This window comes from Myxocyprinus asiaticus, chromosome 3 (assembly GCF_019703515.2).
Source record: "Myxocyprinus asiaticus isolate MX2 ecotype Aquarium Trade chromosome 3, UBuf_Myxa_2, whole genome shotgun sequence".
Lineage (NCBI taxonomy): Eukaryota > Metazoa > Chordata > Actinopteri > Cypriniformes > Catostomidae > Myxocyprinus > Myxocyprinus asiaticus.
In genome coordinates this window covers 53,958,058-54,225,000 of record NC_059346.1, presented here as the reverse complement: position 1 = coordinate 54,225,000, position 266,943 = coordinate 53,958,058, and the positions used below count along the sequence as shown (strand labels likewise).

General features: G+C 37.7%; 8 protein-coding genes and 1 long non-coding RNA gene across 25 annotated transcripts in view; 4 read left to right on the top strand and 5 right to left on the bottom strand.

The window, feature by feature from the left end:
* LOC127428711 (splicing regulatory glutamine/lysine-rich protein 1-like) overlaps positions 1-10,645 on the bottom strand; it is a 36,097-nt gene extending 25,452 nt beyond the window's left edge. The window contains exons 1-4 of one of the 2 annotated variants that reach the window (XM_051677266.1): positions 9,956-10,089; positions 3,649-4,046; positions 503-631; positions 57-172 (exon numbers count right to left, since the gene is read on the bottom strand). In XM_051677266.1, coding sequence (XP_051533226.1) covers positions 57-172; positions 503-533 — 147 coding nt within the window. In that variant the 5' untranslated portion in view covers positions 534-631; positions 3,649-4,046; positions 9,956-10,089. Of the gene's footprint in view, positions 1-56; positions 173-502; positions 632-3,648; positions 4,047-9,955; positions 10,090-10,392 lie in introns of those variants that run through there. The other variant, XM_051677265.1, reaches the window with a different exon arrangement.
* Positions 10,646-16,844: 6,199 nt separating this feature from the next.
* LOC127420791 (zona pellucida sperm-binding protein 3-like) lies at positions 16,845-19,196 on the top strand. Its single transcript, XM_051663334.1, has 8 exons — positions 16,845-17,226; positions 17,310-17,431; positions 17,529-17,632; positions 17,700-17,877; positions 17,974-18,091; positions 18,799-18,884; positions 18,959-19,047; positions 19,129-19,196. Exons 1-8 carry the CDS (start codon positions 16,858-16,860, stop codon positions 19,194-19,196), a joined length of 1,134 nt encoding a protein of 377 aa, XP_051519294.1. The 5' UTR covers positions 16,845-16,857.
* A 21,102-nt stretch (positions 19,197-40,298) lies between these two features.
* tmc2a (transmembrane channel-like 2a) lies at positions 40,299-69,783 on the top strand. Its single transcript, XM_051677150.1, has 20 exons — positions 40,299-40,338; positions 40,541-40,579; positions 41,096-41,480; positions 45,355-45,504; positions 48,920-49,010; positions 49,528-49,609; positions 49,848-49,954; positions 50,533-50,631; positions 51,048-51,190; positions 53,847-53,994; positions 54,301-54,489; positions 63,296-63,475; positions 63,592-63,750; positions 64,129-64,257; positions 65,921-65,988; positions 66,187-66,426; positions 67,328-67,453; positions 67,560-67,638; positions 68,798-68,915; positions 69,572-69,783. Exons 1-20 carry the CDS (start codon positions 40,299-40,301, stop codon positions 69,781-69,783), a joined length of 2,784 nt encoding a protein of 927 aa, XP_051533110.1.
* Positions 69,784-76,440: 6,657 nt separating this feature from the next.
* On the top strand, positions 76,441-95,990 carry LOC127428726 (annexin A1-like). Of its 5 annotated transcripts, none has more exons than XM_051677303.1 (13): positions 76,441-76,486; positions 76,650-76,731; positions 76,832-76,943; positions 79,770-79,864; positions 80,921-81,034; positions 92,281-92,371; positions 92,451-92,530; positions 92,847-92,903; positions 94,034-94,127; positions 94,550-94,645; positions 94,994-95,052; positions 95,471-95,593; positions 95,718-95,990. In XM_051677303.1, the coding sequence occupies exons 2-13, from the start codon at positions 76,678-76,680 to the stop codon at positions 95,772-95,774; spliced, it is 1,032 nt and encodes a 343-aa protein (XP_051533263.1). In that variant the 5' UTR covers positions 76,441-76,486; positions 76,650-76,677; the 3' UTR covers positions 95,775-95,990. The 5 variants fall into 5 exon arrangements, with proteins under 5 accessions (XP_051533263.1, XP_051533281.1, XP_051533289.1 ...); XM_051677321.1 differs by lacking the exons at positions 92,281-92,371; positions 92,451-92,530; positions 92,847-92,903; positions 94,034-94,127 and adding exons at positions 81,601-81,691; positions 81,781-81,860; positions 81,966-82,022; positions 84,713-84,806; XM_051677329.1 differs by lacking the exons at positions 92,281-92,371; positions 92,451-92,530; positions 92,847-92,903; ... (3 more) ...; positions 95,471-95,593; positions 95,718-95,990 and adding exons at positions 81,601-81,691; positions 81,781-81,860; positions 81,966-82,022; ... (3 more) ...; positions 85,955-86,077; positions 88,099-88,914.
* Positions 95,991-99,639: 3,649 nt separating this feature from the next.
* On the top strand, positions 99,640-139,915 carry LOC127420784 (proprotein convertase subtilisin/kexin type 5-like). The gene is made up of 37 exons (XM_051663328.1): positions 99,640-99,801; positions 102,463-102,567; positions 102,834-102,947; positions 103,750-103,884; positions 105,522-105,598; positions 105,703-105,791; positions 106,204-106,376; positions 107,438-107,650; positions 108,227-108,327; positions 110,126-110,229; positions 111,240-111,357; positions 113,155-113,343; positions 113,668-113,804; positions 117,024-117,143; positions 117,241-117,343; positions 117,522-117,712; positions 118,552-118,636; positions 118,761-118,864; positions 120,703-120,841; positions 120,941-121,056; positions 121,156-121,258; positions 121,881-122,017; positions 124,241-124,441; positions 124,567-124,635; positions 124,773-124,815; positions 124,911-125,053; positions 125,636-125,836; positions 126,638-126,721; positions 128,575-128,773; positions 129,195-129,409; positions 129,818-130,060; positions 130,520-130,753; positions 131,259-131,433; positions 133,636-133,853; positions 134,628-134,728; positions 134,858-135,053; positions 139,241-139,915. Exons 1-37 carry the CDS (start codon positions 99,640-99,642, stop codon positions 139,702-139,704), a joined length of 5,601 nt encoding a protein of 1,866 aa, XP_051519288.1. The 3' UTR covers positions 139,705-139,915.
* Positions 139,916-140,566: 651 nt separating this feature from the next.
* LOC127428750 (protein prune homolog 2-like) lies at positions 140,567-157,947 on the bottom strand. 6 transcript variants are annotated; one of them, XM_051677365.1, is made up of 11 exons: positions 157,812-157,947; positions 153,897-153,973; positions 153,113-153,313; positions 152,188-152,373; positions 151,362-151,464; positions 151,092-151,223; positions 149,595-149,681; positions 149,404-149,502; positions 145,118-145,156; positions 144,945-144,992; positions 140,567-143,712 (listed from the first exon to the last, which is right to left on the bottom strand). In XM_051677365.1, the coding sequence occupies exons 2-11, from the start codon at positions 153,949-153,951 to the stop codon at positions 143,685-143,687; spliced, it is 978 nt and encodes a 325-aa protein (XP_051533325.1). In that variant the 5' UTR covers positions 153,952-153,973; positions 157,812-157,947; the 3' UTR covers positions 140,567-143,684. The 6 variants fall into 6 exon arrangements, with proteins under 6 accessions (XP_051533325.1, XP_051533298.1, XP_051533316.1 ...); XM_051677338.1 differs by lacking the exon at positions 157,812-157,947 and adding an exon at positions 157,188-157,207; XM_051677356.1 differs by lacking the exon at positions 157,812-157,947 and adding an exon at positions 154,302-154,449.
* A 14,063-nt stretch (positions 157,948-172,010) lies between these two features.
* On the bottom strand, positions 172,011-188,352 carry gna14 (guanine nucleotide binding protein (G protein), alpha 14). The gene is made up of 7 exons (XM_051677283.1): positions 188,129-188,352; positions 185,785-185,969; positions 181,484-181,638; positions 178,059-178,187; positions 177,846-177,975; positions 177,553-177,706; positions 172,011-174,431 (listed from the first exon to the last, which is right to left on the bottom strand). The coding sequence occupies exons 1-7, from the start codon at positions 188,247-188,249 to the stop codon at positions 174,241-174,243; spliced, it is 1,065 nt and encodes a 354-aa protein (XP_051533243.1). The 5' UTR covers positions 188,250-188,352; the 3' UTR covers positions 172,011-174,240.
* Positions 188,353-193,900: 5,548 nt separating this feature from the next.
* Positions 193,901-205,626, bottom strand: LOC127424815 (uncharacterized). Its single transcript, XR_007894529.1, has 3 exons — positions 204,244-205,626; positions 200,261-200,308; positions 193,901-195,474 (listed from the first exon to the last, which is right to left on the bottom strand). It is a non-coding gene; the product is annotated as an uncharacterized LOC127424815 (long non-coding RNA).
* A 25,410-nt stretch (positions 205,627-231,036) lies between these two features.
* Positions 231,037-261,983, bottom strand: LOC127422464 (heterogeneous nuclear ribonucleoprotein K). Of its 7 annotated transcripts, none has more exons than XM_051665996.1 (16): positions 261,913-261,983; positions 260,883-260,993; positions 252,344-252,441; positions 252,167-252,223; positions 251,284-251,327; positions 246,373-246,445; positions 245,701-245,814; positions 245,433-245,561; positions 244,251-244,561; positions 243,388-243,441; positions 242,300-242,342; positions 238,828-238,843; positions 238,592-238,624; positions 238,393-238,460; positions 236,494-236,663; positions 231,037-231,858 (listed from the first exon to the last, which is right to left on the bottom strand). In XM_051665996.1, the coding sequence occupies exons 2-16, from the start codon at positions 260,941-260,943 to the stop codon at positions 231,828-231,830; spliced, it is 1,302 nt and encodes a 433-aa protein (XP_051521956.1). In that variant the 5' UTR covers positions 260,944-260,993; positions 261,913-261,983; the 3' UTR covers positions 231,037-231,827. The 7 variants fall into 7 exon arrangements, with proteins under 7 accessions (XP_051521956.1, XP_051521964.1, XP_051521974.1 ...); XM_051666004.1 differs by having other exon boundaries at positions 242,300-242,339; XM_051666014.1 differs by lacking the exon at positions 238,592-238,624.
* Between the last annotated feature and the right edge of the window lie 4,960 nt (positions 261,984-266,943).

Here is a 266,943-nt window from a genome sequence, read left to right as displayed (position 1 = left end):
ACACCTAGTTTATAGAGTTCAGAGTAAACTGTATGTCTGTGTGTGTGTGTTTTTACGTTCTGTAGCGTAGCAGGGCTGGGAATAGGCAGAAGTCCTCCACCGCTCATCAGGCTAGCGACAGGTGTGGCGGGGGCCAAAAGCGAGAGTGCCTTTGCCTCTTCAGGGATTTTTCCTTAAGAACAAAAGCACTGGCATTAGAGAGGCCAATGGAGACATTGCCCACTGCTTCACCTACGACTTCACCCAAGAAGCGGAGTCCTCCAACTAGCGCTCTAACACCCACCCTGAGCATCTCCATCCCTCACCATTAACTGTCTTCTCAAACAATCTGAACTAGCATAGCTATTCTCCTTTTTACTATCAACACAAGACATACTGTAAAACAGGATGACTTTTGCACAAAGAAAACAGAAAAATTGTGATTTGTCCTTTCCTCTCTTTTAAAACAAAAGATCAGAACAGAACATGTAGAGAATGAGTTAACACTTGTGGTATGGGTCACCTGTACTGGAAACATATTGGTCATGAACCATACGATATCAAGCATGGACGCTTTTCTCCCTGGGGCGATCGTTTCGCAGTGTTGGAAAGGGTGTGCAACACAAGACAACCGTTCATGTTGGCTGCATCACTAATAGCACACAGAACATCAGATACAGAAAAGAAGAACATTTAAGTGTCTGAGAAATCCTCACCCCCTTCAAATTGACACCTCTGAAAAGTTTTGCCTTGAGAATTAATTTGAAAAAAAATGTAACAACAAATTTCTCTAAATATGTGTTTCTGCCAATGTTGGTACAGATATCTATGCATGCTTGGTGCTTACAGTAACTATAGTAATCATGGGTAAACTGATTGTTCGTATGTCTGTGCTATTGATTGGGTGAAGAACTACATTAAAACCTCTATGGATGTGACGTTCAACCACTTTAGTACTACAAGTATGTACATTTTAGGAAATGTTCTCCCCAAAACCATGCAATAACGTGCTACAGGTGAGAGTATTTTTAAATGAATTTTGCTATGTCCTGTCATTGCAATAAATGTACTAACAGTGCCTTGGATCAGACTGTTATAATTTTACTGATTTACAGTTCCTACACACATGATGCTAGAAAATACTTGTAGTTGCAACGCTGTTCCTACTGGTGCTTCATTAGGTGGGCTTTGTAGGAGTAGCCTGTCAAAACTCTGTCGAAGGCTATGTGTCATTGCAAATGCAATTAAATAATCATAAGCATGTCAACCTCCAATCTATGACTGCTAATTTTGAATTACTACAAAATCTTTTTCAATCTGTAAAGTCTGTCTCAGATGGCCACTGCTACAAAAGGTGGCTCTACAAAATATTAAAACATGAGGATTAAATACTAATGCAAACATTTTAGTCTTTGACCTTTGTTAAGAATGTTTTTGAACATAAAACGCAACATTTATGGATTTTGGTGCTTTGAACAAAAAAGTAAATTAAGGGCTTGTAATTCAGTAAAATTAGATAATTCGTTATAGGGGTAGTTCACCCAAAAATTCTGTCAAAATGTATGCCATTCCAAACCTGTATGACATTCCATGCTTGGTAATATTCACACCTGACCTAAGGTCAGGCAGAAGTGAGAATGAATTTCAAGAGCTATGGCAGAAGGCAAGATTTTTAGTGAATATCCATTAAAGATTGGTTTGTTTCTCACACAAAGCTATCGTATGGCTTGAGATGACTTGGAATATAGTGTGCGAATCGTATGGACTACTTTTCTTGTCCTTTGTTTTTTTTGAGCTTGAGAGCCTCTGTACCCATTCACTTTCATTATATATTTATATATATTTATACCAATTTTTTTTTTTAACTCCACCAGGATACTTTTCAAAAATAGAAGAAAGTCATGCAGGTTGGGGAAGACATACAGTGCATTCAGAAAGTATTCAGACCGCTTCATTTTTTCAAATTTTTTTATGTTGCAGCCTTATGCTAAAATGCTTTAAATTATTTTAAATATATATAAGTATTTAGACCCTTTGCTATGACACTTTAAATTTAGCTCAGGTGCATCCCATTTCTCTGGATCAACTTTGAGATGTTTCTACACTTTGATTGGAGTAATGGAAAATTCAATTGATTGGACATGATTTGGAAAGGCACACACCTGTCTATATAAGGTCTCACAGCTGAAAATGCATATCAGAGCAAAAACCAAGCCATGAGGTCAAAAGAACTGCCAGTAGAGCTCAGAGACAGGATTGTGTCAAGGTACAGATCTGGGGAAGGCTACAAAAAAATTCGGCATTGAAGGTTCCCAAGAGCACATTGGCCTTCATAATTCTTAAATGGAAGAGGTTTGGAACAACCAGGACTCTTCCTAGAGCTGGCCGCTTGGCCAAATTGAGCAATCGGGGGAGAAGGGATAAGAGAGGTGACCAAGACCCCGATGGTCACTCTGTTTGAGCTCCAGAGATCATGTGTGGAGATGGGAGAAACTTGCAGAAGGACAACCATCACTGCAACACTCCACCGATCTGGGCTTTATGGCAGAGTGGCCAGACGGAAGCCTCTCCTCAGTGCACGACACATAAAAAAGCACCTAAAGGACTCTCAGATTGTGAGAAACGAGATTCTCTGGTCTGATGAAACGAAGATTGAACTGTTTGGCCTCAATTCCAAGCGTCATGTCTGGAGGAAACCAGGCACCACTCATCACCTGTGCAATTCCATCACAACGGTGAAGCATGGTGGTGGTAGCATCATGCTGTCGGGGTGTTTTTCAGCAGCAGGGACTGGGGGACTGGCCAGGGTTGAAGAAAAGCTGAACGCAGCAAAATACAGAGATATCCTTAATGAAAACCTGGTCCAGCATGCTCAGGACCTCAGACTGGGCCGAAGGTTAACCCTCCAACAGGACAATAACCCTAAGCACACAGCCAAGACAATGAAACAGTGGCTTAGGGACAACTCTGTGAATGTCCTTGAGTGGCCCAGCCAGAGCCCGGACGTGAACCCAATCGAACATCTCTGGAGAGACCTGAAAATGACTGTCCACCGACGGTCACCATCCAACCTGACAGAGCTTGAGAGGATCTGCAGAAAAGAATGGCAGAAAATCCCCAAATCCAGGTGTGCAAAGCTTGTCACATCATACCCAAAAAAACTTGAGACTGTAATCGCTGCCAAAGGTGTTTCAACTAAGTACTGAGTTAAGGGTCTGAATACTTTTGTCAATGTGATATTCAGTTTTTTTCACTATAATAAATTTGCAAAGTTATCAAAAATCTGGTTTTAGCTTTGTCATTATGGGGTATGGAATGTAGATTGATGTGAAAAAAAGATAATTTAAAGCATTTTAGCTTAAGGCTGCAATATAACAAAATGTGAAAAAAAAATGAAGGGGTCTGAATACTTTCTGAATGCACTGTATGTGTACATAAAAAAATAATTGTAATTTCTGGGTGTACTATTCCTTAAGGGGTCTGAACACATTCACAAGGCACTGTGCATACTACATAATGCTTCAGTTAAATGGATATTAACTATTATTCTTCTGAAATAAAAAAATAAAAAATAAATCCTAAGCAGATCAGTGGAGAGGAGCGAGAGAAAGAGAGAGAGGAGGAGTAGATCTGAACATAATTTAACATTAGTAACAGCTGCCCTTGTACCGTTCAAACTTCCCTCCAATACTGGATGTCAAGTCAACCTGGACAGCTTTCAAAGACAGGCAAATGAGAGAAACTGTAGGATTGGGGCAAGGGACAGGGGGGCAGGAAAAAAAAAAAAAAAAAGAAAAACAACACAATGAATATGCAAATCTTCTAAAAGGCAAAAAAGGGACAACATGTGAGAGAAATAAAACAAAAACAAAACAAAAAGGAAATGAAATGAAAATAAAATAAAATAAAAAGAGACAAGGTCTCCATCTTGGTAGGTTCAGCGGCTACGCTCCTGGTCACATTCCCCCCTTGAAGGCAGCGTGGGCCCCCGCGGGTATAGTGGCTTGGAAAACAAAGCCTTGAGTCAGGCTAGTGTAGTAGTGTAACGCCTGGGCCACTCTAGTCATCTGATATGCACACATAATCAACACAGAAAAAAACATACAAAAACCAAATTAATCAACGTAGTAAGCCATCCAGAACCAAGTCACGAGGACAAGCATTTCAAGGGGAAGCTCTGTTTGTCATGAATATGGATGTTTACAGTAAGAGACAAAAAAAACAACAAAAAAAAAAAAAAAAAAGAGAGAGAGAGACAAGTGATTAGCCAGTTGTTGCACTGTAGACTTGAGAAGAGTAACCTCATACCCTGTAGCCGTCATACTCTTACAATGCTCATGTTATGAATTAGCACTTTCCACAAAGAGGGGACTGCAAAAGAGCTTGAAACTCAAAAATGTCAATTTGTAGTTCTGTATCACCAAACGACCAGTAAAGCAAGTGCTAAACCTTTAGTGTTGAGCAAATGCTGATTGTCAACCTCAGGCGAACAAACCAAATCTAATTTTATATGGGGTTATATATTTTTTAAACTCTGTTACCAAAATTTGTGAAATCTCATAGTTTAAAACCCTAATTTGTGTGATTTTTTTATCAAATTAAAAAATAAACAACAAAAGGGGTTGCACATTTAGTAGGGCTGTCAATTTATAGTTAATTTAGTGTGATTAATTATATGAAAAGTTCACCCAAAAATGAAAATTCTCTCATCATTTACTCCAGATGTGTGTGACTTTCATTCTTCTGCAGAACACAAACGAAGATTTTTAGAAGAATATTTCAGCTCTGTTGGTCCATACAATGTAAGTGAATGGTGACCAAAACTTTCAAGCTCCAAAAAGCACATAAAGGCAGCATAAAAGTAATCCATAAAACTCCAGTGGTTTAATCCATATCTTCAGAAGTAATCCAATCTTTTTTGGGTGAGAACAGACCAAAATATAACTCCTTTTTCACTATAAATCTTGACATCAGCAGTCTCCTTGGCAATCATTCAAGCCCGATTACTCTTCCGGTGCCATCTAGATCCATTCGATTGGATCACGTCAAAAGACTTGGATTAAACCACTGAAGCTGAAATATTAATCTAAAAATCTTTGTTTGTTTTCAGCAGAAGAAAGTCATCCACATTTGGGATGGCATGAGGGTGAGTAAAATGGGTTTTTCAAAGTTTCAAATTACATTTAACTTGACACAGCGTCGTTAAAAATATGCATACGACTAAAGGCCTGTTCACACCAAATCCATGACGATTTTGCAAGACGAACCTCTGACAGAAGGTCTATTCACACAGAGTATGTAAAAAGAACTAAAAACGATTTATATTATGTTAGAGATTAATATAATAAATGCTGTTAAAGCATATATTTTCCTAATTTAGCATAACTGTTTCATTATGTTCTTTCCATGGTGTTGATGCATTTTGAGGAGTATATAATCTGTGTTTTTTATGTGAGTGAGATGAGTAAAGAATGCTGTTTGATATTTATTTGCATTATGTATTTTGCTACAAGTAGGTCTATATTCCAGACTCCCGAACTCAACTTCTCTGGATTCTTCTTCTGGATTAATGCCGGGATAATGTAACACATGCTATAGAGATACAAATACACTTGGAATAATGTACATTGAGAATAACAGTATACACCGATCAGCCACAACATTAAAGCCACCTGCCTAATTTTGCCTCGTGCCATTCTGAGATGATATTCTTCTCACCACAATTGTACAGAGTGGTTATCTGAGTTACCATAGACTTTGACAGTTCAAACCAGTCTTGCCATTCTCTGTTGACCTTTCTCATCAACAAGGCATTTCTGTCCACAGAACTGCCGCTCACTGGGTGTTTTTTGTTTTTGGCACCATTCAGAGTAAATTCTAGAGACTGTTGTGTGTGAAAATCCCAGGAGATCAGCAGAAATGCTCAAACCAGCCCGTCTAGCACCAACAATCATCCATGCGATTATCTAATCAGCCAATTGTGTGGCAGCAGTGCAGTGCATAAAATCATTCAGATACGGGTCAGGAGCTTCAGTTAATGTTCACAACAACCGGGGGCCTGAATAACTCAGCGAGTACTGACGCTGACTACAACCCCTGGAGTCGCGAGTTCGAATCCAGGGCATGCTGAGTGGCTCCAGCCAGGTCTCCTAAGCAACCAAATTGGCCCAGTTGCTTGGGAGGGCAGAGTTACATGGGGTAACCTCCTCATGGTCGCGATTAGGGGTTCTCGCTCTCAATGGGGCACGTGGTAAGTTGTGCGTGGATCGCGGAGAGTAGCATGAGCCTCCACGTGCTTCGAGTCTCCGCGGTGTCATGCATAGCAAGCCACATGATTAGATGCGCAGATTGACGGTCTCAGAAGCGGAGGCAACTGAGACTTGTCCTCCGCCATCTGGATTGAAGTGAGCAAACACAACACCATGAGGACCTACTAAGTAGTAGGAATTGGGCATTCCAAATTGGGAGAAAAGGGGATAACATTTGTTTTTGTTTTTTTTTAAAGTTCACATCAACCATCAGAATGGGGAAAAATGTGATCTCAGTAATTTGGACCATGGCGTGATTGTTGGTGCCAGACAGGCTGGTTTGAGTATTTCTGTAACTGCTGATCTCCTGGGATTTTCACACACAACAGTCTCTAGAATTTACTCAGAATGGTGCCAAAAACAAAAAACATCTAGTGAGCAGCAGTTCTGTGGATGGAAATGCCTTGTTGATGAGACCGATCAACAGAGAATGGCCAGACTGGTTCAAACTGACAAAGTCTACAGTAACTCAGATAACCACTCTGTACAATTGTGGAGAGTAGAATATCTTCTCAGCATGCTATTCTCAGATGCGGGTTGACGCTGTTTTGGCAGCACGAGGGGGACCTACACAATATTAGGCAGGTGATTTTAATGTTGTGGCTGATCAGTGTATATTTAACATACAATCATAAAGTATATAGAAGCTTAATAAACTTCTTATTTACCTTCATATATTTTTAGTAAACATTTTTCTTTGTGAATGAGCAAAATCTACTTCACTTATTTTTTGGTAACCAGATGATTATTGCATAGTACTAAATTATCACTGTGGAATCCAGTCAAGTTTATTATTATAATATAATAATAAATTATTATTATTTTCAGGATAATATTTTTAAGGATAAATTAATATATTTCTGTCCTATTTACTTCACCCTAACCTGGGGTTTTATTTTATTTTTTTACACTGCAAGTGCAGTCGTGTTTATTTCACCTTCACCAGGAGTTTTATTATGAAATGGAAAGTGCAATGTTTGTTTGACAGTTATGAGTTTCGCATCTTGTGAACCGCTGTCAAACTCTCCTTTACTGTTCCGCATTTGTAGATTTACATAATAACTTTATAGCGGTTACTAATGTTTGGAATTGTGCGAATGCTTGAACCTGCAGTACTTCACAATGCAGGTGAACTGCGCTAAAAACACGAGAACCACCGCCCCCGTGCATGGACACAGATCAGTGTGTCACCGGTTCATTCTGAAGCGTACACAGACCATGTTTATCTGTCTTTAATCACAGCCTATGGCAGTTAAATAATCATATATGATCATATTGCCATTTTGATGTTATTCTGATTAATTATACAGCCCTGAAGGATCATGAAATTAGTCTACTGATGCACACTATGAAACTTAATCAAAATCATCGTGATTACATCGTGGCTATTTGATGTATCGCCCAGCCCTATTTCCTACTGAGTGCTGTTTAGCATGTTAGGGCTGTCTACTGTTTAAGAGGTTCAACTTCATTAGGGTAACCAGATGACAATGATAAAAAAAATAAATACAAATAAAAATAATTGGGCGCAACAGGAAATTCCTGTTTTCACTTTAACAGCTCCCCAATATTAGTACCCCTGTACCTGTACCTCTGTAGGGACGCTAAACACGGCATGTAAAATCAGGACTGTCCTAGTTTTTTCAGGACGTCTGGTCACCCTAGACTTCATCGACAGTGCTTTAAACAAGAAATTTCTCACTGGAATTCAAATGGGTTGCATCAGTTTTAAGGTCTGTGGCGTGATAACGAGGGAAGCCCAGATGTCGCATGCACACTCCAGAGATACAGTAGGTTAGAGCAGAGCAGATCATTTGTGCGAGAGGTTCTGTGATGGCTTGGTCGAAAACCAGACTTCAATCGCACCGTGCAAATGCGTTTTTTAGATAATAAGGATTTTTAGCACGTATAAGTGCCGAACGTGACATGAATATCATTACATATGAAAAATGTTCAATGGAGGAATTGGCACATCATGTCATTTTTTCAATAACAAATTTTTACTGATTGACAGCCCTAATATTTAGCCTAAATGAATCTATCATTCAGTAGGGGCCAGATAGTTTGGGGCCAAATGTCAGTTTGTAGTTATTCAACTTAAATTTCCCATAAATTAAAAGGAAAAAATATTTGTTTTAGCATTTTCTTGGTGGAGATTTACTTGTCTTCCATGCTGTAGAGTGGGTCCAAATGATGCCAATTCTTCAGTGGTTCAATTTAAAGGGATGTTCTGTTTTTTTAATATGGGGAAACATCATGCAGTAACAGGGTTGCTTGCGCAATGTGGGACACAGCTAAATATGATGTTTTGGCCAATAAAATAAGTAAACTATTACAAATATGTTTTATGCAAAGAACTGGATATCGATTCAACGTGTTAAAATTATGATTTTTATTGTGGGAGACAGTCTAGAACAGGGATGTCCAAACTTCGACCCAGAGATTTTGGAAACAGAACATAATTTGGTCCGCTCTTGAGAAATATTATGAAATTCACATTCTGAACACTGGGTGTCGCTATCATGGACAGCCACATTTCACAGCGCATTTGTCTCCGCTAGTGCGTTCTCTTTAGTTGTCACCAGCTTGGTTTGGAATCTTCCAGATTTCCACGGATGAAGCGACACCCAAAAGAATAATGCGTTTGTTACAGGACTGGTATCGGTAGATACTTTGCTCATGTATTCGTTCTCGATAAAATGTCCCGATACTATGCATCATACAACTGGGTTGAGCTGCTGTTGTGCAGTGCGAGCGGCCACACCGAGTTTATTGAGCGTGCACAGAGACGTGCAAGATGAGCACACTCCCCTAGAATGTCTTCTGCAGCACTGGGAAGTTTATTAATTGTTGTGAACTGGTTCGTTTTGATGTTTCATTGAAACAAGAAAAATGATTCAAGGACTTCTCAGCACCATTTGAGAGTAAGGACATAAGAGAGCGCTATAATCACTCGCGCATCTCTGCTTGTAATGCGCACGCTAAGCTCGCACTTGCGTACCAACCAAATAAAAGGGAGCGCAATCATTTTGATTAAATTAAAATCGGATTTGTAACACAAGTAACAACAGAAAAGAAACTATGATTGAATTACTATGAAATATTCTGATTATTGTTTTGCCTCAGCCAAAACTGCTTGTGCTTTGCAGTGATACTGAATGGATGTCAGAAAAATAAAAATGCAAAATCCAAGGGCATTAAAAGTTCTTACCAAGTATAATATTTGTAACATTACTACATTGTCAGAAATGAACTTTTCCATAAAGGGGCCAATAATTGCCCAACTTTCAGGGGAATTATGTTTATGAGGGCGTTTGTTCTAAACATTTACAAATGTACAATTTCAATCAACACTGAAAGGGTGTTCACAAGCTTCTGATGCTGTTACATAACACAGAGTATGATCTTAATCACCTCCATCATAAACAAGAGAGCCGATGTCACTCCATCCACCTCTACTGAGCACATCATAATATATAACACAGCTGACAGCAGTCACACCTCAGCGCACACACAATCACACCTATATCATACACATCTGGGACACAGAATAATGTCAGGAAACCAATAATGCTTTGCTTCTTCTCAAAAGCTTGATTTGAAGTCAGATACTCAGTGTCTTTCTATGATCAAGCACACAAAAGTAACACGCATGCAGGCATACTAACCTTCTGCGCACGGCACAACAATCAATGCTCTGTCAATAAAAACAGTGTTGGTTAAATGTTGTGCCACACCAACACTGGAAGCCTCTTGATACTTTATGTAACAAACTTTGGAGGAAAAGGAAAGAGGTGCATTGCTGAAAGAGAAGAAAACAACACAAGTGATTTCATCTATTTTTGTTGCATATGAAATAGATTTGTAACTGTTTGTGGTATGAGAAACCCCATGACCATTTTAGTACCTTTAATGGCTCTCATTATATTGTTGAAGCATACTGCATATGGTCTGTGTTTTGTTGTGTGTGTTGTTATCACTGTAAAGAGCGCTAATGTGCATGTATGTATTGTGGTCGATATTAATCTATAGCTTCCGTTTGACGTGTGTACTGGTATGTTTATGTATGGTGTGAATGCATGATGGGAGTGTTGTTGTGACTCACTCTGGCGGGTACAGCCGCAGCTCTTCGACGTCTCCCAAGAAGCCGAAGAGAGTTCTCATCTGATCACTGCTCACCGACGATGACAGATTAGTGATTTGAATCACGTTTGTCCCAGGCATCCCGCTCATTTCACACAACACTGAGGTCCAATAATATGAAATACAGTGATATCCCCGATTGATTAGCCCTCAGCTAGCCCTGACCTGATGGAAAAGTTGTATGAACGCTGTGGACAGCAGCAGTCGGAGGATGAGCTCCGCTTAGACAACAGCGCCGCCCGCTGCCTGGAGGCTGAGTGCAGGGCCCATACGAACCATACCAACCAGTGGGGGTGGGGGAATTACAGTTTTGTTTTTTTGTTTTGGTACTGTTTTCACAAGTGGTACATTTTCAAAACTCTTAGTACTAATATCACAACAGATCATCAAAAAAATCCATTTTTTCAAACATTTCAACATATTTTGACGGTGCACTCAGTAATATTTTGAATGTGTCATCTTGGATTTACACTGACACCTAGGGGTGTGGATGCAGCATCGTTCAAACGCAATAGGTTTCAGTTACCAATGCCATTGTAGAAATTCACTATTTACAGTCAGCCAGGATTAATTTAAACCCTGGGATAAAGTGTCCAATAACAGGGCGGTTACTTGCTGTGTTCACGCATTACCGTAATTACGAGATTCCGACTTGTAAAAAGCGTTCATGTCCTCGTAGAACTCGTAATTATAACTTGTAAACTCTGAATTTTCTGAGAGCTCCGACTTGTAAAAAGCGTTCATGTCCTCGTAGAACTCGTAATTATAACTTGTAAACTCTGAATTTTCTGAGAGCTCCGACTTGTAAAAAGCGTTCATGTCCTCGTAGAACTCGTAATTATAACTTGTAAACTCTGAATTTTCTGAGAGCTACGACTTGTAAAAAGCGTTCATGTCCTCATAGAACTCGTAATTATAACTTGTAAACTCTGAATTTTCTGAGAGCTCCGACTTGTAAAAAGCGTTCATGTCCTCATAGAACTCGTAATTATAACTTGTAAACTATGAATTTTTTGAGAGCTCTGACTTGTACAACCTGACCGCTGCAACGTCATGTGGAAACACTCAAAATGGCGGCGGCTTCAGCACTGAAATGTAGTTAAGTAGTTATCTCGTAATATTTCTGTGTAATAATTCAGATAATTGACTATTACACATTATATAACACTTTACCAACGCCTGCGTTATTAATAAAAAAACATGTTATTATTGTTAACTGATGTGCTTTCTGTGTTCTTCAATATTTAGCAGTAGCATTAAAATGCGATTTAATGTAGTAATTATGTATTTTGCAGTTGTCAACAACATCATCTCATACGGATTCATTTTGCCGTTAATAGTGTTGCCATAGAAACACATAATTCAGAGTTCCCAGGGCGTGAACAGCTCCGAATAGAATTTCCAAGTTGCCAGCTCGTAATTACGACATGGCGTGAACGTAGCTACTGAGATTAAGCGAGTAGTATTCGGCTGGCCATGTGATTCTAACATGGCAGCCCTCATGAGAGGACCCTCTCCATGTAGAATAAAACAGCTTTTATAAGGTTACTGATATGACTGGAGTCTTAATTTTATGTGAGTGGTTATGATTTTATACATATGTTTCAAAATGACAATTAATTTCTTTAGAAGTAAAACATTTTACATGAGGAAAAAACTACTGACTAAGTAAAAACACAAAATCACAAAGTGATGTTTTCACTACATCAAATAAGTGTTTCATCTATATATACCTTTCATTGAAATAACTGCCTTTCATAATGCTTTAACCATCAAACTTTTCATTTGCATTTGTTCTCGTTCAGTTTAATACATTTGTCTGTAGTTTGATCCAACTGATCTTAATAGTTAATCAATGAATCAAATCAAATCAAATAACTTTTATTGTCACACAGCCATATACACAAGTGCAATGGTGTGTGAAATTCTTGGGTGCAGTTCCGATCATCATAGCAGTCATGACAGTGATGAGACATATACCAATTTACAATAAACATCAAATTAACACAACGCAATTTAAAGTCTAATATACACACAACACAATATACAAATAATAACATACACTGTACAGTATACAATATGCACAATATAGATACACATTATTCAATAAAAATAAAAAAGTATATATAGTATATATAGAATGTACAGTAGGTTGTACTGTATTGCCATTCAGGCTGTCGGTTGATAGTAAGTTGTTAAGAGAGAATATAATATAATAATAATATAATTTATGACAGTCTGGTGTGAGATATAAGAGTAAGAGTAATAAAGTGCAGTGCTGATGTATTTTGATCGTGGGAGATCAAGAGTTCAAAAGTCTGATTGCTTGGGGGAAGAAGCTATCATGGAGTCGGCTGGTGCGGGGCCTGATGCTGCGATACCGCCTGCCTGATGGTAGCAGTGAGAGCAGCCCATGGCTTGGGTGGCTGGAGTCTCTGATGATCCTCCGAGCTTTTTTCACACACCGCCTGGTATATATGTCCTGGAGGGAGGGAAGCTCACCTCCGATGATGTGTCTGGCAGTTCGCACCACCCTTTGCAGTGCTTTGCGGTTGTGGGCGGTGCTATTGCCGTACCAGGCGGAGATGCAGCCAGTCAGGATGCTCTCCACAGTGCAGGTGTAGAACCGTGTGAGGATGTGGCGGTTCATTCCAAACTTCCTCAGCCGTCTCAGGAAGAAGAGGCGCTGATGAGCCTTCTTCACAACGACTTCAGTGTGGATGGACCATGTGAGTTCCTCAGAGATGTGGACACCCAGGAACTTGAAGCTGCTGACTCTCTCCACTGGTGCTCCATTGATGGTGATGGGACTGTGTTCTTTATCTTTTCTTCTGAAGTCCACCACAAGCTCCTTTGTCTTACTGACGTTGAGGGAGAGGTTGTGCTCCTGACACCAGTGTGTCAGAGTGTGCACCTCCTCTCTGTAGGCTGTTTCATCATTGTCAGTGATCAGACCTACCACCGTCGTGTCATCAGCAAACTTAATGATGGCATTGGAGCTGTGTGTTGCCAAACAGTCATGTGTGTACAAGGAATACAAGAGTGGGCTGAGGACACAGCCCTGTGGGGCTCCAGTGTTGAGGGTCAGTGATGAGGAGATGTTGCTGCCTATTCTAACCACCTGGCATCTGCTTGACAGGAAGTCCAGGATCCAGCTGCACAGCGAGCTGTTTAAGCCCAGAGCCCGGAGTTTCTCATCTAGCTTGGAGGGCACTATGGTGTTGAATGCTGAGCTGTAGTCTACAAACAACATTCTCACATTAGTGTTTTTTTTTCCAGGTGGGAGAGAGCAGTGTGTATTGTAGATGCAATGGCATCATCAGTGGAGCGGTTGTTGCGGTAAGCAAACTGCAATGGGTCTAGAGAGAGAGGCAGCACAGAGCAGATGTAATCTCTGATTAGTCTCTCAAAGCATTTGCTGATGATGGGGGTCAGAGCAACAGGACGCCAGTCATTTAAGCAAGTGATTTTTGATTGCTTTGGAACAGGCACAATGGTGGATGTTTTAAAGCATGTGGGGACTACAGACAAAGAGAGGGAAAGGTTGAAAATGTCCGTAAAAACACCAGCCAGCTGGTTCGCGCACGCTCAGATGACATGGTCCAGAATGCCGTCTGGGCCCGCAGCTTTGCGGATATTCACCCGTCGGAAGGATCGGGTTACATCCGCTACAGAGACGGAGAGCGAACTAACCTCTGTAGCTTCGGCCGCGAGAGCTCTCTCCGCGAGGGTGGTGTTATTTCCCTCAAAATGAGCATAAAAAGTATTTAGCTTATCCAGGAGAGAGGCAGCGGTGTTCATGGCAGAGTTTTTATTCCCTTTAAAGTCCGTGATGATGTTAATTCCCTGCCACATGCTTCAAGAGTTGGTGGTGTTAAACTGTCCTTCAATCTTGTTCCTGTACTGGCATTTTGCTGTTCTGAGGGCATAACTGGCTTGTTTATGCTCCTCCGTGTTCCCAGAATTAAAAGCGGAGGTCCGCACATTAAGTGCCGCGCAAACATCGCTATTAACCCATGGCTTCTGGTTCGGATAGATCCGTGTTGTTCTGGTCGGAACGACGTCCTCTACGCACTTTCTGATGAAACACATTACGCTATCAGTGTAAAGCTCGATGTCGTCATCAGAAGCGGACCGGAACATCTCCCAGTCAGTGTGATCAACACAGTCCTGTAGCGTAGAGTCTGATTGATCCGACCAGCACTGGATCGTTCTGAGAGTGGGTGCTTCCTGTTTCAGTTTCTGCCTGTAAGCGGGCAGAAGCAGAATGGAAGAGTGGTCCGATTTGCCAAATGGTGGGCGGGGGAGGGATTTTTAGCCATCCCGGAAGGGAGAGTAGCAATGGTCCAAAACCCGGTCCCCTCGTGTGTTGAAACTAACGTGCTGGTGGTATTTTGGTGCGACTGATTAGAAACTGGCTTTATTAAAGTCCCCGGTCACAATGAACGCGGCCTCAGGGTGCGCGGTTTCCTGCTTGCTTATAATCCCATGCGGTTCCTTGAGTGCCCGGTCTGTGTTGGCTTGTGGCGGGATGTACACAGCAGTGATAATGACCGCTGTGAATTCCCACGGTAGCCAGAATGGTCGACACAGAAGCATGAGAAATTCCAGATCAGGAGAGCAGAAAGACTTGATAGAATGTATGTTCCTCTGATCACACCAGGATTTGTTGATCATAAAACATACACCACCCCCTCTGCTTTTACCTGAGAGGTCTTTCGCTCTGTCCGCTCGGTGCACAGAGAACCCCACGGGTTCAGTGGCTGAGTCTGGAATCTCCGCAGACATCCAAGTCTCCGTAAGGCAGATAATGCAGCAGTCCCTGTCTCTCGTTGGAAAGAGATCCGCGCTTTCAGCTTGCAGAGATTGTTATCCAGAGACTGAACATTTGCCAGTAGAATAGTGGGTAGCGGGGGTCGATTTGCGTGGCGTCTTACTCTGATGAGAATGCCGGCTCTGTTTCCCCTTTTCCTCCTGCGTTTCCGCGGCCGTGCAGCACAGACAAAGGGGTCCGCTTGCGTGTTTGTAAACAGCGGGTCAGCATTGAGGAATTTGAAGTCCGGTTTACTGTGTGTAATTGCTGAACCAATGTCCAAAAGTGTTTGTCTGTCGTAGACAATAAGGCAGACAACATCCAAGACAAAAAACATAAGAACTGTAAACAAAACAAACAAAACACTACCATGTTGTGTCGGAGCTCGCAACACAGCAGCCATACTCGGCGCCATCTTGAGTCCTCATTCCGTTTACATGCACACCAATATGCTGATTACTCTCTAAAATCAGCGTATTTAAAAAATTTGACAAGGCAAGGTATCTGCGTTTACATGACATTTGAAATAATCGCGTTATTCTCTACTTCTGACGTGAAGAGGCATGCGCTCAACCTGTGCACACATTGGATGAGCCTGTAAGAGCACCGGATAAAGTGCTTACATGGCATGCGAAATCGGTGTAATGGGCAAAAATCTACCCGTGTCGGCCGGATTATTCATAAAAATCCCCTTAAACTCTTAAATTTTAGGTGCAAAAAATTTGTCTCATTTTTCAGAGAACTGCCCAAATAAAGGAACTAGATGAAGGAATGTGGTTTATTGCATTTACATGACCACATGTGTTGTCAGATTATTAAGCATTATTGATGTAAGAATGTGCATGTAAACACGCTCAGTGAGCTTTCTTTTTTGCAGAAGGATAAAAATAGGAGTTCTTTTCTCAAACCAATAACAATCACCCCTTGTGGGGCTCAAACTTATAAAACTGTCAAGGAGAATGCTTTGGCTGCTTTTAATGTGTAGGCCTGTGTACTCTTCCTATTATTTACAGTATGTCCTTCATTGTTGGTTTTTTTTTTAATGGTGAGTACATGTAGAAAGATGGCAATTAATTCCATAGCAGCTTTCATCAAGTAAATGAAGTACTGCAGAGATCACAAAAATAAATAAATAAATAAAATTGATTTGGCTACTTTAGTCAGGTAAAGTCTTCTGTAAGTTTGACTTAATTGATATCATTGTATTAATCCAAGTAATTTATAAATCGTATTTAGAGCACAAAAAAAAAAAAAAAAACTCCCACATTTTCCTCAAATTGATAAAGAGTTGATGATTTTCAGCTGTGACATGATGGTTAGTGAGCTAACAAGTCCAGGGAAGAGGCGGAGCTTTTCTAATCTAACTGCTATACAAAAAGAAAACGTTAAGGTTCACCAATACGGACAAAACGGTTTCTGACGATGGGGCTGTGGCAAGTTGGCGTTGGATTAGTGGTTATGTTTGGCTTGTCTGTAGCACAATGGCGTGGAAGATCATATCCTAATCGGGAACCAGTTGTGTTCAAGCTTCAAACACCAGTGCAAGCTCCTAAGCAGAGTGAATCCAGGATGCTGCAGGTTCCCCAAAGTTATGAGCCCAACAACCCTGTATTTATGCCACAGAAGATTCCCTTTAAGATTCCTGTGCAGATGCCTGTTCAAGATCCTGTGGGTGTTCAGTCCAAACAACTGTTACAAGGTCCAGTTGCAAAACTTGCATGGACCTTTCCAGTGCTACCACAGGAACTGGAACAGCCAGATATTCCTTTTCAGTTGCGGCATCCTGTCCCTGCCAACAGTGTAGCAGCTCATTGTGGAGAGAATTCAATCTATGTGGAAGTGAAGGAGGACTTCTTTGGGACAGGGCAGCTACTAATGGCCTCTGCTTTTACTCTGGGAGGATGTACAGCAGTAGGGGAGGACAATACTGCCCAAGTGCTTATCTTTGAATCTGAACTACATGGATGTGGCAGCATACCAACAGTGAGACTAAGTTAACTAATTGTAACTTTTGTTTATGTATTCTGGACTGTTCCTGTAAGTAAAACTTCTCTTTCTCATTTTAGATGACTGAAAATGAGCTTGTCTATATGTTCTCTCTAATCTATACACCACAAGAGGCTTTACATGGTTCTTCTATTGTTAGAAGTAGTGCTGCACTGGTTGGTATTGAGTGCCATTATCCAAGGTGAGTGTTGCCTTTTGTTAAAAGGCTGCATGTGATTTCAGTACATACACTGTAAAAGGTGCGCATTATCAGTTTTTGGTGACATCTACCTCTACAGAATGCAAAATGTGAGCAGCAACGCCCTGATGCCCAGTTGGATGCCATATGCCACTACTAGGGTTGCAGAGGATATTCTGGTCTTCTCTCTCAGGCTTATGACTGGTTTGTATAATGCAGTATATCACTGGCATCTTTCTTTTAACCTTTTGCTAATATCCTGTCCCCACAGAGGACTGGAGATTCGAGAGGCCTTCTAACCAGTATTTCCTGGGTGACTTCATAAATATTGAAGCCTCTGTGATGTCCTACAACCATGTTCCTGTCCGTGTGTTTGTGGACAGCTGTCTAGCTACTACATCCCCTGACATAAATACAACTCCCAGCTACACCTTTATTGAGAATAATGGGTGAGCAGAAGGGAGTGAATTGTCCTTTTTGTGCACTCATTCCACCTTTCTAGAATTGTTACAGGGGTTTAAAGTGTAACCATGTTCATTCCCTAGATGCCTAGTTGATGCTAAGATTACAGGCTCCAGCTCTCGCTTCATGCCCCGGATGCGAGGTGACAAACTGCAATTTCAGTTGGAGGCATTCAGGTTCCAGCAACTGAACAGTGGTTTGGTATGTAGACTGCATGGTTAATGGAATGGTTCACCTGAAAATGAATTCACTTACACTGTGTATATCTTCAGCAGAACACAAATGTAAAAGGTGGGTGGGGTGTGGGGTTTTTTTTTTTTCCCTTAAGAAGATGGAGCTCTGTTAGGTCCTTAAAATGGAAGTACACTGGTGCCAGCACTTTGACAAGTTATGCTACCTAAACATGAAAGTAATACACATGACTCCAGGCGCTCAATGTCTTAAGCAAATTTTATGTTTTTGTAAAATAAATGGATAAGTGCTTCCTGTCAGCAGCTCACGCAAGGCTGCCGGTGAGTTCACGTGATGCTTTACAAAAAGCACAAAGGTCACGTGAGTTTGGCCATTTCAAACCACATCAGAGCCCTGGATTGAAGTGCTGATTAAAGTTAACATTTTAGTTTAAAACATGTATCGATATGCATCAGAAGACATTAAATGATCGACTGGATTTGCATGGATTTACTTCTGCTGCCTTAATACTTCTGGACCAAAGTGCTGGCACCCGTATACTTTTATAAGGACCTGATAGAGCTCCATTTTCTAAAAATCTTTTGTGCTCTGCTGAAGAGACCATCCACATCTGGCATGGCTTCTGGGTAAGTGAATGGAGAAATTATTTTGGGTGACCTCTTAAGGTACAACCTAGCATTCACCCTACACTCTGTGCAAACTACTGTCTTTTGCAGGTCTACATCACATGCATTTTGAAGGTGGCTGCAGCATTCAACCCAACAAATCCTGAGCAGAAGGCTTGTTCATTTTCTGCTTATGGGTATGTTGTCCCTGGATTTAAAATGCACTGGTAAATGAGGGTGTGGGTGTTTTTGTAATTGAGGTGTTTGGCAGGTGGGTGTCTGCAGATGAATCTGACCAGGTGTGTGGTTGCTGTGATGCAAACTGTAGCATCAGGACTGGAAGTGATCAGCCTGTTAATGGTATGGACTCTCTACAAATGGTTATGATTTTACACTCCTGTACCATGCACTATGCATTCTCACTACTCTTCTGTTCCACAGATCTACAGTGGCAGAAAGCAACTGTTGGGCCTGTCAATGTTAAGGATCGTGGCTTTGGCCAAATGTAATTGGGGAAATGTTGTGAATAAAGTTTCTTAATTTCCTAAGTTTGCTTCTTAATGGTCTGCCTTTTTATACACTAGTCAAGGCATCAAATGACTTTGACTCTCCTATGGTATTGAAAAAAATGGTACTTCCCTTTGGTATTGGGTCATTTCTGACCTGAAGGGTGTTTGGGGGGGGGGGGAGTAAATTATACAATTATGAATTTCTTAGGATTGATATTTCTTTACATTTTTCATGTACAAATTGGCACATGTTTGAAGAATTGATATTTCAACCTAAGCATAGGTTCTGAAGAAAATGAGTGACATTGGAGGCAGATTGATGCTGTTCATGAACAACTGACATGAACCATGTCATGCCAGTAACAGCCATTAGATGGCTGTAGCCACCTACTGTGTAGTCTGGTTTGTAACCATTTTCTAATCGCAAGATCTGCCTTTATCTCTGGAGACACTATCAAACTATTTGTCAGTTCAGCATTCAAACGTTTATTTGAAGTGTTTTTGCAGTTATTGCCATTATGCTTCAAATCAAACCTGACCATGGTGTTACAAAAAGCATTTTTCTGCTCATTTAAAACATGAAACTTCAACATTGGTTTCTTACTGAAAGTTCATAATGAACTTCAATTCTGAAAATTAGAGTGTAAAATGATAAACATTTTGCAATTTCAAACTTGCTATAGAACATTATTTTGCAAATGTGTCAGATTGCTGTCATTAGCTGGAACACATTTGTAATGCCAACAATGAGCCAAGATGGCTGTAGAGCTGCACTTATTGATGCCCTGGTTCTCGGTGTGTTCTGCACTGAGTGTATTATCCCACCCCTTTGTGTGTGTGGCTTTTTTTTGTGAACCACCCTTTTATTTAAAGGGGAAACTGGGTTGATGCAAAGGATAAATTCTTAACATGTAGGGTACTTTGATATACAAAGAGACAGGGGGCATGTATCAAGATTACCAAAGGAGTATGTATACAAGTATCCACAAGACAGGTAAGCATATAAGGACACCAATATCAAGAAGATATAAGTTCTCATATGGTTCACAATATTTGTCTAGATGTCAGTAGTTTGGCACATGTATGGTCCAGGTGTTGAATAGTGGTAGGGTTGTAAGCTGTGCCTGAAGGATAGTTTTCTTGGCTGCTGTGAGAGTGGCAAGAAACCGTGTGTGACAGATCCGTAGCTGAGAGTTGTCATTTAAAAAGAACAGCAGGTGAGGGTGTGATTTGGAGTCCCAATACGTCCGATAACACAGAGGCTACACTTGACCAAAAAACAAAAATAACAGGACAATCCCAGAACATGTGCATCAGGGAACCTACAGATTTGGCACTACAAATATGACAAGGATCAGTAGAAAGATTCATCTGGAAGCATCTCCAAGGTGTAGTGTAGGCTCTGTGGATCAACTTGAAGTGTATTAACTGATGTGCAGGGTTCCAGGATGAAGAGAAAGTGTTGCCCCAGACTCTATCCCACACTGGTTTATGGCCAAGTTGCAGCTCCCTCTCCCAAGTCACATACACAGGGAATTTTTTTCTGGCTCACCAGTTCATTTTTTGTGTGTGGGTGGGTGTGTATGTTTTGCAATTAGGATGTTTTAGAGTCTGTTTTTTCTGCATTGTGGCTGACTTATTGTATTTGAAAGATAAAAAAAGGCTCTTTTTTCTTTTTTTTTTTTTTTTTTTACTTTCCCATTCATTTTCAATGGTCAGCCTATTTTGACCATGAATACCAAAGGTGTTGCTTATTTATGACCACTTAGACTTATCGAATCAAGCCCAGTTTATATATATATAAATGCTGCAAAAAAAAGAAACGTCCCTTTTTCAGGATACTGTATTTTAAAGATAATTTTGTAAAAATCCAAAAAACTTTACAGATATTCATTGTAAAGGGTTTAAACAATGTTTTCCATGCTTGTACAATGAACCATAAACAATTAATGAACATGCACCTGTGAAACGGCCGTTAAGACACTAACAGCTTACAGACGGTAGGCAATTATGGTCACAGTTATAAAAACTTAGGACACTAAAGAGCCCTTTCTACTGACTCTGAAAAACACCAAAAGAAAGATGCCCAGGGTCCCTGCTCATCTGCGTGAACGTGCCTTAGGCATGCTGCATGGAGGCATGAGGACTGCAGATGTGGCCAGGGCAATAAATTGCAATGTCCGTACTGTGAGACACCTAAGACAGCGCTACAGGGAGACCGGAAGGACAGCTGATTGTCCTCGCAGTGGCAGACCACGTGTTACAACACCTACACAGGATCGGTATATCCGAATATTACACCTGCGGGACAGGCACAGGATGGCAACAACAACTGCCTGAGTTACACCAGGAACACACAATCCCTCCATCAGTGCTCAGACTGTCTGCAATAGGCTGAGAGATGCTGGACTGAGGGCTTGTAGGCCTGTTGTAAGGCAGGTCCTTACCAGACATCACCGGAAACAACGTCGCCTATGGGCACAAACCCACCTTTGCTGGACCAGACAGGACTGGCAAAAAGTGCTCTTCACTGACGAGTCATGGTTTTTTCTCATCAGGGGTGATGGTCGGACTTGCGTTTATCGTTGAAAGAATGAGCGTTACACTGAGGCCTGTACTCTGGAGCGGGATCGAATTGGAGGTGGAAGATCCGTCATTGTTTGGGGTGGAGTGTCACAGCATCATCGGACTGAGCTTGTTGTCATTGCAGGCAATCTCAATGCTGTGTGTTACAGGGAAGACATCCTCCTCTCTCATGTGGTACCCTTCCTGCAGGCTCATCATGACATGACCCTCCAGCATGACAATGCCACCAGCTATACTGCTCGTTCTGTGCCTGATTTCCTGCATGACAGGAATGTATGTGTTCTGCCATGGCCGGCGAAGAGCCTGGATCTCTGTCCCATTGAGCACGTCTGGGACCTGTTTGATCGGAGGGTGAGGGCTAGGGCCATTCCCCCCAGACATATCTGGGAACTTGCAAGTGCCTTGGTGGAAGAGTGGTGTAACATCTCACAGCAAGAACTGGCAAATCTGTTTATTAATCAAAAATATATATATATATATATACACAGGTGCATCTCAATAAATTAGAATGTCGTGGAAAAGTTCATTTATTTCAGTAATTCAACTCAAATTGTGAAACTCGTGTATTAAATAAATTCAATGCACACAGACTGAAGTAGTTTAAGTCTTTGGTTCTTTTAATTGTGATGATTTTGCTCACATTTAACAAAAACCCACCAATTCACTATCTCAAAAAATTAGAATACATCATAAGACCAATAAAAAAAAAACATTTTCAGTGAATTGTTGGCCTTCTGGAAAGTATGTTCATTTACTGTATATGTACTCAATACTTGGTAGGGGCTCCTTTTGCTTTAATTACTGCCTCACTTCGGCGTGGCATGGAGGTGATCAGTTTGTGGCACTGCTGAGGTGGTATGGAAGCCCAGGTTTCTTTGACAGTGGCCTTCAGCTCATCTGCATTTTTTGGTCTCTTGTTTCTCATTTTCCTCTTGACAATACCCCATAGATTCTCTATGGGGTTCAGGTCTGGTGAGTTTGCTGGCCAGTCAAGCACACCAACACCATGGTCATTTAACCAACTTTTGGTGCTTTTGGCAGTGTGGGCAGGTGCCAAATCCTGCTGGAAAATGAAATCAGCATCTTTAAAAAGCTGGTCAGCAGAAGGAAGCATGAAGTGCTCCAAAATTTCTTGGTAAACGGGTGCAGTGACTTTGGTTTTCAAAAAACACAATGGACCAACACCAGCAGATGACATTGCACCCCAAATCATCACAGACTGTGGAAACTTAACACTGGACTTCAAGCAACTTGGGCTATGAGCTTCTCCACCCTTCCTCCAGACTCTAGGACCTTGGTTTCCAAATGAAATACAAAACTTGCTCTCATCTGAAAAGAGGACTTTGGGCAACAGTCCAGTTTTTCTTCTCCTTAGCCCAGGTAAGACGCCTCTGACGTTGTCTGTGGTTCAGGAGTGGCTTAACAAGAGGAATACAACAACTGTAGCCAAATTCCTTGACACGTCTGTGTGTGGTGGCTCTTGATGCCTTGACCCCAGCTTCAGTCCATTCCTTGTGAAGTTCACCCAAATTCTTGAATCGATTTTGCTTGACAATCCTCATAAGGCTGCGGTTCTCTCGGTTGGTTGTGCATCTTTTTCTTCCACACTTTTTCCTTCCACTCAACTTTCTGTTAACATGCTTGGATACAGCACTCTGTGAACAGCCAGCTTCTTTGGCAATGAATGTTTGTGGCTTACCCTCCTTGTGAAGGGTGTCAATGATTGTCTTCTGGACAACTGTCAGATCAGCAGTCTTCCCCATGATTGTGTAGCCTAGTGAACCAAACTGAGAGACCATTTTGATGGCTCAGGAAACCTTTGCAGGTGTTTTGAGTTGATTAGCTGATTGGCATGTCACCATATTCTAATTTTTTGAGATAGTGAATTGGTGGGTTTTTGTTAAATGTGAGCCAAAATCATCACAATTAAAAGAACCAAAGACTTAAACTACTTCAGTCTATGTGCATTGAATTTATTTAATACACGAGTTTCACAATTTGAGTTGAATTACTGAAATAAATGAACTTTTCCACGACATTCTAATTTATTGAGATGCACCTGTATATTTTTTATCCATAAACTGAGACCATTTCGAACACTAACTCTTACAGCTTTCAAGCTATTTTCACAAAATTCGGTACAGACCTTCAGAATGTTATGGAATAGTGTTGTATGTCTTCTCTCTAACTAAACAGATTGACATTTTTTTTGCACAGTGGACGATCAAATATTGAAAAAAATCCAGTAGACTTTGACAGAATGCTCATTAATTCAAACTCTAACTGTCAAAATGTAAACAAACCCACAAAAAGCCTTTAATCTGCTTTAAGTTGTGCTCTCTCTCTCTCGGCCCTTTCCCACTGCAGGAACTAAAGCCTGTTTTAGTTATTTTAATTCTGAACTACTACTTTTTGTCCCCTCACATGAGGAACTACAGTTCCTCTTAGCCATTTTGAAAGAATTGAATAAACGGCACAAATAAAAGAACTTATAGCTGCTATCTTGTTGTTCAAAGGATTGCGCTAATTTTCCAATTCCCTTAACAGGAATAACATAAAACCAACAACTTATCGCAAGAGTATCACCTTTTTCACATAGTATGTGTGTGAGGGGTAACCCACGCTGCTGCGTGACTTCATCTAGCAGCTATATCACCCTGCAGCTCTTAACTGGTTGCCCATGGAAGCTAAGCAGGGTTGATCCATGGATGGGAGACCTCCTGGGGAAAATTAAGGTTGCTCACCCTGTGGACTGTGTGGGTCTGAATGCCCCATATAGTGATGTTTTTGCCCCCTGCCTACCAAACAGGCTAAATCAGCCTCTGAAGAGCACTTTGAATTTCGCTTCACACAGAATTTGCAATAAAATTACTTAAAAGTTGAGTTCCGAATAAACATTATTATTGAGCCCCACACCTTTCAGCATTCCAAAGCAATTACAGTGGATGGTAAGACTTTGAAGGGATTATGGCACAGGGATGAGTACTTCTCAAAGGAATGCACCCACTTGAATGCAAGAAGGAAAAGTCTCCTTGGGTGTCCATCTCCTCTTAAAAGGGTCATGACATCCACAACATAAAACTAAATTTCAAGGTTTACACATAACACACATCCAACACACTGCATCTGAATATATTAAACTGTTCACTCAAGCACAGCAGCACAATAAACTATCGAACAGTCATGACATTTGAAATATTCATGAGTGAAACGGTTTTGCGATCGGGTCCAATAGTGTTTTAACTGCCCCATCCTTCAGTAACAGTTCCTTTGCAAAGCTTGAATTGTATTATGACTTGTTCACAAGCAATCCATGCTGATATGAGCTGAAAAAAAAAAATACACATACATAGTCCAAAGAGCAATGAACAAGAAGCACAGACATACAGTCCATCCTGCACTCAGGCGCACATCACCAGAAACGCATGAATATGGTAAAGATGTCCATCTAGTGCATGTTTACATACACCAACAATTAAAAATAGCACACATGGGCACAAGAAGCCACACATGATGCGATCAGCTCAGCTGAATGAAAGAGAATGGGGTCTCCTTTTCTTTTATGGTAGCCCAGATGTGCACAACACAACAAAATCTGTAAAGCAAACAAAAGTTCACAACACAAAGAAATCAAGCCACAACAAAAAGAAATTAAGCCACATCACAAATAAATTCAGTGACAAGGAAATTAAGCCAAAACACAAAAATTGTAATCACAACACAACAAAATTAATCCACAACACAAAGAAATTCAGCCACATCACAAATAAATTAAAGGAATAGTTCAAACAAAAATAAAAATTTGCTGATAATTTACTTTACAGCCAAGATGTATGAGAGGGATGACGTAAGCTTGTTGGAAAGGTCACGCATCACGTGGAAGAGGAGTCAGGAAGCGCGTCATTGTTTACAAAAGAAGGAGCGCTGTACAAAAGTTTAATTGTCTTTGCGGTAGATTTGTATTTGTATAAGTGTATTGTTCAAAATGGTCATTTGGTGTGTGTATCCTGGATGCTTCAACCTTCAGAAACCCCAAAGAAAATGCACGCTGGGAACAATATTAACTTTTCATCAATTGCCTATACATGATCATGAGCTATTGAAGCTCTGGCTTATCAGTCATATATTTGTAAAACATGTTCAACAAATGCTCTTTTTTTTTTTTTTTTTTTGCAGTGAGGAGGAAGTTTAGAGTTTTGAAACTAACTGTATGTTTTTATAGTACAATAACCTCTTAAATGTCACAAGACCAAGGAAAATTTGATTCCTCATGTCATGACCCTTTTAAAAGAGGCCATTACTGTCAGGAGTGGGGGCAAGAGTCAAGGACTCAAGTGAAGAATAAACGTTGGGCTTTATTAGAAAAAAAAAAACCATAGGAGAAAAATGACATTCCACAGACAGACAGGAACTTGGTGGCAGGGATGGGGAAGGGGAGACAAACCGAACACCTACAAAGGAAAAACCTACACTGAACATTCCACAGGAATTTCCACAACGAACTGGCACATGACAGAGAACACGGGGAGGATAAATAGGGAAGGAAATTAAGAGAGCAATGAAGGAAGGCAGGTGTAACTGATAAACTACTAACAAGACAAATGAGAGGGTGGGGTTTTACTCTCCACCACACAGACACGAGTGCACATGGCAAAGAGACAAATAACAAAAGACATAAGACATAACATGAGTGTCAGGATCCAGCCACTAAAAAACTAAAAACAAGACAGACAGAAGTGGCAGGATCCTGACACTACAACCCCCCCACCCCCACCCCACCTCAAAGGGACACCAACTGGCATTCCAAAAGGGCAACATCGAACACAGACAAGGGCAGGGCTCGAGGTTCAGACCAGGGTGGGGCTGGAGACACAGACCAGGGCAGGGCTGGAGGCACAGACCAGGGCGAGACAGGAGGAACCGGAAGTACCAACCAAGGGAGGGAGGGTGGGAGAAACCAAGGGGGAGACTCCCGAAAGGGGGGCAGGGTCTGGAGGTTTGGGAGGAGGTTTCAGGAAGGGGGCAGGGTCTGTAGGTTTGGGAGGAAGCTCCAGTGAGGGGAAGGGTCAGGAGGTCGGGAGGAAGTTTCCGGAAGGAGGGCAGGGTCTGGAGGTTTGGGAGGAATCTTCACGAAGGGAGCGGGGTTAGGAGGTTTGGGAACAGGGATGAGGTCAGGCAGGGCGGTGGCGGCAGGACAGAGGTCAGACAGGGCCGCTGGACAGAGGTAGAGGTCAGTGATGGCTGCTGGAAAGAGGTCAGGCAAGGCAGTGTCCACTGGGTAGAGGTCAGACAGGATGGCGGCCGCTGGACAGAGGTCTGGCAGGGTGGTGGCTGCTGGGGACAGGACTGGGTCAGATGCAGTCTCGGCGGCGGCCACTGGTGACAGGACTGGGTCAGACTCGGCGACGGCCACTGGGGAGAGGACAGTGTCAGCGGTGGGCGCCTCCTTGTGAACAGCGGCGAGGATTGGTGCCTCCTGGTGAACAGTGGCTAGGACGGGCGACTCCTGACGAACAGCAACGAGGACAGGCGCCTCCTGGTGGTCAACAGCCTCCTGGCAGTCCCCAGTGGGCACCTCTGCCTTCTGGCGGTCCGCAGCGGGCTCCTCCGCCTCCTGGCAGTAGGCTGCAGGTTCGATTGAGGCAGGAGCCTTCCTGCTCCTCCGCTTCTGAGTGCGAGCTGCAGCACACTCTGCTGCCTCACTGGGAGCTGCAGCACACTCGGCCGCCACTGGAAAAGCTGCAGCAAGGCACGAGGTGGGACAGTTCTTCCTCCTTCACCATTCCATGACAGTTCTTCCTCCTCCTCCTGGTCATCTGTGGACTGGGGATACCACTGACTGTCTCTTCAATGACATGCACTGTATAAAGCTATCAAAAATCAGATCACATCTCATTTTCCATAACTCATGGTGTTTGGAGTTTTTTCTACTGACATTTCTTGGTAAGATATTTTTTTTAATGTTTTGTCAGCAAAGCGGTCCAAAAACACTTTAAACAATTGTACAACCCATTGAAGAGACTGTACGTCTATCCCTCGCAGACTTTTTGTTATTCACGTCAAAAATCATAGATGGCGCTGCTGTGAATAAGGTCTATGGGCACTTTCATGTAACTGCAAACAACACATTTTTTCAATGGCATCGGTAAATGAAAACTTTTGCTGTGAATTTATTCAAGATCCTTCCTTTTATTTCCAGTAAATGTATTATTATTTTATTTTATGTATATGTATTTCTTGTATTTCCATTATTAACAGTCTTTTTAAATGTTTGGAGATTTTTTTGGTTTATTTTTCCACTGAATTGTATGTGATGATGTCATTTGGTTCAGCTCTGGTCTGCTTTGAGCTCGCTGAAGAGAGGTGATGTAAGTATTAGAAAGAGTCTGAAAGTAAGGATCAACACTACTCTGTTTATTTTATGCAGAATAACCCATATACTGTTCAGCAGCAGCAGGCGTTCTCTCTCTGTTTCTTACACAATGTAGAGCAGTAACAGTAGCCGATTTTACAGCTATGATGACAGCTGAATCAGCCTGCAAACTTTAAATGTGCTTTTAATTTTTTCCATTACCAATATCAACATAAATTAAAGACATTACTACCATAGCATTCAAATACTTTAAAATATAAATATCCACCGGATCAAGACCCTGTCATGGCCATATATATATATATATATATATATATATATATATATATATATATATATATATATATATATATATATATATAGGCGGCCAAAAATTGGAATAATGTACAGATTTTGCTGTTTTGGAAGGAAATTGGTACTTTAATTCACCAAAGTGCCATTCAACTGATCACAAAGTACAGTCAGGACATTATTGATGTAAAAAACAGCACCATCACTATTTGAAATGTTTTATCAAATCTAGACAGGCCCCATTTCCAGCAGCCATCACTCCAACACCTTATCCTTGAGTAATCATGCAAAATTGCTAATTTAGGGGATAAGTACATCAGAGTCTCTAGTTTGAGAAATAGATGCCTTACATGTCATCAGCTGACATCTTCATTGAATTGTACCTGCTCAACACCAGTTTAATGAACAATAGTAAAGAGAAGACTCAGGGGTGCAGGCCTTATGGGAAGAATTGCAAAGAAACACAGACACGGGACAACAGATAACTGGAAAAGAGTATTATGGATTTTAACCCCATTGAGCTTTTGTGGGATCAGCTAGACTGTAAGGTGCGTGAGAAGTGCCTGACAAGACAGCTACATCTATGGCAAATGCTACAGGAAGCGTGGGGTGAAATGCCACCTGAGTATCTGGACAAACTGACAGCTAGAATGCCAAGGATCTAAAAAGATGTCATTGCTGCGCATGGAGGATTTTTTGATGAGAACTCTTTGAAGTAGTTTAAGGAGTTCTGAGCATTTTATTTTATTTATTTTTTCCAAATTGTAACAGTAATTTTTCACGTTATTAATGTCCTGACTATATATTGTGATCAGTTGAATGCCACTTAGGTGAATAAAAGTACCAATTTCTTTCTATAAGAGCAAAATCTGTACATTATTCCAAACTTTTGGCCACCAGTGTGTATATATATACATATATAGATATATATATATATATAGAGAGAGAGAGAGAGAGAGAGAGAGAGAGGGAGAGACAGAGAGAGAGAGAGAGAGAGAGAGAATTGGAAAGCTGGTGATGGCAAAGGAAGAACTAGACCACCACGTGAAACAGCAACTTGATGATCCCCATAAACACAGCCTGCTCGGCTCTCCCAGATATGTCCCACGGCCAGCTGAGCCAGTTGTGGAATTTGATGTAGATCCACCCAAGTTGAGTGAGATCAGGCAGGTGGTAGAAAGAGCCAGGGAAACTTCAGCCCTAGGTCCGAATGGGCTGTTTTAGAAGTGCCCCACAGTTCTCCAACTGTTATGGAGACTTCTGAGAATTGCCTGGTAGAAGCAGTGAATACCCTTGGAGCGACGAAGAGCAGTGGCCATCTTTATAGCCAAGGTACAAAAATCCACCAACATATTACTTTGTTTAGGAGTATTGCACTACTGAATGTGGAGGGAAAGATTATTATTTATTTTTTTTTGGTGGTAGCAAGAAGGATGTCTGACTACCTCCTGAAGAATGGATGCATAGACACAAACTGCCAGAAGGCAGGCGTACCAGGTTTCCCTTGGTGTGTGGAGCATGCGTCAATAATATGGGAGCAGATCCAGTCTGTTGGACCTGGAAAATGCCTATGGATCTGTTCCATACCAGCTCATTGGCTATGCACTGGAGTTTTTCCATGTACCAGGGTATATTAAGAGCTTGGTAGACAGTTGCTATGGAGACCTGAAAATATGCCATACAATACAGGAGTACACAACTGGTTGGCAGCAACTGTAAAAAGGAATAGCCATGGAATGTTCAATCTCTCCAATTCTGTTCACAGCTGCATTTGAGGTGATCCTAATTCGTACAAGACAGTTGGCCAGAGGAATCTGTTCACAGTATGGGGTGAGGTTGCCAGCTCTGCACAATTATATGGATGACGTCAAAAGCATCCTCCAGACTGCTGCATGTATAAACAGACTCCTGTAAAGGCTCGAGGAGCTATGGGCATGGGCCAGAACAAAGATTAAGCCAACAAAATTGCATAGCCTGTCTATCTGTAAGGGAGTTAGGAACAACCGAATATCGTTTGAGGTGGAGAATCCCTGTTCTGGCAGAGCAACCTATTCAAAGTTTAGGAAGAGCTGGAATAGAAGGCATGGAAGTGGAAGGGTATTTAATTAGATCAGTCAGCCAGCAGCAACAAGGGTGCTGAACAGTATGGGAGAGTACATCCAACATAGCTTTTGTGTGGGCTGACCTGTGGAAGGTACCCCAGGCCAGACAAAGTTTTCTAATAAGATCCACCTATGACACCCTTCCAAGCCCTGAAACTTTGTCTCCGTTATATGGCAAAGAGGAGAGTTGTCCCCTCTGTGAGGACCCAAGAGCAAATCTGCAGCATATGTTGGCGGGGAGCAAAACAGCCTTTGCACAAGGATGGTACAGACAGTGGCATTATCATGTCCTTCACAAGCTGGCAGAGACCTTAGAGATGTGTAGAGTAAAGGTAAACAAATGCCACCATTCTCCTCAGAGGCAGTTAATTGATTTTGTTAAAAAGGGAGGTGCCGCACATGGCACTGCATGGAGGGATGCCAGATCAATCCTGACATCTAGAAATGATTGGACAATAGAGGTCAACCTTGGCCAGCAGCTAAAATTTTCTTCTGATGTCACCATTACCTCATTAAGCCCGGACGTAGTGTTGTGGTCGGCATCAGTTATAAAAGTCATAATGATTGAGCTAACTGTTCCATGGGAAGAGGGACTGGAGGCAGCCTATGAGAGGAAGAAGCTGAAATATGCTGATCTGGCTGCTGAGTGCAGGGAAAATGGATGGAGGACTGCCACTTGCCCTGTGGAGGTTGGTTGTCAAGGATTTATGGGAACATCAGTGCGGAGCCTATTGAAAGACACTGGTATCGGTGGATTGCCGTTAAAGAAGTCTCGGTAGGAAATGGCAGAGGAAGCTGAGAAAGGGAGCTTCTGGCTATGGTTAAGTAGGAAAGACAAAAAGTGGGGTGTGCAGAGGTGAAAAGTAGGGACAGGGAATATCACAGCCTTAAACACAGGGTTGGTGCATATGGTCAGATGGGAGATTATGCCATACAGAACCTGGGTACTGAGTATGCATAAACGGTGCCCATGGGGCTAGCATAGCCTTAGCCATGGGGTTGGCATGTTTGGTCAGATGGGAGGTTGTGCCATACGGAACCGGGACACTCAGTATGTATTAATGGTGCCAATGGGGCTAGCACAGCCATAGCCACCGGGTTGGCATGTATGGTCAGATGGGGGGTAATGTCATACAGAACCATTGGCTCTGAATATGCATTAACTCCTTCACTGGCAGGGGTTGCCAGCGATCTTACGATCGGTATTGTTTGCATTAACTGTATGTTATTAACATTCAATTCTAATTTAATTGTGACAACCTATACATCATAAGAAAGGTCTAATACTTCAGCTTTGATATTTAGCCAATATTTCACAATAGAAATGTTACTGCCTGAGTAATTTCTTAATTTATGTCAACATATCAATATATCAAAGCGAGAGTTATGAAAATGAAACCGTTATAAAGACGCATGTACCTATCAGTAATGTAAACTCCCTTTGAGTTGTCCTTAGCAGATTACAGTGAACAACATCCAATAGAACATTTAGTCCAACAGTGTGCACATTTACAGAAATTTTGATATATTCTCATATTTACTTCATAAAGAATTTTAGTTATGTCCATTTTCCACTAAATGATGTGATATGATCCACTGACATGCTGCAATTCTTTCATATGGTGATTTCCAAACCTCCATGAAGCTTGAAGGCACACAAGTTCTTTTCTCATTCCAAATATGGTCAAGATAAAGAGGAAGTAATGACATCATGCATAGGGCAGTGCCAACATGACAGGGACTTCCCCATCCCATACCATAGTAGGATAAATTACTTATCAAGCATAAAACGAATCAGTTGACTGCTGAGACTTATTGTAAACAAATAGACGATTACAAAAATATTTGCTTTGTCTATTATTTCCATGCAGTCTCTGGTATTTGTATATGATTATTGACAGTTCTGTAGCTGTAATTGCAGAGGGGCTGTACACCTGGGGCCAGTTGCATAATACTGTTTTAGACTAGTCTTATTAGTTAGTCGTCTAAAATATTGGTCTTAATTTTTTCAATCAGCTGCATAAAAACTTAGATCAGTCTAATTTAAGACCAAAATGTAAGACAGCACACCGCTAGGCTAACATTTTGTTTACATTCTATGTTACCATGGAAAATAACTGTCAGCTGAGCCAGTGGTGGCTTCAGTTGAGGGCTGAAAGGGGCTTGAGTTGAGATTTTGTAGAAGAATTTGACTTTAACGATGGTAACAAAATGTCATATGTTTTTTTATTATTTGGGTTAAAATCACTAAATTTGTTCATTAGAATCAATTTTGAAGCACTGTAGTCCTCTAATTTGCAAATATTTTCAGCAAATGAAAACTGTATTGAGCGTCCACTGTCAGCCATTTTTTTTAAAGCTGTTCAGTGTCTTACATTTCCCACAATGCAATGCAAATTAGACTGTCTTACTAAAGACAACCGTGAGCTTGTTTTATGCAACAGGCTTTTTATGGCATCTTTAGCATGTCAAACTAATTGTTAGACGCAGTCTTAAGTTAATGGCTATGTTTATGCAACCGGCCTCTGCTGTCATCTTCACCTGCCAATAATCTGCTTTCTGCCTCATTATATGATTGGAATCCACATGAGATCATTAAAACACACTGCTACAACAACTCAATTATGATTGGAAGTAAAATATATGCACAAGATAATGTTTATTTTATAATGTTTACTATTCTGTAGTTAGGCGCTAATGCTAATGGCTAATGCTATTTGTGGCCAGAATCACAAGACATGGTCTTGGAAAATGATTAATATATCTCATTTAACCCAAGTGGATCATCACTAATCCTCCACCTGGTCGTCTAATGGTGGGACGGAGACCTGGAGAGGCCTTCAAGCCACAGTATCTCATACCCACTGTGAGATTTGGTGGAGGATCGGTGATGATCTGGGGGTGCTTCAGCAAGGCTGGAATCGGGCAGATTCATCTTTGTGAAGGACTCATGAATCAAGCCACGTACAAGGTTATCCTGGAAGAAAACTTGCTTCCTTCTGCTCTGACAGTGTTCCCCAACTCTGAGGATTGGCTTTTCCAGCAGGACAATGCTCCATGCCACACAACCAGGTCAATCAAGGTGTGGATGGAGGACCACCGGATCAAGACCCTGTCATGGCCATATATATATATAAAATTTATATTAGTGCTGTCGAAGTTAACGAAAAATCCATTTAACGGCATTAATGTTTTTTTAATGCCATTAACGTGTAAAATGACCCTTTAAATAAACCATTGTCCATGAGAAGCGAGTCTATTCGTGCAAATGCCGCTAATGTTACATGCATTTACTGTCAGGAAAACAGATGGTGGGAGACATTATGCTGAGACCTGTGCCAAGCATTTTATCAATGTAGCACAGATAGAGCTCTTAACATTGTAACATGATTGCAGTGGCAAGACAGCTGCCATTTGAACACCAGCCTTGCACTGCGAGGTGCGGTGCAAGTGAGGCAAAAGTTGCGAGTACGAAGTGAAAGTGTGAGCGTAAGGTGATCGTCTGTGTTCCGTGACTGCTACCAGGGACTTGAATAACATATAACTTGCGAGTAAGGGCAGCCGGTGGAGTTTCTGGTGCCCCCCGAGGGAGTTGGTGCCCTACACAGACTGCATAATATGTGTATAGGGAGTGGCGGTACTGATTATCGGCTAACGGAAACCCTGCTGCTGTCTCCAAGGTTCTGTCACAGCATCTCTTTTTGATAGTGCACTAGCCAGTGCAGAAGTTGGAGACATTGCTAGAACCCTGCAGGCAATCTACACTGTCAAACCCATTTAATCCCACTGGTTAAAATTGTGATCAGGGTCTAAAAGGAGTTTTTGATGTATTTTGCACAGAGTTGTTAATTGTAAATGACAGTGCAGACTTTTTTGCATGTCTGTCGAAACTCCATAAAAAGAAGTGAATAAATCCTGTCATAATACACTTACAAATACCATATTTTGTACATAATTTGAACTGAGTTGTGTTGTGTTAATTTTCTGTTGTTCAACTCTGTTGATGGGGTAGGTTTTGTGTGGATGACTAAAAAATACATCTGGATGAAGCATATTATGTCCACTCATGTTTATAAAGATATTGAGATTAATCGCGATTAAATATTTGAATCGTTTGACAGCCCTAATATATATATATATATATATATATATATATATATATATATATATATATATATATATATATATATATATATATATATATATATATATATATCAGTGGCGGGCCGTGCATTTTAAGTCTAGGCCTTCAGTGTGATTCATGCCATTAAGAAAACACAGTTTCATAATGAATAAGACACCCTATGCCTTTGGGCATCATACATTATGTCGCAGCTAACTAGTAATACCAATTGACATTTTAAAAACACGTCCACGCACGAAAGCCATATACATATCCCAGACTGTGATAATCAAAAAATAAAAATTAAATTAAAAAAAATAAAATCCCCTTAGCATTTAGTAAATGGATGAATGAATATTTTGTAGTTATGATCAGGACTGATGTTGGTTAAAAATAATTAACTAATTGAAAGTGGAAAATAATATTAATATATAATATTATTATGGCAGTTTTCTGATGCAGACATTTTTGTCCTCTAAGAACCTCTGAGTAACTTTTTTTAAATTGATGCAAAAGGGTTAAATATTGATCTGTTTCTCACCCACACCTATCATATCCCTTCTGTAGACATGGATTTAACCACTGAAGTCATATGGATTACTTTTATGCAGTGGCGGGCCGTGCATTTTAAGTCTAGGCCTTCAGTGTGATTCATGCCATTAAGAAAACACAGTTTCATAATGAATAATACACCCTATGCTTTTGGGCATCATACATTATGTCGCAGCTAACTAGTAATACCAATTGACATTTTAAAAACACGTCCACACACTAAAGCCAGAACTTGAAACGACACTTAAATCTCAAGCAAGCCTAATTTTAACTGCAGCATGACTGTTTTGTGAAATGAATGTCTCCTGAACAGACAAACATTTTTCACATGAATCTACTAAGGAGGTCTATAATACCTGGAAAAATCTATCTAATAATATTTGCAATTTAAATGTTGCAAGTAATAAATTTAGTTTCGTCAGGGTACACGGATATGCTGCGTTCCATTCAAGTTGTATGTGGGATATTCCTACTTGATATCTCTGACCATTAGTGCATTCCATTCCCCGATATTCGAAACTGCAACGCTCCCGTTTGCTTAGCAGGTGTTTGACTCTCATTAGAGAAGTCTCCTAGCAACCCAACTTATAGACAATGCTGCAGTGCTAGCATTTTGCTTTAGGTGTACGATTATCAAAAGAGATTATAATGTTTTATACACCTGTTTCTGCAGCAGGTGTTTGTTAAACAAGCTTTAATATCATGTAATGTGGAAACTAACTCATTTATTGATATTACATAATAAAGTGAATGTTTATAGTGTCGACATGTTTGTGTGACATCATGCCCCTGCATCTCGGCAAAATCGGAGTTGAGAATTTCTGCACGAACCTACAAGTTGAAATTCTGACTTCAAGATGCATTCCATTGCACTTTTCCTAGTAGGAAGTTGTAAAATCCGACTTTCCGAGTTGAATGGAACGCAGCACTACTTTTCAAAACTTGATCCGACACTGAATGCTCCAGCAACCTAATTTACACTTAGAAAACTCCTGATGTTGCTATAACAATGCAAAAAGCACTTACCAATTTGCTTGAAGTGAAAATCAGTCCTCCTTTCCTGTTTAATAAATTAAGCAATCACACGGTCAAGCAAAACATCTCGTGTTTTTAAATCCATAAGGATCTCTTTCTCAACGGCAATACCAGCAGTGATGACAGCTGACTCTTCAGACAGCTTGATCTTACGCTTTTCGCTCTTAAAATAAGTACATCACTTAAAGCGTGATTGCGTCACTCAAGGCCAGCTAGAAGGCCTCGACCAGGACATATCCTTAAGATCACACCCACCAAGAACAAATAAATCAATGTGATTGGCTGATGAATCTGACAATCTGACTTTAGTTGCCCATTCATTTGCACTGTTGAGGGATTCTGTGGAAATTCTGAAGGCCTGAGGGCGTGGAGGTCAAACTCACACACTTAGGGCATGTGATTTGTGAAACAGTTGTCACACTTTGCTTGTAAGCATCACGGAATAAATTCTGACTGGATAAACTTTTCGTTTTTCTCTATTTGTTTGTAGATTAATTAAGAATGGAAAGCGATTAAAAATACAAAGGCAAAAAGGTGATTGAGAATAAAAGGATGAAAATTATTTAGAAGCTTTGCTGGCCCGAGAGTTCACCACTGATATATATATATATATATATATATATATATATATATATATATATATATATATATATATATATATATACATTACAGTATTAAAAAAATCGATTTTTTAAATTACAGTTAGAATTGGTGGGGAAAATATGAGGCAAGATCTCTGACAGAGTTCAGCAGATAGATAGACAGACAGATAGACAGATAGACAGACAGACAGACAGACAGACAGATAGATAGATAGATAGATAGATAGATAGATAGATAGAGCTACTTTGACTTATAAAAAGCACTGAAACATTTTTCGCAAAAAGAGACTTCAGAAGGCCTACGATCAAGAATTGTTGCTTTGCATAAAGCTGGAAAAGGTTACAAAGTTATCTCGAAGAACTTAGTTATTCATCTGTCCACAGTTAGACAAATTGTCTATTGATGGAGACGATTTAGTATTGTAACTACTCTCCCTAGAAGTAGCATTCCAGCCAAGATGACTTAAAGGGCAAACCTCAGAATGCTCAATGTGGTAAAAAAGAACCCTAGAATGACATCTAAAGACTTGAATCTTGAATCATTGGAACTGGTTAACATCTCTGTTCATGAATCTACTATATAGAAAACATTAAAAAGCTGCTGCTTCCCAACAAAAACATTGCTGCGCAGCTGATATTTGCAAAAGACCACATTGACAATCCACAACGCTATTTGGAAAATGTTTTGTGGACTGATAAAACTAAGGTTAAATTGTTTGGGAAGAACACGCAGCACTACGTGTTGTGTAAAAAGGGCACCGCAAACCAACATGAAAACTTCATCCCAACTGTGAAGTACGCTGGAGGGAGCATCATAATTTGGATCTGCTTTGCTGCTTCGGGGCCTGGAACACTCGCCTTTATCGAGGGAATGAATTCCCAAGTTTATCAAGATCTCCTACAGGATAATGTCAGGGTGGCTGTGCACCAGCTGAAGCTCAGTAAAAGTTGGGTGATGCAACAGGACTATGACCCTAAACATCGAAGTAAATCCACTACAGAATTGCTTCAAAAAAAAGAAAATCCACCTTTTGGAGAGTCAGAGCCCAAACCTTAACCCAATAGAGATGCGGTGAAATGACCTCAAGAGAGCCGTTTACACCAGACATCCTAAGAATATGGCTGGTTAAAGCAGTTCTGTAAAGAAGAATGGTACAATATTCCTTCTGAATGTTGTGCAGGTCTAATCTGCAGCTACCAGAAATGCTTCACTGAGGTTATTGCTGCCAACAGAGGACCGACCAGTTATTAAATCCAAGGCTTCACTTAATTTTTCCACAGCACTGTGAATGTTTAATGGGATGTGTTAAAGCTACACTATATAACTTTTCGCCCTCTAGCGGTTAAAAAAATGAAACTGCATGTGTCTTGCGGAAGGACATTGTTTTGGTTGTGCTCCGGCTTTGCTCCTCTGTGTGGACGAATGTGGTTTGAGGTACCGTTGTACACATGAATACAGGACATCTTATCAGAGCGAATGGAAAAATTATTAACGAAAGAAAGGAAAAGACAGATATTTGAAAGCATGTCATCTGAGCAGGTAAGTGCCATATCTTATGGCCGATGTTGATTCAGGTTTTATTACGAACTCTGTCGCTTTCCCTTTTTGCTTGTAGACTCTGCTCTGTTTGGGGTTTCTTTGTTTTTACAAAGTGGAGGTTTGCCATTTTAAATGATCCATGGTAAATTTTTCTCATTCATTGTGACAACAAACTTTCAGCTTCAGCTAATCCCACACACGTGCTACAGTAGCCAGAGCTTATTTTCTCTGTGTATGGATATGACTTCAACACGCACGGGCGAATGACGTATGTATGCAATTTCCCGTGAAATCCGTCCCGACAGCTCTAAAATATTTATAATATAACATCATTATTATAGGTTTATCAAAGTGTATTTGGGTAAAGTAAATACATGGTTTGGAAGCTGGATTTTTGTTGCACTCTCTCATTAATATCATTTTGTTATTTTTTAACAACAACAAAAAAAAGTTACATAGTGTAGCTTTAAATAAAGACATGAATAATTATAATTGTTTGTGTGTTGTTAGCTTAAGCACGATCGTGTTTGTCTATACTTGTGATTTTGATGAAGATGAGATCAAATTTTATGACCAATTAATGAAAACTAGCTAATTCAAGAGGGTTCACATACTTTTTCTTGCCACTGTAGATGGCATATATCAGCTGTAAAGATGAATTTATAATTCCATAGTAAAAATCAATGCAAATGAATTTACGATGGGTCATTAATAACACATTTCCATTTATGTATTCCGTCAGACCATCTATCGCTATCAGGATAACATATAAGTGCTGATGCACAATGTATGGCACAATATGCACAATATCATTACAATGTAATTGTTTAGTTTGCTGTCACACTATGATGGCGGTGTCTTCTTTCTGCATGTATTTACATTTAGGAATGCATGCTATGTATATGTGCACACGTTTTTCACTTGTGCCTCGTGAGACTAATGAAGATGTAATGACTCGCTTGTGAAAACCGAGATGCTGTGTCATCTACCAGGTGTCATGAGACGAGACAGGAGATCACATATAACTGTCTGTCTGCTTGCTGTCTACATGTACCTGTGTGTCTCTGTTTTGGAGTGTGTTTCTGCCCAAAGGTCTTTGATAGAAAGAGGTACATAATAAATCTCACATAGGCTAAGATACTATTAAGTGGTCTTCTGCTATCAAAATCAAGGTAGACTAGTTTAAAATACCTTTGATGAGTATCCCTCTAGCTTTAATAATTGTTAACAATTGTCTGATACTGTAAATTTTAATTTACCTGAATTCTTGTGAATTAAAACTCCCTAGCCAAAGCACTTGAAAAGAACATGCATGTTAAAAAGAAAGTGCTAAGCTTAATATAGTGTGAAATGTGCTTAATTGTCTTTGAAGGAAAACCTAAACCTTCATTAAATCTTTAAGGAGGCTCTTCTTGTGACAGCAGCATTAGGTGTCATGTGTCCCAATGAGTGAGAGTGCATTGAACAGTTTTAATGGACATGGCGTACTGTCCTGCAGGTCATCCAAATGTATTGCTTTTGGATTGGTCCTTTAAACATAGAGGGAATTTGAATAACTCCTTTTAAGTGTCCTAATTTCTTTTACCCAATTTACTTTTAAAGTAATTTAATATCAAGCGGTTTTTGTGCTTTTGTGCTTTTTCGTTTTTTTTGTCTAAAACAAAACATTTTTTTTTTTTTTTCTCAAATGCTTTAAACAGATTTGGGAAATCGTTTAGACGTTTGCTTATTTTGCATACTAATAAAAACTGATATTACGCATCTGAGGTCACGTGGTGTTGCTATGGCAATAGGGAGTCAGTTATTCGAGAGCAGCTGCACACCGGTGCAGTAATTTGTTAGACCACAGATGCAAGAGAAGAAATTCAGACATTAATAGAGATCAACAGTGCAGAACAATGCCAAAGAAAAGTGATACGGCAAGAAAATTGGAAGAAGGTAAGTTATCATTTTTTATTCAGTTACACATTTATTTATTCAGTTTTTATTCAGAATAGCTATCTATGCTTCATAACCTCTGATAATGACAAACATTTCAGTGATAAGTTGTTTAAAATCTTGTTTTATGTTGCCATTCTGTACTAACTTAAGTGGTGGTCATATATTGAAATGTTGTTGTTTTGGGTTTTTTGCTGATTAGTGGGAATAGAAATTGATGGAGAAGTGGAGAGTGCTGAAGGTAAGAACAGAGTTGACACTAAATATTTTTCTTTCTTTATAAGTAGTGTTTGCTAAGGCAAATATCACAGTATATTGCTCATACTTTAAAGATTTGAACAAAAACTAACCATAAATATAAAACTTAAGCATGTAATTTATCCCGCATTTGTCCTGTTGAGTAGAGCTTATTATGTTAAAATGTCAAGAAGCTTATCCTACTCAAATGCATGTGACATCAAATAAACAAGAATGAGGTCAGAAGTAATCCAAAAGTAATCCAAGAACAATCAGATTAGATTACTTTAAAATGTAATCTGAGAGATTACATTACTGAATTAAATTTTAGTCATGTAATTTGTAATCAGTGCCAGATTACTATTCAGAAGTAATGTAACCAGCACTGTATATACTGTGTGTGTGTGTGTGTATATATATATATATATATACTATGAAGTATATATAGCCTATAATGTAAGAGTAAACTATGCATACATTTTTGATGGATGAACATACAAGTGTGTCCTCTTTCATCCAGAGGACAACAAAGCAAAAGGCAAGAGTGCTAAAAAAACAGCGTCTGGGAAACGGGGCAAAGTGGCTGCCAGCAAGGATGGTGAAGACGAGGATGAGGATGATGAACACCCCAGAGGCCGCAGAACGGCCAATAAAAAAAGAATGGCCAAGGCAGCGGAAGACGACGAAAACAGTGATGATGACATTCCTCAGAGGAGACGTGCCGGGAACAGGAGAAGAGGAAAAGTGCGAGAGAATGGAGGAGACCGGGAAGATGAGAAGCCCGGCAAACGAAACAGGAGAGGTGGTAAAAAGAAGGATGGTAAAGAAAAAGGAAAAGACAAAGACAATGACAAAGATAAAGACAGCGACAAAGATGAGGAGAAGAAGAAGAAAAAGAACAGTAGGTATGTTGACACAAATTATCATGAGAATGAATAAGATAATTAATGAAAAGAACTTTGTTAACTGGTCATGACACCTACACTGAGAGATCAGTGAATGTAAGACAAAACTCTCATGAAACTCCCATTTCAGATACTTAACCCTATAAGGCACAATGGTTATTGGGAGAAATCACCTATTATTTAAGTTTCAAGGGTTCTTTTTTTTTATTTTATTTTTTTTAACTAAAAATCAATATTCTGTCATCATTTAACATCACTTTATTCCGTGAATTTTGGGGTAAACTATCCTTTTAAAATAGGAATTTTCCTGTTTTATGAATATTTCTAATATTTTGCACAGGGTTCCCACAGTTGTGGAAAACCTTAAAATATCAGGGGATTTTTAAATTGTGATTTCCAGGCCTGGAAAAGTAATGGGAATTTGTATGGTGAATATAGATTTTTCTAGTAAGCTTGGATCTAAAATATTTCATCAGATAGAAATTGCTCTTAGGGAGTGCAACCTCTATAAAAATGTTTGTACACCCTTATCCACCTATCCTGCACAACTGGAAAAGTAATGGAAATTCTTTGGTCAAACAGTGTGGGAACCTGTCTTTAGGATAGGGAAAAAGTAGCATACAGGAGGTGACAGTATTCAGTAGTTTCTCTAAAAAAACTGGGTGCACTTTGTTGCTGATGGGACGTCTGAAATGCTGCTTACCAGCTAAACTGGGCAAATTGTTTCATTTGAAGGTAACATGCTGCAGAATGAGAATTTATAACAACAATGATATAGTTATTATAACGTATACACTTTATAAGGTAAATATGGTGGTTTTGCTCAGTAGCCACAATACATCTACGTGTAAAGAAACACCAAATCACAAGGCAAGAATGGAGGAAAACAATCAATGTTTGACGATTTTGTGACTTATTTAAATGGATGAGTAAATTTGATGGAGAAATAAATTTAAGCATGGCATTTAACACCAATGTAATATGTATGCTGTAGTGGTGGTCACTAGGAGAAACCACATCAAAATTTTATAATTTTTGAATGAAAAGCAAATATCTCGAGAACATATCTTTAGAAGTTATATTTATAGGCCTTATCTGATTTATAAAAGTTTTGGTTTGTCTGAATTAGAAAATACAGTATATGGTCAACTATCTCAGCCTCTCCTTATATAACTACAACAGTATCATTTTAACTATTTAAAGCCATTGCATTTTTAATACTAGTCTCCCCATACGCTCTTGACGCATACCTTTGCTAGTTGGAGTTGGATGTCATTTATCTATTACCCTAATTTTAGACACATAAACCCCTGGAAAATGTTATTTAATTAGTCCAGAACCGTCTTTAATAATAAAAAAAAAAAAAACAACAACATGAATTATATCTCAGTAACACTAATAAATTAACATTAACAAAGACTAAAGGAGTAGTTCACCCAAAAAAATGAAGATTCTTTCATCATTTACTCATCCTCATGTTGTTTCAAATCTGACTTTCTTTCTTCATGGCACACAAAAGGAAATGTTAGGCAGAATGTTAGACTCAGTCCCTATTCACTTTCATTGCATCTTTTTTCCACACAATGAAGGTAAATGGTGACTGAGGCTAACATCTGTCTAACATCTCCTTTTGTGTTTCATGGAAGAAAGAATGTCAGTTGTGTTTGGAACAACATGAGGGTGAGTAAATTATGATATAATTTTTTTGGGGTGAACTATCTCTGTAAAAATGCTCTTCAAAATTATTGGCCATTGTTAGTTCATGATACCCAATGCTTTAACTTATGTTAACGCATACGACTTTATTGTAAAGTGTTACATATATTTCTAACAAATCTGTTCTCTTGATCAGTGGCAGAGAGAGTTTTTGGGAAAGAGTTTTCATCTTTAAAGGTGCTATATGTAAGATTGACAACAAGTGTTTGAAATGGGTACTGCAGTCCAAATTCAAAATATTGGAGAGTTGTCTGCCCCGCCCCAGACTTGAAGCTCATGCGGGTTGCCAGAATGTTGACACGCAAATTAGCCAACTCAGCATCCGTTTTAAAGGATTTCTGGGCTCTCCAATATTTATCCTTATTTTACTACATCTCTGGTCATGACCTTTTCTCTCAGGCCCGGGCTTGAAGGGGGCCCGGACAGGAGGGGGGGTCCACAGAAAGGCTATTCCATATTGTAGAGCGCATTTAAACGTGTCCAGCGGGAGACGATGATATAAACACGGAGACAGCGTGAAACCGTAAAAGCAGTCCGGGTAGCGCACGTTGATGGGATAACTGTCTGCACACCTGCCCAAAGTCCCTTCTCATTTGCATAAAGTTAAGCTTTTCTCAACTTTCTGAAGTGGCTGGACATGCCCACAACTAGTCGCCAGTGGTTGCTGTCACTCGTGTCACCGGAAGTTGCCAGCTCTCATTGAAATGTTTTTTTGTCTCTGCAGGTGTGATAGGGGCTTAAAAATCACACTGTGAATTCAGCAAAAGTAGATCAAAAGATCTTTAGCTAAAATGGGTCTGTTTTTACCAAAATTCAAATCACTGTCCCTAGTGGCCAAAGCATAAAGTGTAGTTGAATGTATGGGCACATGTGAGCTCTAGTTTCTGGGTGAAATTTCCATAGAGTGGCACCAAAAGCAGTTTGTATTTTTAGTTTTAAAGGTGAAGTACTGTATGTAATTTCTGTGCTACTAGTGGCAACAAATGGAATTACAAAAATAAAGTATGTTTTCAAACAAATTTTTGCCAACACCCCTTAGATTCATCATGCCCTTTCACATTCTCTGATTACCTTTGAACAAATAGGCCATACTAAATAAAAGGTGATAAACTTTCAACTTTGTAATGAACAAGACCACTATAACATATACACACCAGACAGAAAGCGTGGCAAAGAAATCGGGTCGTCCGATTACATCGCCGGGATTGAACGGCAGCTGGGTGTACAGGGGATACAGCACATGAGGTAGGATGGTTCTTCTGGTAACTAGTTAGCGTAAAGATACGTATTCAGAGTATCTTACAAAGTTATCAGAAACTCGACAGTAATAAGCAAACTTGAGTGTAACTTACCTGTCAAGAAGCAACTGTGTAAGTTTTGCATCTCTATTAAACCCCAATAATTCCCTCAAAGTCCTCTATCTTGTAAATAGGGTTTACTCCGTTCTCTGTCTCTGTGTCTTTTAGCAAGTCTTCAATTTTGGCAAAGCTAAATTTATTTTCCTCTGTAACACATCTGATATGGATGTTCATATTCTCCCGACTGAACAGCCTACTACAAGTAGTCACGTCCCAAACTCACGTTACAAGTTGAGGTAGAAAAGGATGGGTGGAGCTGAGCGGGCAGCTCAAAATATGAACATCAATGTTTTGATGGTGCCTGGGAGGCTCAGTGTTTATACTTTTGGGGGAGGTAAACCCACGAATGGCTTACTTATAGTTGTCAGTGAACAATAAACTGGGATAGTAGAATGAATTTTGAAGTCAAAAAAGTTACATACTTCACCTTTAAATAATGTAAAACAGTCAACAGGAATGCATCCTTTATTAACCCTAACCCAAACCCCAACCCTAAACCTAACCATCAGCAGAGTAATAATATAATCTTATAGCGAAAATGCAACATGCGATGTTGCTCACCAATGTTTATGTGAATGCAATTTTTTTCTGGTTTCCATGGGACCAGAACACATGTCTCGGAGGTTGCTCACACAACGCACTACGAGTGCTAGAAGGAAGGGTGATCACGTTTACATTGATGCAAAAATGTCTGATGGGCGATGTCTTGTCAGTAATTCGCCACAATGGGGTTGATTTCACTGTGTGATCATAATGTAACTGCATTAAATCTTTTTATTCCCTCATCTTCTACATTTTAGTGGTGATGATTCCAAATCGGATGAAGAGGAGGAGTCCATGTCTGAAGGTGAAATGGCCAGACTGATGGAGGAGGTGGAGGAGAAGAAGAAACTGATAGCAAACATCAGAAACAAGCCTTGGAGGATGAGGAGACGACTCAAAGTCCTCAAGTACTGCATCATCATAAATGTGATTCAATGAAATGTTTGAACTGAGCAATAAGGCATGAGAAGCTGTGAATAAAAGGTGCTGAGTTGTTCAGGCCTGACACAGTGTCAGAGTTATTTCATTTAGAGATACTGATTTATAAAACAGTTCTACAAGTTAAGTAAGATTTCAGACAAAAATTGGCCAGTTTGGAACGCTCTCCAATTCTGTTACACTAAATATCAGCACTCTTGAAATGCAGCTTAGCAAGTCAGATTCAATCACTGAAAGGGTTGTATACTTTTATAAAATACTTATACAGTATATAATAAATATACAGTATTAAGGACAACATTTTTCATTACATTTTATTATGTAAATTCAGTGGAAGTGCCATCCTTTCGCTTGAAGATATAGACGCTGAGGTGTAAAACTACGTAGTGCTAAGGTGAATAAATGGCCTCTATGGATGCTGTGCAGCGGGGGCGTGTCTACGGGTGGGCTAGGATGGGCATTGCCCACCCTGACGGTTCATCTGCCCACCCTAGATGATCTCACGGACTGCAAAACAAAAGCTGTGCAGTGAGACAGTTTTGATAATTTTGTTTAATCTCTGGCACTTGGAAAATCCACAAAAGATGCTAATTAAGAGCATTGCAACAAAGAATATGTACAGTGATTCTTATTTACATTGCTGTTGCAAGATCTCGAGTGCTCAAACTTCAAACTTTAACGCCTGGCCATGGACGCGCTTTCAGGGTCAAGGTAACGTTCACTCCAACCCGATCTCATGAAAAGTCGTATATAATTTACGAGTTGGCTATTTCGTATGGTCTCACAGGATGTTGTTTGCATAAACTCGTACAACTTCATCATGTGCAAATTCCCGGATGTCTAAAGCGGAAGTAAGCGCGAGTTCCACGCACGAGGCATTAAGGACATACTTATTAATATTATGCCCTTACCCAAACCCCTTATCTAAACTTAACCAATCAGTAGAGTGTGTAAACATGATAGGAAGCTGTTGTGTGCGACAGAAGCAAGTAATTGTCGCGTATTAGATGGAAACGATGTCTAGCGACGTCACTGGCTGCAGTGAAAGTCGTAGAAATTCAAATAAGTGCAGTTGCACGATACCATACGAATTAGCCAAATATAGAAAAGTCGTATAAATCCTGACGATTTCGCCGTGAGAGTGTGTTGTTCACTCTGTACTGCAGATCAGGCAACGGCACGAACGTGGCAACAAATTCGCTGCTGAATGCAATTTGCGCAAACAATTCTGATCTTGCGGAAGACCACCGTTATTTGACACACTTTGGCAGGACTGAACAGCATCACTGACTTCTGTGATCCAGATACCTGAATCATCTATTTAAACATGCAGAAAGTGCGCTTGACTATACCGCGCATCTGGATATGTGCCAGCAGATCGTTTAGGTTTTAGGTTATAATGCTCTTCTCCATCATTTGATCATTATTAGATAAATTACTGTTGATATGATTGATTAAATACATCTCTTTCAAATCAAATGTATTTTACCACCTTCTTTCATCTGCTTTCAATGTAAATTACAGAAGCGCAATATATAATGAGCCTATTTTACATAGAAAGTAGGCATGTTTGCACGGAAAGGTGACTTCATTTAAACACTCAAGATGCAGCAATAATTCTAATTGAGCTAATTGTGTCTAGATTGCAGATGGTTTGTGGATAAGACGCAGGATTTTATGCTGGAATAAAACACACCAAAGTGGTGCAACTGTAAAGTGAATTCACCCCTTCGTGTTTTGTAATTACAAAGCAGGAAATAAGAAATTAGGAATAATTATTATGTGTTGTATCATATTTTAAGAAACTGGCATAATTTCTTAAATTAATAGTAACAGAATATATATCAAAATGTGTAATGGATAATGAAAATGTGATTATTATTATTTTTCTCCTGTTCGTTTTAGTTGATATTATATGTGTAAAACACTAAACATTATAAGAGAAAGAAGTTTCAAGAAAATTTACGTTTTGTTAAGAAGTAACCAGGCTGCAACAACGAGCACCTCGGATGAAGAACTAGTCTAGCACTTTGATCAGATTTGCCAAAGCTGCCAAACTTAATGGCATTGAATCTTTGAAATAAATTCAAGAGTATTGTTTGAAGCAGATTATTTGATTAAGTGATTTTTTGAATGAGCTTCACTTTGTTGCATGTTGTCATAAAACAATAAACAATAAAATAATAATTCAACAATTAGGGGGGAATACATTAAAAATGAACTGCTCCCTGTAAATGTGCTATTTATAGCGCACGCTTTCTGTGCTGGTTTAGCACAGTGGTGTAGCCAAGGTAGGCCGGGCCCACCCACATTAGACCCACCCAGAATATTAGAGATTATTATTTGACTTCAAATATATATTTATAAAACAGTTTTAAAAAATGCATAAATTCTTATTTCTGAAAGTGTGAAAGTTTTTTTAAACTGTTTGAATGTGCTGCTTCTCTTTTGAGGAAAATTTAGTAAAAACAAAGTTGGGTGAAAACTTGGCCCACCCAAAAGTAATTTTCATGGCTATGCCCTTGGTTTACCGCCCCATTCACAGAAGGAATAGTGCAAACGCGCCCACAAAATGTGCACAATTTGCACATGAAATTCCGATCTTGCGGGCAAATTCTACGCACTATACCACGGAAAACGCAGCAGACAACCACCGTGGTATGACACTCTGCCAGGACTGTACATCATCACTGTGATCCTGACACCTAAATCATCTCTTAAACATGCCAAAAGTGCACTTGACTATCCATCATTCAACCATTATTTTACAAATTACTACTGATATGATCGAAAGAAAATGTACACAAACATCTTTTTTAAACAAAATTGGCTTTACCATCAACAGGGGAGCAATTTTTGTGAATGAAGCGCAACTTACAAAGAGCCTAATTTACATAAAAAGGAAGCGTGTTTGTGCTTAAAGGAATCACAATGACTTACTTTAAATCAATACACAGCCAAGTTTTGCACTGATTGCACCTGCAAAAATAGATTGCAGGTGGTTAGTGAATACGATGCACAAATATGCGCTGAAATACCAAGCGCAAAATTGGCGCAGCTGTTTAGTGAATTTCCACAATACTACCATACCCCTACCGACACCCCCCAACGTTTCCCAGCCTAAAGATCAAAATGCCCACCCAAACATTGCATCCTGGTAACACCACTGCTGCGCAGAGATGTACACATTAGCTAGGTGAACAGGTGTTTTGCATTATAGTAGTTACTATATGTTGTACTATTGTTTGTTTTACCATGGCTGGAATGCTGTATTGACCAATCAGCATCTAGAACCATTGTATACATTTTACTGAAGTCTTAATTTTGCCTTTTGAAACAAATTGTTTTGAAACAAATTTATTCTGGATTGTCTTGTGTCTGCAGAGAGGCTCAGCAGTTTGTGGATAAATTTGAGGGTGCTTTGGGCAAAGGGAAAGGCAGGAAGTTATATGCCTATAAAGTGATGATGATGAAGGTAGGTTCATGAGAATCTTCACTCTACCTTTTATTGGTGGTGTTTGCTAAGGCGAACGTCACTATTACTACTGCTCATACTGATCGTGACTTAAACAAACCCCTAACCCTAGGTATTGAACTTTAGCACATAACTCGCCCCACACCATGTGTGCAATGGACATGAATAATACTTCAAATCATGTGGCTTGTTGAAGAGACATTTTTAAGAAATAATCATACTTGTGGTTTCTGTTTGACGGAAGATAGATAGGATGAAAACATCCCTTAGTCTTACATTGAAGGATGGACCGAATCATATCTAGAGACCAAAATATCACAGAGACTTGGAGGTTTTGCTCTTCTGATTTAGCAACCACCCAAAACTACCTAGCAACCTTCTAGCTAGCAAACATGCTAAAACCCACCCTAGCATCATGGCAGTTTTTGCAAGGACAAGCACCATTCACATTTACTTTAGAAAATGTAAAACTGCAGCCTTCTAATCTTCCCTGTACTCTCTGTGCCTCATCATATAGAAATGGATCAAGTTTCAAAGAGATTTTGAAAATTTTAGGACCTCTTGCATTCCTTGGGAACGGAAAATAAAGGAAGTTGAGAGTAAGTACAATTGAAAGAATAGGAATGATGCATATTACTTGAGATATCTTATTGATGATAAATAAATAATTTCTTACTTGTGTAATGAGTTAAAAACCAACTATATTTGTTTACTCCAAATGTTTATTCCAAATGACCAAGCAGTTCTCAAGCGAAACAAAATATTGCCCACTAGTGGATAGATCAGGAATATTCTTCATTTTGAGCCCAGGCGTTCTTTTCTGTCCTCAATTTGCAGGTCACTTTGGCTCTTCGGTTGCGTCATACTTTATCTTCCTGCGTTGGATGTACGGCATGAACTTGGTCCTCTTCAGCTTGACCTTTGGCCTGGTTGTGATACCAGAGGTCAGGGTTAATCTATTATTTTGTAGTGAACCCACATAACCATAAAAAATGTGTGAAATCGACTTTTTTATATTAAGGGGCAATTAAGAATAGATTATTCTGTCAATTTCTTTTTACTTGAATTAAATCAACAAATTTTTATAATAAATCACAGTCAGATGCAATTACTGTTTTAAGTTGTTGGGAGTTTTTCTGGATAAATTCTGACCCTGCATTGCACTGAAAATCCCAGCTGGCACACGTACATCTCCGAGCAAGCATCACATTCTAATTAACATCTGCTAAACATCTTAAAAATATTAAATTTACCAAAATTCTAAATCATGAATGTCTTATTATCATCATAAAGTAAACGTCTTATAGACGTACAGCAGATGAGCCACAAACCTAAAAAATAAGTCTTCCAGATGTAAACACACACACCAAATAGACATCTGGGTGATGTACGGGTGCTTTCAGGGCTCCTTTCCAGGGAAATAGTATTTATACCTACCTATAAACGTTCCTGCCTGTCACTAAGCACACTGTATGGACACATAACAATAAACATGTTCTATACATATGGAAATCTTCACAAGGTTCTCATGGGACTTCCATATGGATCCATTCCACGGAAAACTGTGCCGAGAGCAGAGCAAGACACCGCAATGGACTACTCTGTTCTCACAGACTTCAACGTAAGATACATACATTCATTTTATATTTTTACTTTTAAAGGGACAGTTCACCCCAGCATTTAAATTCTCTCATCATTTACTGGCCATAGGGAGAACTGGGACTTTTCCTGGTGGGCCGTCCACAAAATGGGGCCAAATGGGCCGCAAAACGTCTATTATATGCCTAAGGGGGTCCCGATATGCACCTACCAACACCCCCCCCCCCCCCCCATAAGAAAGAAAGTTATACACATCTGGGATGGCATGAGGATGAGTAAATGTTGAGAGAATTTGCATTTTTTGGTGAACTATCCCTTTAAAATGTGTTATAGAATTGGAGAGTTACACCATGTGAATGACAATCACATTTCATATTATCATGTTGAGCAGTATATGTTTGCTATTCAATAACCTTTTTGATGCTTTCACTTTGACAGGGTTACTGCAAGTACTCTGTACTTTTCTATGGCTACTATAATAACCAGAGAACTATTGGCTTCCTGAAGTTCCGGCTCCCTCTGTCCTACCTCATGGTTGGCATTGGGACCTTCGGGTATAGCCTCATTGTTGTGATCAGAACGTGAGTGCCTCTTTCATCCATTGCTAGATGTTGTAGCAATGGCATGAAATGTTCTTCAGAAGTACTTCTTGAATGTCTATATCTATACAAGTTAATAAGTGTCTGTGAAAGAGTATATTAGTGAAGTCCTAATGGGATGACAAAAAGTTGGAATGTAGTGCAATGTCTGGTACTACTTATAAATTGATTGAAAACAAATGTTGTATAGGAATAGATTAAACCCTCAAATTTAAAGGTGAAGTGTGTAATTTATGCAGCACTAGTGGCACCAAACAGAACATTTACATTTCCAGAATAAAATACAAGTGCTTGCATGACAAAAGATTAGAGTTAAAGTTTCAAGTAAGCTTAGGTTTTGCCATTATCATTACACTCAGCATGTGTCTTGTTTTCTGGCGACTGTAAACCAGAATAAACTAATTATGGAGCCAGAATGATCTCAAAAATAATATATATACTGTACAAAATACAATTCATAAATGCACAGCACAATTCACATTCTCAAAATCCGATTCATAAATTCAAAATACAATTCCTAAATACACAAGTGAGAGCACAGATATTTCCCCGATTGCCCACACAAATACATCTCACTTTAATACATTCAAAATGCTTTCACAAATATGTATCTATCAAGTTCTTGAATTAATTTGCAGCAAAAATGTGTGAATGTGTGTATTGTTGAATCTGCATTTGCAAATCGTCACGTGTGTGTGGATCGCTTTGGATTTGTGTGTTTAATCCACCAATCATAAAAGGCCGCACGTAACGTTATGTTGTTTTGCGCAATGTGCCTGCATTAGTGCACAGAGAGGGACATTTTCAGCGTTTCAGCATTACAGCAGACCACACTCCACGAGTAAGTAAAGCAGACTTTCTACTGTATGTCTCATGGCATTTTATAACTCATAATATATTATGAGGTTTGCTTTTAATAAGTGTGGCATTTGCAGAGCTGCAAAAGTAACGCTAATGACCGGTAGCCACACTTTCTGAAAAGAAACCAGCTATCTTTAAAATTAAGAGAAACATATTTTAACTCCAGTGTTTGTAGGAAGGTCGTAGTAATCACAGGTGTGGGGGAAAACTATGAATGATTCCTCTTTGCCATGGTTTAATAAATGTAACAATTTAATTGGTTTCATTAAAACAACCTGTTTTAATTATGAAAAATAGTTTTGCTATCACATTATATGGATTTAATTGACATTATTTTAGACAGAAAATCATAGGTACCACATTTAGATTACTAGTAATTGAAAGGAAAATGGTACAATTTTAGCTTTGCACCATTTTGTCCTAATTATTAAGTGATCTCATAATATATTATGAGTTATAAAATGCCATGAGACATACAGTAGAAAGTCTGCTTTACTTACTCGTGGAGTGTGGTCTGCTGCAATGCTGAAACGCTGAAAATGTCCCTCTCTGTGCACTAATGCAGGCACATTGCACAAAACAACGAAACGTTATGCTTCTCAAGTCAGATCAGCATGGCGTGTTATGATTGCTGGATTAAAAGCTGAATGTGATTGGCTAAAGAGGACTTCTCCCAAAGAAAAAGTGCTATTTGTGAATCGCAACCTGGCAGGAAGGTCTCAAAAATAGCCACACACAAATCCAAAGTGATCCACACACACGTGACGAATTGCAAATGAAAATTCAACAATCCATGAATAAATGTAACAACATTCACACATTTTTTCTGCAAATTAATTCAAGAACTTGATAGATACATATTTGTGAAAGCATTTTGAATGTATTAAAGTGAGATGTATTTGTGTGGGCAATCGTGGAAATATCTGTGCTCTCACTTGTGTATTTAGGAATTGTATTTTGAATTTATGAATCGGATTTTGAGAATGTGAATTGTGCTGTGCATTTATGAATGGTATTTTGTATATATATTATTTCTGAGATCATTCTGGCTCCATAACGAATAAGCAACCAAAACATTACATATGTGTGAGAGAGAGAGAGAGATTTTAGGAGAATCCGTTTGATCATTCAGTCAGGTGGTAGAGTTGTATGTGGAATACAATATAACAAAAATACAACAATGTAGCATTTTGTTGTGCTGCACTGCTACGCAATGGAAAGAGTAGCTTCAACTGTACACTGTTATGAAAATCATACTAGTCACACCAGTTTTGCAAATTCATATTAACAGACCTTGATAATGCGATTGTTGCTCATTTCACACGTGAAGAGAGCATTTGCATAGCCTTAGAGGCACAGAAGCATCAAAAACTTTAATTCTAATGGTCAGAGAGGGGGTTAAAAATGGTCATGCAAAAGGAAATGATGATGGCAAAATTTTTTGTTCTGGCACAAAGAAAGCGTGACACATTATTAATGCACCACAGTGGAATAGAAATTGGTTAAAAAATGTAGAATTTTTGGATACGTTTTTAAAATGTTTTAAAATAGGATGTGTTTTAGAATTTAAAAAAATTACACACTTCACCTTTAAAGACTAAACCATCTCTCCAGTTATCCTAACAATATGCAAGTGCATCCAAAGCACCCAGTAACTCTGTAGGAATGTCAACACGATTGTTTGTATGTAGACTGCAACTGGAAATTGCGCTTCTGTTATCCTGCCGGCGAGAATGGATTCTCTACAAGATTGAATAAAGTCCACTCTCGCTGTTAGGATGGCTAAAAACGCAGATGTGGGGGGAGGGGATGGAGAGGACAATGAGTTCACCTTTGCCTGGAAGATGTTCACCAGTTGGGATTACCTTATTGGGAATGCTGAGACAGCCGACAATAAATACGCCTCCATCACCACCAGCTTCAAAGTATGTGCTTGTGTGGATGTGTGCAAGTGGATGGGTATGTGTGGATGTGTGCTGGTGGAAGGTTTGTGTATATGTGTGTGCTTACCAGTGCAATTTATATTTTATGGTCTGGATGTCCTTTCAGAGAAATGAGGAGGTCAACTCTTTGTAAGACCACATTTCTGCCTGTGGTTTGATAAATAATCTTTCCAGATGAATTGTTACAGTTTACATAAATATGCTTTGTGGCTCCATATATATTTTTCTTCTACATTCAGCATGGTCATGCATGAGTTTTCAGTCTGGAAGCTCTAATGCTTTCTGCAGGAATCCATAGTGGATGAGCAGGAGAACCAAAAGGATGAGAATATTCATCTCAGGAGGTTCTTACGGGTCCTTGCCAACTTCCTTATCACCTGCACTCTGGGAGGAAGTGGTTATCTCATCTACTTTGTGGTCAAACGCTCCCAAGAGTTTGCCAACATGGATAACCTCTCATGGTATGAGAAGAATGAGGTAAATATTAACACAGTACCACATTCAACATCATGCCTTACAGCATTGATAGTTGTGCCACTATAAAAAGGTGCCATGTGTGATACCATCACTGTAGCATAGTAAAGTAATATTACTTTTAAATACCCCTTCCATCCATCCATCTTCTATAGCCGCTTGTTCTATATAGGGTCGCGGGTAGTGCTGGGGCCTATCCCAGCTGTCTCAGGGCGAAGGCAGGGAAACACCCTGGTCAGGTGGCCAGTCCATCACAGGGCTAACACATGCAGACAAACACATTCACACTCTCACTTTCACTCTCACCTACGGGCAATTTAGAGTCTCTAATTCACTTGACCTGTATGTTTTTGGACTGTGGGTGATATTGGAGCACATGGAGGAAATACACTCAAACAGGGGGAGAACATGCAAACTCCACACAGAAAGGCCCTGGGTGAGCTGGGACTCTAACCTTCTTGCTATGAGGTGACAGTGCTACCCACTGAGCCACTGTGCCCTTAAACACCCCTTGAAATCAAAATTTGATTGGACTTTTAGTCCATATCTATTAGCTTTAAGGTCATCAATATGCTAGTGTACTTCTAAACGTTGACAACATTTGTTTTCAGAAGATTTAAGCATTTAAAATCTGCAGTCTCTGTCTACAGGCTTAAAAGACTTCGAAGGGCACTTCGTAGGGAGCACAATCAATGCTGTAGAGTCATTCCAAACAGAATTCCGAATAAGAATAACTTCAAAAGTGAGTTCTGACAGACCGTTACTACCTTTCTGCCATCTGAAGCTCTCACAGTGGAGGGCAATTGTCTTTAAAGGGAATAGAGCATAGGGCATAGGGATGATCGCTTCTGAATGGGACGATGTTTCCGGTAAGGGAACATAGTGAGCAATGAGAATGTTTCAGTGCACTGGAAAGATTTTGAGATCAAGACAGCCCTAGAAATGGCCAAAACATTTCATACACAGCAGTAATTCAAAGTGCTAGTTTTAATACATTTTATGTCATAAACCGGTGAGATTTGATACACCTTGATCCTTAACTGTTCTAGGAAGACAATATGCCAAAGAATTCAAAATCCTCGGGCTCTGGAGACATTAAAAGACACTTAGAGTATGTGCTCAAGCTGACGCTCCCAGGAGGCCCCGAGCGATTGGCTGAAGAAGTGAGGGAAATTCGGTGAGAATTGTTGAACTTGTCGGCAATGCTGATGAAGGTCATTGCTGACTTGGAGGATCTTGCTGTAATATGTCGATCGATCACTGCCATGGAGACAAAATTCACTGAGGTGGTTACAAGAGTGGGGGATGTCGAGAAACAGATTGATTATCTGGGGTCATCGGAGAGGGAATTAGCTGCTAATCCCCTAGCAACCAAGGTGGATTTTGGAGCACGTCTGGGAGAAGTTGGAGGACTTGGAGAACCGTAACCGGTGGAATAACGTCCGAAATGTTGGAATTCCTGAGGATGAAGAAGGTCGGGATATGGTGAAATTCCTGGATGGGCTCTTTCCGAGTCTGCTCAACATAACAGGCCATAAATTGGAAATCGAGCAAGCTCACAGGGTTCCAGCTTGGCAATCCGCTGAGGGAGACAGGCTCCGATCAATTCTGGCCAAATTTCTGAGATCATGCGATAAAGACCTTTTGTTACGTGAGGTGAGGAGCAAAGGAAGGCTTTCTTGGAAGAACCACAGCATTTTCTTGTTCCCAGACTTTGTGAATGTGATCGATTCAAGGAATGCAAGAAAATCTTACATCAATGGAAGGTTGCTTTTGCACTGAAGTTCCTGGCCAAATTGAGAATAGATGCTAAGGATGGCCGTAAAATATTTAAATGCCCACAGCAAGTGATGTCCTTCATAAAGTCAATAGACTGAGTAAGTTATTTTGTAGTACTCACGTTGCAGCCAAGTGGACCAACTGAACATTCACTTGACCGTCCGAGGAAACTGAACTGCCTTTTTTGTTTCTTTTGTGCTGATTCCGCCCAGCGGCTGGAGTTTGTTTTGTGTAGTAGCACTCCTTCGGGACAGTGTTGTGGATGAATCTGCACGTTCTTTGTGTTTATTCCGCCTATTGGCTGGAGTTTGTTTTATAGATTATCTTCTGTTTTGTAATTCTGTCTCACAAAATTTTTATAGAAACACCAGACTTGAGCAATCCAACGGCAAAGTTGTCACCGGGCCCTCGTAGGCGTACATAGACTGTTTGAGTTTAGAGGGATGGACACCAGTTGGCACTGTCGTGCACAGGGTTAATGTGCACGTTTTTCTTTTTTCTGTTTGTTTGGTTCGGGTTTGAGGTTTAATTGTTGCACTAATGTTGAAATGTGGTCTTTATAATTTTATTTTTGACACACAATACATTTTTTATAATATGTCAAAATGTCAAATGTTAATATGAGTGGATTGTCTCTCTCCACGTGGAATGTGAATGGGTTGGGGCACCCCATAAAAATAAGGAAGGTTATTTCTCTTCTTAAACGTAAGAAATGGTTTTGGTTTTCTTCAAGAAACGCATCTTTCCCCACAGGAAACTGAAAAATTTGGGAAGATATGGGGTGGACATGTTTTCTTTAGTGCTGGCTCAAGTAAGAGCAGGCGAGTCATTACACTGATAAGTAAGCATCTACAGTTCAAATGTCTCAAACAGATTAAAGATAAATTAGGAAGAGTCATTATTGTTTTAGCAGAAATTCAGGGGCAAAGTCTGATTTTGGCTAATATTTACGTGCCTAGCACTGATGATCAGGGCTTTTTTATAGATCTTGAAGGGATGTTGTATGCCGCTGGCACCCCTCATGGTATAATATTGGGAGGAGACTTTAATCTTTTGATGGACTCAGTCCTTGATCATAGTGAAGCAAAAGTGTGTAGCCCCCTAGAGCAACATTGACGCTTCACAGGATGTGTAAAAATCTTGGTCTTACAGATATTTGGAGACTTTTGGACCCATCTGGTAGGGACTATAAATTTTTTCATCAGTCCATAAGATTTATTCTAAAATAGATTTTATTTTTTTTATATCTAAGTCCCTCATTTCATCTGTTGTTGATTGTTCAGTTGGAAACATCTTAGTCCCAGATCACACCCTGGTGAGTTTAGAGGTGTTGCAACATACGGAGAAAAATAAATCATACAGTTGGTGCTTTAATCTATCCCTTTTGCAAAATCCTGAATTCCAACAAATGTTAAAGGCTGAAATCAATGTTTAAGGCAGTTCTTAGGGGTTGGATCATACAGTATGCCTCATTCACTAAGAAATACAAAGCACGAGAACTCGTGGAGTTGGAAGGGAATATTAAAGGTGCCGAGGCAGAGCTGAAGTGCCATATGTCATCTGATGGCCTCAGAGAATTGACCTGATTGAAATACAGATATAATATATTTTGTTGTGGAAGGAAAAAAAAAAGGAATTCAATTGAAATACTGATACCTCTGTCTAATGATGTAGATATTAGAAACTTTGTGGAACCATTAGAACTCCCTAAACTGACGACTGAGCAAAAAAATTCTCTTGATTCTGAGATAAACTTGGAGGAGCTTGGCGAGGTAATTAAGGCCTTGCCTACAGGCAAATCTTCGGGGCCAGATGGCTTTGCCGCTGAATTTTTTAGATCTTATGCTATGGAAAGCTTCCGCCAACCATGACACAAGCACGGATCAGTCTGATTCTTAAAAAGGACAAAGAATCCAAGAGAGTGTAAGAGTTACCGTCCAATTTCCCTGATCCAGCTAGACGTAAAAATATTGTCAAAACTTTGGGCTAACCGATTAAGTAAAGTTATGACATCTCTTATACATATAGATCAGGTGGGTTTATTCGGGCCGCCGCTCTTCTGATAACATTAGGCGTTTCATCAATATCATGTGGTCAGTGGCAAATGATCAGACTCCGGTCGCTGCCATCTCACTTGATGCCGAAAAGGTGTTTGATATGGAAGAATGGGATTATCTTTTTAAGATTTTGGAAATATATGGGTTCGGGAATACTTTTATTGGATGGAGTAAATTACTTTATAGACACCTGGTAGTGGCTGTACAAACAAATGGATTAATTTCAGATTATTTTACTCCAGATAGGGACACCCGGTAGGGTTGCCCTCTTTCCCCATTATTGTTCTGTCTTGCCCTGGAACCATTAGCAGCCACGATAAGAAAGGAAGATGATTTTCCAGGGGTGGTGGCGGGAGGTATGGTGCATAAGCTTTTGCTTTACGCAGATTATATTTTATTATTCGTCTCCGACCCACTAAATTTATGCCTTGCCTCCACAGAATTATTAATTCCTTTTCTAAGTTCTCAGGATACAGAGTCAGTTGGTATAAATCCGAAGGTTTGGCTCTGACAGTGTACTGCCCAGTAACAGCTTTTCAGCCGGGCGCCTTCCAGTGGCCCAAACAGGGCATTAAGTATTTGGGCATTTTATTCCCAGCAAATTTGTGTGATTAAGTTAAGAGTTAAGTTTGACCCCTTAATAAAAATATTTTCGAGCGATGTGGGCAGGTGGGCTTCATTACATTTATCTATGATTGGGAAGGTTAATGTTATTAAAAGGAATTATATTCACCTGCTACAATCTCTCCATGTAGATGTCCCATCTCTCTTATTTCAAGCAATTTGATAGCATAGCAAAGTCCTTCATTTGGAATGGTAAATGTCCCAGATTACATTTCAATAAATTGCATAGGCTGACTGACAAAGGTGGGCTAGACCTACCCAAGATTTTGTTTTATTATTATGCATTCAGTCTCAGATATTTGGCTTATTGTTCACTTCCACCTGAGAGAGAGTGCCCCTCCCTGGTTTTGTATTGAACAGGGAGTTATTGCCCCTATTTTGCCATTGCTAAGCCTTTCTATTAAACAAACCGGAGAAGTTAAGTTACACCCCGTTATCTCGCAGAAGTGTCCAGAGTGTTTAATTCAGACATTTATTTAAATGTTGCCTCGAGCATATGGATGTATGTACATAATACAAATTATGTATTAATAAGTCCCCTTTCTGCTGGTCAGAGTGGATTGTGAGGGCTTTTAATACGTTTGGTGACCTATATAAGAGTGGAGTGTTGAGATCCAATATGGTTCAACATTTTAGGATTCCCAGATCTCAGTTCTTTTGGTATTTACAGCTGCGCCACCTGCTCTGCTCTATTTTTGGGAGTAGCACACACCCTCCTAAAATGGCAGATACTCTGCGAGTGGTGATTACTGCTTTTGGAAAATGTCATGAGGCATCAGTGTATTACTCCCTGTTAATTCAGAGTCTGGGGGACGGAGATTCAACTTCTCTCAAGAGATTATGGGAGAAAGATTTAAACTTGGAATTGGAGGAGGGTGTGTGGACTAGGATTCTAAAAAATGTCAAGTCTACATCTAGAGATGCAAGGGTGCGTCTGATGCAATTTAAGATTTTACATTGATTCTACTGGACACTCTCTAGATTGTATAGGCTTGGTCTTAAAGACACACCCACCTGCTGGCGATGCCAATCAGAAGACGGGGACACAACCCATGTTTTTTGGTTGTGTGTTAAGATCCAAGAATTTTGGTTGAGGGTTCAGAGCTTTATGTGATATGTTTTGGACACTCAGTTTTCATTTTGCCCCAGACTCTTTATCTTAGGTGATAGGGTGGTCATTAATATATGGAATAGACATTTAAAAAGTTGGGTCCTAGCTGGAGTTATGATCGGCAGACGGATCATTCTCAGGGGATGGAATTCGGCTGGAGCACCCTCATTTCAGGAGAGATGGGCAGGGTGGCGGCATTCGAGGTAATTTATAGAAGGCTGGGAAAATAGGAATGTTCGGGGGGAGGGGCTTAATGTATATAATTTGATTCCGTATTTTATGTTATGTGTATTTCTTTTATGAATGGAATCAATAAAAATTGTTAATAACAAAAGATTAAATAAATAAATAAAAAAAGGGAAAAGGATAGTTTATCACTTTTTTCTGTCTTGTTTTCTTGTGATCACAATTTAATTTTCTCAAGATCACAGCTTAAGTGTTAATAATCAGTTATTAATTTACTAGCAGACATTGTTTTTATTTCTTAACAGAACACAGTGACTTCTTAAGTCATATCTGAAGCCTTTAAGCATTCACTAGGTTATTCCTTATTTATTTATATACACTTACTTTAGTTAACAAAAGACGAAAACAACATAATAGTTTTAATAATACATTAGCCACAGCAAGAAGGATAAAGCTGCAAGCAGAGCTCCAAAAAGGGGCAGGAGCTCCAAACCTCCAGCAAAGACATACGGAGCCCCTAACCTAACCCTTTCCCAAACCCTAACCATGTGTGGAAGTGGTGCCTCCTTTTGGAGTAGGCGCAACCCCCTTTTGGAGATCTCTGGCCTGCAACTATGCCTACTTGGCCACAACGGCTTACTTGTTGCGCTTAATTTTTTGAACACCAGATGGCAGTATTTCTAACTGACTTGATCCTAATGATCTGAGAGGTCTGTTAGGTTTATATTCAACAAGCATATCTGCAAATGATTTAGGTCCTAGGCCATTGAGTGATTTATAAACTAGTAATAGTACTTTAAAATAAATGCTAAATGTAACTGGACACCAGTGTAAAGACATTAGGAATGGAGTATAGGCATGTAACGATACACAAATTTCACGATACAATACGAGCACCCACAAATGTTCCACTTTTCACAATACACATAATTTCAAAGCAGCTTTATAGAAAATCATGCCTTGTTGTTTGAAAGCCCCCTGTGAACAAGCTAAAGTGACTGTAGCTAGGAAGAAAAAAAAACTCAAGAGGAAACTGACATCTGGTTTTACGATATATGTACATAATCCAATATTATTTAGCGGCTTAAGCAAAAATCGATCAGCACATGTAATTTTTTTTTTTTTGCCCTCTTCCCCCTGTTTCACTTTGCATGTAAACTTTACCACCATTATTAACGGCTTATAACAAGTGCACAAGTGTTGTTCTCAAAACTGTTTACATTTTGATGTCAAAAGCAGATAATTACAAGTCTCATGTAATCACGGGTTTCTTACGTTGTTGGTTTTTTGAATAAGCTGTTTTTTGATAGTTATGACTCATAACTTATGAGCATCTTGCTGTGCATGTCACGCTCAGTGTCGGCTGGAAGAGGTGGCTGTTAAACTTACTGCTGCTTTTTCTGCCTCACAATTCCACCTATTTGCGCAGTGATGTCGGCATAAATAAAACTACATGTTTGATGTACTGTAGCACCAGGACATGACACCATTGTTTGGCAAATTCGACAAGCTGTACCGCTACAGTACAATCTACTTGGTGTTTGCCATTGATCTTCTCACCGACAGTATGTACTGGAAGTGTGTTGCTCTGTTTCCCTGTGAGCGCTCAGTGCCGCCTCTTGCGGGAGGAGACTGTTCCACAGCTCTCAATATTGCACTGATTGGTTTAAATTACACTATAATGTGTTTGTTTATGTATCGTACGATACATATGGTATTGTTTAGTGAGCATTGTATCGTACGATACAATGCGATACAATATTTTTTTTACACCCCTACTGGAGTAATATGCTCAGATGTTTTGATTCTGGTGAGAAGCATTTTGAATGAGCTGCAGCTGTCTAATGGTCTTTTTAGGAAGGCCGGCGAGGAGTCCATTGCAGTAGTCGACACTATAGGTGATGAATGCATGAACAAGTTTCTATTGACTGGATACGACACATTACATTTTTGCTATATTTTTGAGATGATAGGCTGATTTAGTTATTGCTTTGATATGACTACTGAAACTAAGGTCTGACTCCAAAATGACACCAAGATTCCTGACTTGATTTTTTAGACCCCTGGAGTCAAAGGGAATTTCACCTTTGTTGCCCAATACAATGACCTCTGTCTTGTCATTATTTAACTGTAGGAGGTTTCGGCACATCCAACTGGTAATTTCATCAATACACTGGCAAAGAGAGTCTGTCAAAATAATTGGGGCTGTAGTCATTTGGCGAGAGGGCTATGTCGATGTGGTTATCGTCTGCATAGTTATGGTACTCAATTTAGTTCTTTTTCATAATTTGGCCTAGTGAAAGCATATACAGGTTAAAAAAGAGTGGTGCCAGAAATAAACCTTGTGGGATTCCACACATCTTGGATGTCCACTTAAATTTATAGTTGCCTATGTTCACATAGTAACACCTCCCTTCTAGATACAACCTTAACCAGCTGAGGACCGTCCCAGAGTGCCCTACCCATTTTTCCAGTCTGTCTAGGAGTATGTTGTGGTCAACAGTGTTAAAAGCAGCAGTGAGATCTAGTAATACCAACACTATTATTTTGCCTGAATCAGTATTTAGACGAATATAATTTAGTTTCTTTATTACCGCTGTCTCTTTGCTGTGATGAGGTCAGAGACCAGACTGAAAATTGTCCAAGCCATTCAAGTTTAAGAATTTGTTGAGCTGACTGAAAACAACCTTTTCAATGATCTTGCCTATGAAAGGAAGATTTGAGATTGGTCTGTAGTTGTTAGAAATAATAAGTCAAGATTATTCCAAACTACTTTACTTGTTCTAACAATTTTTGCCTTTTAATGAGACTTTCCCCCCCCTTGTTTTACAATCACCGGACAGTTACACCACCTAGACATTGTTTACTTTAAGCCCCAGAAAAAATAATCTAAATGACTGACTCTGAAAAAATGTTTGTGTAAATTGCATTTTTAAACAGTATGCATAATAACTGTGCATGTACAATATCTTTGCATTTAAAGACATTGTCTGTAGAAATATTCCAATATGTGTAAAAGCCCAGCTAATGATGTAAATACCCTGTACCGCAGCTTGAGATCATCATGTCTCTGTTGGGTCTTGTGGGTCCGATGCTCTTTGAGACCATCGCTGAGCTGGAGGAATACCATCCTCGTATCGCTCTCAAGTGGCAGCTGGGACGTATATTTGCTCTCTTCCTTGGAAACCTCTACACATTCCTGCTGGCTTTGTTCGATGAGGTCAATGCTAAAGTAAGAACCCTTATGATGACAGTAAATCATTGCTTTTTAACATAATTAAGAATTTAATTATTATTAAATTATAAAATATACAGTATAATGAATAAAAACCTTTGTCTCTAATTAAGCTTGAAGAAGAGGATTCCATAAAGAATGCCAGCATTTGGTTCATAAAGGAATATTATGCCAACTTCACCGCCAATAATCCAAATTACACAGGCACTCCACCTCCTATGGACCCTTCTGATGTCATCAGAGGCCCGTGCTGGGAGACCACAGTGGGACTAGTAAAGTGTCACATACTCTTCCCAAACTATTCTAATCTGTAAAGCAAACAGAAGTTTAAAGGAATAGTTCACCCCCCCCCCCCCCCCAAAAAAAAAATAAATTCTGTCCTTACTCTTTGATGCAGGGTCAGAAATTAACAAAAGCTCTGATGGGACATCAAAAATGTCACAGAAAGCATTATAAAAGCACCACAAAGTTAATCCATATGACTTGTACATTATATTCAAAGTGTTCTGAAGTCATTCGATAGACCGATGAATAGACAGAAATTTAAGTAGTTATTCACTGATAATCTTCACCTTTGCTGCAGCTAACATTTGATTCATATTTGCTGATGTAAGCAAACCATTTACCTCTAATTACCATTTCTCTAACAGGAGTTTGTGAAGCTGACCATATCAGATATACAGGTGACGTATCTGACCATCCTGATCGGTGACTTCCTGAGAGCGCTGATTGTGCGTTTCCTGAATTACTGCTGGTGCTGGGACCTGGAGGCTGGCTGGGTGAGTCCAATAAACAGTCTCATCACAATCAGTAACAGTATACAGTTGAAGTCAGAAGTTTACATACACCTTAGCCAAATACATTTAAACTCAGTTTTTCACAATTCCTGACATTTAATCGTAGAAAACCTTCCCTGTCTTAGGTCAGTTAGGATCACTACTTTATTTTAAGAATGTGAAATGTCAGAATAATAGTAGAGAGAATGATTTATTTCAGCTTTTATTTATTTCATCACATTCCCAGTGGGTCAGAAGTTTACATACACCTTGTTAGTATTTGGTAGCATTGCCTTTAAATTGTTTAACTTGGGTCAAATGTTTGGGTAGCCTTCCACAAGCTTCTCACAATAAGTTGCTGGAATTTTGGTCCATTCCACCAGACAGAACTGGAGTAACTGAATCAGGTTTGGAGGTCTCCTTGCTCACACACGCTTTTTCAGTTCTGCCCACACATTTTCTATCAGATTGAGGGCAAGGCTTTGTGATGGCCACTCCAATACCTTGACTTTGTTGTCCTTAAGCCATTTTGACACAACTTTGGAGGTATGCTTGGAGTCATTGTCCATTTGTAAGACTTATTTGCGACGAGCTTTAAATTCATGGCTGATTTCTTGAGATGTTGCTTCAATATCCACATAATTTTCCTTCCTCATGATGCCATCTATTTGTGAAGTGCACCAGTCCCTCCTGCAGCAAAGCACCCCCACAACATGATGCTGCCACCCCCATGCTTCACGTTTGGGATGGTGTTCTTCAGCTTGCAAGCCTCACCCTTTTTCCTCCAAAAATAACAATGGTCATTATGGCCAAAAAGTTACATTTTTGTTTCATCAGACCACAGGACATTTCTCCAAAATGTAAGATCTTTGTCCCCATGTGCACATGCAAACTGTAGTCTGGCTTTTTTATGGTGGTTTAGGAGCATTGGCTTCTTCCTTGCTGAGCAGCCTTTCAGATTATGTCGATAAAGGACTCGTTTTACTGTGGATATAGATACTTGTCTACCTGTTTCCTCTAACATCTTCACAAGGTCCTTTGCTGTTGTTCTGGGATTGATTTGCACTTTTCGCACCAAACTACGTTCATCTCTAGGAGACAGAATGTGTTTCCTCCCTGAGCGGTATGATGGCTGCGTGGTCCATGGTGTTTATACTTGCATACTTTTGTTTGTACAGATGAACGTGGTACTTTCAGGCATTTTGAAATTGCTCCCAAGGATGAACCAGACTTGTGGAGGTCCACAAATGTTTTTCTAAGGTCTTGGCTGATTTCTTTTGATGTTCCTATGATGTCAAGCAAAAGGCACTGAGTTTGAAGGTAGGCCTTAAAATACATCCACAGGTACACCTCCAGTTCAGTACACCTCCTATCAGAAGCTAATTGGCTAATTGTCTAAAGGCTTGACATCATTTTCTGGAATTTTCCAAGCTGCTTAAATGCACAGTTAACTCAGTATATGTAAACTTCTGACCCACTGGAATTGTGATATTGTCAATTAAAAGTGAAACAATCTGTCTGTAAACAATTGTAGGAAAAATAACTTGTGTCATGCACGAAGTCTTCAACCTAAGTGTACAGGTATGTAAACTTCTAACTTCAGCTGGTATGTAGCCAATCAGAGCCATTTCAGGTTTTCATAACTAACAACTTCTTTCATTCCCAGCCTTCCTATGGTGAATTTGACATAAGCGGCAATGTACTCGGTTTGGTTTTCAACCAAGGAATGATCTGGTAGGATCTGTAGTAAAGACTTTTAAAGCTTTTTATCTTGAGGTGACTTCCCTTTTTTATTTGAGATGTAACTCCTTACAAAAGGCATCTTAATTACCATTAACTCGACATTGGATCCCTGTATACCAAAATGTAGAATTAGCCACCATACTGTACTGTACCTCAGTAGATATCCTGCTATTTATCTTTGTTTGTCAGGATGGGGGCGTTCTACGCTCCTGGTCTGGTGGGCATCAATGTTCTGCGTCTTCTGTCCTCCATGTACTACCAGTGCTGGGCTGTAATGGCCTGTAATGTCCCTCACGAGAGAGTCTTTAAAGCTTCCAAATCCAATAACTTCTACATGGGCCTGTTACTGCTCATCCTCTTCCTGAGTCTCCTGCCTGTGGTTTACACCATCATGTCTTTACCTCCTTCCTTTGACTGTGGACCCTTCAGGTGATGAGCTCAAGCAAACACATTTAAAGGAATAGTTCACCCAAAAATGAAAATTCTCTTATCATTTATTCATCCTCATGCCATGCCAGATGTGAATGACTTTCTTTCTTCAGCAGAACACAAACAATTTTTTTAGAAGAATATTTTAGCTCTGTAGGTAAAATGCAAGTGAATGGTGTCCAGACTTTTGTAGCTACAAAAATCACATAAAGGAAAGATAAAAGTAATCCATACGACTCCAGTAGTAAAATCCATGTATTCAGAAGTGATATGATAAGTGTGGGTGAGAAACAGAACATTATTTAAATAATTGTTTACTCTAAATCTCCACTTTCACTTTCACTTTCAGATGTTTCTATATTTAGACTAAAAAGGACTGTTTCTCTCCCATATCTATCAGATCACTTCTGAAGACATGTATTTTACCACTGGAGTCATATGCATTACTTGCATGCTGCTTTTTTGTGCTTTTTGGAGCTTTTGGCCACCTTTCACTTGCATTGTAAGGACCTACAGAGCTGAAATATTCTTCTAAAAATCTTGGTTTGTGTTCTGCTGAAGTAAGAAAGTCATACACATCTTAGATAGCATGAGAGAGAGTGAATAATGAGAGAATTTTCATTTTGGGGTGAACTGTTCCTTAAATTCACAAGGACAAGATGCTTTATAATTTGGCCACCTCTGCTACTATTGGATGAGGTGTGTCAGAGCTGGCATATTCAGCTTTTATGTGGTATTGCATCTTTACACAGAATCTTGAGGTGACACATAGCAACATAAAGGTCATATTTCACCCCAAAAGCAAAAGAAAGAAAAATTCCCAGTTGTTCCACCGTCAACGGTTCTGCTTACACACAGTTAAATGTGAACAAACTAATTTATTTGTTCCTTGTTACCACAGTGGCAAGGAAAAAATGATTGATGTTGTCATGGAAACCATTGATTTGGATTTACCAGCATTCATGGGGACGCTCCTTGGCTACGTAGCAAACCCCGGGCTTATTATAGCTGCAGTGCTGCTCATGGTGTGAGTGAATTATTGTAAACTTCATTATCACATAAAAAGGACGTCAGCTGATTTGTAACCAGTAAAATCCATTTGATAATGAATTTTTAGCATGGGTTTCTTACAGCCTGGCCATATACTACCTGAATGCAGTGTCAGAGGCCTACAAGAACTCCAACATGGAGCTAAAAAAGAAGATGCAGATGGTTAGTGGTCTCTATGTTGCACAAGATGCACAGCAATGCATGCCAAGATTTATTATGGGAGATATTTATTTAAAGGATAATCCGGGTTCAATACAAGTTAAGCTCAATCAACAGCATTTGTGGCATAATGTTGATTAACACAAAAATTAATTTTGACTCGCCTCTCCTTTTCTTTAAAAAAAAATACAAAATCTGGGTTACAGTGAGGCAGTTAAAATGGAAATGAATGTGGCCAGTTCACAAACATTAAAATACGGGAGGGTAGAGTCACATGGGGTAAACTCCTCGGGGTCGCTAAAATGTGGTTCGTTCTCGGTGGGGCGCGTGGTGAGTTGAGCGTGGTTGCCGTGGTGGATGGCGTGAAGCCTCCACACGCGCTATGTCTCCATGGCAACGCGCTCAACAAGCCACGTGATAAGATGCGCGGGTTGACAGTCTCAGACGCGGAGGCAACTGGGATTCGTCCTCCACCACCCAAACTGAGGTGAATCACTACGTGACCACGAGGACTTAAAAGCACATTGGGATTTGGCCATTCCAAATTGGGAGAAAAAAAAAAAAAAAACAATATGCATGTTATCATGATTTTACTTACTAACCTTTTCTGTGTAAAGTTATGGCCAATATTACAACTGCGTTGCACGACAATGTCAACAAACCCTAAAATGATTGTAAACTTTACAGCTCAAATAATACATGAGTTTTAACAGAAGAATAAATGTAAGTGCTTTTATAAAATTATAAGCTTCACATTTCTGCCTTTAAACCCTCCAAAAATTGGACCCATTCACTTCCATTGGAAGTGACTCACTGTAATGTTGATTTGTTTTTTTGGCCTTTTGTAGGCTTTTTAGTGTTAGTGGAGAGGAGAGGAAAGGAAATGACAGGGGAGAAGAGTGGGAAAGGACCTCACAAGCCAGGACTCAAACTCAGGTCACCCACAATGCATCAGCACCACATGTTATGAGCGCAGCCCGCTAGGCTACGGCTCTGACAGTAACTTCAGTTTTTTTTAAAGGAGGGACGAGTCAAACATATTTTTTTGTGGTAATCAATATTATGCCACAAATGCTGTTGATTGAGCTTAACTTGTATTGAACTCAGAATATTCCTTTAATTACTTAGTCATTATTATTTTCTAATGCAAATGCATTTTTAGGCAAGAGATGAGGAGAAGAACAGACGAAATAACAAAGACAGCACTAACCAGGTGATGAAGGACCTGGAGGATCTACTTCCCAATCGCTCTCAATTCTCCTCTCAGGAGAATAGCACAGGTGCCTATCTTAAAGGAGTAGTTAACCCAAAAATGAAAATGCGTCAAAATTTACTCACCCCAGGGCCGGCTCCATTCACAGTGGCATTTTTAGTGTTACAGCACAAGTTCTTCTCTCATATGAACACATAACTAACGTAAAAATTTCACTGAAAAATGAGTAAAAAATAAATAAATAAAAAATCGAGTAAAAACATATCATATAGCTTCAGGAGACTTGGAATATGATGCAAGAGTCACATTTACTACTTTTATGATACTTTTGGGATACTTTTGTGAGCTTTAAAGAGAGTCACTATCCACCGCCATTGTATTGAAAAGATGGACTGGGATATTCATTAAAATTTCTCTTTTTGTGTTCTGCGTAAGAAAGATAGTCCCACAGGTTTGCAACGAAATGAGGATGAGTAAATTATGTAAGAATTTTAATTTCTGGGTACCATTTCCTTCTGACCAATCCTAGCTTAGCAACTGTTGCCCTTCATATTATCAGACAAGGGCTATGTTTGAAATGTATTACTAGCTTACTACTTACTGAATACTAATACCAAGGTTCCGGAGCTTAAAGAAGGGTCAGTTATGTTGATTTTTCTCTTTAGTTTGTGCATTTGTACAGTTTACCTAAAAGCTACTGGTATCTGTCTATTTTCACCTTAGACAAAAAACCTGACCAGGGTGGGAGATCTCCAAAAGTGAAACCAGGCACAGCTGGAGACGGTGTGCGTCTGCAGAAAGATGTGTCACTCGCATCAGCCAATCCTAATGGCCGGGGGCCTGTGACTCGTGCGCCAGGCCCAAGGGGACATGGTCCTCTACCTGGCCAACCAGGGGCCAGCAGGGGCCAAGGGCCTCCCCCTAGACGCCAGTAATGATTGATCCATTCTATATTGTGTGCACTGAATATCTATACTCTCTAAAATAAATGTATGTAATCCTGCTTTAAAAGTGGCATTGGTTGTTTTTCTAGACAAAAGAATGTTTAAAATGATTACATTTTTTTGCAACTGGAAATACTTTATGTAAATGTAATTGCATCATACATTTTTGCATTGCGAATTTCAAATGTAATTGAGAAAGTTTTTTTAAAAAGGTTGGGAAAGATGTCAGATTAGGGTAATTTGGCAAAATGCACTGTACAACTCATTTGTACAGTGGCACCAAAAAGAATTTCAATGCATTAGATAACAAAATATCAATCCAAGTAGCAAACAAGTGTGCAAACAAATGATGCTAGACCGGCAGAACTAACTTAATTTTTCTAAGCCATTTTTGAAATGACTTTTAACCAAATGGTCCAAAGGTGATATTTAATGGATGTTCAAAGTCATTTCGCCTCAAGTACACACTGGTGCCCTAGTAGAGTAACCACACGTGTAGTTCATCACATTAACTATGAACACGTTCCATTAATATCTTACCAGAAAGTGTTCATTTTGAACAGTGTATCTCTTTTCTGTAATATTACATTTAACCCTTAAATGCATGGGTGTTTTGCCAAGCATTATTACATAGCTTGGGTCTTTAGTGATCTACAAAATGCCCAGTTAGTGAAATTTTTAAAAACATTTTCAAGACAATTAGAAAAAAACTAAATAGAATATATTCTGTTATATTTTGATGTTTTCTTTTTCATGGAGATGATGTAACAAAATGTGGCTAAAGGCACACCTTAATTAAAATTATTTTTTTTTTTGTTTGTTTTTTTTTTTGGTCACAACATTTTTTATTGAATATTGATGGAGCAACATAATTTGTGTGAAAAGAAATTAGGAAGAAGGTTGTTTTGATTAAAAATTATTATTATTATTTTTTTAAAGATGTTGAGACACTTGGGATAATAGGCCCCCGTGGGGGAATAAAGTGATATTGTGTAAATATAGGGACACTTATTGTAGGGCAAATTTTGTCAACTTAGGCAAAATGTTAAAACTGATTAAATATCAGATCAAATTACCTCAAAATCAAAATGAGACATTTCATGCAGTGATCTCATGAATCAGGAATATTTTGCAGTGCATAGTGACAAACAATTGTTTAAAAAAGTACTTTGGAGGTTTTTGTTGCAGTTTAATGTCTTGGGAGAAAATCAAATCAAAAGTGCCTTTTACTTTGGGGGGAATTTAGCCCCATTGTACCCTACACTTCATCAAATAGCAATGTCAAATGAAAATCAAGTCAATTACTGAAACAACAGCGCCACCTTGAGGAACAAATAGCATGTATAATACTGAATGTTTGTAAACACACAAATGGGATACTGATAATTCCCCATTGTTGCACAGAATATCAACATGATATAGTAATCATTTGTATGAATATAGCACTCATTTGTCTTGTAATAAACAAAGAAATACTGTAGATATCCTTTGATAGTAAACTTATATAGATTAAAATAATCACAAAACAATGATTTCTGGAAACTCATATATATTTTTTGATAATATTACAATTCTTGGGTCTTGGGTCACTAATGACCCTATACAATTTTGGTAATCAAGCAGTTATAAAAAATATAGTTTTTGCAATTTGGCTTTTTTTTTTTTTTTTTATGTTATTGTTACACTATTCGTAAGAGAAATGTTGAGGAAAACATGGATGAGGTAAAGGGGTGGAATGAGGTCCAGGTCACTAAAGACCAGAGGTATGCATTTCAGGGGTAAATGTGTCCAAATATTTATTTGTGACACTGTATGTGTTTAATTCTAAATTTAAAAGAAATCACTGCATATACTGTATATACCTGTTGTACAACTGAACTAATATTTTTAAAGATACTGTTGTCTATTTAACGGCGGATGATATATACTGTGTTGTCTTTTATAATAAATAAAAAAATCTGAAATGTGTGCAGTCATTCCCTAACTAAGCAATAGTTGAGCATTATAAAGAGACATTGCTAATGATCAGACCCATATGGAATCAACAGACTTTTTTTTTTTTGCAACATTTGATGTGATTTTGGGGGAAAATCTGTGGAATTCTGCAGAATGGGTTTAAACATGGTAAAATGTGTTACATTTACTCTGCAGAGCAGGAATCTTCAGAGCTTGTTTTGGAGCTCAGTGGCTGGAGATGCCATGTGGGCCTGCTTATGTGGAAAACATTTCACAGAAGAAAACATTTATTTCTCTGTTGCGTTGAGTGCCCAACTGATTTTGAATGTTTCTGCATTTTTCCATTTCTATTGTGTGAAATTAGGACGATACAAACTGGCACCGAGTATACAGTATATGTTTTTTTCCCCAAACCTCTTATTTTATTGTCTGTTCTGTCACCTAATAATAACACAAATGTCTTAACTCAGCTTGTGACATCTGTAGTATGTGAGAGCTCTGGCTACTGAAGGAATAGTTCACCCCAAAATAAACATTCTGTCTTAATTTACTTGCCTCATGAAACTTCAAACATAAATAACTGTCTTTCTTCCATGGAACATTAAAGGATAAATTCAGAACAATTTTCCTTTACATACAATGCAAGCAAAAAAATGCAAGCACCATAGGAGCTTTGTGTGAGCAACAGATCGACATTCAAGTTATTACTCACTTTAATCTAAAAATGTTCCCCTCCAATGCAGCTCTCAAATCTGTTTGGCTACAAGACAGGTTAGAACCAATGGCGTTTGGTATCATTCAATTTAAACCTGCCACAATAAGTCTTTGCATGCCATTTTTTGAATATCAGCAAACAATTTGAGAACTGTGACAGAGAGGTACATTTTCAATGAATAACAACTTACATTTTGGTCTGTTCCTCCCACAAAGCTATTATAACATTATTTTTGTTTTTTGTTTTTACTTTTTGGAGTTTGACAGACATTGATCACTTAATGCTTGCATTGCATAGGCAAGAGCAGTGTGGACATTCTTCAAAATATCTCCTTTTGTGTTCCACAGAAGTCTGGAACAACATCACAATGAGAGAACTGATTTTCAGTTTTTTGGGTGAATTATCCCTTTAACTATATTCCTATTGCCATAATCAAAGAGGCAATTTCCACAAGCTCATCTAACTCATAAATTATAGCGCATCTGAGTACCGTTGAACCTATAATTGTGCAAGAATAGTTTAAAGCATCTGCACCATCTTGTGCAACATCTAGTTAACAATAGTAGTCTACTGATAGGGATTTACCAATGGCCAATGCTGATATTATAAGGAGCAGGTCGATATACAAATAATACAATGGCAATTAAGATGTAAGCAAAATCACTCATTATATATGAAAATATCAGCTGTTTAATTAGTCTAGCCGATATATCAATATGATAAAATCGGTAGCAGCTTTAATGTGATCATTTAGAAAAATTGGCAAATATCATCTGTTTAATTAGTCTAGCTGATATATTGGTATGATAGAATCGGTAGCAGCCCTGATGTGCTAATTATTTTTTTGGGGGGAAAATATCAGCTGTTTAATTAGTCTGGCTGATATATTGGTATGATAGAATCAGTAGCAGCCCTGAAGCGATGATTTAATAAAATGGCCAAATATCAGCTGTTCAATTAGTCTGGCCGATATATTGGAATGTTATAATTGGTAGCAGCCCTGATGCAGTAATCTCAAAATGGCCAAATATCTGCTGTTTAATCAGTCTGGCTGATATATTGGTATGATAGAATCAGTAGCAGCCCTGAAGCAATGATTTAAAAAAATGGCCAAATATCAGCTGTTTAATTAATCTGGCCAACATATCGATATGATCGAATCTGTAGCAGCCCTAAAGCATTAATCTTTTAAAAAATTGCCAAATATCTGCTGTTTAAATAGTCTGTCCATTATATCGATATGATAGAATTAGTAGCAGCCCTGATGCATTAATTAAAAAAATGAGAAAATATCGGCTGTTTGATTAGTCTAGCCGATATATCGGTATGATACAATTGGTAGCAGCCCAGCTGTGATAATCTAAAAATGGCTAAATATCCACTGTTTAATCAGTCTGGACGATATATTGATATGATAGAAACGGTAGCAGCCCTGATGCGTTAATTAAAAAAATGGGCAAATATTGTCTGTTTAATCAGTCTGGCCAATATATCGATATGATAGAATCGGTAGCAGCTCTAATGTGTTAATTACAAAAAATGGGCAAATTTTGGCTGTTAATTAGTCTGGTTGATATATCGGAATGTTCTAATTTGTAGCAGCCTAGATGAGATAATCTCAAAATGGCCAAATACCAGCTGTTTAATCAGTCTGGCCGATATATCGATATGATAAACTCGGTAGCAGCTCTAATGTGATCGTTTAAAAAGATTGGCAAATATCATCTGTTTCATTAGTCTAGCCGATATATCGATATAATAGAATCGGTAGCAGCTCTAATGCGTTAATTACAAAAAATGAGCAAATTTCGGCTGTTAATTAGTCTGGTTGATATATCGGAATGTTCTAATTTGTAGCAGCCTAGATGAGATAATCTCAAAATGGCCAAATACCAGCTGTTTAATCAGTCTGGCCGATATATCGATATGATAAACTCGGTAGCAGCTCTAATGTGATCGTTTAAAAAGATTGGCAAATATCATCTGTTTCATTAGTCTAGCCGATATATCGATATAATAGAATCGGTAGCAGCTCTAATGCGTTAATTACAAAAAATGGGCAAATTTCGGCTGTTAATTAGTCTGGTTGATATATCAGAATGTTCTAATTTGTAGCAGCCTAGATGAGATAATCTCAAAATGGCCAAATACCAGCTGTTTAATCAGTCTGGCTGAAATATATCGATATGATAGAATTGATAGCAACCCAGATACGATAATCTCAAAATGGCCAAATATTGGCTGTTTTATCAGTCTGGCTGATATATTGATATGATAAAATTGGTAGCAGCTCTAATGTGACTATTTAAAAAAATTGGCAAATATTATCTGTTTAATTAGTCTAGCCGATATATCGATATGATAGAATCGGTAACAGCCCTGATGCGTTAATTGAATTTTTTTTGAAAATATCGGCTGTTCAATTGTCTGGCCGATATATCGGTATTATACGATTGGTAGAAGCCCAGATGCGTTAATCTGAAAATGGCCAAATATCGGTTGTTTAATCAGTCTGGCTGATATATCGATATGATAGAATAGGTAGCAGCCCTGATGTGTTAATCAAAAAAATTTGAAAATATCGGCTGTTTAATTAGTCTGGCCAATATATAGGTATGATAGAAACGGTAGCAGCCCAGATGCGTTCATTTAAATTTTTTGGGAAAATATCGGCTGTTTAATTCGTCTGACCGATATATCGGTATGATACAATTGGTAGCAGCCCACCTGCAATAATCTCAAAATGGCCAAATATCACTGTTTAATTCGTCTGACCGATATATCGGTATGATACAATTGGTAGCAGCCCACCTGCAATAATCTCAAAATGGCCAAATATCACTGTTTAATAAGTCTGGCCGATATATCGATATGATAGAATCAGTAGCAGCCCTGAAGCATTCATTTAAAAAAATGGCCAAATATCAGCTGTTTAATTAGTCTGGCCGATATATCGGAATCTTATAATTGGTAGCAGTCTTGAAGCGTTCATTTTTAAAAATAGGCAAATATCAGCTGTTTAATTAGTCTGGCCGATATATCGATATGATAGAATCAGAAGCAGCCCTGTAGCGTTAATTAAAAAAAAAAAAATGGCCAAATATTGGCTGTTTAATCAGTCTGGCTGATATATCGATATGATAGAATTTGTAGCAACTCTAATGTGTTCAAATATAAAAAAATAAAATTAATAAAATTAAAATAAAAAAATGGCCAAATATAGCTGTTTAATTAGTCTGGCTGATATAGTGATATGACATAATCAGTAGCAGCTCTAACACGATAATAAAAAAAAAATGGGCAAATATCAGCTGTTTAATTAGTCTGGCTGATATCCAAATGTTATAATTAGCAGCAGCCCATATGCCATAATCTCAAAATGGCCAAATATTGGCTGTTCAATCAGCCTGGGTGATATATCGGTATAATAAAATCGTTAGTAGCCCTGATGCGATTTTAACGTAAAGGCAGAGCAGGACGAGACGAAGAGATGCAGTGAACCCAAGTGCAGTTTGATTCAAATCAGGACAAAACAAACAAGAGCAAGCACAAAGGCAAACAGGGCTGAAATACACAGACAAGGGTAACAAGATGACATGACAACCATTGACAGAATGGAACTAATAAACAAGATAACAAGACTATGAAACAAGACACACCTGGGAGCAATCAAGGGGAACACAGAGAACAGAGACAAGACCCTAAAGCTAAACTTCAAAATAAAAGACAGACTTGAACAAAAGTCCACAAATACGTGACAGCGATATATTATTTTATATTTAAGTTTAATTTTAAATTAGGTTTAGTTTAGCAAGCACAAGACAATATAATGTATGCTACCGTTGAGGGTGTGTGCCACAAAGGATGGATTCTTATAAGTCATACAGACAGGTACAACCAGTACTACCAGGTCTAACCCATCCACCCAGCCTTGCCAATGGGCGTGTTTAAGAAATAAAAGTCCCAGTTCTGTTGCTAAAATTACCCATTTTAGACCATTTCTCAGACTTCACAGTGAAAGAGGTGAGATATTTTTGTAAGCACATTTTACTGCATACTGTCTCTTTAATGCATACAGATGTTTGTCAAAAATGTCTTAAGTTATTGATGATCAGATAAAATCTATTAAATATGTAGACAATATTTGCTTAATAAGCTTATAAGCCCACCCTTATGCATTTTATAGCTTGTTTGAGCTTTTCCAAAGGTGCAAGATGGCATTCTTCCAGAAATTCCTTGATAAAATAACTAATGATGACAGCACCAAGGTAAGTGAGAACTAACAAATATACACACGTCTATCTGACATGCAGTGTTTATTGCATTTGAATTCTCCTGAATAAAACCTTGTGCTATGTGTTCTATTAGGGTAATAAAGGTGGTTCTGCTGAGACGGCATACTTTGGAACAGTCAAGGCTGATCCTAACTTTAATGCACAAGACGATGCTGCAAAATTAAAGAAAGCCACTGAGACCAAAGGCAAAGTAGAGATTTCATGCTAAATGCAAAATTAAACGGACACTTCTTGTATGCATTTTGATAAACACAAGGATGAAAAACCGTGCATTGTCAGCAAGATATAATACAATATGTTGTTGTATTTTTGTTTAACTGCTATTACAATATAATATAGGAACGGTGCGGAAGACACGCCCCTGCAGTTCCTTAGAAAACTTTCCTAGAATGATGTCATAGTTAAAAGGCAGAGAGCCATAGGCTACAGGGCACTGATTCTTGAGTACTAAGACAAAACAGGCTAAAGGAGGTACTGTATATGCCTACATTTTGGTGCAACCTCTTGATTCTTTTTTTTTTTTAAGCGATAGTTAACCCCAAAATGAAAATTCTCTCAACATTTACTCACCCTCATGCCATTCCAGATATGCATGACTTTCTTCTGCTGAACACAAATGAAGATTTTTACAGTGCAAGTGAATGGTGACCAGACCTTTTGAAGCACAAAAATCACATAAAGGCCAAATAAAAAGTAATCCATAAATGTGGTTTAATCCATATCTTCAGAAGCAAAATGATAGGTGTGGGTAAGAAACAGATCAATATTTAAGTCATTTTTACCAAAAATCTCCACTTTCACTTACAAAATGTGAAAGAATGTAAATCTGAAAGTGAAAGTGGATATTTAAGGGACTTAAATTACTTATGGATTATTTTTATGCTGCCTTTATGTGATTTTTGGAGCTTGAAAGGTCTGGTCACCATTCACTTGTATTGTATGGACCTACATAGATGTGATATTCTTCTAAAAATCTTTGTTTGTGTTCAGCAGAAGAAAGAAAGTCATACACATCTGGTATCACATGAGGGTGAGATGATGAAGGAATTTTCATTTTTGGGTGAGCTTTGCCTTTAAGATTAATTTATATTTTAATATTTATAAAGAATTTAATTGGTCTTGGAACAGGTGGTTTTAGGGTTAGGCCATTCCTACAATGCAGTGCATTTTCATGTCTCCATCATATACAGTGCATCCGGAAAGTATTCACAGCGCTTCACTTTTTCCACATTGTGTTATGTTACAGCCTTATTCCAAAATGGATTAAATTCATTATTTTCCTCAAATTTCTACAAACAATAACCCATAATGACAACGTGAAAAAAGGTACTGCTTAACAGGATGTCCCGGATAGTGAGTAAAAATGAAATGTCATAATTTTGATGAAATGAAGGGAAAATCAAATAAAATGGAACATTTACTATAAGAAGATTTTACTTAATTCTCTGGTTAATTTTAAAGTGTAAGTGTAAAGTTGTGCTCAAAAATTTGCATACCCTGGCAGAAATTGTGAAATTTTGGCATTGATTTTGAAAATATGACTGATCATGCAAAAAAAACTGTCTTTTATTTAAGGATAGTGATCATATGAAGCCATTTATTATCACATATTTGTTTGGCTCCTTTTTAAATAATAATGGTAACAGAAATCACCCAAATGGCCCTGATCAAAAGTTTACATACCCTTTAATGTTTGGCCTTGTTACAGACACACAAGGTGACACACACAGGTTTAAATGGCAATTAAAGGTTAATTTCCCACACCTGTGGCTTTTTAAATTGCAATTAGTGTCTGTGTATAAATAGTCAATGAGTTTGTTAGCTCTCACGTGGATGCACTGAGCAGGCTAGATACTGAGCCATGGGGAGCAGAAAAGAACTGTCAAAAGACCTGCGTAACAAGGTAATGGAACTTTATAAAGATGGAAAAGGATATAAAAAGATATCCAAAGCCTTGAAAATGCCAGTCAGTACTGTTTAATCCCTTATTAAGGAGTGGTAAATTCGGGGATCTCTTGATGCCAAGGTCAGGTAGACCAAGAAAGATTATAGCCACAACTGCCAGAAGAATTGTTCGGGATACAAAGAAAAACCCACAGGTAACCTTAGGAGAAATATAGGCTGCTCTGGAAAAAGATGGTGTGGTTGTTTCAAGGAGCACAATATGACAATACTCGAACAAAAATGAGCTGCATGGTCGAGTTGCCAGAAAGAAGCCAATGCCACAAAAAAGCCCGGTTACAATATGCTCGACAACACCTTGACACGCCTCACAGCTTCTGGCACACTGTAATTTGGAGTGACGGGACCAAAATAGAGCTTTATGGTCACAACCATAAGCACTATGTTTGGAGAGGGGTCAACAAGTATTGTGCTCCTTGAAACAACCACACCGTCTTTTTCCAGAGCAGTCTGTATTTCTCCTGAGGTTACCTGTGGGTTTTTTGAGAGCAATTTTCTGCTCCCCATGGCTCAGTATCTAGCCTGCTCAGTGCATCCACGTGAGAGCTAACAAACTCATTGACTATTTATACACAGACACTAATTGCAATTTAAAAAGCCACAGGTGTGGGAAATTAACCTTTAATTGCCATTTAAACCTGTGTGTGTCACCTTGTGTGTCTGTAACAAGGCCAAACATTAAAGGGTATGTAAACTTTTGATCAGGGCCATTTGGGTGATTTCCTTTATCATTATGATTTAAAAGGGGGCCAAACAACTGTATATGTTGCCATTTTTAAAAAGTCAGGTAAAATTGTGGTACATGTTTTGTCCCATGTCTCAAGAATCAGTGCCTTATAAATACTCATCACCCAATATACAGCTGTGTTGGAACATGTAGGCTTTTAGCTGTATTGCCATAATCCATATCTGATTATGCACCATTAATCATGTGCATTCTCTGCACGTTAATAAAATAGGTACACACCATGATACATAACAATACTTTTTAGCATTACTAGAATTAGTATGAAATGCATAATGATTTTGGTCTTTTTTTCCTCATAAAGGTGTGGATGAAGCCACTATTGTGGAGGTGCTGGCGAAGAGGAGCAATGCACAGAGACAACAGATAAAAGCAGCTTATCAGCAGAGGACAGAAAAGGTGAGAACACAAACCACAGTAGAGGTCTGCACAGGCCTTAAAATTAAGCCTGACCCAAACCCGAGACTGTCAGAAGGTCAAACCGTCCCGACCTGTATAGTTAGGTTTTAAGCCCAAACTTGAAATTGCACACACTCTTTATAATTTGTTCTCCATGCAAGGACTGTTGCAATATGCTGTAATTTATGTAAACCCAAAGTCATTTTTGAAAAACTGACCTGAACCCGACCCAAAACTTGGTGGTTTGACATGTCCTGTCAGGACCAGTTCAGGTTGCAAACCTCTACACCACAGTTAACATGGTGTACTAAATGGCTGTCAAAATTAACTTTGGGCAGACCTATACGCATTTAAAATTAACAGTCTCTCCCTCCTTGGTAAACGGATCAAACATATTCATGATTTACACTGTAAGAATGTGCTTTTCCCTTATACCAACAGCAACTGACTAGCAAGTAGCAAATAATGGTTAATAGCTATGACCAGGGGCATAGATTCCGGTACATGGTAAATGCTTCACGCCCCCAATGTTCGAGCCAAATCTAAATGATTGACCTTGGAACATTGTGCTCTGTACGACCCAAGTAATCTAAAGAGACCAGACCTAATGACCTCAAGATTAAATTATTGAAAAGTTAAGGGTCATTCTCAGGAAACTTTGACATTTATGCTAATGCTAACCTAAAAACGTGTAATACATCACACAATATAATTAGCGGGGGAGATAATCCACGCCATATCTCTGTCAAACATGTTTTGTTTCAACTGATTTAATTCAAAAAGTTTTGGGGTTGAATGTAGCAGGGTGAAGATCAGACCTTAGCTAGCAAATATCAAAACACCAGACCACATTCTTTACAGTCAGTATTCTTGTGCTTCGTACTAAAAACATTATTTTGCCTTGCATTTTGCAAAAACTTTTTTCAAAACTTGAGTTGAACTATTGAACTTGATGAGATCAGCAAGTGTTAACATAATGAAATGCGGATAAAGACTGAAATACAGATTTAGAGAAACGTGTGGATAAATTTTTTTATTATTATTATTATGCTTTAGTTGCTGGCAGATGATTTGAAAAAGGCTCTGAAGTCACATTTTGAGGAGGTGGTCCTGGCCTTGTTGATGACACCACCTGAGTATGATGCTTTTGAAATGAAAAGAGCCATGAAGGTACGAAGTACATCCTTTGATTTTGTTTTTTTTTTTTTATTAATTTTTTTACATTTATAAATATTTTAAAGATGTACTCAGTAACTTTTGTCTTTGTGTCATTTTGGACACTGACACCTAGTGGCTTGGATGCAGTATCATTTAAAATCAATAGTGTTTAGTTTCAGATGCCATTGTAGAAATGTAGTATTCACAGTCAGCCATAATTACTTTAATCAATGAGTGAAAGTGTCAAATAACAGGATGGTTACTGAGATTAAGTGTGTAGTATTCAGCTGGTCATGTGATTCAAACATGGCTGCCCCCATGTGCGGACCCTCTCCATGTAGATTAAAACAGCTTTTATAAGGTTACTGATATGACTGGAATCTTCATTTTAATGTGTGTGTGCTCATGATTTCCTACATGGATTACAAAATGACAGTTCATGTCTTTAGGAGTTCAACTGTTTTAATGAGGAAAAAATGACTTGGTAGACTAGTGGGTAGTGACTGTGTACACAGTTATCTGATATTGCATGTTGTTTTATTCAAAGACTTTAACACTAAATTGTATTTGACAATCAGAATCTTGGAACAAATGAGGCTGTCTTAAGTGAAATTCTGGGAACCAGACCAAACAAGGAGATCACAGCAATGAAGAATTCTTTTAAAGAAGGTAACAAGAAATATCAAAATTCATGCATCTTTTTCCTAAATAGAGGATGTGTAAGTAGATGTGTTTGTTTACCTCTTTTTAATTTACAGTGTATGGAGAGATGCTGGAAGAAGATATTAAAAGTGAAACTAGTGGACATCTCGAGACTGCTCTGCTTGCACTTTGCAAGGTACAAAAATTTGATTGTGCAATCTATATTTGTTACACAACAAGAAAGCAAATTTTGTTGTGTATTGACTAAATTGTGAAATATTACATTATCTCATAACCTCAGGCTACCAGGAGCGAGGACAAAAACATTGACGATGGACTTGCAAAGAGCGATGCAAAGGTAATTCCACTGTGGCACACCCCACTGCAAAACTACAACAGTTGATAAAAAATAACACAATCTCCATTCACATGAGCTGATTTCTTTACATCCAGCTGAGTTGATTAGACTAGGTCTAAAGCATTTAATGACCTGCTTTGAGAGAAATTAGATAGTTAAGTTGGTTTCTGGTATTGTCTTTTTGAGCGATAACTTATAAACCTATCTAGATTTTTTGAAGCCATTAGCCCTGAGGTTGTTAAGTGATGGCATATGCTCCTGTAAAAGCCAAAAGTCAGTAATATTTCAGCTTCATTTTTAAATACACTACCCACAATCCTGAAGCAAGATCCAGCAATCAGCTGGATGCACCCAGCTGTGCAGTGATGTTGTGGTTGACAGATTGGCTGGCTGTGATGGCGAGTAGTTCTGTCTCGCAAAGTTGAGATGCCAAGATGTCTGTAAGGCAGGCTGAAATATGAAATTAGGTGGTTGTCAGCCTGGAACAACAGATAGAGCTGCGTTTCATCCAGTGATAGAAGTTTTGTGCCTTAATGATTGGGCCCAATGAGGTTGTGTTCATTGAGAAGAAGAGAGGGCCAAGCACTGAAATCTGAGGCACCCCAGATTAGCAGATGTTACTTAGACATCCATTCCCTCCAGAAAACCTTGAGAAATATGCCCATCAGGAAGGACTCAAGCCAGTAAAGTACAGTTCCTGTGATATCCAGTTTATAAAGGATTTCAAATGGTCTAGTAAGATGAGGGGCACCATCTACTGTAGCTCTTTGATGAAGTTGCTCCGTTGACTTCAGTTGACATTGTACGCGGTGCCTTGTCAGTCTCTTTGCATGATGGATTCACGCAGGTAGAGTCACAGGTAGACTTGCAGGTCTTAAAGGTGCTGTAAGCGATTTTGTTTTTTTTTTTTTTTTTTTTTTTTTAATTCATGGAAAGGTATCCAAAAAATAATCCTACTCCCTGAAAGATATCACTGAAATAACTGCCCTGATTTATTTTAGTAAAATAAAAAAGCATCTAAGGCACTTCCTGCCTGTCAATCATTTTGGGTGTTCTCATAGTGTTGTCGTTGCAGCGAATTATTGAGGCTTAATGCTATATTCTGATTTATAATTTGTTAGTTGAGGGCCCTATTTTGCTACTGTTGGGTTTGACAAGTGTTGAAACATGCTTTGTGTCGGTTTCAATGGTATCGGTGCAATGGTTTGGAAAGAGTACTAAGAGAACACTAGTTAATTGTTCACACGAGGAGGGCTCCTCACAAGGGATAATGCTTCCATTGATGCTCGTTCAGTAGTTACTAGTGCAGTCAATCGATTAACATTTTTTAATCAAATTAATTACATGATGTGTTTGTACCCATCTTGTGTATCTTGTGTCAGGATCCTGCCACTTCGGTTGGTTTTGTTTATAGTTTTGTGGCCGGATCCTGACACTAGTGTTGTGTGAGTGCACATGGCTTTGTGTTTTATCATAGCCATGTGCACTGGTGTTGGTGTCTTTTGTGATTACCCTGCCCACATTGCCTGGTTATCTGTCTGATTATTAGTTGGTTGTCCTCACCTGCTCTCCTCATTACCCTCCTCGTTTCCTTCTCTTTACATTCCCCTTGTGTTTTCTTGTCCATGTCACATAGTTGTCATTTCTCGTGTTTCATGGCCGTTGTTGGAATGTGTTAGTACTGTTTTCTGCCATTCTGCCAGATTTGGGCCCAGTGCTCCCTGTTCAGCTTTTTCCTTTTGTTTATTCAGTCTTATTTATATTGGTTGTTTTTGCCCCATCATGGGTCTTTTGTTTTCCCAGCCCTGTTGGCTGTAGTCTGGGCTTTTGTTTTTTCCCTGTGCCCAGATTTGTATTGTTTTTTTTTTTTTTGTTAATAAAATGTTTTTGTTGCATTACTTGTCTGCGATTGGGTTCTTTGGCAGCTATATATGGACGCTTTTGAACCATCTCACTTTGGTTGTGTCGTTTCTTACTAGTTTTCAGCATCTCTAGCAATACGCGCCATGTTTTTAGGATGCTGTGTCAAGTTCAATGTAGTTTGAAACGTTGATAAACACATCTTGTGCGTTGCTGTTGTTTGTTGGACGAGGCCTGTTGCCTGTACAGCAGGAGTTGTGCCAACTGCCCCCTACTGCCAAAAATTTGCAAAAACATTCAGACTGATCTCACAGTAAAATCGGAAATAGTTTTTTTTTTTAATAATAAATGTAATAAAAAATACATTTTTTTTTTTTTTTTTTTAGCTAAAATGTGTCTGTGCTTACCAAAATTCGGCAGAAGGGCGACAAAAGCGAGTTGTAAAGTGAGTTGTTTTCAGCTGTATAGGCTATAATACAATGATGAAGATAGCATTTTTTACTGTATAGATATAGCATAATGTGGCCGATCCTAGGATATTGGAACTATCGGAAACAACATGCCAACTTCCCATGTAATCATGTTGCAACATCAACGTGGTACAACAAGCTTAAATTGCTCTGATAGTGGGAACATCCTTATGGACTTTTTGTATGGGTTGGGAGTATGATTAATTGAGAATTTGTTTTAACACGTTATTTTTCATATTATTAATCACTAAATTACCATGTTAATTTGCCAAAGTTAATGATGCATTCTCTGTTTGCAGCTTAAGATTTTGTTGGCTACAGGAAAAGGTTTACACAACTTTTGTTACGTTGTTTTCTCAGGCTCTCTTTGAAGCAGGAGAACATCGTGTTGGCACTTTGTGCTCTGTCCTGATTGACATCCTGACATCCAGGAGCGAAGCTCAGTTGTGCAAAAGTAAATGAAGGATGCCATATGATGGAATACAACTAAAAATATTACACAATACATGGCCAAATGTGTCAACACCCAAACACCACACTCATATGCTTGTTGAATTTTTAGTTTAAAAATGGGAATTAAGGGAATTGGTCCTCCCTTTGCTGCTATAACTTCCACTATTTTGGGAAGACTTTCCAATTGATGTTTGAATATGGTTGCATGGATTTGCTCCCTTTCAGATACATGATGTACTGATGTTGGGAGATGGGGCCTGGCTCGCAGTTCGCGTTCCAATTCATCCCAAGGTTGTTAGGTCTGGACTTTGTGCAGGCCAGTCAAGTTCTTCCACCTCAGTAAATCATATCTTTATCATTTTGAGTTCCACACTGAAAGTCACTGAGCTCTTTGGTATGCCCCATTCCACTGAAAATGTCTTGATTTATACGCACCTGAAAGTAAAGAGGGTAGCTGAAATAGCCAAATCCATCAATTAAAAGGGGGTGCCTACATACTTTTGGCCATGTAGTGTAAAAAAGTATTTTTCAGAGATAATTGACTTCTTTGAGGCAGTTAACAGTGTTATTTCAAATGCATCTGTAGTTTTCAAGTATTACGGCCAATACAGCAAGCAAAATTTTGCTAAAGCCCTGGAGGGTGAGCTGCATGGAAGCCTTGAAGACTGTCTAATTACCCTAGGTAAGGATACAAGCCTTCAATTTAATCTGTGTGTATTTATGTAGGTGTGAGAGACACAGGCTAGATGTGTCTATTACAAATGAAAGGAGCTTTCAGAAAGGCCTGTTTGTCTAGCTTTGCATGACGAGGGTGGGTGCAGTCAGCATTATTACACAAACCCTTATCGCGCAAAGATACAAAGAAACAAGATGAAATAATTCACATTTGTGCACACAAACAGACAGCAACCACATAAAACCAACCAACAATATACAAACTTAACAACATTCTTACTGTCTCTTTCTTGTTTTAGTTAAATCTGCCTGGAATAAACCTGCCTTCTTTGCAGAAAAGCTCCATCTGGCTATGAAGGTAAAATTCCCATGGAATTTATTCCATATTCCATTTAGAACATATTCCAGCATAGGGTTTTGATATTTTTAGGACTTTTCACATGAATTTGACTGTAATGTGGACTTGCTTTCTAGGGATTAGGAACCAACACTGACACATTGACCAGAATCATTGTAAGCCGTTCAGAAATTGACCTGCTGAAAATCATTCAAGAGTACAAGAGGATGTACGGCAAAACCCTTCAGGAAGACATTCTGGTGAGTCACCAGAATTCAGAATGTGTGATCTGAAAATCTTTAACCTACTTTCTTATAGTCAACATGAAATCAAATGGACCCTATTGAGCATCTTAACACATGCATGATCCATCCGTGCACGTTATTGCAAAGAATAGAAATGTTTGTCTCTGTAATAATGTATCAAAATTAGAGCTGTCAGAATTAACGCATTAACGCATGCGATTAAATAAAAAAGTTTAACACGACTAACGCATTTACCATTAATACAGCATAAACTGGTGTAAAAGGCATAACCTTTGTACTGTGTCCGCCTGCTGTCATTACACTGACGCACACAGAGCCCTTCTACCAAGGTGAACCTACAAGCTTAGCATAATACAGCATAATGCAGTGGTCCCATAGACAGTCTATGGGCGGAACTGTCTTAACACACTAGTTGACTGTTACACTCTCAACTATGATAGAGCTGTGGAGGTTGTTATCTCAGTAAATAAAAGAATCTCTGACAGCGCTTCCCTGTCAGTGATAAAATGACTGAGAAAGAAGCTCTTAACATTTGATGTACAAAGCAAGCCCAGATTGGACTTGTGATAGAAATCAAGTATTTTTCAGCCTATGTAAGGCACGTTTTAATAACGACAGATGCACACCAAATCTTAACTATCACCAGAATGAGACGCGTTGACGCCCTGACAATCATGAACCCAGCTTCACGATTGCTGTAATAGACCTTTTTCACATACTGTGATTTCCGCCTTATTTAGCAGTGTAAATCTCGCAGTTTTTTTTATTTTTTATAAATTATACATTTTTTAAATATTGAGGGTAAATTTATAACATAATGGTTATTGTTATATTACCCTGGAATTAGTTTTAAAAAAACTAATTACCACAGCTGCGAGGGGATATCGATTACAGCTGCTGAGAGTGAGACAGTAAATTTGGCATCTTCTCCCATGTGACTGTCTTAACCCCACCGCTCTCTATTATTTCCTCTTCTGGAAAATCAATCAAACATAATAGTGGATTTTTTTCTTTTGGTCTTGGAGCAAATGGGTAAGTGAAAATAAAATTTGCTGTGGTCTCCCATCTCCCATCTAACGGCAAATTAATATTGTGGAGGTATTTAATGCCCATTGGAATGTATATGCAACCTATGTGGGGACTAGTTATTTCAATTAGTCACTCACACTTAGACTTTGGGAAACATTTAATGTTACTTGAATTTGTGATATTTTAGTGCATTCTTTATACTGTGGAAGGTTTTGTTTGGAAAATGTTAATAAAGCATTATATTGCTACATGTTTTTTTTTTTTTTGTTTCCTAAGATGTAAATAAATGAATTTTGTCAAGAAAAGATGTATATATGTATTGTCATATTTCAGTACTTTTAAAAATCGACGATTAATCGTGATCAACTACAAAAAAAAATGTGCAGTTAATCGCGAAGTGAATTTCCTGTATGGTTGATGTCACCAAGCATATTTTTCAACCCACCCCGTCTTAGAGAAAACTTTCCCACACATATCCTGTTTAGCTCACTAAAGGTTGAGCTGAAGGTGATTCCTTCATTCAGGCCAAGACATCTGAAAGGTAGGCTGGGATATGAGCTCAGATAATCTGGACATCAGGTAGAACTGTGAATCATCCATGTCATAGTGATAAGTGAAGCTGTGTGCCTTTTATGATTGGGTCCAGTATGGTTCTGTATTTCGAGAAGTGGTGAGGCCCAAGCACTGAGCCTTGAGGCACCCCAGTGTTTAGTTGATTTGATATAGACAGCCCTCCGTTTAAGGAAACCTTGAAGGATCACCCCATGTGACTGGACTAAAGCCAGTCTCCCCTGATACATTCCCAATAGATTAAATCAAGTCCCACCCTAGATTTGTTTGTTTCTCGTTGAATATCCTGTTTCATTCTGAAATGCATAAAGGGTTGCAAATGCCATTGCATGTTGACTTTAAGTCTTTTAAATCCTTACATTTAAAAATATTGGTTAATTTGTACACTAAAAAAGGTTATGTGTTTGGTTTTACAGAAGGAAACTAGTGGAGACTATGAGAAGATTCTGCTGACTCTCTGTGGCACTCAATAAACTAGATCACATAAAAACATCTGTCAATTCTTCACTTGGGTGAAGAATTCACCCAACTGAATCCCCATGGTGTACTTCATGAAAAGTGTTTCATAAGAAAAATATGTCAGTCATTGTGCAATTTTAGTGTAAATCTACAATATATTGCTGGCTTTTAGTTGCTGTACTTTCACAGTAATTTTTCACAGTAGAAGTTCCACAGTTTTTTACATTTACATGGCAACTATATACTAGTATTTTATTGTAACAAATTACTATTAAATCTTATAAAATCCTGGCACTCTACAGTGCAACAAGTGTATTGTTTTCTTTTACATGTGGCACCTGTACTATGCAGGAACGCAACCTTATGTATGCTTATTGTCATAATCGAAGAAACAAATTCCACAAACTCATCTAACCAATAATGTCTGGCACACTTTTGAAGCTATAATTGTGCATGACTCGTTTGAAGCATCTACACCATATTGTAAAACATGTCGTTAACAATTTCATTTCGTAGTTTAGTTTTGTTTAAGGCTTTTGCATGACCACTCATCCTACACAAGACCACTCATCCTACAGTTGAAGGTGTGTGCGGGAAACATTTTAAATGATAGATTCTTAAGTCCTAGAGACAGGTACAACCAGAACTACCAGGTCTAAACTCTCTACCCAGCCCAAAATCTTCCCTGTGGGTGTGTGTGAGGAATAAAAGGACCAGTTCTGTTCCCAAAATTACACACTTTTGACCAACTTTAACAGACATCACAGGGGAACTGGTGAGTGAAACTTCATTTCAATGCACATTCTCTTGGGTAACTTGTCTTAACTAATAAAGTCTACGATTTCTGAATAATGCAGTATTTTAAATGCAGTGATTGACAACATTGATGGAATTGGTGTTACATATCTAGATCAACAAACAGGATCTAAACAATGTTTTAAATACCTGTTCATAAGCTCTTAATCTCAATTTTATGTATTTGCTTAGCTCTTTATAGCTTCAAAGATCACAAGATGGCATTATTCCAGAAGTTTCTCCAGCAAGTTAGTGAAGATGACAGTACCAGGGTAAGCAAAGACTTACAGATATACACAGAACCAAATGGCCGTACTATACATGGAATAATTTCTTGCATCGTATATCCATACAATTTCTTGTCAAATTGTCATTACCATAAAAAAATTGGCATTTTACTAATATATATATATATATATATATATATATATATATATATATATATATATTAATTACAATTAATTAATATATATACTGGACTTACCATTATTCTCAAAGGTTATTCTCATTAGTGTAACACAGTAAAGTTACTTTGTTACTGTAAAAAACACTGTTATATAATGTTTTTTAAAGGCAGTACAACAAAACTGATATGATGTATAAATACTTTACAATTGAAATAATATATAAAATCCGTTCCTTTAGATTACTGTACCGTTAGTTACTTTTCATGAAATTGTCACAATGCAAAACAATTCTTTAAAGTCCTTAAAAGTATATATGTATTTTATGTATTATTATTAGTAGTAGTATTATTTCATTTATTATTTAACATTATTGTTGGGTGAAATATGACCTGGACAGGTTCTTGATAGGATTTGTGAGATTCATTCCTTTAGTTCTTGGTCTGACATTAAATTTACATTCGAATGTCTTCTGCTATATGTATTTTTAGGGCTTTAAAGGTGGTCCTGCTGAGACGGCATACTTTGGAACAGTCAAGGCTGATCCTAACTTAAATGCCCAAAATGATGCTGCAAAATTGAAGAAAGCCATTGAGACCAAAGGTAGGTTAATGATATCATAGTAAATGTAAGGTTAAACACATACAATGTTGTTCTCATGTTTGTGATATTGATAGTAAAAGTTCCAAAAGAAAAAATCCTATGTATGAAAGAGGCACTGCTGCATTTGTGTGTAGTTGCATGTTTGTTAACTGCTGTTGTGCAACAGAGAAAATGAGAGCGGAATACACCACACCTACAATTACAGTATGTCATAGCTGAAATACTGGAAATGAGCTGTGTATGGATTAAATCATCCAATATGCAGCCTTTTTTTGGGACTTTTAGGCTTTTAGTTGTATTGGTCTTAATTATCGGCTCTTATGCACCATGCACAAAAGCAGGCACACTTCAAGTAAAATTACCTTTGTGGTTTGTTCATAAACAAACTGCAAACAAAATTGCAGTGACTTTGGTTTGTGTTTTGCTGTCATTAAGGTGTGGATGAAGCCACTATTGTGGAGGTGCTAGCAAAGAGGAGCAATGCACAGAGACAACAAATCAAAGCAGCTTATCAGCAAAGTGCAGGAAAAGTGAGATCAAACCACAGTTCAGCTTTTTCCCTTTTGCCTATTGCCACTACTAGTCAAATGTTTGGACAATCATTCTTTATTATTTTTGTTTTATATTCTACTATTTATCACATTTTAGAATAATGATAAAGTAACCAGGCCTGCATTTCCCAAAAGCATCACAAGCTTAAGTTAATTGTTGAGCCCATTGGCGCCAATGGTTTCTACAATCTACTTAAGTTTACAATGCTTTTGGGAAATGCAGCCCTGAAAAATTACATAATAAAGAACTCTTATTTGATCTTATATTTAGTTAATAGTTTTTATGTTCTTGTGCTTCAGCCTCTGGCAGATGATTTGAAAAAGGCTCTGAAGTCACATTTTGAGGAGGTGGTCCTGGCCTTGTTGATGACACCACCAGAGTATGATGCTTTTGAAATGAAAAGAGCCATGAAGGTACAACTTACTGTTTTTGTCTTGATACATGACAATGTTTAATTCATTATTCTGTTAATATGTTATTAGGTAAATACTTTCATTTGAGAAGGTTGCTGAACTTTCAGGAAATATAATTTATTCAAACTATGATTTTAAACAGAATTGCAGTGACAAAGACAAATTTTGCATTTTCTCAGAAATGCATAAAACATTTTTTAAAAGAAATTGCTAGGGAGGGTAGAGTCACATGGGGTAACCTCCTCGTCGCGATTAAGTGGTTCACGCTCTCAATGGGGCACGTGGTAAGTTGTGCATGGATCGCGGAGAGTAGCATGAGCCTCCACATCCTGTGAGTCTCCGCGGTGTCATGCACAGCAAGCCATGTGATAAGATGCGTGGATTGACAGTCTCAGAAGCGGAGGCAACTGAGACTTGTCCTCCACCACCCGGATTGAGGTGATTAACCGCGCTACCAGTGTGTGTGTGTGTGTGTGTGTGTGTGTGTGTGTGTGTGTGTATATATATAAGCTATGTCATGCAACTGGGACAAGGAAATTGGCTGATATTCCAATGAAAAACAAATATATATATGATATATATGATCATTCAACGGGCGATTATTGCAGCGATTAATCATTAGCTCTAAACCAACAATTCAGCTTATGCCATAGGTTAAAGGAATATTTTTGGGTTCAATATAAGTTAAGCTAAATCGACAGCATTTGTGGCATAATGTTGATAATCACAAAAAATTATTTTGACTCGTCCCACCTTTTCTTTAAAAAGAAAAACAAAATTCGAGGTTATAGCGAGGCACTTGTGAATGGGGCCAATTTTTGGAGAGTTTAAACAGAAATGTGAAGCTTATAATTTTATAAAAGCACTTGCATTCATTCTTCTGTTAAAATTAATGTATTTTATCTGTAAAGTTGTTTATTCGTTGTTTTTACAGTCATTTTAGGGTTTTAGGGTTTGTTGACATTACATTGTCATGGTAAAGAAGTTGTAAAATTGGCTATAACTTTACACAGAGAAGGTTATTAAGCGATTTTATCTCGCTAAAGTCATGTTAATATGCATATTGTTTATGTATTGTGGCAATACTTTTAAAACAGTGAGTATTTTAACGTTTACGCATTGGCCCTTTTCACTTCATTGTAGTGAATTCATTTTAAGTGCCTCATTACCCAGATACATTGTTTTGTGGTAATCAATATTGTCAAAAATGCTGCCGATTGAGCTTTACTTGTATTGAACTGGGAATATACCTTTAAATCAGTGGAAACACACATGGTCTGAGAATGACCTTGTATATACACAACCATTCAATGCATGTTGCTTTATACAAAGATTTGAATTCCAAACTTAATTGTATTCATTTGATAATTAGAATCTTGGGACAAATGAGGCTGTCTTAAGTGAAATTCTGGGAACCAGATCAAACAAGGAGATCACAGCGATGAAGAATATGTTCAAAGAAGGTAACACGAAAGATCAAAATTCATGCATCTTTTTCCTAAATGTACTGTACATGTTTGTTGACCTCTTTCTCTTTCACAGTGTATGGAGAGCTGCTGGAGGAGGATATTAAAAGTGAAACTACAGGGCATCTCGAGACTGCTCTGGTTGCCCTTTGCAAGGTTCAACAATTACTTTGTGCAGCAGTGTTGTAGAGTAAATAACTAGAAGTAGCAATGCTAATAACTAAATTTTTCAGAAGTAATAAACAACTTGTTGTTAGTAACTTGTAGTGTAGCTAACCACTTAGAATGTGTAGTCAGAATTTAGCTTTAAGTAATGTGTAGGCCTACTGTGTAGCCTAGGTAGCTACAATTTCGAAGTTCCCTAACACTTGTGAGCCATGTGTATTTATGTTACACCACATACAAAGCAAAAAATGTTATGTGTATTGACTAGATAATAAAATATTACTATATCGCTATCTCTTAACTTCAGGCTTCCAGGAGTGAAGATTGCAACATTGATGATGGACTGGCTAAGAGTGATGCAAAGGTAAAGATTCTTACATTCACCTATGGCAGTTGATCAAAACAGCACATAACTTCCATTCAGTAACTTGTTTCTTTACATTCAACTCTGCAAAGTATTTCATAATGACCTACTGTGATCATAGTACCTTTACCAAGAGTTACAAAATGTTAAAAAAAAAATAGTTCACCCAAAAATTGTAATTAATGAGTAAATGATAATGATAATTTACTCACCCTGCCATGCCATTTCAAACTCGTATGACTTTTTTCCTCTGCGGCACAAAGATTTTTGATGGAGATATGATGTGAATATATCCATATAATGCAAGTCAATGGGGTCCAAACTTAAAAAAAAAAATAAAGGCAAAGGCAGCATAAAGGTAATCAAATATGATGGGTTTTGGGTTAGAACAGATCCAAATGTAACTCCTTTTTCACTATAAATCTTGACATCTGCAAGTCTCCTAGCCGCAACCATGATCTGAAGATTGATTACACTTCCTCATGCTCAGGGCTGGCATACCGGGCATTTTCCCGGTGGGCCGATGCACTTTGGGGCCGATCAGGGGCGGACTGGCCATCGGGAGAACTGGGACTAAGCTGAAATGAGCCTCCGCGTTATGTCGAACGAGCCACAAAACGGTGCCGCGATATGCCAAAGGGGGCAGCGATATTCAGAAAAGGATAGCGACAACACCCCCCAGCACCCCCAACACCCCCTTCGCTCAACAACTTTTATCTGGGCCGCTTTCTCTTCCCAGTCCACCCCTGCTCATGCTTGTCGCATGCATGATCGCGGCTAGGAGACTTAAATTTAATAATGCAGAAGTAGTGCAATGGTAATTTAATGTGAATATCTATAAATAGCTTAATTTGTACAGAAAGGAGGCGTGTTTGCACTAAAAAGTATGACAGTGAATTTAAATAAATATGCATGGTACACTGTTGTTCCAGCGCAGATAGTGCCTGGTTAAACTGGATTGTGGGTGTTAGTTAATAGGATGCAGGTTTTTTGTGCTGAAATACAGTGCGCTAAAGTGACACCACTGTTCAGTGATTTTGCCCCATAATGTGAAATAGGGGCAGCGAAGTATACATTGGTCAAAACAATAAATATAAACTGGCTTTGATTATGGTATGTTGTCGTCTCAGGCTTTGTTTGAAGCAGGAGAGCATCGTGTTGGCACTGTGTGCTCTGTCCTGATTGAAATCCTCACAACAAGGAGCGAAGCTCAGCTGTGCAAAAGTAAGTAGAGATGATTTTCAGAGGTTCATCCTCGAAAACCTTGCAAAAAATGCATACGCATGTATGTATGTATGTATGTATGTATGTTAACATATAATGTTTATTATATGCAAGTTAAAATTTTTTTTACATACATACAATGTTTATTATATGTTAACATACATTGTAAGTTAATATATTTCTTTGAGGGTTTTAAAGAATAAGGGGAAGTCATGCAACCTTCCCATTCTGGCTTTTGCCTAAACTATGCAAGATTATTACATTGGTTAGTTACATTGTATTAATTGCATAGTTTTTTCCCTGCTGGCCCACCAGTTGAGAAACACTGGTTTAGATTTAATTTATAATCATTCTAATAGACAATGTAATTAAAAATTATGTTCTTTAAGGCAGTAATAGTGTTATTTCAAATGCATCTGCAGTTTTCAAGTATTACGGCCAATACAGCAAGCAGAATTTTGCTAAAGCCCTGGAGGGTGAGCTGCATGGAAGCCTTGAAGACTGTCTGATGACTATAGGTAAGGATACAAGCATTCAGTTTAATATGTATGTAGTATATGTACAGAATGTGGGTGTGGGAGACACTCAGGCTAGACATGTTAAATGCTTCATCTGAATGAAGGCAGTCCTACTGTACAAAAACATGTTCAAAAGACTATTCAAAATGAAAGGAGGTTTTAGAAAGGCCTGTTTCTCCAGCTCTGCATGATGAGGGTGGGTACTGTCAGCATTATTACACAAAAACTTTTTGCACAAAGATACAAGAGTAACTAAATTAAGCTGTTCAAATTCATATCTTCATTTTTGGGCTCACAAAGATACACACTCAAACAACCTCATAATTGTCTGCTTCTTTCATGTTGTAGTGAAGTCTGCTTGGAACAAACCTTCTTACTTTGCAGAAAAGCTCCACCTAGCTATGAAGGTAAAGTTACAAAGGAATTCATGGACTGCAATCTGGTTAATCCATTTTGTTACTATGTGTATTTTTCGTAGTGAGAACTGCTTATCTTTTATATTTAGGAGTCTAAGCACTGAAGGTATTTGTTCAGATTTTCTGATTGCTCTTAATCTGCCCTAAAACTGTCTGCGTGTCAGAAACTGTAAAACGCAGAGATTCCAAATTTGCCCATATGGTTCCAAATCCCACCTACAGTACTATGCAGGGAAGCAAAATGACATCTGTCGGACTCTAGGTGGCACTATAATAAGCAAATTCATGTTCCCACATATGTGCTTGGAAACCTGATGTTTGGTGCTTGTAGCTATATTTTTAATTGTTTATTTCTGAATTTTTGCACATGAATTTGACTGTAATTGTAATTTTTAATTTGACTTTCAAGGGATTAGGAACCAACACTGACACACTGACTAGAATCATTGTGAGCCGTTCAGAAATCGACCTGCTAAAAATCATTCAAGAGTACAAGAAGATGTATGGCAAAACCCTTCAGGAAGACATCCTGGTGAGTCGACAATTTAGAATGGGTGGTCTAAAAAGCTTTGGGGTTAAATTAAGGATTCTCAGATCTCTTATGTTTAAAACCAGCATATTTGAATAAAAAGTGGGTTATGTGTTTGGTTTTACAGAAGGAAACTAGTGGAGACTATGAGAAGATTCTGCTGGCTCTCTGTGGCACTCAATAAACATTTCTTACGCAACTAGATCACCTGAAAAATGTTTGGCAATTCATCAATTCATACATTTTATTCTGCACCACATAAACACAACTAAATCTACCCATGGTGTGGTTCATGAGAAGTTCTTCATTGAAATAGAAAAAAAAAAAAAAAAAAAACAGTCATTGTGCAACTCATTGTGTATTGTTTTCCTTTACCAATAAATTCTGTTGGACACTGGAAGGCATCTGTTTTGGAAATTCTTTATAGTAACTTTCATGAATAATTCAATAATAAGCATTATCAGTAATTTGCCATAATTAAGCTATTTTAAAATGCTTAAGTAGCTGATATACAGTCAAATATGAATATTTATGAAAATATATGATCCGTGATCATAGTTGCATAACTTTTGTGACTGAATATTTACTGTAAAAAATAAAAACATTATGCTTATGTAAAATAAGGAACATTTTCTACCTGACTTTGACCCTATGTTGGTGTAGCTCAATGAAGTCAGGTTGAAACTAGTTATTTTTAGGTTACCTGAAAAATGCAAGCCAAGGCAAGTTTATTTACAATACTAGTCAAAACACTGGGAACACTGTTTAAATACATCTACTCATTCTTTATTATTACTATATCCATATTGTAGAATAATAGTAAAGCCATTACAGTCAATATTTGGAAATTCCATTAATAACACCAATGGAAAAATGGAAATTGTCAATTTTTTAAAAAGATCAAAACTCTCTTATATTTTAGATTCTTTAAAGCAGCCTCCCTTTATCTTGTTACAACTCTGCATACTCTGGGCAGTTTCTCAACCAACTTCATGAGGTCCATCTTAGGATGCTTTTTATACAGTACTGAAGCAGTTCCCATGTATGGTGGCATCTTGTTGGCTGCTTTTCCTTCACTCTTCAGTCTAACTCATCCATTTAAAAATAAATAATTAATTTAATAATAATAATAAATATAGCTGCAAACAGCAATTACAGGGCCAAGCACCTAAATGGCCTACAGGACCCATGGGACTTACAAAGTGGCTATAATAGTTATTGCAAATGCACAATGGTTTATAAGTCACCACAAGAAGGATTTGAACCTGTACCATTCCGTATTACTTCTTTTTGCACAATCCACTACACCATGCTGTCACATGGATGACAGCCGCCAAAAGGACATACCAAGCTGAGAGCAAACATAGCGGTTACCTTGATCAACTTCATATTGATGTAACTTTAAACAAAGATGAACATCAAAATCTAATTTGTCCTGCAACCATTCAGTAAGCACAATACAAAGAGCTCCAGTACAAGAGAAAACAACCCAGATAACCTGCCTAGGTGGGGATTCAAACCCACAACCTTTTGAAGTGTTTAACACAGTGTGCCACGTAGTTGACTTGGCTGATGGCAATGAGACTCGCCAAGGTTAGAGTCAGCACACAAGTGTTGGTTATCTTTTGAAATATAAGTGGTGCTGTCTACAAACTGCTCGGGTACCCTCAAGACATGATGTCGAAGACGCATCCCAATTTTCATTCAAATCTGACAAAGCGTTCAAAAGATCAAATATTTTATATTAATATGCAAAATGGCAGAAAGCTGATATCAAACTGTGACAAGGAGGAGGGCTGGGCCTGGCCAGGACTACGCAGACCCAGACCCTAGTCGGGCTAATCAGCCAAGGAGAGGGATAAGTGCAGCGAAATGTGGCAGTTCGAGAGAGAGAGAGCCACATGCAGCTGCAGTGTGTGCGTTTGTGTTCTGTGTCTTTTTGTTTAAGATTTCATTAAACTATTATTTTGACGGTTCAGCTGGTTCCTGCCGCCTCCTTTCCCATGTTAACCTTGTTACACAAACACAACAGAAACAAAGAACAGTTTGGATACTGTGTTTATTACAACTTAGCTGGAGCTGGGCTTGAACTGGCACCCTTTTGATCTCCACAGCACACAGGTACATCATGCAGACCACTGTGCTATAAAGCCACAAGCTATACAGGTAATAAAGAGACATACAGAGCTGAGAGTCAGCAGGTTTTAAGTGAAAAAATAAATTAAATAAATCTAGAAATTTCTCTCTGCATTTTATGAAAACTTACAATATGGAAGCAATGATACATCAAAAGTTTTGTTTTAGTTGACTAATCATTTTGACCACTATGTGGTACTGTCTCCAAACTCCTCAGGTACCCTCAGGACATGATGTCAAAGACGCATCCCAATAATCTTTTAAATCCGAAAATGCATTCAAAAGATATATCACTTTTTCATAAAATTCAATATGGTGGAGAGGAAGAATTTTCGATATGGGAAAAATTTGACCCAAGGAAACAATAGACACCAACGTCATGATTTTAGGACATTTAGGACAATGTTTTTCAGTTCAAAATTTATGGGCAAAAAGATTTTGGAAACAAAAAAAGAAAGAATTGTGGGGAAACAAAATCACAATTCTTGCCACATAGGTAACGCTGTTGCGAAACTTTGCATGTGCCCTCGGATCATGGTTCTAATGAGGCATAGTTTAATTTCAATAGGACAAAGTGTAGCCAAGATATGGCCTCAAATCCATTTTCACATTGACCTTGTTAACTTTGCGATGCCGTAACTTTTAAACAAAGGTGAATCAAAATTCTGTAACATCCTTTCTGTGCGGCTCGGTCTGGAGATTAATTTGAGCCATTGTCTGGGCAAATCGGATAGGTTTGAAGGATGTGAAAAGTTTAAACTGTAAACATTATAATCCCAGATGACGGACACTGTAATGCGCAGAGTTTTAATGTAAGAGGTCCCTTGAATTCAGCAGGAGGAGAATAATAAAAAAATAAAATAAAAAAAGAATTGTGTCTCTAGGACAAATGGTTCAAATGATACAGGTGGTGGCGCTATAGAGTTTGTCCTAGAGGTCCCAAATTTGCTATACATGCCAACCCCAATCAGTGTGCCAAATTTAATAATTTTCCTATATAGGGTTCATAGGGTTGCCATAGACTCCCAGCCAGAATAATAATAATAAGAAAACCAATGGATACAATAGGTGCCACAGCAGCTTTGGTGCTTGGCCTCTAATTTTACATATTTTATAACTATACCAATAACTATACAAATCTAATTTTTATTATAATTATTTTTTTTACATACCTTTATATAAAAATATATATTTTCCTTAAAACATTTAAACATAATATTTAGGTTTTTAAGATCATAAAGAGTGTATATTCAGTCAAGTGTGTCCAAACTTTTGACAGGTAGTATATTTAGTCTATAACATATTTCACACACAGTGGTAATCCAGCATGTATTTCATCAGTATATTAAATAAATAAATAAATAAATAGACATCGAAGTTTGAAATAATTTCAGATCATAATATGAAATTGAATTAAAATGAATGAATGAGCAATTAATTCAGGAAAGAAAAAGAAAAAAGTTAATTTCGTAATAAATAAGTACAGTATAAATAAAATGCGGTACTATACATTGAAACAAAAAAATTCAATGTGATGCTAAATCATAAACAAAACATTTTACAGTGTACATTATGATCGGTCATGCATTGTCTAACTTCATATTGTTATGAATGACAGTAAGGCCTATTATACAGTGTTTCCAGTGCTTCCTGTTTGCTTTAAGAGCACACAGTGCACCTGTAGAAACTGATAGCACTGTAATTGGAGATGATGAGCCTCTAGCAAAAGATGCAGAGAAGCCATCCCAGTGGAGTGGAGCTCATACAGTCAAACTAGACCCTTTAGGAACTATTTTACCACAATTTATGAAAGTCTAGTCTAGTGTTAACAATGTCAAGTCGCTTTTTAATAAAAACGGTTCAATGAGGAGTCAAATAGCCCTGCATGAAGCAAAAATAATAACCATCTGAAGATGAGACCAGAAGCTCTTTTTCCATATTTACTTTTCCTTGGGATTGGACTCCAATGTGTCCAGATGACATTATACACAAACCGTTGGGCAGTTAAAATAACTGGAGGTGCTGATGTTGCAGATCTTTTTGCAGAAAAATATGGATTTGTGAATATGGGCCAGGTATGTACACTGTATAGCATCTTTTTCCAATTAAATTTGCTTCATGTACTGTAGTAACTTCTAAAATAACTGGTTTAATTCAAGTCAAAGAAACTATTTTATATGATGGAATTAACCAATGGGTTACACCAATGAAATTTTAAGGGTCAAAATGGCCTCGTGAATGTACTGTAAGCATGCTGAATTTAAAATCTCAGAATTTTAACTGAAAGCTTTTCAATACAAAAGTACTTAAATTATTATATTATTTTATTACTAATTATTACCATGTTCATATACAATGGTATTTACATGATACTTTAAGGTAAATCATAAAGGTGCTACCACAGTGCACTTTTGGGTACTTGTTTTGTTGATTTGCTGTAAAATTGTTTAACTTGTTTGTTTGTTTTTTTGTTATTGTATTCTTCAATACTCCTTGTTCTTAGATATTTTTTTTTTCCCTCCGTATTAGTCCTTCATTCTTACAAAGTCCATGTCTCTGGTTCACTGGCTCTTGTATAATAAATGTGTTTAACCATGCAAGTTGAGCTCCTAACCCTGATGGGGATCTTATACCTTTCTTCAGTTAGTTAACCAACTGTCACACTTTCTGTGTCCCCTACAAGACAAAAAAGTGAATAAACTTACTACGCAAATAAATATAGCAACTGTTGGCATTTACCTATATAGAGAGCAACTCAGAGACACAATTCAATGAAATAGGAGATTCATCGAGATTTCTTAATGTAATTTGTTTTAAATAAATATTCCAGGTTAAATACAACAAACGAAAGAAAGATAATAAAAAGGCCTGTATATAAATGCACTTACAATGAACAATGGAAGTCTATGGGGCAAGACTGATAGACTTCCACTGTAAGTGCATGATTATCACAGTTTATTTTACTTTGTCTCACTGAGCACAAGTTTTTTATGGTACAATGTAAGATGCTGAATTGTGTTCACACCCACTTAAATGTAATGGAAACTAAAGTCCACTGTGGACCAAAGTTGGAGTCAAGACCCATACCAATGCCAGTACCATTAAGATTCTGAACAATACCAAACCCCCTAAGTCCCAGACAAACATTAGACCCCCCACAAGACCCAAACCAATACCAGACACCCTAAGACCAAGACTATTACCAGTTCCACTATGACTTAGACCAATTAAGACCCAAATCAATAACAGACCCACTAGGATGTAGACAAATATTAGACCCACAAGACCCAGACCAATACAAGACCCACTAAGACTTGGACCAAAACCAGATCTCCTAAGACCCAGACCAGTACCACTATGATTCAGAACAATCCCAGACAACCTAAGACCCAGACCACTATTAGACCCCCTAAGACCCAGACCAATCCCAGACCCCTTAAACCCATACCTATACCAGACCCACTAAGACTAAGACAATACTAGACTCCCTGAGTCCCAAGCCAATTCCCAACCCATTAAGACCCAGACCAATTCCAGACCCACTAAGACTCAGGCCAATACCAGACCCCCTAGGACCCAGACCAATACCAGACCCACTAAGACTCAGACCAATACCAGACCCCCTAGGACCCAGATCAATACCAGACTCACCAAGGCCCAAATCTATACCAGACCCACTTAGACCCAGACCAACATTATATCCCCAAGACACAGACCAATACCAGACCCACTAAGGCCCAGAGCAATATCAGACCCCCTAGAACCAGACCAATACCAAACCCACTAAGACCTAGACCAATGACAGACCCACTAAGACCCAGACCAATACCAGACCCCTAAGACCCAGACCAATACTACACCAACTAAGACAATACTAGACCCCTTAGGGCCCAAACCAATACCAGATCCCCTAGAACCCAAATAAATGCTAGACCCCCCTAGGACCCAGAAAAATATTAGACCCCACAATACCCATACCAATGTTAGACCCGCCCAAGCCCCAAGCCAACACCACACCCCATAAGACCCAAACCAATAATAGACCCTCCCCACCCCGCCCCCATAAGACCCAGACCAATGTTGAACCTTTTAGACCCATACCAATACCAGACCCCTTGGAACCAGACCAATACCAGACCCACTAAGACCCAGACCAATATCAGACCAACTAAGACCCAGACCAATGTTAGACCCCCCCCCCCCCAGACCCAAGCCAACACCAGACCCCCTAAGACCCAAACCAATAATAGATCCTCCCCATCCCCACCCCCATAAGACCCAGACCAATGTTGAACCTTTTAGACCCAGAACAATACCAGACCCCTTGGACCCAGACCAATAATACCCGAACCACTAAGACTTGCAGAGCAAGACATAATCCAATGATCTAGTGAAGTCACAAGACCAAGATCATAAGATCAAGACATCAACTCTGCTGTGGGCACTATTTAGTTTCAGTTAAATCTGGTTTGACTTTGGCCAACATCATAATGTCATGGCACAGAGTGTCAAAGTGTAATCCACAGCCAAAGTTTAAACTCAGCTGAGTTGTGCACTGGTAGCTCAGGTTGCCTCTGATGGTAAGTCTATCGGCGGTGTAGGATAACTCTTTAGTTGTTTCAAAGGCATACGTCAGGGATGGATAAATAATTTATATCTCTGTCAGTCATGGTCGAGCAGTGGCTGTGTCGTGGCGTCTCTATAAAATACAAGCTGATCTTCTTCTCCGTGTGCAGATAGGTGGGCTGGAGGACTATTACCAGTTCCTGCACAGCAGAACCATCAAGCGGTCCACTGTTAAATGTAGAGGAAACCACAGCCTCATTGCCATGGAGACCAAGGTATAAGGATCATATACCTCCCGTCACTGAGATGCCACTAAATAGTTAATAAGTTAGACTACACCACCTTATAAACACCACACACACTTACCAAAACATATTAAGACAGCTGTACCCCAAACCACATGGATGCATCCTCAAATTGGCCAAAAAGATAAAAGATACAGCAATAATTACTTGTGCTTGATTATTTATTTACTTCACTGTGGTTTGTGAAGCATGTTATGTATGCAGTAGAACATCATCAATATGTTCTAATGTTAAAGGTGGAGTGGATCCAACAACAGATGGTGCAGAAGAGAGTAAAAAGGACAGACACAATGGACCAAACCCACACCACCAGCTTTAATGACCCCAAGTGGGACAGCATGTGGTATATTGTTAGTATGACACGTTACAATCGGCTATTTTAAGGGTCTTTCCATTCAATTAAGACTTATTGTTAAAATGACCAAAACAGAAGTACAAAAGCAATTGTGTTTCTTCAACTTAGGGCACCTTCGTCCATGTAGAAAGTAAACTCCCTTAAAACACCTTTTCAACACACTAGTTTATTTAATTTGTCTACTAACAAATGTCCAGCAGTGCTATACATGTATCAAAGGAGGATTCTGTCATTTTTGCATTTCCCCTAAAACTTAATGAACACATATCATTTTTATGTAATACTTCAAATTCATTCTGTGGTGGAAATTATTATTATTATTTAATAAAAGGTTGACTCCTTTGTCTTTCTTAGGCTAATTTCATTGCTACCACCTTGAATAGACCCAATTAAATAATATTTACAAACTTTTGTTTTTATATAATTTGATAAAATTATTGGAAATTATGCAAGATAAAAAAAATATTCTGTTCACATGATATTCAAGTTATATATTTTTTATTTTTTATTTTTTTGTTTTCTTCACATATCCCATTTCATAAATTCAATGCAGTTTTAATTTGACCTTTATTTAACAAAAAGAAGAAGAGTAGTTTTCAGTTAATTTTCAGTTTAACTTCTAAATCTAAATTGCCTGTTGTTAAAATAAAAAAAAAAACATCCAATCATGTTGTGTAGATATACACATTCCAAAATAATTTATATAATAAGCTTATTATTTCATAATAAAATATTGATAAGATATATGTGACATATTGTGAAAAACAGATGTGTTGTATTTATCCATTGTTCTTTAGCACTCTGATCACAACTGCTTGACGGACATGAACATAAAGGCAGCCTGGAGAAGAGAGTACACAGGGAAAGGGGTTGTGGTCTCCATTCTGGATGATGGCATAGAAAGACAGCATCCAGACCTGAAGCAGAACTATGTGAGTGCTTTGACATATTGAGATTATTTGAGAATAAATCATTTTATGAAACAGAAAAATAAGTATCTGCTTAAAGGGGTAGTTCACCCAAAAATGAAAATTCTCTCATCATTTACTCACACTCATGCCATCCAAGATGTGTATGACTTTCTTTTTTCTGCAGAACACAAATTAAGATTTTTAGAAAAATATTTCAGCTCTGTAGGTCCATACAATGCAAGTGAATGGTGACCAACATTTGAAGCTCCAAAAGACTCCAGTGGTTAAATCCTTGTCTTATGAAGCGATATGATAAGTGTGGGTGAGAAACAGATAAGCGCATAGATTTGGCTTGAATATGGGGGGGGGGGTTTGCAGCATGAAGCATCTACATATTTCCATTGATCGTGGTATAAATATTGGGGGGTTACCTTCCCCCCTTCCCTCCTGGAAACTACGCCCCTGGAAAAAGATAAATATTGAAGTCCTTTTAACTATAAATGTGCACTTTCACCTTCACTTTTACATTCTTCTTCTTCTGTTTTTTGGCAGTTTGCATTCTTCGTGCATATCGCCACCTACTGGTTGGGGCTGGTCAGAGGCAGAGATTTAAAGAAAAAAGGACTTAAATGTTGATCTGTTTCTCACCCACACATATCATATCATTTCAGAATATATGGATTTAACCACTGGAGTCTTATGGATTACTTTTATGCTGCCTTTATGTGCTTTTTTCTGAGCTTTAAAGTTTGGGTCACCATTCACTTGCATTGTATGGACTTACAGAGCTGAGATATTCTTCTAAAAATCTTTGTTTGTGTTCAACAGAAGAAAGTCTTTCGCATCTGGGATGGCATGATGTTGAGTAAATGATGAGATGATTTTTCATTTTTGGGTGAACTATCCCTTTATGACTTCTCCAGTGAGTTTTGATTAGTCTCTTAAGCCGATGCCAATATTTAGACAGCATGTGGCCAGTATAATGCTGATATACTATATATAATTCACATACTAGATATCACATGATAATATCTAATAGAAGCAAATGAGATGTATACAAAATGGCTGAAATTATATGAACATTTATTGTACATGATATTTACAACATACAAAATAAAAGCACACTGTCATAGTAACATTGATCTAATAAAGTTACTATGACAGTGTACAGGACTTTTATTTTGTATGTGCAAATATTATGTACAATAAACGTTCATTTCATTTAAGCAGTTTTCTCAAGCTATATGTGCAGGACTTTTTCTATTTTTGTATGACACTACTGTAAGTGTGTCCAACACACCTGCCCATGACCACCAACATGTGTATAGGGTAATTCTTTTGTTTGTTGACAAAATATTTATCAAAATGTATATAAAATAAAAAAACAGTAATAATAATAAAATAAAATTTAAAACAGAAAATGTGTGTTTTTCATTCACATTCCTGGTTATACATTTTGGAAATTACATCAGGAAGAACTCACGTCATGTTACTGAAAGATGCAATAATCTCAAAATGGCTAAATATGGTCTGATAAATCATCCTGCAGTGTTTTACTAAACTTGATTATTCAATATTGTGAGTAAGATATGCAAACTGTGCAGCCCTGTAAGTATGCTAACATATATGTTATTAATGTTTCATTCTATCTACATAAGGATGCACGAGCCAGCTATGATGTTAACGGCAATGACCCGGATCCCACACCACGTTATGATGCCACCAATGAAAATAAGTCAGTCCATTTTCACTAACCCACTACAGTCTTTATTTTCCTACATCTGCAAACTTTTAAACCCACAAGATAAAATTGTTCCTTTCTTTCTTTTCTCACTAAAGACATGGGACGAGATGTGCTGGTGTGGTGGCTGCCTATGCAAACAATTCCCTCTGCATAGTCGGAATTGCCTACAATGCAAAAATTGGTGGTAGGTTCTCAGGAGTGTTTATGTTTTTGTATGTACATCTTTACAGAAAAGAGCTCTTTGGAATACTAGAACTCTTTATTGCATACTGCACTGAATATACTGTATACTGCCTAATATTTAAAAAGATAGTACATGAAACAGTATGCTGTATACAACAATAATAATTTCAAACAGTAATGTGCTACATTGTTGCATCACATGACCTCATCACATTACATGTTTAATTCAAAGAGTGATGTTCAGTTATGATCTCGAAAATAAAATTGGTCATTTTCATCCAATTTTCCTTAAAAATGTCTTAACACTTGGAAGTCCAATCAAATAACGAGTCAAGAAGGATATGCTAAAAAAAATGCTTTATGGGATATGGAGATGTACAATATGTCCAAATCCCATCTCCCTGGATGTGTAGGTGTGCGTATGTTGGATGGTGATATGACTGATATGTTGGAAGCTCAATCGCTGAGTCTGAGGCAGCAGTACATTGACATCTACAGCTCCAGCTGGGGGCCAGATGATGATGGCAGGACAGTAGATGGCCCCGGACCCCTTGCCCGACTCGCTTTGGAGAATGGCATCCGCAAAGTAAGTGTGTGTCTGTATGCACTGTTGGGTGAGACCCTCCAAGACCTAGGTAATGGCCAATACCAGACTACTAGACCCAAACCTGGTTGGTTTGGTTCGAGGCTTGGCGCACTCTGAGAACTTTTGAAATGCCTATTGATAAAATGAATAGTAAAAATAAACTCACTGGGCATTTTATTAGGAACACTATACTGATACTGGTTAGGGCCTCCCTTTGCTCTCAAAACAGCCTCAATTCTTCGTTTCATGGATTCCACAAAATGTTGGAAACAATTATTTGAGATTCTGGTCCATGTTGACATCACGCAATTTCTGAGGAATTGTCAACTGCATGTTCTTGGTGTTCTATTGGATTCAGATCCGGTGACTGGGAAGGCTCCTGAAGAATAGTGAACTCATTGTCATGTTCATGGAAACCAGTTTGAGATGATTTTTGCTTTGTGACACTGTACATTATCATGCTGGAAGTAGCCATTAGAAGATGGGTAAATTGTGGCCATCAAAGGATGCACATGGTCAGCAACAATACTCAAATAGGCTCTGGCATTCAAGCAATGATTGATGATTGATCCACCTCAAGGTTCGACGTGTTGTGCATTCTGAGATGCTATTCTGCTCAGTACAGAGTGGTTGTCTGAGTTACCGTAGCCTTTCTGTCAGCTCAAACCAGTCGTTGACCTTTCTCATCTGTATCTGCATGATTTTATGGAATGCACTGCTGCCACACAATTGGCTGATTAGATAATCGCATGAATAAGTAGGTGTACAGGTGTTCCTAATAAAGTGCTCAGTGAGTGTACTTCCACAACCAAGGCAAGTGAACAGTGGACAGTCACTGTTGCAAAGAAACATCTTTTCTAACCAAATTAGAGTCACTAACCAAGCCCATTTTCGGGGCATCCTGTATCATGCTAATTGCCTCCTTTTTTATTCCTATGGTGCATGTAAATTTAATACAGTAATTGTTTGTTGCAATCCTCACATATATGTTTCAAGAAAAAATCCAAACAAGCAAGAATGATCCCTACAGGAAGTGTTTTTTGCTCCTCTTTGCTCCTCAGGGTAGAAAGGGCCGTGGCTCCATCTTTGTGTGGGCTTCAGGTAATGGGGGACAGAGTCAAGACCACTGCTCATGTGACGGTTACACCAACAGTATTTACACCATCTCTGTGGGCAGCACCACTAGGAGTGGTCGAAAGCCATGGTACCTGGAGGAGTGTGCCTCCACACTCACTACCACCTACAGCAGTGGAGACAGCCATAGCTTGGGCATTGTGAGTGATTCAATTATGGGCACTTTTGACAACTTGAAATCTGAAAAATATGAAACTTCTTCATATTATGTTTTATCTGGGGTAAAACATTTATCACATGTCCTGGAAGGCACATCTGGTCATGGCCTTGGTCTATCTTTAAATAGATTTTGGTAGAAAGTGTGACGGTAATGACATTTTTCAGTTTTTGGGGTAAACATGCATAAGCCTTGGACTTGCTGACACAAAAAGTTAGATCCCAATAAATTGACATTATTTAACAATTAAATACTGACACTGACACCATTATTGGTGACATAAATTCTTTGTTATCAATTTTTTTATTGTACTCATAAAAATCAAATTAATAGAACATGCGATTTTTTTAGTTCTTGGGAAAATGTGCAAAGTAGTACTCCCATTATTTATTATAGAAGGGAAGTTAAAAAGACTGGGTAGGGGCTCAGATCAGTTTTAAGCTACTGTTGTTTCAAGCTTTTATAGTCTATCCTTTAAAAATATAATTATTTTAATCAACCTAGGGGACAGAAAACTTCCCCAAATGTAAGAATCATCAGCATATGTTTATGTTTTCAGGTGACGACAGATTTGAGACAGCGTTGCACTAATGAGCACTCGGGCACCTCAGCTTCGGCACCCATGGCTGCAGGAATTATTGCCCTCACACTGGAGGCAAAGTAAGCAGTAAATTATGGTTTATTTGTTCAATGTGTGTTAAGAGCTAGATGTGATCATCTATCCCTTAGATCTGCAATCACTTCTGGTCTGGAGGTCTGCCAGCATTACCTGGCAAGAGTAAAACTTTTATCCTGGCTCAACTGACAGCGGATTGAAAACTGTTACTCTTTCCATTAGTCCTCAGTTCTTTATCTATCCTAGTTTCGAAACTTTAAGATACGTTTTGGCCACTTCTGTTATTTCAGATTTCAGCCAGAAATAGGAATACTAAATCAAATAACATTTTATGGCTCAAATACTGCAGTTCAAATCCCATTTAGGATATTTGTGGTAGTGTAGCCTTGTTGGTAAATACCTGGCCTGGTACTCAGAAAGTTGCTGGTTCAGACCAAGGAGGTCTATAATACCTGGAGAAAGCTTTGTGTTTTGAAATGTGGTATCTTTGCTCATGGACACTCAGCTCTGGGCACAGATGTTTTTGAGCCTGTCAAAGCCATGTGACTTATCACTATGGAGCTGCAGGAAAATTACACTTAACCCCTAATTGCTGTTGGGGTTGTTTTAGACCCATTTCTGGTACATGGCTTTGTGACTTTTCCTACGCTTGCCATTTGAACACACACAAAAAATTTTGACTAGATTTGATTTGTCTAGGTGGTTTTATCAAACAGAGCGAAACTCATCATGTTCGGGTCAAATTTTATCAGCCAGACAAAAACAAAGATACATTTTTCAAATAAAATCAAGAAATCATTTTTTACTATATTGGTGAGGACACTTCACAGACTTCTATTGTTTTCATATCAGGCTATCAGGCTGATCTTTACTAGATGTAAAGATCAGCATCATTTGACCAATTTTGAGCCTTTTTTTCTAGTGAGGATACCTAAAATGTATTTTTTCTCTATATAACTATATGATCACAATCTTGTTTACTTTATTAGTGATGGCATTTGGCCCTCACAAGTATAGACCGCACTGTACGCACATACAGACCAAAGAGTCTGACCCCAATGTGAAAAAGTTTATGCTAGAATTTGATGTTGGAAACAAAATGATAAATTTTTACTCTATGTCTGTCTTTTCTTTGTAACACAATGGTCAGGTTTGACTGTAAGCATATTGTGGCATCATTGCAAAATCTGACACTTCAACACAACTGGTTTAAATGACGCTACAGTTTGACTAATTATTGTCTTTTATAATGTCTAAATATATATCCAATGCATAACTCCTGTTTAAAATAGTAATTTCATGTAATTGTTAATTTTATTCCAGCAGATACCAGCAGATACCCACAATGCATGACATATTTTGATTATTGAAGTGAAGATAACATAAAATGTGCTTTTTTAATATGCAAATTAATAGAGTAATTTAGTAATTTAAAGGTAAACAGGTAAAAAAAAAAAAAAAAAAAAAACACCAAAAGAAATGCATAATGCATGGTTTACACATTTGAGGTTTGGGGTCAAATATGACCAGAACAGATAATATGTAAGTCTCTAATGAAGAGTGATTAAGGGTTAAAGTTCCAGTGAATTGGCTTGACGAGCCCCTGCCTAGTTTTATTTCCTGTGTTGACATATTTCCTATTGGAACAGGAAATTAGAGTGGATCATATTAAATTACTCATTCATTTAAAAAATATATACAACAGCCTTTAGTTTACAGTACATGTTGTCATGAACATGATTTGCTACTTGCTATAGCTTGTTATAAGTAGGTGGTACTGCCACCCCTGTCGAGCATGTGATAATTAAACTTATTTCTTTGACATTTGTAATTTGTCCCAAGTCCATCTCTGACCTGGAGGGATGTTCAGCACATCATAGTGAAAACATCACGCCGTGGTCACCTGAGCGCCCCCGACTGGCAGAGCAATGGAGCTGGATATGATGGTAGACAAAAATTAAATCTTATAGTTTAAACATCACTGCTTTTATACCATTTAACACATATTTACTGTGTGTAACAGCTGTGTGAAATATTCCTAAACCACAAATACTCTTCCAAGTTGATCCAAGAAGATACAGTGAAGGCAGTTTAATATGAGTATCATCAGTTGCATACTGTACTGACTTACTCGTTCAGAATATTTGTATTCACTGTATCCCAATTTCAATACCATACATCCTAAATAGTATGCAAGATTAGAATTGTTGTATATTCCAAATCATAGTGTGTTGAAAATAATAAGCCAAAGTTGCCTGGATGATATACAAAATTTTTCCAGTGGATATTTAAAGTGTGCATCTGTGTATGCTTCTTTGGCTAATTGCCCACAACCCTTTTTAATACATAGTGGCTGCATCAGAAAGTTGATAATTGCTGCCTTCGGAGGCTGTATATAGAGGGAGGTAGACATCAAGGCGCATCACAATCTAGTATTTGCATCACATACTGTCTACTGAGGTACCTTCATCTAGTCAGTTTTTGAAGGCAGCATAGGCCCAAAATCACAAAATAATGTGTGTGCATTTTGCTGGTTGGTTTAAAGAATAAACATGGCTGTAATGATTTTACAAATGCCCTGTTTTAATAGTTTCAACATATGACTCAATTAATAGCGAGGAATAAACATTGTCGTTTCTAAATATTTGCTTGGTTATGTCTAAAGCTCACTTGAAATAGTTTTAGATCATTATACGTAACGTTATGGTGCCTTGGAAGGCTGTCCAAATCCAGCGTCCTTACGAGGTGCCTTCATATGGAATCCGCTGCCTGCTGGCAGTGCAGTGAGACATCAAGGCAGCTGCCCAAGCTTTCAGACACAGCCAGTATTTAAACTGGGACACAGCCATTACTCAACATGCACTCAATGCAGTGCACTCAGGCAATAGAGTGTGGTCTCATTGGCTGCTTGGTGGCCAATGTCTTATACAGTGTATCATCATTGGCTTTTGTGCAGTTAGTCACCTTTATGGGTTTGGGCTGATGGATGCTGAGGCCATGGTGAAAGAGGCAGAGAACTGGAGGCAGGTGCCTGCACAACACGTGTGTGAGGAGAACACAGTCCAGAATGCCAGGTAATATTATAACTGTTAATCTGTTTAATAGGGTTGGGCGATATCACTTATTTTCTTTTCAATCCGATAGCAATTATTTCAAGTCCAATATCATTGATACCAATACCGATACTTCTAGTACAATGGTTCTCAACCCTGTTCTTGGAGGCCCTGCAACACTACACATTTTGGATATCTCCATAATCAATCACACCTGATTCAACTCATCAGCTCATTAGTGGAGACTCCAAGACTTGAACTGGGTGTGTCAGAGTAGGGAGATATGCAAAATGTGCAATGTTGGGGGGGCCTCCAGGAACAGGGTTGAGAACCACTGTTCTAGTAATAAGATTTTATTTTTATTTTATTTTTATTTTTTTTATTTCTTGGGATTTCATGGGTAATTTTAAATTTTATTTTATTATTATTATTATTTTATTTTTTTTACATTTGTGAGCCTAAACAGAAAATTATTAGACTTCTGTTTTTTTTTTTTTTTCGCTTACTAATATTATCTTAGTAAAACCTTGGTTAATTTTATTTAATTACTTATTAACAACAATTACCCACAAACTCATTATAAGAAATGTCACCTTTAGATATGTTGTTATTTTAGTGTGAATTTACTCCAGAAGCTGATTCTCTGATTTTCTATCATTACCTCTACAAGGCACTGATCCCTCTTGTTTGAACGAGCCTTGTGACGGCGCAAGCTCTTGTCTGCTTGTGTCTTTCAGCATGCATGTTCAGATGGGTGGAGGAAGAATAGTTCCTATCCCAAAGTATTTGCTAATATAGCCTAATCCTTTTTATTTCAATTTGAATCTTATGATTATTGTTCATGTTCATGGTAACCAAATGATAATACCCCTAGTTTAAAAATGTAATTAAATTAGAATTGATATTTTTGTGTGAGGATCGATATTTTTGATACAACACCAGTATCGGAAGTATCGATACTGTAGGATTGACTTCGCTTACAACAAAGTACTGTGGTGGAACCATAGTACAGTGATGCTATCAGATGGTAATACCATGATAGGGAGACTGGGGTTGGTTGGCTACATGGGTTGATTGGCACAGAGTTTATTTCTGGCAAATTTGAAATTATTTTTAAAAAAAAGTGTAACATCTAAATGTTCACTTGACCTACACTGATTGATTCTGTTAAAATCTGTTATTGTGAAGACATATTTTCATTTTATCTGTCAAAACAAAACTTAAACTAATCTGCTAAAATTTTGCAGAAATAATACCAAGAAAGATTTTTAAAATGTATTAATTTTAGGTAATACTTAAGAGTGATGGGTATCAGCTATATTTTGATTGTAGATTTGTAAGCCTGTGATAAGCAATGCTAGCTGGCTAACATAATATATCAAAAGAATGTGAGTGGGGTTGGTTGGCACATTGATTTTAGGGTTAGTTGGCACATTAGTTTTTGGGTGGGTTATCACACTGGGTATACAGAAAAGAATAGATAATAATTCATAACCTTCATACACACTATTTCTCAACTTCTCTCTTGGGCTATCTTTTGTTCCATGTTTTAACGTTTGTTCCACCAGAGATATTCAACAAATTATGAAAAGCGTTCCAACCAACCCCAGTATCCCCTACTCTTTTATATACCATGATACTGAATAAATACCATACTCATGTACCATGGCGTTTATATGGTATTCCAAGGTACAGTAATTCCATGGTATTACCATTGTACATCTCCAAAACCCCATGATACCTTTTGGTACTTTCTTGTAAGTGTAAGTGTTATTCACTTAAGAAGTCACTGACCCAAATTCTCTCTATCAATCTCAGGATCATAAGCCCAGAGAGAGTGTTGAGGTCAGTTTTGAAGTCCTCAGGCTGCTCTGCTCAGCGCCTGCAACGTGTGGTCTATCTGGAGCACGTCATAGTGCGTGTCACAATTACACATCCTCACCGTGGAGACCTGTCAGTCATGCTGACATCACCGTCTGGAACCAGATCTCAGCTGCTCGCAAACAGGTACAAATACACTAAGCCAACTCAACCGGATAGAGCAATAAATACATGATTTATCAAGAAACATAACATTGTCATGGGTAGTGTAATGCAATCTGAGTTTGCTTGACTGTTACCTCAGCAACTGTTACCTTACTTAGTTTCAACACGGTAAAAATGTCAACCCTCTTGTAACCCTCAAATCAGGTAACAGGCAAACATGCCCAACAGATGTGGTTTACTTTACTGAGACTTGAGACTTTTTTTTTTTTCTATTCCTACCCCATTAATAGCCTGGAAGATTATTAGACAATTATTTTATTGATTCTATGCATGTGTTCTGTGCAGACCAAATGATCACTCCACTGAGGGCTTCCGGAAGTGGGAGTTCATGACGACACACTGCTGGGGAGAAAAACCAGCAGGAGACTGGATCCTGGACATCAGAGATACACCGTCTCCACGGAGAAACAGCCGACTCCAAGGTGCCCATCTTTACAAAAAAGGACTTTGACGATATAACTCAAAATGTGCATAGGACGTGAAAATGAAAGGATGGTGTCTAGCCTCCTGAGACCTGAGCGTGACTGCTGTGTGCATTTTCTATTTCCCTTTTTTGATTTGTTACTAGTAGCACCTAATAAACATGCCAAAAAAAAAAAAAAAAAAAAAAAAACATTCTAGAGAAAATAGTTTTCCTAAAAATTGATGGCCACATACTGTATGTGAATGACTTAACCTCTGGTGTGCTGTCTGTCTACACTGATCTCAGAACAGTTCGAAAAGCACCATATTTTCATCCTAACTCCATATAAAGCCTCTAAAAGCAACATTTTTCAGCTTTTGGATGCACCCATTGATTCTCAATGTAATAACGTACAGTGAATATAGGACTCCTAAGGAATGAATTTTGCTAAAGTACACATTAGTATCCATTGTGTTTAGCAGCATGGTGTTTTGCAGATTTCAAAAATTGCTTATCAAATCAAACTAGAGACTCTAATCTTTTGACTCAAACAGGTTTCAATGTAAAAACTTAATTAGGTTTCTTACCAGATGTAGTTTTGCTGGCTTTTCTCCCAAAGACAAACTCTGCTGTGGTCAGCGCCATGTTGTTTTGTCACATGACCCTTTACTGAGAGCACAAAGTCTCCTGAACTGAGATCAGTCATTTAAATAAATTTACATTTTGCGTTGCGTATAACGAAGCCAAAATACAATGTCCACGCATATGTACGTGGGGTCACACGAGGCTACAATAGAATCTGTAATAATGTTCTTGTACCATGGTAAATACCAGAGGTGGGTAGAGTAGCTAAAAACATTACTCAAGTAAAAGTCCAATTATTTAAAAAAATAATTGCTCAAGTAGAAGTAGTTATTTCCTCATATAACGTAATAGACATTTACTCCCCAATATTCCATTACATAATACACATTTAACATGTATTACATAATAATTATTATTATTATTATATTGGAAATTCTGTCATCATTCACCATCATGTTGTTCTAAACCATATGACTTTCTTCCATGCACCACAATCAAAGAGATGTTAGACAGAACGTTAACCTTAGTCACCATTTACTTTCACTGCATGTTTTTGTTTTCCTCCATATTTTAAAAGGGAACTGTGACTGAGACTGTCAGTCTCTAACATTCTGTCTAACATCTTTCGGGTTCCACAAAATACAGAAAGTCACATGGGTTTGGAACAACATGAAGGTGTGAAAATTATGACAGAATATTAATTTATGGCTAAACTATCACTTTAATGACGCTTGTCAGATTTAGACGAATCTGTCAATTAGAAGAAAAGTTTGGAAACCTTTCTAGTAATTATTACAGTGAAAAAATGTGAACAATGTTCCACAGGCCCAATTATATATAATACTGAATAAAACGAAGCAAGATCATGCTTTATTAATGTTTACTGTTGCTACTTACAGCTTTTTAAAGTGCTGCATGGATCCTTAGTTCAAGGTAGTTATAATATTTTGTCAAAAGAATTTAGATCATTAGTTCTGTACACTAAGGGTAAACTGCACCTTATCTCTGTGTTTGGAAGCATGTTAGGCTTATTTATGTGTCTGTCAAACATAGAAATGCTGTGCACACGCAGAAATGCTGTCTGCACATGATGGGCAGAGCAAAAGACATATACACTTAATGCGGATATTTACATGGATACAGACACAGATGTATTGCAGCACTGATATTATTAAGCAATATCACACGAGCAAGAGTGCGATATGGCCCTACATCAGCACTGCTGTGATTCGGCCGCAGTCACGAGGCCACAGGCCGAGTGCCGTAGGCAATCACAGCAGTGCTGATTTAGGGCCATATAGCACAATTGCGAGTGTGATATTGCTTATATACAACAGTTCAATGAACAAGTAAATTTTAAAAAATTAGGAGAAACTGAGTACGGTCATAAAAAAACGCATTTGTGCATGGAACTACTTTCTTACGCGACGGATCAGAATCTGCTGGTTCAAACCAAATGATGCGTCCAAGCCTTCGTTAGTAATTAAAAAATGTCACTTCAGAAATAGTATCGCGGCTTGTGCTGTTTCTACCAAGTTATTCGATAAACAAGGATGGATGTGTGTGTGTGAGTGTGTGTGTGTGAGAGAGAGAGAGAGAGAGAGAGAGAGAGAGAGAGAGATGGAGCGTGTGCCATCACCTGTTGCCACTCCCAAGCAGAGATGCTGTCAGCTCTCTGAAGATCAGCTTTCTCAGTGGAAAAATGGCCATCCAAGCGGAGGTATTTCTCCCTATTTCGCGGTAGCCGGTGCGCAAGAGTCATTCACTATAGAAACCGCAATCTTCTCCACTATTTTAAACAGTATGCCATTGTCCTCTCCAATGTGGAAAGTCCAGTAAGAGGTAAGGGCCTCGAGTTTGTGTAATTAATCAGTCTGTTGTGTCTTTCAGCTGTGATGAGCCTTAATGCTGAAGTTGTTCGTTTAAAGCGGATTAAAGCTATTTCCTAGCTATAGTAGTGTAGTAGTAATACGAGTGATCACGTAGTGCTGTTGTTATCACAAAATTGCCAAAACTTACCACAACATGCGTTCTTAAGTTGGAGATGTAGTTTTAATCTTGAAATATCCACTTGTCTTGGTGTAAAATGAAGGCATTGCGTGCTGCAGCTGCAGGGATGAGCTCGACTCGAGTGACAGAGCGTCGCTGTAAGTTCTGCTGTCGTAAAAGTTCCATTCAAAAACTCTCAGTAAATTATGCATTTAATAACACTCACTGAATTAAAACCAGTAATGTAATGACAGGAACGTCACCCATTGTAACAAAGTGAAAGTAAAAAAAAATGTCATTACAAATTTACTTAAGAGTAAAAAAAGTACCCGCAATTAAACATACACTTAAAAGTATGTAGCGCGTTACTACCCACCTCTGGTAAATACATTTTACTACTTCAAAGTATACTGTGGTATTACCATAGCACAGGTCCAAAAAATAATAGCATTACCATGGTACCATGTCCAAAAAAACATGGTAATGCCATTGTGCCTTTTGCTTTTTTTTTTTTTTTTTTTTTTTTTTTTCAGTTCACGGACAAATCTGCATTTATAATTCTGTAAAGTTTAGTTTAGTGACTATAAATTGGTGAACAAACTTTATGGCCCTGGTTGGTATTGGTTATTGGTAAATGGTCATTCTTCACTTTTTTCCGTTTTAGGGAAACTGAAAGAATGGTCTCTGGTGCTTCATGGCACGTCCACACACCCATACACTCGACATGAACAGCCCCGTTCTGTCCAGTTGCCATCTGAAAATGACACTACAAAAGAATACAATGGTGATTTGCCTGAATTTTTTTAAGTGTATTCTCAAGCACACTGGCCAAATGAATTAATATTTGTATGTATACATCTGTTCCCTCTCCTCTTCATAAGGCTCTTGCGACCCTGAATGTAGTGAAGATGGCTGTGAGGGACCAGGACCTCACCAATGTGTCTCCTGTCTGCATTTTTTCCTCAAGTTTAAAAACAATACACGGTCAGCCAACTTTACTTCTCTCACTAGCATTTACATATCTTTTGTTAGAATTTTTTTTAAGTTGCTGATAATACTAAACAGTGCACCATCTTTATTAAAACATTAAAATAAACCTAACAAGAAACAACCAGCAGTGTTAGTTAAAGGGGTTTCCTGTACTGTATCTGCGTGTGTACAGGAGCTGTGTGTCTGAATGTCCGTCCGGCTTCTGGGGCGATAAGAATAGATGTAAGAAGTGTTACTTCTCCTGTAAGTCATGTTTGGGCAGCCGCAGTGATCAGTGCATGGCCTGTAAGTCTGGATACCATCTGAATGAGGAAAAGAACAACTGTGTGACCAGCTGTGAGGATGGATACTACCTTTACCATGGTAAAGGTGCCATTGAAGTTTCATTGCATTAGATAACAAAATATCGAAGTGTTATCTAGAAACAAATAATGCTTCTCTCAGAACTTTCAAACAATTATGTTTTACAAACTGGTCTCAAGGTGATTTTTAGTGGATGAATGAATCAAGTCAGTTCCCCTCAAGTTCACACAGGTGTCCTAGCAGAGTAACGCAGGTGTAGTTCATCACATTAACTATGGACATGTCACACTAACGCTTGACAACCACAACGTGTCTAAATGCACATTTTTGTGAAACATTTGCTTGAAAAGTGTGTTTTTTTCTTACTTTACAATAAATGCCACCTAGTTTGATATTTTGTTGTCGGTCCCACTTAATATTAGGTGTATTTACAACTACTTTGTACTAACATTAAACTGCATACAATACAATTTACTTTTAGTGTAACTACATGTTGTTCTGCAAAATTCTTACAAGATTCACATTTGCTGCTACTGAGGTTGAGGTACTGGTTGGTTTAGGGGTAGGGTTAGGGTTTAGATTAAGGTTAGGGTTTAGGTTTTGGGTTGGGGCAGGTTTAGGGTTAGGGTTAGGGGTAAAGGTTAACAGTGTAACTTCAGATTAAATTAAATACAGGTACTTTAAATGTAAATACAATGCAACAATACATATGTACAGTTCGTAATAAGTACATTGTATCAAATGCTTTAGTACATAGTAGTTAAAGACCCCTAATATAAAGTGGATCCGTGTTGTCTAAAGCAATCCCCATTCACACATTCTTTAGTGTGACTTAAGTGTCCAAATACTTTTTGGGGCCAATTATACATTTGACACTCTTTGTGTGATTTATAATGCAGAGGACAACATGTGCAGGAAGTGTAGTGAAAACTGCATGAAATGCTCTTCAGCCACTGTTTGCACAGAGTGCTTGGAGGGCACAAGGTAACAGAGTTTTATTAAATCGTTGAACATTCTGAAATTGCATTTGTGTCAATGAGGCAGAGTAGCCTCTCAGTGTCTGTTCAGTGTGATCAGAGATGACGGTCTCTCTCTTTGTCTCTTTCAGTCTGGTGGGCAATAGATGTCAGAAGAGTTGTGAGGCAGGCTGGTACTACAGTGAGCAGGGGGACTCATGTGAGCCCTGCCACCCAGCCTGTGCTACATGTGCTGGTACAATCCATAGAAACATAACACATCATCAATAATGATGACATCCCTCTCCATAATGTTTTACAGTGTCTGCATACCCTAGTCCAACAATCCTGAAGGAATGTTCAAAGGGTTCTTATTGGAATTTCCGTCATAATTTGACCAATCCTAAAGCATCCAAAAAGGGTAACAGTGTTTACCAGATTACATGGTTTCCTGGCCTTATATAATCATGGCAACGAAGTTGTAATATTGGATAAAACTTTACACAGATAAGGTTACTTAGCAATTGTATCACACTAAAATCACATTAATATGTTTAATGTTTTCATCTTATGGCTGTACTTTTGAAACAAGACATATTTTACTGTCTATGGACTGGCCCATTTCACTTGCATTGTAAGTGCTTTACTGTAACTGTGACTTCTGCTTCTTTAACCTCGTGCGACTTCGCATACTCATGCATTGACATTGTATTTTGGCTTCGCTATAAGCAATGCATAATTTAAATTCATTTAAACAGACTTATGTCAGTTCAGGAGACTCTGTGCTGTTAAACTTTTGACGTAGAGAGTCATGTGACAAAACAACATGGCACTGACCACAGCTGAGTTTGTCTTTGGGAGAAACGCAACAAAACTACAAAGATTAGGTAAGAAACCTAATTAAGTTTTAACACTGAAACCTGTTTGAGTCAAAAGATTAGAGTCTCTAGTTTCATCTGATATGCCATTTTTAAAATTGTAGCGATATATCGTGAAATGCCACACTGCTAAACAATGTACACTAATGTGCATTTTAGCAACAAAAAAAAATCCTTAGAAATCCTATATTCACTGTGCATTATGACATTGAGAATCAATGGGTTCATCCAAAAGCTGACAAATCTATTAAGTTAGGATAAAAATAAGGTGCATTTTGAACTGTTCTGAGACAAGTGCAGACAGACAGCTCACTGGAGGTTAAGTCATTAACTAAATAGGGAGCAAGGGATCATCCTATAGCTTTCTATGCAGCTAAGTACATTCACTCCTAAAATCTGACCAGTTTCAGGCTGCAGATGATGTTTGGACCACTCAACATGTTTGGCAGAAATGGGATAATGGTTATCAGTGCATAGATTCAGAATTAAAATGTATAATTTTATTTTAACATGGTTGGCAATGATTGGATGATTTTGGCCATTACTTTGATTCAGAATTAATTATGCAAATGTTTTATGTAATGTCTGTAATGTCTCAAAAACAACACTACTGGGAACATAGTAAACAAATGTTTTTTTCTGTTTTCTTTTTTTTTGTTTGTTTGTTTTTTTAATCAAACTTTCTATAGTTTGGTATTTTTTTTTAAATTTCACAACTTAGTCCCGCTGTCCACATATGTTGCCATCAGTTTTTTTCGAAAAATATTTGCTTGTTTGTTTATATGTTGCTACTAGTTACAAATAAAAAATATAAATGGAAAATCCACACAGCAGTCACACTCGAGTCTCAGGAGGTTAAATAAAAAAGAAGAACGAGTCAAAATAATTTTTTTATGGTAATCAAACTTATACAAATACTGTCGATTGAGCTTAACCTGTATTGAACCTGGTACATTCCTTTAAAATTGACTCAAATGTGAATCAGAAATCCTGTTTGTCCAGTGGGATCTTACTTAATTCCTAGAGGATTCCTATTTCATAATATCCTTAGAATAACTTTGGAGTGGTACAAAATTGTTATAAAATTCCAATAGGAATCCAGTAAAAAATCTTTTAGGATTTTTTGACTAGGAATTTAGTGTGCTTTTGTGGTCTTACAGATAGGTGAGGTTGTATGAGTGTGTATGTGATGGTTTGAAGACATGTCTTTGAACAGCTGCGGGTCTGGAGTCGTGTAATCGCTGTGCTGAAGGCTACTTGATGGAGAACTGGAGATGTGTGTCCTCCTGCAGTCAAGGTTTTTATGCTGGTCAACCAAACTCAGACAGCACAGATACACAGAACACCTGCAAGAGGTGTGTGTGCTATAACATCTCAGATTTACAGTAATTATCATCATATCTTACTGCTGTTTTGATTCTGAGGAGTATGTGTGTGTGTGCTACTCTGTGCAGATGTGATTCAAGCTGTTTAGCCTGTGTTGGTCCAGGTAAAGGGAACTGCAGTGAGTGTGTAGATGGACACACACTTCAAAATGGTGTGTGTGTTCTCAGTCATAACTGTGGTGATGGTAAGTTTTATTCTACCTACCAATGTGTTGATGCAATCATATCTTCTGATATGCAGTGTAATGAATGCCAACAGACACATTTGTGTTTGTGTGTTTTAGGGGAGTATAAGGATGAGAATGGAGAGTGCCAGGTGTGTGATGTGTCCTGTCATAAATGTAAAGGTCCAAAGAGTGAAGACTGTCTCAGCTGCCCCAACACACAGTAAGAAACAGCTTTCCGTTTTACTTTCAGTTTGTTAATTTTTCACTGTACTTTGCAGAGAAACATTATAGACATACAACTATGCTTTACCAACAGTTGTTCCCTTCCCTGCTGAAAAAAAAAAAAAAAAAAAATTCATACCAGGTTAAGGGGCCATTCAGACCAGATGTGTTCTTCCGCTAAAAAAAAAAAAAGGTCCACCATGTTTTAAAAGTTACCAAGATGGTCTTTCTGGTTAGCTTTGGCCCTATTCATTGGTGGTTCAGCTGATAAACAATCTAGACCACATAATGACCATAAATGAACAGCTTGGACCAACTAGAGACAATGTCAAACCAGTGAATGATCAAGCTGGTCAAGATTTAAGAACATTATAACACAAGAAACCATCAAGTTTTTAGAACATGTTAGCCAATCAGATGGTCTACCAGGTTCAACTTGACCCCATTAGCTAGTAGTTTCAGCTGATAAAGCATCTAGACTAGACTGGATCAGCGAATGACCATAAATGAACAGCATGGGCCAAGAAGAGAACATGTAAAAACAACTACCACTTTAAGATGGTTTAAGCTGGATTTTCCAGCAGGATTGTAATGTCGTTTCTTCTCCCTTGCTGGTTTAGCTGGCTGGATGAGGGACACTGTGATGTCACCTGCTCGAGTGGGAAGTACCCCTCCAGTGGCCAGTGTCATCTCTGTGACCACACCTGTGCCCAGTGTGTAGATGCTGGACCTACTAACTGTACAAGCTGTGATACAGGTGAGGACTCATTTACAATCTTAACACATATTCGTCCACTTGGCTCCCAATAACTTATTTTAATTTCAATATTATTATTATTATTATTATTAGAATTTGCTAATTCATAAATTCACTAAGTCTTATTCTTTATGACTCCATCCAGGTTCCAAAATGAATACCTGCCAATGCCAAATGCCTTTGACAAGTAAATAAAACAATCTGAACTAAAGATTTAGGGACTGTGACAGTCGTAAACCTATCGCAACCTAAGCGATGTGAGCAAGTCAAAGACATACAAATCTCAGTAACTCTTCAGTAAACAGTAACTGTCACAAGTCCTCCTACAATTTTTAGCCCAGTTTAAAATGTATTATCAGAAATGTTTTTCAAAAATTGTTCCAGATTTTTATGTGGCAATACATTCCTTGTTTATTACATGTGGTGTTTACAAGAAAAAAATGCAAAATAATTATATCATGGTATGAACAACTTACTGTATACAGTTCTGTCAAAAAGTCTTTCACTAGATGTTTCACAAAAACATTTGTCTTAAGATGTTATTTCATATCTTCTGCTTTAGTGTGTCAATAGGAAATATCAGTTTTAGATTTCCAAACATTCCTTTTGCAAATAGCATAGATTAAAAGTAGAACAAGGAGTCCTGCAATAAATGGCATGGCTGGGATTACATGAATTGACAGTAGCTGAGATACTTTTAACTGTGGCAAGTTCTCCAAGTTCTCTGTTTTAAAAGCATAGGGTTGGTCACACCAAATATTGGTGTAGGTTTTTTTATGTTTACTACACTTTATATATATATATATATATATATATATATATATATATATATATATATATATATATATATACACACACTGATGAGCCAAAACATTATGACCACCTGCAAAATATGCTATTGGTCCTCCGCATGCTGCCAAAACAGCGCTGACCCGCTGAGACATGGACTCTACAAGACCCCTGAAAGTGTCCTGTGGTATCTGGAACCAAGACATTAGCGGCAGATCTTTCAAGTCCTGTAAGTTGCAAGATGGAGCCATCATTGATCGGACTTGTTGGTCCAGCACATCCCACAGATGCTCAATCGGATTGAGATCTGGGGAATTTGGAGGCCAGGCAAAACACTTTGAACTCTTCATCATGTTCCTCAAACCATTCCCAAACAATGTGTGCAGTGTGGCATTGCGCATTATCCTGCTAAAAGAGGCCACTGCCATCAGGGAATACCATTACCATGAAGGGGTGTACCTGGTCTGCAACGATGTTTAGGTAGGTGGCACATGTCAAATTGACATCCACATGAATGGCCGGTCCCAACAGAACATTGTCCAGAGCATCACACTCCCTCCACTGGCTTGTCGTCTTCCCGCAGTGCATCTTGGTGGCATCACTTCTCCAGGTAAACGGCGCACACATACACGGCCATTCACGTGATGTAAAAGAAAACAGGAATCATCGGACCAGGTGACCTTCTTACACTGCTCCAAGGTCCAGTTCCGATGCTCGCGTGTCCATTGTAGGTGCTTTCGACGGTGGACAGGGGTCATCATGCACCCTCTGACCGGTCTGCGGCTATGCAGCACCATACGCAGCAGGGTGCGATGCACTTTGTGTTGTGACACATTCCTCCTGTAATCATCATTAACATTTTCTGTGACTTGTGCCACAGTAGACCTTCTGTCAGTTCCAACCAGACGGGATATCCTTCATTGCCCTCTTGCACCGATGAGCCTTGGGCACCCAACACCTTGTCGCGGTTTGTGGTTTGTCCCTCCTCGGACCACTGTCAGTAGGTACTCACCACTGCTTACCGGAAGCACCCCACAAGTCATGCTCTGAGCCAGTCAACTGGCCATAAAAATTTGGCCCTTATCAAAGTCGCTCAGATCTTTACTCCTGCCCATTTCTCCTGCATTCAACACGTTGACCACGAGAACCGATTGTTCGCTTACCACATATCTACCCAGACCTTGACATGTGGCCTTGAGATAATCAACGTTATTCGCTTCACCTTTGAGTGGTCATAATGTTTTGGCTTATCGGTGTATGTACTGTATCTACATATAATGTTCTAAATTCACCATTTACAGTTATGAATAAATAAATTGTTAAAAAATATTTAAAGATTAAAAGTTATTTTGGACCCTGGCTCCATCTATGTGTCTGTGTGTATTTGCTAATTATGTGTGGATGTTTGTATTATGTGTATGGCTTGTGTTGTAGATAAGTTTGGCGTGGACCGGTATCTGTATCGTGGCGAGTGTGTGGATGCGTGTCCTCAGGCTCATTTCCACACAACACTGAAGGCGTGTGAGCCATGTCCTGCACACTGCACACTCTGCTCCTCAGCATCACACTGCATCAGGTGTGAAGACGCCTTCTACATCAGTGATGGAGTCTGTAATCCACTGGAGTGTGGAGAAGGTACTGCTGGTATCTTCCTACTCTTCTCAGTGAAATACCATCAGTGATGCCAGCCTTTTTGCATATATTGCAGTTTAAGGAGAACATCAATCAATAAAATTAATTCTGTGTCTGTGTGTATCTAGGGGAGGTGGAAGACCCAGAATATGATGTTTGCATGGCATGTGAGGAGGGATGCAATAAGTGTATTCTTTGTAAGTTCTATCTGTTTTTTATTATTATTATTTTAATTATAGTGGTTGGCTGTAACAGTTCAGTTTGATGTTACATTTCTTCATAAACTGGATTGAGTTGACAAAACATAATAAACAGTACCTTCTATATTTTGCAGATAATCCCAAGCACTGTCTGTCCTGCATTGATGGATATTACAAGTATGAAGCATTTGAATGAATTAATAGAACTGCTTGCTGGCATGTACTTGTATGTGTTGGTTATATAATGTGATTGAATATTTGTATGTGTACAGGTATGAGGTGGGCTGCTATAAGCACTGTCCTGCCAAGACATACACGGTGGAGGAGAGCATGAGCTGTGTGTCGTGTGAACATGACTGTGTGAGCTGTGATGAAGATGAGTGCTACTGGTGTGAAACTGATCTCTTCTTGTCAGGTAAGACCACAAGGTTATCTTGAGAAAGATTTCTTACAGTCCCATTAAGTTACAAAGTGTCACTCATTCACTAGTTTTGGAATGAAACCATAACAACCTAACTAAGTAACCACATTATCACAACGTTCAGGTGTCAAGGAATTGTTCTGTCCTCACTGCAGAGGAAAATGCTGCGTGAAGAGACAAAATCAAAGCCAGTCAGAACATATCTAATGCTTAAAATACAGCTGTGTGGAGCAGGAATGTAGACCAATGTGATTTCACTGTGGGTGGGGCCTCCCAGCCTGATGCAACAGAATTAGAAATCAAGTGAACGACAAAATGTTTGTTGCTTGTCATTTATTATTGTTGTGGCTGGTGAGGGCAAAAAAAAAAAAAAAAAAAAAAGATATATATATATATATATATATATATATATATATATATATATATATATATATATATATTTAAAGGATTTAAAGGATTCATTGCTAATTTATTAAAGTGTCAGTATACTGTATATATACAGTATACACTTACAACTAATTTTAGATTAACCAATTAATTGTGAAAGGGCTTTCATTGGCTTCATATTCCCTGCAGATGGGAAGTGTGTGCGGGAGTGTCCCAGTGGTTTCTATGCTGATGAAGATTCTCAGGAGTGTGAGGAGTGTCACTCTGACTGCAGGACATGTAGTGGACTAGAGGACAGTGACTGTGACAGCTGCAGTGATGGACTCACACTGGACAGTGGACAATGTGTGTCTGTGGAGGACATCTGCCCTGCACAGACATACCTCACTGGTGAGAGACAGATTTTATTGCTCAAAGGTTGCTCTTTCATGGCAATCATATTTTTCATTAAAGTATTTTTGTCTCATATGTTTCTCCTTAAATTTCTAAGGAGAAAATAAATGGGCACAAATGGGACAATTGTATACATATACTGTAAGAGTATAGAGCACAGTATAACATTAATGTGGATAGCATAGCTCAGATAATTTGATCTTGGAAGAATTTATTAAGACATATTTGCATTTATATTGAAATCTTTGACTTTTGATTGCAGACTTTGGTATCTTGGTAAGTCTGAGCACAGTTTGAGACATTGTTGAGATCTCTTTTGAAACACTATAGAAGACACATGAAATTATGAGGGTTCTAATTTGATCTCCATTTAATCTCATTTGTATCTAGGATTAGATTTATACACTATAAAAAAATAAAGGTTCTTAAATGGTACTTTGCAGCACTTTAGGTTCAGCAGAGACCTCTTTTCTTATTGAGAAATGAAAAATTTGAAAAAATGTTATTTGCCAACTGAATACCATACAAGGAATGACATTGGCTATATGGTTCTTTTGAAATTATTTGGCTCTTGCAAAAGTTTGGTTCTAGTAGCATTTGTTAAAAAAGGAAAAACAAAGCCTTCCTGTGTTCTTTCATTGCAATACTTCATTGATGATATAAAATTATGTGTAAAATGTTCTTTGCGAAAACATTAATATGGTCTCCTATGGCATCAGACTGTAAAACTCTTATTTGTTCTTAAAGAAAACTTTATTTTTAAGAGTGTAACAACTGTTTTCTGCTCTCATTTTTCAGATGATGGGGAATGTGATGCTTGTCACTCTTCATGTGAATCCTGCTGGGGCAGAATGAAGAATCAATGCAACACATGTGTCAAAGGTCTGACTGCTATCCTGTGAACACATCCTTATATTTCTTTCTCTCTCTATGTACAACTTTTCTTCAGTCTGCTGCTCTCTGCACTCAAATGTGAGTCTGATTCATATAAAAAAAAACATTTGTATAATAAATACAAACAATGGATGGATAGATGGATGGATGGATGGATGGATGGATTGATGGGTAGATGGATAGTTGGATGTTTGATTGATGGGTAAATGGTTGAATGGATGTATAATTAGTTGATTGGAAGGATGGACTTTGGAATGATTTGAGGGTTTGATGGATGGTTTGAGGCATGGATGGATGGATACATTTTGAAATTATATAGGGTTTGATGTAGGGAAGGATGGATGCATGGATTTCCGGGTGGGTGGATGAATGGATGGATGAATAGATGTTTGATGGATAGTTGGTTGTTGGTTGGTTGGATGAATGGATGGATGGTGGATAGTTGGATGGTCTGATAGATTTAGAAATGATATAGGGTTTGATGGATGGAGGGGTGGGTGGATGGATGTATGGGTGGATGAATACTTGGATGGTTTGACGGATGGATGGTTGGGTGGTTTGATGCTTGGATGGATGGATAGATACATTTTGGAATTATATAGGGTTGATATACACTACCGGTCAAAAGTTTTGAAACACTTAACTGAAATGTTTCTCATGATCTTAAAAATCTTTTGATCTGAAGGCATATGCTTAAATGTTTGAAATTAGTTTTGTAGACAAAAATATAATTGTGCCACCATATTAATTTATTTCATTAAAAAAAACTCAAATTTAATTAAAAAAAAAAAGTTTTTGAAATTGATGATTTGGACCAAATAATAAAGCAGCCAATAAGTGCCCAGCATAGATGGGAACTCCTTCAATACTGTTTAAAAAGCATCCCAGGGTGATACCTCAAGAAGTTGGTTGAGAAAATATCAAGAGTACATGTCTGCAAATTCTAGGCAAAGAGTGACTACTTTGAAGATGCTAAAATATAACACAGTTTTGATTTATTTTGGATTTTGTTTAGTCACAACATAATTCCCATAGTTCCATTTATGTTATTCCATAGTTTATTACTTTACTATTATTCTAAAATGTGAAGAAAAAAAAAGTTATAATATAGAATGAGTAAGTGTTTCAAAACTTTTGACCGGTAGTGTAGGTATGGATGCATGGATGAATTGTTGGTTGTTTGATGGATAGTTGGTTGGATGGATAGATGGATGGATGGATGGATGGATGGATAGATTCATTTTGGAATGATAGATGGTTTGATGTAAGGAAGGATGGGTGGATGGATGGATGGATAGATTCATTTTGGAATGGTTTGATGTAGGGAGGGGAGGATAGATGGATGGATAGATAGATACATTTTGGAATGATAGAGGGTTTGATATGGGGATGGATGGATATATTTTGGAATTATAGAGGGTTTGATGTAGTGAGGAGAGGATGGATGTATAGATACATTTTGGAATGATAGAGGGTTTGATGTAGAGATGGATGGATGGATGGATGGATGGATGGACGGATGGATATATTCTGGAATGATAGAGGGTTTGATGTAGAGATGGATGGATGGATGGATGGATGGATGGATGGATGGACGGATGGATATATTCTGGAATGATAGAGGGTTTGATGTAGAGAAGGATGGATAAGATGGATGAATGGATGGATGGATACATGTTGGAATGTCCATGTTTGGAAGGTTTGATGTAGCAATGGATGGATGCATGGGCAGATATTTAGATATTACATGTGTTTTTAACCTGTGTGTGTGTGTGTGTGTGTGTGTGTGTGTGTGTGTGTGTGTGTGTGTGTGTGTGTGTGTGTGTGTTTGTTTGTTTCAGGTCGGTACCTGAATGTGGATCAGATGTGTGTGGCTCGATGCCCGGTGGGCAGTTTTGGCAGTAAGGAGACTGGTCACTGTGAGACATGTCCTCAGGGTTGTGCCCAGTGCCAGGATGAACAGCTCTGCACACGCTGCCAGTCAGGACGTAAAAACCCTCTTTATCTGCAGGCCGGCCAGTGTGTGCGCAAGTGTACTAGGTTAGAGCCATTTACAAACATTTATACACATGTGAATGAAAAATGTATTATATACTTAATGCCTTTATAATCATATACAGTATACTTTCCTGCATCAACAGCACTAGATCCAAAAAAGATCCAAAAAAGTTGTAATCCTATTGAAGAGATAATAATGAATAGACATTAGGGGCATATTTGGATTTTTAAGTGGTCGTTCCATAATTTTTTTAAATTATTTTATAGTTTTTAACACGAGGTCCACTTATGATTTATAGTCAAAGTTTCTTGCACCAAGAACCACCATAATTAAGTTTAACATTACCCTTTATACCTTTTGTCTGACCCTGAGAAAAATTCATTTTTGACCCATCTCAGTGGGTTTTGAATTCTGAAAAATCTGAAAACATCCTTAAGGATCATACTGTATATATGTGTTCAGAGGATATCCTGTAGGGCAAGTGTGTAAGAGCTGTGCGTCTGGTTGTACATCATGTGAGAGGAACGCCACATACTGTCTGAGCTGTGAAGACACACTACTGCTTCACAAACATGAGTGTGTGTCGAGCTGTCCATCTGCATACACAGTGAGGGATGGGGAGTGTGTGCGCTGTCCTGACAGCTGTGTGCTCTGCTCTGGGGAAGGCCTGTGCACAGGTGAGACTGAAACACACCAACCTGACCATGTTGATTATTTGTTGTTTATGTGTGATACTATATGTTCAGGAACAAAAAAGAGAGATGAGTTATCAATATTGACGTAAAAAGATTCAAATTATTAATCACAATTAATAATATATGTATATATTTTGTAATATTTTCAAATTTGCTGATATTTAAAGTGGTAGTATTTCTTAATTTTGATGATAATTCAGTTATGCTATACAATACAAAGACTACAAGTGATTTTTATATTTGAATGAATGAATTAAGTCCCATCTGGCTTTGATTTATAAATACATTTAGGTTTTTTCCATCATGTACTGAAAAATGAATCAAGCTGGATTGTTGTATATATTCTCTCACTTTCCTCTCTCTCTTTTCTTCATCCATCATCTAACCTAGAGTGTAAAGAAGACTTCTTTCTGCATGCGGGTCAGTGTACCATGGCGTGTCCTGATGGTTTTTTTGAAGACGGAGTGCAAGGTGTTTGTAAGCGCTGTCACTCAGACTGTGAATTATGTGATGGGCCTGAATCAAACAACTGTGATGCCTGCTCTGATCCTGACAGCACGCTGCATAATGGAGCATGCCTACCACCCTGCCCTTCACATACATACAGGGAGAGCCGCTCCGGAGAGTGTATGGGTGAGGTTATATTACTTTCACACGTTCTTTCATTAGTATTTGCACTTAAGTCATTTTTTCACTTTAAAAAAGGTCAAGTCCAGCCTTCAAATGCGACCTGATCCCATTCCCCCTCTCACTTCCCTATAAATCCCCATCCCATCTCAAATGTCTATGTAATATTTAACTATAATTAAATTATAGTATATTTGAATAATACTAATGAATATTCAAATATGAAATCAATAAATAACTAAATAATTGTCTAATTGAAATAAAAAATAAAAATCATTTGCTTTTAATACATATTAACATCAACAAATTTTGAAACTTTACAATGTTTTATTTTTTATAATGATTATACAATAAATCCATCCCTTTACATTTTAAAGACAATGTTTTATGAACTACAGTATGATAAAACTAAATATCACATAATGTTAGGAAAGTCTGTCTCTTTTCTTTGATGTTGTTATGCAGCCTGTGACAGCTCCTGTCTGACCTGTTCTGGTCCTCATGACACCTCCTGCACCAGCTGCTCTGAAGGACTAGCATTGGATGCCCACAGGCACTGTGTCACACCCACCACCTGCCCATCACATCACTACAGTAACCAGGACGAAGAGTGTCACTTGTGTCACCAATACTGCTATGAGTGCTCAGGCCCACACCAGAACCAATGCCTCAACTGCAACCAGAAACAATATCTACTCAGTGAGTTCATGCAGTGTTCATCTACTCAGGAGTTCATGTTGGCTGATACTGGTAGATTTACAAGTGGAAGAGTAAGAGGGCTGCAAACATGTTTATTAGTTAGCATGTTGCATTTATTAGTTAGCAAGTTGTATTGACTCATGGTGGTTTGCTTGAGGTCAAATTCATTTTTAATTTAATTTAAGTGGAAATTACCTGGTTTAAAGAGAAAGTTTACCCAAAAATGTAAAATTATGTCATCTCCTCACCCTTGCGTAGCTTTTTTCTTTACTTCTTTAGTCCATAAAGGGAGAAATTTAGCAAAATGGTCTGACTGCTCCATACAACACAAGTGGATGGTGATTACAGTGTTCCAAAAAGTCAATAAACGTTCATAAAAGTTGTACACACAACTCATGTACAGTATTCCAGGTCTTAAGCTTTGTATGTTATTAACTGAAACTCATATTTTTAAAATTGCATTGTAGAGATTAAGTGTAAACAAAAGGTACCATTGCATCCACAGATGGCAGCTGTGTTGATGAGTGTCCAATTGGATTTTTCATTGGGGAGACAAAGCGCTGTGAACCCTGTCATCCGAACTGCCAGAGCTGCATGGGACAACACAGTCATGAGTGTCTGAGCTGCAAAGAACACCTGTTCAGAGACAGCAAGGAATGTGTGGACACATGTCGATCTGGGTAAATACAACACCATACAGAATATCTGTAGTATTGGATTACAATGTTGCTCTCCTACAGTTGAATGAACATGAAACTGAATAGTAGATTATGGGATATAATGTAATGGTCGTGCAATTTTTTTAATACTTCCAGCTGACAGATCATCAAGGCAAATATATCATCCAATATTGGCCATTTTCTCAGGATTTAAATTCTGAGTTCAACCAAAAAAGTTTATTTGTAAGGCAAAAAACATAAAGGATCCAGGAAGGGCAAAAAAACACAGTCCCAGAGTAGGTGGAGAACACAACAGATGGATTGGAGACAGGGGAGGGGTGAGAAGAGGAATCTGTTAGGTGGCTGAATCTTTTGGCACCAAGGAGGTGGGTGGGCTGAAGACGGACTTCCTATACCTAGACAGGGCAATGAACCACAACTAACTGGCACAAGACAAAGCACACAGGGAGTTTAAACAGAGGGAGAAACAAAGAGGGTAATGATGGAGACAGGTGCAAATGGGGCAGATTTAAGAATGAGAAAGGGCAGGGCAAGAGAATCAAAACAGAAGCCATCTGCTCAACACAAAAGCAAAAGACAAGACATGGATGTCACTCCTGACACAAATAATTATTAGCCAAGCTGACTGAGGTGACAGGATCCTGACAATTTTGAGATTATAAACCTTTAAGATTATTACTGTGCCTATGTAGCTGAATACCTGAAGTTTTCCTGATTTGTTTGTTCCAAAATCTACCAAATAATGCAGATTTTCTGTTTTCAAATATTTTTAAATGCATTTAGAATAAATGTCATATTAAATAGTTGTTTGTTTCAGTACTTTTGTGGATATCTCAAATAGTGATAGAACAATTTATCGGCAAGGCTGATAATTGGCTGATATTTTGCCATTTTCAGTTTAACAGCATTGGCCAATATAATCATGCTCAGTTTGCCCATTAATAATTGTCAGTGGATGAAAAACATTACCATTTCATTCGAGTGATTTTATGTATGTCTCATAGGTCATAATTAAATGTGATTATTTTTTAAATATCAGCATTAAATCTACCATCGGTCACTCTTCTTTCTAGATATCGGCATTAAAAAAAAGAAAATTTCTGTCAACCATTAGTATTATTTACTATCATTAAATTTTGGGTGTTTCTTAAACTTCGGGTACTTTTAGTACTGTGAACTTCTAGAAAGTTTTCTTAAACGTAGTGACTATTTGCACTAGGTGAAAGTAGCACCTGCCACACACTATTTGCACTCCAATTGTCTGGTGGAAACACAGAAAGTAGTGACAAACTTAACTGTGTGTTAAGATGGTGTGGATCTGCTTTTATCCATGTGGATGACCCGGGTTCTAATCCACGTTTTGTCACACTTTTCTCCATCCTATTTCCTGTCTCCACTTTTAATATTTCCTTTAATACTTCTTACAATAAAATAAAATCAAACAAAAATTATATAAAGGTTGATTTCCTCAGTGATTTACTCATGGTGAAGGTCGGGAGTTGAGAGAAGGGTTTGATCCGGTAAAATTAACCATAGTTTTACTAAAGTAATATTGTAGTAACCATGTTTTTTTTTTTTTTTGTGGAAGCAATAGTTTTAATGCAATTAACCATGGTGTTACCACAGTAATATGGTGTTAATATAGTAACCATGTTTAATTTGGTTGTTACTATGATTTTACTATAAAATACCATGGTTATACCATGGTTACTATTGTAAAAACATGGTTAATTTTTGTAAGGGATGGTTAGGGTTAGGTTTAGGGGTTTGTGTAGGGTGTCATTGGGACTCTAAATAAACACAATAAACATACTGCAGTGATCCCCAATACTGTATTTTAGTATTTAATTAGGGGTTTAAATAGCATCTAACACTATTTGCACTTAGTGCAAATAGTCTCTGCCTTTGTTAAAACATTGTCCCCCACTCAATATTTTTTATTTTTTTTAATTGATAGAAATAATTTTCACACAATAAATATTAAAATGGCTTATGTTTATTTAACTCTGTTTAAATAATCATAGTTTTAAATGTAAAACATTTTTATAGTGGATTTTTAAAGTTTAATATTGGAAGTCTGGGTCCAGGAAAAGGCTAGTAAAACACGAAATAACCATATAGACAACCTGGTCTCCATCATCCACTGCTACATCATTGCTATAGTATTGTTTGAATATATTTTTTCATCTTTATCTCTCCCAGTCACTATGCTAACGCAGGCTCTGGGGCATGTGAGCGATGTGATGCGAGCTGTGGAGAGTGTATGCAGGCAGGGGAAGAGGGCTGTGTGAGTTGCAGAGAGGCAATGATGTTTGTCAGGAAACAGGGCCGCTGTGTGACCTCCTGTCCTGATGCGTACTACCACGACACACACCACAAAACCTGTGAATCCTGCCACCCCACTTGCAGAACATGCACAGGTATACAAAAGCTCACTCATGTGACAAACTACAGTGAGGTCCAAAAGTCTGAGTCCACATTAAAAATCTAGGATTCAAAACTAAATATAATATAAACAAAGAAGAAATGAAGATTCTGCAGTAGTTGAATAAGCAGTCAGTATTTATATAAGCACATCTGTGATATTGACCATGTTAACTAAAGGCAGCTTTCCTTGCTTCCATTGAAGCACACAAGATGCTCTTTGGAATTCTCAAATCATGATGGATAACATGGATCCATGTCCGCTCGAGTGCATGCTGTAATTACAGCAAAAGGGGGATATGACAAATACAAAGAATTCTGAAATTAAATTTGTAATAAAAAGCATTGTACTAAACTAAAAAGGTCAGTCAAGACAAAGATAGATAGGTATAAAGACCAGTGACTCAAGACTGGACTTTGACTGACTGAACTTTTGTTGCATTTTGCACTGCTGTGCAAAATATTACTAGCAAAACTAGCAAGCATTTTGTTTATATTTGGTATACTTCAACCATTTTCAGATATTAAAGGAATATTCTGGGTTCCATACAAGTTAAGCTCAACTGACAGCATCTATAGCATAATATTGATTACCACAAAAATGAATGTCCACCTCCTTTTCTTAAAAAACAAAAAAACACTTTACAGCTCAAATAATTCACAGTTTTTAACAGAAGAATTAATGTAAGTGCTTTTATAAAAATTCTATGCTTCACATTTGTCATTTTAACCTTCATTAAACAATGTTGTGGTGTCATTTTGATTGACAGGCAGGAGTGCTGAGGACTGTGACTCATGTCGCCCAGGTTATACACTCACACAAGGCATCTGCGAGTCACTCTGCATCGTGGGAGAATATGCTGTGTCTGAGGTAAATTATATTCAGCAAAGCTTTGCTTTATTTCATATACAGTACTTTTACCATTCTTGCTACCTAATTTAGACCTTTGTCTTTTTTTATGAATTGGGTCACCTGACTGTGTTTGTCATTTCTTAGCAGGGTCAGGGCATTAACTGTGAGTCATGTGATGAGTCGTGTTTGGAATGTAAAGGTCCTGGACCTCATAACTGCACCTTCTGCTCAGCACTGTTCATCCTAACAGCAGGGGGGCGCTGTTTGCCCTGTTGCACGAACATAGAACAGGAAGACACGAGTGCAGTCCAGCAGGAATGCTGTAACTGTACTGAGACCAGAGGTAAATTTATCTGTGACATTAGATTGATCAATGGCATAAATAAAGAGTCTTGAGATAGTGTTTTTATATGTGGATTCCAGTTTGCGGCTTAAAGAAATAGTTAACCCACACATGAAAATTCTGTCAACATTTACTCATCCTCATGTCATTCAAACCCATATGATTTTCTTCCTTTACTCATTCTAAATCCATATGCCTTCCTTTTTTTCCCTTCCTTCCTTCCTTCCTTCCTTCCTTCCTTTACCTTTCCTTTCTTAATTTTCTTTCTTTCTTACTTTTTTCTTTCTTTCTTTCTTCCTTCCTTGACTTACTTTACTTCATTTTACTTTAATTACTTTACTTATTCCAAACCCAAATGATTTCCTTCCTTTACTCACTTGCTTAATTAATTACTTTACTTACTTGACTTTTCCTTTACTTACTTTACTTAGCATACTTAACTTTTCTTACAGTGATTTCTTCTGTTTTTGTGTATATCTCATACTAATTAGTTTCAAAAATTCAAACTAAATCTAACATAAAACAAAGGCAATCTGAGTTAACACAAAATACAGTTTTTAAATGATAATGTTATTTATTGAAGCAAAAAAGTTATCCAATGCACAATTAATCGAAATAAAATTGAAATCACGATATGACCCGTACGATTATTAAATCACAAATGGATGTGATTTAATTAATTAATAAATAAATAAATAGTCTGCTCGCTTCAAAGTTTATTTGCGCTGCTCTGTCCAGTCTACATTAAGATATTTTACAATGTTTTCAGAGTGGTTCTGTGATCCACAACTCCATCTCATGCATATAGTAACAGAAGTGCTCAGAGTTTGGTCCGTTTGCTTACGTGCGCTAAGCGCTTCATTTCCACCGGGTCATCCTGCGTGAAGCAGTTTTATTATCATCTGCGGTAGCAGCAACTCAGTCTCCGCCAGGTACAGGTATCATAATAACGTGGAATACAAGATGAGGTATAATTCAAACATCTTTATTAAATGATTGCTGAGCAAACAGCATTAACTCTAGCACCTGTAGAGTCCAGAAACATGTGCTCTTCCTCCATTCTCCTGTCATTTGTTTACCTCACGAGAGAGCCTGTCGCCCTTATTACTCTCCCAGCGGCAACAATTGAAAGTGGAACTAATATTACCAACACTCAACAAAGTGAAAAGGAAGGAACATACATATAATAAATAAATCTATATAAAATATTTAGATACTATAATAAAATGCATTGTTAAATAAAATATAATAAAATAATGAATACAAATAATTAAATGAAATGCTTACAAACTAACCAAAACTTTCACTTTAAGTTTAATTACACTAATGGGTTATCAGTTCAACTTCAGTTTGACATTAAGCCTTGTTCTTTAGGACTATCTTTTATACAGCAGAGAATAGTTTGTAAAGGCCTACTTGTTTTTAAGGCCTAGAGTAAAGAGTAAAATGCAGTATTTTGCTTATTTAAATATTCAACCAACCAACAATATTTTTGACAGCAAAAACTAGGCAACAACTATGGTATTACCACCAGGGAAATTCAGTTATCAGTGACATTGAGCAGAAAGCTTACATATAACCAGTTTTTACAGAGCTGTTGATAAAAAGTTAAATGATTAGCATCGGACGTTTAGATGAAAAGAACATTGGAGATCGATATGCGATGTTAAAATCCTGATTGGAGCATCCCTAATATTCAAGTTGACTGGGTTTCAAAAACTAATGATGATGATTAGTGGGCTGAGACCCTATCACAAAATGGACAAAAACAGGTACACAATGGGTGGGTACAATTTGAATAGGAAGAATTTATTTTTCTTTGTTTCAATGTTTATATATTTATTTGTTTGTGGGTGAATTGAAATAAATGTCTCAGTTTGGTTCTTTTTAAGAGGACTCAAGTGTGAAAACCCCAGTAGCCTTTTGACAGTTGAACATGTAAAAAACATTACCATTTATATATATATATATATATCATAGTCGCAGTTTAAATCGCCATATTTTTCAAAATAATCACAATATGACTTTTTGTCCAAATCGTGCAGCCCTATCCAATACCAACTGGGTCTGTATGAAAAAGTATTTTCCCCCTTAGTTACGAAATCCCCAAATCTATGAAACTGCATTAATAATGGGGTTCAGCTGGACTAGACACACCCAGGCCTGATTACTGCCAGCCCTGTTCAGTCAAATCAACACCTAAACAGAACTTTTTCAGTAGCATGAAGTTGGCTAAAAGGTCTCAACCAGTAGCACACTATGAAATTCCAGAAATGATGAGGAAAAAGATGATTGAAATACATCAGTCTGGGAAGGGTCACAAAGCTATTTCAAAGGCTCTGGGACTCAAAAGAACCACAATGAGAGCCATTATCTCCAAATGGAGAAAACTTGACACAGTAGTGAACCTTCCAAGTAGTGGCCGACCTTCCAAAATTCCTTCAAGAGCACAGCGACGACTCATCCAGGAAGTCACAAAAAAGCCAAGGACAACATCCAAGGAACTGCAGGCCTCTCTCGCATCAATAAAGGTCACTGTTCATGACTCCACTATCAGAAAGACACTGGCCAAAAATGCCATCCATGGAAGAGTGGCGAGGCGAAAACCACTGCTAACCCAAAAGAACATTAAGGCTCATCTGAGTTTTGCCAAAACACACCATGATGATCCTCAAACCTTTTGGGAGAATGTTCTGTGGACTGATGAGTCGAAAGTGGAACTGTTTGGAAGACAGGGGTCCCGTTACATCTGGTGTAAATCAAACACAGAATTCCACAAAAAGAACATCATACCTATTGTCAAGCATGGTGGTGGAAGTGTGATGGTGTGGGGATGCTTTGCTGCTTCATGGCAGGGCGACTTGCAATAATTGAGGGAAACATGAATTCTGCTCTCTACCAGAAAATCCTAAAGGAGAACGTCCGGTCAACAGTCCGTGAGTTGAAGCTCAAGCGCAGCTGGATTATGCATCAAGACAATGATCCAAAGCATAGGAGTAAGTTCCACCTCTGAATGGCTCAAAAGAAGCTAAATTAAAGTTTTGAAGTGGCCTAGTCAAAGTCCTAATTTGAACCTGATTGAGATGCTGTGGCTTCAATAAAAAAAATATAGATATTTGAAAACTGTATTTTGTGTTTACTCAGGTTGCCTTTGTTTTATGGTATATCTCATCTGAAGATCTAAAACAATTTAGTATGAAAAATACACAAAAATAGAAGAAATCAGGAAAGGGGCAAATAATTTTTTACATCACTGTACTTTACTTATTCCAAACCCATATAATTTCCTTCCTTCCTTCCTTCCTTGAATTTTACTTTACTTTCCCTTTCCTTTTCTTTCTCTACTTTACTTTACTTACTTCATTACTTAATTTACTTGATTTTTCTTACTTGCTTAATTTACTTATTTTACTTTACTTATTCAAAACCCATTAGCCTTCCTTACTTCCTTCTTTTACTTTACTTCATTGCTTACTTGACTTACCTGACTTTTTCTGTACATTACTTACTTTACTGTTCTTTACCTACTTTTTACTTTACTTTACTTTAAATATCCAGACTACTCTTTTTCATGCAATGAAAGTGGATGGGAACTTGGTCTGCTGAGCTCCAAAATGACAAAACAGAAGCATAAAAGCATCATAAAAATAGTCTACACAATTAATGTACCATATTCCAAGTCTTCTGAAGCTGATCAATAGATTTGTGTGACAAACAGGCTGCGCTATTCTTACCTTCAGCCCATTCCACTCTTGATAAAAGTGCAGAAGAGAAGTTTGACTTCTGTTTGTTCTTCACACAAATCTATTTTTCAGAAAAACTGAGACTTCAGAAGACTTGGAAAATAACAAATATTGTAAAAGATATATGGAATACTTTAGAGGTACTATATTCCTTTATTATTTATTTATTTATTTATTTATTTATTTTGTACTTCAATACCTATGCAATTTTTGCTACATGGAGAAGAGCAGCCTGGACATTCATCTAACTATACTGTATACTTCTGTGTTCTATAGAAAAAAAATGGGTTTGAAACAACATGATGGATGAGTAAATGATGACAGAACACCCAAGCTTGGGTGAACTGTTCCTTTAATATTCTTGTAATAAAATTAAATATGTTGTCTTGTCTGGGTCTATTGGTTGTGTCAAACATTGAAAAAAACCTTTTATGTCTGCTTAAGGTGAGTGTGTCCTCAGCACAAACTTTGCCTTCCGTAACCACGAAGAAGAGGAGTACACAGGAAACCTGCCGCTCTTTATCACCACCTCTATCCTGCTCGTCCTCGCCTTGATCGCTGTGGCCATCCTCATTAAGCGTTCTCTCTCTAAACGGCCAATGCCCGACACCCCTGTCCCGCGCGGGTATGAGAAACTGGGTCACGGAGGTGGCAGAGACAGTTACCACAGAGGCACATCTTCCAACTATGACGGACAAGCCAGCTCTAGTTCTGGACGTTTCCACGAGACACAGCTTGTGGACCTCAGCGATAGGAAGGGGAGCCAGGATGATGAGGATGACGAAGATGAAGATATTGTGTACATGGGGCAAGACGGCACTGTGTATCGTAAATTCAGATATGGGCAGCTAGGAGATGAGCAGGAGGATGAGTTGGAGTATGATGATGAGAGTTATAACTACAGATAACACCCTCAGATAGTTTTGCTGTGGGTGGGAAATTATTACAACTGTCCAGTAAAACGCAACTACATTATTGTATAATTACATCTGGAAAGTTTTGAACTAAAATGTGAATATTCATTTATTGTATATGAGGATATGTATTCACATTCATTCACTTACAATGTCTTTATAAGTGAATTTGAATTTTAGTTTTAGCTTTAGCTTTAATGCAATATTTGGTCCTGTTCAGGCCAAAATAAAATGCTTGTTTCTTTTGGCCACTTCCATCTTTTAAGACATCAGCAGAGTTTTGTTCATTTTAAACATGTTTTGATTGCTTTTTTTGGTTCCGTTTTAACTATGTGAGTGGATTTTATGGAGTGTCTGCAGTATGTCATTGTGCAGTACTCATTACATGATAGTAACTACAAATTAATCCTTTGACTTATTTCTTATTTCTAGTCATAGTTTTTGGTGTGAAAGTGTCAGCTATAAATTGTAATAAAAGTATAACATAATGGGACTCAATTGAATTACCAAAAAATCCAACATGCACATAACGTGTCATCACTGTACATAACTAATAATTAAGTAATTTACTGTAATTGCTTTAATAATACCCAGTGTACTACATCAGGACGTTTCAACCTTTACAGACGCATGGACCCCCCAACAAGACAATCTGCCCTCTCAGGGACCCCAGTATAAAAAAAGCTAGATTTTCTTAACACTTTGTAACTGCAATACACTGTAGTAGTCCATATGATTCATGGGCTAAATTCCAGAAAAAGAAATCTGGCCAGTTTTATAATGTATCATTTTAGCAGTGTAAGAAATGTCACAGCTGCTGGAATAATGTCATACTAAATAGACCCACACACAACAGTTCAGATAAGATTTAAATTTATTGATTTACTCTGTATGGAGAGAATTAACGGCACATAAACACACATACACCAACAATCATACACCCACATACAAACATACACACACACCCTCACACACATACACATTCACATGAGGTGTTTGGAAGAAGACAGAGCAGTTACAACGAACTTGATAAACGTCTGAAACAGCATACTCTTATGATTTTACAGACCATTTGGTTTGTCAACTATTTTTATCTCTATACATTGTAAACACTCAAAATAACACATTACATTTCTTAAAGATCTAGGACTGATTTTAGTGCTTAGAGCACAAGATCAACTAATGCATAACTATGGATTGATTCATAAATGAGAAGTGTGTCATTTCTGTGCCACTGCTGAAAATTGTAAGTTTGCTTGCTTAGTACATTTATAGCACACTCTCATCAAAAAGATGCACAATTTGAGGTACCATTCATGTTTATAGTACAAACGGTGCAGGATGAATTACACACTGACGTTTAATACTCAGAAAATCTCTAACCCAAAGTATGAGTAAGCAAACACCACTGTTTTTAAACAGGTTTCCCAAATACTTATTTTGTCCTGCTACCTGTCGTCCAGCATTCAACAGGTCCCGAAACTGTCTCAAACTCACGCTATTTGTGTCAAAATGTTACATGTCGGACTGTGCCAAGTCAACCTAGGAATGTCTTACTTACAGATGTCTCTGCACATTAAACTTGAATAGAAGGAAGTGTTTTCAAATTGAAAAAAAATTACACAATTCACTTTTAAGGACCGTAAATATTTTGTCCCTGCTAAATTTTAACTGAAAAGTTAAAAGAATGGTGGCTTGATCCCGCTGTGGAATAAACAAATAAAAAAGGTAATTCTGACTTTATATCTCACAAATCTGACTTTATTTTCTCAATTGTGTGATACAAACTTGCAGTTGCAAAAAAGAAGCAACTGTGAGAAAGTTGAAATTGCGAGATTTAAAGTCAAAATTGCGAGAAATAAAGTCACAATTGCGGGACAAAAACTCACAATTACAACTTCTCACAACTGTGAGTTTATATCACACAATTGCGACTTTATATCTCACAATTCTGATAAACTTGCAGTTGTGTGATATAAACTCGTAATTGCAAAACTTAAACGTGCAATTGCGAGAAATAAAGTTGCAATTGCATGATAACTCGCATTTGTGAAAAAAGTTACAGTTATGATAAAGTTGCAATTGTGAGATATAAAGTAAAAATTGTGAGAAATAAAGTCGCAATCGCGATTTGTAATTGACTATTTTAATTGCGATTTTGTCACTCAATTGCAAGTTCATATTACATAATTATGACTTTATTTCTTGCAATTGTGTGATGTAAACTCGCAATTTATAACTTTATATTTAGCAATTACAATTGCGAGGTATAAAGTCAGACTTACCTCTTTTGTTTTTTATTGGCGAGATACGGCCTCCATAAAAAAGTTATGAGGCATTGTTTAAATTTAAACCTGACCCATATAGTTTGTGACAATGGCAATTATTAACTAGTGCTGTACCTCCTCTGCTTTCATAACAACACATGAGAAGGTACAGGGTTAGCATTGGAGCTAACATTGTGCTACACATTGTTTCTGTGTGCATGCATTCATACAGAGCAGCTGGACAGACTGGATTCTTATGAGAGCTGAGATGTACAAGCACTGCAATAATAAGAATGTGAGAGAGTTTCAGGCCTGTTAATAGTTACTTACAGAATCAGGCCAGTGCTGTGTTGTCCCTCAATCTTACATTTTTTGATCATGTACACACTGCAATTTAGCATTTTTTTTTAAACCTCACTCGTTTTGTTATATAAGTGCTTCAAATAAGAAAAACAATTCGTAAATGGGAAAAGAAAAATAAACCTAATTTTAGATATATAGTATTCTTTGGAAACAAGACTTAATTTCTTATGCAATTAACTTGTTCTTGTTTCAAGGGTGTTTACATATTTTTAATGGAAAATAAGACAATATACAAATTAGGATTTTTTTTTTTCTTCTTTTTTTGCAGTGAATGTGTTTTTATGCCTTCTAAACTTTTAAACATTTGTTTTTTTCTGTGATTGACTGAATGTTGTTTTGAATTCTGCTAATTTAAACTTGGTAACATTATCTAGCTGGCTTACGGAAATGAGGTTTTGTTGAAACTGCAAGGATGACTTGTGATAAGAATTACGGAGGACTTGATGTGCCGTATTAATAAATAAACATTTAATAAAAACATCAGTATAGGTCAATATATATTTCAATAAATAAATAAATCATGAAATGTATCAATAAATAAATAACTTGTAAACGGCATTTTCTTTGGACTTTGATGTATTTATTGACATATTTTATGATGTATATATTTATTGAAATATATATTGACATATACAGTTTAGTGATGTGTTTAATGAATTCTTTTAATTTAATATGGTAGTGATATTTTGTACCATATGCCATAATTATAATATATATATATATATATATATATATATATATATATATATATATATATATATATATATATATATACGTATATATATTGAACTGAACTGAATATATATTTATTTATTTATTTATTTTGTGGTGGGGCAAGTGAAAATGTTGGCAGGGAAAGTAAATATCTGCACTATGTGCCCGACTGGGCCAGCAGGAAAAAAAAAAAAAAAACTTAATGTTCAGCCTTGCTTTATCATTTGTGCATGCTCCAATTAGAAAAATACCTGACTATGAAAATGATGAGCCTATTGGGGGAAAGTACAATATAATATTATTGCTAAGATACCTCTCAAGCATAATACAAGTAACAAGAGAAGCTTTCACATGATGATAAGTGACGATAAGAATGTTTCAAGCATTGATCTGGATTTAAAAGCTACTGTCCTGTGGTGCAAATTAAGCTGTGAGAGTAAAATCATTATATCTGAGGTGATTTGTGCTGCACTATTCATCCCAGCACAGACATCAAAGCATAAAAGTACCCATTTGTTCTTTTTTTTTTTTTTCATAATTATTGCATCCACATAAGTGTGCAATCATTACAATTTTAAATACTCAAAAGACCTTCTGAAACATTGTTCTTGCATCCTCTGCTGTCTGCTCTTATGAACGGCTTGCGCTGGGTTGAGATCTGCAACAAAATATAAAAGTAATATAACTGAACTGAATTCATATTCAAAAATTATATTCCCCAAAAACAAATGTAATATACTTCCGTAATGTGACATATTTCGTAATAAAACAGCATATTCAACAAGACAATAGGATGGGACTTGATTTTATCCATCAGGACCTGATTGCGAAAATAGGCCATTGCTACAATGAGACATCCACGATTTAAGAAGCTTTTGACTGGAACATGAAGGCTGAAGGTTAAGTATTACTCCAGAACATTTTAAAAGATACCAATGGTAATGCTTCTTTTTCCAATTTATTGTTATTAGCTATTATTGCTGTAACCATTATTAAATTGATATTACTGCCATCAAATGACTGCGTCCACTACTGGAAAGATTTAAGAAAGTCTGCATTACCTACAACAGTAGCATAAAACAATGGTTTTTAGTTGACATAAGCCAAAAGCCTGCTTGGCCAAGGTGACGTCAGAAGAAAAGTTTCAGTGGCAGAGCCACTTACACAGATGAATTGTGCACATAAGATCATGAATGTGCATTAAGAAAGTAAATGAGGCCAATTATTTTGACTTCATAATGACTTTAACTTAGTGCAACCCCACGTCATACACGTGGTTGTTATATTTTGGCTTCGCTATATGCAACACATAATTTAAATTAACTTAAACTGACTGAATACTGTTCACAAGACTCTAGACTGTCATTTAAGGGTTAAACTTCTGGTGCACCGAGTCACGTGACACAACAACATGACATTGATTTCCGTGAAGCGCTTCTACTGGTGCAGAGCCAACAAAAGTGCCTCTGGTAAGAAACCACTACATTTTTTCATCGAAACCTGTTTGGATGTAAAGAGTAGCATCTCTAGTTTCATTTGATAAGCCGCTTTATAAAATTGTAATGTAATGTCTGTAACGTCTCAAAAACAGAATAACCAACACTCCTGGAAACATAATATACAATTTGATTAAAAAAACTTTCTATAGCCTGGTATTATTTAACATTTCACCCACTGAAATGGGTTAGTCCCACTGTCCACATATGTTGACATAAATGTTTTGGAAAACTATTTGCTCTAGAAAAAATTATTACTATTATTATTATTTATTTTATTTATTTATTAGGTTCTTCTAGTTACAAATTAAAGAGGGAAATGGATTATGCACACAATAGTCATGCTCGGGTCTCATGGGGTTGAGTTATCACCAACAAGATTAAAAAATCTTACATAGATGCATTTGGTTGAATATCAGGCCCTTGGAGGAAGCTGTTGATTCTTCATTGAGAACGTAAAAAAAATGAAGATTCAGATTCAGATTAATGTAGCCAGGGTTCTGTTTAACAGTATGGCATATAAACAAGCTCAATGGTCAAGAGCAAGCTACTTTGTCTAATACTCACTTAGAGCTCTCTGCTGCTTCCCGTAACTCCTCATCCAATCTAGAGATAAAGACATTCATTCATTTATATGTAGATGCAAAAGGAAACAAAGAACACATGGTTTAATATAACAGGGGTTCATGATGGATCAGCACAGGGTTTTGTGAGATAAAGATAAGATAAAGAGATAAAAAGCCAATGCAAAAGGAAGAACCCATGAATTAGTTGACTAAACGAATTTCATAGTTTCAATTTCATTTTTTTTTTTTTTTTTTGAAAGAGAAAAACTGTACATTTTAAATAAATGTATGTGATAAAGATTTATTTTGTCAACATTTAAGAGTGCACTAGCATATAGATGGTCTCAAGGCTGTTGGCTACAAGCAGTATAAGCAACCGTTTAGGGCTCCCAAGCCATCATGGGACCCCACAAAGCAAGGTCGTTTTTTTTTATATTATCTATTTTTTGTATATAGTTATTTATTGTTATTTATAGTTATTTATTGTTAATTTGTATAGTTATTTATTGGTAATTTATTGTTGTTGTTTATTTATTTATTTATTGCAGTTGTGTGTATAATATATTTCAATTTGAGCAAATATATTCAGATTTGTTGAAGACTGTATTGTGGTCTCATTCTTGGGTGGGCCTGGATCCGGGTATGTGGGTGTGGGTGTGTGCTGGGGGGTGTATGGGGGACCTCCAATTAGGAATTCACTTAGGGCCCCCATATGCTCAGAAACGGCACTGGATGGCCTCAGAACTGACAGACATTGAAAGCCACAAAAGTCAATTTCATGGGGTCTTGAAATAAAAATAAAAAAAATTGAATAAAAAAAAAAAAGACAAATACTGTATATCTTATATACAAAAAAAAGAGGGATTAAAAATATTATTAAATATATTTATTGAAAGGTTAGAACATTACTTGAATTCTCAGAAGGTTATTTAAATAATAATATAAATTATTATTATTATTTATTTTGCACATTTCTAAAGCTTAACCCTCCTATTGTCTTTGGGTCATTTTTTAAACAAACATTTTGACATTTTTAATGTTATAAATTCCGCATAATTTTTGGTACCGGAATCAAATGTTGTGAATTTGTCAAGACTATCAAAACAAACAAAATACAATTAATTTTGTATATAATTGTTTAAGAGAAATAACAATTTAAAAAGATTTTTCCTTCCTTTTTCTTAACGGGTCAATTTTGACATGTATGGGAAGAACCAGTTGTGACCTTTCACCTTCTGACGTTCTGGATGTTATGCCACTTTAAATAGCTTTTTATACATCTATTAATCAAATTTGATCTAAAAAAATATTTAAAACCTTTTCAAATTTAGCTCCTAGCCCCAAACTGTTCTCTAGCTTCCCCACCTGCTCCACTGGGTACTGAATCTTTCCCACAAATTGCATATTTTCTTCTCAAACAGGGTTTGCGCACACATGCACATGTTCACACAAACACACACACAGAGAGTTTTTTTTTTTGTTGTTGTTTTTTTTTTACAATTTATGTTGCAAGTAATATGCAAGTAATTAAGTTTACTAACATTAATTTATATGATAAGGTACAATGGGGTATAATGGGGCTAAAAAGATTTGTTGCAATGGATGTGCAAAGTGGGCCCATTTTGACTGATGGAAAAGGCAATAGAGATTCATTTGTGAAATAGTCATATACTAAAATTGTAACTCTAAAATGTACACTGATGATTTTCTACAAGCAAAACAAATTAGAAATTGTTGTAATAAAATTGAGATATTATAGAATGCTAAAAGTGATTGAAATTAACAAAAATTGAGACCAATATTTGCCATATAATCCATATTCAATATATTATATTTTCTCTCTATTATTATAGAATTTGGGCCCACAGTAAAAAGATTTTTGTTAAGGGTGTCTTTAGGGAGGGTCTTTAGTGCTGTTGTACACTAATCAACAATTTATGCATTTTGAATGGTTTTCAATACAGATCAAAAATGACGTGAAGGACAAAAGGAGGGTGAAGTTTCTTAAGACAATATGAGGGTTAAGGACACTTTACAATGCAAAATTAAGACAGAAATAAAAACATAAGGGTAAAAAAGACATTCTGTATACAACAGAAACAGTGACATGAAAAAAGAAAACAAAAGTGGAGTAAATGAGCACATTGAGAAAAGGTAAACAATTGGCAATACAAAATTAATGATTAGTATCAATGCAGAGACAACAGTAAATCAAAATTAACATTCAGAGGAGTAGTACTGTGAGAATAAGTGAGGTTTGAGCAGAGTTTTGTGGGTAGTGATAGAGGTGATGTCACGAAGGGTCTGTGGGAGTAAATTTCAAAGTTTGGGAGCCATGACAGCAAAAGATCTGCCTCCCATGGTAGAAAGCTGGAAACAAGATACAGTGAGTAGGCTTGAATCAGAGGACCTGAGAGTGGGGTGTAAGGAAGAAGCAGCTCGAAAGGTCATGAAGGGATTTAAAGGTCAGAAGGAGGATTTTGTAATAAATACGGGATGAGACAGGAAGCCAGTGTACATTATACGGTGGGTGTGATATGGGAGAATCATAAGGCATGGGTAAGGACTCTCGCTGCTGAGTTTTGAATGTACTGAAGTTTGGAAATAGTTTTAAAAGGAAGCCTATTGAGAAGGGCATTGCAGTAATCAAGGCATGGGGTGATAAAGGCCTGCACCAGAGTTTCAGCATCTTGCTGATTAAGGATATGGCAAGATGACCTATGTTACGTAGATGGTAGTAAGCAGTTCAAGTAATGGAGCTGATGTGGGCTTCGAAGTTGAGGAAGGGGTCGAATGTAATGCATAGGTTACGGACAGTCTTAACTCCATCAACATCGATTGAGAAACTGGAATAGTTGGAAATTACAGTTTGAGGTCCAATAAGCATTATTTCTATCTTAGTAGGGTTTATTTGATACAATTTTAGTTCATCCACTTCTTAATGTCAATGATACATGCTTCTAATACATGCTTAGATAAATCTGTGTTTCATCAGTGATAGCGAAGACCATGACAACGAGTAATATAACCAAGAAGGAGCAGATAGATGATGAACAGAAGAGGACCAAGGACAGAACCTTGGGGGACACCTTGAGAAATGGGGGCACAGGGGGATGTATGTTGACCTATAGATATAAGGTACTTTTGCCATACTGATACGATTCAAACCAGGAAAGAACAGTGTGAGATATACCAATAGATAAAAGCCTGGAGGGAAGTATGAAGTGGGAAATGGTGTCAAAAATTAAACATCATACATGGTTCAGGGTTCAACAGACACAAATAGTTGGGAATCCCTGGTAAAGTACATGTGTACATCTGCACATAGTGTATATAATGGTGCCCAGCTTTTTAAATGTCTGTTCCCATTGAAACATGCATTCACAGGTTTTAAATTATACAGTCACAACTTCTGCACAGATTCTCACAAACACAGTCAACACCTCTTCAACAGCTAAAGCTGTCAGCGACCTTCTCTCTCTCTTTGTATGCACAAATGATACAGTAAGTGCCTTTAGGGTTCCCCTGTTTACTCTCATACCGTATATTCTAATGGCAAAGATGCAATGCTACACATTAATATGTATGTCAGTTATACTCTACCAGTCAAAATTTTGGACTTATTACTGCATTTTCCAAATTTTAGGATAAAAGTGATCAAAACCTTGAAATAACTCAAATGCAAGTATGGGAATTATAAAGTGACCAAAAATGTTAAACAAATGAAAACTAGATTATAGCTTCAGAACTCTCCAAACTCTGAGCATTCTCTCTATATTATTTGAAATGCTTATTAAATGGTATTCTCACCCATTTAAAAAAATAAATAAAAATAAAATCATACAGAAGGCACAATTTATTTTTGTCTACAAAACTAATTTCAAACATTTACAGTAATCATAAGCCTTTAGTTGAAGGAGTTCCCATGCACGCTGGACACTTGTTGGCTGTTTTCCTTCACTATCCGTTCAATCTCATCCATTTAAAAACAAACAAACAAACAAAAACACAATAAATAAACAAATACATGTAAAGAAATTCATACTTAAGCACAATACATATTTTTCTTCAAAACTTATTTCAACCACCAATAATTTTAGTTTTGTCAAATGTCACATACTAGAATTCAAATGAACAAATTTCAGATTTAAAATACTTAAGTCTATGTTCTAGCTCCATATTTCAGATCAAAAGATCATGAGGAACCTTTCAGTCAAGTGTGTCCTAACTTTTGACTGGCAGTGTGCAGTGCATATCACTCATTTCTACAGCATTTATATTGCTCACCTGATGATGCATTCAGGTATGTGGACGTACTCCATTGGTATGAGTTCCTCTAGTTCTGCTAAGCTGTTCACGTACTTGATCTTACTGCTGAACTTTGAGCTGGACAAAGAGTACATTTTTCCATTAAAACAAGAAAAAACCTATAATTTTATTTCATTTTGTGTTGAAATAGTTTTTTTCTGTCACTGTACCTGATAAATGGTTTAGTGATGGTTAAAATTGTCCTGATAAACCATGATGGATGAACAATGATGAAAGATTTCAAGTTCTTTTTTAGCCTAAAAAAAGAAGAGTAAACATAAAAATCAGTATCTTTTTTAATGTGTTTTCATATACACTCTGCATATTCTACATATAATATAGCAATATAATTGTTTTTTTTGTTTTTTTTTACATTTTCTGAATAAAATGTTAGGGGTGCTTGCCCATTCAAAATTCACTGCCGTGACGCTAGGATGTTGTTGGTGGTTGCCAGGCATTGCTATGTGGTTGCTTTGGTGTTATGAGTGGTTTTCAGTGTGTTACTATGTGGTTTCTACATATGGCTAGGCTCCCTCCTTATAAACAAGTATAAGGAGTACTTTTGGACATTTTATCTTTGGTCAGGTGAAAATTGTAAGTCCAGGCATTTTTTAGAACATTGCAAAGAAGCTGGAGTGATCCGAGTCTCTATATTTTGGTCCCTCGATACAGTATGCCCATTTTCACCAGTTGTATTGTCTGCCAGTCATAAATCATAAATCTGATCACTTAGAAAAGTAACAGCACACCTCTCTTTAACAATCCCCACAATTTGAGGTATCATTAGCCACTTTTCCACTATCAGGCCAGTGCAAGCCAGGGCTATCAACTGGCCAGCTGGGGCTAATAACCTCGGTCCTCGAGCCGCGAGACCAAAATCGATTTGCTTTCCAACCATCGGGCCAATAGTCCCGCAGCATTGCTCTAAAACCCACCCTTAACACACCGCCCTGGTGCCAATGTCACACACCCTGCCTATTTCACAAGAAATAGGGAAGCTAAAGATGAGGAATCATGTTATATAGTTATCTAGAATATCGAGTTTATATTGAATATAAACATTAGCTTGCTAGTAAGATAAGTTAGCATTGACAACTCACCGACTGTAACTGCCATGGTGTCTAGAGTGGTCTCTCCACTAACAGCGGGACGATGTCCCAGCACACCGTCCATGATCTCGAACCATGGAAAGTTCTTTCTCTGGGCACCACTTTGTCCATTGTGCATTTTAAGAACAGATTTGTACTGTACCCTCAATTTATTTATTTTTTCCCGTACCTGTACAATTGTGTGCTGGATACACAACCTCGCCTTAATGCCCAGTTGGCCTTGTTTGGCCCAAGGGCCAAAGGGCATTGGCAATTGGCCCAGAGAAAGCCAAGAGGTGGCACGATGAAGCCCTGGAAATTACAGTGGGAACGCAGCTGGCCCTGGCATGCACTAGCATGCCCTCATTTGCCTCGATAGTGGAACGCGGCTATTCATGTCCGTAGCATATATAGAGTGGGATGAGTTACACAATTAAGTTTAATTCTTAGAGTAAGGCATTTTTCAAAATAGTAATAATGATGCTTGCCTTAGGAAACAACACTAAGGTAAATATAAGTAAGTAATATTATTAAAAAATATAAATATTATAGTATACAAATATATTGTATTTCTTTTACCTTCTGTCAATCATCTGGTAGCATCTTTTGAGCCAGTTGAGGCCAGGCATCCTGCGGTGTGGAGTGGCTCCATTCAGGTAGACGATCATGTAATCCTCTGCTACCATGAGCTCCAGTGTACTGATGACAAACCTGAAGAGTAATTCACATTAATTTAGTGATTTATTTTCAATACATCTCTTTTAGGACTGAGTTAAGAAGTCTTTACCAATCATTTCCATTACATTCTATTGGGGATCTAAAAATCGTTTTGTAAATGTTTGAACTTACAGAAAAAGATTTTCCATAATGTCATGATAGTCCTCTCTGTCACTGTCAGGCAGGAAACATGCAGCAAACACAATGATGGCATTGGTACCATTGCCATAGTAGCCTGTGGGTGGAAGAAAATTATTGCTGTGAAGGATTTCCTGCCACAGAAATGTCATCATAATCATTTCTCCATTTACACACAAAGTCATTTTAATTAGCCCCTCAGTTTGGGAGATCAATATAAAAATTCATATTAGTTTGTATATACAATGTAAACCTATAATGGGGCAAGTTTAAAGCACAACAAATAAACATTTAAAATATACAACTTACACTGTTTCAACAGTATGACCATAACACACATTACACATGTTAGTGTGAGATTGGTGTGATAGAATCACTTACCAACCTATTCTGTTCAAAGTTATATCCAATCTTTCAACTCATGGCATGACTATGTAAACCCCGTAACTCTTCCCATAGGAATTACATTCGATGACACATACAGTACCCTGAAATTCATCCACCTAGAAAAGTAATTCTGCATCAAGAGGATGATTTGGACAACTTTACAACTCGAATCTAAAAATTGTGCTTCACATTTCTGCTTTTACACTCTGGTCAGCATGTCCCATTGACTTCCATTGTAAGTGCATTACTCTGTTCACACGTTTTTTTGTTTGTATCTTTGTTTGTTTGTTTTGTTTTTTGAGAAACAAAGTCACAATTATTTTCTGTGGTAATCAACAATTTGCCACAGATGCTGTTGATAAAGCTTAACTTGTATTCAACCAGAATTATTACTTTGAAAGGGATCTCATTATCATGTAGAAGGTCTATGTACCTCCATGGGAAATGACTTTTTGGTAAGGTTCAATGCACTTCATGTTGATGCGATGTTCCTGTTCTCCAATGATGACGGTTCTCCAGAGTTTGGCATCCTGCCGCTCTTCTTCAGCAGTGTATGTGGGAATGGGCTCTGCATGTGAGAATGTTTCTTTGACAGAATCCCTTTCAGATGCTTTAGGCTCTGAAAAAAATAATGTGCCAAGATGTTAGTTTTCTATTTGTAGTAGCAGCGGCATTACAGATCTAGTCTGCCAAGACCAATATCCTATCCATATTGTATACATGATTTGAATACATCATAAGGCGCCAAGTTACTACATTGCTTGGCAGCCATGAACCCCTAGAGTTAATATAATGAACTAGATTACTTGGTGAAAGAATTGTTTTATTCAACTTATTGAAGGTGTTTATTTCTGCTATCCCCTCAGAACGCCTTTCTAGCTAACAAATTCTAGCTTTCCCTTCACGAACTACATTTCCCATAATCCCCCGCTCAGACCATTTACTCACTCACCTGTTTCATATTATCCCAGACTATTTAAGTTCTCTGTTTACATGCATTCAGTGCGAAGTCTTGTTCTGCCTAGCCTGCAATTCTGAGCGTTATTACCATTCCTGTTCTTCCTGTGTTTTTGACTATTTATCGTATTTCCCTGCCTGCTTGTGAGTTTTTGGACCTTTTGCCTGTTTATTGTATTACCCCTCTGTCTCTCGGATTTACTTGGTTTGCATTTCTTGGACTGTCTCCTGTGTACCGGACCCTTGCCTGTTTTGTCGTTTATCTTTTTATTTGCTACTTTGTTGTACTGTTCATACATTTATTAAACTGCACATGGATCTTAACACAACTGCCCCGACATCTTCTCTACATCATCAATGCTAAATGTTTTATTTATTTATTTATTTTTTTTTTGGTGTACCTTCCCAGTCTATTTCATGGTCAGTGTAATCGGCCTCATCAGGTGTGTCCAGATCATCCACATTAATGTCGAGGTCATCTGGTGTGTCAAACAAGTCATCCTCACTTTGGTCCAATGACAGGCTAATACGAGGAGCGGACAGCTTCTTCCTCTGAGTGCCACTGCCCTCTTGGCCCTGCAGTGGCAGGGAGGTGGGTGGGACTAGTAGGAATCAACAGAGAGACTATTAAACAGACCATATTATTTATAAAATACTCCACGATCATGTTATTGTTCTGTCATTGCACATGGTTATGAATACAATTTCAAATGGATATTTTTAGACATCCAAATAATACTTCACAAACTGTCATGACACACAATGTGATTAACCAAAGTAGGACATGTTAATGGATTTGCGTCCTTTTTTGTCTTGAAACAACATGCACATCAAGTAATCAGAGCTCGGACCCTATCCATACCCCTAGCCCTACTGTTCTCTAAAAAGATATTGAAAAAATTATTGATAAGAATGTTTTTCAAAGTCTAACCCCAAACCTAAGCCAAACCCTATATCTTAACCTCATCCTAAAATCTGATTGGTTAATAACAATATTGTTCCAGGACCACCCAGGAGGTTGATCTAGGATCATGTCCTATTTAAGTAAATCAAGTTAAGCTTAACAAGACTGGACAGAACTAGAATATGAGCTAGTTTACACCTCTGATTCTTATTTTTCAGTAAGCTTTGTAAATGTAAACAATTTCAAGCTGATTCTGGAAGTTCAGTATTTTGCAATCGAACCTGGTCTACCCTCTGCCCCTTCAAAACTCATCTTGCGTTCAGGAGGCTGGGCCATCAACACATCGCCAGAAGGGGAACTATGGGAAATGTAAAAATAACTGTCAGATTTCATATAAAATATCATTATCACTGCACTGAATGTTTCTATCAGCCTCGTTTATCTTTCTGGTCTGTTTTAATAAACTTTTTATTACTTGTTATTATCAAAAACCATAAAATATAAGTAGATTGGTACAAGAAAGATAGCACTCCATCGTACTAATAATAACATTATCATCGTTTAAAGCAATTCACATACAAGAGAAAAGTTAAAAAAGTTAACATTATTAAAATGAAAAATAAAAAGACATTAACCTTTTACTTTAAATCACCATAATTAACCATGGCTAATCCAGCCATACTTACAGGTTCTCCACTTTTAACACACTCCTGTTATAAAATAGGGACACCAGAAAGAATCCGGAAATTTTGTACCCTTTTGATATGTTGTAATTGCGCTCTTGCAGTTCCTGCAGTCGCAGTTTACACAACAAATGTGCTGGCTGTCATCAGAAAACAGGAAGTAGTTTGGACAGTCTTATACTGTATGCACTACAAATCTATCATTGTTGTTACCTTTCCTACACTGCCTATGCAATTTAGAAACATTGTGACTACATGTGTAAATCTACCAAAGCACATACTGTACACACATATATTTTTTTTTTTTTTGTATCATGGTGGGGACTTTCCATTGACTTTTATACTGAGCTAATGATATTTTATATCCCCTAAACCAGGGGTCAGGAAAAAATTTTCACTGAGGAGCCAATTTTAGAATTTTTGGTTGATGCATTTTTTCAAAAGAGCCATAGCACAAACTAAAGTTTTTCAATAAAAAAAAATGATTATTATGCCCATAGACTACTCAAAAAGAAAACAAATATGCAACAATTAATAGGTAACATGTCATATGGAATTGAGGACACGTGTTTGTGCGGGTCTCCATAAAATTACTTCATTTTACAATTGTTCATGAAAAAGTTCACTTCCCTTTTGGGCTGGTGAAAATATATAAAAACTATTTTAATGATAATCGCCTTTAAAATATTTTTATATCAAATTATATCGACAACCCCCATGCCGAGAGTCGGTGAATATTTTGCTTTAAAAATGTAATGCATTTATTGAAACATGAAAAACGTAAACAAAATACTTTTCTAAATTCAAATTACACTTTAAATGAATTGAAAAAGCAATTAAAATAACGAAGTGATCAAAAAATCTTATATATAACCACCTCCCCGAATCCAAACATTTACCTTCTCCAACGGCCCCACGAAAGTATCAGTCAGCGACAACAGGTGAAAAATTACTAATAGCCTACAAATTAAGAACTAAAGACTATTATAAATGTAAAAATAATAATAATAATAATCATGATAAATAAGCCTAATAAATTCCCTAATAAATGCTGCCAAATGTGTGTTCTTATCGAATGTGTTTGTATTGCATTTTGGTAACAGTTTATGCTGCCTAAAGAAAAGAAAATAGAACTAAATTTTAGGTTCAAGGTGTCTTATATTATTTTATAATTTAATCACTACCGTCTTTGTTTCTTTAATACGAGAGTATTAAAGAGTTGCGTTCACAATGCTTAAGAGTGAACTGCTCCGTGGAAATAAAGCGAAACTCACCGCACCTTCTGAGATGATCAGAGATCATTTGCAGCATTCTCACAGATGACATTATTCTTACAAAAAGTTTTCAGATGAATGAAACAGAGAAAAAGGAGTGATAACTCTTTTGCGTTCCATGAGACAGGGTCCCGCTGCACTCCTCAGAATAAACAGCGAATCAGACACGAGCAATGATGGCTTTTCTTTTGTCTGTTTTTAAATAATAAAAATATAATAGCGTGTGTCTTTTTAACTAACAGCATTTCTTGTCATGTGTCACTCCGAGACACCTTAGAGGTCACCCGCTTGTTGCGGGAAGGTGATCAAAATTACCCACACGTGAAATACCTGCACTTGAACGAGGAGCTCACGAACTGGATTGAGCCTCGTCGCATTTGGAGTGTGGTGGGTGCTATTTCACACCCTGGGTGCATATAACAAATAACAAATATTCATAAAATCGCTCGTAGAAAACGCTCTTAACAGCTAAGATCAATAGTTATTGGGAAACGAGGCCCAGAACTCTATGCAAGTGCGTGTCTAGGAGAAGCGCTTTTATTGCACTCGTGAACAGCAGAGCTCACTGCGAACACATATCAAATCAGACGCACATCGGCGGCTTTCGTCTGTTCTTCAAAATATAATCACACATGTTTCGTCAAGGCATTATAAAGTGGTTCATTAATGACTAATAATTAATTTACAAATGCATTATAAATCATTAATATGAGATTAATAACAACATAAAAAGGGGCGACAATCATGCAATATTTGCCAAATGCAGAGCAATTTTACCTCGCATTATAAATGCTTAATAACACTTATTCAACATTAGTAACCTATGAAAATGTAACTTACTGTAAAGTGAACACAATTTGAAGAATTTAATAAGAGTTGGCAACATTAGAAACCTGTATATAATGTTCTGTATGGTGTAATCAGGCTTTATTACATGATATTTGCTGTGAATGAGCATAAAGACCTAAAAAGTATTTTACAAGAAAACTTTAGGTAACTATGTAAGTTGGGACAGCACTCGGAATAGCACCATTCTTTTGACATCAACATGACAAGGAAAGTGAAAACACAAGTAAGTCAAGACATCACAGTAGTTAATGTAGTGAACACAAAGTGGACGGTAGCAAAATGACAATCCCTTAAGATGACTATAATAATCTATTTTTGCTGCATTGTTTAATAAATCATGATTAGGGCATTTTATGTTTTCAAATCATTTAAGTATTAACAAGTGTATTTATGAAGCATTTATAGTTGAAATGCTCACTACTGGGAATGTACTGCATGAAAGTCGCCCTTTTTATTCATGTTGTTATAACCGCATATCAATGATTTTTGAGTTTGTAAATTATTTATTAGTAATTAGTAAATGTCTGTATAAATCCTTAACAAAGGGAACATTAATGTAAAGTGTTACAGATATTTTCTATCGTCTACTTCTATCTATATTTAGTATGTTTATTACGCCGTTTTCCATGTGAGGACCGCTGGCTCACCCGCACTGTAGGTAATTTAAGGTTTTTCTATCCAGTCCTTTTACAATATAGGCAAAACCTGTCTCACTCACACACACACACACACACACACACACAGCCACGTGAGTAGGAAAGCCTGCCTCATGGCTCTGTCTACAATAAGCTGCCAGATGGTTGTCAGTTCTCAAACGGAGAGAGTGGTGGGTGATCTATTCTTCTGTTTCCAAGACGTTAGATTAATCCATCCATCCATTGTCTACAAGAGGAAACAGGATAAAGTGGGCAGGGCTTGTACATCATCATCAACAACCCCTTCTTATTCTTTGTGAATCACCCTTCCACCTCAGTGTGCACAAACATTCACATTTACAAACACACAGTCATACACACACACACACACACACAGGCAAATACATGCAAAGCCATAAATTTGAATGCTGGCTAAAGCAGGTCAGCTGTTCTGACTGGCTAAATTCTTATTATGATAACAAAAAAAGAGGCTGCATTCTAGCATGACAAATACTCATTAATGTCATTTATGTCATTCATGCAAACAAAAAAGGCAGCTGCTGTTGCCTTGCATCATAAAGGATGCTGAGGTTAAGCCTCTTCCATTACCAAACAAACACAGATGCATCACAAACAGCCGCCCATCCCTCTTTCCTGCCTCCATCCCTGTGGTTTCCCATCTCAGGGTTTAAAGTAGTAGTATGCCTCTCTTTAACCCTCACATCCCCTTATATAATCACCCACAATGCACTCACCACCACGGCTGAGATGTAGTTCTCTCTCCTGCCCTGGCTTTCAGATCATGGATATGTGCCTGTATCTCTCAGCGTCAGGAATGATCAACTCATCCGCTGCCAAGAGCCTCCACCATTTTGTGGTCATGTGACCCTCTCAAGCACCAAATAAGGGCGTGAGGCTGTTCTCTCGGCCCTGAGCTTGAGATACACATGAGTGAGAGATGCTCAATAGACTGCTGTGTGCAGTTACATATGAAACCAGTGGGGTCTAACAGCACAGGTGAACTATGAGTGAGTCTGACTGTGCAGTTTGGGAGGAAGGAGATGTGCATGAGGATGGATATGGAGCTGAATGGACGTGAATAAGTCTGTCTTCATGGCAGACTGTGAGAGCCTTTAGAACAGTTGCAAATCTCTATGAGTGTTTGGGTTTAGATTTATTAAATAAATACAGCTGTTCTGACATATGTGGTGCTATTATATACTGTAGTTACTATTTTTTATTAATAATAAAGATTACAATATATGGGTGCTTCTTTAAATTTGGGCACTTTCAGCACTGTGGACTTCTAGAAGGTAATGTCTCATTAATTTTTCACTCTCATTATTTTTATTTTTTTCATTTGTCTGCTAACAGTGTCCAGCAGTGAGTGTATATGCATCACAGGCAGGGCCGTAGCTAGTGGGGTGAAAGGTGGTAATGATTCTAGGGGCCCAACGATCCAGGGGGGCCCACAACAAATTTTAAACTGTATTATTTTAATAGGTAAGGGACACAGAGCAATATATATTTGTGGGGCCCAGAATTCCTTGCTACGGCCCTGATTACAGGATGTTTATTTAATTTTTGTAATTTTATCTGGAAGTCATGAAAATTCTCACTACAGTTCATTTCCAGCACATCTCAAATTCTATATCGCATTTAATAGAATTCTGTGGCGGAAATTACGCTGCATGGAAATTAAATTTGTATCATTTTTTGAAAAAAAAAAAAAAAAAAAAGGCTAACTCCTTTGTTTTGCTAAAGCTAATTTCAAAACATTTTATGTCTCCTAAATAATATTTTCACACTTTTTGCATAATTTGGCAAAATTACAGATTGATTGGAAATGACGCCCAATATATTTAAAATAATCTTTCCCAATTTATATTAGGTGTCTTTATTATGCACTAACATTAAAATACATACAATACAATGCACTTATTGCATAACTAAATGTTGTTCTGCAAAATTCTAACAAGGTTCACATTCGCTGCTACTGAGGTTGAGATATGGACAGTGCTGAGTAGTAATGGATTACATGTCATCTGTATTACATAATTAGAGTACAAAAATAAAGTACTTGTAAGTGGATTAAATTACATTTTTAAATACTCTTAATCGGAATACAATTACTTTATTATAGATTACATGATTACATCTTAACAAGGCAACGGCTGTATATTGTTCATAATTTATTGATAATTTTCATATCAATATCATCATATTCTTACCCTGAAGCACAATAGTCTCACAGATAAACATTTTGAGCATGTGCTCATTTTATGTTACAACAGTAAGATATGCACCTCAGTTAAGGAATAGGTGATGGACTATTAATAAGTAGTAGGGGTTAAAAGTAAGTGTGAAATTATTTTGAGCTGTTAGCTGTGACCTAGCAATGTCATTGTTGTTGTTGATTTCAGGTTCATTACTGTTTGTTCATGTAATGTTCAACTGCAAAATGTGCAGCAATATGGAACAAAGTCCATCACTCTACTGTTAGTGCTGGTGCAGTGGAGTCCACATAAAACTGAAATAAAACTTGACACAATTGTTCTTTGTGTCACTCAGTGGAACTCTGCTGTTTTAAGATATTCTGCTCTTTGAGAATATTCTTGCTGTTTAAAAGATAATATCTTGCACCTCATTTTTGGAATAGGTGATGGATCAGTAAGCAGTAAAGGTTACAAGAGTTTGAGTGTTTTTAGATGAAAGCTTTGACCTAGGCAACATCGTTGCTGTTGATTTTATGATCATTAATTTTCGTTCATTTTATGATTGATTTATGTTGATTTTATGGTCATTAATTTTTGTAATGCTGCTATTGTTTTATGAATTAAAATGGCTTTGATTTCACTGTGTTTTCAATTATAAACTGTCATTATGTCACTTTGGCACTGTCATTGCTGTTAAATGTAATGTTTATTTCATTCATGTAATGTTTAATGCGCTTTTTAAAAATGTCAAAAGAAGCTCTTTTAATGAGGCTTTTTTGTTAGTATAAGAACGGAATACATTTTCTTCCACTTTGTACATTTATGTTTAAATTACTATCTTGAAAGTAATCCAAAAGTAATCTAATTAGATTACCCCAAAAATGTAATCTATGAGATTACTTTATTGATTGCATTTTTTGTCATGTAAATTGTAACCAGTACCTGATTACAATTCACAAGTAATCCACCCAGCACTGGATACGGATCGGTTTAGGATTAGTTTTAGGGTTCAGGATAAGGGTTGGGTTAGGGTTAAGTTTAGGATTAGGGATAAAGTAAACAGTGTAACTACAGATGTAATTAAATACAGGTACTTTAAATGTAAGTGCAATGCAACAACACGTATACACATAATAATAAATCATATCAAATGCTTAAGTACATAGTAGTTAAAGAAACAATATAAAGTGGGTCCAAATATTCTACTCATACAGTCTTTTAAAAGCGGCGAGATACATGACAGCGGTACTAAACAAAAATGTATACAAAAATAATGAAAATAGTCCAGATGGGTCCCCTTTGGTGTTCAGGAATATTTAGTCACGCTAAGCCTGTTTGTCCTGCTCTCTCTCTCTATCTCTCGAACTGAGCATCAGTGTGCGGGTCCAAGGGTACGATGACGCATTTTTTTTTTGGGTTGTGTAAATACAAATGAGCAATGTCTCGTGACGTCATGAACGCACATTTCAAAAAGAGATATTTCAGCAGGGTGGTTTGCTAGACCACTGCACCATGTTTCCCTGTGTTTTTATTGTCTCTCTTTGGAGGATTTCATTTTTAGATTCTGTGTCATGTTAAAAATAACTTTTTAAATGTGTTTTGAGACACCTGCATTCTGCTCTATTCATCGTACATTGTCTTGCTTTTGTTTTGAATGGTTACTGTCTTTCAGTTATGATTTAGTTACATCAACGCTATACATAATCAAGAAAATTTCTCTCAAAGTCACCAGAATTGGGAAAAAAAAAACAATTTAAGTAAACATTTATATAAATTATAAAATGTGATATTATAAAATAATATTAAATTAAATAAATAATAAAATAATACAGTAAAAATAAACTAAATAAATGGAAATTTAAAAAAATCTCTGTAAACGGAAAGATATTGGTAGTTTAATTCACCAAAGTGGCATTCAACTGATCACAAAGTATAGTCAGGACATTACTGATGTAAAAAACAGCACCATCACTATTTGAAAAAAGTCATTTTTGATCAAATCTAGAAAGGTGTACACTACAGTCTTCAAAGACAAAGGACAACTGGCTCTAACAAGGACAGAAAGAGATGTGGAAGACCAGATGTACAACTAAACAAGAGGATAAGAACATCAGAGTCTCTAGTTTGAGAAATAGATGCGTCACATGTCCTCAGCTGACAGCTTCATTGAATTCTACCCGCTCAACACCAGTTTCATGTACAACAGTAAAGAGAAGACTCAGGGGTGCAGGCCTTATGGGAAGAATTGCAAAGAAAAAGACACTTTTGAAACAGAAAAACAAAAAGAAAAGGTTAGAGTGGGCAAAGAAACACAGACATTGGACAACAGAGAATTGGAAAAGAGTGTTATGGATCTTAACACCATTGAGCTTTTGTGGGATCAGCTAGACAGTAAAGTGCGTGAGAAGTGCCCGACAAGACAGTCACATCTATGGCAAGTACTACAGGAAGTGTGGGGTGAAATGTCACCTGAGTATCTGGACAAACTGACAGCTGGAATGCCAAGGATCTGCAAAGCTGTCATTGCTGCACATGGAGAATTTTTTGATGAGAAATCTTTGAAGTAGTTTAAGCATTTTTTTCAAATTGTAATAGTAATTTTTCAAGTTATTAATGTCCTGACTATACATTGTGATCAGTTGAATGCTACTTGAATAAAAGTACTAATTTCTTTCCATAAGAGCAAAACATGTACATTATTCCATACTTTTGGCCACCAGTATACATACTGATATTATATACAGTTTTGTGGTTACTATGCTTTAATGTTTGCGCTAAATAAAGCCCACATAGATAGAGGAACATTCTCTTTATTAGGTTTCTTCAGGAGCATAAGCACAGACAGGGAAGAATATACAGTATGTGCACTACACAGAGATTTGCTGGTATGAATCTGTATAAGAGATGATGACATCTGAAATCATTAGGTAAAATCTACTCAAGGCTCTCTCTGTTTACTATTTTATCATATTGTGTGATTTAGGATTCCCACAGTGTTGAGAAAACTGTGTTGTGCATTCAGCGACTCACCAGCTTTGTGTTCCTAGTGTCTTGTAAGTGTTAAAGGAAGCAATGGGAGGTGCTCTATGACCCTTTTCCCAGTCCAATGTTCATTGCTATGGCGATTGTGCCACACCTGACCTGACCAACTAGTGTAAAGTTATAAATCCCTACAAGAGTTATAGGTTTAGACATCTCAGTATGATCAGAAACACACAGGGGTGTAAAGTAATTGAATAAAAATACTTAAGTATTATTTTGGGGGATTTGTACTTTACTTGAGTGCAATTTAAATGGAATACTTGTACTTTTACTTAATTACATTTCCAAAGAAAAAATAGTACTTTTTGCTCCTTACAATTTTATTTAAAGGTGCTATATGTAAGATTGACAACAAGCATTTGAAATGGGTACTGCAGTCCAAATTCAAAATATTGGAGAGTTGTCTGCAAATTAGCCAACTCACCATCCGTTTTAAAGGATTTTTGGGCTTTAAACTGTCTCCATCTTCCAAAGGCATCTCCAGTATTTATCCTTGTTTTACTACGCCTCTGGTCATGGTGGTTTTTAGACGGATGGCGAGGCTTTTTAGGTCAGGTGGAATCTGTTATCTCTGATCCAGTTCGTTTGCTGGCTTCCATGGCTGTAGCACACAGTGTTGTTTGCCTGCAAACTTGTTCAAATCTGGCAACCCGGCGGTGTCTATTGGTGAGTGGGCTGTGGGCGGGATCACACAGTCCAAAACATAAACAGAAATTCCGGCCCGGAATGGAAACTTCAAAGTAGAATATACTGGCTGTAGCATTGTTATCGGAGAAGCCAGTATTTCAACTTAGCATGTTTCCTAATTCTCTAATGACATATTATGGTAAAAATATTACATATAGCACCTTTAAACTTGAAAAGTACTCATTACATTTTTGCAGGTCATTTTCTTTAGTCTTACTGGACTGAAGCCGCATTTTTACTGCATCCGACAAATGACAGATTGACAAATGGCAGAGTTTCGCACGGTGGCTGTGTGGAGTTCCGACCATCTGCAGAGGCAGAATTCCAGATCTGATATGAGCTTCGGATACATTAAAATATTTGTGCGACTAGACCGTATGTGACCACCCAACTGAATGTGATGCATTCATTCAAAACTATGAGCACGAAGTGAGAAACACTGACAGTTTTTGTCCTAAACTTTATTCTAAACGCCTGCTACTTCAACAGTTTGGACAGTTATGAAATGATCATTCATGTTGCAAATATATATTTATTTTGCAATTAACATGTCATTTATTTTTACACTTACACATATTTAAATCATATCTATGAATTTCTATTCCCTATTTGCTGAATTATTATTGTTGTTGTTAGACAACTATTAATTATGATAATAATTATAAAACCATGTGTGATGAGGAGGAGGGCATGGCCGGACCGTGAGGATGCACGCCTGGCGCTGAGTTGCCTCAATCAGCGGAAGAGAGGAGGCGGAGAAGCCTGCTGCTGTCCTGCCTCGTCACACCATGATAATGAGGATAATAATGATAATGAAAAAATGGAATCTGAGTAAATAATAATTATGAATTTTATTGAATTCATCCATCTGCTCATCAGCAAGGTTTGGTAGCAAACCTCAGAAAAAAATTCACAAAACCAACAACATTACTAACTTTCTTTAAAGCTTATTTTGAATTGTATTTATCTTTCTATATGTCTCAAGGGGTTGGGTGCTCTGACATTGCAATTCGTATGCTCTTCAGGACTCGTACCCCGTTCCTTTGCATTGCATATGCAACACACTATCAGTTGAGCTGTGCCGTGCAATTTGACCACATCGAACAAGCTAGTAAATATAGTTGGTTATGTAATGCAAATGATAAAATGAGCCATGTGCTATAGTAGAAGTGTTTATATGTCAGAAGACATCATTGTGTGAGAAACAGAGCGAAAAGTGTTTATGTAATCTGCCGTTTTACGTGATTTGAGTGAAAGTGGATAAAAGTCATTGTTGTTTTAGCGCCTCTAGTGTTCATTTCACCAGGGAATTGCCATGTTACATACAACAGGCCACATAAAACTCATTTTGTAAATGATTTTATGACCAGGTTGCGAATGCCACTGGGGGAGAAATATGACAGTTGTCAGAGACAGTAAAAAGGCGACTTAAACCAGTCGAATTTAAAAACATCCTCTCTCACACAATCTTCTCTCTTTATTTCATTCTAGCAAGTTCATTTTTTTAATACTTAAATACAATTTAATGTAAATACTTTTTTACTTTCATTCAAGTATGTTTTTGGTTTCACACTTGGACTTTTAATTGAGTAAAAGTTTCACTCAGCATCCATACTTTAACTTAAGTATAATTTCTGAGTACTTTGTACACCCCTGGAAACACACACACACACACACACACACACACAAACAAGGGTTCCCATGCATCCTGGAAAATATGGAAAATGTGTGACTTATTTTCCATTCCTGAAAAACACCTGGAAAATTAAAGAAAGTGTGAAATGTTCTGGAAAATCTTGTGTTTTTGTATTTTCCCTATGCCGAAAACAAACACCACAGCAGGTAATGTTTCTCGGTGGCTTATGCAGCGGATAGATAATGTTATGCTTAAATGTTTGCAGTGAATGTTAACTGGCAAGCAGCGAGCTGGCCTTGTTAACTTGTAACTAATTTGGTAACTTGTTTGCTAATAATCTTGCTACGATGTAAGCCTATTTTTTGGATCAGTTTCTGATTATATTGACACAGTTGTTATGGGTGTAAAATGCAGCGCAATGCATCGATCTGACAATGAAATTTTGATGCATCGATTATGGATTTTAACTACTGAGTAGTCCTATTATTATACCCAGTGTGATACAGAGACCATCTCAGATTAGCAACACACTCTTATGGAGAAATCGTACAGATATACATTAAATATAATAAATAAACACAATCATTAACATATAATGATAATAGTAATAGTAATAGTAATACTGTAGTAATAATTAGGATTCACTTTAAACCAATGGCTTCAATGAACATTAATAATTTTATTTAAAGCTGCACTATGTAAGATTTTTTGGTTAAAAATGAACAAATTGCCAGTATTGATTAAGTACATAAACAATCAGTGTTCAAAACAATGTCCTTACCTTACCCTGATTCATTTCGGTAAGCCTAAAAAATCTATTTGCATTTTTAGCTGTGGGGTTGGATTTGGCACGAAATCACTGGCTTATGTCGTTCCTTTTTGTGTCATGACGTCATGTCCTTAAACCCAGGAAAAAAGTTCCGGCTGTCATGTGTTCCGGATGAGGACGCTGTTCAGTTCAACCAGTCACAATCACACACTTCAGGATGGATGGTGTTTATCTGTTATCCATTTGACGAAGTTGTTTACCTGCTATAATGCTTAGAATTGGATACAGTATGCTGTCTAGTAGGGGTAATGCTTTTATGAATCGAATATTATGCATGTGTCTACCAATCGTGATCCGTTGTCTGGGGAAGTTACTGTATGACTTCTGAAATCGACTTCTTGTACATACAATTTTAATGTTTAATTAAGTTTATTTTATCCCCATTATTGTTCGTTTTATGTTTTTAGTTTACAGTGTTATTATGTTCTCTATTTAAAAGTGTTGTGTCAGAAAAGTGTACAATTCATTCATACAAAACATGTAAATATGAGTGTTGTTTATCTTCATCAAAGCAAATATTTCATTTTTAAATGTTTAATCGTATAACATAATTATATCAACACGAAAGTAGCGCGTTATGATTCCGGCTCTGAATATCATCGTCATGATCACAAACAGGCGATGTCCAGGTAACCTCAAATCATGAGATTCATCTGCCAGAGGAGCAGTGTCGAAAGCACGACTTACGTAATGTATTCTTCTGCAAATTGCTTGCAATTTTTAATTTCAACCACAAATGTCACTAGAGAGCACAAAGTTGCGTAATGCAGCTTCAGTAACAAGCCTCAGTGATGCTAATAAAAAGTTTCATTTTATAAGCTGTGTGCATATTTGTCTGTAATTAATTTGTCAATATGTAAGAGGTCAGTAGCTTATATTAAAGAACTGATTTCATAGATACTGTGACATAAACTGTATGTCTTTTAAAGACTTCTTGAGAGAGGAATGTTTTACTTTAGTGCTTGATCCCTGTCTTTTATTCCTGCCATTATTGAAAATGTCCTAGAAAAGTCCTGAAAATTGATCTCTGAAAACACAAACGTTTTCTTAGCTATTTAAATAGGGAACATAAACTTGTATTATATAGTCTACCACAGACATACCAGAGTGTGACGGAATGACACACACCTCCCTTGGATCATCGTCGCCCTGCCTTTTCAGGGAGCCAATCTACATTCAGGCCCACAACTGCAGTGGGCAGGAGAGATGAGGGGTGCAGTGCCTATGCCCATTTGGCAGCACGTGATGAGGTGCACCTGATGTTAAAGGTGCTGTAAGTGATATTTTTTATGAAAATTGTATGCAGAAAAGGTTCCTTTTCTCTGAAAGATATCACTGAAATAAGTGTCCTGAGATATCTCACTGGTCTCTGTGACAGCACTAAACCTCGTTTCCACCTGGTATTAAGATGCGTTTCAGGTGATCTGATCACATGTGGTCAGCGCTAAATACAGGTCTAAATGTGGTCTAAAACGTTTTGTGATCAGATCACAAAAACCGCATTTGAATGTGGTCAAAAATGCATGTGACCACATCACATTTGAGGTGTAAATACTCAAGTCCATCCTGTATGCGTCCTAGTAGCAGTGAAGCACCACCTCACCTGTCTATCAGCCGCTGAGCTAAAACAAGAGTTTAAACTAGCCAGATACGGCTTTAAAAAAATAAAATAAATAACCATCTGATCAAATAAAAAAAGCAGATACACACACAATCACAAGAGCTTCACGGATCTTCTTTAGTGTGTCTGATATCAACAAAGATGAGAAGCACGAACACCTGAAGCTCCTTTAATACAGGTAATCCACTAAAATAATGGATAATTCTGCTTGACATGTTGTGTTTGTGCTTAGATTAAATTTCAACCACATATGGGAGAAACAACGAGCCGTTTTTTTTCGTGCTTTCTTTGTCTTTTCTGACTTTGTTGTGCTTTATTATCATGTAGTAATACACTGACATAGTGATTGATGTATGTTGTCATTAAACACAGACCCTCCCCTCCAAAACTGAACACAAGTGGTCACAGGAGATGCATTTAAGTGACCAGGTGTGAACAGCCACGTGTCTCATCTGACCACATGTGATTGGATCACCTGAAACGTATCGTAATACCAGGTGTAAACAGGGTCAAAAATGTGATCGCAGGCAGCCAATAAGAAGACTCTGATGTACTTTCTGCCTGTCTATCATTTTGCCCGTTCTCAAAAGTGTAGTAGTTGAAGCAGAACTTTCAGGTTTAATGACATATTCAGACCCAGTTGTCAGCTGAGGGTGCTGTTTTGCTACTGTTTTGTTTGACAACTGTGAGAAGATGCATTGCTCAACGCTTTCTTTGGACGGCGGGGTTTTGGAAAGAGGGGACATGTCTAATTCAAATTCTCGGTCTCGTGGAAGTTCCAGAATGGCTAAAATTGCTAACAGCACCTTTAATACAGCCTCATCACAGCTGCCTTTAAATGCAGAGAGCACCTCTCCTAGAGAGAACGGTGTCTACTCCCCTGTGCATGCACGCTGGGGTCCTCACAGATCCACGATGGAAGCGGGTTGGGAATCCCAGCGGCTAGTTAGGTGGGACTTGTCTTCGCCGAAACCCTGGCATGAATTAGAAGTGACGCCAGGGATTGGAGCACGCATAGAGGCCTAAGGAACAGGATGCCAGGCCGCCCTTCCCCCCCATGTGCCGTGACCTCAGGGAAGCTAAACCGCTAAAGGAAGCCGTTGCCCAAATCGCCATGGACCCAGGATGGGAGTGCGCTCAGCCATCAAACCCCGCCCCTTTTACCTGTTGTTTACCTTCTTACCACTACCCTACCATCACATAACCCCAGTGCACAGCAAAGACACCAGACTCCCCTTTATTTTGGACACTTACGGAGCAAATTCCTTGGACACTTTATTTTCCCCTTTATGTTCTTTATTATTTAAAATAAACACCTCTCCAAGGCCTGATGCCACACCCACTGTGTCTGTCTCTTAGCATTACTTTAGACTAACAATAACCCTAAAGGAAAAATTAAATGTCAAATTATCAATTGCATTTTAGCTTTTAATTGGACAGAGACAATGCATCATGTGAAAATTGAATAATACAATTTTATTTTAATTCTGGCACATACCGTGCAGACACTTATTAAATTGTTGATCAGTTTTACTTTTCTTTTTTCATTATATTTATATATTTATTTTAATTTGACAGGTTTAAACAGCCCTTACTATCATATATATATATATATATATATATATATATATATATATATATATATATATATATATATATATATATAAAAGTGAAACAGAAAAAAAAACAAAAGAAAAAACAGAATTGATGCAGTCTTCCATCACCATACTCAACCAACAGTACATACTCAGCCAAAACATACTTAACATGCTCAACCTAAAAGCTAAGTACATAATGGTATTTGGAACATAATGGTATTTACATTCTTGGTAACACTTTACAATAAGGATGTATTTGTTAACATTACTTGACTACATTAGTTAACACAAATTAACAATGAGTATAATTTTACATCTTGGGTAATGTCAATGTCAGCATATACTAATAAATGTTTACATTTAACAGTTGTATATGTAAAGGTTATTAAGTTAATGCATTATGAACTAACTATAAACAATTGCATTTTCATAAATTAACATTAACCAATATTTATAAATGCAGTAAAACAATGCTGTTCATTGTTAGTTTCTAATACATTTTCGGTAACAATTACAATAAGGTTCCATTCATTAACATTAGTTAATGCATTAGTTATCATGAACTAACAATGAACAATATATATATTTCATATAATTTATCAATCTTTGTTAAGGTTAGTTAATAAAAATACTATTGTTCATTGTTAGTTCATATTAGTTCATAGTGCATTAACTAACGTTAACAAAAACAACTTTAGATTTAAAAAATGTATTACTAAATGTTGAAATTAACATTAACTATGATTAATAAATGCTTAATAATTATTGTTCATTGATAGTTCATGTTAATTAATGTTGTTAACATATGTTAACAAATGGAACCTTATTGTGAAGTGTCACCACATTTATGTTAACTTACGGAACCTTATGTTAACTTATGGAACCTTGTTGTGAAGTGTCACCACATTTATGTTAACTTACGGAACCTTATGTTAACTTACGGAACCTTGTTGTGAAGTGTCACCACATTTATGTTAACTTACGGAACCTTATGTTAACTTACGGAACCTTGTTGTGAAGTGTCACCACATTTATGTTAACTTACGGAACCTTATGTTAACTTACAGAACCTTGTTGTGAAGTGTCACCACATTTATGTTAACTTACGGAACCTTATGTTAACTTACGGAACCTTGTTGTGAAGTGTCACCACATTTATGTTAACTTACGGAACCTTGTTGTGAAGTGCCACCACATTTATGTTAACTTACGGAACCTTATTTTAACTTACGGAACCTTGTTGTGAAGTGTCACCACATTTATGTTAACTTACGGAACCTTGTTGTGAAGTGTCACCACATTTATGTTAACTTACGGAACCTTGTTGTGAAGTGTCACCACATTTATGTTAACTTACTGAACCTTATGTTAACTTACGGAACCTTGTTGTGAAGTGCCACCACATTTATGTTAACTTACGGAACCTTATTTTAACTTACGGAACCTTGTTGTGAAGTGTCACCACATTTATGTTAACTTACGGAACCTTGTTGTGAAGTGTCACCACATTTATGTTAACTTACTGAACCTTATGTTAACTTACGGAACCTTGTTGTGAAGTGCCACCACATTTATGTTAACTTACGGAACCTTATTTTAACTTATGGAACCTTGTTGTGAAGTGTCACCACATTTATGTTAACTTACGGAACCTTGTTATGAAGTGTCACCACATTTATGTTAACTTACGGAACCTTATTTTAACTTACGGAATCTTGCTGTGAAGTGTCACCACATTTATGTTAACTTACGGAACCTTGTTGTGAAGTGTCACCACATTCGCTTCAGTTGATTAAGATATTTATATTTTTGTAATCCTAAAATGCATGTAAAATAACACAAAGGATTTCACATACTGACACTATAAAGTATTTTTGTACATTTGTAGTAAACACTGCCCTTTAATAAATACCTATAAAAATTGACCATAATCATTCAAATTAAAAAAAGGCAAAGAGAAGGAGAAACCCGCATCAGCACAAATTATCTTGAGATTGGCTGAGTTCAGAATGGCATACTACCCATACCTGCTTCTGCCAGAAAGTTCAGAAGTTCTTCTATCTAGAAAGTTTCACATTTTTCACATACTTAATTGTAACTTCCCTGTCACAAACTCAACGCAACAGGCAGACATCCCCGCATTCTTTGTGCCACAATGGTCTAATGCCTAAACCACTCCACCTACAGCAATAGAATTATAGTAATATGAGATGCAATGGTAGACCTTATTCACGGTAGCGCCATCTTTGATTGTTGATGGAAATGACACTGAGGCTGTGAGGGACAGACTTACCATCTCTTCAATGGTTTTTGCAGTTGTTTAAAGTGTTTTTGGATCATTCTGCTGACGAAATATTGAAAAAATATCTTTGCAAGAAATTTCAGTAGACAAGAAACTCCAGTCATGAACTGTGGAAAATGAGATGTGATCTACTGTAGGAGCTTTTTGATAGCTTTAAACAGTGCTTGTCATTGAAGAGACGGTAAGTCTATTCATCACAGCCTCGTTTTTATTCTCATCAAAAATCAAAGATGGCGCTACTGTGAATAAGGTCTGTTTCTCAAAACAGAAATTTAGAGCAATTCCATTTGTATGTAACACATCAGCTTTTATTATTATGATTTTCCACTAGAAAAATGTCCAGTTCATTTTATGATTAGCAGCAGCTTTTCTCTTGCATGTACAGTAAACTAGGTCAGATATGGCCACCCAAATATATTGTGATCACATGCATCATGACAGCATTCATGAAAATATTCTGTTAGCCAATATTTCATTATTATCTGTTCTGTATCCATGTCAGAGTTTGGCGGAATAGCTGAATAGCAAAGAAAGTGGCCAAATGTGTTTTTCATGGATCTATAGTTTGTCTTTTTTTGTCACACCACGTATTAATCATTTAAATCTTGTGCGATAATGAAATATAATATGGTTACACGTGGACTCTCACTGAACTCATGAAGTGTTAATGAAAAAATGTATAGAAACTACTGATTGAGATCTGATACTATTAAATTATGTTTTGTTTTTGTTGTAAATTGATGCTGCCTTAGAGTCAGTGGTGGAAATGGCCGAGATTCACTGGTTGGACCCTAATGATGTGGAGGGGGTGAAAGGTCACTGAACAACATTCATGAATTATATGTGCATAAAACACTTTTCATTCAACAGAATTTGTGCTTGGAGAGAATTACCTGTGCAATTCCGTTCAAAATAAAAATACAATGTGCAGGAACCTACACATGGGTTGCAGTCACACAAACCTTTTAAATATATGTTTTAAAAGTTAAAGAAAGGTTAAAGAAAACTGCAGAATGTTTTAGACCTCTCAGTTTAGTGCATTGTTATATGCAAGTAAAGCTGTAGGGAAGAGGGAGGATGCAATTGACACTGACTAAAGAAAGAGGAGACAGGAGTTTCTTTTCTAACTGTATTGACAGTAGCATAAATCATATGAAAATATAATCATCAGTGAATTGCAAGGAGCACTAGAGATTGCAAAGTACAGAAGATGAAAATGATGCAACCATGCATTTTCTTAATGGCTATGGAGAGCATTAGAACAAACACTTGACCGATCAATGTAATAAAAAAATAAAATGGTATAGTAAAAGTCCATAGTGGCTTGATAATCTGCAATAATGACAGCTAAAAAGCTTAATTGCATATCTCTATATTGACATACATAGTTTCTATTTTCAATACACATTTAGACTAACATAAATATGGATATAATGCTTAGTAAGATATAATAGTAAAATGAGTAAGGACTTTTAAAATAGTCTCAGTAGTGATGCACCGAAATGAAAAATTCTAAACACATTCTTCCTAAAAAAAAAAAATTATAATAAAATAAAACACCCAAATCTACTGGATATTTCACCATTTCCCACATTATGAATGAGTGCTGGGTAACTGGTCTCAGCCATGCTAAACCATGCCCCCAGCATATGGTGAAGCACTCGTGTGTGTACAAACGGCATTTATTTATGCACTAAATTACACATATTGCAGTTTATTTGTGTACTGTATTGTGACTCGTGAGTGAAGTATGTTTGTACATTCTTCTGGTTTGTGGATTTGTCAGTTGAACGTGTGAGGATTTGTTATGTGCATTTGTTGATGTATGTTTGCATTTGTAAATCTGTCATGTGCTTGTGGATCCCCATGCTAATTATGAACCTATTGAGCGTATATGTGGGAGGTTATGAGGTTATGTTTTCTCTCAATACGTGTCTCATCAACTGTAAACGCGAGCTCTTTGGGAAGACACCTGGATCATTTCACATACAATCACGCAGCTTTATCGATGTAATGTAATCGTTTCTGAACAGTTTCTGTTAAAGTAGCAGATTCTGTGGAGATTATCGTTCGGTGCATCCCTAGACTCAGTGAGCTTACCTGAAGTAAATTCTCAGTCTGAGCCTGAGGTGATGTAAGGACGCAGAGTCTAAAGAGCATGTCCCATATTTTATAACTTCAAAAGTGGCAACCCTAGTTGCAATTGTGAACGCTGACTGTACAGTTAAGTTTGTACAATGTTGATGAAAATCAGGTTAAATCTTTCCTTGTGCTTACTCATTTATGCAGTATTATGGTGCAACCAAACAACATTTCCTACATTGTGTTGCATATATGTGTGTTCTTGTTTCATGTTTTGATCTTGTCATGTCTTTTATTTTGAAGTTTAGTTCCTGTGTCCTTGCATGCTTCATGTTTCCCTTCCTTGTCTGCTTTTCATTGGTTAATTGGTCTTGTCTTTTGATTGGTTTAGGTTGATTAATCTTGTTTTCAGTTGTGTTCTTTCATTGGTTGTCGTGTTATCTTGTTTTTATATGTTCTCCTTTTCATTGTTGTGTATTGATCTGGTAACATTGTTTTCGTGGTTCTCGTTCACTGGTTTTATCATAGTCACAGTTTAGTCAAGTCTAGTTTTAATGGTTTTCTAATCATGTTTCTTGATTAGTTTGCTTAACTTCTTTCACATTTTTTGGATTTAAATAAAACTGCACTTGGGTTCTGTACTTATTACATCTACGAGTCTCATCTGCCACTATTACTGTACATTACAGAAAAATGACTAAGAACAAGGAGAACATTAGGACTATAAATACAAAAAACAGGTTTAACAAGATAACAAGACGACCAATGACATAACACAGATGATAACAACATTAATCAATTTAAACCAATCAGAAGACAAGACTACTAAACCAATTTTTCGCATGACGTATTCATGATATTATTCGTATTTGCATGACGCACATATGAATGCAATTATGACTTGAATGATTGTAATTATTACATAAATCACATCATAATTATGATTTCCTTCTAAGTAGGAAATACTAAAGAGACTTGAAGGCAGCATTAGTTTTACTGGGGAGTTTTTAAATCATTTTTGGATTGATAATTTGTGAAAGGAAATCACTTTGCAGCAGAGTTTTATACATAGAGAGATGTTTAGAAGTGATAAGATCAGAAAGAACATTTTGTTTGAATCAGCGGTGAAAATTATTAAATCTAACAGCATATGTAAGAGCTCTTCCATCGCCTAGCCCAAGTTAAACATCGAAAGGTTGTTCCGCAGAATGGTGTGCTTCACTGCTTCGAAAACAAAGCGGATATTCTCTGTGTCGGTGGCACAGGTGAAATGTGCATAGATGTGTTTCTGTGTGTCTGAGTTCTGTTGCTCGTACATACTCAGGATAAACTTCATTGCAGCATCTGCATCATTTTTAGGGCCTGCGGAAAAAGCAGATTTAAATTTCAGTGGAATTCTGAAAATAATTTTCTGAATGAATTTATTGTTTGGGAGTGTGATGCTACCAACATATGCTGCCTCTATGCTGTGCCGGTCCTAGCCTATAATCACATATAATGTCTTTGACAGTGTGGGGGCCCCCTGGCGGAATTATTGTAAATATATTTTTCATAATTGGAAGTTGCACACGAAAGCCCACTCAAGTTGTAATTACAACTGGTAAACTCTGAGATAATTTTGAAACCCAGATTTCCAAGTTAGGAGGACACATAAACTTTCAACATGAAGGAGGAAACTACAGTTTCGGTTGTGAATGATAGGTTTTATGCATTTTTCTATATACAGCATCCTTGTTATCGCATGCCATTTCGGTCATACACATTTACGTATATCAGTAACCATTTGATGAATATTGTAAATTTTTACACTGAGAAAAAAGCATGTATTTGACCAAAATTCCATTATCCTCAGCAAGCTAACTGACTAACATGCATTTTCTTCATTTTCTTCAAAGACTCTTATTTTGAAGTTTTCCACTGGACTGCATTTCCCAGAGTTCACTGCCCTAATTACTTCCGTCTGTTCCTTATTACCCTCACCTGTATTCCATTCCCTCATTTAGTTCTGTGTATAAATACCCTCTAGTTTTCTTCATCATTTGTCAGTGCTTGAAGTGTTATGTTGCGTTAATGAAGTGTTACGTTGTGATAAGTTTTGATGTATAGATTTATAGTTTGTTCCACTCCAGCGATTACTACTGTTGAGCCTTTTTGTTTGTTCCACTCCAGCATTTGTTCGATTAAAATTAAAGGATTTAAAGATTCCACTCCTGTGTCTCCTCTCTTCCTCTTCCTCTTCCACTCCTAGACACGCAACATTAGAGAAGGACTGACCCACAACAAAGAATACGGATTTATTTACCTGTTCCTCCAAACGTCTTCCTCTATTCCAGCGATCCCTCTAATCCTCCTCTTCCACTCATCCTGACCCACATGATTATGGAGCCAACAGGATCATTCATGGAGCATTTCAGGCAGGATCTTTCCCTCTTGGAATACTCAACCAAGTTCCATCACCTCGCTGCTTCTGTATCAATACCGGATATTTACCTCATTCCCATTTATGGAATGGGATTAAACTATCACAGACCCACAGCACTTCCAGAGGCGGAAAATCTTTCTTTGGCAAATTACATCCTAGCCACCCTTAATATCCATTACCCTTCAATATCATCACGTTTAATAGAAATGTTGGCCTCTGTCTCCGTGCCTTCCCTGCCCCCTATCTCCACAGTAACTCCTCTCCATCTATTCCCCTAAATAATTTTTTTGGTTTGGTCTCCTGGTTTCGGTGGTCGATTCCCTGCCGCAGTCAGCGTAGCAACCACGGTTAGCGAGCCAGTGTCCATGCCTGCCACGGTTAGCGAGCCAGTGCCCATGCCTGCCACGGTTAGCGAGCCAGTGCCCAAGCCTGCCACGATTAGAGAGCCAGTGCCCAAGCCTACCACGGTTAACGAGCCACTGTCCATGCCTGCCACGTTTAATGAGCCAGAGCCAGTGCCTATAGCCTCGACCATCCCAGAGCCTGTAGCCTCGACCGTCCCTGTCTCTATGCTCCCTGCTGGCCAGAAGAGGAGAAGGAAAAGGACTCCTCCTCCCCAGTCTCTGCCCATGCTCACGACCACGGAGGTCATTTCCCAGTCTCTGCCCATGCTCACGACCACATAGGTTGTTCCCCAGTCTCTGCCTATGCTCACGACCACATAGGTTGTTCCCCAGTCTCTGCCTATGCTCATGACCACAGAGGTCGTTCCCCAGTCTCTGCCCATGCTCACGACCATGGAGGTCATTCCCCAGTCTCTGCCCATGCTCACGACCACGGAGGTCGTTCCCCATTCTCTACCCGAGCTCTCGACCGCGGATATCGATCCCCAGTCTCAGCCTGTACTCCCTTCCATGGCTCTCAGCCATGAGCCTACCACTGCTCTGCCCCTCGAGCCTCTCACGGCTCCGCCTTCCACGGCTTTGCTCCTTGAGCCTCCCACGGCTCCGCCTTTCACGGCTTTGCCCCAGTCCTTGCCCTGTGGCCGCCTCCCAGGTCTCCAGACCCAGTTCCTGCCCTATGGCTGCCTCCCAGGCCTCCTGATCCATTCCCAGCCCTGAAAGGCCCCCTGATCCATTCCCAGCCCTGAAGCTGCCCCCCAGGCCCCCGGATCCTTTCCCAGCCCTGAAGCCGACCCCTAGGCCTCCTGATCATCCTCCTCGAATCCTTCATCTTCTGAGTCATCTTACTCTCATCTGTCGTTGGGCGCCTGGAGTTCACTGCCCTAATCACTTCCATCTGTTCCTTATTACCCTCACCTGTATTCCATTCCCTCATTTAGTTCTGTGTATAAATACCCTCTAGTATTCTTCATCATTTGTCAGTCCTTGAAGTGTTACGTTGAGTTAATGAAGTGTTACGTTGTGCTAATTTTTGATGTTTAGATTTATAGCTTGTTCCATTACAGCATTTGTTCAACTCCTACAATTATAATTGAAGGATTTAAATATTCCACTCCTGCATCTCCTCTCTTCCACTCCTAGACACCCAACGTTACAAAAATAAGACTTTCCCAAGAAATCTGCAAGAATGAACCTGGTGTCCTCCATGCTTCCTAATCTTTCCGACAACAAAGCACTTGAATGTACAACAGACAGGAAATTATGTCATGCTCGAGAATTTTTGGTTTCAATAAAAATAAAACGCCACCTTTGAAATGCAGCGGAATGTTTAATTTCTTCGCATGAGCTTGTGTTTCTGGTTTTTCATGTTCAAATGCGATTTAATGGAAGTGAATGGAGTGTAAAGAGTAGTGTTACTGCAGCTTTATGCTGTCACCTAATTGAGATTCTTATTATTTTTTATGGCAGATAAATACTGATGTGATTGCAATATATGCCCACTAGTTTGTAGCAAGCTAACACTTTTCCCTAAAGATTACCTTGATTGTAGTTTACTTTATGAGTAGCCTGGAGCTTGACAAGCTAGAATTTCAAAGTATCTTCTCCAACACAGCACTGAGGTTTATCCATAATTGTTGGAGCTTCTCATTTCTCTAACCTTTATATTCTGGAAAATATTTTGCAAGGTCTGATTTTGAGATCTTCTCCTTCAGAAGATCTGTTTTATTGAGGAAGAGGATGATAGAGGAATCCTGGAACCAGGGGTATGAGATGATGGTCCTAAATAAAGCTTTACTCTCTTTCATGCGGTTCTGTGGTGGTAAAAAAATCATGCAAATATAGTAAAGAACAATTAATCTGGCATTTTTCAATCTCATGAATCCACTGCAACAATGCTGAATCTTTACAGCCCATAAGATCTACTAATATAATTCAAGATTGTGGACTAACCTCATTCTCACACTCATATAAGACCTGATCGTATTCGCTCAGAGCCACCAGGTAGATGATGGAAGTAACATTTTCAAAACAATGGATCCACTTTCGTCTCTCGGACTTTTGGCCTCCGACATCAACCATTCTGCAGCAACAAGCAGTGGTTTTGCATTGCTTTAATGACTCAAAGTTAGTCAAAGTGAGTTCAAACTACCAATTCAAAGTTACCTGAATATGACTGTCTGAAGGTCAAAGATATACTCAATGATGCCTGTGGTTGGAATTCTGACTCGTAGAATATCCTGCAGACTCGGCAAGTAAAATGCTGCAGAGATTCTGTCAATGTCATCAAAATAACTGGCAAAAAGAAACAAAACAGATAATTAATTATTGGACTTTTAGAACCACAGAAATTACCTGTCCAAATTGGTTAGAGAACACCAAAAACCTTGAGAAACTTTTGAAAAAACAAACAAAAAAACAATTTAGATATTTTTGAGCTGAAAAAAAAAAAATGTTTCCAAACAGGTTTCCCAAACATACATTCTGTTCTGCCCCAATCTGCTGTTGGTTTGGACAAACATGTAGTCCCGCCGCAGTCTCATTCCACTGGTTGAGCCAGAAGTCTCATTCTCAGATTACACATCTACAGACCGCATCACAGTCCAAAAACTGACTCTGACATGTGTAGCAAACAAATTAGCAAGAGCTGTCTAAAATCACTAGTGTCAATCTGATTGGCTGGGCTACGAGGGAGTACACTAGGAAACAAAGCTGAGTGCACAGGGTACTGAGTAGATATACAATGAGAAGAAAATTTGGTCCCACTTTATAGTAGTGGCCTTAACTACTATGTACTTAACCATTTGATACTGTGTACTTATTATGTACATACATATTGTTGCATTGTAATTACATTTAAAGTACTTGCATTTAATGACATTTGTAGTTACACTGTTAACTTGACCCCTAACCCTAACCCAACTCTTAACCCAAAACCTAACTCTAATCCCTAATCCTAACCCTACCCTTACTCCTAAACCTAACCGTATCGTAACCTCAGTAGCAGCAAATGTGGGCATTTTGCAGAACAATATGTAGTTACACAGTAAACACATAGTCTTTTATGTATTTAATGTTAATACATTGTAGTTAAGGCCACCTAATATAAAGTGTGATTGAAAATTCTACTGTTTTCTAAGATATCTGTACTTATTACTCGTAGAATGACAGAAAATCTGAGTCTACACAAATTTCCAGTAACTTTTTCATTAGTTTCTATACTGGTTCGGTACCAACACTGCTGTGCAATTTTTTTGAATAAGATGCCCATCTTAATCTTATTGTAGTATTACTCTATTTCAGACAAACCCGACACTAAGTGACATGTAAAAAAAAAAAAAAAAAGAACTGTGGTTGGCCACTGCACATATCAGTCAGACACACCTGTTCTGTGTAATGTTCCAATCCATTCAAATTCCCGACTTATGCCCACTTAAGGGCACTTATGGGCATTTTACCTCCATAACCAGACTGACTATGGAACGGCACTTGAAGTTGGACTATGAATTTGGAAAGTTGTGCGGTAATCCTCGACTTCAGTTTCGCTGAAATGCAAGCGAGCGATGTCACACAAACATGTCGGTACCCAGGGAGATGATAAATATTAAATTTTAAGCAAATAAAAAGCATCAATGAGTGAAAGTTCTACATTACGTGACAGTAAAACTTGTTTAGCAAACATTTGCAAAGACAAATGTGTTAAATACTTTATATTAGGCCACATCCATTCTAATACGTTTTAGTTTGAACATGCTTTAAATCCGTTACGTTTTGGCCTTCCATCCACACTGAGACTGAGTTTTTCGAAAACGCTCTCCCAAGTGGATAAATTTGAAAACGCTGTTGCATTGTAGTGTGGACAGCGAAAACAGAGATATTTGAAAATGATGACGTATTTGTTTTCATGTGATGCAGTCATGTGATCCATTCAAACCAAAACAATCAAGATGGCGGCCCATGTTGTAGCAGTGCTGTTGTGCCTGCTATTTTAAAGATAAATGCTACATTGTACAACCTTCACATAGCATTCCTTCAAAGGCGACAGGAAGTTTACTCGGTATTGCTGTCAGGTGGCGAAACACAAGGACAATTCTTTTTATTTTATTTTTTGTTTAGCAAGCGCAGTAAGAGGATTTAAGCATTTTCAGATGTTTCAGTGTGGACGAGCAACTTTTGAAAAACGTTTGAAAGCAGCTGTGTGGACATATGACAGAGAGCTTTTCGAGAATGAAAATGCCGTTTTCGCAATTCATTGGCAGGCACAGAAGTGGGGCAGCAGGGGCACAAGCCCTTTGTTAACAGTCTTGAGGAAGAGCCCTTTGAGAAAGGATTCATTTTCTCACTTTTGTTTGGAACAACCCTTCGAATGACATCCCTTTCCTGCAATACCCTTCCAGGGTACAAAACTGCCGTTGGGAATTGGGGTTGCCTCAGATGAGGAGCAGGTCATCAAAAAAACAATACTCGATTGCAGCTGCATTTCTGACATCACACACTTGCAGTGTAGGCAGCTTTATTAATTATAATGGGAGCAGTCGCATTGCTTTTAGAGATACAAATTTACAGTAATATGTCTTTTGTAGAATACTATCATAAACTGAAGGAGCTGTCTGATTCAGCCAAAACCAGTTTACTTTATGTTTAAATGAATAAACCATTCACTTTCAAAAAAGTTCCATGGAATTACCATATTCTGGACATGTTTACTAGAGTAACCATTCAGAACCATGGGATTACTATCTTGATTTCATCATTGTACCATGGTTCTGCCACATTAATGCTGTAAGATTCTATATCCTATCCTAATATTATTCACTAGAATTTGCAGACATGTACTCTTGACATTTTCTCAACCAACTTCTTGAGTTATCATCCTGGGATGCTTTTTAAACAGTATTGAAGGAGTTCCCATCTATGTTGAGCACTTATTGGCTGCTTTTCTTTATTATTCGGTCCAAGTCATCAATTTCAAAAACATTTTTTTATTTTTTCTTTATTACATTTTAGTTTTATAATTAAATAAATTAATATGGTGGCACAATTATATTTTTGTCTACAAAACTAATTTCAAACATTTAAGCATATGCCTTCAGATCAAACGATTTTTAAGATCATGAGAAACATTTCAGCCAAGTGTTTCAAAACTTTTGACTGGTAGTGTATACGTAAGTTTAACCCATTAAAAATAAAATCCAAGTGCCCTCTTTTACCCTTCCACCCCTGCTGAGGTTTGTGTACACCACCGCTGCATGGCATTGTTGATCCTCCGCAATTTGGTCCGTTGACAATTTAACACCTTCTAAGTTACCAGGTCCGTTGGAATTTTGTTTCCTAATACGTCATCTTCTAAGTATTGGACAGTGGAATGCCTTTTTGTTCTGAGGTAGAAGATATCAAGCAGGAATATCCCAACATTCTGCCATATAACATAATTATATTTCTCTTTATCTACCCAAAAGAGTCAATTGGATGCTAAATTGTTTCCTTTGCTGAATTTATATGCTATTACAAAAAGCATGACAAATGACAAAGTTCTTCGCTCAAATGTGAAAAGTGGCAAAAAATAAAAAATAAATATTCATAGCACTCACTATTTGGCAGAGTCTGATATCTGGAACTCTCTCCTGCGTTCATAGCATTTCTGCAGTCCCAGATCTGTCCAAATACTCTTGATGGCTTCAGCTTGTTCAGAGTCCAGTGATTGTACTGTCTCTGGTGTCACTTTTTTAAGCTTTGCAGCATAAGTCTACAACACATGGATATGATTTCAGACTCATCTTTTTGAGTGGAGAGATAATACATAATTAATTGGGCTATCAACCGCTTATTAAATAAATTACATAACATGCCAAGTAATTAATCAAATTAATCACAATTTACTGCATATGCTGTATCAATACTTGCTGAGAAACGCCCCCAATTTAGGATAACTCAAAGGTATACGTTAATGCAGATGGAAGCTTTGAACAGACATTACAAAAAGGGGGGCTTTAGAAGTCAATGTTTTTCATTTTTCCCCCATATCATTGAATATAAACCTATCACTGGCCAGCAGTCCACAGCGATCCATTTTGCAATTGAGTTTTCTGAGGTAGACTTAGGGGTTGTTGTAGATGGCACAAATGTAATAATTGGTTGGCCGTAACCATGTCTTGAACATTGGGGGGACCAAACCATTTTGGGGGTTGGGGGGTCACGTGTGTTGTGGTCACAAATATAATTACCCTATTTGGTTCTTTAATATAGTAAAGGCTCTGAATACAATAATTTTCTGAATAAAGGCTTGAAATGCGATAAAGGCCCAAAATGTTATAATTTTTGGTTTTAAAAGATACATGTTTTTCTTTTAAGTTCACACAGTACAAGACAAAAACTGTGTCTGCATTCCTAACAATTTTCAGTCATCTTTTCTTTCTTTTTTGTGCTCTCTCAAAGAAAAGACGAATATAATTTGAATTTCTTTTCATCGTTGATGTATCTGTAAAATGACATGACTGTGTCAGCAGGCTAGCAAAAAAATAAATAAATACACAAAATTATTTACTACCCTCAAGTTGTCCCTCATTGTGTATTTTCTCACCAGTAGAATCTTAACACAATGTTTTCTTCAAGAATCCTAACGCTGTTCTTTTCCATACAAAAACAGTTCATATTGACCACTGCTGTCAAGGTCCAAAGAGAAAAAACAAAATCATTATAAAAATACCATAAAAGTAGTAGCCCCAGAAAGCTTGGAATATAGTGCACTTATCATATGGACTACTGTTATGATGTCTTTATACTGAACCTTTAATATTGCTTTATAATATTTGTCCTCTTTGAATCTTGACAGCTCCTGCTCACTATAAACTGTTATTCAATGGAACAGAGCTGCTTAAAATATCTATTTTTATGTTCTAAGAAAAAGTAACAGCATGTGGGTTTTGAACAACATAAGGGTGAGTAAATTAATGAGTAAAAGTACATTTTCCATTTTTAGGTGAACTACTCCTTTAACTGGTGGCTCATCCTCAAAATAATATGGTCTCTTTTAAAAGAAGACTCTGAGGAGATGATGTAAAAAATTCAGAATTAATTAAAGACATAAAGAAATTATTTAGAAAATCTTAAATATATATATATATATATATTACCTAATAATATTTGCATTAAGAATATATGATACTGTCCTTGCCAAAACCTAAAAGCACAATTGAAGCCACAAGTCAGGTCTTACCAGAGGTGGAGTCTTGATCTTGTGGTCTTGGTCTCAAGACGTCTCGAGACCATATAAACGTGGTCTTGGTCTGGATCTCGTTACGTAGTGTCTTGGTCTCAACATTTAAAGTCTCGGTCTTGGCCTATGGGCTTAATGGTCAAGACCGCTGTGTATTTACCAGTGCACTAAATGCGATTATTATTTCAGCCACTAGTTGGCGCTGCATCTGTAACATTACTGAGAATTTGCAAGCACAGTACTTCTGCCTAGGTCATCATACCGCATGTGTCGGCAAGCACCATCTCTCATCACATGAATGTAAGAGCAAGAACTATGGTTTAACAACACAAAGCAGACATTAATGATTTATGATTACATCTGCTATGTAGAAGCCGTGACTTCACTCGGGGTAATCGCGCGACACAATAAGCTTGTTACGTTGCGAGGTGTACTTTATTGGCGGGAGTAGGGCTGAATGATTATGACTAAAATCATAAAGATTTTTTTCCCCTGATATAGTAATCGCTATTAATAAGATCTATTGCTATAATTGTATAGCATGCCATATTTATGGACAATTTGGCCAAATTTGATTATTGGGGTGGACTTGTAAGTAAATGTTATTTATGATTGTTTGTTATCTTTACAATGCGTCATCTAACAATCAAGCAACAAAAAAAAATTGTCATATTTATTTGCTTATTTGATTACATTTCACTTGCAAATAAAGGCTTCCGTATATGTGCTACATGATGAAACGTGTTTATAAGGAAAGTTTAAAATGTGAAATGTTCATATAAAATGTTCATTTAAATTTTAATATGCTTGTTTAAATACAATGTACATGAGATTTGTCATCATATTTACTGTAATTTTTAAGTTAAATTTACTCATTCACTTTAACCAATATTATGTCATGAAGTTTAAATATTATACCGTTAAAAATGTATTTAGAAAAACTGTATACAACAACGTGCAATGTTTTTTCAGTGTACATTGAGGACCAAATGTCATTACATTTAGGCCTTTATTACATTTGGGACCAAATTTAATTACATTAGGGCCTTTTTTACATTTAGGAATATTTATTACATTTGTGCCCTCGACATTTCTCCAATGGGTGAAAAATTCCTTCTTACAGAATTTACTGTATATACGGGTCAGGGTACATGATTCATTTAAATATTTTTTAAATGATGTAACTATTTTTATTTAAAAATGGCTTTAATTGTATATAATTTCTAGGGCTGACAATTTAACACATTAATTTCAGTGCAATTAATTATATAAAAAAATAACGTGTTACTTTTTTTTTTTTTTTTTTTTTTTTTTTGCTATTAATCATGTCCCCGGACCATAATAAGGAATATTCCTTCAATCTGAGCAATTCAAGCTTGGAGTACCACCTGTTTTCTCCAGAGGGCAGTAAGCGAAACTCAAGCTGTCTAGGCAACGCGCAGCTCATACAGACAGAGAACAAACCACACTCACCGACAGCAGACAGCACAAGATGAGAACACGTTCTTGCGTTCAAAACACAGCTCGATAGAGCACAAATCAGATCACAGTGATCTCAAGATGTGTTTTTATAAATGTGACAAGGAGGAGGGACGGGCCGGGCCATGACTATTCATGCATGCAGTCTTTTGTAATAGTTGTCTATGAGGCCCCAAATTCTTGCAGGTGGTATAGCTGCCCATTCATCTTTGCAAAATGCCACCAGGTCATGCAAAGTCTTTGGTCGTCTTGCATGAACTGCACATTTGAGATCTCCCCAGAGTGGCTCGATGATATTAAGGTCAGGAGACTGTGATGGCCACTCCAGAACCTTCACCTTTTTCTGCTGTAACCACTGAAGGGTCAACTTGGTCTTGTGCTTAGGGTCATTGTCGTGCTGGAAAGTCCAATAGCGCCCCATGCGCAGCTTTCATGCAGACGAATGCAAATTGTCTGGCAGTATTTTCTGATAACATGCTGCATTCATCTTGCCATCAATTTTCACAAGATTCCCCATGCCTTTAGAGCTCACACCCCCCCAAAACATCAGTGAGCCACCACCATGCTTCACAGTGGGGATGGTATTCTTTTCACTATAGGCCTTGTTGACCCCTCTCCAAACATAGCACTTATAGTTGTGACCATAAAGCTCTATTTTGGTCTCGTCACTCCAAATTACAGTGTGCCAGAAGCGTGTCAAGGTGTTGTCAGGCATATTGTAACCGGGCTTTTTTGTGGCATTGGCGCAGTAAAGGCTTCTTTCTGGCAACTCGACCATGCAGCTCATTTTTGTTCAAGTATCTTCGTATTGTGCTCCTTGAAACAACCACACCGTTGTCAAACATTCAAGGGAATGTAAACTTTTGATCAGGGCCATTTGGGTGATTTCTGTTATCATTATGATTTAAAAAGGAGCCAAACAACTATGTGATAATAAATTGCTTCATATTATCAATATCATTAAATAAAAGACAGTTTTTTTGCATGATCAGTCATATTTTCAAAATCAATGCCAAAATTTCACAATTTCTGCCAGGGTATGCAAACTTTTGGGGCTTTGTCAGCAAATATTTATGCATGCGATTAATTGCAATTAATTAATCAGCATACATTGATTTAATTGATTGACAGCCCTTGTAATTATTTCTCTTAGAGTGATAAAAAAAATGCTATTGTTTCAGAATTCCTGATGCTTACTGCATTTTTTGGATCAACAAAGTGTATGTTGAGGTTCTCCATGGCTTGGAGCAAGGCTTGAATGGCAACAAAGATGTTCTGGTATACCAGTTTGGCATAAGCTCTCCTGTCCTCCTCTGTGTAGCCTCTGCCATGTATGATTCTCATCTGCTTGATAAAGGTGCTCTTCCCACTCTCCCCTGTGCCTGTGGAGAAACATGGAAAGTTCTCAGCTATGAGTCATCATGATCATTAAAGGAATATTTCCCTTATTAAAGGGTTAGTTCAACAAAAAAACATTTTCTCCCACTGTCTGAACTGCTTAAAGCGTGCAGCGGAGCAAATCATGTGCACTTAAAACTGCAGCTCGAGGCGAATATAGCGACAGACGGAACTATTTGTTTCTTTTTTAAATCAAAGGTGCCGAGGTCATTTCGAAGTGCTGAAACGCCGCTCCGGAATGTTCCGTGCTAGTTTAACCCCTGATGTCTAGGCTGCTCTTTTCCAAACACTAAAATAAGATGGTTACCAGTGGCTTTCAAGCTACAGAAAGGACAGCAAAGTACTTGAAAAAATTCCATACAACTTGTGTGATATACTCCTAGTCTTTTAAAGCCATAAAATAGCTTTGTGTGGGGAGAACACCGAATTCTGTACTTTTTTTGTACTGTTTTAGGTTTGAAAACCACTGGTCACCATTAACTTTCATTGTATGGAAATGAATGTCTGAATATTCTACTAAATGTCTCCTTTTATGCCTCTTGAAAAAAGTTACATGATGATGGGTGAACTATGCCTTTAATGCCAATGGAAAAGCCATCAATTTCAGAGACCTCCAGTAGACCACTTTAGTATTGCTGCTAAATTTAATCCAAAGTAAGTGCAACAATGGTAGGTGAACTGTTGAAAAATTACATTGCATTATTTTACAGACAGCCACAGTTACCTTTACCAGCTTTTCAAAAGTAAGGTAACATAACTAACTTCTTATGCTTATTTTTAGAAATGCCCACAAACACATAGTTTGCATATTATTTGTTTTTATATGAAACCAGTTTATAGTTAGCTACTGTATATTTAAACACAATACAGTTAAAAATAATAGACCATTAAATTTTATAGTGTAAATGTTTTGCTGTATATTTGCTGGGGTACAGATTATTTTATCCAGCGTGTCTCTGATTGTGACTGTCAAAAACATGTAGTGTTCTTTGTGTAAAAAAAAAAAAATAATTTACTAGCCTATCTTGAGTTTGATAACAGAGTAACCACATTTTTGCACAATAGAGCATTATGGCACTGAAGTGATCGATGTGAATAATTGCAGACTCATCCATTACATGTGAAACAGGTCTGACAAACAGGAGTTTGCAGAAAGACTGCAGATTGTTATCACGGTTACAACAAGGAAAACTATAATTCGTTCATGTGTTCTTCTCTAAACCTATTATTGAGACAGCTGATCAGAAACAGACTTAATCTAAAATAGCACAAAAACACTGGATACCCATAATGGAAAAAATTAAGTAATTGAAACACCATGCATAACTGCTTATATTGTAAATGCAATAAGTGCACATAGGCTATAGCTGATCCTATCTGTACATACAGTAGGAATTCACACAGTTTCCTGTTTACATATTTTATTTGATCACATACAGTATACTGACATGTTTATTTTCTTTTTTAATTTAACTAGGAATAAAAACTAATGCTGTACTTTTTGAAACTCAATGCCCTTCCATGTCTTTTTGCATATATTTGCATGTGGCCAGTAACAGTTACAGGCAGAATATACCCTCTACCTGACAGCCAGTAAGGCTCAAGTATCCCTTCATCTACACCAACTCACAAATGTGTTCTGCTTAACTGATATTATACTACATTTAATTTATAATTATCCTTAACATTATTAAATTCAATTTAAAACAAACAAAACAATCAATACTGTGGGTGGAAAAACAGACTAAGTAGCACAAACAGGGCTTGTTTTCCAATAAATGTCAAACAACTGTATAAAACTGACATTACATCTTAATTTTGTTTTCAGTCCTTCGAAAGCAACTGAAATGAGATTAATCAGTAGTTATTCAAGCTATTTACAGATTTGCCCTAGAAAAGTCACATTTTCTGTTTTATTGGTTTTACAAAGCAAATTTAAAATACCTTTGAAAGATTTGATGGTACCATCTACATTTTTTTATTGTATTCCAAAATATATTTGAATGTGTGTGTAAAATATACTGAAATAATTCTTTAACATGTCAATAAATTATTCATTTAAATAATTGATTAGGTTTAAATGATGCTGCTTAACATGACAAACTGTCACATATAAAAAATAAAAAAGAGAGAAAAAACATACCTAAAAGTAATAGTTTAAGATGTCGGGATGCATCCCGCTTGTCCATCTTTAGCTGTCTCTCAATTTCTTGGTGAATCCTGAAGCTTTCTCTGTCATCACCTGACAAGCAACAATCCCCCATTTTAAACAGTCTTAATTTCCTCCAGAATTGTCCACTTAATAAATTCACAAACTCACTCAGTCAGTGTCTGAAAAAAAAAAAAAAAAGAGTCTGTGGGAACACGGCTTCCTCGAGAGTGATGTAATTTGCAGGTATGTTTCTTCCTCATTCAGTGGACAGGTGCGTCAGTTTGAGTGCACTTCTGTTTCCTTTTCCCCTTTCTAGTATTTCAAATCATTAGATACACAGGAAAAACCTTTGTAAACAAAAATTGTCATTTATTCCATACATTTGATTAGGAAGAATCATGGACCCATGGAACTATTCTGAAAGACAACATTTCACGGAGAAAAAGAAATAGAAAGTAAAGCTGTAAACCCACTGCACAGGTGAAGCAAATAACGTTAATCATCTCCTAACAAGGCCACATATCAAGGTCTGGGTAGATTAGGTGGCAAGCGGATAATCAGTTCTCATATTCAAAGTGTTGAATGCAGGAGAAATGGGCAGGAGTAAAGACCTGAGCTACTTTGACAAGGGACAAATTGTTATGGCCAGATGACTGGGTCAGAGCATCTCTGAAACGGCAAGGCTTGTGGGGTGCGCTCGGTCAGCAGTGGTGAGTATCTAACGACAGTGGTCCGAGGAGGGACAAACCACAAACCGGCGACAGGGTGTTGGGCGCCCAAGACTCATCTATGCGCAAGGGCAAAGAAGGCTATGCTGTCTGGTCCGAACTGACAGAAGGTCTACTGTGACACAAATCACAAAACATTTTAATGATGGTTACGAGACGAATGTGTCACAACACACAGTGCATCGCACCCTTCTGCGTATGGGGCTGCGTAGACGCAGACCAGTCAGAGTGCCTATGATGACCCCTGTCCACCGTCGAAAGCGCCTACAATGGGCACGCAAGTGTCGGAACTGGACCTTGGAGCAGTGGAAGAAGGTTGCTTGGTCCGTTGAATCCCGTTTTCTTTTACATCACGTGAATGGCCGTGTACATGTGCGCCGTTTACCTGGGGAAGTGATGGCACCAGGATGCACTGTGGGAAGATGACAAGCCAGTGGAGGGAGTGTGATGCTCTGGGCAATATCCTGCTGTGAAGCCCTGGGTCCAGCCATTCATGTGGACACCAATTTGACACGTGCCACCTACCTAAACATCATTGCAGACCAGGTACACCTCTTCATGGCAATGGTATTCCCTGATGGCAGTGGCCTGTTTCAGCAGGATAATGCGCCCTGCCACACTGCACGCATTGTTCACGAATGGTTTGTGGAACATGATGAAGAGTTCAAGGTGCTGACCTCCAAATTCCCCAGATCTCAATATGATTGAGCATCTATGGGATGTGCTGGACCAACAAGTCCAATCCGGTTCCACCTCACAACTTACAGGATTTTAAGGATCTGCTGCTAATGTCTTGGTGCAAGATACCACAGGACACTTTCAGGGATCTTGTAGAGTCCATGCCTCGGCAGGTCAGTGCAGTTTTGGTGGCACGCAGAGGACCAACAGCACATTAGGCAGGTGACCATAAGGTTCTGGCTCATCAGTATATGTACTAGTTATTACTACTAGTAATAATTTATCATAATGTTATTAGGAATTTCTGGATTCAAATGTGGGTTCTTATAAATTACTGCAATATAAATCACTTGTGTCTTACACAGACCAAAATGTAAATTGAAATTAATTCAAAAATACTGTAACACCACACAGATTTGGGGGTTCAACAAAACCTCCTTTATAGTCATCACCAAGATGGAATACAGGCAAACCTGATTTACACACAAACACATGAACAATGGCCGAACCCGGCACTACACTTAGAGGCTACAAGGTGACAAGAGGGTGACAAAAAAACTGAAACATGCCAAACATGGCTAATTACGGCCACACAGAGCCTATAAAATCCCCCCAGAGACCGTTTCACACAATTCACCCTTTTTGCGTCAGTCATAATGCTGGGTGCCCCATGATGCTACAACTTTTAATTTTGATATGGCTTTATGGTTATTTTAATTATTATTTCTTCTGATGATAATGTATCTGTTGATATGTACAATTTAATTAACATTTCCACGAATGTTCTGGCAATAAAACAAAATTTTCTGATCTCATGTTTGGACCTTTTCATCTGGCTACAGAACCCTAAGGTTCCTATTAAACCACAGGGTATACAGTACAGGTGCATCTCAATAAATTAGAATGTCGTGGAAAAGTTCATTTATTTCAGTAATTCAACTCAAATTGTGAAACTCGTGTATTAAATAAATTCAATGCACACAGACTGAAGTAGTTTAAGTCTTTGGTTCTTTTAATTGTGATGATTTTGGCTCACATTTAACAAAAACCCACCAATTCACTATCTCAAATAATTAGAATATGGTGACATGCCAATCAGCTAATCAACTCAAAACACCTGCAAAGGTTTCCTGAGCCTTCAAAATGGTCTCTCAGTTTGGTTCACTAGGCTACACAATCATGGGGAAGACTGCTGATCTGACAGTTGTCCAGAAGACAATCATTGACACCCTTCACAAGGGGGGTAAGCCACAAACATTCATTGCCAAAGAAGCTGGCTGTTCACAGAGTGCTGTATCCAAGCATGTTAACAGAAAGTTGAGTGGAAGGAAAAAGTGTGGAAGAAAAAGATGCACAACCAACAGAGAGAACCACAGCCTTATGATTGTCAAGCAAAATCGATTCAAGAATTTGGGTGAACTTCACAAGGAATGGACTGAGGCTGGGGTCAAGGCATCAAGACACAGACATGTCAAGGAATTTGGCTACAGTTGTCGTATTCCTCTTGTTAAGCCACTCCTGAACCACAGACAACGTCAGAGGCGTCATACCTGGGCTAAGGAGAAGAAGAACTGGACTGTTGCCCAGTGTTCCAAAGTCCTCTTTTCAGATGAGAGCAAGTTTTGTATTTCATTTGGAAACCAAGGTACTAGCGTCTGGAGGAAGGGTGGAGAAGCTCATAGCCCAAGTTGCTTGAAGTCCAGTGTTAAGTTTCCACAGTCTGTGATGATTTGGTGTGCAATGTCATCTGCTGGTGTTGGTCCATTGTGTTTTTTGAAAACCAAAGTCACTGCACCCGTTTACCAAGAAATTTTGGAGCACTTCAGGCTTCCTTCTGCTGACCAGCTTTTTAAAGATGCTGATTTCATTTTCCAGCAGGATTTGGCACCTGCCCACACTGCCAAAAGCACCAAAAGTTGGTTAAATGACCATGGTGTTGGTGTGCTTGACTGGCCAGCAAACTCACCAGACCTGAACCCCATAGAGAATCTATGGGGTATTGTCAAGAGGAAAATGAGAAACAAGAGACCAAAAAATGCAGATGAGCTGAAGGCCACTGTCAAAGAAACCTGGGCTTCCATACCACCTCAGCAGTGCCACAAACTGATCACCTCCATGCCACGCCGAATTGAGGCAGTAATTAAAGCAAAAGGAGCCCCTACCAAGTATTGAGTACATATACAGTAAATGAACATACTTTCCAGAAGGCCAACAATTCACTAAAAATGTTTTTTTTATTGGTCTTATGATGTATTCTAATTTTTTGAGATAGTGAATTGGTGGGTTTTTGTTAAATGTGAGCCAAAATCATCACAATTAAAAGAACCAAAGACTTAAACTACTTCAGTCTGTGTGCATTGAATTTATTTAATACACGAGTTTCACAATTTGAGTTGAATTACTGAAATAAATGAACTTTTCCACGACATTCTAATTTATTGAGATGCACCTGTAAAGGGTATATGGAACCGTTTAGAGGTCCCAAATATCAAGCAAGTGTATTCTGAAGAAGTGAACTTTATATGAAATTTCCTTATAAAATTATATTACAGTAAGTTTTACAGTTAGTCCAGTAACATCATTAACATAAAAATAAAACTCTTATTTTTTCTTGTGCACATAAAAATACCATTTCAAACACTGGTTATCATGTTACATGCAAGGTTTTTGTAGTTTTACACCTTGTGCTCAAAATGCCAATGAACACCTTGAACTGAGATTTTTTTTTTTTTTTTTTAATTGTTGGCTTTTCAATGCACAATGTGCGAGGCTGTACACTTTTAGTTTAGCACAACAATGGGAACACAGGGTAGTCTCGCTGGATGGTCCATCTAAAGGCAAGTAATGAAACCATGCTTACCCATCAATATGTGTCACATTTAAACCATACATCTTAGTGGAGCAGAATATTGTCTATATTATGTTGACTGGTAAGCAGTCAACAGATCTTAGGTATGATTTTGTGAATGATAAATGTATCCTACACTTTTAAAAATAAAGGATCTTTAAAGCTTCAAAGCCTCTTATTATCAAGAACCCTTTTTCGCTGTATAGAGATGTTGAGTTGGCTATATGATTCTTTGGAAAATGAAAAAGTTCTTGATGTAACATTATTTTGGAGCAGAGATTGGCCATGTATCATTCCAGAAAATCTCTCAGCATATTGTTCTGTAACCAGTTCAGATATTCTGAACACACTACGGTTTGTCTGAGAAGCTAAAGATTAGGATGTGAAATAGAATACAGCATCAAAGTTTAAATGATTGAACCTGTAAAAACTTAGCTCACTGGTCCAATGGCAGAATCCAGTAGAATGGTGAAGGTATCTGCGTATTCTTTTTGTGCACGAGTGGTTATTGTATCTTAAAATATTTTGTTTAGTTAAGACTAAATCTGACTCCATTATTAATTTGATCTGACTGTAGTTGTATTAGACCTTGGATTTAAATTGAGATTTCAATTATTATTGATCATCAATTGAGATATACAGTATGATTATTCTAGCTATTTCTATACTTTTAAATTGCACTCATTCATTCTGAATCCTGTTGCTTAGGGTCTCATACCGGTCGTGTACACGGATCCCACATCACAAACTCATCAGTTTTTATCTTTTCTGATGATTACTACCGCAGCTTATCTTTTTTTAAATAGTAGGGTTGCTTAGTTCTGTAGATCTGTATACACTTGATTAATGTAATATTATCTCTAGACAGAGGTAAACAACTAATACTATTTGGATAAGGCCGACCAACAAACCATTACCCAAATAGTAGTTTTGTTTAGTTCTATAGTTTCCTATTACACTTGACTAGAATAATATTAGCATAAATGAAAATTGTCCCAAATAATACTTTCTTTGAGCCTTTACAGTCTATTACACTTAACTAAAGACAAATGGTTAGTCAGAAAGCTAAGATCTCAGTCTATGTGCTTCACGCTCCTTCAAATACTGGGTCTTATTACATGCTAACCCTGATCACAGATTTGCAGTAACATGAATTTAACGTAATCAACTAAAGCCAATAATTTAAGAAAAAGTCAGAATAGAATCAAATTTAACAATTTATTATTCCAGTAAACTGTATCATGCCAATTACATTAATAATCAATTCAGAAACAATCAATACAAAACATCCAATGCTCAAAGATGAATCTTAAGAGTAAGAGATGCATACCTTACTTTTATAATAAGACATGGTGTTGTGTATTTTTAACACACAACACCATGGGGTTCAATCTGGCTACAGAATCCCCCCCTCTTCGGAATCCCCTGTATATCCAGACCAGAATAAACAACATCGGCCAATGGTAAACAACAACAACAACAAAAAACAGTGTGGACACTAATTCAGTAAAATTTATTTGTACAGTGCTTTTAATAATACATACTGTTTTATAGTAGCTTTACAGAGAACATTGAACTTATGTGTACAATGTTTATAGTGTATGTCCAAATAAATGTTTATTTGTATTGCATGTAGTTCTTTTTGTACAGTACAGTTTATTGTGTGACTGCTAAGACATTGTTATTTCCTACACAAGAACAATAAACTCAATCTATCAACAGGATCATTTGTTAAGTCAACACTAAAACATTTAATGTAGGTTATAGCATTTCGATACGGATATTATGTATGTAAACTAACAATGATAAAGCTGGATTGAGCTTACTACACAGTCATCTCCCACAAAATAATTGTATTTTATCCAAAAAAACAGCAGCATGACAGTCCTGCAGAGTCCTATAATACATGAGCATCCTGCTGTCTGGACCTTCCCTGTTTTTCAAACTCGTCCTAGGCTGTTTGCCCTATTTGCATGAAACTTTGTATACATTATCTACAGACATTCCTGACAAAACTTTACCAAAAAAATTCTGATATGGTAAATCATTCAGAAGATATTAGCTGATAGGTTTTTGGGTTTGGCCTATTATGACTAATTGACATATTTAGTGAGCAAATATTTTAAACTTAACAAAACTTTGCACAAAATAATATTTTGAGGTAACAAGCAGAATTTCATCAATTTGGCATGGCTGTAACATAAGAAATACCTAATTTCTCAACTGTATTTAAAGCCTTCATTGGCATTAAAGGCAGTACTGTTTGTCCACCAGAGGGTGCCACATAACTGTAAATCATTCAAAGAGTAAGGGTTGGTTGCACCAACCAGGATTAAGCTTAAACTAAATTGCATAGAATGTCTTATCTGTTATATCCAACTATCCGTTTATAATTCTAGTTTGTAATTGACACTAGTCCAAAAGTGCTGAAGACAATGTAAAGGGTATGAAAACACATTTATTTCAAGGTTTCAAGGTCAAGGTGTTTGGCATGTTATTCACCCAAATAAAAATTGTTCTATGTGCAGTATTCATGTACACAAATATAAAACATGTACCCAGTTGAGCTGTTAATGTAGTTATTAAAATGTTTTCTTGGTACTAGCTTCAGAGCTATAAAAAACATTGCACATTAGATGTTAAACACAACAGTAATAGAAATGTACAATTTTGTAAGTTAGAGGGCCACATATATTCAAAAAGGAAATACATATTGATGTGTTTTAAAAAAAGTTCTTCAGATACTTGAAGAGGTACAACATTTTTAACTATAAATAATAGTCACATTCTTTGAAATAGACCCTGACATGCAAATGACAGACTGCCATCTAAATATGTGTTTCACATGAGTCAATATATATATATATAATTAGTGGATCAGACATTCATTTCAGTCTTACAGGAAAGCATGTTTTCTTTATTAAGTTAATTGTCTCTGTTGAGATCAGTATGTATTTTTGTAAGCTATTTTCCTGAGTAAAGTTTTTGAGGGGAGCAGGTAGACAGGATTTGTAAGTCTTGAGAGTTTGGTAGGTGCCATGCAGGCCGGTTGTATGCTAGAAATAGGTTTATGTAGATATTATCTGGGAACACAGGTAAGAATAGTTAATAAGTACAAAATATTGTGTAAGGTATGAGTTTTCTCAAGAGCCCAGGTAACATTGTTAGGCAGATGGGCAGAAATTCCCTGACTGCACTATAAATATTAGTCAATTAAGTGAAAATATAGTTTAATGCATATACAGAGAACATATTGAGACATAGTGACTTCATGATCGGAATAGACGAGACACTCGGAATACACAAGACACTTAATAACAATAATAATAATGATTATTATTATTATTATTATTATTATTAATAATAATAATAATAATAATAATATATTTATTATACAACTATTATTTAAAAAAAAAAAAAAAAAATCTCTTTTTTCTTACCAGATCAAGCTGATTTTCTAGGCTACATTAACTGTGGAATATGTTGTTAACTGTGGTTTCTCCTGGTATTTCTTATTAGGGGGCCAAGCAACAAAGCTGCTGGAACCCTATTGTAATTGTACTGACTTTCTTCTTTTTAGGGGTACAATCACCGAAGGTGCTGGATCCCTTTTGTATTTGTTTCCATCTTATTATTCTTATTAGGGGGCAATGCAGAGAAGCTGCTGGAACTCTATTGTAATTGTATTGATTTTCTTCTTTTTCTTAGCATCCACAGGATCTTTTCTGTCAAATTTGATTCTTTTGGTCATCTCGCCATATGTGCTTGTCGGAAGATAAACATCATATAAAGGTAGGACTACTAAACATTAGATCGCTTTCATCCAAATCACTAATTGTAAATTAAATTATTACAGATCATAGTTTGGATTTGCTGTGTTTGACTGAAACCTGGATTAAAACAGATGAGTATATTAGTTTAAATGAGTCTACTCCCTCAGGTTATTGTTATAAACATAAGCTTCATCTGAAAGGTCGAAGAGGAGGTGTTGCTACAATTTACTGTGATATTTTAAGTGTTACTCAAAGGTCTGGATATAAGTTTTAACTAATAATGCTTAATGTGAAATTGTCAGATATATATAAAAAAATCTTTGTCGTCTTTTGTTCTTATAACAGTATATAGACCTCCAGGGCCATATTCTGAATTCCTTCGAGAATTTGCTGATTTTCTGTCAGATATAGTGGTTGCTGTGGATAAAGCTTTAATCGTCGGTGACTTCAACATCCACACAGAAATGAAAATTATACATTGGGATTAGCATTTATCGATATTCTCAACTCTGTTAGGGTTAGACAAAATGTGACGGGTCCAACCCATCGCCAAAATCATACACTAGATCTAATTTTGTCATAAGGAATTAATGCTGATAATATAGAAATTCTGCTGCTTAGCGATCAGATCATTACCTCATCTCTTTTATGCTGCGCTTAGCAAAAGTACTTAATCTATGCAATGTTTTTGTTCAGGTAGAACTATTCTTTCAACTACTAAAGATACTGTAGCTTCACTAATAATTTTCCAGACTTGTCTCAAATACTCAGTACACCAAAAAGTTCAGAAGAATTTGATGCTGTCACAGAAAATATGGATACAGTCTTCACTAACACTCTAGATAGTGTCACCCCCCTTTGATTAAAGAAAGTTCAAGAGAAAAATCATGCACCATGGTACAATGATCACACTCATGCTCTCGAGAGCAGCTCAGAAAATGGAGTGTAAGTGGAAGAATATAAAATTAGAGGTACTTCAAGGTGCATTGAACTATAGTGTCTCTAACTACAGACAGGCTCTAAACTGCCTGGTCTGCATATTTGAGCAAACTCATAGAAAATAACAATCTTAGGTGTTTATTCAGTACTGTGGCTAAATTGGTTAGGAATAAATCTTCTATTGAACCAGATATTCTATCACAGAATAGTAGTAATGACTTTGTGCATTTCTTAACTGATTAAATCTAAATCATTAGCAACAAAATTGGAATTACACATCCATCTGCCACAGCACCCCAGAAGACTAAAATTATTCCCTAGGTGCAACTTCAATCCTTCGCTGTAATATGTCAGGAAGAGCTAACAAAAATGATCAAACATCAAAATCAACAACATGTTAGATCCAGTACCAACTAAACTCCTAAAAGAGGTGCTTCCCGTAATCTCAGAACCTCTTCTTGATATTATTAACTGCTCATTATCATTAGGGCACGTCCCAAGAAACTTTAAACTGGGAGTTATCAAACCGCTTATCAAGAAACCACAGCTTGATCCATGAGAATTGGCTAATTATAGACCGATTTTAAATCTCCCATTTATGTCAATAATAATAATAATAATAATTCCTTACATTTATATAGCACTTTTCTAGACACTCAAAGCGCTTTTACATAGTATAGGGGATATCTCCTCAACCACCACCAGTGTGCAACATCCACCTGTATGATGCGATGGCAGCCATAGTGCGCCAGTATGCTCACCACACACCAGCTATTGGTGGAGAGGATACTAGGATACTAGAAAAGGTATAAAATACTAGAAAACTACTAAAGGTAGTGTCCCCCCAACTGTGTTCATTACAGAGAAATGGTATATATGAAAAATATCAGTCAGGATTTAGGGCCCCATCATAGTACAGAGACTGCACTTATCAGAGTCACAAATGACTTGCTTTTATCATCTGATCGCGGCTGTATTTCTCTTCTAGTGCTTTTAGATCTTAGTACTGCCTTCGACACCATAGATCATGGCATTCTCTTGGATAGGCTTGAGAATTATGTTGGCATTTGTGGACAGGCATTAGCCTGGTTTAGGTCCTATCTCTCTGACCGCTACCACTTTGTCTGTGTTAATGAGGAACTGTCAGATCAAATTAAAGTTAAATATGGAGTGCCACAGGGATCAGTTTTAGGGCCTCTTCTTTTCTCCCTATAAACAGTCATATACAGAAAAACTAAGTACACCTTATGATTCAATAACTTGTAGAACCAACTTTAGCAGCAATAACTTCAAGTATTAGTTTTCTGTATGACTTTATCAGTCTCTCACATCGTTGTGGAGGAATTTTGGCTCACTCTTCTTTACAGTGTTGCTTCAGTTCATTGAGGTTTGCGGGAATTTGTTTATGCACAGCTCTCTTAAGGTCCTGCCACAGCATTTCAATCGGGTTGAGGTCTGGACTTTGACTGGGCCATTGCAAGACCTTGATTCTTTTCTTTTTCAGCCATTCTGTTGTAGAATTGCTGGTATACTTGGGATCATTGTCCTGTTGCATGACCCAATTTCGGCCAAGCTTTAGCTGTCCGACAAAAGGCCTCACATTTGACTCTAGAATACTTTGGTATACAGAGGAGTTCATGGTCGACTCAATGACTGCAAGGTGCCCAGGTCCTGTGGCTGCAAAACTAGACCAAATCATCACCCCTCCACCACCGTGCTTGACAGTTGGTATGAGGTGTTTGTGCTGATATGCTGTGTTTGGTTTTCACCAAATGTGGCACTGTGCATTATGGCAAAACATCTCCACTTTGGTCTCATCTGTCCAAAAGACATTGTTCCAGAAGTCTTGTGGTTTGTTCACATTCAACTTTGCAAACCTAAGCCGTGCTGCCATGTTCTTTTTAGAGAGAAGAGGCTTTCTCCTAGCAACGCTTCCAAACAAACCATACTTGTTCAGTCTTTTTCTAATTGTACTGTCATGAACTTTAACATTTAACATGCTAACTGAGGCCTGTAGAGTCTGAGATGTAACTCTTGGGTTTTTTGCAATTTCTCTGAGCATTGAATGGTCTGACCTTGGGGTGAATTTGCTGGGACGTCCACTCCTGGGAAGATTGGCAACTGTCTTGAATGTTTTCCACTTGGGAATAATCTTTCTCACTGTAGAATGATGGACTTTAAATTGTTTGGAAATGTTCTTATAACCCTTCCCAGATTGATGGGCAGCAACAATTGCTTCTCTAAGATCATTGCTGATGTCTTTTCTCCTTGGCATTGTGTTAAAACACCTAAAACACTGCTAATACTTCAGCTTTTATAGAGCTGGTCACACTTGCTGATGATCAATTAATCAAGGGCATTTGATTAGCAGCACCTGGCTACTACTTAGCCTCTAAATTCCTATGGAAGCAGTAAGGGTGTACTTAGTTTTTCACACATGGCGTCTCCATTTTGGCTTTATTTTTGTTAAATAAATCATGACAAGGTGTAATATATAATTTGTTGTTGTGCATCTGAGGTTGTATTTACCTGTATTTACCTGCTAAGGACCAGATGATTTTTATTATGTCCTGATACGTAAAACCATAGAATTCAAGGAGGATGTAATTTCTTTTTCACATGACTGTATGCTCCCCCTAGGAGACATTATCAGGAACCATGGAATTAGTTTTCACTGCTATGCCAATGATACACAACTTTATATTTATTAGAAACCCGACGAAATTTCACAATTTTCCAAATTAACAGTGTATAAATGATATCAAAAAGTGCATGGCTACATATTTCCTTTTACTCAGTTCCAATAAAACAGCAGTAGTAATTATTGGAACAAAAACCTCAAAAAATAAGATGCTAAAATATAATCTGATTCTTGATGGATGTACTGTAATGTTTTCTACAGCAAAAAAAATTTCTGCACTCTTATAATAAAGGCAGCATAAAAGTAATCCATAAAACTCAAGTGGTTTAATCCGTGTCTTCTGAAGTGATATGATAGCTTTGGATGTGAAACAAATTTAAGTCCTGATTTACTATAAATCTGACTTTCATTGTAAGGATGTTATATGAGGGTGAGTAAATGATGAGATAAATATCTTTTTTGGGTGAGCTATCGCTTTTATACATTTAATATTTATCTAATATTAGCCAAAATTACCTGCCATAAGCATCCAGCTGGACTGCGATGCTCCTCACTGAATGATACCTACAGTTGAAATCAGAAGTTTATATACAGTTAGGTTGAAGTCATTAAAACTCATTTTTTAACCACTCCACAGATTTAATATCAGCAAACTATAGTTTTGGCAAGTCGTTTAGGACATCTACTTTGTGCATGACACAAGTAATTTTTCCAACAATTGTTTACAGACAGATTGTTTCACTTTTAATTGACTATATCACAATTCCAGTGAGTCAGAAGTTTGCATACACTAAGTTAACTGTGCCTTTAAGCAGCTTGAAAATTTCCAGAAAATGATGTCAAGCCATTAGACAATTAGCATCTGATAGGAGGTGTACTGAATTAGAGGGTGTACTTGTGGATGTATTTTAAGGCCTACCTTCAAACTCAGTGCCTCTTTGCTTGTCATCATGGGAAAATCAAAAGAAATCAGCCACGACCTCAGAAAAAAAATTGTGGACCACCACAAGTCTGGTTCATCCTTGGGAGCAATTTCCAAATGCCTGAAGGTACCACGTTCATCTGTACAAACATAGTACGCAAGTATAAACACCATGGACCACGCAGCCATCATACCACTCAGGAAGGAGACGCATTCTGTCTTCTAGAGATGAACGTAGTTTGGTGCGAAAAGTGCAAATCAATCCCAGAACAACAGCAAAGGACCTTATGAAGATGCTGGAGAAAACAGGTAGACAAGTATCTATATCCACAGTAAAATGATTCCTATATCGACATAACCTGAAAGGCTGCTGCGCAACAAAGAAGCCAATGCTCTAAAACCACCATAAAAAAGCCAGACTACAGTTTGCAAGTGCACATGGGGACAAAGATCTTACTTTTTGGAGAAATGTCCTCTGGTCTGATGAAACAAAATGGCCATAATGACCATTGTTATGTTTGGAGGAAAAAGGGTGAGGCTTGCAAGCCGAAGAACATCATCCCAACTGTGAAGCATGGGGGTGGCAGCATCATGTTGTGGGGGTGCTTTGCTGCAGGAGGGACTGGTGCACTTCACAAAATAGATGGCATCATAAGGAAGGAAAATGATGTGGATATATTCAAGCAACATCTCAAGACATCAGCCTGAAAGTTAAAACTCGGTCGCAAATGGGTCTTCCAAATGGACAATGACCCCAAGTTTACCTCCAGTGTTGTGTCAAAATGGCTTAAGGACAACAAAGTCAAGGTACTGGAGTGGCCATCACAAAGCCCTGACCTCAATCCAATAGAAAATGTGTTGGCAGAACTGCAAAAGCATGTGCAAGAAAGGAGTGCATGTGCAAGCTCAGTTACACCAGTTCTGTCTGGAGGAATGGGCCAAAATTCCAGCAACATATTGTGAGAAGCTTATGGAAGGCTACCCAAAACATTTGACCCAAGTTAAACAATTTAAAGGCAATGCTACCAAATACTAACAAAGTGCGTGTAAACTTCTGACCCACTGGGAATGTGATGAAAGAAATAAAAGCTGAAATAAATAATTCTCTCTACTATTATTCTGATATTTCACATTCTTAAAATAAAGTAGTGATCCTACTTTAATGGTTTAAATGTATTTGGCTCAAGTGTATGTAAACTTCTGACTTCAACTGTATATCAACTTGGTCAAAGGAGGGACAACACTCTCTTAAACTACGTTGAAAATGAATTAACCACTAACAAAAACCTTCATCGGACAAAATCAAAGGGCAATGCATCTACGTGTATTTCCTCAGTTTATTTGGGATGACTTCAAGGACTTTAACACTAAAACTTATAGCTAATATAAAATAATTTTGTTTAATCATTGACCCACAACACTTACTTAGTTTACTAATTTTAACCACTAATAGTTCTAAACATAAAAAACTAATATTGGCATTATTCTCATTCATTTTCTGTTTTAGCATAATTTAATGTACAGCTGCTTTGAAACAATGCCTGTTGTGAAGAGTGCTGTACAAATAAATTTGACTTGACTTCACAAAATAATGGCTAGAACTTGTTGATACCCATAAACACAGCCAGCTCGGCTCTCCCTGACATGTCCCATGGCCAGTGGGAACAGCAGTGGAATTTGATGTAGCTCCACCCAAGTTGAGTGAAATCAGCCAGGTTGTAGAAAGAGCCGGGGCAACTTCCGCCCCAGGTCCAAATGGAATACCATATAGGCTGTATAAGAAGTGCCCCACAGTTCTCAACTGTTATATAGACTTCTGAGAATTGCATGGAAGTAAAAGTGCATACTCTTAGAGTGGCAAAGAGCAGTGGCCATCTTTACACCCAAGGAAAAGGAATCCACCAACATTAGTTTAGGAGTATTGCACTACTGAATGTGGAGGGAAAGACTGGTTGGCAACAACTGGAAAAAGGAAAAGGGATGGGATGTTCAATCTTTCTGACCCTGTTCATAGATCCTGTTAATCCTAATTGGTGCAAGACAGATGGCCAGAATAAACTGTGCACAGTCTGGGGTGAGGTTTCAGCTCACATGGAAGTTATATGGACGATGTCACAAGCATCCTCCAGACTGCTGCATATACAAACAGACACTTGAAAAGGCTGGAGGATCTATTGGAGTAGGCCAGGATGAAGATTAAGCCAAGAAAATCACATAGCCTGTCTCCTCGTAAGGGAGTTAGGAATGACTACATATTGTTTGAGGTGGATGGGGAAAGATTCCCAGTTCTGGAAGAGCAGCCTATTGGAAGTTTAGGGAGAGAATACACAGCAGATCTTTCAGATAAACAAATGGCAGGGTTAGATCTGAAGCAGCTGAAAGAGGGCCTGGATAAGTTAGACCATTGTTATCTCCCATGCAAATTCAAGGTCTGGTGTTACCAATTTACACTATACCATTGCTATATGTGGCTGCTAAAAATGTGCAAGATAACTGCAGCAGCAGTGGCAAGGATGGACACCAAGGCCAACAGTTAAATCAGGAAGTGGTCGGGCTTGCCATGTTGTCTTTCAGATGTTGCATTGTTTGGAAGAAATACATTACAACAGCCACTAAAGTCCATCATCTTGGGCTACAAGCAGGAGAAGACCAGGCTGGTCTTAGAGTTAAGGGGATAGGTAGAACAGGCTGTGAGGACTGCTCAAGCTCAGGTCTGAACAGGCCGCACTTGGAAGGCGGAGGAGGTTGTAAACAGGGCGGTTTCAAAACTGAAGCATCAAGAGATTGTTGGAAGAACCCAATCAGGATGAGCAGGCCTTGGATGGGGGTGGTTCCCAAACTGTGGTCAGCAGCCTCCAGAAAGCAGAGGAAAGTTATGGTAGTTACAGAAGTATCTGGGATTGAAGAGGAAGGGTTTATGATTAGAGACCCACCCCCCAAGTCAAGTCATTTTTATTTGTATAGCACTTTTCACAACACACATCATTTCAAAGCAGCTTTACAGGAAATCATGCAATAACAAAAAATGAAACTGTAATATCTATAAAGTCTTAGAATGATCATTGTATAGTTTGATTAAATATTATTGCAAATTTTGTATTGAAATTAAATAATTAAATAATTGTATTTAGAACCCCTGTGAGCAAGCTGAAGGCGACTGTGACAAGGAATACAAAACTCCACAAGATGTTGGTTAATGAAGAAAAATAACCTTAGGAGAAACCAGGCTCACTGTGGGGGGCAGTTCCCCTCTGGCTAAACAACATGAATATAATGCCAATATTAGTTATTTATGTGCAGTGCAAGTCATGTTTTTAAATTTGTAAATTAAGTGTTAAGGTCCATTGTTTAAAAAAAAAAAAAAAAAAATTTACTTTAAGATTATGACTAATGTCTTTGAAGTCTATTCTGGATTAAATGCAGAAGTTCACATTGATGCATTGTCCTTTGTTAGTTGGCTGATGAATGCTTTTCTTGGCAATTAAATGATAGTCTATGTATTCCATTTCAAGAGTGTAGTCCATCAATAGACAAAGGTGATGCAGGCAGAGATTAATGAGGTGCATCGCAGTTCAACCTGCAGGTCATTTCGGTGAGGTTCTGTGGGGTCCATCCTAATTCCAAGGTTCAAGCAGTGGCATATGAAGTATCACATGTCTTACAGCTGGCATCAGTTCATCCTCTGAAGTCAAAAGACTGAAGTGATGTCTGGCTGGCACCGGCTGTAGTTTGTCACCATCTTTCAGCGATACATAGCAGTGGAGTCCGACACCAAGCAGGAACGGAGCTGGATCTGGCTGGCTCTGGTAACCTCGGGATATGAATCCCAAGGATGAGACATGGAAACAAAAAAATTCATATTATCGTAGATGCCATTCAGTTTTATGCAGAGTTATAGATCATGATGGATGTTTCTGGTTCTGGCAGACCTAACTATAGCAGCCTAATTGTGGGTTGAAGGATAAATTAGGTGTATGCCTGGCTAAATAGATGAGTCTTTAGTCTAGACTTAAACTGAGTGAGTGTGTCTGCATCCGAACAGTGTTAGAGAGACTATTCCATAGTTTAGGGGTGAAGAATGAAAAGGATCCACCTCCTTTTGTGGATTTTGATATTCTTGGAATTATTAACAAGCCAGAATTTAGTGATCATAATAAACTTGACAGAATATAGTGTGTCAGAAGGTCACTTAAATACTGTGGAGCTAAACTATTCAAAGCTTTGTATGTAGTTAACAGAACTGTAAAATTAATACAAAATTTAACAGGTAGTCAATGTAATGATGATAACATGGGGCTATAATATGATCATATTTCTTGGTTCTAGTCAGCACTCTGACAGCTGCATTTTGAACCAGTTGAAGTTTATTAATTGAACTTGCTGGACATCCTCCCAGTAATGCATTACAATAACCTAGTCTTGAGGTCATGATTGCATGAATTAGTTTTATTCGGCATCGGCAACAGAGAGCATGTGTCGCAATAATTCTCAGGTGGAAGAATGCTGTTCTACAAACATTGGAAATTTGACTTTCAAAGGACAGACTGGTATCAAATATAACACCTAAGTTCTTTTCTGTAGAAGATGATGTAACAGTACACCCAGTGAGAGACAAATTATATTTTAGCTGCTTATTTTGAGAGGTTTTTGGTCCAATCATTAGTACCTCTGTTTGGTCGGAATTGAGTAGAAGGAAATATCTGGCCATTCAATCTTTTTTTATCCCCTTTTTCTCCCAATTTGGAATGCCCAATTCCCACTACTTAGTAGGTCCTCATGGTGGCATGGTTACCTCAATCCGGGTGGCGGAGGACAATTCTCAGTTGCCTCCGCTTCTGAGACCATCAATCCACGCATCTTATCACATGGCTCATCGTGCATGACACCGCGGAGACTCCACATGTGGAGGCTCATGCTACTCTCCGCGATCCACGCACAACTTACCACGCACCCCATTGAGAGCAAGAACCACTAATAGGGACCATGAGGAGGTTATCCGATGTGACTCTACCCTCCCTGGCAACCGGGCCAATTTGGTTGCTTAGGAGACCTGGCTGGAGTCACTCAGCACACCCTGGATTTGAACTCGTGACTCCAGGGGTGGTAGTCAGCATCAGTACTCGCTGAGCTACCCAGGCCCCGGCCATCCAATCTTTGATTTCATTGATACACTGCTAATTTGGAGAATTGTGAATTTTTGTTGGGTTTAGAAGAAATATAAAGTTGGGTATCATCGGCATAACAGTCGAAACTTATTCCATGATTCCTGATAATGTCTCCCAGTGGAAGCATGTGTAAGGAGAAAAGCAGAGGTACTAAAACTGATCCCTGTGGCACTCCATACTTAACTTTTGTTTGATTTGACAATTCCTTGTTTACACATACAAAGTGGTATTGGTCTGATAAATAGGATTTAAACCATGCTAATGCAAGTCCAAGAGAATACCATGATCTATCATGTCGAAGGCAGTACTAAGATCTAAAAGCACTAGAAGAGAAATGCAGCCGTGATCAGATGATAAGAGCAAGTCATTTGTAACTCTGATAAATGCAGTCTCTATACTGTGATGGGGCCTAAATCCTGACTGAAATTCTTCATATATTCCATTTCTCTGTAGAAATGAACATAGTTGGGAAGACACTACCTTTTCTAGTATTTTTGACATAAATGGTAGATTTGAAATCAGTCTGTAATTAGCCTATTCTCTCGGATCGAGCTGTGGCTTCTTAATAAGCGGTTTGACAACTGCCATTTTTAAATTTCTTGGGACATGTCCTAAGGATAGCAAAGAGTTAATAATATTAAGAAGAGGTTCTGAGATTACTGGGAATACCTCTTTTAAGAGCTTAGTTGGTATTGGATCTAACATACATGTTGTGGGTTTTGATTTTTTGCAAAGTTTTGTTAGCTCTTCATGACCTATGGCAGCAAAGGATTGAAGTTGCTCATGAGCAAAATTATGAGACACTGTTTTCTGAGGTGCTGTGACAGTTGATTGCATAGTTCCAATTTTATTTCTGATTATTTCAATTTTGTCAGTAAAAAAATTCATGAAGTCATTACTATTGTGCTGCGACAGAATATCTGGTTCATTTGAGGCTTTATTCCTAACCAATTTAGCCACAGTACCGAATAAACACCTAGGATTGTTGTGGTCATTTTTTATGATTTTGCTCAAATATGCTGACCTAACAGCTTTTAGTGCCTGTCTGTAGCTACAGACACTATCTTTCCATGCACTGCAAAATACCTCTAATTTTGTATTCTTTCACTTGCACTCAATTTTCCGAGCTGCACTCTTGAGAGCATGCGTGTGATCATTGTACCCTGGTGCGGGGCTTTTTTCTTGAATTTTCTTTAATCGAAGGAGGGTGACAATATCAAGAGTGCTAGAGAAGACTGTATTTATATTTTCTGTCATTACATCAAGTTCTTCTAGACTTTTTGGCTTACTGAGTATATGAGATAAATCTGGAAGATTATTAGTGAAGCTATCTTTAGTGGTCGAAAGAATAGTTCTACCTGAATGATAGTGTTGTGTAGATTGAGTAACATTAGCTGATTGCAGCATACAAGAGATGAGGTAATGATCTGAGATGTCATCACTCTGCGGCAGAATTGCTATAGGATCAACATAAACTCCATAAACAAATATTAAATCTAGCGTATGATTATGGTGATGAGTTGGTCCTGTCACATTTTGTCTGACTCCAAGAGAGTTGAGAATATCGATTAATGCTAATCCCAATGTGTAATTTTCAGTATCTATGTGAATGTTGAAGTCACAAACAATTAAAGCTCCATCTACATTAATTACTAGATCTGATAGAAAATTTGCAAATTCACCAAGGAAACCAGAGTAAGGCCCAGGTGATCCATATACTGTAGCAAGGGCAAAAGACGACAAGAGTTTTTTTATTTATATATGACGGTGTCATATTAAGCATTATTAGTTCAAAGACTTAAACTTATATCCTGTCCTCTGATTAACACCAAAAACGTCACTATAAATTGAAGCAACACCTCCTCCTCGACCCTTCAGATGAGGCTCATTTTTATAAAAATAACCTGGGGGAGTAGATTCATTTAAACTAATATATTCAACTGGTTTAAGCCAGGTTTCAGTCAAACAGAGTGAATCCAAACTATGATCTGTAATAATTTAATTTACAATTAGTGCTTTGGTAGAAAGAGATCTAATGTTTAGTAGCCCTACCTTTATATGAAGTTTATCTTCAATTTTTTTGTTTTGTTTTTGTCAAGTTTTACCTTAATCAAATTTTTTTCAAAAAAATTTAGTGAGAGTTTTGTGTTTGTTAGTTCGGGGAACAGACACAGTCTCTATGTGATATCTAGGTGATACAGTCTCTATGTGTTGTAGTTTATGAGACCTGTGTGACGTCTCAAGGCAGCTAGCAGACGTTCGGATTAACCAGTTTGTCTGCTTCCTGACCTGGGCCCCAGTTAGTCAAATACTATCATTATTAAGACTATGAGCCAAATGAATAGAGAGGAGAGCGGCACCTTCCCTGGAGAGATGGAGTCCGTCTCTCTTTAGCAGGTCAGGTCTACCCCAAAAACTCTTCCAATTGTCTATAAATCCTATTCTATTCTCCAGACACCACTCAGACATCCAGCCATTCAGTGACACTAATCCACTATAAACCTCGTCACCACAATGAGCAGGGAGGGGGCCAGAGCATATTATAGTGTCTGACATCGTTTTTGTTCACACACCTTTTTAACATAATCTCTAGTGATCTCCGACTGGCGAAGCCGGACATCATTAGTGCTGACATGAATAACAATTTTAGAAAATCTACATTTAGCATTAGTCAGCACTTGTAAATTTGATCTGATATCAGACGCCCGAGCCCCCGAAATGCATTTAACATGTTGGTTGGAGTCTCTATTTCCACATTCCTTACAATAGAATCACCAATTATTAGGGCTCTTTCAACATGATTCTCATGGGTGCATCACTGAGTGGGGAGAATTGATTGGAAACCCTAACAGGAACGGGAGAGTGGTGTCACTTTGCTGAGCGAGTATGCTGCCGAGACGTCACCCAATTTCCCTGCTGCAGGGGCTCTTCTGCATGAACCAAAGTGTGTGTGTTGCTCGCTGTACTACCAGCATCCAAAACAGTATCTACCGATTTCTCTTTCTCACTGACCTCCACTGGTGTTCGGATGCGTGCCTCTAACTCATTAATCTTCTCCCTCAGCTTGACTAAATCCTTACATTTATCACATGTAAACCCCTCACTACTGATGGAAGAAGTTATAGTAAAACTGCAGGAAGAATAACATGAGCGGATGCCATGACTTACCGCAATTGTTTGTTGTTGTTGTGGTGGTTGTTCTTGAGCGGCGAGGGTTTGAGATCGATGGGTTCCTAATCAGCAGATGTTTGAGACTGCTGCAATAATCCATGTAAAACACAGTGGGCACGTAGTCGAGACTTGAGATGTACACAGGCGGAAAAAAATCGGGGGGAAAAAAGAAAAAGAACGAGAGAAACGGGTGCGTGCGGTAAAATACACACAGATGAAACAGTAGAAAAGTGGAAAAACCCGAAGATGTGGTAAAATGGCAAAGGATAAAACAATGAAGAATAAGCAATGCTAAGCAGTTTAGTAAGCTACAAACACTCGTGCAGCGTGCCGTCAGCAACAGTGTGTGCGTGCAAGGCTGTAAAAGTGTGCATGAGCTCAAAACAAGGCGGTCTGCGCTCACTGCAGGGAAGCAAGGGTCTTGCTCTGGGACCCCATGAGTGACTTTTATCAAGTCTACTCATAGTCATAGCCAAACACCCACACAAACACATCTGAACAGATTGTCAGACAATTGTTTGACATTATTTAATAATTTTTTATCATTTATTGTTTAACAAGAAAAGTGCAGAAGTTATTAACTGAATTATGACACTGAATATACAACTTTTTATATTATATTATTTTTACAATGGTGGAGAAAAAAAATGCAACAAAAACAATGTTCCTAGCAAAAAAAAAAAAAAAGAAAGAAAAAGAAAAAGAAAAAAAGAACATAATTTGAAATTCCCATAACGGTCCATCTCAGTCAAACTAGTCAGAAGATCTGTAACAGAGAGTTGTGTGCGCGTGCGTGCGTGTGTGGGCGGGTAAAGGACTACTGAATAGAAACTCTTCTTGAATGTCAATGTTTTTCAGGTACCTCACATGCGCAGTTGGCCACATCAGTGGATTCGTCGATCTGGAGTGCAAAAAAATGGGCTGTGCCTGATGCTGCCCTATTCGGACGGCAATTGTTTCTCAGAATAACGTCTGTAAAAGTACATTTTCATAGCTCCTCTGTGATAAAACTCATGCGTTCGGATGACAATTAAATCACGGGGGACGAGCCAGACCTTTTGTCAATCACATGATTGCAGTTGATTTCATGATCAGTTTGCATGATTGCAGCTGCGCTTGTTATATGGAAAATTAATCAATCGTGACCTCTGTATTTGCGTTTAAATGTTTGGAATCATGCTAAAGTGAAAATAACATTTTAAAGCATGAGGGAACCACGCTGCAAAGCGATGCGGACAATTACAGTGTAAATTTTCACATACGGAGCAAGCCAAAATTCTTGTGAAGAGCAATTAAACAAATCAAGAAATTGTAGGGACAAGACTGTATATCAACGCAGCCAAATAAATCTGTCAATGTTTCGTCACCCGTATCACTTCAGCTGCACCACTTGCATGCTCTCTCCTAAGCGAAAAATTGTACCACCGTGAGATGTTCCGGGATTAATGGGGCAAAACATCTATGATGGGTGGCTTCTGGCTGATGACCCCATAGCTGGACCGAATGTACTGACAGAGGAGTGGCAGGCAACAATGCCCAGCAGGTTTAGACAGCTACCTGTGCACATGATTATTCCATGTTCCACAACACACCTGTATTTAAAATGTATTTAGACTATTTAATGGATTTTCAGCTATATTTAAACAAAATAATGAAACTAAAAATATATCATACGAAAAATATGAAATATTGTTTTGGCCAACAGAAATTGTCATTAATAAATTGTATAAAAATATAACATATAAAAATACACGACAACTTGGCCGACAAAACTGTGGCAACCAACTTCACATTTATAAATAAAAATCTTTTTGTCCTAAGAACATGGTTCAACCTTTTGGTTAAAATCTCCCTTCACTATATAGTTGACCCTTGCCTGAATGTATTCTAGACTAGTACATTTTGTGTGTGTGTGTGTGTGTGTGTGTGTGTGTGTGTGTGTGTGTGTGTTGTCTTGTTTACTCAAAAGCTATTACAAACATGATTATATTTAAATTGTACTTTGGAGGGTAACAATTCCCAGATATTAAGACATTTGTGAACTAGGTGGTTTCCACTACTAGATAATACAAGCTTGTATGCAAATGGACTTCAAATCATGCAAGGTACTAAGATATTGCCTTCTCCATGTGACAACTAGCCCGGTCTCCACTATAAAGTCTTGTTAACGACTGAAAAACTAGTATGCAGCCTTTGGCTCCCTCTGCTGGTAGGTAATTTACCTCATTGTCAGACTCTACTATGTGACTGTGATATTCACTGAATGCTGCCAGAAACATGATGGAGGTAATGTTTTCAAAGCAGTGGATCCATACTGGAATAAGTCAAAGGATTAAGACAATAAATGCAAATACTAAATGACACTTGACTGCATAGATTGGAATTAAAAATGTGTTGGATATCTCAAATGGAAGCCAGACTACAGCCCAGAAGGAACAAATGATGGCTAAGAGATAATAGCTAATGAGTCTAAGCTGAGTTCTCAGTTATATTTCATTTAGGTGTCAACTCTGTGTCAGATGTTTCTCCTAAAATTCAAATTAAACTAAAAATGAGACAACAAACCATATGTAGAGTTATAGTAGTTTTTTCTTTCGTGAACGATTCTGTCTTTTTGAACAAATCTTTTAAGTGAACGAATTGTTCTCTTTCACCTTCATACACTGACTCATTTTTCTCGTTCACTGATGTCTCTCCCTTTCAAAGCCAATGAGCTCTGTTGCTTTTCATGTCTGTTAAGACTGACTATGGTCCGAGCCATAGCATTTGAGTGCAGGCTGCGAAGTAGCATATCATTGGTTTCACAACCTGAATGAATACACTCGTCACTGAACCAGTCAAGTCAGTCATTTGTGTCTGAACAAGATGAGACATCTCGTTCATAAACTAAATGAATGTACTTTAGCGCGAGCCAATAGTATTTGGCAGCAGGCTGTGAAAAAGCATATCATTGGTTTGACCCACTGAATTAATACGCCCCTTTACTGAACTAGTAGTCGGTCATTTGAGTCTGAACGAGACAAGACATTTCTTCCATGAACGAACTGAATGAATTCAATCATCTTGTTCGTGAATGAGGATCAGCTGAAGGAGAGGAGGAGCTACATGTCGTTCGTTCAGTTCGTAGTGGCCGTAGTGAATGACTTTGTGCTTTTAGTTTAATGTAAATACTTGTTAAAAACGTAAAAGACGGTCATTTGGCATCATCTACAGGCGCAAAGGTATAATTTGCAGAACTGGTCAATGAACGAATCAATGAACGAATCTGAACTAATCTTTTTGGTGAATGGACTCAAAAGACTTGAGTCCCTAAGATGAATCAAAATCACCACCACTTACACTGATGAGCCAAACAAATTTGACCACCTGCCTAATATGATGTTGGTCTCCATGTGCCGCCAAAACAGTGCTGACCAACCGAGGCGTGGACTCTTCAAGACCCCTGAATGTGTCCTGTGGTATCTGGCACCAATACTTTAGCAGTAGATCCTTCAAGTCCTGTAAGTTGCGAGGTGGAGCCGTAGTGGATCGAACTTGTTGGTCCAGCACATCCCACAGATGCATAATCAGATTGAGATCTGGGGAATTTGATGGCCAGGACAACACCTTGAACACTTCAAGTTCCTTAAACCATTCTCGAACAATGTGTGCAGTGTGGGAGGGCGCATTATCCTGCTGAAAGAGGCCACTGCCATCAGGGAATACCATTGCCATGAAGGAGTGTAACTGGTCTAGAACTGGTTTAGGTAGGTGGCACATGTCAAACTGACATCCACATGAATGGCCCGACCCAGGGTTTCCCAGTAGAACATTGCCCAGAGCATTACACTCCCTCCACTGGCTTGTCATCTTCCCACAGTGCATCCTGGTGCCATCTCTTCCCCAGGTAAATGGCACACACGTACATGGCCATCCATGTGATATAAAAGAAAACAGGACTCACTGGACCAGGCAAACCTCTTCCACTGCTCCAAGGTCAAGTTCTAACACTTGTGTGCCCATTGTAGTCGCTTTCGATGGTGGACAGGGGTCATTATGGCCACTCTGAAAGGTCTGCATCTATGCAGATGCACTTTGTATTGTGACACATTCCTCCCGTAACCATCATTAAAAAAAAATTGTGACTTGTGCCACTGTCGGTTCGGACCAGACGGGATACCCTTTGTTGCCTTTGTGCATCGATGAGCCTGGGATGCCCAACACTTTGTCGCTAGTTTGTGGTTTTTCCCTCCTCAGATCACTGTTGGTAGGTACTCACCACTGCTGACCGGGAGCATCCCACAAGCACTGATGTTTCAGAGATGCTCTGACTCAGTCGTCTGGCCATAACAATTTTACCCTGTCAAAGTCGCTCAGGTCTTTACTCCTGCCCATTTCTCCTGCATTCAACACGTTGACTGCGAGAACTGATTGTTCGCTTACCATCTAATCTACCCAGACCTTGACATCTGGCCTTGTTCGGAGATGATCAACATTATTCATTTCACCTGTGAGTGGTCATAATGTTTTGGCTCATCAGTGTATATAGGCTAAGTTATAGACTAAACCAGATAGCACACTTACATCTCCGAGATGTCTGTTTTAGATATTTTTATCTGGCATCACAATCTCATTAACATCTGCTAAGCATCTTAAAAAGATCTGATATACAAACATTCTAAATCATAAACATCTCAAAGACATCTACTGAATGTGTTATTGACATCCAAGACAAGACGTATTGCAGATGAGCAAACAACCTAAAAAACTGATGTAAAAACAAACATCAAATTGACATCTGTGTGATGTATGTTTGCTATCATGGTAAAGTTTGTGTGGAGTGCATAGCTCAGATCATTTGGTCTTGGAAGAATTTGATAAGAAATATTTAAGTTCATACTGAAATCTCTTTGGCAAAGATCTTGGCAAATCCAATCACAGTTTGAGACATTGTTGAGGTCTTTCCCGAAAATTCAGATACTGCTGTGTTTTTCTTAGGAAGACTAGCAAAACCTCCATTTGCTCTCCATTTAATCTCTTTGCTGTCTAGGAGAAACAGTTGAGATATTAAAGAGATCTCATTTATGATTTTTCTTTCTTATAGAAAGTGACAACTTGAAGATGCACTCACTATTTTGTGGAATCTGATTGCTGGTACTCTTTCCTCCGGTCATAGCATTCCTGAATTCCTGGGTCATACCATAAACTCCTGATGGCATCTACATAGGGGTTGACAAAAGTGAAGACCTTCTCTACATCCACTTCTTGGACTATATTTGCATTGGCCTGTGAGAGGAAGTATTTAAAAACAAAATAATGGCTTTACCGTAGTGTTACCAGTATAAACCTGATGCTTCATTCAACATAACACAATCAACACTAAAACACTAAAGCCTCTTAGTCACATTCTAGCCCACTTATGCCTATTTGTAACCTGGTTAAAAGTTTATTGACCCATTTTACATGAGACTCGAGTTTGTTAAAGTTATATATCTCAGTACAGCTGACCCAATAAGATGGAACTTGATTAAGGCTATAATGTTCCATAATATTCAATGGCACACAAAAGACAAATGGGTTTGCCTTCGGGGCCATCTAACACAAAGAAAAAACAAGGCAGCACATTTCTGCAAGGCAGTTAAATGGTATAATTAATTTCATAGCTTGGAGGGGTAATTTTGTTAAACCTGGGCACCATGATTAGCCAAAATGATTGTATCTCTCCTTGTATGCAACTTAGCGGTTGACCTTATGAATGGCGAGGTTACTACACTGCCTGGCCAAAAAACAAGTTGAATACTTTAATATTTCGACATTCATCGTGGCATCCTTTCGACAAACTTATGCAGTGTCACAACATTTATTTCCGTCCAGAGTTGCATACCTTTTTGGCTGAGATCTTGTATTGATGACGGGAGAGTCAAACCACTCCGTAAAGTCTTCTCCAGCACATCCCAAAGACTTTCAATGGGGTTAAGGTCAGGACTCTGTGGTGGCCAATTCATGTGTGAAAATGATTCCTCATGCTCCCTGAATCACTCTTTCACAATTTGAGCCCGATTAATATTGGCTTGTCGTCCTGGAATATGCATGTGCCATCAGGGAAGAAAAAATCCATTGATGGGATAACCTGGTCATTCAGTACATTCAGGTAGTCAGCTTACTTCATTTTATTGCCGCATAACATTGCTGAGCCAAGACCTGACCAAATGAAGCAACTCCAGATCATAACACTGCCTCCAGAGGCTTGTACAGTGGGCACTATCCATGACGGGTGCATCGCTTCATGCGCTTCCCTTCTTACCCTGATGTGCCCATCACTTTGAAATAGGGTAAATCTGGACTCATCAGACCACACAACCTTTTACCATTGCTCCACAGTCCAATCTTTATGCTCCCTAGCAAATTGAAGTAGATTTCCAATTAGCCTCACTAACAAGTGGCTTTCTTGTGGCCACACAGCTGTTTAGTCCCAATCCTGTAAGTTCTCGTCACGTTGTGCGTGTGGAAATGCTCTTACTTTCACTATTAAAGATAGCCGTGAGTTTTACTATCGATTTTTTATGATGTGACTTCAAGCGTTTTAGTGATCTCCGATCATGATCATTCAAGATTTTTTTCCGACCACATTTCTTCCACAAAGCTGACGGTTCACCACTATCCTTCCAGGTTTTAATAATGCGTTGGACAGTTCTTAACCCAATTCCAGTGTTTCAATAATCTCCTTAGTTGTTTTCTTTGCTTGATGCAGGCCAATAATTTGCCCCTTCTGAAACACAGTAACATCTTTTCCACGACCATGGGATACGTCTTCTGACATGGTTGTTTAAGAAATGAGAAGCTACATACTGCATCAGTTAGGGTTAAAAGAATTGCTGCCAGCTGAAACATATTAATCACTGCAATAATGATCCAATCATGGGCTCTTAAGTATCTGCTTATTTAAATCCAAATGGCAACTTTTTTTGCCAGGCAGTGTATGTGGCATCTACAGTACACATATTAAAATGGGAAGTTGTATATGTATAGATGAAGCCGTGACAGTGCACATGCCTCCCTCATTAAGCCATCCCAGATAGCACACATCTCCAAGATGTATGTTTTAAATCTTTGCATCTGGAAAGCAACACAATCTAATTAACATCTGCTAAACATCTTAAAAAAGATCAGATTTACAAACATTCTAAATTATAAACATCTCAAGACATCTGCTGAATGTCTTATTGACATCCGAGACATACATATTGAATATACGTCTTTTAAAACGTATTGCAGATGCAACAACGTAAAAAGTATTTTCAGATGTAAACACACACGTCAAATAGACGTCTAGGTGATGTACATATGCTATCAGGGATAGCATTCATCCAGGCAATGCAAGTTTGAGTCTGGCATGCAACATTTCCCGTTTCCGTTCCCCCCTCTTCTCGTAATTTTTTCCTGTCATCTCTATCAACAAAAATGTCAAAAGGGCCAAAAAAAAAAACCAAACAAACAAAAAAAAAAACACAACAACAACATGTAGCAGTGACATTCCAAATACTATATAATGCATAACAAATTTCTTCCTATAAACAATGCATTCCAAAACATCACAGTGATTTGCACATTGGTGGACTGCCCTCTAAAATATTTAGTTATTATGCTGATGTTATGGCCAAAAAATTAATCCACACAACTCCAGTGGTTAAATCCGTGTCTTCAGAAGTAATATAATAGGTGTGAGTGAGAAACAAAACACTATTTACATCCTTTTTTATTATAAATTCTTCTCCCCGCCCAGTAGGTGGCGATATGCAAAAAAGAATGTGAATCGCCTAAAATAAAATAAAAATAATGTGAAAATTAATGTGGAGAATTTATGGTAAAAAAGGACTTAAATATTTATCTGATTCTCACCCGCACCTATCATATTACTTCAGAAGATATGGATTTAACCACTGGAGTCGTTCACTGGAGATTACTTCTATGCAGTCTTTATGTGCTTTTTGGAGCTTCAAAGTTCTGGCCACCATTCACTTGCATTTTATCAACCAACAGAGTTGAAATATTCTTCTAAAATCTTCTTTTGTGTTCAGCAGAAGAAATAAAGTCACACATCTGGGCTGGCTGATGCTGAGTAAATGATGAGACAATTTTCATTTTTGCGTGAACTATCCCTTTAAGATGTTTATCAGATGTTAATTAGAACGATCACTCTACTTGAGACCCCATATTATGTTATTTGCCTGATAAAAAGCGAACGCTACAGCACACTGAAGCTGCGGAAAGACGTTTCAAGCGATTAGTACATAGAGGTTTTTCTCCCGATGATGTAAATCCCAGTAAGAACAGGCTCGGTTTGGACTCTCCTCTCCTCCGTTTGTAATAGTAATGTCCGATTCGCGAAAGAATCGTTCTTTTGAACTGGTTCATTTTAATGATTCGATCGAACAGATTCGCAACGTGTTTGAAGCACTAGACTGTCGGTGGGCGTGTCCGTAAAAATCAAGGAATATTCCGGGTTCATTACAAGTTAAGCTCAATCGACAACATATGTGGCATCATGTTGATTACCACAAAATATTATTTCGACTTGTCCCTCCTTAAAAAAATCGAGGTTATAGAGGCCATTTCAAGAATGTAAACAAAAACAAAGGAATTACAACCGGTCCAGACCTATTTCAGGATCCTTCCAACAAAGTCTCTTTTTCATAGTGATGGGAATTCCGGCTCTTTTTAGTGAGCCAGATAATTTGGCTCTGCTCAGCAATAAGAGCCATCTCTTTCGGCTCTTCATTTAGTACCACTTCTGGCTTTTATAATTCAGCCAAATTTAGCAATGTTTTGACCTATGACTGGGTCTGGTGATGCATCTAACTCACACCGGATCCATCCCACTCCGTTCCTGGACCTGCGAAGATGCCAGCAGGTAGAGACCGATCTCCCGAGGAGAGGCTGCTCGGTGTTTAAAGGCAACAGTGATGAGGCTGTATTTTTTTTCGTTGACCGTTGGCTGCCTTTCGCCATTCAAATTTCTTTGAACCAATTATACCAAACCTTATATTGAACTATCCAAAACACAAACCATTCCAAACAAACCACACTCAAAACGGAACACGGTGTGCCATAGATCAGATTAAAAATAAATTACAATGTGCAAAACAGCAGCATCCAACAATTCTAGTTGTATCTATTAAAAGTGAAACACTGTCTTTAGGGCAGATTGGCATTAAGAAAGACTATGGACTTAGACGGGTTGATCTGGTTTCTTCTCTCTGTTATTATCTGCCCTGTTTTGGAGAAGATTCTTTCTGAAGGAACTGATGTCGCTATGATGCACAGTCTCCCTGCCATCACCTTGACAAGTCGTGGTTAGACTGAAGCCTTGGTCTCCCACCAGCTCAGTGGGTCTGCGGCTCTTTGGATAAGGGGCTCCTCGAGATAGGATCTTACTTTCAGTATAGCATCTGCTGTGGGATTCCTTCTTGTAGTGTCTCCTGTTGCTCTTTTATCAAAGAGCCTCCAAACAGCAGACGTTTGTGGCTCCACTTCTAGTGCCCCTGCTCCCTCTTCTCCCTCTTGGACTCCTGGTGGTGGAGCCAGCTGGCTGCTGGGGCTGCATCTTGCTATTCTTTGAAGTGCCTCATCAACAGCTCTGTTGTCATTAAAGGCCAGCTTTTTGAACCTCGGGTCCAGTACGGTGGTTTCTGAGAGAACTGTATTGTATTCCATTCTGTGGAACTTTCTTTCCATAGATGCACAGAGAGCAGTCACCAACTCTCTCACTTTCCCTGTGGTTACTGTTCCTCCTGTCTGGTGGTGGGCTGTTACTCTCTGCAGACCCTTGCACAGGAGTAGCATTTTGGAGGCTGTCATATAGCTGAAAATAGAGAAAACAGTAACTCAGAAAATTATGCTTTGTTTTATTATGTGGTATATGGACTTTGTTCAGTTTATTCTTATCTATTATTACTGCCATTCACCTCTAATATGCAATTATATAATAATAAATAATGTAAATCAATTGTCCACTGTACCTGTCAGCACTGATCTCAGTGACCTGCTCAAAGGGTTCCAGAACAGTGCATGTCTCTCACACATCCTCCCATTCTTCTTGGCTCAGAGCATCAACAGGTGCATTGATAATGGCCAGGGTAGAGATGATTGCATCCTTGGACTCCAGAACCCATTTCAGCATATGAAATGTTGAATTCCACCTCGTAACACATTCTTGTTAGGGCACCAGCTCATGCATAACCATCTGGCGTTGAGTAGACTTCAGCTTCTCTGTGGCTATTGTGCTCTTATGGAAGAATTCCACCATGACCTTCACTTTATCCATAGAGGGCTTCATCACCTTCAGGGCATCTCTTACAACTATGTTGACTGTGTGCACGAGACATGGGTGTTGGATCCATTTCAAGATTTTAATAGCTTTGGTTATGTTAGCTGCGTTGTCACAGCAAACCACTTTGTTTTCTACTTGCCACTCTTTTGCCACTCTTAGCAGTTTCTCTGCCAGGTTCTCTGAAGTGTGAAGAAGACAGTACAATAATTTTCAATGAAGTGACATGTAACAGCCATGAAGGAAGTGGTGGCTCTGGATGTCCAGCAGTCAGTTGTCAGGCAAACTGCTGTAGCTTTTTTAACCCTTTCTTGCAGTGAAGCACGTTCTCTGTCATACAATCTTGGAATAGTTGTTTGGGAGAGTGTTTTTCTGCTTGGAATAACATACATTGGATTGAGAGCATGGGTTCTAAATCCCTTGTCCTCCACGATTGAAATGGTTGGAAATCCCTTGCAAACATTTTAGCCAGTACCTCATCAGCTGTGTTCTGTCTTGCTGGGGTCATGGCCTTTGGCATAAATTGGCTTATAGAGCTCTGGGTTGCAATAGGTCATGGTGTACCTGATGCCTGTGGGGTGGCTGTAGACATTGCAGCAGCAACGGTTCTAGTAGACGCACTGGCTTTTTCATGTTCAGTAGCAGGCACGCTAGCTTGCCTGTTTTCTTCTAACTGCACTTTTGGATGTACAATTCTAATATGCCTGTGAAGGTTGTTAGTAGACCCTGCTTGATATGATATTTTTACCTCACAAATTGTACATTCTGCCTTTATGTTGTCTACGTTATTAAAATGCATCCAAATGCTACTTCGTTTGCATCTGTCACTCATCTTGTTTTCTGACCCGAAATTAAGGATGATCTTTTCATCACACTGCTCGGCCCCGAGCAGTGTGATGAAAAGGTCATCTTATTATTCTGTCTTGTATTAATTTACAAAAAAATAAATAAATAGTCTCTCAGACTCATAGAGCCGACTCGTTCGCGAAAGACACATCACTAGTAAGTCAGTCCACTCGGCGGCCATTTTTGGGATGCTCTTTACCAGTTTGGGCAGCTATTTTACTATGTAAACAAGCGTCATGACAGTGCAGCTCCTATCTACTTGAATGGGGAAAGACCGAAATCTCCAAAACGGTTGGTCAAGATTACGACAAAAGAACATATTTCAAATAAGCAGAAAAATTTTATTGGTCCGAGTCGCATGTGGCGCTAGCTTCACTCGACCGGCCCGGCCGCAATGTGTGCTCCAATCCCCAGGATTGCATCTAACTCACGCCGGGGGTGCGGGTCTGGTGACGCATCTAACTCACATGCGATCCTCCCCACTCCGTTCCTGGACCAGCGAAGATGCCAGCAAGTAGAGACCGGTCACCCGAGGAGAGGCGCGCTCGGTGTTTAAAGGCAGCGGTGATGAAGCTGTATTTTTTCCGTTGATCGTTGGCTGCCGTTGAGCGTTCACATTTCTTCCATTTATTTTAATAGAAGTGGCCCTTCTCTGCTAAATTTTCTCTGATTGACAAGCAGGAAATGTTCACAGGACAGTGAGGTCAATTGACGCCACCAACAAACAGTCCTTAGCTGAGTTCAGAATGGCATACTACCTATACTACTCTTAATACTTCTGCCATGTCTGTCTATGGCAGAAATAGTAAGAGTAGTATGGTAGTGTTTTAACTGTCAAGTGAAGTGGAAAATAATTGTTATATCTATATAGCCTAACGTTAGATGTGATTGCCTGTTAGGAGAAAGAACATATTATGTTAGAAAACCCGTTCAGTCCTGGAGACTTTTACACCGACTGTTGTTGTGTATCTTTAGAAAAACATTCCTTAAATTACAATATATTCATTTTAGTTAGCTATCTAACTTTGTACAGTGTCTACTGAACTTTATGGCTAACTAATTGACTTTCCACGAGCAGGGTTATATTAGCTATCTCGTTCATTGCTGTCCCGTTTGTTAATGTTAGCTGAAATGATCTTGAATTAGCTAGCATTCTGTAATTAATCAATTCATTAATTACATTAATTATACTTCATGGGAAACTTGAATCTTGTGTGGATTATTTTGTGTAGGCCCCAATGATGTTCGATGTCGAGCAATGGTGTATCCCATTGCTGCCAAAAGTTAATGTCTTTGATTTTTCTATTTATATTCATTAGATGCTGTCTGGAAGAATCCCTTGACATCGAGGGCAACAAATACAGAAATAGAGTCAGTAATAAAACAGTGGCTTCAGCTGGCTTCAGACCGCGAAGGAGAAAGGAAGAGACGTAACAAGGAGTAATAACCTGCCCTTACCATGCACTCACACACTTACATTAATAAAATCAGTAAGTTGATCAAATTCATTGTAATTGATAAAATCAGTCAGTGCAGTTTACTAGTAAACATCCCTGTTTTGAGTGTACAAGAGAAAAATACAGGTGCATCTCAATAAATTAGAATGTCGTGGAAAAGTTCATTTATTTCAGTAATTCAACTCAAATTGTGAAACTGGTGTATTAAATAAATTCAGTGCACACAGACTGAAGTAGTTTAAGTCTTTGGTTCTTTTAATTGTGATGATTTTGGCTCACATTTAACAAAAACCCACCAATTCACTATCTCAAAAAATTAGAATATGGTGACATGCCAATCAGCTAATCAACTCAAAACACCTGAAGAGGTTTCCTGAGCCTTCAAAATGGTCTCTCAGTTTGGTTCACTAGGCTACACAATCATGGGGAAGACTGCTGATCTGACAGTTGTCCAGAAGACAATCATTGACACCCTTCACAAGGAGGGTAAGCCACAAACATTCATTGCCAAAGAAGCTGGCTGTTCACAGAGTGCTGTATCCAAGCATGTTAACAGAAAGTTGAGTGGAAGGAAAAAGTGTGGAAGAAAAAGATGCACAACCAACCGAGAGAACCGCAGCCTTGTGATTGTCAAGCAAAATCGATTCAAGAATTTGGGTGAACTCCACAAGGAATGGACTGAGGCTGGGGTCAAGGCATCAAGAGCCACCACACACAGACATGTCAAGGAATTTGGCTACAGTTGTCGTATTCCTCTTGTTAAGCCACTCCTGAACCACAGACAACGTCAGAGGCGTCTTACCTGGGCTAAGGAGAAGAAGAACTGGACTGTTGCCCAGTGGTCCAAAGTCCTCTTTCAGATGAGAGCAAGTTTTGTATTTCATTTGGAAACCAAGGTCCTGGAGTCTGGAGGAAGGGTGGAGAAGCTCATAGCCCAAGTTGCTTGAAGTCCAGTGTTAAGTTTCCACAGTCTGTGATGATTTGGGGTGCAATGTCATCTGCTAGTGTTGGTCCATTGTGTTTTTTGAAAACCAAAGTCACTGCACCCGTTTACCAAGAAATTTTGGAGCACTTCAGGCTTCCTTCTGCTGACCAGCTTTTTAAAGATGCTGATTTCATTTTCCAGCAGGATTTGGCACCTGCCCACACTGCCAAAAGCACCAAAAGTTGGTTAAATGACCATGGTGTTGGTGTGCTTGACTGGCCAGCAAACTCACCAGACCTGAACCCCATAGAGAATCTATGGGGTATTGTCAAGAGGAAAATGAGAAACAAGAGACCAAAAAATGCAGATGAGCTGAAGGCCACTGTCAAAGAAACCTGGGCTTCCATACCACCTCAGCAGTGCCACAAACTGATCACCTCCATGCCACGCCGAATTGAGGCAGTAATTAAAGCAAAAGGAGCCCCTACCAAGTATTGAGTACATATACAGTAAATGAACATACTTTCCAGAAGGCCAACAATTCACTAAAAATGTTTTTTTTATTGGTATTATGATGTATTCTAATTTTCTGAGATAGTGAATTGGTGGGTTTTTGTTAAATGTGAGCCAAAATCATCACAATTAAAAGAACCAAAGACTTAAACTACTTCGGTCTGTGTGCATTGAATTTATTTAATACACAAGTTTCACAATTTGAGTTGAATTACTGAAATAAATGAACTTTTCCACGACATTCTAATTTATTGAGATGCACCTGTATATCCACTCCATTCCCACTCTTTCTGTTCTACACTTTAAAATAACTGTTTTTTAAAAGTTAATTTATGCCATAGTAAATTTATACCTCGTTAAAAATAAATGAAGGTGTTTAATGTAAGTACTCACAGAGCTGCTTTTATGGGTTGCAACATCATTTTGTAGCATTTTACTTTTCTCTGAATTGACAGCTGATGAACTTTAAAATCATTAATTTAAAGGGATAGTTCACCCAAAAATGAAAATTCATAATTTACTCACCCTCTTGCCATCCCAGATGTGTGTAACTTTCTTCTGCAAAACACAAACAAAGATGTTTAGAAGAATATTTCAGCTCTGTAGGTCCATACAGTGCAAGTGAATGGTGGCCAAAACGAAGAAGGTCCAAAAATGACAAAAGAAACATAGAAGTAATCAATAAGACTCCAGCGGTTAAATCCATGTCTTCAGAAAAGATATGATGGGTGTGGGTGAGAAACAGATCAATATTTAAGTCCTTTTTTACTATAAATCTACAGTCACATGTGAAGCCTGTTTAGTTTCATTTTCACATCTGAAAGTGAAAGTTTAAGTGTAGATTTATAGTAAAAAGGGACTTAAATATTGTTCTGCTTCTCACCCACACCTATTATGTCGATTCTGAAGATATGGATTACTTTTATGTTTCCTTTATGTGTTTTTTGGAGCTACAAAGGTCTGATCACCATTCACTTGCATTGTATGGATTTACAGAGCTGAGATATTTTTCTAAAAATCTTCATTTGTGTTCAGCAGAAGACAAAGTTATACACGTATGGGATGGCATGAGGTTAATGATGGGAGCATTTTCATTTTGGGGTGAACTATCCCTTTAAACTGTTTTGCACTTCTCTGTATTGACAACTGATGAACTTAAAAATTAAAATAATTAATTTCAACTGCTTGTTGTCATTTAATTTATTCATTATTTATTCCCCCCCCACTCTACCCACCCTAGCAACCAGGCCAATTGGTTGCTTATGAAGCCTGACTGGAGTCACTGTTGTCATTTTATTTGAATATGACAGCCCAGTTAACACCATGTGGCATTATCAGGCCATGTCTAAACTCTAAGGTCAATATGATTAGCTTTCTTTGGGCCACATCTGGTCCACACCAGTTCCTCCTTCAATTTAAACACTGTGGGCCACATCTGGGCCAGAACCATTCATTTAACAATCTCTGGGCCAAATCTGGCTCACACCCATTAGTTCTGCTCACTTTAGGTGTGTGGGCCAGATCAGGGCCGAGGACCCAGGATATGAATCCCGAGGTTGAGCGAGGAGTTAATAATATTAAGAAGAGGTTCTGAGATTACAGGGAATACCTCTTTTAAGAGCTTAGTTGGTACTGGATCTAACATACATGTTGTGGCTTTTGATATTTCGATAAGTTTTGTTAGCTCTTCATGACCTATGACAGCAAAGGACTGAAGTTGCTCATGAGCAAAATTATGAGACACTGTTTTCTGAGGTGCTGTGACAGTTGATTGCATAGTTCCAATTTTATTTCTGATTATTTCAATTTTATCAGTAAAGAAATTAATGAAGTCATTACTATTGTACTGCGATGGAATAACTGGTTCAGTTGAGGCTTTATTCCTAACCAATTTAGCCACAGTACTGAATAAACACCTAGGATTGTTGTGGTTATTTTCTATGAGTTTGCTAAAATATGCTGACCTGGCAGCTTTTAGTGCTACAGCCACTATCCTTCCATGCACTGCAAAATACCTCTAATTTTGTATTCTTTCACTTGCGCTCCATTTTTCAAGCAGCTCTCTTGAGAGCATGAGTGTGATCATTTTACCATGGTGCAGGGCATTTTTCTTTAATCGAAGGAGGGCGACACTATCAAGAGTGCTAGAGAAGACTGTGTTTATATTTTCTGTCATTACATCAAGTTCTTCTAGACTTTTTGGCTTACTGAGTATATGAGATAAATCTGGAAGATTATTAGTGAAGCTATCTTTAGTGGTCAAAAGAATAGTTCTACCTGAATAATAGCGTGGTGTAGATTGAGTAACATTAGCTGATTGCAGCATACAAGAGATGAGGTAATGATCTGAGATGTAATTGTTCTGCGGCAGAATTGCTATAGTATCAACATAAACTCCATAAACAAATATTAAATCTAGCGTATGATTATGGTGATGAATTGGTCCTGTCACATTTTGTCTGACTCCAAGAGAGTTGAGAATATCGATAAATGCTAATCCCAATGTGTCATTTTCATTATCTATGTGAATGTTGAATTCACCAACAATTAAAGCTCTATCCACAGTAACTACTAGATCTGATAGAAAATTTGCAAATTCACCAAGGAAACCAGAATATGGCCCGGGTGATCTACTGTAGCAAGTGCAAAAGACGACAGAGATTTTTTTATTTGTATCTCACAGTGTCACATTAAGCATTATTAGTCAAAAAGACTTAAACTTATATCTTGTCCTCTGAGTAACACCAGAAACTTCAATGTAAATTGCAGCAACACCTCCTCCTCGACCTTTCAGACAAGGCTCATGTTTATAACAATATCCTGGGGGAGTAGATTCATTTAAACTAATATATTCAACTGGTTTAAGCCAGGTTTCAGTCAAACAGAGTGAATCCAAACTATGATCTGTAATAATTTAATTTACAATTAGTGCTTTGGTAGAAAGAGATCTAATGTTTAGTAGCCCTACCTTAATATGATTTTTTTTTTTTTTCCAAGTTTGACCTTAATCATGTTTTCTAAATGATTTAATGAGGGGTTTGTGTTTAGTAGTTCGGGGAACAGACACAGTCTCTATGTGAGATCTAGGTGATACAGTCTCTATGTGTTGTAGTTTATGTGACCTGTGTGACATCTCAAGGCAGCTAGCAGAAGTTCGGATTAGCCAGTTTGTCTGCTTCCTGACCCAGTTAGTCAAATACTATCACTATTAAGATTATGAGGTAAATTACTAGAGAGTGGCACCTTCACTGGAGGGATGGAGTCCGTCTCTCTTTAGCAGGTCAGGTCTACCCCAAAAACTCTTCCAATTGTCTATAAATCCTATTCTATTCTCCAGACACCACTCAGACATCCAGCCATTCAGTGACACTAATCTACTATAAACCTCATCACCACAACAAGCAGGGAGGGGGCCAGAGCATATTATAGTGTCTGACATTGTTTTTGCAAGTTGACACACCTCTTTAACATTATCTCTAGTGATCTCCGACTGGCGAAGCCAGACATCGTTAGTGCTGACATGAATAACAATTTTAGAAAATCTACATTTAGCATTAGCAAGCACTTGTAAATTTGATCTGATGTCAGACGCCCGAGCCCCCGAAATGCATTTAACAATAGTGGCTGGAGTCTCTATTTCCATGTTCTTTACAATAGAATCTCCTATAACAATTGTTTGTTGTTGTTATGGTTGTTCTTGAGCGGCCAGGGTTTGAGATCGATGTGAATCCCTCATCAATTGTTTGCTGTTGTTGTGGTGGTTCCTATCAGCAGAGGTTTGAGATTGATGCAATAATCTGTGTAAAACACAGAGGAGAATATGAATGCATGCAGTCGAAATGCGAGATGTAGATTAGCGGGGGGAAAAATAATTGAAAAAGAAAAGAAAATGGGAACATGGTAATATACACGCAATTGAAACGGTAGAAAAGCGGAAGCATGCTGTAAAATGGCAAAGGATAAAACATTGAACGTAAAGGAATAAGCAATGCTAAGCAGCTTTACAGTTAAAATTAGTAATTGATAAAATTACAAAATGTAAAGATGACCATCTTTTCAGAGCATTGGAAAATAACAGAACCTTGACAGGTGGGTATTTCGGCTCATTTAATTTCGAGACCAAGCTTCTTAAAAAAACAGTCATCTTACACAAGTTTGTTCAAAAGAAAAAAGTTCCTCATGTCTGTTTTCTTATCTCATATAAAAGACCAACATTAATATTGAAAAACCTACAGTGGGGTCCAAAAGTCTGAGACCATAAGTAGTATATTTTATGTGGTTAATTTTTTCCCATTACAAATAATATTATCAGCAACAATTTGAGCAAAAAGTTTAAAAAGTCAGATTTTCCCTTTCTCCTTTGCTTTGATGACAGCATACACTCAAGCTTTCATGGACTCAACAAATTTGTGCAAAACCTGACGAGTCATGCTATCCAGCATGATTTGAAAATGTGTCAAAGACAATCTTGTGTGCTTCAATGAAAACAAGGATATCTGGCCATTTGTACAAAGGAGCTAAAATGGCTCATCACAAATGTTCTTACATTTTATTAGTGACCTAGAAATAGCGCAGTATATATACTCTACCGGTCAAAAGTTTTGAAACACTCATTCTTTATAATTTTTTTCTTCACATTTTAGAATAATAGTAAAGTCATCACAACTATGGAATAATAGAAATATGGGAATTCTGTTGTGACTAAACAAAATCCAAAATAAATCAAAACTGTGTTATATTTTAGCATCTTCAAAGTAGTCACCCTTTGCCTAGAATTTGCAGACATGTACTCTTGACATTTTCTCAACCAACTTCTTGAGGTATCACCCTGGGATGCTTTTTAAGAAGTATTGAAGGAGTTCCCATCTATGTTGGGCACTTATTGGCTGCTTTTCTTTATTATTTGGTCCAAGTCATCAATTTCAAAAAAAATTTTAATTAAATTTTAGTTTTATAATGAAATAAATTAATATGGTGGCACAATTATATTTTTGTCTACAAAACAAATTAAGCATTTAAGCATACGCCTTCAGTTCAAAAGATTTTTAAGATCATGGGAAACATTTCAGTCAAGTGTTTCAAAACTTTTGACTAGTAGTGTGTGTGCGTGTGTGTGTGTGTGTGTGTGTGTGTATATATATATATATATCACACACACATACACACATATACAGTTGAAGTCAGAAGTTTACATACACCTTAGCCAAATACATTAAAACTCAGTTTTTCACAATTCCTGACATTTAATCGTAGAAAACGTTTCCTGTCTTAGGTCAGTTAGGATCACTACTTTATTTTAAGAATGTGAAATGTCAGAATAATAGTAGAGAGAATTATTTATTTCAGCTTTTATTTCATTCATCACATTCCCAGTGGGTCAGAAGTTTACATACAATTTGTTAGTATTTGGTAGCATTGCCTTTAAACTGTTTATCTTGGGTCAAACATTTTGGGTAGCCTTCCACAAGCTTCTCACAATAAGTTGCTGGAATTTTGTCCCATTCCTCCAGACAGAACTGGTGTAAATGAGGCAGGTTTGTAGGCCTCCTTGCTCGCACACGCTTTTTCAGTTCTGCCCACAAATTTTCAGATTGAGGGCAGGGCTTTGTGATGGCCACTCCAGTACCTTGACTTTGTTGTCCCTAAGCCATTTTGACACAACATTGGAGGTAAACTTGGGGTCATTGTCCATTTGGAAGACCCATTTGCGACCAAACTTTAACTTCCTGGCTGATGTCTTGAGATGTTGCTTCAATATATCCACATAATTTTCCTTCCTCATGATGCCATCTATTTTGTGAAGTGCACCAGTCCCTCCTGCAGCAAAGCACCCCCACAGAATGATGCTGCCACCCCCATGCTTCACGGTTGGGATGGTGTTCTTTGGCTTACAAGCCTCGCCCTTTTTCCTCCAAACATAACGATGGCCAAACAGTTAAACAGTTGGTTTATGGCCAAACAGTTAAATTTTTGTTTCATCAGACCAGAGGACATTTCTCCAAAAAGTAAGATCTTTGTCCCCATGTGCACTTGCAAACTGTAGTCTGGCTTTTTTATGGTGGTTTTGGAGCAGTGGCTTCTTCCTTGCTGAGCAGCCTTTCAGGTTATGTTGATATAGATACTTCCAGCATCTTCACAAGGTCCTTTGCTGTTGTTCTAGGATTGATTTTCACTTTTCGCACCAAACTACGTTCATCTCTAGAAGACAGAATGCTTTTCCTTCCTGAGTGGTATGATGGCTGCGTGGTCCCATGGTGTTTATAATTGCATACTATTGTTTGTACAGATGAAAATAGTTCCTTCAGGCATTTGGAAATTGCTCCCAAGGATGAACCAGACTTGTGTAGGTCCAGCAAGGAGGCACAGAGTTTGAAGTTAGGCCTTAAAATACATCCACTGGTACACCACCAATTCAGTACACCTCCTATCAGAAGCTAATTGTCTAAAGGCTTTGCCTAATTTTCTGGAATTTTCTAAGCTGCTTAAAGGCAGCTTAGAAAAATGTATGTAAACTTCTGACCCACTGGAATTGTGATATAGTCAATTAAAAGTGAAACAATCTGTCTGTAAACAATTGTTGGAAACAATTACTTGTGTCATGCACAAAGTAAATGTCCTAAATGACTTGCCAAAACTATAGTTTGCTAATATAAAATCTGTGGTGTTAAATTAGTTTTAATGACTTCAACCTAAGTGTATGTAAACTTCCTACTTTAACTGTGTGTGTGATATATATATCCTAAAACATTATTTTCAGGTTTAAATTTGATTTTGAATTTTCAATGCGATCTTAGATTTTTGGACTCCACTGTACTTATTAATATTGACCGTAAAGAGAAAAAAATTCATTTGCTCAAACCAAACTAGTTATTCTTCCTTTGTTCCACATTCTACCAATGACATGCTTTGAAAATTACAGCAAAGTATAAACATCTACCAAGGAACAGAATGTAAAATATTTTAAATGCCAGGCATTTTCTTCTTTACTGGTTTATCACTCAAGAGAAAAAAAATAAAAATAAATAAATAAATATATTATATATTATATATATATATATATATATATATAATTATTATTATAATTTTTTTTTTTTTTGCTGCTTGTTCAATTTACTTAAAATGAACTAAAGCAACACAATTCTAGAACATTTTGTCATAACTTGATTTCATTGCATTCTATCCATTAAAATTTGTAAAATGGAACTTAATCCATTTGAGCTGGGACTACATGAATACTTTTAGTGGTGTTAATGCAGCATTGATGAAACTGTGCAGGGGATTTTGCATTTCCCAGCAAGCTTTACACAGAACTCAAATAGGGAGCGTAAATGTTAAAAGAGCTATTTTGTGTTTTTGTGCAAGATGAATATAAAAAAAGGGATACTTGTTAATGTTTGTTTTGTTATAAGATTTAGACAAGGTTTTTTATGTTGGAGTTTTGGGGGTTACTGTTATGGTGAAGAGTGGAGCACATGAAATGTATTGCTCACTTCATTGAGCACATGCTGTGCTAACCATGACATAGTTTGTAAACCAACCTCTGTAGTGTTTCCAATCAGCATATTTAGCATGCTAACATTTACTTTCACCAGATATTAAACAAAAAAACAATAGATTTATTTGAGTTACACTGACACAGGTAATTTTGCTGGATTTACCCAATTAAACTAGGTTCTTTCTACACAAAATTTTGTTGAGATTACATAGTAATTTAAGTTTAGAAAACTAATTTCAAACACGTGGAACCACTGTCCACGATTTAATAAAGTTCTGCCAGAGCTATTTTAGCAAGAAAATTTCAGTTTGTCTTCAACCGGGAGGCGCATGCATCAGTTCTACAACTTTGTCTTGACACAAAAACTTCAGTTCTCATCAGAACAACTCCCATTTTATTGCACCTTCACCTGGAAGAATGGAAATTCATTCCAGATGCATTACCATTAAAATACAAAAACACACACAACACTCAATAAGCCACAAACAGGGGTTTAGTAAAAGGTGGCACAGACTTTATTTTTTAGATTTGCAGCACAATCTACAAACACCAGAGGGGACAGAGCGAGAAAGAATGAGATATGAGAAACATTAATGAGACAGCCACAAATTCCTTCAATCTGTGGTGAGAAAGGTGTCTAGAAAGATCCATCTAAAATGGTAAAAATGCTTACAAACAGACGTACAAAACAAGCGCCAGCAAGACTGAATGGATCCCAATGTCGGTATGAATTTGAAAAACAGGTGGAGAAAAAAAAAAAAAAGCCCTCAGTAATTAATCCATTTTCCCACCTCAAATCCCCCCATTCTTCAAATCAAAATAGTTGTTCATCCTTTAAATAAAACTGATACTGATATTAAAACTTTTAAAGAATTAACTGAATATTTACACTTTCCCCAAAAACTCATGATCAAGGGCAAAAAAAAAACAAAAACAAAAAATTTACAAATAAGATTACATTCTGCATGTTGCACAGACTAGGCATGCAGCTCTGGTAAGGCCAACAGCGGACATTACAGATGGGCTCCCTTGATTTACAAAACATTATAATCAATAATGGGAAAATGGCGTTCAAGAACAGAAAGAAAATGTTACAGAAATAAACGGATCCACTTGCTATGCAGAAAAAATTTCCCTTAAATGTGTCGTTTAAAAAAAAAAAAAAAAAAAAAAAAATGGCTAGGAGAAATGGTAGAGACACATCTACCCAAGAAGCAGAGGAATGTAGACTCAAAAAAAGTTGAAGTGAATGGGTATGGCAGTTTGGCTTCACTCTCCACTCTCTAGAAGAACCGACCGGAGTACTGCTTCACACTGAAAGAGGAAATGAAACAGTTGAGACAGAGGCCAGTCTAACAGATCCCAGAGGGAAAACACTTTTGTATGACCAGAGACAAAATTCTAAGTGTGAGGTCAATGTGTGTCACATCAATCAGTAGACAAGTGATTCTATTATCTGATTCTATTGCATTTTATGTACCCTTTTTTTTTTTTTTTTCTTTCTCCCAATCTGGAATGCCCAATTCCCAATGTGCTTTTAAGTCCTCGTGGTCGTGTAGTGATTCGCCTCAGTCCGGGTGGTGGAGGATGAATCCCAGTTGCCTCCGCGTCTGAGACCATCAACCCGCGCATCTTTTCACGTGGCTTGTTGAGCATGTTGCCATGGAGACAGCACATGTGGAGGCTTCATGCCACCCACCGCGGCAACCATGCTCAACTCACCACGTGCCCCACCGAGAACTAACCACATTATAGCAATCACGAGGAGGTTACACCATGTGACTCTACCCTCCCTAGCAACCGGGCCAATTTGGTTGCTTAGGAGACCTGGCTGGAGTCACTCAGCACGCCCTGGGATTCGAACTAGCGAGCTAGCAAACTCCAGGGGTGGTAGCCAGTGTATTTTACCACTGAGCTACCCAGGCCCCCTCATTTTATGTATCCTTAATGCACACAATTAAATAATATTTAGTAGCCAAGTGATTCTATTATCTGGCTTTGCAGTTACAATAAACAAAACAGAAATTGGTACTTTGGGCACTTTTGATGGTCTCCTTAAAACATCTGTCACTCAAACACTTTTAAAACTACTGACAATGTCTAACAGTGTATGTACAAGCATTACAGCAGATTTGTGTAAAAGGATTTTTTTGTTGTGTGAAAAGTCATGAAAATTCCCACTAAAGTGTCATTTCCAGCACATCACAAATTCTGTATCGTGTTTAATAGAATTCTGTGGTGGAAAATACTTTATTTTTTATAAAATGGCACTTTTTTGCACAATGGACTCCTTTGTCTTGTTAAAGTTAATTTCCAAGCTAACATTTTATGTATCCTAAATACACACAATTAAATAATATTTTTACACCTTTTGAATAATTTGGCAAAATTACAAACACAAAACACTCTGCTCACAAGTGATACTGTGTTTACCTTGATTTTCTATTTCATCTCAAGCATGCTTGTCACTGACACTTTTGTTGACTTCATTAGGGCAAAATTGTGTGATGGAAAAGTCACCAGGACTCTGAGACAGTTGTATTTTATTTTATTTATTTTTTTAAAGATTGCTAGAAATAATTTCACACAATAAATATTCAAATTGTTTGTTTACTTTGTTTTGATTTTCATAGGTTTAAAAATGTAATCATCTGTATTTTTATAATGGATTTTCATCATTTAATACTGAAAGCCTGGTCTGGGACAAGGCTAAAACAGTCAAATCTGTACATAAAAAGGCTTCTGAAAAGTACCAAAAATAAATTATGAAGGCCTGGTAGAAAGTTTCCAGTTCAGTTTTAATATGACCTTCATATATATATATATATATATATATATATATATATATATATATATATATATATATATATATATATATAAGATAAAATCTCTTAATTTAAAATAAGCCCTGGTACACGAATGTGCCCAAAGCTGAAGAAATACCCATATCTAGTACACTCACGGAGCACGGTTTTTTATTAGGTACACCTGTACACCTACTTATTCATGTGATTATCTAATCAGCCAATCAATTGGCAGCAGTGCAATGAATATAATCATGCAGATACAGGTCAGGAGCTTCAGTTAATGTTCACATCAACCATCAGAATGGGGAAAAAATGCGATCTCAGTGATTTCGACTGTGGCATGATTGTTGGTGCCAGACGGGCTGGTTTGAATATTTCTGTAACTGCTGATCTCCTGGGACTTTCACACACAACAGTCTCTAGAATTTACTCCGAATGGTGCCAAAAACATCCAGTGAGTGGCAGTTCTGCGGAAGGAAATGCCTTGTTGATGAGAGAGAGAGATCAACAGAGAATGGTCAGACTGGTTTGAGCTGACAGAAAGGCTGCAGTAACTCAGATAACCACTCTGTACAATTGTAGTGAACAGAATAGCATCTCAGAACGCACAACATGTCAAACCTTGAGGCGGATGGGCTACAACAGCAGAAGACCATGTCGGGAACTTTATTAGGACCATAGTGTTCCTTATAAAGTACTCAGTGAGTGCATAGTTTTATAATAAATGAAAGTTAAAAATTATGTAAAAAAAAAAAAAAATGTTATTCAAATACATAGTGTATGTATTTCAATAGTACATTTTCTGGTATGTGATACATGCAGTAAAGAGAATTAAACATGTCAAGTTACTTGAGAAAGGTTGTTTTTCAGACTCCATTAGCATGTTTGATATATGCATGCAAAAGTTATAAAGTCAACATGAAACAGCATTCAAAGGCCATTTGACTTCCGTAATGTGACATGTTTCTGAGGCAAACAACATATTTCTCACACACACACTCACAAAACTTGATTTTATTAATTGGGAATTGACTGGCTCGTGAAACTTCCTACCAGAACCGAGCCAGACCAAAATACAAGATTGCAGTCGATTGTGGAGGACTTCTCCCCGCCTCAAACACCACCAATACCTTTAACACCCATTTACACTTTCCTCATTTTTATTTGTTGCTGTAACCTTTCTAACATTAACTGGCATTAAATTACTGAGTTAACTATTGGCAAGACTTTGAAATGCAGAATTACCAACAACAGTAGCCCAAAACAATGCCTAAATAAATATTTGTGTACTGGTTAGCATTAACCAATAATCCGCATGGCCTAGGTCAGTGTTTCTCAACTGGTCTCAGCAGGTCTGTTCGGATAGGGTTGCGGACAGCAGGGATGTTAGTGTTAGTCAGGGATGTTAGTCAGAGTAGGTTAAACTGGCAGGCCTCTTCAGTTAGGGTGGGTGAAATGTGTTTGAGAGGGGGGTGTGGGGGGGGGGGGGGGGGGGGGGGGCAGATGATGCTGGGCCTGTGCTGTAGGGCAGACTATGATTTGTTGTCACTTTATCTAACTAACAACAACAAAATCACAAGTCTTCCACACAGAAGCAAGCCAGCTTTCACTTCATTCTCCTGGACCCCACTAATTTGCCCCTCTGTAAATTAGATTTGGATACCAACCAATGGAAATAATAAAACAACCCCTTTTGTGCACATTTCACAACAGGAAAAAAAAAAAAAAAAAAAAAGGAAATTTCCCCCTGAAGTTGGAAGCTGTTACGTAGATCAGGCAAAGAGAAGTGCATGAGACAGCAGGCAAATGTGTATCAAGCATGAAGCAAGTCATTTTAATTTAAAACACACTTAAGAGATAGGGAGTTGATATTAACATTACAATGATTTTAGCAACTTGTTTTTCCTCATCACAAAAAGAACGACTAAAGTACACCCAAGTTAAACTGATTTGTTTGGTTGTACCATCGTGTCCTAAACATGCACAAGTGACAAGTGATAAATCCAAAATCTTCTGTTAATTAGAATTTTTGTCTAAATCAATGTCGACGCACAGCAAGGCGTTTTGACGGTCGCTTGGTTTTTATAGTGCGCAACAGTAACCGTCCACTCTTGATTCCGGAAGCAGTTTTCCTATTCATTTTTTCCATAAGGTTTTTAAAAAACTGTCATAAGAGTTCTAAGCCATGACCTAACCAACCAGCTTCGAGGTGAATCCCAACATTATAAACTTTAATTTGAAGCAGTAAGTATTAGAAAAATCGGACAAAAAGACAATGACACAAGATGATTGGAAGCTCATGATTGGTCTGCATTTAAGGATTTATAAGTGACTGTTAAAAATTAGGGATGGCACCGATCCGATACCTGGATCGGTATCGGGTCCGATACTGGCGTTTTTACCCGTATAGTGTATCGGTCCGACGAGCCCGATCCAAATACGATACCGCATGTTGGTCACTGACGTTACTTGAGCATTTTATTCAGGCTCTTACAGTCATCCAAAAGCTTTGTGAATTTCAAAAGGCTGTGTTTAATAATAAATATACAGTCGGCATGCACAGCTAAGTAGTCCCTGGCACCTCACTTTACTGTACGAGTACCGCTCTGCCAACACGTGCACACAAACATGTGCAGAGGCTCGTGAAGCACTGCTCAGGGAAATATGTGGTTGCTCCACACAAACTTAATCTCAGATGTAGATAATCAATAGTTCGGTCCGCCTATAACATGCATTGAGAACGGCACCAGACAAGCATTTTACCAGATGTTGAATGAGAAGCGTATTACACTACTGTGAATTAGCCTACAAACAAACACTCAAACACAGACTTCCTGGAGCGCTCAGCGCCGGACTTTCAAAATAAAAGCCTTAAGAAATGACAACTGAAATTTACCACCAATGTATAGTAAAATTATTATTATTATTATTATTAGAAATGGCAAAAAAACAAATTGGGTTCCAAAAAGTACTGTTGTCACATTGTGCAGCATTTTCACTTTTAAGTGGACAAAAACATTTTTTTTTTTTAAATGACTTGACGCTGGAAGCTTGATGCATCGTACCTAATTAGGACACAGTGTCAGGATGGTCATGCATTTTTGGGCTTGTGGTAAAGTGTTGGAATAGGTGACAGACTCGCCTGTTCTGTAGTAGATACTGGGCGTTCTGAATCTGGTCCTGTGTGCCTGTAATGGTAATGATCCTGTCCTCTGAGCCCTCCAGAGGCTCGTCGATTTTGATAGATGCTCCTGACTCATGACGGATCTGTTTGATCCTCTGCCCGCCTTTCCCAATGATGGAGCCGGCCAGCTAGAACAAAACACAAGCAAGGCTTTTGAGAGTCTAGTTCAGGGTTTTTTTCATATACTGAAAATGAGATTGATAACATTTTTGTAAACAAGATAACGCAAAGTAAATGAAAAACTAAACTAAAAGCAGTTATTGAAAAATAAACTGAAATAAACAAAAACAGACGCTTTTTGTGGTAATTGAGCTATCTTTACACTGCATCGAAAATGTCTGGCTTAACTATTGATGAGTCCATTTACACCTGATATCAAGATGCGTTTCGGGTGATCCGATAACATGTGGTCAGTCCTAAACACAGGACTGTTTTGTGATCGGATCACAAAAACCACATATGAATGTGGTAAAAGTGCATGTAAACACATTGCATTTGATGTGTAAACGCTATTCCATCCCGGACAGCAGTGAAGTGCCACCTCTAACCTGTCAATCAACCGTTGCACTAAAACAAGAGTTTAAACTTTGCCGGTTACGAGCGGCTTTAAAAGGAAATAACCGTCCAATCGGAAAATTTTAAAAAGCGTATACATACACAAGCACGAGAACTTCACGGATCTTCTTCAGTCTGTCTGAGATCAACATGCAACAAGACAGATAAGAAGCACAAACATCTTATACTCATGTTAATACAGGAAATCCACAAAAATAACGGATAATTCTGCTTGACGTTGTGTTTGTGCTTCGATTAAAATTCAACTGCATCTGGGAGAAACAGCGCACCGTTTTTCCATGCTTTCCTTGTCTTTTCTGACTTTGTTGCACTTTAATATCATGCAGTTGTACACTAACACAGTGACTGATATATGTCGTCATGAAATCAGAGACCCTCCCCTCCAAAGCTGAACACAAATGGTCACAGCAGACGCATTAAGGGACCAGGTGTAAACAGCAATGTGTCTCGCCTAACCACTTGTGATTGGATCACCCGAGACACATCTTAATACCAGGTATAAATGGGGCCTATGTGGGGAAATGACAACCCACAAGTTAATTTGATGACTGCAATGAAACCGTGAACGTCAACAGAGTGCATGTAAAAAAAAAAATTTTTTTTTTAAAAAGTGAGAAACACCTGCAAAATAAGTATGTATTGATGTACGGACTGCTTCCGAGTCAAATCAGGCAAATATTTTAAATTTCCTATAGAAAGTTTTGACAATCTTAAAATTCAATTCAAAGGTCATATTTTAATTACTTAAATATTCTGCTGTGAATAATGTTTAGCATAATTACTAAAACAAAAAATCATTGCTGAAACAATGCAATTAAACTGAAATGCAAAATTTGAAATGGAAAAAAAAATAATAATAATTGTAAATGGAAAAAACATAAAAACCTTAGTAGGGCTGTGCATTCATCAATGGCCAATGCTTATGTAGGACTCTCATTTGTACTCTTGTACAACCATAATTCGCCACATTATGGACATATTCCTACTAGGGAGAAAATTATTTTCCCCCGATGAGTAGATAATTTCTTAGTCTAGCAATAAAAACCCCACATCCAATAAGGTATAAGCAATTAGGTTACGAATCTGGTGTCTGTTTAGTGGTGCTATTAATGCATTATTAAAAGTGACCTCATTGAGCAAAACTAAGACTAGTCTTTGATGCTACTAGTGGAATCAATTTTTTGTGAATTTAAAATGCAAATACAATTTGTATTAAAATACATTTGAAATGAATAAGTGAAATGCAAACTATAGAAATCCTTAGTAAGCTTGTGCACTCACATCTTTGGGGATGGTCACTTGTGTTGTAATAACCGGCCCTCCAATGTCACTGTAAGAACCTCGACCACCTGAAAACAAACATCTTACTGTGATTTAGCCAACGTTGTGTAGGACTCTCATTAGCACTCTTATAAAACCACAATTAAGTATATATCATCCATTTTCCATTATCAGAGACCACAGTATCTGACACACTCACCAGACTGGAAAGGCTCCCAAGAAGAATTATTGTCTTCAGATAAAACAAGAAAAGAAAATGGAAAATGTGATGAAGATATCAGAGCTACGACAGGGAAGGATGCAGAGAGAGAAAAGCAGGAAACACTAGGCAATTGAGATTGGAGCGTTCTGTTTGACTGAAGGTAACCTTGAGCCTGTGTGTGTGTGTGTGTGTGTGTGTGTGTGTGTGTGTGTGTGTGGCTGAAGAACACTCACCATATCCACCTCCACTCTGTGTACAACAATGGATGAAAAAAAAAAGAGAAAGTGTCAATTTAGAGAGCAAACTTTTTACTCAAAGCACATAGGGCACTGACTCTTTAAGCTTTTAACCCAACATTTAATTATCTGTATTTCAAATTCAAAAATTGGTGCCTAACCACCAATCTTTGTAACACACTGCCTTGAGTAGAGAAGACAAAAAATAAAATAAAAAAATACATTAAGCATTTTCACATTGTGACAATAACAGTAACAGGGTTCCCACTCTTTCCAAAGGACAATTTTCCAGGACATTTTACAGTATGTGCTCAACGGGTGAACACACCAGAGGTCATGATGTATGTTGTGGTTATTGGATGGTTATTTTTTCTAAATTCCGTATTTGACAGTTTAATTACTTTTTATTATCAAAATGGTGTGCAATCAAATGAATTATTAAAACTTTAATCAAATAAAAATATGATTATTTTAATGAATAACATTTTTCAACATGACACTGCATTATTTTTAAATGATGTGTTTTTATACAAAATCCTCACAGCGCAATCCAAAACAACTCTGGAAATATTTTTGTCAAATGAAGTTCTGCAAAACAGAACATAAAAAAAATGTGAGATTATTATTATTTAATTACAGTAAACATTATTATACAATGGTAATATATTGTTGTATTTTTCCCCCCATTTCACGCGTCCATTTAATCAAGCTTTTATTTTGGCAACAGCGAGTTTGCTCCCCAGATCACATCAATAAATTGTTAGGTTAAAGTTTAAATGATAAATGGACTGCACTCAAAAGCGAGACTAATGCTTCTCTACTCAGTCTAGCACATTTTTGCAGTAGGTTTCAAAACCTTTTGTATAGTTTTTTTTGCATTAGCCTACATTTGACAATTTTTAAATGAAAATTATCCTATGGTATCAAATTACATATACACTTGATGAGCCAAAACATTATAACCACCTGCCTAATATGCTGCTGGTCCTCTGTGTGCCGCCAAAACAGCACCGACCCAACGAGGCATGGACTCTACAAGGCCCTTGCGCATCGATGAGCACTGGGCGCCCAACACCTGTTGCCGGTTTGTCCCTCCTCGGACCACTGTCGGTACCTACTCAACACCGCTGACCGGGAGCACCCAACAAGCCTTGTCGTTTCAGAGATGCTCTTTTTAAATAAGATATCTGCATATTTTCAGACGGTATATAATAGAAGTTTTATTGATATCGTTCCACAGGACGCTGGATCTGCTGAAGTTGTGTGAGGTTGGTTTATAACATCTGTTTAAATGAGATATGCGCATATTTGCAGACGGTATATGATATTAGTTTTATTGATATTTGCCTTTTTCTCATTAGACAAGATAGTTAAAAGTTACAGGGAACTGTTGAGGAGAGAGAGGGAGAATGAAACAGACGAGCACTTTAACATTATGAGTTCAAACGCGTCTGCTGCAGCTCTGATATGCGGACTGTTTAAATGAGACTGTGTTGCACACCGGTCTATTATTGTAGTAACACGATGGCTCATAACAACAAAACGAACCGTGACTGGTCGTTTACATGTCTCAGTCGCTTCACATGCAAGCAGCAATTCTCAGCGCCCTCAAGAAACAAATCGGCCAAAGGGGAAAATGTATCGGCTGATTAACCCCATTGATAGTCTTTGGGATGTGTTGGAGAAGACTTTACGGAGTGGTTCGACTCTCCTGTCATCAACACAAGATCTCGGCCACAGATTTATGCAACTCTGGACAGAAACTAATGTTGTGACGTTGCATAAGTTGAAGTCGAAGCAATGCCACGACAAATGCACTCCGTAATCAAAGCTAAAGGCGGTCCAACGAAATATTAGTGTATGCAACATTTTTTTTGGCCAGGCAGTGTGTTTATTCAAATAAATCACAGCCTTTTACAGTTTAATAATCACACTAGGACATATCACTATTTTAATTTGGTTAATTGTGCATTCAAACATAAATTTTCATCCCAACATGTCAAATAAGTGACATTCCACGTTTTATCACTAATGCTATTTTTATGATTCCGTCCATGTATTCTGCATCGTGGAAATAATAGGGCCCTACATGTGACATCCACGGAATAAGCAGACTCCGACCTCTGAACTATTGAAAATTAATTCATATCACGAGGTGTAAAGGTCGCATCATCACGCTACAACCTCAGGGTATGAATTTGTTTTGTTTTTACCGGTCCGACGGTCGTCATTGTCTAAAGTTTACAACACAAATGTTTTTGTAGTTAACATACCAGCAATGTTGGTAAGATAAACGTATATTTTTCACTAACTACTTTGACAGACAAAAGCAGAGATGACAGCAGATGAGAAAAGAATGTACATAACAGGATAACTGTTGATGTTGTTTTAAATGTGCAACCAAAACTATGCAAATGTGTATCTGATACCTATCCTAAGTCCATGTTTTTGTACATGTAACAAAAACCTTGTTTGCAACACAGTCAAACACTTTTATTATACTTAAATATTTTCTAGGACAAATCATTATTTTCCAGAACATTTGGGTATTTTTCTCATTTTCCATGACTTTTCCAAGACTGGAAAACTTCATTGCAAAATTTCAGGTTTTCCATGGAAGTAGCCTATTTGTTGTACTGCCTTTAATTTATGGCAGCTTTAAAATATTACTGAAATACAATTATTTTGTTTCTACAATACAGTGAAAGAATACTGTATAGTCGTAATGAGAATCACTATTTCTAGATTGTTTTTTTTAGGGGTTTTCTCCTCAATTTTAGGTGGGAAACATACATGAAAATAATGTCACAATGCAAAATATCTTAAAATACCTTTATGGTCCTAAAATAGGCTTCACTTTCCTTATGCAAAACATTCACTTTATATGCAAAAACTAAAAATATAATTTCTTATTCACCCCTATATAAGACTTAGTGCATCAATATAGAATTAAAATTGGTTACATATTGGCTAAATTTGCAATGGTTTGAAAATGCCTCGTGCAATCAGATTTTGCAGACGTTTTTTTTTTTTTTTAATATATTTTCTTTTACTAAAGGTAAGTTCCCGTGGATGTGTTGATCGTCTCTCTATATGGGCACCAACAGGCTTGCCGTGTTCCAGAAAGCTCAACTCACTCAGAGCAGTGTCGCCCAAAGTTCATTGGCGAGTGTGATGGCTTTCACCTACGTATTAACTGCTCCTTGGTAACCAAGGCAACAAGTGATTCAAAAATCTGTTGCCAAGCAACAGCAGGCCAAACCAGTGCACCAGATATTAGAGCTCCACATATGTATCTATAACACTGTCACTTCAGGAGAAAGAACAAGCCATTCCACTTGGATTTTCTAAAAGTGCCCATTAATGAAAAGTCTCCTCTTACAAGAAAGAGATGATCATTAATTGATGAATCTCATGATGTTCACGAAAATACAAATTCACATTTGTGTAAAAGTTCATTTGTACTCACCATGCTCTCGTAACGGTCCCCAGGTCGCCCTCTTCGGTCACTGCTTGCAATAAGAGAGATAAGTTTAGTTTTACATGCTCAGAGTCAGCTCAGATTCTTAAAAAATCTAAAATATCTCCACAAGCCCTGCTTGTTATTAGTGGCTTCTACACATAGAGATATGTATAGTGAATAAGAACTTCGTATCATATCGCTTCAGAAGACATGGATTAAACTTGTGATGTTTCATTTGAGAACGAATCTGTCTTTTTGAACATCATTCTTGTTCACCTCCATACACTAACTCATATTTCTCATTCACTGACGTCTCTATCTTTCAAAGTGCGAGACAGATTTGGTGGCTTTTCTTGCCTTTAAAGACTGAGCGCGAGCCAATAGCATTAGACTGCAGGCTCTGAAGGAGCCTATCATTGGTTTGACCAACAGAACGAATACACCCTTCACTGAACCAGTCAAGTTGGTTGATTGATTCTGAACGAGATTAGACGTCTCGTTCATGAACAAACTGAATGTACTGAGATACTTGTGGGTGAACGAACTGAAAGAATCAGTCCTCTTGTTCATGAACAAGGATCTGCTGACTGGCTGAACGAGAGGCGGCGGCAAGTCGTTTGTTCAGTTCGGCAATCTCGTTCAACAAGAAAAGTGGCCGGATGAAATATGAATATAGGTGAGTGATGACCACACATTACAATGGCACATGGACGTTATTTAAAATCATGAACGAACATCTGAACAAATCTTTTTGGTAAACGAATTCAAAAGACTTGATGATGGCTGGGAAGAATTAAAATCCCCACCACTAAATTTAACCACTGGAGCTCGTGAGTTTTAGAGTAAATGATAAAAAGAATGATCATTGTTGGGGTGAACTATTTCTTTGTGGCTTATGGTGGATAGCAGACCAACTGAAAGATGTATTGCAACACTTACAGTACTGGTGTAAATGTAGTTTTTGCATGACAAATATTCATTTCCCCCCTCAGTGTGAACAGTTTTGCAATGTGTAAATTGCTTTGCTTTTCACATTGCTCTAGGTGTGAATAGGCCTTAGGGTAGTTAAATCTCCAGCTTTTGTGTTTACTTACTTTGGTCTGTCATCCATATTGCTGTGATAGCTCTGGTGAGAAAATCTATCACCTCTGTAAAAAAAATTATAAAAAAAAAATGGTGCTGTAATACAAAATTGGGCAGATTGACGAAAGAACTCACAAGGACTGCATGGATTATCTGACATACATCGTTAAAAAAAAAAACTAAAAGTAATCATATTTAATGACAAGATAATCCAGGCACCAGGTTCCCATAACTTTTCTAGTCAATCATAATTAATGGAAAAGGATCATTTAAAAATTATGTTTAAAAAAATTGCACTTCAAACAGAGCAATTTCTAGTCGATTAGATATTTTTGAGCCAAGTGCAGCATTGGCTAGTAATGGACTATTACATGCAATAAGGATTATAAAAATCAGGTATTTGTAATTTGATTACATTAGTTTTTTTAATGTGCACAATCAATTACAGTTGCATTTTTGGGGAGGGGGTGTTCTGGACTCTGGATTAAAAATTTGATTTAATATTTAACGTGTAATATGCTACTTAATGCTTTTAAAATTGGAGTTATCAAAATATGTAATAAGTAATCAGATTACATTACCTAAGTGTAATAAATTACATTACTGAATACAATTTCAGTTCAGTGTAATTTGTAATCAGTACCAGATTCTATTTCAGACATATAATCAACACTGGCTGAGCGCAACTTGAAAAATGTATCATGACTTCTTAAGATTTTAATAATTTCCAGGCCTGGAAAACACAGTTTTAAAACTTCCAGATATTCCCTGGGTTTCCATGACTGTGAAAAATGTATTGAAATGTTTTCTGAAAAACATGAAAACTTTGACTGTTTCAGAAAAATTCTATACATGATGAGCTACATTCTCTTACCCTCCTCTTGGTGGTAGTGGTGGGGGCAGAGGCAGATTTCGGGCCCTACTACCCCCACGTCCTCCTCTCCCTGGCGGGGGTGGAGGCGGTCCACGGCGGGGGCTCATGTCATCATGGTCCCGTCTGGAAGAGGGCATGGGACGACCACCACGTGCTGGAGGCATGCGATCAAACCCTCCCCGGCCTCGGATCGGGAACCCTCCCATAGGCCGTCGACTTCTCTCCTCATACATCATGGTAAAGCCACCATAGTCATAGGTTTCATCGTAAAAGTTTGGGTCATAGGGCTGGGCTCGACCTTTGATGGGTGCCTATAGAGAATGCAGAACAAATAAGCTTACTAACAAATAAGCTTTACAAAACTAAATATAATTCACCTGGATTTTTACTAGAAAGTTTCTGAAGAAAATGTGTGGAGCTTGCCCTTGCAAAACTCGCTGCCACAATGCTAGGATGTTCTAGGAGGTGATCGCCAGGGAATTGGTATGCTGATCTAAGTGGTTTTAGGCCTAGATGTAGCTTGAGTTGCTCTTTCAATGAAAGTCTAAGAAATGTTTGCCCATTGTATCATTCAGCAGGCAAAAATCTGTGTGACCGCTTACAAAAGTAATAGCACACCATTCTTTAAAGGTATATTCCAGGCTCAATAAAAATTAAGCTCAATCGACAGCATTTGTGGCATAATGTTGATTACCACAAAAATGTATTTAGACTTGTCCGTCCTTTTCTTTGAAAATAAAAAGAAGCAAAAACAGAGGTTACAGTGTGGCACTTATAATGGAAGTGAATGGGGCCAATTTTTGGAGGGTTTTAAGGCAGAAATGTGAAGCTTATAAAATTGACTATAACTTTACACAAAAAAGGTAAGCGATTTATCACTGTAAAATCATGTTAACACACGTAGTTTACATCTTGTGTCTATACTTTTTTGTGCCTCACTGAAACAGACATTTTTACCTTTTTTAAAGAAAAGGTGAGGCAAGTCAAAATTCATTTTTGTGGTAATCAATATTATGCCACAAATGCTGTCGATTGAGCTTAATTTGTATTGAACCCGGAATATTCCTTTAACAAGACCCATGATCTGAAGCATACCATCACTGAGGTATCAATGGTGCAGAATGAGAAACATGGAGTAACAAGTTTAATACTTGAGCAATAATAATAGTATTGTCTTCTCACCTCTGCAATCAGCTCCAGAATGACCTTGATGCATTCAACAACACGCTCAGGTTTACCCCCGACTAACACCACACGGTCAGTAGAATGGGGACAGCACTCCTGGAAGAGCTTGATGGTTGTCTGGGTGCTCTAAAAACAAGACAACAAATTATAAAAACAAGACAATGAATTATAAATCTCTGGGAAGTACAATCATTATGGTAGAACAGATTTAGCAATATAAAGCTATCTTATTTTACGGCATGTTATTTTTAAGCGTTGTTCTTACCTCCCTCAGTTCCTTGATCTTGGCACCTTTGACTCCAATAATGCCTCCAGCCAAACTCTGATGAATCAGCAGACGCAGCTCACAGTCAAAGTCGGTCCCACTGTAGTGTTGATACTGTCAGACAGACAACAAAGGACAACTGCATACTAACATACATAATATTGTACAGTGTCCTCAGCTAAATTATGTACATTTTAGTTTCTTGTAAAGAACAGAATTCTCAAACATTCACCCAATAATTAAAATTCAGTCATTTACAAACTCTCCAAACCTGTATGATTTCATTCAGTTCAAATATGGTACATCAAACTGTGCTGCGCCAGATTTTACATCAGTAGTGAGACATGCAAGAACCAATGATGTTCGACACCATCGACTGCAAACTTGGGGCACCGCATTTGAGTGAATAACGTCTGGACATATGGCTTTGGAAAACTTGAAAAATAGCGCACAAGTCGTATGGACTACTTTTTTTTTTTTTTGTGCTGTTGTCCTTTTGAGCTTGACCGCCCATTGTCAATGAATGGAAAATAACCTTTTGTGTTCCCTGGAACAAAAAAAGTCTTGGAAAGGTTTGGAAAGACATGAGGGTGAGCAAACGATGACAGAATTTTAATTTTCTGGGCAAACTTTCACTTTAACCCTTTAGTACACTGCGCTTAGCACGCTCACCTCCTCCAGAGTAGGGATGATCTTCAGCAGAATCTCACCAATGGTCTCGATATCTGCACTCACACTCAGGATACTGTAGCAGCACATCAAGCAAAATGAAAGGCAAAAGCAAAACAAACGGATACAAAACTTTAGATCCTGAGCCTTGCTGTACACCACAAAGCAATCAAAGGAGGGGGAAAAAGATTTTGAAACAAATGAAAGAAAATCAAAGAGAGGACTGCCGAACACGTTTTAAAGGGATAGTTCACCCAAAAATTAAAATCCTGTCATCATTTACACACCATCATGTTTTTCCAAACCTGCATGACTTTCTTGCTTCAGTAGAACACAAAAGATGTCAGGCAGAATGTTAGCCTGAGTCACCATTCACTTTCCTTGCATCTTTTTTTCTTAAAATGAAAACGAATGGTGATTGGGGTCTCTAATATTTCTTTTTGTGTTCCACTGAAGAAAAAAGTTATCTGAGTAAATGCAACAGAATGTAAATTTTTGGGTAAACTATCCCTTCAAGTCTTCCAACACTGGACTGAAATACGGGCAGTTGACATGCACTTGGTGCTCGCACATTCAAATACAGGCCTTGAAGTGATGGGCGACAGTGGGAGAGTAAAGACTGAGCAGGCACTGTACGGCTGCACGAGCCAACAGAGATGATGAGGAGAGAGAGAGAGAAAGAGGGGGGGGGGGGGGGGGGGGCTGCTTACCACTATCCCACCACCGGAACAATTTGGGGGAGTCCCTTGCAAATCAATCTACAGTGCCATCAGCACGCCACAATCTCTCAGAGGAATCAGAGAGAGAAATCAAACCAAAAACTTACAAAAGCAGCAAAAGAACGAGGCAAGGGATTTTGTCAGATAAAAAGCCTGAACATTTGTGGACTGAGAGGAATAAACAAGGGGAAGGAAATGCAGCACCAGAGAAAAAATTCAAAGACAACATTGATGAATGACAGAAAGGGCTGAGAGTCATGGACAGTGATGTTGTGAAAAGTGAAGGGGTGGGAGCTTAGGAAGGGGGCAGGGGGAGCAAGGTGGGCCGACAAAGAGCGAAAAAGAGATGGGATTTTACACAATTGCACCGTCAGTACCCAACAACATCGAGAATAATCATCTAATATAATTCAAACTGCGACTGGGCAGTATGACGGTATATACTGTGCGACGACATGAACATAGAAATGTGGTAAACATACAGTGGAAACCAAAAGGTCACTTAAAACCATTTTGTTTTGCCTTTCTCTAATTTAAAAGTATAGTTTCACCCATTAAAATAGTGTCATCATTTACTCACCCTCATGTCGTTCCAAACCTTTGACTTTGTCTTCCGTTAGAAAAAAACACACAAAAAGAGATGTTAGGCAGAATGTTAGGGATTGACAGCCACAGTCACCATTCACTTTCATTATATGGAAAACAGGTGCATTTAAAGTGAATGGCGAGGCTGCCAGTCACTAACATTTTTCTCCTTTTGTGTTGCACAAAAGAAAGTCAAACAGGACAGGAACAACACAAGGATGAGTAAATCATTACAAATTATATTATCAGTATAGCAAGTTTAATTGCACAACTTTGAAACTTTTAATTGCAAACATTTCAGAAATCTTTTTGCTTTATTGATAGCACACAATAGAGCATCTTGCTTGCTTCAATGAAACCAAGGAAATTTGATATTTTGTACAAAGGTTAACATGATCAATGCCACAAATTTACTTCAACCCCTTTACGGACACTTTGAAGAAAGAATCGCCATCGGCTATAAATATTTGTTTTTACTCACCAGATGTTTGGCGAAATGTAAGCGTAATGCAACTGAAAAAGATTTCAACCAGCAAACTGGGAAAGCGCATCTTCACATATATTTAGTATTCAAATATATGACTTCTCGTGCTACAGTACAGTACATGAGAGTATATTTTAATTCATATTTCACTCTATAATCTTAAATCACATGTTAGCTTTTTAAAAATGTACAAATTTCACATTCTATCAATATATATGTCATGAAATAATATTGATACAAGCTGTTGTCACTGTTTGAAAGTTTATACACATTTTTAACAAAATATTCACAAGGTTGGAATCAAATAATGAAAATAGAATTTCAAAAATAACATTTAATTTCTTCTATATCAAAAGTACTATGTAAAAAAAAAAACATTAGGTTTATGGGGCAGGGCTTTGCACAGGTTTAGATGCTGCAAAAGCCTATTTGTTAAATTCTTCAATATTTACAGTGTTTGTATAAGTTGAAATATTTCATAATTTATGACTGTCCCTTTAAATGTCTATTTACACATTATACTTACTACATTGTTACATGTTTGTTTGTTTACATAAATTGTATGATTTACATGTATTTACATTGAGTTTACACTGATTTGTGTAACATGCGCTACATTGGTACTGTCTCTAAGAGTTTGACAATTCCGCAAGCGTTTACGTAGGGTGACCATACTCTGGTTTTCCAAAAAGAGGACATAATAGGGTTCAAAACAGTGTTACTATGAATGCAAACTTTAATACAGTGAAAAAGACTATTAGCATAACAGAAATATATATAAATAAATAAATATTTCCAACATTCTTTTGAATGTCCATGTACTAAAATAAAATATTTGATGCCATGGGTACTTTCATTTACTATTACTATTATTTTGAATGGCCATGGAAAATGAAGCAATGTGATAATTTTACCTGGTCGCAAAAAGTAGTCCGTTAATTTACCTGATGAACTTTCACCTTTTGCTGACCCTTTATGCACACATTAACTCTGCGAAGAGTTAATGTGTGCTTCTAAATCGCGTGCACCTTTATTAGCAACTGACACATAAGTGCCAGCTTTACATGTCATACATTCTGCTTCCCACAGATCTCGACCTGGATGAAAGCATGGGAATCTTTTGTGCAAATCTTCTGTAAATTTGCACTTTCGTTTGGGCATTGTTTCCACTCAGCTGTCATTTGCTGCTACTGTCAAGCAACTGTTTGATGCCGAACAGCGCTTTGTGCGTTCGCGGAGAGATTGACAGGAAGGAATTTGGCCAATAGTTGCTGCAAGACTCTTATAATTGACCAATTGGTGTGCGAGAAGGTGGGACTTACAAAGAGGGGTTAAAGCAATGCAAATATGCACGAACACACAATGTAGTATTAGACCAGATGCACATCATAATGCAACTAAAGCCGAATCCTGGACATTTTCACAAATTTAGAATTCCCGGCCGGACGCTTTAAGATCCGAAAAAGAGGACATGTCCGGGAAAGAGAGGACGTATGGTCACCCCAGTTTACAGTTGGGCGCACATTAACAAGAGAGAAGTTGCACGGTTGTTCTTACCTGATTCGTGCAATGTGTGATTAGAATTATTGTTTCTTTTTACTTTTTGATCAACAACTGACTATAAACAACACTTGTGTTCTTTACCATTACACAACTCAATCACTGGCGAGTGAAATCTGAACATTTACTAGCCAGTAGCTAATAACAAATTCCACATAAAGAGTCAACTAATAATGTCAGATAAAGTACCTTTCATTTTAAACAATGTAATTCACTGGATCACTAAAAAATATGCATGTCCACATAATAATTAAAATATTAAATAATTTTACGTTTAATTTCCAAAAAAAAAAAAAAAAAGGCAATAAATATGCTATTTACATGATATAAAATGATTCATGCATGATAATGTTTGTCATACAGCCCACCCCTAATTCAAACACTTAATTCAACAGACTGATATGAGTGAGGGCGTTCTCCAACTGAACCAGAAGTGATCGATTACATACAATTCTGTGCGAATATAATAATTTTTGCAAATTATATTCAAAGACTTAATGGGGGTGTTGGGGGAAGAGAGAAGACATATATAAACCGATCAGCCACAACATTAAAACCACCTGCCTAATATTGTGTAGGTCCCCCTCTGCTGCCAAAACAGTGCCAACCCACATCTCAGAATGGCATTCCGAGATGATATTCTGCTCACTACAATTGTACAGAACGGTTATCTGAGTAACCGTAGACTTTGTTAGTTCGAACCAGTCTGGCCATTCTCTGTTGACGTCTCTCATCAACAAGGCGTTTCCATCTTCAGAACTGCCGCTTACTGGATGTTTTTTGTTTTTGCACCATTCTGAGTAAATTCTAGAAACTGTTGTGAGTGAAAATCCCAGAAGATCAGCAGTTACAGAAATACTCAAACCAGCCCATCTGGCACCAACAATCATTCATGCAATTATCTAATCAGCCAGTCCTGTGGCAGCAGTGCAGTGCATAAAATCATTCAGATACGGGTCAGGAGCTTCAGTTAATGTTCACATCAACCATCAGAATGGGGAAAAAATGTGATCTCGGAGCGTGGTATGATTGTTGGTGCCAGACGGGCTGGTTTGAGTATTTCTGTAACTGCTGATCTCCTGGGATTTTCACACACAACAGTCTCTAGTATTTACTCCGAATGGTGCCAAAAACAAAAAAAACATCCTGTGAGCGGCAGTTCTGTGGACAGAAACGCCTCGTTGATGAGAGAGTTCAACAGAGAACCGCCAGACTGTTTTGAACTGAAAGGCTACGGTAACACAGATAACCGCTCTGTACAACTGTGGTGAGAAGAATAGCATCTCAGAATGTTATTCTGAGACGAGGGTTGGTGCTGTTTTGGCAGCATGAGGGGGACCTACACAATATTAGGCAGGTGATTTTTATGTTGTGGCTGATCGGTGTATATATGTGTATAAACAAATGCAAATTAAGAAAAAAAAATCAAATGGAACAATATACGTTTCTTAAAAGGGGAAGGGGGACTATATGTGTGAAAATGTTAAAATGAAACAGAAGGCAGGTTATCAAAGACATGTGTTCTCTTTCTAATCAGGCAGTGAGGCAATAACTGGTGGGACATACCGCTCTGGGCCACTGCTGTCTGGGACTGATACACTGGCATTGTACTGCATTGGCCGTGGAGGTTGGCATTGGGCAAGGGCATTCAATCACATGATGTCAAGTAAGGTGCCCATTTAAGGAGGGGCACATTTATGGGCGGGGCCAACCGGGGTGTCAGGTGGGCGGGCGGGCGTTCAGGGGCGGTGGTTGGGCCAACATCAAGGTGGGCAATGCAGGAGGGGCAAGTCGATCCAGTACATGGGCAATGGAGGAAGGTGGCCAAAAAGAAAAAAAAAAAATACAGGAGAGGGAAGAGGGGGGAAAAGGAATACATTTTTAATTTAATACAAGGCTATACTCATTACTCTACTGTCCAAAAATAGTTTTTTGAAGAGACTTGGCAATGAGGGCACAAGATACAGGGCTGGACAGATCTGTTTTTAATGTGGTTTACACAGGACTATGGGTCAGCTCAAAAGTCAAGACATCAATAATCAGGTTTTTAAAGTGGGGAGAGTGTAAGAGTATGCCTTTAAAACATGAATTCGACACTTCCCCTTTAATATGCAATGTCAAAGATGTCAGCCTCATTTCAGAGTGCTTGTTTGTCCAAATAAGCCAACCTATAGCTACAAAATGGAAGAAGATCGGGCCTCAGGTTCAAATGCATGTAATACTTTAAGGATTTTAATTGTAATGGGATAATGGACGGATTGGTGTCATGGGCTTTGGTCTGAGGGATTTCAGATCCGATATATATGAGTTTTGGGCTGATAAAGTGCTCATGAAAACAACTGTTGGTCAAAGGAATTGAAAATGCTGTCAGAAGTCTTGTTAAAACTTGACCATTAGAGAACAGTGCTTATAAGTTCATAATATGCATTCAACATATCTTAATACTCACATCCGTGCGCAAGGCTTTAATGTTCTTGCCCCCCTTTCCAATCACAGCCCCCGCATTCTGAAATGCAAAATGAACAATATGTCACTTTTAATGATGTGAAAATGCACTTTAAAATTGTTAAAACAATTTCACAGGTCTGATCTATAATGGGCATGTATGCCACTTTAACAGACTCACTTTGCTCTGGAGAAGGACCCTGAGTTCCACCAATTCATCCGTGTTGCGAGAGCGTTTGAATGCCTGCTCCTCATCCATGTCCTCAGCGGGGCGCTTGCCTAAGGGAGCACAAATCTGGCACATGAGCCTTGACAACAATTTAAGACATTGGGAGGGGGTTTCCAATGAATCTTGGTCTTCATTTGAACGATCGATATCGATTCTTAAATCAAGATGATCTAATTGGTAACCCGACTACAAGTATGTGACAAATGTTTGCACTATATGACTAAAAATGTCTGTGGTAAATTCAGTTATCACTCCCCAGTGATTGAGTAATAGTGGCGAAGAAGTTCAGCATCTGCATGTTGGAAGCAAAGTTTGGTTTGACTCTGTGTAATGTGTGCTCAAAGACGAGATCAAAGCAATCCATTTGTTATTGAATAATGTCTCTCTTAATACCCTTTCTGTTCTTTACATTCAGTTGTAGATCAAACACAATAAAAAAAATGTAATTCTAAATCACACATAGCACAGATGCGGTAAAGAAGCCATTCAACTCCACTCTTGTTAATATGCGCTCAACCTAAACACTTCTGTGAGACGCTTGCTGCACTGCCACTATTCTTAAAGAGACAGTACCATTTCAGCACTTGTTCTACAAATGTGTTCGACTAAAATGAACAAGTTACTGACAACATTTTTCCCAAATTCAAAATATTATTGTCATTTAGAGCATTTATTTGCAGAAAATGACAACTGGTCAAAATAACAACAAAAAAAAATGTTTTTAGAAGAATATCATAATCTTAGAAGAAACATATAGAAGATGGTTTCAGACCCCGAATAATGCAAAGAAAACAAGTTCATATTCATTTTTAAACAACATATAAACAAACGTAGTAGCTTCAAGTACAAATTCAGTGTTGTGAATGCTAAGATGGTGCAAATTGTACAAATTATGTATAAACAATAAACATGTAACAAAATATATGCGATACAACATCTGCAAATTATCATATATTTTAAAAAGCTAAAATGTGACCAAAATGATGAAAAACTAATGATGAAATAAAAATTTTCTGAGAAGAGAATTAATCATTTCATAATGTACCAAGTTAGAAGGTCCCCTGTATAATTTCAAGCATTAGCTGAGAGAGAATTTCTTTAATGTCAGCAAAATGGACACTGTAACTGAAATATACCCATATGAATTGATATCATATCGAAATTGAATCGAATTGAGAGCTTGTGAATCGGAATCAAATCGGGAAATCTGTATCAATACCCAGCCCTAACGTCTTTGATCATTTTGATGCGTTTCAGGCATATGCACCCCGTTTTAAGAGCGGTACAAGCGTAAATATTAAAAACGCATCTGTTCTGCTCCATTCACCTACTCATCCGGTGGCTGAGAGAACTGCATGCTGTATGTAATCAGATATGGAAGATGTGAGATGTCGCACCTGTGAAGACCAGCGTGTCTGCTTTGGCCTGTTGAAGAAACTCAAACATCTGGAAAAAGAGCAACTGAAGGCTCCTGACTGCATCAGTGCATAAGTCTGTGTTTAACCATGGATCGTATTATGTTTGTGTGTAATATATTTAAAAATTTCATCGTGAATTGTATGTGTTTTCAGCTCATATCAGCTTGGATTGCTTGTGAACCAGTAACAATACGATTCAAGCTTTGCAAAGGAACTATTATGTAAGGATGGGGCACATAAAACACTACTGACCCGACTGCAAAACCGTAAGTAACTAGTTTCATTTACGAATGTTTCAAATGTCATGACTGTTTGATAGTTTATGGTGCTGCTGTGCTTGAGTGAACAGTTTAATACATTCAGATGAAATGTGATGGGTGTGCATTATGTGTGAACCCTGATATTTAGTTTTATATTATTGTGGAATTGGTTCATTTTCTTCCGACTGAGTTTCTTTTATACATGGCTGTGTATTTGAGGGGCTGCATGATGCTAACCAATCATAACAGTGGCCAATAACATTGACCATTAGAGAACAGTGCTTATAAGTTCATAATATGCATTCAACATATCTTAATACTCACATCCGTGCGGCATTAACAAGTTTTAAGGAGACACTTAGGCCAAAACAGAGCATTTCAGACAGTGGGACAGGGACAGGGTGTAAAATGATAATATTTTACTAAATTATGACTGTTTTGGTGCAAAACAACTTTACTAACATTATAAGTGGACCTCAGGGAAAACAATAAAATTATATAAAAAATAATAATAATAAAAAAATAGGTGTACATGTGTTGGAAATAGTACTGATGTTTTTTTTTTTAGTTAAGTACTGCTACTGAAAAAAATAATTAACTTGAGTACAAGTACTAAGAAATATTATGACTCAGGTAAGAGTAAATAAGTAGTTTGCCGAAAAACTACAAGTAATTACGTTACAAGTTACTTTATGAAAATAATATTATATATAGTATATACGCTTCCATTTTTAGAACACAGACATTTTTGTTCTTGAAAGAAATTGATGCTTCCTTTCATCAAGGATGCATTAAATTGATCAAAAATACAGTCAAAATAATTATTTGCAAGTAATAATTACGTGATATTTATTCAATTTGTTTCTTTACCCGTGATGGCAAACATATACTGTGTCACCTATTCCTTACAAAAGCATTCTAAAGTGATAATTTGCTACTCAAGAAAATTCTTATTATTAGAACAATTGAAAATGGTTGCACTACCATACGGAAATCACAATACAGTGGGTTTTTTCCCCATTTGTTGAGGTATTGAGTTCTTACAAGCTGCTTTACACTTGCAAGTCAAATTTTGGACTTAAAAATAAGCAAAAATAAACATTTCTTCTAAAATTCTATTTTCTCCTGAAGTCTATTGTTTTAGAGAGGTGAAGGCTATTCCATGCATTACTGTTTTGAAAAAAGAATCTCTAACCAGGATAGAGAGGGAAGTGAATGACCAGATGCACAACAAAAAGAAAAGTAAATCACAGTCTCTAATTTGAGAAACAGACTCCTCACAGGTCCTAAACTAGCAGCTTCTAAATGCCAAAGACCTGCATTGCTGCAAGAGGATTCTTGGACAAACAGAAAATTAAGAATACAACATTTATTTAAATAGAAATAGCCATTTATAACTTTCTAAATGTCTCTGAACTACATAATGTGCATTGTGACTTAAACAGGTTTATTCTCATTCACGTATGTCCAAGTATTTTGGCTATTAAGTTAACATACTGCAAAAAACTAATGTAATGCAATATCATAAAGGAAATTTATCCTCTATATGATATTGCAGCAATTATCCAGATATGGAATGAGATTATTATGCAAACTGTTATCAACTCCTACATGCCAGCTGAATAAGGCAAAAATAAACATTTCTCACAGTGTTTAGTGAGAGATAGGATTGATTCAAAGACTAGTTGATTCAAGAACTGGTTGTTCTGTATATGTATTATTGTATTACAGTTGTAATAATAAAGTGTTAATTAACATTATGGTTTTTTAACATAGAGATATTAAGTCAATTGTAGCATTTTGTTACATTATGTTTTGTGATTTCTCATATCTTCTTTATAAAACATCCATCCCTTGCGCACTTTTGACCTCTAGCGGGTGAGGCTTTTCAGACAGATAAACAGCAGCACAGGGCAGGGAAGTACAGCACCATGAGCAAGAGTGTTACCCTCTAGGACAGTTTATTTTGAACAAGAGGGGCGAACGGTTGCGGAATTTAATGTGAAAGTACAATACCGAACTGATGCGGATTGATAGAAGCGGAGAACCCATCTGTGTGCACAGTGGTGCAAGGAACCAGATGGAAGGAAAAAAATAATGTTCAGTGAAAAGTTAAAAGAAGATCGTAATGTATGTATTTGTAACTATATCAGATATTATTAATAAAACACGGGAACATGGTTGGCCCCATATTTTGAATTTCGGGGATATTTTTGTCAATTTCTGTGGCATTTCACAACTATGTAATAACATATGGAACTATGGGAATTATGTTGTGATTAAACAAAATCCAAAATAAATCAAAACTGTGTTATATTTGAGCATCTTCAAAGTAGTCACCCTTTGCCTAGAATTTGCAGACATGTACTCTTGACATTTTCTCAACCAACTTCTTGAGGTATCACCCTGGGATGCTTTTTAAACAGTATTGAAGGAGTTCCCATCTATGTTGGGCATTTATTGGCTGCTTTTCTTTATTATTTGGTCCAAGTCATCAATTTCAAAAACTCTTTTTTTTAATGAAATAAATGTATATGGTGGCACAATTATATTTGTGTCTACAAAACTAATTTCAAACATTTAAACATACGCCTTCAGAACAAAAGATTTTTAAGTTCATGAGAAACATTTCAGCCAAGTGTTTCAAAACTTTTGACCGGTAGTGTATATGACTGGAAAAATAGTCTTTTGTTCGACTAAAAGTCACAAAATGCAAAACAATGCAGGTGCATTTTGAAATGTTTTAACTAATCATCTTGTAATGAATGTCACTTCAGTTCTACTTTGAGTATGAATTATCATATGCAGTAAAAGACACAACAATATGCAAGCACTGTAAAAGGTTTTACCACAAACTCTGACTGGCTTCTGTATGATTTCACATGAGTCTCTTCAGACCTGGTTGATTTTAGTAGAGAGCTGCAGTGGTTCTGTAGGTGTCTTTGCATAGTGCTTGTGTTACGGCACTGTTTTCTTACAGTGCTTACATATTGGCTGTGTCTCGTTTGGAAGGCTGTGTCTCCGGAGGTCGCTATTGTCGGCCGCATACGTCATCGTGGCTGTCTCGTTTCATTTTTTGAATTTTTTTTTATTGGGAATGCAAAAAAGGTTAACAACTGTATACATGTAAGTACATATACATAAAAGGCATTGACAATAGATAAAAAAAAAAGAAAAAAAAAGAAACAGCCTCGATGATGTATGCGGCCGATAAATGCGACCTCCGGTGGACGCAGCCTTCCAAACGAGACAGCCTTTGTTCACGTCTTGTCTGTCTCTCTGTCGCATTTGTTGTTTCCACTGGGTACCTAAAATGCTGCTACACAAACGATTTAAAAGTGGCGAGGGCATCTTCTATGCTAATTTCACCCTCACACTCCGTCATGCTGATATCGTGAGACAGCTTTTCACCTCAACAAGAAATATCGTCACGTTTTAATACCACACCCCTAGTCAAACTACATTACTAAATTACTGTGTGTTAATGTTTGACACAATTAAAACATTGCCTACCTTAAAAACAAGTCAAGTCTGATCAGTGCTTAAACGTGTTCAGACGGTTCCCTCATACCTGAATGAACGGCTCCTTTCCAGAATAAAATGAAATATTCAGAAAACTACAGTATTACAGTTCTTGTATAATGACAGGGCAGAAAGTCTTGGAGAAGCTAGAAGAGAGGACACCGGCAGCAGTTTATGAGAGCTGTTCTGCTCATGATTCTGTCATGCCGTGCACAGTGCGTTTTAGTTTATAAACAGATTTGGCGCTTATAACTTGCTGATTTCTTCTTCCCAAAAAAACGTCCCAAAAATTCAGAAATATTATGTATTTTTTTTTTGTACTTTATAATTTTGGTGAAAAATAACTGTAGTGAAGTTGAATACTTTTTCAACCCTTTTTCTCTCCATTTTGGCATGCCCAATTTCCACTACTAAGTAGGTCCTCCTGGTGGCGCGGTTACTCACCTCAATCTGGGTGGCAGAGGACAAGTCTCAGTTGCCTCTGCTTCTGAAACAGTCAATCTGCGCATCTTATCATGTGGCTCGCTGTGCATGACACCGCAGAGACTCCGCATGTAGAGGCCCATGCTACTCTCTTGATCCACGCACAACTTACCACGCGCCCCATTGAGAGCGAGAACCACTAATCACGACCACGAGGAGGTTACCCCATGTGACTCAACCCTCCCAAGCAACCGGGCTAATTTGGTTGCTCAGGAGACCTGGCTGGAGTCACTGAGCACGCCCTGGATTCGAGCTCGCAACTCCAGGGGTGGTAGTCAGCGTCAATACTCGATGAGCTACCCAGGCCCCCTGAATACTTAATTTTTAATCAACTCAAGTAAAAGTACTATTATTGATTTATACTTAAATTAGAACAATCTGAATAATGTACTGTAACGAGAGTAGTTGTAATTCATTATTTTCCACCTCTGGTCATCACCCCTTTGAGCACCTATTTTTGTGTGCAACTGCAAACAAACAAAAAATTCTGCATTCAGAAGAACTTTATTTGTCGACTGGAGTTATGTGGATTATTTTGATGCACCCTAAATATGCATTTTGGACCATCAAAAAATGGGGTACATTCACTCTCATTGTTTTAAGCAGGAGGCCTGAAATTAAATCCTAAAAATTTTTGTAAAGTTTTGATGAAGAAAGAAACTCAGATACATCTTGGATGGCCTGAGGGTGAGTAAATTATCAACAAATTTTCATTTTTGGGTGAACTATTCCTTTAATTGAGAACTTCAGCAGGCGCGTCCTGCTGGATTTTTTCCTCATAACAGCGGAAACAACTTAAAATACTCCGTCATTTTTGGGCATACAGATAAGTGTAAGACTTTTATTTGTGTACACTCACAATAACAACAAAACTTTGGCTTTTGTAAAATAAAGAAAATAAACAGGGTGCGCTTTCAGCCGTCTCTGTCTCCGCGAGCATCTTTCTGAAACGCGTCACAAAAATGAACTGAAATTCCGTGAATATTTATCAGACAAACATGTGTCTAAAGAAAGCTTAATGTCTACTTTTAAATAAAACAATTCACATTTAAAACAAATATTCTCTTGCAATGTAATCTGTATGAAATAAAGCAATGTACAGTTTTTCCTGGCTCAGCTAATTATCGCTAATGTGATCACACCCACCAGCAGAGCACGCTATTCTTAAGGTAATGTGCTGAGACGATCAATGCAAATGGTAAATGCCCCCAACAGTGCCTTAAAAAACATCAAGTTCATTCACTTTCCTGCGCGTTTGGAAGATGACACGCTACACAGGTGAGGAAGCTCTACAGATGGTCCTGAATAGTGAGGAAGAGTTCACATTTTCCTCAGAAGAAGAGCAGAAATCTGACGAGGAACGTTTGCATTTTGAAGAGCGACTTGATCCAGCCGAGGATACAATTTCGAATAAGTAAGTCTTTACTTACATTAGTTGACATGCTATTTTATATAAACATGTACATATTTTACTAATTGGACTATTTCCAGACTTGCCAGCCAGGATTCAGAGTATTGAAATTTGAAATATGTCCTAATAGGCAAGTTTTAGTTACATTTAAATGTTGTTTCGGCTAAAGCAGGTATTTAAATTGTATGCTGTATGATATAAATATATGTAATATGATATAAAATTAATATGAATGTTTAGATTATATTTTAACTAGTGTTTATGCTGCTTCATTATCATCAACGAAGCTTGTGCTTGCAAATATCTGTTCGGGTGTAAATGTGTAAAATGTGCTGTAAATATGCCCATATTAGAAAATAAGCATATTAGAATGATTTCTGAAGGATCATGTGACACTGAAGACTGCAGTAATGATGCTGAAAATTCAGCTTTGATCACGGGAATAAATTGCATTTTACAATATATTCAGATAGAAAACAGTTATTTTAAACTGTAAAAATATTTCACAATATCACTGTTTTGCTGTATTTTGGATCAAATAAATGCAGCCTTGGTGAGCAGAAGAGACTTCTTTTAAAAACATTAAAAAATGTTACAGATCGAAAACTTTTAAACGGTAGTGTAGGTCTACAGTCTTTAAGTAAAGTCTTTATGTAAAGAAAATGTATAGTCAGATTACTTCTTTTAACTTAAACTTGATTTTGTGAATAAGCTACAAACAATACATTCAATCATTAAGTCTCCTCAAATTCATTCTCTCTCAGGGGAGGGGTCTTTGTCTCCTCAGGTGTGAATCACATCAACATTCATGATCATCCACGCCTCCTCGCATATGGCCTTTCTAACACTAAAAGTGTCTTACAAAAGTTAAATGACTATATTGTTTTGTATGAATGAGTTGTCAGGATGGTTTTCACATCATTTTTGTAGCAAAAACTCTAGGCTACAAGATCCAGTCCTCAAAAGTCTTGTGAACAAATGTTTAGTATGTGTTATATGGCCTTATTTCAGTGACTTAATTTTTGTTTTTTTCAAAAACCACGCATAAATGTTATTTTCTCAAAAATACAAACATGTACATACATGTTGCTCACATATTATTGTAGCCCAGTTTGTGCTGAATACAGTGTTATCAGACATTTAGCCAGGTATTGGTCACGCCAGCTGAAAAGTGAATTGCTTTCAGAGGCGGAGCAAGTTATTACATATAGACAACATAACATGTTTTTTCTTTGGAACAATTTGCACCAATGAATAAGTTCAGAACAGTAAATAGGGTCCAGTTTGATTCTAGTTGACTTTAAATACAGCTATGTGTACTGAAAGCTTTCTGCAGAAAATGCAGATATGATATGTAAGCTTTCGAGGTATTGTGCGATTCAGAGATTATATGTTACCGTTAGTGTCAGTGTTGCTGAATGTGGTTTCTTCTTCCTGCTGCTCAATTTCTGTATCCATTGTCTTCAGCCAGCAGTGAATCTGGAATAGGCTGTCCTCGACCGGTAACTCTGTGACACAGAGAGGGCTGAGGTTTAAAACAGATCAGAAACTAAGCTACATGGTGCTCCAAACTGTTGGCAGAAAGAACACCATGGTGTCTCCCCAAAAACAGGGTATGTGTCCAAAAAGCCATGGCACTTATATAATAGGATACTCATATTTTCAGCTCGAGCTTTCATTACCTGCAATTTAAACAAACAGTTTATACAATGAATGGTTATTTGAGGACGAGCATGACGTGCAAATTACCTGAAATTATATAGAAAATAAACAAGGCCGGCGACAGGCAAAGTACACTTTCGCCCACTAAAATAAATCCAAAAGAAGCCTCTCGTTAACTAGCACTCGCGTTAGTTTAAAAGGACTAGTTAAGGCCCACTGCTTTCAAAATGGTGCGCAGGTAGCATTTAGCCCACTAGCCTTACGGTAACGGTTCCCTTAAGCCATCATGATTATCAACACAGCAGCATCCACAAGAGAAATACTTCTGCATTTAGCGAACTATAACGAGACTGTCTGCCTCAAAAGTGACAGTAAACGAGCCCTTTCTTGCTGGCGATCTATGGGCACAAAATGGCTTGTTTTCAAGCGGACTCGCGCAAAATGACAACACGAGGTTTGTACGTCCATATGTTAAACATATGTATTAGCAGTTCGTTTATGTGTATAAGTCTCCGTTTTGTAGATAACAGCGAAAATGATGTAAAGTTGCGTGGTCGACGACTGTTGCCTCTCATCAGTAGGAAACTCGCTCCATTTTGAGAATTGCTTATCTTTGCGTGCTGGGTCATTTACAGCAGCGCAAATACATGTAATGCTCTAATTAACGCTCAACACCTTTGTCATTTATTACTCCTGAAATTAAAAAATAAAACAAAATAGCCTAAAGTGCAATTATTGCAATGCTTATCAAAACATTTAACAAACCTGCAGGCAGCCGTTTTGTCACACCACTTTTCGCTCGTTATTTCTGCGCCGTCTATACTTTGATATCAATGTAGGTTGACGTGCATTTCTTGAGCGCTGCGATTGGCTATGCTGGAACTCAAACTCGCATTGTCATTGGTTAGAATAGCTTTCAATATAAAAACAAAGAATCTAATTGGATAAGAACGCTGTCAGTTATATCGTGTTGTCCCACCCTTTGGCTTTCGCTATCGCCATAGCAACTGAGAAGCGCTCTTGTGTCTTTATTCTATGTTTAAAAGCTTTGCAACGGACATCATAAATAAATACGATTTATTTGTATCCCCATTTCACGACGGATTGTCTGGAAAAAGTGGATTTGACAGTTCAATGTGTGCAAAATCTTGTATCATTTGCATCAAATTTGTCAAAATATACAAAACTAGTCAAACGGACAAGAATAAAGGACTAATGTATATCACTTTCTTAGCTAATGTATTTGTAGTAATATAATTTGTTGTTTGTCTCATTTCTATGAATAAATATTGTTTTCCTGATGGGAATATCCCAAGCAACTTAAAGTGCACCTTAGGCTCATGAATTTGTCCTCATTAAAAAAGTTTAATTCCTAAAGACATTAATTGTAATTTTGCAATATATGAAGGATAGCATAACCACTCACATTAAAATAAAGACTCCAGTCATATCAGTAACCTTATAAAAGCTGTTTTATTCTACATGGAGAGGGTCCCTCATGGGGGCGGCCATGTTTGAATCACATGACCAGCTGAATACTACTCGCTTAATCTCAGTAACTGCCCTGTTATTTGACACTTTCACTCATTGATTAAAGTAATCATGGCTGCCTGTGAATACTACATTTCTACAATGGCATCTGAAACTGAAAACTATTGATTTTAAATGATGCTGCATCCAAGCTGCTAGGTGTCAGTGTACAAGATGACACAAAGTCTAAAGTTACTTAGTGAAACTTTAAGCTTTTGTTGTTGTTGTTGATGTTTACTATTCTTTCTAGTGTTAATTAAGTTACAGTTACTCTCTAAACCCTAGAGTTGTCATTGGTAAAAATAATCAAGTGTTCCTAATTAAACAGTACTTAAAATGGCACATTTTAGAATCATAACTCAAATATATAAAATATCTTTAAACTTTGGCTTCGAGTACTAACTCAAAATTATCAAATAAAAAATTGCGGCTGTGTGGGATACCCATAAGCCCTTGCACTTGAATAAATATGTATGTTTTGGTCAAGACAAGGGAACTTATGGCATAATATAATAATTGTTATTAAAAAAAATAGTAGTTTTAAGTCTTATGACTATTGTTGTTGTTTTGTTGTAGCTGTTTGATAGTCGTTTGTGTGAAGTCATGAGGGTGATAAGTGAACTTGGAGCCTGTTACATTTAAGTCATTTTCTACTCTATTTGTACTTTTCAAAAGTGCAGATCTATGTGCACTTCGAAGTACTGATGAGATATGGGCATATGGGCAACCTATAGTCTAGTCATAGTTTCCCTTATACTTTATAAGATATGCTATAACTCAATTTAGTTAATTAAATAAATGAAGACACCAATACTTTGATCACAGATGAGTTAAGTTTACTTAACTAGTAAACTGTACTTAAATAATTAAGTTCACTTTACTTGAGACAAATAAGTATGTTTACTTAGAAAAAGCATGGTAAAATAAATTCTAAGTAAGGTCAGCTAATTAGATTTTACAGTGCATGTGCAGGATATTAATTATAGTGTAACAAGGTTAGAAATGGGAAATAATGAAGCGGGAACTGTCTGAACGGTCAAAATAATATTTAATGAAACAAAAAGACACACAACACAAAGGCACACAGGGCAGCTGCCTGTGGCTCTCTCTCTCTCTCTCTCTCTCTCTCTCTCTCTCTCTCTCTCTCTCTCTCTCTCTCTCTCTCTCTCTCTCTGGAACTGCCGCATCCCGCTGCACTTACCCCTATCCTCCGCTGATTGGCCCGATTGTGGGCCTGGCCCCACCCTCCTCCTCGTCACATATATCTACAATTCTATTTGAATGAGTTAAAATACTAATCCTTGATATCAGCAATGGAAACACTACTGGTGAAAATGCCATTTTTCATATCAGTAATTAGGTTTGCACTAGTAAAAACATTAATTCTTGATATAAAAATAAGGTCATTACTTGCAGAAATACACATTCAGTTAGGATCCGTGTATGCTTGCAGCTGATTTTTCAGACAAAATAGAAAAACGGGTTGAAACTTTCATTATTCCTTTTTCCGGTTACTTTATGAATGGATAACTGACTTTTTCCTCCTCTTTTCTGCAATTTTACTTTTTCTAAATTGTGAATTATTTTTTGAATATATGACTTATATGACCAATTTTCTATTTGTAACTTTTTTGCGTCTTGCAAGTTGCGCTGCGGTCTGTACCATTACCACGGGATCGGGGAAGAGTGTGGGCTGGAGAACAGACTGCTCATTACTGCAAGGCTTAAAAGGATGCAGGAGTCGGAAATCTATGGCAGTGGTAATTATTGGCACACGGGCGATAGCGAGAAGCCGCCTGGCCGACAAAAGCCCCCTCTGACGGATCACCTGATTCAGTCCACCTCTTACATTAATAAGCATTCTTAAAATAAACGGCGGTGATCTCTCCTGAATGGCTATTAGTTTCCTTTGTAATTTAGGGGTATTAATAATTTCTTATGTATTAAGGCCTTTGTATTAAGCTTACTTGCTAATTGATTTCTCCTTGTGTATTCATTTATAACTGGAAGAAAACTGACCCATGGTGGCTGGCCGAATAAAGAGCTCAGAATTCCGAAAATACATCGCAAGCTCTTATAAAGTAGTTAACAGGCTACATAAGAATAGATCCATTATAATAAATTAATGTATTTATTTTGGAACGATACGTGCAAAATTCGGGACTCTTCAACGCTCGGTAATTAATAGACCGCTGTAATGACATCTTAATTCCATAAAAAAGTATGAATGCACAAGATACAAGAGAATATGTTAATGTAATTCTTTGGAGTGAGAGTGTAAGGAGGTTTGTCTACTCTCTCGCTATCGACCGTGTGCCAATAATTACCACACGCTTGCCATATTCCGACCCCTGCATCCATTTCACTATCTGTAAATGTATTTCAACATGTTATATTTGGAATTTAATATATCTAGAAATTGATTTCAGATATCAATAAATTGGAGAATAATTAAAAACACATTAAAAGGCTTTCTTACAAGTTACAATCACACTATAGATATATATAAAAAATAGCATTTTTTACTAGTTGTAATTCAGTTGTTGATATCAGGTAGGGATATTTGCACAGGTAACAATGTAATTATTTATTAGTATCAAAACAATATCATTTTTAAGAAGTGCACTGCTGATAGGCTATGTGGAATTTCAGCTAGTAAGAAATTAGTTATAGATATGATGAAGTGAATGACCAATCATTTTGAAATTCTACTAGTGAAAATGCAGTTACAGATATCAAGAATGACTGATTTTACTAGTTTAAATTTTTATTTTTGATATCAAGAATGGGTAATTCCACACTGAAAAAAAAGACTAAGGTTTACTTAATTTCACAAGTTTTTACACAAAGTGTTTCTAAGTCAATTTTAATGGTATAAAACTAAGGAAATACTTACCTTCATGACAATATTGATTAAAGTGAGTGAGTAAATGTAACTTAAAAATTTCAGTTAATAAAATAACTTTTACTACAAATATGATGTACGTGGTAGTTAAATTGTATGAACATTTTATTAGAACATTTCACATTTTGAACTTTCTTGATAAACACACGTTTGATCATGTACCACATGGCATATGAAAAACTTTGACAGGGAAACATAATACATGCTATGTAATCTATTATAAAACGGATAGTTCCGGTCCTGGATGCTGATTGGTCAGCAGCAGTGCTTTATTCATAATAAATCACAGCTCTGACCTCTTTACAGAACGTCTATTTGTATCACTCCAGCACCCATAGCTGACAGTTATTCTTGTTGCCTAGCAACATTCTGTTGAATATATTTTCTGCTGGAAGGATGGCATTTAATTATTTTATTTACAAAATATAATGTTTTAATGAACATTTGTGTCCTTAATATTTTTACTATGTGGTGACTTTTATAAAAGCAATAAGGCACTCAAGGCTGTGCCATATTGTGAATATAGTCACAGCTGAAGGGGTTGCAGGCACTCCACTTGGCATCGTGCCTAACAACCATAGATAACCATGCATTGATGCCACATTCGTCTGGTTCGGATACGTCAACCTTGTCGCCATCTTGGAACGGTCAACAAGGTGTGCTGTTTGAATGTAACTGAATGTAGAAGAAGCCTCAGACTGCTGCATAAACTGCTTTTGTGTGGAAACAGTTCATCATATAACGAATTGACCGACTGGGTGCTAATTTTCAGTATGTTTGCCATGATATACTCATTTGAACTATAACGCGATGGGTGAATGACATGATATGATGGTCAGAGTTGTGGTACAGATATATTTTTAATGACTTTGTGTTGTCTCTTGGAGTTTCATGAGCACTGAGGCACATCAGTACGTCCACAGCTTGAAGGTAGGATCTTGTGGATTTATGAATGAAACTTGTTTTAAATCTACCCACTCTGCTTTCCGTTTTTATTCTCTGAACACTTTAAAATACTCATGATAACTTTTTGCAACTCTACAACCTGTAAATCCACTTCGCTAGCTAATTACACTTTGACATCAACACCATAGAAATCTATATAGAATACGCTAGACCTGGCTGCGCTAATTTCTCTGGCGCATAAGGTTAACAGGCATTTCATGCCTTATTGCTTATTTATAAAACGGATAGTTCCAGTCCTCGATGCTGATTGATCAACAGCTGTGCTTTATTCATAATAAATCACAGCTCTGACCTCTTCGCAAAACTTCTATTTATATCATTCTGCAGCACCCATAGCTAACAGTTATTCTTGTTGCCTAGCAACATTCTGTTTACTGTTTACTGCCAGGGACTAT

Excerpts from the sequence above, each read along its gene's own strand:
- tmc2a (XM_051677150.1), top strand. The coding sequence starts at position 40,299 with ATGCCAAAGAAAAGTGATACGGCAAGAAAATTGGAAGAAG. Across the intron at positions 49,955-50,532 it reads GCCTGGTTGTGATACCAGAG|GTTCTCATGGGACTTCCATA; the intron begins GTCAGGGTTAAT and ends AATCTTCACAAG. Across the intron at positions 63,751-64,128 it reads GGGAGACCACAGTGGGACTA|GAGTTTGTGAAGCTGACCAT; the intron begins GTAAAGTGTCAC and ends TTTCTCTAACAG.
- LOC127420784 (XM_051663328.1), top strand. The coding sequence starts at position 99,640 with ATGAGACCAGAAGCTCTTTTTCCATATTTACTTTTCCTTGGGATTGGA. Across the intron at positions 105,792-106,203 it reads CTACAATGCAAAAATTGGTG|GTGTGCGTATGTTGGATGGT; the intron begins GTAGGTTCTCAG and ends CTGGATGTGTAG. Across the intron at positions 124,636-124,772 it reads ATGCAATAAGTGTATTCTTT|ATAATCCCAAGCACTGTCTG; the intron begins GTAAGTTCTATC and ends TATATTTTGCAG.
- gna14 (XM_051677283.1), bottom strand. The coding sequence starts at position 188,249 with ATGGGGGATTGTTGCTTGTCAGGTGATGACAGAGAAAGCTTCAGGATT. Across the intron at positions 185,970-188,128 it reads TCTTAAACTATTACTTTTAG|GCACAGGGGAGAGTGGGAAG; the intron begins GTATGTTTTTTC and ends GTTTCTCCACAG. Across the intron at positions 174,432-177,552 it reads ATATTTTCCAGAATATAAAG|GCCCTAAAAATGATGCAGAT; the intron begins GTTAGAGAAATG and ends CTTTTTCCGCAG.
- LOC127420791 (XM_051663334.1), top strand. The coding sequence starts at position 16,858 with ATGCCACAGAAGATTCCCTTTAAGATTCCTGTGCAGATGCCTGTTCAA. Across the intron at positions 18,092-18,798 it reads AGCAACTGAACAGTGGTTTG|GTCTACATCACATGCATTTT; the intron begins GTATGTAGACTG and ends TGTCTTTTGCAG. Across the intron at positions 19,048-19,128 it reads AAGTGATCAGCCTGTTAATG|ATCTACAGTGGCAGAAAGCA; the intron begins GTATGGACTCTC and ends TCTGTTCCACAG.
- LOC127428750 (XM_051677338.1), bottom strand. Across the intron at positions 151,224-151,361 it reads ATTATGGAAAATCTTTTTCT|GTTTGTCATCAGTACACTGG; the intron begins GTAAGTTCAAAC and ends ATTACTCTTCAG. Across the intron at positions 149,503-149,594 it reads ATCACTAAACCATTTATCAG|CTCAAAGTTCAGCAGTAAGA; the intron begins GTACAGTGACAG and ends CTCTTTGTCCAG.
- LOC127422464 (XM_051665996.1), bottom strand. The coding sequence starts at position 260,943 with ATGGATACAGAAATTGAGCAGCAGGAAGAAGAAACCACATTCAGCAAC. Across the intron at positions 244,562-245,432 it reads TTCTGGAGCTGATTGCAGAG|GCACCCATCAAAGGTCGAGC; the intron begins GTGAGAAGACAA and ends CATTCTCTATAG. Across the intron at positions 238,461-238,591 it reads TTGGGAGCCTTTCCAGTCTG|GTGGTCGAGGTTCTTACAGT; the intron begins GTGAGTGTGTCA and ends GTTTGTTTTCAG.
- LOC127428726 (XM_051677303.1), top strand. The coding sequence starts at position 76,678 with ATGGCATTCTTCCAGAAATTCCTTGATAAAATAACTAATGATGACAGC. Across the intron at positions 81,035-92,280 it reads AAATGAAAAGAGCCATGAAG|AATCTTGGGACAAATGAGGC; the intron begins GTACGAAGTACA and ends TTTGATAATTAG. Across the intron at positions 94,128-94,549 it reads CGAAGCTCAGCTGTGCAAAA|TTTTCAAGTATTACGGCCAA; the intron begins GTAAGTAGAGAT and ends ATGCATCTGCAG.